This window comes from Dama dama, chromosome 9 (assembly GCF_033118175.1).
Source record: "Dama dama isolate Ldn47 chromosome 9, ASM3311817v1, whole genome shotgun sequence".
Classification (NCBI taxonomy): Eukaryota; Metazoa; Chordata; class Mammalia; order Artiodactyla; family Cervidae; genus Dama; species Dama dama.
The window spans coordinates 40,741,396-41,000,675 of NC_083689.1; the positions used below are offsets into that span (position 1 = coordinate 40,741,396).

A 259,280-nucleotide genomic window follows, 5' to 3' on the forward strand; every position below is an offset into this window, starting at 1 on the left:
GATGACTAGGATGACTGCAGCTATTTTGCTCCTAGGAAGGGATAGCCAGGAGCTGCCCAAGGTGGGGTGTGAGGAGGATCTCCATGCAGAGCCTCAGGGTGAAACAAGGAAGTCAGACAAGAGAGCTGGAGAGAAATGAGGTCTCTGTGAACATCTTTGGAGCTGCTGGACCAAGCCTCACCTGATACTAGCCCTACCTCCAGACTTTAAAACTCTAGTTCAATAAACTCCTCCATGATACAACCATTAATGTGAGTTTTTCCTGTCACTTGCAACGCAAAGCATCTTAACAGAACCTCCCTGCCAGCTGGGCCAGACAGATCAGGAAGAAGAGCTCAGGGATCAGGAAAACAAACTTCTTCCAAAGGATATGGGAGATCGGAATCTCCATCTACCCACCTGGTCCTGGGGAAACTTCAGAAAAAAAGCCAAGGCTGAGAGAATAGATGAATCTTTGATACCATCTGACTGGGCAGGAAGAAATACTGGCTATTTGGAGTTTGATTAATCACCAATTCCATTCAAGTCCACAAATGTTTCCGGAAAGCCAGTCACATGCAGGACACTCTGCCAAGTGATGGAAGAGGCGCGCATGAACTGGGCAGTCCCCACGGTGGGGAGCTCCCAGTCAGGTGAGGAAGACAGGCTCAGACAGAACTCATCTGATACAAGCAGGACTGGGATATGTGCTAAGATAGAGATACGGATTGACTGGCTCTGGGAATCCAGCAGAAGAAGGCTGCAGGGAAGACAGAGCCAGGGAATAGGGTGATTGATGTTCCCTGCCCACTGGGTTTCCCAGGAGGTGCTAGTGGTAAAGAACCCGCCTGTCAATGCAGGAGACTCAAGAGACACGGGTTCAATCCCTGGGTCAGGTAGATCCCCTGGAGGAGGAAGTGGCAACCCACTCCAGTATTGTTGCCTGGGAAATCCCATGGACAGAGGAGCCTGGAGGGCTACAGTCCATGGGGTCACAAAGAGTCAGACACAACTGAAACAACTTAGCATGCATGCACATACCCTGCCCCACCAGGGCATGCCGTCACCCCTACCCCAAGAGAACGCCTTTCCCCACGCCCACGAAGACACAGCAGTGGCTAGCGTGGTCCCAGATGCTAAGTGCATTTGTGGAGCAGTCCCTTGATCCCTAACCTTACTAAGTGGTTCAGATTCTGTGCTCCCCAAAGTGTGGGATGAGGACCATGGCCGGGGTTGGCTTTTAGGAGGTACCGAGAGTGGAGTCAAGTCACACTATCTTGCTCAGATGGTGAGAAAGCTGCTCCCTGTGTAGTTCTCTCTAAAACCTTCCATCAAGGACAAAATCGGGTTGGCGCTAGCCCATCTCTAACACCTCTCCAGCACTCCGAGTCCTCCCTCTTGCAGAGAAAGGGAGAGAGAAAGAGAGAGCAGACCTCTGCCTATTGCCTTCTGCAGGCAACAGGCTTTTGCTCAAATTTCTTCACACTATTTTGTTTTCATGGCATTTATTTTAACAGTTGTCTTCTATTTATGGCAAGTGATATTGGCTTTCCATTTATGGCAGTGATAAAAAAGTTTCCTTACATTTCATTTCTTTAAGTGTTTTTTTTACAGGGGGGCTGTTGGAAAGAAAAATATGAGAGGGGGACACAGATATGATCAAAAGTGTGAAGGTGGGGTGTGAGTGACGAAAGTTGGGGGAATATTCATTGCACAAACACAGGCTACCTGCCTACTGTGTGCCAGGTGCTGGGAACCCAGAAGGGAACCAAGGCAGCAAAACCCTGTCCTCACTGAGCTTACAGTCTCATAGGAGAGAAGTGGGTAAAATGCAGCCATGTTAGATGATGCTGAGTGATCTGGCATGAATCCTAAGCAGGGAACAGGGTGGCTGTGCCGGCAACCCCACCAGGTACAGCTTCAGTGAAAACCTGGCCATGAGGGCAGGCTTGGAGGAGGTAAGTGGGGCCTTCACAGATGCCCCGGGAAAGGGACAGAGCAGGAAGGAGAATCAGAAGGACCCATCATGTTGCTGTCCCCTCCTCACTGAGCCTAGGATTGGAGACTCCCGCTGGTTGCTATGACACCCTGAAGAAAAGTCCACATCAATGCACTGTTCTCTTCCTTTGGTATAAACAAGCAAAGATGACCTGCAGAGATGAGATGGTGTAGCCTGCAAAGCAGCCCCCAGGGTCCCCGCAGCTGTACCTGGCCCCACACTGTGCCGAGGTGCAGTGCCGTGTGTGAGGTGGGGACAGGACAGCCTCCCCCACCCCAGGCTTTGAACTCATCCCCTTCTGAGTCATCAAAGTGCCATTGACTTATGGTCGATAACTGTAGGGGTACTGAGTGCACTTTATTACTCCTTTTGTTGAAAATTGGCCATCTATCTGTGGTCCATCTGCAGCGTGGTAGGTAGGAAAGCTGAGATTCCCAACTGTGGCTCCCCTGCTTACGAGCTGTCTGCTTCTGAGTGGATTCTTTTATTCCTTTGATCTTTCATTTTCTTGTATATAGAATGAGGGTAGCATATTGAATAAGGTCACTTGTACTGCTCTTGGTACGTGTGACCAGTCAGCAAATGTTGTCTTGTCCTCCACATACCTAAGTCCGCGTTGTCTGGGACACCCCATCTTTCTTCCACAAATGGGAGCTGGCAGAACCAGGAGATGGCAGGAAATCCATTCATTCATTCAATAAGTACTTATGACTCCACTCCAGGCACTGCTCCAGTCACTAGAGGCACAGCAGCAAACCAAAGATGGATAAGATCTTGCTCCCATGGGATCATGTCATCAAAGCAATGCATGAGATTTCAGCATGAGTCTCAAGGACTGTTCACAGGCACCAGCTCAGATTGAGTGTCCAGAGGAGGCTTTGCCAGAAGATGGGACATTGGGGTAAAAAAGGGTGAGCTTTGCAAAGGTTTGGGGGGACAGCACTCCAGGCAGACAGAAAAGAAAAGTCCCTGGGAGCTGTCTGAGCCATAAAAAAGTCCAACTGCTGGAGGAAGTGAGCACTGGGGAATTTTTCAGTATAAGAGGAAGGGAGACGTCACTCCCTGTGGCTTTAGGAAAGGGGGAAGCCTTGGGGGAAGACTGTGTGGACTGGGCAGTATGAGGAAGGCTGCAGTTCTCATCCCCTGCCAGGGTCCCTTTGACAGCTTCTCTAGAAACTCCCAGTTTGAGCGAGACCCTGGACTCATACCCACCTGGCCAGCCCCCCCACACACACAGCCTCTGGGGTCAGTTCCATTTTTGACCAGACCCATGGGGCATCCACGTGCTGGCTAAATTTCCCTTCCTGAATCCTCTCCAGGTTGGAAGAAATCTCTGTGGTTTGGATGAAGGCAGGGATGAGGTGGAGGGGGAGAGAGCAAAGTGTGTTTGTTGGCACCAGAATTATAGCAGAAGCCAATGCTGGAAACCTTCCCAAGTATTTAGAAATTAAAATAATAAAAGAAAACTGAGCATATGGAGTTTGTAAAGTGCCGTCCTTCTTTAAGAAGGGACACGACTTGCTCAGGATGCACAGGAGATCTGGGGTCCTGGGGGACACATCCATGGGGTAAGGATAGACACTCACCTGGTAGGTGGGGACCAGCGACAGGGGCATGTGCTGCCCCAGGCCATGCAGAGCGTGGGAATTCCCTTTGGGTTCCACTTTTAGAAGAGGAGAAAGAATTCCTCTATGTCCTCTCCCTAATCCTGTGGGAGTCCCCAGTCCTCCTCTACCCTGGGAATGTCCCCTTCCCCTAACTCAACTCCAAACCTGTCTTTAATTCTTCTGTATCCAACTCCAGAGTGGTCCTATAGGCTCAGCTTCAAAAACACACCCCAATCCAGCGGCTTCTTTCCTCCTCCCCACCCCCACTCCAGCGTGGCATCCCCATCTCTACAGCAACTGCCTCTGCCTGGTCTCCCAGTGCCTTTCTCCTAACCTCAACCTGGTCCAACCTGTCCTCCCCACATCCAATAGATGGATCTTTCCTGCATCAGCTCACTTAGGAAAAAGGCTGAGTTCCTGCCCATGGCCTTCAGGTCCTGTATGATCCAGGTCCTAACTATTTCTGCCATCACTGGTCTTCCTTCTATTCCTCAACTTATCAAGGTTGTTTTGTCTCAGGGCCTTTGCACACAGAGCTCCCTCTGCCAGGAACACTTCCTCAGCCCCTTCTATGGTCGACTTCTCATTCAGGTCTCGGCTCAAATGCCACCTCCTCAGAGAAGCCCTTCCTGGCTACCCCATCTAGAAGGCCACCTTTCCAGGTCCTTTTGACATTGATACATTTCTACATACACCTGACACTACCTAAAATTGTCGTGTTTTTTGGTTTGACGTGTCCCTCTATCATGACAGTGCCATGAGCCCTGGACTTTGTCTGCACTGTTTCCTGCTGTGCCCAGCACACCTGGAATCGCACTTGGCCCAGAGGAGAGCCTTCACAGCCGTCTCCTGAATGCGGCCTGACTGAATGCAGGGCCACCTGGTTTATCTGGGCATCAATCAAGGGTGTCGGGAGCATCACACACAGCCTTGCAACTGCTGAGAGGCAAGCATGGCCTTGCTAAGGCCGAGTTCATGAGATGCTGGTGGAGCTCTGGGGTAGGAGTTAGCGCACCACGGGGTAGGGCCTGTTCCCAGCCAACTCACCAGATGCCTCTGCATATGCTGGGCCGCCCACCCCATCCTGACAGAGCAGAAACCAGGCGAAAAAGCTTGACTTGCAGCTCCTGGAGTCAGGAGCCCACCTGGGAGGCCCAGGTGCCTCTTTCCTTACCAGGTGCTCAACTGTCCCCAGTGCCAGACAACCCAACTGGCAAACATCTATCCCAGAGCTGACTGGGAGGTGTGGGCAGTGGGGCGAAGGGGGAAGGTAGACGTCCTATGTGAGCCTTTGAGGAGGAGACCTGGTCAGCCCATGAGCTGTCAGGGTCCTTGAGGACTCTTGAGTGCCTTGGCCTGGGTGTGCAGAGGTGGCTGAGTGGGGACATGTAGACATCTGGCGGGGGGAGGAGGGCAGAGAGGATCTGCCCCCGGGGATGGCCGGGCTTGTGGAAGGGAGTGGAGGGTCTCCTCCCCACAGCCCCTCCCCCTCCCCCCCTCTCCTTCCTCCCCCTTGTCTGGCTGCTCCTCTCCCGCTCTGCTGCATGCTGGCCTCCGCAAGATGGATTTTCCTGGCTGTGCCAATCTTGCTGCCACCTGTTCGCGCTGTGCTGGAGCCAGCAAAGTGGCTCAGCTTCAAACCCAGAGCAGCTGGGGGAGCGGTTGCCAAGCCTCGTCGTCCCCCCTCGCGCCCCTCCTTTGATGCAGCGGCAGCAGCTTGGGCTCTGAGTCATCTGCTGTCATCTGGGCAGCCCCTTCTTTCCCCATGCCCCTGCCAGACCCCTCCAGACCCCCCCAGCCCTCCCCAGGCCTCAGCCCCTCATGATCAGGCCACAGAGTGGGGAAGAGGCAGGGGCATTCACCACCCCTTGCTGCCCCCACCCCCACCCAACCCAGAGTCTCAATCTCCATCTCCCTTCCCATGGGATTTCCCACTTTACTGCTCCCCAGGGCTCCAGACAGAAGGACTGAGGCTTGTACCAGTGCCCAGACAAGCCAGGAGGCACCTGGCTTTACCCACTGGACCTGTGACAGAGCAGGTGGCCAGTGACACCCCCCAGGCAGAGTAAGCTCCAAACCTCCGGGAGAAGGAGGCCTCTGGAAACTTCCTGCAAGAGCAATCCAACCCAAGCTTGAGGCTCAGGTCCCTGCTCTGGCCTGAGCGCTTGTTCCATGACCTTGACGAAGCCCCTGTGAACCTCTGTGTCCTTGCCTACAGCGGGGCTGGGCTGGGGCCCATGCCACTGCGAAGAACAGAGGACTATCGCCTTGAACTCCTTCGGGAACAAGGCAAGGATATAATTAAACACACGCGTGGGACAGAGACATGCAAACTGTAAAGTACCGCGCAGCCTGAGGAGCTGTTTTTACTCTTTCTCACAGGGCGTGGACCAGCTCCCCGTGGCCAGAACGCGTGCGTGCCCGGCCCCCGGGGCGAAAGACGCGGCTGTGTCTGACTTCAGAAACACTGACTCCAGCTGAAGGGGCCTCTGAAGACTCAGAGACAGACACATCAGAAGATAGAGCAAGACACAGGCAGACAGACAAATAAACACAGATGAAATAGCCGGCAAGGCCGATGGCTCTCCTGATGGGAACAGACAAGCGATGGTGGCTGGATTCCCATAGCCCGGGGCCTCTCTCCGCTCCACCAGGATCCTTGCCTGCCGCCTGCCCTCAGTCATCAGCCCTCACACACGTGGACCCGAGGGCACACCCTGCTGCTCACATGGCTGCCTCCTGCAGCCACAGATGCCGGAGGGGAAGGTAGCGGGGGGGGCGGGGGGGGGCGCGGGGCTGGCCCCTCCAAATCCTGAGATGCTACTGAGGAGGGAAATCGTCTCTGGCATTAGAAGGAAGGGATCTTCCTTTTGCGCAAATTACCTGGAAGGAAGTGTGTCTTTATCAGTGATGCTGCCGCTGCTTAGACGCTTCAGTTGTGTCCAACTCTGTAGGCCGCCAGGCTCCTCTGTCCATGGAGATTCTCCAGGCAAGAATACTGGAGTGGGTTGCCATGCCCTCCTCCAGGGGATCTTCCAGACCCAGAGATCGAACCCAGGTCTCCCACACTACAGGAGGCTTCTTTAGTAATAGGAAACTCCGGACCATTTCCCATGTGAGGGCAGGTGGGGGTGGGGCTGAGGTGGTGGTGCTAATAATCCCTGGGGATGAGTCATCAAAGAGAAGCTGAGGACATTGGTGGAGAAACCGTAGTGTCTGCTCGAGTTTATCACAGTGCATCTTTCTCTGGGTGTCCAGCACTAGTCACAAGGATCTGCAGGTGAGCAGAGAGCACTAGAGGCTCCCAACACTATCTGCTTGGTGGGGGTGGGCTGGACGGCTGGGCTGAGCTCCAGAAGGGTCTGGATGAGACAGGGGCTCAGGCTGGCAGCCCTGCTTGCTCTTTGCCCCTGCCAAGCAACCCCCCAGAGCTGCCAGATCACTCCTCCTAGAATGAGTATAGGCTCCATCCCTTACCTGCCTACATCCCCTCCATGGCTTCCCATCGCACATGTAATAAAGCTCCAATCCTATTCATAGTGTACAAAGGCCCCAGGGTCTACCCTATCTACCTCTCCAACTTCATGGGCCGCCTTTTCCTCACTCAGCTCTCCAGCCACGCCAGCCTACTGTTCCTCCAACTGGTCCTACCTCAGGGCCTTTGCACTTGCTGTCCTCGCTGCCTGGGATGCTCAAACCATCAGTTCTTGTTTTCTTTATTTTTTAATTTTTATTATTATTTTTAATTTTTTTGTTGTATATTTTCAAACCATCAGTTCTTGCCTTGGTTGCCTTCTGCTCTTCATTTAGGTCTCAGTGGCTAAGCCTCCTCACCCCTCTTAGTGCCCCCCTCCTTCCTCTCAGCATGGTCTCATCTCCTTGGGTTTTGCTTATTTGTTTTCTGCGGAGCACCTATATGAAACTGTTTCCTTTATGTGGTTGTGGTGTGTCCCTGTTCTATAGAATGCAAGCTCTTGTCTTGTTCACTGCTGTTTCCCACCTTTGGGTGCAGAGCCTGGAATACAATAGGCATTGAATAAATAAATAGGCCCTCAGTGAAGGAGTGGATCCTGGAGGAGGAGACCAAGTGTCTCCAGAAAGGCGAGCCCACATCCAGGAAACTGCACAGGGCAGAGGGGAATGCAGCTGAAGAAATGGGCGTGACTTTGTTTATCACCTGAAACCGGTGTATTACTAGGTCCACTCACAGACGAGGTAGTTGAGAGATTAAATCACATGTCCAAAGTCACACTGCTTATGAGAAGAGTAGGACTGGGACTCTACATCCCACTTCTCCCCTGTGGCTTGTGGCTTCCCAGCAGGTTGGAGAAAGGTCTTAGGGGCCTTGTCTGTCTCCCATAGAGTCACTCACACTCCTAAAAGGGCTTTGCCTGCTTAAAGTGTCAGTGGAGGGAAGCCTCAGGCACCAGGCTTACAAGGACCACAGGCTGGTGGGGACAGTGACCAGGAAAGAGAAGCCAGGAAAGTGGTGCCTGCTACTTGGTAGGCAAAGGGTGAACAGAGGGCATACTTGTGATCAGACATGGGTACCTGGAGGAGAGCTGTACAAACAGACTGCACTCATCCTCCAAGATGAGAATAACTAAAGTCTTGTATCCAAGCCCCGGTCCTGCGCCTGGCAACACATCTTGACTTTTGGCCGAGCTGGCCTCCTCTGTGGAATGGAGATGATAATGCCTACCTTCCAGAGCTGCTGTAAGGATGAACCCAGTTCTGTGTGTGATTGTGTTTTTATAAATCTTCAAGGGTTGTGCAAGTATACATTGGTGAGCACCCATTTGGCTTCAAGGGTCAGAAATCATATCTCAAAGTTGCTCAAGCACAAAAGGGAATTCATGGATTCTTGTAATTGAAAAGTTAGGAAGAGGAGGTTGCCTTCAGGCATGGCTGGATCAGGGTGCTTTAACAGAATGAGTCTCTCTCCTTGTCTCTTTGTTAGCTCTCTGTGGGGGCAGGATTTTGCCAATAAATGGCCATCACCCACTCATGTCAGGTATGCTGACAGATGAACAACCCCATCTAAAAGGGAACATCTCCCATTAAGCTTAAGTGCCGGTTTAAGTCCCAGGATTGATTCTCACTGGCACAAACCGGGAGCCTAACCTGAACCAACCACCAGGAAATCCTGGGAAGCCAGGATACTGGGATCTCTGATTGATCACTCCTGGAGCCAGGGAGAGGTAGTGGCTCTACCTGAATCACAAAGACTGTGAGTGGTGGTGGAGGAGGTTCTCCAAAGGGACAAGGTACTGAGGCTACCAGAAGGGAGGGTCTGGGGGCCCAGCCATAAATAACAGATGTTCACAGCAAGACCAACAGCGGCATTCCCACCCTTCCAGCAGGCGTCATAGAGCAGCACTCCTCAGGGCTTCAGGTTGGGAGGCTCCACTCGGGGGCTGCCCTGCTGGTGCTCAGAGGAGGTCACTTCCTTGATACTGAATGGAGCTACTGTGAGAGTTACACAGAATTGTTCCACAAATGTGAATTGTAAATGGTGAAAACACCCTTCAGATATTAGAGATCATCCTTCACGTTGTTTTAGAATTTCAATTTAGAATTGAAAACTGTAGGATTTTGAAATGGAAAGGGACTTAGAAATCACTGGCCACCACCCTCCTCCCCGCCTTGTTTTATAGTCATCACTTTAAGGCATCAAGAAGAGTGAGTTTCAGAAGCGGATCACATCATATCACTCCTCTTTCTAAACTCTCCACTGGCTTCCCTTGGCTCTTGGAAGAGTCCAGTTCCTCTTCCTTCCCCATCGAGTGTCCTTGGGATCTGGGTCCCTGCCACCTCTCAGACCCAACCCCCTGAATCTCCTTCTGCCAGCGCCTTGTGCACCAGCCACACTGCTTTTTCTGTGGGGGCAAAAGTACACCAGGTTCATTTCCTTCTCAGATATTTTGTGCTTGCTGTTCCCTCTTCTGGAAACACTCTTCCCCCAGATCTTCAAGCAGTTGTCACTTTCTCCTCACTAAGGTCTCAGCTGGAACATCACTTTCTCAGAGTTTCCTTGCCTTCCAGGCCTTCTCCCCTCCACTCTCTCTCACTTTACCATTTCATATTCTTTCGTCATTTTATATTTTTTCACCATCTTGTTGGTTTATTTATTGCCAGTCTCTCTCCTGCCTGACAGCCCCTCTGGAATAATGAGATCCAAGAAAACAAGATCCATGTGCAGCACAGGGCTTGGCATAAAGTTAGGGGTCAAGAAATGCTTGCTAAATGAATGAGTTCATGGTTGAAGAGATGGTTCGTGGATGGTGGCTGGGTAAGTAGGAAGATGAGTGAGTAGGTGAGTAGATGGATGGGTAGGTTTGTGGATGGGTGGGTGGATGGGTTGGTGGGTCAGTGAGGAAATGGGTAAGTAGGTAGCTGGATAGATGGGTGGATGGGTGAGTAGATGAGTTTGTGGATGAGTAGATAGATGGGTAGTTTGGTAGATGGGTGAGTAGATGAGTTTGTGGATGAGTAGACAGGTGGGTAGGTTGGTAGATGGGTGGATGGGTAGATCAGTGAGTGGGTGGGTGGGTGGATGAGTAGATGGGTGGCTGGATGGTGGATGAATGGGTAGGCTGAGCCCATGCCCTGTCTAGCCCTACCTTCACTCTCTAACCTGTTTCTTGCCCTTTAAAAAGTGTGTCCTGTTAACCCCTTTAGATTAGAAGCTGACTTGGGGCTCTGGTAGCTAAAGCCCCTTCAGACCCCCCACTTTACATCAGCTCAGGCACTACAGCCTCAGTGCCACCTGCTCCAGTTGCTGAATTCACCTGACTTCAACAACTATTAAACTGATCACTAGGAGGTTAATAAAGCCCCTCACCCTGCAGTAAGTACACTGCAGGGACCCACTTCCTCCCTTGCCTGCTGCCTTCTGCCGATCACTGGGGCCTGCCTGTCACTGTTGCTGGGAGCTGGCAGAGAGCTCAGCAGCTCCTCTCCCTGGCAAGCCATACACACAGGTGAGCTGAGCTCTTTTGTCCTCAAGGAAACCCCCAGGGAGGGCGTCTCTCAGTCCCCCAGGGTGGTTCTCGGAGGTGGGAAACAGGAGGCAGCTGGTTGCTTTGAGGACCCCCCTGCCTGAGCTCGGGTGCCTGTGAGGTTGATGGGGGTGGCTGCTGCAGTGGGGCCGTGGCAGCCTCACACACACACAGTCTTGTGTGAGCAGCCCCGGTGTCTCAGAGACAGAGGCTGGAGGAGGAAGGGGGCACTGCTGTGACCCCAACTCACTCAAATCACTGAAGAGGAACAGGGTCCGGGGGAGCACTCAGGAAGATGGGATTGGGCTAGGAGCCTGGGGACCGCAGGGTTGGACCCACTGGGCTGAGAGTCCATAGTCAGAGAATGCCCTGATGCAGGTCCCAGGCCATTCTTAGCATGAGGTCCTGAGGGAGAAGAAGACTCCTCTCCCCACCTGGAAACCTCCATCTTGGTGAAATCTGATTGAAGAAAACATCAGTTCTACATGTTGAATGGGGGAAATACACACACACAGCAGAATGAGAGATACAGTAAGATACTATGTTATAAAAAAATCTAACATCAAGCAAAACTTCACCTCGTTATCTCAACACATTACACCTGTGTACAAGCAGAGACGGGCCCTGAAGGTGACCCACCAGACTTTCATCAGTGGTCCCTTCCCTGGCAAAACCTGAGATTTGGGAGGAGGGATGGCATTTGTAGTCTTTAATTTTTTTTTTTTTAGGAAAAATAAGGTATTCATGTTTTATACATGAAATTGCAATTTAATTGTTAAAGATATTCACCAAGGATGTTATTTAGAGAATGGTCAGACTTAGCCCTGGAAGGAAGTGACATGAAGAGTCACGGGCAGGCATAAGAGGGTCCCAGTTGGCACTGGAGCCTCCCCCCAACCCATGGCAGGCTGGGCTGGTGGCTGGCAAACCTCAAACCTTGTGAGTGCTGCCTTTCTACCTTGGGGCATCCCCAGGACAGGGTACCCTGGCTGCCTCCCTACACCTGACCTTCCTCACAGCTCCCCGCAAGACCCCACCCTAAGGTGACAGAGGCAGACCCAGCAATTGGTTCTAGGACTCGGAAAGCAGAGAGGGCGGGAGGACAGTGCCCAGGGGAGCAGGGAGCATTCCACTCTACTGATCCCATAACACCAGGGCTGCAGCCTCTCTGCTTCTGCCCAGCCAAGCAACTGCGTCCACGTGCTCATGCAAGGGGGTTATTTTATTAACCAGATAGATTAAGCATCTCTCCTTCTAATTACCAGTTTAATTAACCTTGGCACACAGTCTGTACCAGCCCCCGAGGGACTGAGTCAGAATTGCCTCGCTGGGTGAGCATCGCCCATCTGCTCTGCCTAGCTTCAGCTGGCCCTCCAGGGACTGGGACTGCAGGCTGAGAGGGCCAGGGGTCTGGTGGTACCAGGGAGAAGCAGAGAGAAAAGCAGAGGGGGTTTGTCAGGAACCTCTCTGGAAGATGTTGGGTTCCAACATGGCCACCTCTTCAGCAGCCCTTTTGGAAGTGACTCTGGGCCACCCTACTTGGATCTCCCTTGGGCTTGCAGAGTAGCAATGGGCCCTGAGTAAAGCCTGGGAACCAGAAGACTTGTAATAAACTACCACTTACTTAATGGTGATGGTGCAGCATGCTGCCTTCAATGCCCTGGCCTCAGTTTTCTCATCTGTAAAATGGGCATGGTGAGACCGAGGACATGGAGCAACTTATGAAGTTTAATTCAGAGAACAGAGCTGAAGATGCTTTATAATTACATTCATTTATTCACTCACTTATTCAGAACATAGTTATGGAGCACGTACTATGTGTTGACAAAAGTAAACAAAACAATGATGAACAGAGAGGATTTGGAGCCCAGGCTCCCTGAAAATTGGCCAGTATCTGGCTAAGAACCCCAGAGTCACCCCCAGGTATACACACACACACACACACACACACACACTCACTCCTTTCTGACCTGTTGCTCACAACACTCTGCCCCAGCACACACCTCACAAACACCTGTACACAACACCCGGTCACAGGCAATCTCCTTCACAGCCATGCGCAGAACACACACCACCTCAGAAACACGCCCACACACGAAGACAACTCTGTTCTCAAGAACCGTGAGGCCAAGGATGTCACATTAATAAGAAGCACAGAGGCCCCGGTAAAGGGGGTTTATATATTTATTTATTTAAGGGCTTATTAAAATCCTAACCTAGTCCCCTCTTCACTAATGCAGTGTTATTGGAGCCTCCTGGTGTCTGTGTGGGAGGGTGAAGATGGAAGCGTGTATATCTGCATATGCGTGAGCAGAAGCCTCTGGATGAGTTCTGTGCAGAGTGTGCTGATGTGTGCAAATCTGAGTGTGTGTGTGTGCAACCGGGTGTGTGTGTATGCTTGTGTCCCCGTATGGAGGGTCAGTTTTGAGTCACGCTCTCATGCTTCTTAGGACCTTTCAGTAGTAAACAGTATTTCTCAACCTATTTTTCACTCTCACCCCCATAAGGAGCCTCTACATTTTTTTCCCCTAATCGCCCCCTCTCTGTAATACCATGATACCCTGTCTATCTGTTGATGTACTGTATAGAGATCTGTGCTTTATATAGAGAAAGAGTCAGATTTTTTCACCCACCTCCACCCCCAAAGAACCAACTCTTTGAGTATCACCCCTGGAGTGATACTGCCCCTGATGAGAATTCATGATGTAGAGCTGGAGTTTCTGGCTCCAGGGGCCTACAAACCCTGACATCATGTGCCATGGTTCTCAGTCTAGTAGGCCCAGATGGAAATCTCTTAAAATGCAGATCCTGGGCCCCTCCCCCACTGCTGAGAACCCATAATAAGCCTGGGAGGGAGTCCAGAAATCTGGGTTTTAGCAAGCTCCAAGTGTACCTCCCTGATGCCCTGACCGAGGGAGGTCTCTGAGGTGGAAGGGAGGTAGAACTATCGGAGATCACCTGAACTGAGAGGACAGGGTCTGTCTGGAGCCCCCACTGAGTCCTGGAGAACTTGGAATCTCAACTCACAAAGGCTGGTCCCCGGCTGGCAGGGCCTCACTACAGCAGAGCTGCCCCAAGGAACCTCAAAGAGGCTCAGGGGAGTCTGGTCATGGGACCAGAACCCCTCCAACTGACCAGGACTTGGAGAAGTCACAATGAGGAGTGTGATCCCAACACAAGAAGTGTGTAACTGGAAGCTGAAACAAACACTGACCCAAGTGTCTGGAGCCCCCTTTTCCATCTGTGTGCTGGAGCCACACTGACCTGGGTCTCTCTCCAGGAACCCCCCCAACCTCCTCCCAGTCCCAAGGAGGAGGCAGAAAGTTACTCCAGCCCTGCACACCCACCAGCCCCGGGATTGCAATGGGAGCTCCAAGTTGTCAGGGATGTAACCTCCTCTGGGGATTGCCAAAGACCTGGTAGCAAAATCAGCAAAAAAAAAAAAGAAAGAAAGAAAGAAGAAAACAGAGACTTTCTACCTGGCCCTGCCTTTTGTGGGTGCCAAAGGAAAGCTCTTTGCAAGACTGGACCAGTGCCAAGCATCAGCCCTGGGTGTCTGAGTGATCAGAACACAGGGGACCAATTGATGCTTTGTGGGCAGTGGTCCAACACGGGGCTGCCAAGGGGCAGATGGGAGCCTAGAAGAGGGAGGGAGGGGCCATCGTGGTGGCTGAGGAGCAGGGAGGGGTGGTGGGGGGTATAAGTGATTCCGTGATGGCAGGAGAGGGGAAGGTGGGGTGAGAGTGGATGGGAGATGAAGATGGAGATGGAGGGAGCCACAGAGAAAATACGGGGAGGGAGGGACACTGCGGTCAGATGGGGAAGCCAGAAAGGCATCCTTCTCCCTCTCTTAAGCTTTTAAAGGCATCAGAGCATCTTGCTAATTGTTCATCTCCCAGAGACGCTAATGAAATTAACTCTGCAAAATGCTCATCAGGTCATCTGCAGAGGGCATGGTGCCAGGTTTCCACTTGGTCCAATCCCCTCCTCCTCCTCCTCCTCAGCTCCCCCTGCCCCTTCCTGATAATTCCCCCACCCCCTCCTTTTCACCCTGGCCCCTCAGCAGGGAACACCTCACCTCCAAACCTGCCTGAGAGCACCCAGTGGGGAACGTTAGAGAAGGGGGCCGTGTAGCCAGGGAAATGTCTGAGTCACAAATGCCATAGAGTTCGTGGAGCTGGAAAGGTTATCTCTGGTTGTGTGTTTCTGATTGTGTGTGTGTGTGTGGTAGCATATATATCATAGGAGCATGTGTCTGTAATGAAACCATTTGTGAGACTGAACATGCTTTCAATCACTCAACAAACATTTTTGGAGCAGAGTCTGAGTTTAAATCCTTGTCCCATCCCTTACAAGCTGAGTGGCTTTAGGCAAGTACATCCCTTCTCTATGCCTTAGTTTTTGTGTCCACACAGTGGGGGTTATAACACCATCTGTGTCCTAAGGGGGCTGTGAGAATCCATAGAGATTAACCAGGTGAGGAGCTTAGCCCTGTGCTGGGCAAACAGTGTCTCAAGAAATGCTAGGCGCTGGCCTTGGTCCTGAAGACTCCATGGCGAGAACACCTCACTTCTTGAGCAGAGGCACAGGAGTGGCCCAGGCACAAAATTCTCAGTAGCATGGGACTGCATGGAGCATGGACACAAAAAGTAATCTGTGCATGAAAGAAGTGGAGATATCTGGTAGTATTTTCACATATGTAAATGCACAGAGATAATATGTGTTTTTTATTGCTTGTGCTCAATGTTGATTCAGTATTGACTGATTATATTATTGATTGTGTGCATCTGTGTGAGTAGCGTGTGGAAAGTCCATTTGTGTTCGAAGCAGAGACTGAGTGGATATTGTATGGTGTTTTGTTATATGCTGTGCTGTGCTAAGTCAGTCGTGTCTGACTCTGTGCGACCCCGTGGACTGTAGCCCACCAGGTTCCTCTGTCCATGGGATTCTCCAGGCAAGAATACTGGGGTGGGCTGCCATGCCCTCCTCCTGGGGATCTTCCCGACCCAGGGATCAAACCCAGGTCTCCTGCATTGCAGGAAGATTCTTTACCATCTGAGCCACCAAGATAAACAATGTTATAATGACCTGAAAGAGTTAAGACAGAATTCTAAAAGAAAATCTGCTTAGTGAAGAACCAGGAAGATACCTTTGTTAAATTGCACAGTGCTCTGTACCAGTGAGCAGGAAAGTGCAGGGATGAACTGGTTTACTTGAGCAGATATAAACTGAAACACTCTAAAAGGGTATGTTCTCTGTGTGTGTGTGTGTGTGTGTGTGTGTTGGGTTCAGGGAATGGGTGAACGTTGGGATTCTATGTGCAGAAGGGACTGGTCCAGTTACTGCTGGGGGTCCTGTGAAGAGATTTGTTTCTAGTTCTCTCTACCCTCTTAACCCCTACACATTCATCTGTCTTATAGCCTAGCTCTCACTACAGCCTATCTGCTATGTCTTCTCCCACAGGCTGCAGTTTCCCCCAGTGGGTAACACTAAGCCATGCAAACACTAGGCACTAATAAATACTTGCCCTATCCTAGGCGAGGCTCTAGAACAGATTTTTATAAAGGATGATTCTGTGTCATTCTTTCAAATAAAACATGATAGAAACCCAAGTGGGCTTTAGCAACAACAACAACAACAAAAAAAAACCAACAACTGAAAAACAAGTGTGTATCTGGTAGCTTCAGGAGCAGCTGGATCCAGGGGATTTGAATGAAGAACCAGGATTCAGCCCTTCTCTCTTCTCCAGGCTCTGCTCTTCTTTGCCCAAGCTTTAGTCTCTGGCATGTGCTCCTCACAGGATGGAAGCCCTAAGATCACCTCTTTCCTTCTTCAAGTCCAGCAAGAGAAGAAATTCTTTCTCTCCTTAGTCCCAACAAAAGTCCTAGAGACAAGCCTTAGTGGCTTGACTTGGGTCACATGTTCATCCTTGAATGAATCACATGGTTTAGGGAATAGTGGATGCTGTGCATCCTGAAATATGTGCCATCCTCTGGAACTGGGGTGGGGTAGCCCCACATGAATCTCATGCACTGACGGTGGGGAGGCGTGCTCCCTCAAAGAAAAGAGAGGAAGATACTGCTTCCAGAAGATAGAAACTAAATGCTGAGCAGTGGGCAGATACGAATGCTGGAATCATGGCAGGGACCATCAAGAGCCAATCTGGGGCCACCAAGAACAAGTCCTTCCTGCCAAACTAATTTCCTGTTTGATTGGGTTATTGGCCTGGTAGATCAGAGCAAAGCAGGGGGCTCATGAGTCTTTGACTATGCAGGGTATTTCCATTTATTCTGTGGATGTGGCAGTTATATGTGAGCTAAAGGATGGAGTGATCAGAAATTTCCCAAGTGGATGAAAGAGCTGACTTATTGCCCCACTGCAACTTGTAGATAGCATATAGAGAGCCACTGAGCTGCTCTGAGCCACCTGTTTAGTAAGAACTTGATTGACGGCATATACAACTTCCCAGACTCATCTGGGAATGACAGGAAGCTGAAGAAAAGAGCAAGCCCCCTGCCCGACATCCTCCATATCCTGAGAGTGTTCCATGCGGGAGAGAGGGATTAGATGTAATACAGTGGAATAGGACTGGGATGAATTGAAGTTTCTGAATTTAAATTCAGAAAACCAGCAACCCAGGGTAGATGGGTAACACCCTGTTGCTGGCAGCACCCATGGCAAAGACCTAGGGCAGTGTTCCTCAAAGAGAGGTTTTCAGACCACTGGCACCAGTGAGAAAAAAAAGAAAAATAACCGGTAGGGGATGGTGGGAGCTTTGTAAAAGCATGGATTCCTAGACACCTCCCCTGAATCAGAATGGGGAAGGAGCAGGGCCTGGAGATTTGCATTTTAATCCCCATCACAGGAGCTTCTGGCACATCTTCAAGTCAGCAATGGCCTCACCATGAACTCTGAGGTCCTTCAGTCTAGTGGGCATTAACTGTACAATGTCCCTGATCAAAGCTGACTGGGACCCTACTCATGCATGCACAAGGCCATGTGGCCAGGAGATATGCCAGCTCACTTCAGGAGATGGCTTCAGAGAAATGCTCCCACTGGAGAACTCCTGCAAGGGGCGAGCGGGCGGGGGGTGGGGGGCAATGTGTTAAGTGTGCCTATAACAGCAGAACTGGAGAGAGAGAATCCAGGGTAGATCCAGACTTGGTGTTCCAAAGTCGAAGAAGTAAGCCTTCTGAAGAAAAGACATGGCAGACATGCTTGACGTGGCCCCAGAAGATGAACCCAATGAGGGACAGATTCCTGCTCCCTTGAGAAGAGACATATCTGTCCAGCAGAGTAGTTGCCCTGTCAGTGGGGTATTGCAAGGGGCTACAGACACTTGCAGGAGGGTCCCCCCAGGGAAGATCTAGCTCCTCCTTCCCTTGGAGACTGATGCTCAAGAGTAAATGAAGTTGGAGGTGACAGGTGCCCTCTTATCTGGCCATCAAGCTTTGGGTCTGAGGTGAGCCCTTTCTGGCAGCCCTCCAACCTGGATTCCTACACAGAATTCAGGTGAGATGTCTACTCGCCCATCTACACAAGGGAATTCCTACTCCTTTACCTGACATGGCCTTGAGTACCACTTGGAAGAGGACAGCTAACCCGAGTGACTAAAAGGAACCATGCCTGTGAATATTGGGGGACAGGAAAGCAAACAGGAACGGATGGAGGTGCTATGAGCCTGGATGCTGGAGAAACAGAAGGGAGGCCTCCATGGCCAGGGCCCACACAGAGTTGCAGAGTAGCCAAGGGGAGGGTCGTGCTGGGCCTGGAGGCTGCGGCCATCGCCACTGCTGCTTGTGCATGTGTTTCAGTAACTGCCTTCCAGGCATGTGGTAGGTATGCACTTTCCCATCCTCTTGAGTGGGGCCATAGTTCTGGCCACTGAATTTTGAGTGGAAGTGACATCCTTTCCAGGCTGAGCCATTGACTGGGGGGAGGGTGTACCTCCAGAGCTCCCGTTTCCTCTCCCTCATGGGAGAGTGGCTGCTTTGTCAGCCCGAGTCCTTGAGTGAAGAAGGTCTGGAGCAGTGGACCCATGAGAATAAATCTCTGTTGACTTAAGCCACAGAGACTTGGGGGCTGTTACTACAACACAACCTAGTCTATCATGACTGCTACACACACCATCTTATTCCAGCTGAAGAGAGGGGGCCAGAGAAATGACCAGAGCAACTAAACGGAATAGAGAAAGAGACGCTTTCTTTTCCTGTACCCCAGACTTCATTCCCAAGTTCTCATCCCAGAGCAAAAACTGCAGGACGAAATTTAAGGAGCATGGACATTGAAATCAAACCTTGCACAGAGTCATCTCAGCTAACCTCTCAATCACTGAATAAGATTGGCCCTGGACATAGGGTTCTTTCTTCCCCCAAGCCTCAATGACCTCATCTATAAAATAGGGATAATAATGTTTATTTCATAGGATTTCTTGTGAGGATCAAACCAAATGTAATAGAAATAGCAGAGTCTAGCACACGCCATTAGGACATCATCTTATAACCTAGCCCCAATCCCAGTCTTTCATCCTTAACTACTTCCCTCCAGTACCCAAATCCTAGTCCCTAATCATCTTCCCACAATGGAGGCTGAAAAGGAAGATTCTGCTATTGTTTCACCTCTCTCACCCATTTCTTTCCTGAAAGTGAGATGAGGTATAGTGTCAGAGGGAGCAGCCTGGGCACACTGCTCCCCACAACTCACACACACAGTCCTGTTGGGTAGATCAGGGCCCCCTGACACAGTCTACACACAAGCAAACTCCAAAGCAGAGTTCAAAACCCAGAGCTGGTGGACATTTGTGGACATTTGCATCTGGGCTCACATGAAAGTAATTTTTTTGTTGCTGTTTTTAGTTAAAAATTTTAAATAAGAACAACTTCATATACAATGGCTTCTACTGAAACTTTGGCAGATGTGGCCCCATTGGGCCCCACCCTGTCAGCCTGGCACCTGGAAAAGAACCAGCTGCGCCTGGAGATGGGACCCTGTGCCCAGTCCCCAGCGCTGCCCTGGCCTCCTTGGCCCTGAAGCCCAGCACCTATAGATACCTAACTGGACACTGTCTGGTGTTTTTCACAGCAGAGTTAAGAGGAAAGCAAAACATTTCTCACAACCCTTCTCTCTCAAAAGTGGGAAACAAAAGACAGACCGAGAGAGGGCCTCGTGTTTCAAGAAATATAGGAGAGCTCGAATCTCTTTGTGGAAGCGAAGACCATTCTTCTGTCGCCCAGCGTGTAGCATCAATTGATTATATATCATCGACTGGCCTTTTAGAATGCCCATCCACTATAGGCATTTTAGTTTGTGACCCTGCCCTTACCCTCCTCTTTCTCCTCCCGACACAGAGTAGGATTTCTTTTTCTAACCACTCTCCTTGTGCACATGGCGCGCATCTGTCATTTCCTTTCTCCTTCAAGCCAACCCTCTGTTTATTTAAACCCGATTAGGGAATGGGGGTGGGGAACAGGAGGCTCCAGCAGCGGTCGTTGCTGGAGGCTCCGGGAGACACCGTGACTTGCCCAAGGTCACAGAGCTAGAAGACGGAGGCCCCTAGACTCTACCCCAGATCTCTCTAGCTCCCAAAACCCAGTTGGTTCCTTCACGCCCACGTCTCCCGCGAGGTGCGCGCTCCGGGCGCAAACACTGCGCGTCTTGTTGATTGCGCTGCGTCCTAGCGTTGTTTTCTTTAGGGAAATGGTGTCGTGGGGTTACAGAAACCGAGGATCACTCTGAGGCCCACCTGGTTCCGTGGCTGGGACTGCGGGTGGCCCCTAGTCTGTCCTACCCGCGTACCTCTGCGCGCGGGCCAGGGCCCGAGAGCTTCCCGCAGTCCCCTATCCGAGCCGCGGGCTGGGTGGCGTACAGCAACACGCTGAACGCCTCGGAGCGCGGCCGGGAGGTGCGGAGTAGGGTGGGGTGGGGGTAGAGGGCTGCGCGGAACCGCCGCCGGACACCGCTGTCCCTGGCCGCTGTCTGCAGCCTGGCGCCGCGCCGGGATCGCTGCAGCCCTGGGCCCCTCCCGGGCCACCTGTGCGCTGGCTGGCGGGCCCGGGAGAACCCGGATCCGGAGAATCGATCCACTCCGGGTTTCAGACTTTTGGCCGGTCCCTGGAGATCGCGCAGGGAGGTGGGAGGCCTCCCGCCCACCACCCCAGCCCCTCCCTGGGGGAGCCTCGGGCATCGCCGAGAGGGATCCCCAGAGCTGGGGGTGGCCCGTTCGCGCGGCGCGGGGCTGCTGGGCCCCTCCTTCCTTCCCCCGCCCCGCCCTGACGCCGCCCAGCTCCGTCGCTCCAGTCCGGGTTTTGCGGCGCCCGCCGGCCCGCTCCCCGGCTGCGGGCTCCGCGCGGCGGCTGGCTCTGTGCGCGGCGCGGCTGGCGCTGCGCTCCGCCCCGGCTGCATTGCTGCGCTCCCGGTGCCCAGGGGAGGCACGCGCCGCTTGCGCCCCGCAGCCGGCCGCCCGGAGGCAGCACAGTCCGCTGGCATGGGCCCTGGGGGTGACCGGGGCCGGGGCTCTGGGCTGAGGCGCTGAAAGGCGCCCTCCTGTCGGCGGGGCCCCGCGCCCGGGCCGCCCGCCTGCCCGCGGCCATGGCCGTCCGGTCCGGCCTGTGGCCAGCGCTCCTGGGCATAGTCCTCGCCGCCTGGCTCCGCGGTTCGGGTGAGTCACGCGCGCGCTGTGGGGAGGCTTGCGGGGAACCGTGCTGGCTAATGCTCGCGGCTCTAGGGGACCCTGACCCGCGCTGCCGGACCGGGTTGGGAGCCCCCCGAGGCCAAACTTTGCGAGGCGGGACGCGGGGGCCGCCTGTCGCCGCTGCGTAGCTTCCCCGCGCGCTTCCCCGGAAGCCTGGGTTCTGCCAAGTCCAGGAGCAGCTGTCAGCGCGTGGGGCTGGCGAGTGTAGACGCCCCACGCCTCCAGGCGGGGGAAGTTTGCTGGTTGCCCGGCCCCAGCACGGGGTTGGGGGTTTAGATCAACGCCCCAGGGAATCTGACTTGGCCGGTTAGCAGGTGAGAGGGTTTTGACCACATCCCAAGTGCCCAGGAAATTGAGGACGGGGTTTAAGACACGGTTTCCCGGCAGCATCTGCCCCAAACAGCTACTCACAATTCCCAGCTTGGCACCTGGCCGCTGCCCACGTCCGGAACACAGTGTCCTCCTCTGTCCCCGCCACACACTCTCGCACACGCGCACACTCAGGCGTGGAGGCGCATACACCAGCCCCCGAGCCCTTGCAGTCCCGCACAGTCTAAGCACCAGGGTCCGGGGCCCCGGGCTGTGGCTCCTGGCCTTCCTGGTGCATAGGGACCAGAGTTGTGTGAGAGGAAGCTCTACCGCTCTCCCCACTCCGTTTCTCTCCACAACCCTTCTCCCTCCCCTCGTGTCCCTTTGCCCACCCTCACCTGCCCCATAACTCAGCCCTCAGCCCACTCCTGGGGGTGGGAGGAGTTCCCCTGCATCCTTTGTCTGCTCTCCCAGAGCTTGCTCTCCCAGAGCTTCCTTCCACCTAGGCTGAGTTGTTGGGGCCTCCTGATGGCTGCCCGCCCCCCTGCACTTAGCAGAGCTGAGCACCTATGTGGACAGGAGGGGGTCATTTGTGTGATCAGGGGGGCATGGAGCTTGCCCTAGCAATTCTTGATTCTTGCAGCCCTGAGACCCTGGGGGCTGCCGCTGAGCCTGGCCAGGCCATTGTTAATCCCAGGGGTGTCAGAAGGGAGCACTGGGGTTCCTGAGAAAGGAAGCCAGACTGGAGAGGAATGAGTGAAAGCTCAGAAACCAGCCTGATGATTGAGGCCGATGTCCGTTTCCTTCAAGGGAAACGTAGTGCATCCTGCATCCACTGGCTAGCCGCCCTCCCCACCCTGCCCCCCTCCCTCACCCCCTCCACCTTCCATCACCCCAGCATCCACCCACCGAATCCTCACTTTAACAAACCCCTCTGCCCGCTGACCTCCCCTCCTTATCTGGGAGGTTGCATTGCCACTGGCTGTGTGTTCCTGTTGCACACACGTGCGTGTTAGGAGTATGTGTGCATCGCTCAGGGGGCATGGGTTGAACCACTGACCGTGGTGAGCTGGGGGGTGTTCATGCTCCGCGCACAGGGGAGATGTTGCTAGATACTCGGTAGGGGCCCAGGGCTTGTTTACTGAGTCAGATGCATGCGGGAAGGTTGTGTGGTCATATCTGCATGTCGCCCACGTGAGCACGTGTGAGGGCTCTGGGTTGGCATGTGTGCCCTGGCGATGATGGGGGCTGACGATGTGTGCAGCCCGGGTATGCGTGTGGCCAGATGAGCGTGCGTGGTGGCAGGCCCGCTGCACGTGTGTGACGGTTGTGAGCAGTGGCACAGGTGAGCATGTGTACACGAGAGGGTGATGGGTACTGGTGAGTCCGGGTGACGCAGCCCCGGGGGGTGCTGCGTGGATCCCTCAGGAGGACATAGAGTCCAGGAACCGCATCCCAGGGCCGTGGGGCACCTGTTGGGGCCTCGTGCAAGGTTGCCCAGGGCGCTGGCGGGTGGGCATCAGTGCCGCAGGGCTGCCCTGGAGCAGAGCCTGCCTCCAGCATCAACCCTCAGGCCTGCGTGAGTGGCTGCTGAAGGGCATGGGGTCCTTCTTGTCATCTGGGGCCCCTTTACTGCTGGCCCCCGCAGGTTCCAGGCACATGTGCCCAGCAGGCTGGCCCTGTGCTGACCCTGGCTCCTCCCGCATCGCCCATTCAGCTCCTTGGCAACAGCAGCCAGTGAAAAACGGGTCTGAGGGAGGGACAGCCAGTCAGGCTGCAGGGGGCGCCAGGGGCCAGCAGGACCGGAGCCTCCTGCTCCCCAGGCCAGGTGTCCACCCTCTGTCTAAAGCCTGTCCCTTGGCACACTCACCCAGGGGGCCCTCTCTGTGCCCCCACACGCAGAGACCACCTGTCTCACAGGCTTTTCCCATTCATATCCACTCACTCAGCTGGCACCTGCCTCCCCGCCCCTGTGGGCTGCACACACCTGCTGGCCTCCTGGTCTCAGATCTCTGCACTCCTGAGTGGAGGGGCCCACGGGGAACTGGACCTCCTGAAAGGGGGGACTGGGGGGCATCCCTGAGCCGTGGTCGCTTCCTCAGCCCCTCTCCCACCTATAGGGTTGATCCGGACCCACTTTCCACCCCCCATCAGCTGGAGTCGTTGGTTGCTGGGAGGGGGTCTTCATTCTTCAGGGCTAAGAGATACCCTGCTCTCAGTCACCATGCCTTGGGAGGGGCGTCTGCTCTTTGGTGGCCCCCCAGGCACCCACAGGAGAGGGCTGGTCCTCTGGCCCTCCTGCTTCTCCTGCCCTGTGCTGGGAGGAACTTCCTTTAGGAGCCTGGGAACTGGCACTGATGCAGGTTCCAGACCCCCTACCTAGAGGCACTGATGGACCTGGTTCCTAGGAGCAGCCAACTTTGGCCTCAGCCAGGGGCCAGGGGACTTCCCAGGTGGCGCTAGTGGTAAAGAACTCACCTGTCAGTGCAGGAGATATAAGAGACACAGGTTTGATTCCTGCGTGGGGAGATTCCCTGGAGAAGGGCATGGCAACCCACTCCAGTATTCTTGCCTGGAGAATCCCCATGGACAGAGGAGCCTGGTGGGCTACAGTCCATGGGATCACAAAGAGTTGGACATGGCTGAAGTGACTTAGCAAGCATGCACAGGGGCCAGGACTCCCCTGTCCTTAACAACCCTTTCTCTTGCCTTGTGCTGCTCTGGGCCCCAGACTTGCAGACTGAAGCCATGAAGTCTCAGAGGCAGAAACTGCCCTGAGCCAGGGATGACGAACTTCTCCAGGGGAGGGCCCTAGTGCTGGGCTTGGCTGCCTCCTGAGAACAAGTGTACACACACACGCACACACACGCACATGCATGCATGCACACACATGCACACATGCGCGCACACACACACCCCATGCACACACACACACACATTGTTTCATGCACATGCCCAGACCTCCTCTTTCCAGGCCAGCCTTCTCCTGCAGTCGGTCCTCCCGGGCCCCCTCCCCCTTTCCCCCAGCCTGGGGCGGGAAACCTTCGAGTCTCTCTTGGCTCTAACCTTCTCCTTCACGCTTCATGTCTAATCCGTCACCAGGTCCTCCAGCTCAGCCCTCCTTGTGACTTTGCTCGTGTCCCTCTCCTCCTTTGTCCTCCCCACCCCAGCCCTTTCCCCCTCACCTTTCTCACCTGGGCCGGTGCCATGGCCACCCCTCACTCCTTCCCTCCTCTGCATCCTCCACCTAGACTGATGCCGCTGGTGCCCAGGCTGGAATGCACGAGAACGCCTTCTGTGGCACCCCAGTGGCAGCAGGTAAAGTCTGAACCCCGAGCCCAGGAGCCCTTAGGGAACGCCTGCAGCACACACATCCCTGGGCAGACATGTTGGCAGGTTAGGTGTCCTCGCTGACTCTGACCGCTGGCGGGCTGGCCATCCGCACTCCCAGACAAGCTCTGGCTTCCACCCACTGTACTTCCCCTGCCTTGCAAAACATGGTGCCCCCTCCCCCAGCCAGCCAGCCCGGATCCCCATCCTATACCCCAACATCCTCAAATTCCGGTCAGGACCAGGCCAAGCCCTCGCTGCTGCTACTAGTCCCCACTGTGCTCATCTCAGCCTCCAGCTTCAATCCAGCCCCCTCCAAGAGGCCTCCCTCACTCCTCGTAAGACCCGTGTTGGGGCCACGGCCCACTGGTAAGCTCCAAGTGGGCTCCAGGACAGAGGGACTGATTCTTCAGCCCTGGAGTGGCCTGGAGCAGCTGCCAGAGGCATCTGGGGCGGGGGGAGGGCACCTCCTCACTCATGCCAGGGCTTCCCACAAGTATTGCCATTGTCGATGGCACCATGACCCTGTTCTCAGCCCCCAACATGCTCCGAGTCATGGCCAGTCAAATGCTTATTTCTCTCTTTATTTTCCTCTGCTTGAGTTTGAGTTCTCTGGCTAGGCAGGGGGGCGGCGGGGTGGGAGCTGTGGCTGGGGAGTGGGGAAAAGTTTGCTCTGTCCCCTCGCAGCTCTCTTTGTCCCGCCCCCCCCCCCCCCCCCCCCCCAGTCCCTGTGCCTAAACACAGACTGCCTGCTCCAGGGAGGCCAGCCATGCTCCTGTCCAGGGCCAGCACCAGCTAGCTGATGCCCCCACACAGATGGCAAACCAGCTCACCGGAGGCTGTGTGTTGTGGGTCCCTCACACAGGTGCACCCATGTCTGTGGAACAGGAACCTTGCCCACCCCAGCCCTCCCAGGCATAGATGTTCCCAGGTGGGTGTCTTCTCATGCAAATAATGTAATTCTGGGCCCCGGACCTGCAGACTCTAGCCCCTGGAAGGTGGGGTTGAGGGGCACCCCCCTCTGGTGGTGCCACCCATCCTGACCCTGACCATCTGTCCGAGTGGCCTCTTCCTCAGGCCCCACCCTGATGCTCAGGTCTGGTGTTGACACCAAGATTGGAGGCTCTGTGAGCACCGAGCAGGGCTCCCAGTTCCCAGACCCAGCAGAGCCCAGCCCCAGGCCCCAACCCTCCTCACCACCCAGATAGGCGCCCAGCTTCCTGCAGTCAATTCTGCTGACCCAGCTCTCCACTCCCCTGTCTGCTCCCGTGAGAGTGGCACTGAAGGGTCCTCCTGTGGCTCAGATGGTAAAGAGTCTGCCTGCAATGTGGGAGACCCAAGTTCCATCCCTGGGTCGGGAAGATCCCCTGGAGAAGGAAATGGCAACCCACTCAGTATTCTTGCCTGGAAAAATCCCATGGATGGAGGAGCCTGACATGCTACAGTCCATAGGTTCGCAAAGAGTGGCACACAGCTGAACGACTTTACTTTTACTTCCTTTCCTGCCTCTGGGGAGCCCGTAAGGTGGAGTGAAAAGGGCAGGGCTTTGGAGGCAGACAAGGCAGGCAAGTTTCAGTCTAAGCCACCTGACCTTAGATGAGAACATTTTGCTCCCCAGCCTGTTCCCACCTTTGGAGAATGGGATCACCTCTGCTCCCTGGGGTTAGAATAACGAATTGATGGGCAACACTGAGGGCCCAGGTGGACCCCAACATGGAGCAGCTACCCGTGTGCCTCCTTCCTCCATTTTCCCTGCCTTTTGAAGGGAAGTGAGTTAGGACAGGGTGGGGTCTTAAGCTGTGTCAGGCCCAACCTCGTATATAAGAGAGAAGACCATGTCTGTATAAGCTGTTTCGCCTCCTGCTGCCCCTGGGAGAAATCATTGCTTCTAGTTGGAAGAAGCCTCCTACCCACCCCGCCTCATCTATGCTCACACCACCCCTCACAGGGCGCCTGGTTCAGACACTTGATTCGAACACCAGTCCCCACAGTGTGCAAAGAACTTTGGAGGATCTGTGAAGATGATGATTTGGGCCCAGTTTGTCCTGGATCTGTGGTGACCAACAGAACATGGCAGCAAAGCAGGGGTGGGCATCCTAGATGCAATTCAGTTCTGGTTCAGACTCTGCCGTTGGTGCTGTGTGACCTTGAACAAACCACTTAACCTCTCTGGGCTGTCTTCCTCTGTGTGCTAACGGGCTGGGCGGGATCACTACTGGGGGCTATGCCCAGACAGGCTACCTCGTGAGCCTGAGATAGACTGTGCCCTCAGTAGCAGGTTCCCCCAGGAACTGTTCACACCTGCCCAGCACCTGCCAAAGCCACCACCCACGCTGGCAGCAGCTGCCTGTGTTGCCTTGGAGCCAGGCGGCTGCTGCAGCAGGACCGAAGGTGACTGACACAGAGGTGGGAGCTGGGAGTTCCAGCACCCTGGCAAGGAAGCCAGGTACTGTTTAGCTGGTTGAACACCCCCCCAGTGGCAAAAACAGGCCTTCGCAGGATGCCCAGAAGGTCAGCATGCCAGTGCCTGAGGCCTACCCACTTCCCGGGGACTGATAGAAGATGCCGCAGACAGCCTTTGGCCCCCTAGGAGCTAGAACCCCAGGCATGTGTAGGAGGTGGTAGGGTGGTTGAGTTGGCAGGCTCTGGGGTCTGGGTTTGGACCAGGACTCCAACGAGGGTGAGGCAAGGGAGGGGCCTAGGGTGCAAGATTTAAGTCGTGCAAGTGCAGGGTCTGCCCCTGAGAGCAAAAGCTTCCTTACATCTGTGCTCTCGACACCCTCTGCCTCACCCTAGTCCTGGCCATGGATGTAGCTCCTCCCTGTATTCCTTCATTTCATGTCTCTAAAATATCATGTGTGCATGCGTGCTAAGTTGCTTCAGTCGTGTCCAACTCTGTGTGACCTCGAGGACTGCAGCCTGCCAGGCTCCTCTGTCCATGAGATTCTCCAGGCTGAGTGGGCTGCCATTTCCTCCTCCGGGGGATCTTCCCGACCCAGGGATAGAACCCGCATCTCTTATGTCTCCTGCATTGGCAGGAGGGTCCTTCACCACTAGCGCCACCTAGGAATCAGCCAAAATATTATAAAAGGACCTAATTCACAGGGTCCTTGTGTGGGTTAGGCAGACTGATGCATGTCCAAACTGGCATACAGAAGGTGCTCAATAAATGTGAGCAATCGAGGTGACGGATATGGCAAAGGGCACTGTTCCTTCCTCTCCTCTCCCACAGAGAGTGGGGGAGTCCTCCCTCTTTGTGGGAGAGGGTGCAGCTAGGGGTCCAGGAAAGAGGGCAGAGGCCTGGGGATGGGGGCTGGCCTGGTGTCTTTTCTCTGCCCCCTTTGAGGGATGACAGGGGTAGGGCGGTGATCAGAAGTCCCCTGCCCCTCCCTGTCTCCAGAGGGAGAGTGTTCATTGGCTGGGCCATCCCAGCCCTGTTTGAGATGGAGGAGACAGGGAGATTCATGGCCATCAGGAGAGGCCTAAGTCGCAGCTACTCCCCAGAGTAGGCCACAAAGGGCATATCTGAGGTCCCACTTAGAGGGGGGAGGGGACTCAACTCCCTGCCTGTCCACAGTGAGAGCACCAGGGCCCCATGTCCTGATGGGGGAGCCCCCCAGATTCAGGCGCCTCCCCATGCCAGATGTCAGAGCTGTGTCCCTCTGGAAGGCTCGGGGTCACCTTGAGCTCCAGGCGAATGCGTGGCTGAGGTTTGGGGAGGGGCAGTCAGTCTAGACTGATCCTTGGAGAGGGAGCTCTGACCCCTGTAACCCACCCCTACCGTAGACCTCCCCAGCCAGGGTGGCAGGTGCGAGTCCCCGTGCCCCACCCCAGCAGGTCTAGCCCAGCGCCTGCAGGGAGATACACCCCGATTTAGACCCTACCCCTTCCTTACTGGAGCACAGACCAGATGGAGTTGAGGGGCTGTTGGTTTTTCCCATATCCACATCTTTCCAGCCCCTCTCTCCCCCTCCCCCACCAAAATAAAAAAGGGGGATGACGGGCACTAGCAGGTAGGAATGATTCTTTATCGTCCCAGCGTGACCGGAGCCTTCTCCTCTTCCCAAACAACCCCCACCACGCTGTCCCGGATAGCTCGGCGGGCGGGGGTCCGGGGCTAGCGGCAAGCCTCCCGCTGGGCGGGCGAGCTGCTGGGCACGTGAGCGGCCTGGGGCGGCAGGTGCCCGAGCCAATAGGAACGCGAGCCCAGGGATTAGCAATTAGCCGCGGCGCCCGCCCGCCCGGGCCCTGGGGAGGGGCGCGCCCCGGGGCCATCCTGGGAGAAGGGGCACCGAGCGTCCAGCTCCGCGGCCTGGACCCCGGCCCCGGCCCCCGCCCCCGCCCGGCGCGGGGTAATGAGTGCGCGGTAAACTCGGCGGCCGCGCGGGGAAGGGGCGGGATCCCTCCGCCCGCCAGCCCGCCCGCGGCCGCCCGCCGGATTAGCGGCTCTTTGTTCGGGGCCTGTTAACAAGTTCCTGGCTGAGCGCTCGGCTGCCGCCCGGGGAGCAGGCGTCCAGCCTCCGGGCAAGGCGGCCTCTGCGGCTCCTTGGTTCCCGCGCTCGCCCGGCTGTAGCTCTCACCCCCGCCGCCTACCCCTGGGTCCCCAGAGAAGTGGCCGGGCGGTGGGCCCCTCTGTCGGTCTGGTGGGGGTAGCGCTTCCAGAGCCGCCCCACCGCTGACCTCGCTGCGGAGAGGAGGAGATTGCTGGAGCACCTCCCTTGGGCGTGCGCCGCTGGGGTCCGTCTCCTTTTCCAGATGAGGGAGGGCACGGCTTCCCGAGGTCCCGCGTTGCCATCCTAGGCAGGCCTGGGGTTTCAGGATGGGGTTTGGATGTCTCCTCTTCTGCTTAAGAGGATTTGAAGCCTGGGGCGGGAATAGGAGGAGGCTTCGGTGCCTGAAACTGTCACATCTGTGGTCATAATTACCTTGGTGATGGTAGGAAACGTGTCCAGTGCTGGACTCTACCGGCATCAGAACCGCAGGACCACCCAGGAGGTAGGTGAGGTTAGTCCCATTTGTTAGATGAGAACATTGAGCCTCAGAGAAATGGCAGAGCTGCGACTTTGTTACTGCTCGGCCTCACCTCCCCCACCCACACCAGCAGGGAACGGAACAGAGTCCCATATGTCCGTTTACTGTCAGGGCCTTGTCTGGGGTCCCATGGACTTAAAAGCCCACTGGAGAGTCACGGGACCTTGCTTCTCTGCATGATCTTGGGCTAATCCGAAGTCCGTGTGTGTGCTAAGTCTCTTCAGTCGTGTCTGACGTTTTGTGATCCTATAAACTGTAGCCAGCCAGGCTCCTCTGTCCATGATATTCTCTAGGCCAAGAAAACTGAAGTGGATAGCCATGCCCTCCTTCAGGGGATCTTCCCAGCCCAAGGATCGAACCTGCGTCTCTTAGGTCTCCTGCATTGGCAGGCAGGTTCTTTACCACTTGCTCCACCTGGGAAGCCCTAATCCCCTGTCTCCCAGAGCCCATTTCCCCCCTACACCCTGCCTCTTCATACCACCCTGCCACCAGGGTACAGGCTCTTTCTAAACCTGGTCTGGGATGTCCAGGCCACAGGATTTTAATTATAAAAATCCTTGGGGGTCAGCTTTCCGACTTAGCCAGGGCCACACATACAGGATGACTGGGACTGTTCAAAACAACTTTCTTACATGAGATGGAATCTTGTGGGAAGCTCCCCCAGATAGTTCTTGACTTCTCCTTCTGGGGCCACAGTGGCTGGATTCTCCCTTTTCAGTTACTTAATACAAGGCCCCGTCTGCCCTTTCCCAGGTCAGGCACCTCCTGGCCACACAGCTGTTCCTCATGTAGCAGGTTCCAAGTCCCCTTCTCTATCCCTGACGTCTTTGTTAGCCTCTCTGGATATCAGTCCCAGGAGGGCATTCCACTGTGGCATAATACTCTGGCATGGGCTGTCATAGGATACTAAGTGTGTCTGTTGCAAATATTGAAAAACCCAGCCCAAATGGCTTAAGCAAAAAAAGGGAGTGGGAAGGATTTTTTGTCATGTGTAACTGAAAGGCCAGGGGTAGCTCTGGCTTCAGGCATGGTTGGATCCAGGGAAAACATGTGACCAGGATTCACCCCTCATCTCTGCGCTGGCAGGGGAGGGAAGTGTTGCTGCCACTCTCCAAAAACCTTTCCTCTCACAATCCCAAGGTAGCTGCCAGGAATTACCAGAGCTACATCCTTGCAGGCCCAATCCAGGAAAAAAAATAGAGACTCTCTCTTCCCTTAGCCATCCAACAAATGTCCTGGTCTCTCCTCATTGTTCCAACTCAAACGCTGTCAGAATGAGCCAGTTCCCCACAGCCAGTGGTTATGGTCGTGCAGGTTAGCTTGGGCCCAAGCCACCTATGTCACTGTCCTCTTAGCAAGGTTGTTTGCCACCACTCACAGCTTCTTGTCCAGGGAGAAGGGATGGGCACAAGATCCTCAGATTTAACCAGTATGCTATCAGTGCATTTTATCCAAGTATTTAATAAAAATCCTGACCAGCTCAAAGGGCACAGCCTGAGGCTCAAAGGTAAAGACCCAAGTGTGGACCAACATTAGTCATTTAATCGGCTGTGTTAGAAAACAATGCTAGCCATTCCAAAGATTTTGTGTTCCCTTTAATATGTTATCACCCAGTTTGTGCATCTACATTTGCAGATCTTGAGATATTTTATCAGGTACCTGGCTGAAGTCCAGGCACACTGTCTCCAGTCTGGGCCTGACCTATCAGAGCAGTAACTCTGTGATAAGGGAAGCTGGCCTGGTGTGACAGGTCTTTGGGGGTCCCAGCTTGTCTCCCAGTGCCCCTGCTAGCCTTGGACATCTGAAGCTGGCTCAGATGCACTACCAGAATCATGCCTGGGGTCTGCATCAGGTTCACCAGGATGTGGCTGTTGCAGTGGACAATTGTTGGGTTTGTATCTGTCCAACTTCCATTCCTAGCCCCACCGGGACCCTCTGACCTCTCCTCTGATACAGGCATGGTCAGAGTTCAGCAGGTCCCTTCATCTTGAAAGCAGGGCCCAAGTAAGGCAGGTTGATAAATTCCCTATCCTGGTTCCTTTCCTGCTTCAGAGCCTGCTTTTTAAGCCTCTTTCCCCTTCTCTCAGCAACCTACTTTCTCACTAGAACTTCCCCCTTTTTGCTTAAATTTATGAGAATCGACTTCTGTTGCTTGCACTCAAAGAACATAACTGATGCACCCACTGAATAAAAATTTTTTGTTTCTTGAACCACAGTCGACTCATCTCCTGCCCCATGACTGCTTCAGGCCTGTGCCTGGACCTGGGGTGTGGTTTATTAGGACCTAGAGACCTGAGCTCATTCACAGCAACCACTCAGCCTGTCCTGATCTCGCCTCTTGCCTTCGATGCTTTCTTACTAGTGTTTATCCTACCTCTCCACGTCAGTGTCCTCAGGTGTAAAATGGTAGAGTGGAGAGGCCGGCCTTCCAGCACCTCCCAACCAGTCAGAAGGCCCGCCCTTTCTTGGGCCTCCTCCTCCAAGCCCCTCCTGCCCCAGGTTGTTTTGGCGTTTCCCACAAGCCTCTGCTGGGCCTGAGCTTTTAGGCTTCCCAGCTTGGTTCTCCATTCCATGCCTCCCATCAGTGGCACTGTTTTTGGTTGGTGGCCAACTTTCCATGTTGGGCATGTTTGGTTAGAATATACTGCCCTGACACTTTCTGAGAGTGCTTTCCTTCAGATCTTTTGGGATCACACAGCCAGAGGCCCATCTTTGAGACCCACTCAATCTTCTCAAGACCCCTTGCTTTTAAGACTCCTGGCTCCACTGAGGGGGCTTGTCTTTGGGGTGAGTTGCCTGAAGCCTGGCACGCATAGGCTAGGATGCCCTTCGGAGGGTGGTCAGCCTCCCCTCCCTAGCAGTGATGTGCTGGTGAATGTTTAACAGTTGGCTCTCCGGGAAAGTGTGGGAAAGAGCTGCCAATTTCTATGGTGTAAATACTCCCACGATGGCCTATTTCAAGCTACCAATGTGATGTTGACCAGCTTGCAAAATTCCAGAAATTTTAACAACAGGCTCTCCTAAGCCAGGATGAGCTGGCTTCAGCACACTGCTTTCCCCTGGTCACCCCAGCCCTCTGAAGAAGTGGTCACAAAAAGGGAGTGACAATGGCTCCTTAGGCCTCTCGCCGCTGGACCCATTGACCTCCTCAGCTCTCCAGTGGACTGTGGGATGGGGTGTCAGGCACTCGACGGTTAAGAGTCAGGGCTCTGAAACAGAATCCTAAACTGGGTGACCTTAGATAGGTGATTTCCGCTCTCTGTGCCTCGATTTTCTCATCTAGAAAATCTGGATGATGAAAGGCTTCTACTTGGTAAGGTTGTGAGGATGAAATGAGTTATTCTGTTTGGAACACTTAGCCCAATGCCAGACCCAGGCTGGATGCTCTGTAAATGGGAGCTGCTGCAGATGCTGCGTGGACATCGATGGGGATGCTCACTCTTGGCCTCCCTCTGTGACACCCCCTTAAGCGGTGGGGGGAGCAGGTTCTTGGTTGACAACAGTGGCAGGGAGCATCAGGGCAGGACCCTGCAGATCTAGAATCTTGGGAAGGTGCTCCTTCGGGGGTGATGGGCATTCATGAGGGGGCCTGAGAAGGAAGGTTGATGTAGTGAGAGATGTCTCATCCAGAGGACTTCACCAGGTGTGACTCCTGAACAGCCTGGAAGCCAAGGTGGGTTCCCACGACATGCAGAGCAGAGAGGTGGTGGGGGCCACAGCAAAATTCAAGATCCCAGACAGGCCAGGCAAGGACAACCCATCTGCTGACCTACAGACTAGGTTGTGGCTTCAGAGCTGGCCCTGGCCACATCACTTCCTCTGTTCCCAACTGTGGGTGTCCCAAGGCCGGAGGAGGAGAGGGACGCTGCCTGAGACCTTAGCGTGTGGTAGCGCTGGCCAGACATTGAAGGGAGGGGAGGGAGCACACAGGCATTCCCTGGCGACAGCGTGTGTACAGGGGAGCCAGGAGGCACAGCCTGGCTGAAGCAGACGGTGCCTGTGGGGGACCAGTGAGCGACAGGGCTGGCTACATCGTTGAGCTGGGGAGTGACAGGCAGTGAGCAGTGTTTAAGGAAGATTAATCTGGCAGCACATGGAGGATGGATGAGAGCAGAGAGAGGCTGGAGGCAAGGAGACCAGCCAGGAGGCTGCAGCGGTCATCCAGGCAAGAAATGACGAGGCCTCCCTTCTCAGGGATCAGGCAGTGGGGATGGAGTCAGAGAGATGGATGTGGGAGACATTTGAAGGGAGGAGCCACTGCATGTTGCATGTAGGGGGTGAGGGATGGGAATGAGGCAAACATGATTCAGAGCTTTCAAGCCTGGGAAAGTGATGTCAGAAGCAGAACAGGGACGGGGAGCCTCAGCACGGGAGAAGCTGCAAGCGGGCTTTACAGAGCTGTGAGCTTCACCCTGCCAGGCCCTGCCTGGAGCATGGACATCAGTCAGGGACTTTGGCCACAAGTAACAGAAACTGGTTCTAGTCAGGTGAAGCAAAGAAAGTATAACCGGGGTGGTCAGGGCTGGCAGATCCAAGGGGTAATCGAGGGAGAGACAAAATCATGTCCTGGAGAGAAGTCCTCAAAAGGTCAAGGCAATGATGGGGCAGTCCTGTGTAATTCAAGGCACTATAGGCAGGAGGGGGAAGTGGATTTGCTTTGTTCTGTATAGCCTTAGAGGGTAGGGTCAAGACCAGCAGGTCAGCCATGAGAGACTGAGAAAGACCTTCCTAACAAGCAGTGACACCTGTGGCCTTGGCAGGCAGGGCGCTCCCCGTTGGTGGGGCTATTGAAACAGACTGTTGGGACCTGTCAGGGAGACTGTGGAGTGGTGGCAGGCGGCCTTGGTGAGGTCCCATAGTAAAGGGGAAAGGGTGAACTTTGGAACTGACTTGGCCTCCACCCTCAGCCCCACTCTTACTGGTTGGCCTTGAGAAGCGCCTTACCTTTGGGAACTGGGCTATCTGGAGGGATGACCTCACTTCATGGAACTTTGTCATTTCTTTGGTGCCCATTATTTTGACTATTCGGTACACGTCACCGGCATAGCAGTCTTCTCTAGGTGACCTCCTCTCCAACACCTTGGAGAGGTCCTGGTGGATCTGTCAATCAGGGGGCCCCACCCTCCTCCTAGAAAACACCTGACCAGGCTGGCAAATCCTAGTGGAGATCTTAGGCACGGTGATTGGTCCATAGTGGCCGTGGGACCTGGGCTAAGCCAATCAGGATCCTTCCCATGGTTTTTCCCACCTGGCAGTGGAGGACCCCTCCTTTCTCCCTCTGGGATTGGCAGCTGTGAAGATGCAGGCAGAGATGTTGGGCCACTGGCAGCCATTTCCCCCTTGTATGGAGGGAGCCTGGCTGCAGAGGGGAGTAAGGCCAACACACAGAGACAGGCAGGAGAGGGAGCTGTCTGGTGGCCCCAGAGACTCAGGAGCCCGCAGCTCTCCCGTCAGTCCTGTGAGCCGCCCCCCAGCCTTCCCAGCGCTTGAGCCAAGAGCTTCCTGCTTTAGGCCTGTGCCAGCTTGGTTGGATTTCAATGCCCTATACCTGAAGGGACCCAAGCACCAGGTCTCGGGAGGAAGATATGACAGTGCAGACCAAGTACCCACCCAGAGGTGGCTGGGTGGCAGTGTGCAGGGCGTGGCAACCTCACATGGCAGACAGGACTTTCTAGATGATAGTAAGTTCATATACAACTCCAGATTTGGGGGTTCCCTTGAAAAGTTGGATCTGGGCGCTGAGAGCCCATTTTCCTGGGGGGGCAGGGGCTGGGACCTGGCTACCTCCTTGACCGGTGTCTTTTGCACCGTCTTTTGACCTCTGTCTTTTGCACCCCTGCCCCCAGGCACCCTGAGGCTGCATTCTTACCCCAGCACAACACCAGGAAGTTATGTGGAAGCCTTCCTCCCCTCCCTTCCGGCTCTAGAGCCTGCCTGTGGGGCCTTAGATTTCACCTGTTCAGTAGAGGTGGCAGCAGCTAGTCAGATGGAAGAGTCTAAAAGCTTATGGGAAACCTGGGATGGGCGCTTTGAGGGGCATGGAGGGCAGGAAGTAGAGATGCAAGGCCCCTTCAGAAGGAGCTGGTCACTGTGAGCTCGAGTTCTATTGTAAGGGGTGACTGGGGAATGGCTGCAGCTGAGATGGAAACAGAGGACTGGGAGAGTGACTCTGAGGGAGCCAGAAGGAGGCCACAGAGAGAGCCCAGGAGTCTGGGGAGGAGTTTTGAGGACAGGGTGGCAGCTGCGAGGAGGGCTGCAGGGAAGGCCCCTGCAGACGAGGCCTGGAAGGCGTGTGTGCACATGCTCATGAGCGAGTGGCACCAGAAATTGGTGCCTGAGTTCCTGTGCCCAGAAGCATGAACCAGTCTTAGAGAAAGGGATGAGACCGGTGGGCAGGGAGTAACGGCCACTTGGAATCTGAAGAGCTTCAAGAGAAGGACATTAGAAGCCAGAAAGGGATCCTTGAGAGCTTCGGAGCAGGAGCCTGGTTACAGAGAGCAGAGGCTGGATGGTTGATGTTGCTCAACGCTTGCAAAGTTCTTGCACACAGCTCTCTGCAGGCAGCCTCAGAGGGGAAGTAACTGCCTGAGTCACACGAGGCCCCCGCAGGCCAGGTCCCAGCCCCAGGCCCTCTGAGCGCAGATCTGTGCCGGGGGTTGGGCAGAAGGCCCAGGGCCCCAGGAGCTTTTGAGGGAAGCCAAGAGGATGGATTGGGGGACAGGGCTGAGTGAAGATGCGAACACATTAGTCATTAAGTAATCATTGATGAGGACCTACTGCGGACCTACGGATACTCACTGAGCAAGGCGAGCGCCATCACCACTCTCATAAAAAGTAGACAGACTCAGATCATGAGGAATGCTTTCCAGGATTTGGAAGGCAGGCAGAGAGGGCCATGTGACCTGTGACCCTGGGTGAGCTAGATGCGGGCATGTTGTCTGGCATATTAGCCTGGATGGTCAGGCCTCTTCAAGGAGGTGATCTGTGAGCTGAGACCCTAATGACAAGAAAGAGCCAGCCATGTGGGCAGTGCCCCAAGGCTGGGAAGAGCATGATTTGTGGAGGTGCACTGTGATCCAGGCACAGGGAAGTGTGAGCTGGGTGGAGAGGAAGTGTGACTTGTCTCTGTGCTCATTTATGCCATGTGCCCCCTCAGCTTCCTGAAAGGTGCATTCAGAGGAGCTGAGTGATTAAAGTCCCTCTGAAGGCAGATCAAGAGAGCACAGGCCTGGGCTGGTTGCACAGCACCCTGGACTGGGAGTCAGGAGACCTGAGTCCCAGGCTGCTCTTAGTTCAGAGGGGCCCACCCTCTGCCTCATTTGGGAAATAGGGAGGATGACCTGGGCCTGGGCTGCATTGTGCTGGACCCAAGGCCTTAGAATAAAGAGCAGGAGCCGGGTGAGGGTGGGGAGGAGGGAGGATGTGGGGAGAAAGTAGGACAGGCCCCTTCAGCACCACCTTGCTGTCTCAAGGCCTGCAGTTTAGTACATTCACAATCTAGTACGTTCACACTTTAGTACGTTCACAATGTTATGCCACCGTCACTTGTATCTAATTCCAAAACATTTTTATCAGCCCCAGGGGAGACCCCATTGGCTGTCACTCCCCCATTCCCCCCTCTCCCCAGCCCCTAGCGAACCCCAGCTTGCTTTCTGTCACTACAGATTTGTCTATTCTGTGTATTTCATGAGAATGGAATCATACGATATGTATCTTTTACTATCTGGCTTCTCTGACTTAGCATGATTTTGAGGTTCATGCAGGTTGTAGCATGTAGCAGTGCTTCATTTCTTTTTATGACTAATTAATGTTCCATTGTATGGATAGATGGCATTTCGTTTATCCTTTATCATCGGCTGATGGACATTTGGATTGTTTCTAGGGTTGGGGCTATTGTGAATAATGCTGCTCTGAACATTTGTGTGTGAGTATTTGTTTAAACACCCGTTTTTAGTTCTCTTGGGTATATACCCAGGAGTGGAATTTGCTGGGTCATATGGTAATTCTAGGTCTAATTTCTTGAGGAATCACCAGACTGTTTTCCTCAGCAACTGCACCATTTTGTGTTTCTACCAGCAGTGCATGAGGGTTCCAGTTTTCCACATACTTATGCTTATTTTTGAAATCATTAAATTCTTGCAAAAATTGTTTTTCTCCTCTCCTGGTGCCCAGCTTTGCCAGTAGCCTGAATTCATGTTTATGTTCATGAGGCTGCCGCCAGGCCAGCCAACCCTGCCTGGTGTAGGTTACAAGGCCCAGGACTGGCATCAAAGGGCAAGTCAGGGGGGTGGGGACAACTGGGGGGCACTCGGCCCTGCAGTGGGTCAGGCGGGCTGTCAGGGAAGGGCCAGGCCTCTCGCTGCCCTCCTGTGCCCGATCTCCCCCCACCCCTGCCTTCTTCCTCCACACACACCCCCGTGGGGAGCTGCCCTTGCCGCCCTGTGCTCCGTTTTGTGTGTGTGTCTCGTCACGGGGATAAATGTAGCTACAAACAATGCGGCGGGCTGGGTGCTAATTTGTCAGACGCAGTGCGTGGCTGTGATTCCGAATACATTAACATTTTCACATGAAATCATTTCAATTTTTAGTGATTAAGAAGTATTTGTTTTAAAGCATTAGGGTGTTGACTGCAGGCCTAGGGGGCTGTTGGTGGGGGGAGGCTGGGGGAGCCCCCAGGTGTGACATCATTCATAGGTACAAGCAGAGATCACACCAGTCACTGTCCCACACCCACCCGTACCCACCTTGGGTTTCCTGGGCGTGAGGCTGGAGGTGGTAAGGAGGGGGCAAGTCTCAGGACCAGGAGGTAAAAACCAGGCCCCTTAACCTCAAGTAGCAGCCTGTCACCGACTTAGCTTTTTGCGGCACTTAGGCGCATTGGAAGACCCTCTTTACTGACGTGTGTTCTTCTTTTCTACGTCCACCCTTATGTTAGGACATAAGATTCTCCAGGGGCTGTGGCCCGCCCACTGCTCACTGTGTGCCCTGAGCCTGGAGTAATGCTGGCACTAAGTAGAAGGTCAGTATGTGTCAGATGGATAGACAGGCAGGAGAGAGGACAGATGGGTGGACGAATGAAGGGGTGGGTAAATGCGTGGGTGGATGGATGGAGGGATGAGAAAGGGGAGGATAGATGATAGTTCAGGGGGCACAGAAGACCCCTCACTGTACTGTGTATCCTGCTATCCTTGAGTCAAGCTCTCTATGGGACTTCAGGACACCAGCCCTCTCAGGCAAGTCACCTCTGCTGGGCCAGGCTTCCTGGCACCTGGGAGGTACAGGGTCATCAGCACTAGGGCCGGTACCCACAAGCCTCTGACGCCCAACTCCCTCATCATGCCCACTCTTGAGAGCCTGTCCATGCCTCCCTCTCCAAGTGAATGGGAGCCACTGAGGGTTCCCTAGGGCTGTGGACAGACCAGCTCCTCCAGGGACCCAGCTTCTGCCCATCTTCTGGACCAGGGATGCTTTCCTTCCCTCCCAGGGCCTTCCAAGCAGGGTGGCCCTCTCCAGAGCAGCTCCCGGGGCAGCTGAGGTCTGGGCGGGAACCGGGGACATGTTCACTGGCATGTGTGTGTGACAGGACATGCTCAGAGCCTGGCCAAGTGGAAATCAGCCTCCTGCAGGCTTCACTCCGGGGGGGCCACACAGGGGACCCTTCATCCCCCTTGTGCACCTCCCAAACTTCTGTGGCCCTGCACCCCGCCCCCATACCCCCAGATCATCAGACCCCTCCCCCACCCACCCCAGTGAAAGGAAAATAACTGGAAGCTTTTATCGTTCAGCAGAAGCAACATCAGAAAACAATTATTGTTTTAATTACCTGCTGTCGCCGTACAAGACAGGGAGGTTGTAAAATGCGATAAAATCTTTCATGTTAATGGACTGCCAGCCTGGGCCAGGGTGCGATTTATGGGACTGCAGCTGGCAACTCCAGTCAGCTGGTATGGAGTCCCCCGGGTCTCCAATGCCAGGGTGTTGTCCATCACCTTCTACTGAGACACAGCAGGGGTCCTTGCATCAAAGCCCAGGAGTGCTCAAGAGTGTCCTGGGGGCTGCGTCCCCTGGAGGGTGAACCTAGGGTCGGCCCCTCTTTCCACTTCCGGGAAGCCATACCAGTGATGGGCCAGGGCTGGCACATGGGCCTGTCCCCCTAAAATATCCTCCAGCCACGTGAGATCAGTGCCCTGGGTACCATCTTGGACTCCGGTGCTGCCCAGAGCCAGCCCTCCCCACAGCCCTGCAATCTTGTACCTTCTCCTCCTCCAACCCCCAAGACCCCCCAGAGTCTGACTGCCGCCTCCTGGAAGAGGTCTTCCCCTATCCTGCCCTCACCTGGCCCAGCCCCACTGCTGTGCCTGCATCTTCCCAAAGCGTGCTGTGGCACAGCGCTGCTCAGAAACCAGCCTGTTTTGTGCTAAACATCTTTACACATTGTCTCATCAAAGCTTCACAACAGACCTCTGAGGAGGTGCTATCATGATGCTCCCCATTTTACAGCCATGGAAACTGAGGCATGGACAAGTCAAGTGTTTGGCTGGCAGTCTGATTTCAGAGGGCTGGTCTGAAAACTGTGTGGAGTAGCAGTTGTGGAATGCTTGGAACAGCGCCAGGAATAGAGTTCAGGCTCCAAACGTTTTAGCTCTAATAATAATTCTTGTTGTAACATTGCAGTTCTACCTGGAGCAAGTCACTTGACTGCTTTCGTTACACCTCCCTTTCTCATCTGTACAATGGGGACAGCAATCGCCTATCCTATATGATGCTATCGTGAGAGGGTCAAATAAGCCACGCGTGCGGCTCAGGGCAGAGTGTGTGATGAGAGCTCGGACCTGTTAGCTGCTGTCCTTCCTGTTGCCATGGTGATAGTGGCAGAAGTTGAGGCTGTGAAGAGGAGTTGAGTCCACATTATGCGAGGCCCCCCCCCATGGCACACTAAGGAGTCTCCTCCAGCCATCCCAGAGATAGTGGGGAAGCTGCTGGAGACTTTAAATCCAGGAAACCACGTGATCAGGCTTTAGAAGGCTCATGGTGGCCCAGTGGCAGATCAGTGGGTGAGGGAGCAAAGCCCAGTACCAAGATGGTCCAGATGAGGGCTGACGAGGCCTGCACCCCAGACTTGGCAGAGAGTTCCAGTCACAGTGAAGGTGGACGGGCAGGGCTTGTCACTGCCTGGACAGAGGAGGGGTGAGAGGAGCATCAGGGGTCTGCATGGGGCTGGCCTCTGCGGAGACTCATGCTTCTTTAGATCTTCTCTTCTCTGCCTGGTGCCAAGCATGGGATGGCACAAGTGGTGACCACTCCCGCCTGGAGGACATGGCAGTTGGTTAAGGCCCAGGGAGCAGCAGGGACAGCTGAGTAGGAAGCAGCCCAACTTGAGAGAGTTTTCAGGTTATTCCCACGGACTTGAGTGGGGCTTACTCTGGGCAGCCTCAGGAGCCTGACTTTGTCTCCAGATAGGTTCAGGTGCAGGCTGAGTGCAAATCTGCCCTGGGTGAATTTGCTCATTGATTCATTCACTCACCCACTCATTTGTTCATTTCTCAACTCATGTCTTCAATGAATGATTGTTGAGCATCACCTCCACTTGGGGGTGGGGGCAGGTCTCATCCAGACCCCGGGGATGCTGGGAAGTAGGGCGGAGCCGTACCCACACCCTCCCAGAGCCGATGTTCTGGTGGAGGAGATGGGCCACGAGCCAGTGAACAAATGAAGAAATGAAATAATTGCACGTTGTTGGAAGTGCGGAGGAGAACAAAGAAGGAGCTGAGATAATGGGTCCTCCCCACTCCCTCCTTCTCTCAGGCCCTGTCCTGACTGCCTATGAGAAGTGACCCACAGCTCCCCAGCCCTGCTGAGATGCATGGCTGGCATTAGCAGGCCGTCCTGCCCAATATGTCTCCCTGTCTTCCCTGGATTACTTCCCCCGTTTTGGCCATCTCTTCAGAACTCTAATATATTCCCCAGAGCCCAGGAGGGGCCATTCATTTAAAGATCTTTCTATGGAGCCTTCTCCTCAGAGGACCCTGAGGGGAAGAAAAATGCCAGGAGAGGACGAAAAAGAGAGCAAGAGGGATCTGACTTCAGAACTCCCAAGCAGCAGCACAGAGGCAGAGGGGAGCAGGGCTCTGCCCACTTAGAGACATATCTATCCCGGCATGTGAGTGCCTCCCACCCTCTTGCCCTCTGCCTACACCCCTGCAGGAGTCTGAGCTCCCCCACCCTCCCCTCTGCAGGAGAAGGTCTCCCCAGGTGCTGGGAGATGGTTCCCTAATTACAATTCAGTTTGCCAGTGTCCCTCCCAGTTCTCTGAGGAGACACGCGGGCGCTGTGAGGTCTCCAGCGGGGACCGCCTCGGTGTGTTCCCTTCCTGTAGTGGGGCCAGAGTGGCTGGCAGGCTGGGCCCGCCCTGCGACAGGCGACAGTTCCAAGGCAGTGCAGTATGAGAGGTTGATGGAGGTGCTCTGGGCCCTGGTTGGTGCTCACACGACTCTCTAGGCTGGGAATTATCACCTGTTGGGGATTTCAGGTGGCAGCCACTTCTCATGAAACCATTAAGTAGTTCCAAGTCCCTGCCTGGTACTGTGGGCCACTCTTGCACTCTGCAGGCACTGTGACCCGGGAGAGAGGTGATCTCAGGGTGGCTTGGCTGGAGTGACAGACGTTCCTGTGCCTCATGTGAGCCTGGGAACGGTGCCTGTGGCCAGGGTTGGTTTGCACACCTGGACATCAGCATTGATGTGACTGAACAAGTGTATGCCCGTGGGTGAAGAGGTGCCTTCATGCATGCTTGGAAAGTATGGAGGCCTGCTCCACAAGGCCAATTCAGGGGCTGCCTGCTCTTCTCAGTGTGAACGGCGGCTGCCTGCCTGGTCCACTGCATGCTCAGTGTGTGAGATTCAGAAGACCACTCCCAGGTGGAGGCAGCTGGGCACCCTGCCCGTGGCTGAAAGAGGTCTTCATCCAGGATTCTCTAAGCACCCCAGTCCAAATTTCAGGAAATTCCCTGATCCCCTCCCAACATTTCCAGATGCTCTGGGGCCTCTGATCCATTTCTCTTATGTGCTGGCATTTCCCTGCCTGGCTCCATCCCCTTCCCTCCTGTCAAACATATGAAATCACTGGGTTTCTCAAAGAGCAGCACCAAGTTCCTCCTCAATGTGCAGGTGTGCGAGTGAGTGTGGAGGGAAGTATGTGGGGGCAGGATAGATACTTCTGAGCCTGAGCCTGGGTGTAGAGGCACCAGCATCAGTATAAATAGGTGCCATGATAAACGGTGTGTGTGTGTGTGTGTGTGTGTGTGTGCACGTATTCTCCAGTTGCATGTATCCTAAGTGTTCTGGAGTGTGAGTTCCACATATAAGTGTGTCTAAAAACCAGATTCATCTGGAATTTGAAGCAACCATCTTATCATTGATAAAAAGCTGACAAAGAAGGGAAACAAAAGGTCTGAAAGAAAAAACAGCCTTCTGGATAGAAAAGTGTAACGTGCGCTCGGCCAAGAATTGGAGCTAATCTTTTTTTTTAACATTTAAATAAAAGATCTGGAAGAGAATGTGTACAGTGAAATCACCAAGTTTGCAGTTAAATCTAAACTCTCCTGGGTAGAAGTAACATGCCAGGCTGATGAGGGATAAGCTTTAGGAAACTCTTATCTTGACAGGCAACAGGCTGGGCAGAGAATGGCCAGCAAGTTTGTTTGGGGAAAAGGATGTGGATGGTGTCTAGTGGAGGGTATTTGAAGCTTCTTTCCTAAAGAGGGATCCAGAAGGGCAATAGAAGCCTGGATATGGTTGGGAAGGGAATTTGAAGTGAGCCAAAAATATTCTCTACTCCCAACACATGAGTGAGGTATATATGCATCCAGCATTCTGTGTGGTCCTGTCTCCTTAGGGGAGCACCAGCCCAAGACTGAGGGGACCCTGGGTTTTATTACAGACTCACATAGTCTGGGAAATTTATTTCCCTTCCTTGACCCTCAATTTGTACATCTGTGAAATGCAGGTAATGATCCCTGGGGGTCTCCTTCACAGAGTGGGAGAGACTGAGATCTCACCCAGTTGATGATGTGTAGGTAACTGTAAGTTCAGTGCAACTGTGAGTGGTTGTTATTGAGAGAGTTGTGATGAGAAGGAAACTGTCATATAAAATCATTCTAGCCCACCCGGGACACCTTCAGTGTACCAAGAGAGGCTAAAAGGGAATATGGTAGAAATCTATAAAATCAGAAAGGGCATAGAGGAGGGAATACAGCTCCTTCACTAAATCCCAGCCTGACAGAATGAACCCCTCTCCATTCCTCACCCCCCCAAAATGCAAGAGAGGGAAGTTTAAAACCGATAACAGGAAATCCTGCTGCACTCAGCAGGGAATAAACTTTGAAAATCATTTTCCCTAGAGGTGATACAGGCTGGAAATACAAATTGCTTCCAGAAGGGTTTAGATAGGTTCATGGATAGCAGAATCAGTGTAGTTCTTGGGCAAAATTAGAATGTTAGGAGGCCTCCACACTGTGGGGATGATGTCAGAGAGAAAGTCCCCAGCAGAGCCAAATGCCTGGGCCAGATCTAACAATACGGTCCCTGTGTGTGAGAGAGAGAGGGAGGGGAGAGTCTGCGTTTAGGACTAGCTTGTTCCTCTCTCACCAGTCCACCTCTCTTCTGAAGCTCCCTTTATTTCCTCCCCAGTCCATCACCCCCACTGCTGTTCCACACCCTCATAAACTCCATCCCATGAGTTCCTTAGCCCTGCTCCCAGAATTCCATTCTCATGCTGACCTGTGTCTCTAGCTTGTCCCTGCCGTCTCACCTGTCATCACACAGTGCCCACCGTCCTCCTCTGTGTATTGTCTCCTAGCACAGGCGCCTTGCCTGGCACTGCCCATGAGCCGGTGAGGACTAGAATCTCCTGCCAGACCTTCCAGTTAATGCTATTGGCATTGCAGCTTCTCTCCCCGGCTGCCTGCCCAGAGTCCGTCTCTGCCTGGCTGCCTCTCCCTGGGTCCCCAGCAGAGGCTGGCTGAACAGAGGCTGATGTTCAAACCCTTCAGGGACCCACAACCCTGGAGAGCTTCGGCACATTAGGATGGACTGATATCTGCACTGGGGACAGGGTCACCATCAAGGAACAGGCCTTCTTGGGCCTGTGCCAGGTTATCTATCTTGTGCAGAAGGCCTTGGGGGACTAGGATTAGCAGGGGAGGCAAGGTTATGGAGTCTGCTTCCTCACTGTGGTTCCTAAGATGCTTTGAGCCCTTTCCAAGTCACTATGGATGGACCGAGTAAGCTAGCTGTGAGCTGTTTTAGCACCACGGATAGCGGTCCTGGGTGCAGCAAGGATTTCAGCACCGTGGACAGTCCCATGCGGGTTCTTGGCTGGCTTTCCGGGCCTGCCTCTCCGACCTCTGCTACCTTCCTCTGCCACCATCTCCAGAGAAATCATTGATCCATTTGCCAAGATTCATTGGGCACCTACCTACTGTGTGCCAGTTTTAGATGCTGGCAACACATTAGGGGATGAAGCGAACATTTTCCCTGTGGAGCCTCCATTCTCCAGGTGAGGACTCCCCACACCATAGGCTTCCACTGATGTCCCCAGAGCTTGTTCCAGGAAAGGTGGCTGTGGAGGATGAACAGATTATGCTTCTTACAAACCTGATTCTGCAGCTTAACTCTGGTGGAAGGGGGCTGGAGAGGTAGGAAATAGGGATTTGTGAGGCCAATTCAGAGGGTACTTTAGGATCTGGGAACCCAGTGTGACCCACTTGGGCCCCATGAGTCCCCAGTGCCTATGGAAATAAACCAGTCATTCAATCCATTGGTAAAATGTTCCTGCCCTCTTGCCAGTTCTATCATTTACTCTCTTTTTATGCTCCCTATACTCCAACCAAACTGGAGTCTCAGTTAAGAATCTTTTGGTTATAATATGACAGAAAACTCAACTCAAGACTTAAACAGTCGGTGGATGTTATTGACTCTTGTAACTGGAAAGCCCAGAAGTATGGCTGACCTCAGGCAAGGTTTGGTCCATTGACTGAAGCAATGTCACTCTGGAACTACTCTCTCTGTTTCTGGGCTCTGCCTTCTCTGGTGTTGGCAACATCCTTGGCCTCCTCAGGGCAGCCCCCAACAACTCCATACTGTCCCTGTTTGGGACAGAATGACCGCAGCAGCCCAGCCCCTGCACCCTTGCCCCACACCGTTTAGGAAAAAGCTTCCTTGACCAGCTCCCGTGCCTCTCCCAAATCATTCCCCAGCCAGGGAAGGAAAGATGATTGGTTTAAGCCAATCAAAGCCTACTTCCAGAGCTGGGAAGGGGGGTCATTTCCTCCAAAACCACATAACTGAATATGGGTCAGCAGGAGATCCTCAAAGAAATGGAGCTGCTATTGGGGAAATGGGGAAGATGGAGGCTGGAAGGGCAGGTCATAGGTGTCCAGTTATTGAGCATGCTATTTTTTCTGGTTCTGTGATTTTGCACTGTTTAATCCATCTACCGATACTCTGTGCCACCTTCAAGGACCTTCTCAAATGCCCCTGCCTTCCCAACACCACTCCTGTCTCTTCCTTTGGAGAGTCACGTCTACCTCTTCTGATCCCTCCCAGCACTGTGCTTACCTCTCCCTTCTATCTGCTCACCATTCCCTGATCTGCAGGTACTGAGGGGAATGGACATGCTTCCTAGGGCACGTATGCTGGAGCTGGGTGATGGATGGCTGCTGTCACATTGACTCAATGGGGTGAGATAACAGCATTGCTGAGCTGCTGGCTGGCTGGGGAGGGCTGGCTGGTTGGGCAGCATGGGCTGTCCCAGGTGCCACAGCCTGGGCCGTCCCATGTCTTCACCCCCAGCAAACATTTGGACTTGCCCAATCTGCGGGTAGCCCTCTCTTAGCCCCTGAACTGTCCTGGCAGGGCCAGTCCAAATGTGACAAGAAAGCAGAGGACATGCATGAGGAAGGCAGACTTGCCTGAGAGTAGTGGCACTTGGGGGATGGTCAGCGGGGTCCCTAGAGAGCAGACACTAGGAGGCAGGCAGCACCCTGGGTTCCTTTTCCCACGATGGCTTCACTGCCTCCTTTTTTGAAGTGTTAACCTTCTTCAGGTGTCTCTGGCCTTGGGGGGGCGGGGGTGGTGGTGAGAGAGTTGTTGAGGGAGAGGAAGCGCTTGTAAAGAGCTTGCTGGTTTAAAACCGAGGAGACCAGAGCTGAGTGTCAGAGAGGGAAGACACTCAGAGGCATAGGGTGGGGTGGGTAAGTGTGAGGGGATGCAGTGACAGGGGCTGGGCTGTGAGTCTGGGGAGGGGACAAAGCCATTATTCATTCCCACCACTGAGCCTTGCAGCTTCCCTCAGTGGGGTAACACATCAGCAGTTTTCCCTTCTGTGCTTCTGTTTTAATAAGAAGTTGGGCTCAGCAGGGGGGTAGCCACATCTCCTGATCTCTTTCTCTGTTTGACAGGGATCCTCACCCTGCCCAGATGCTGATGGTCTGGAGCAGAGCTCAGGGTGGCTGAGGGCTCATGTGAGGGACTAGTGGAGATTCTCTGTCCCCTGTGAGCCCTGTGAGCACTCCCTAGAGACAGCTAGTGGGCAGAACAAGAGGGAGGCTTCCTGTCCCAGGCCTTCCTGATGATCATCTTCTAAATCACTGACCCTGAGAATATACTAGGGCTTTCCTGGTGCCTCAGACGGTAAAGAATCTACCTGCAATGCAGGAGACCCCAGTTCTATCCCCTGGGTTGGGAAGGTCCCCTGGAGAAGGAAAGGGCAGCCCACTCCAGTATTCTTGCCTGGAGAATCCCATGGACAGAAGAGCCTAGTGGGTTACCATCTTTGGGGTTGCAAAGACACACAACTGAGTGACTAACGCTTTCAGGGGATGTATTACATCCAAGCCAACTTCAGAGAAATCTCATTCTTCAGTGAGACAAATGGGACCAGATGATGGAGAGACCTGCCCGTGATCCCACATTGAGAGCCTTGCAAGGCAGGTGGGGGTGGGACTGGGGAGAGCTTCCTGCGTCTCCACTTTTGCCCTCTTCTTGGGTGCCCCCACTGCCCTTGAGGACTGAGGAAGAGATAGCTGCTGCCCTCTGGTTTCCTCACTCTGGTTTTGGTTTCCTCAATGGAAATCTCCATCCGCCAGACAGAGGGCATCTCAGTCTGTTTGGGCTGCTGTAACAAAACACCATGCCATGGGTGGCATGTCAACAGAAGTTTATTTCTCACAGTTCTGGAGGCCGGGCCGTCTGAGATCAAGGCACTGGGAGATTTGGTGCCTGCTAGCTTCCCTGGCGGCTCCGCTGGTAAAGAATCCGCCTGCAGTGCAGGAGACCCCAGTTTGATTCCTGGGTCAGGAAGACCCCCTGGAGAAGGGATAGGCTGCCCACTCCAGTATTCTTGGACTTCCCTGGTGGCTCAGATGGTAAACAATCTGCCTGCACTGCAGGAGACCTGGGTTCGATCCCTGGGTTGGGAAGATCCCCTGGAGGAAGGCATGGTGACCCAGTCCAGTATTCTTGCCCAGGGAATCCCCATGGATGGAGGAGCCTGGCGAGCTACAGTCCATGGGGTCGCAAAGAGTCAGACAGGACTGAGTGACTAAGCACAGCACAAGAGCCTGTTTCCTGGTTCACAGACAGCATCTTCCTTCTGTGTCCTCACATGGTGGAAGGGGCTAGGGAATACTCCGAGACCTCCTTTATAAGGGCACTAATCCCATTCGTGAGGCCTCCATCCTCATGATCTAATCACCTCAAAAGGCCCACCTACTAATATCATCACACTGGGGATTAGGATTTCAACAAATAAATTTTGAGGGATCACTTTCAGTCTATAGCAGAGGAAGATGAATGACTAGGCATTGAATGGATGCAGTGTGACTTGGTCACGTGGTGAAGTCATGGCAGGCAGTGGGTGTTTCGGGAACCATTCTTGTCCCTTCTGCTAAACTTGGAATATTCTGGGGTCAGGACAGCATGGTCATTATCACAGAGCTGGAGCTGTAGGGGGCGCCAAATGTCTGCTCCAGTTTATTTTCCTCGAACCACAGCACTCTCAGTGATGCAGGCAACTGTGGGTGCCACTTGTAGACACGGATCAGCCCGAGTCAGACGGACTTGTGTGGGCACTCTACTAGCCACAGAGGGAGCTGGGACTCAGATTCTGGCTTTCAGCTCCCAGGTCAGAGCTTTGTCCACCATCCCGGACCTTGCCCAGGGCTGAGCCCAGGAAAGCTCTGAGCGGCAGTATAGCCGGCGCCTTAGGGCAGACTCTAGAGCCAGCCTTCTAGTTCTGCCATCAACATTGTCATCTGAATCGGTGGTTGGTTCCCTTTGATTGCTGAGCAGTATTCCATGGTATAGATGTACTGCAACTTGTTTATCCATTCAGCGGAGCTGTTTCTAGATTTCGGGAATGACAAAGCTGCCTTTGATGGACACATCTTCACTTCTCTTGGGAGCGGGATTGCCAAGGCAAATGGAAAGCGTGCCCTTGGCAAGTTACTTCACCTCTTTGAGCTTCAGTTTTTCACCTGTGAAATGGGGATAATGATAATACCTAACTCAAAAAGTTGTTGAGGAAATTGAGACATTATATATAAACATGTAGAATATATGTAACAAAAAGAATTTCTTATCAAGTTAAACACACACTTTCCATTTGCCTTTGTAATCCCACTCCCGTGAGAAGTGAAGACGTGTCCGCCAAAGGCAGCTTTGTCATCCCCGAAATCTAGAAACAGCTCTGGTGAATGGATAAACAAGCCACAGTCCATTCATACAATGGAATACTGCTCAGCAATCAAAAGGAACCAATCCCCGATTCAGATAACAATGTCTATGAGCCTCAAAGGCATTGTGCTAAGGAAAAGAAACCAGACACAAAAGCCTACATACTGTATAATTTCATTTCTATGAGATTCTAGAAAAGGCAGAACTATTGCGACAGAAAGCATATCAGTGGTTACTGAGGTTGGTAGAGAGATTGATAGCAAAGGGGCTCGGGGGACGTTTGGGGGAATGACACTGTTCTCTTTCTTGATCGTGGTGTTGGATACATTTGTCAGAAGTCACCAGACTGTAGATTTAAAGGGAGTGCAGTTTACTTTGCGTGTCAAAATAAAAAGACAACACTGCTCTTTAAAAGCAGAGCCGGTGGCATAGTAAACACCATAGAACTGTGAGTTGCTATTACTGTGATTACTGTTACAATTAGGATCACCCAGGGGAGAGTGTCCGGATCGGCCATCCACGTTCTGGATCCACCCTGGCCGCGCCCCAGCACCCACCTGCCTGCTTAGGTTGGCAGAGAATGAGCCAGGTCTTTCCTGCAGACCCGGCTCCCGTGGGTGCGGACGGCCGGGCGGGGAGCTCAGAGGCGGCGCTCAGCTGTTTCCTGAGTCTGGTTTCCCCCCTGCTGATCCTGCGAGATACTCAGTGACACGTTAGCAAGAAAGATGCCACAAGAAATAAAGTTTGTTATGAATTATTCTACTTGGGGCTAATTATAGGCACAGAGAGAGGATTATTTACAGAGGCAGGAGACAGCGGGGAGGGAGGGGGGCCCGGAGGCGTGGAAACTAGGTGGAAGGCTGGAGAGTGAAGTCAATGCGGCGGTGTTTGGGGGAGTAAAAGCACCTTTTAAATAAAAGCTGTAACTAAATGCAGGTCCAAGCTGAAGGCAGTGTCTCAGCAGGGAGATCAAAGCCCTCAGGCCTTATTATGTCCTAGAGACACACTGGGGTCCCTTAGGCCACCGGGCTTTGCTGGGTGAGGGGTGTGTGAGTGGGTAGCCGTGTCCCGACTGAGCTAGACCGGTGGCTGGGGATGACCTGAGCCAAACCTGGACACCCCCTAGTTCTAGCAAGCCAGGCTAGTGGGTGGATGGGCCCACAGGGGCTGTGGTGAGCTGTGCCGTGCCTGGAGAGTGTCGCCAGTGGTGGCTCCTGGACGCAGAGGCCTGGTGTGGCCCCAGCTTCCAACTCGTCAATGGGAGTAGATACCTGGTGTGAAAATTCCTAATCTCCAAAAGTTGATTTCAACCTACAGGACACACCTAGGGGCCCGCGGACCAGTGGTCTGCAGTCTCAGAAAGCCAGCCTGGCCTTCTGTTGTTCCATTTGGAAGACAGAGGCCCAGCAGCCCAGCCCCGGGCGGCCCTGCTCACGGGGAGTCACGGGGCCAGCTCGGTCCAGCCATGGACCCCCACCCCAGGGTCCCAACAGCCGGCCATCATCACACACTTGTGTCTGCAGCAGGGCGGGCTTGTGGTTCTCTCAGCTTGTCGGAGGAGCCCCACCTTTCCAAAGGGCACCGATCTTGCCTTCCCCCCACACCCCACCCCCAAGTGTGAGTAGCAGGCCAAGGCTTCTCCAGTTGTGTACGCCTGGCTGCATCACCATCTACTCACTCAACCAGGCAGGAAATGACAGACTCGTCTCTGCTCCCCGCCCGCCTCCCTCCCAGCCAGGATGGTGAATCTCCTTACCCTGGCCCCCCACCCCCCAGAGGCTTTTCACATCCACTCCTGCTCTCCAGCAACCTATTCTAAGGCAGACAGCTCCCTGCCCCCTGGTGATGCCCTTCTCTCCCCTCCCTCTCCCCAACAGAGCCATCTCTCTCCTTGTCTCTGATCCCATCAGCCCTGCTCCAGAACCTTCCTGGCTTTTCCAAGCTCAGTGTCCTGGTGTAGACTCACACCCTTTCTCATCCCATCCATGCTGTCACCAGATCCGTCCTGCCTCAAACTCCTTACTCCTGTTGCTCCTCCAGCCCAGAATGCCTTTCCTTACTGTTCTCTCCAGGCCCCAGCCTTTTCCCCTCCTGCCCCACCCCAGCCCTGCAGCGGGGCATGCACACTGCGTTCTGTGCCTGCCCCCAGCCGAATGGTGTGTGTCCCAAAGACCCTCCATGGCATGCCAGACCTCAGGGCTTGGCACGGAGCAGGTTCTCCAGAAACAGAGCCATTCCTTCACTCAGAAATATGCAGTGACAGGGCCTCTGGTTCCAGGCAAACAGACAACAAAAAAGAGAAGTCAAATAGGGAACCCATCAGAGGGCTGACAAGGATGCTGCCATTGACAGAGGTCAGGGGGGCACTAGGAAATGACAGGGATGCTATTTTGGCTGGGCAGCTCAGGGAGAGCCGCTCCAAGCAGGTGCCATGAGCTGAGATCTGGACAGTGGTGAGTGAGAGCCCCAGCACCGGGGCAGCAGGAATAGCAGGCTCAGCGGCTCTGAGGCAGATCTGAGCTTGGAGGGGCAGGAGAACAGATGGAAGGCCGGGTGTTGGACGGAGAGTTGAGAGGATGGTGGCCTGTGACATCTGAAGGGACAGGAGACCAAGAGACAGAAGAGGCAGAGGCAGCAGATGCCCAGCCAGGGCTGTGATAGTGCTGTTTGCGCGGGGAGCGGGCCATTGGTGAGGCCACAAAGGATGGCTGGGAGGTGTCTACAGCATCCTGCAGAGACAAGCCTGAAGGTCCTGCCACGGGATTTCGGAGTCTTCTGCTCCGACATCCTTGTTGAAGCCTGCCGTTCTCCAGGAACGAGGAGCACAGATAAGAGGAACAGGAGGGAGGGCGGAGCCAGGGCTGAGCCCTCCAAGTGGAGGCCAAGAGGAGCTCTTGACTCAGAGGGGTTCCTTGGCAGAGGGGAGAAGTGAGGTGAGAGCCCGACTATAGGACTGAGTTAGGAGTAAGCAGGAGGGAGAGCAGAATGGGAGCCCCAGGGAGGGGGAAAGAGAAGGGACCTAGGCTGCAAGGGGACAGAAGAGTTAAACAAATGGTTTTCTTGGCTTTGATAGAGAGGAGCAAGCATCCTTGGACACCCTCGGGTCTTCAAGGCATTTTACATAGCTCAGTGACACCACCTCCGGGAAGTCCTCTTGGACACCTCGGATCAGCACTCCCCCCCCCAGGTTATGCGCTCTCTTGCCACCAGTGTTTCTCTGACTACTGGTTGTAATCTTGGACTTATGCCCCTGATATCAGGCCAGCATCTGTCTCCCATGAGTAAGCTCATGAGAGAGGGACCTGGGTTTTGCCCTTCGTGGAAAATCCAGGTTGCTACTCAAACCCTGGCAGGAGAGGCCGAGGATGGGCAGGGAGAGCAGCCCAGCCTTGGCGGGGAGTGTCCGAGGGAGCCGAGGCTGCTGGGTGGTGAACTGGCCCAGAAAGAGGTCGCACCGACCTTGAAGTGAGCTGGCGTATCAAAAGGGGGTGGATGTGCTCCGGAGCAGGCGGACACAGATGCTACACGAATGCCCTGCCTGCCAAGCTTCCACGAGCACCTCCAGTCCCACCCAGACTCCCGTTCCCTCTTGGCCTCCCAGCCCCTCAACATCCATTTGTGTTGCTCTGACAGCGATGCCTGTCTTCTGGTTTCGGCGGAGATGAAGTTCGGCCTCATCCACGGCTCGCTGAAGTCAGGCCCCATCTGATTCTCCACATCCAACAGCCAGGATCAGGCCCTGGAGGGGTCTTGTTGGAAGAAAGGCTGCCTGGGTGAAACTGCCCCATTGCCAGCCTCAGAGACTGACCGGCTGTCCCCGCTGGTCCCTGCTGGTCCCAGCAGGAAAGCAAGTGTCTGTGACCCAGCACGCTGACCCAAGAGCCCTCCCTCCAGGGCTTCCCTTGCGGGGAGGACCCCCCCCCCACCCAGAAACAGGCCACTGGGGGTCCCAGAGAGAGCACTGCATGGGGGCGGAAATGTGGGGGCCCTTGGCACCCACTCGTTTCCCTCAATTCATTAAGACCTATAAATTTTCTCATTAATACGCTTAAAGTTCGTTTTAAGGGGAACGAGTGCAGAGATAATTGATAATAAACCCTCAGTTAATGCCCTCAGTTTACTGTATGTAATTTATATCCGCTGATAGCGTCTCTCACTCCCAATTACCCGTTTAGCTGTAGTGATAACAGCAGTTCAGTCAGACCGATACCAACTTTTATATATTCCAGGCTGATAGCAATAAATACCCACACAGGGAAACTCACTGGGCCTACTGTATTTTTTTTATTAAGATTTAAATATTCATGCAATTATTAGTGATTTATTAAGAGCTAATGACCCCTTCAAGAGGCTCTAAATATTCACCCAAAGAAGCCCTGGCCCTCCTCTCCCCCTTCGCCGCTATCTCTTTGCTATCCACCACCCCCCCCCCCCCAAATAGAGAAATTAGTGGTTCTTTCACAGCCCAGATGACATCAGAGCATCACCCGTGTTGCCATGACAATGTCTGGTAGGTGAGGCAGAGGCCAAGGATGGAGGTCAGGCCGGGGAGGGTCTGGGTTTCTTGAAGGTAGACGCCCCTGTTCCCTCCCCCATCAGATCTGGGGGACACGGGGGTAAGGAGGCCACCCACCAGCCCCTCTGCACCCCCACCGGCCAGTGGCCCTCCACACTGCAGCCTCCTCCAGGCTGGTCTCCAGGAGTACCCGCTGCCCACTTCATTCTGCCTTTAGTGACCCCTCACTGCCCCCTCCCCTTCTCAGTAGCCCGCCTGCCCTCTGGCTTGTCTGAGTCTCTGCCCATCCTGTAGGGCGCCCTTGGGAGGAAGTACACTTGCTTCTCTCCTGCTGCTCTCTCCCTCCTTTCTTTCATTTTCAAATGTTCCGCCCTGGTTACATCAAGGACAGGAGGGTGTGCAGGGGCCTGGGATTCTGGGACTCAAGGCCCAGAGAGGGCAGTAACTCACCTCAGGCTACGCAGCAAGGCCCAGGGCACTGCTCCTTCCTCCACCCCGCTTCCTCCAGCCCCGTCTCCTCAAGTGGCAAGACCTCCAAGCACATTAAAGGGGCAGGAAAGATAATGAACAAACCAGGAAAACATGAAATCAATATCAGGAGAAAAAAAGTACGGCTGCCATTAAGTGAAATAAACAAGCTGGTAATTATTTGGACAGCGGGTAATTAAAATGGGGTGAGGGCTCATTACTGTCTTGTTGGGGTTTGATGGGTGCAGTCTAACACCCTCTTCCCAGCTCTAAGGCCATAGCCGGGCCTGAGTTCCTGCCAGCCTAGATTTGGGGGGATCGTAGCAGAGATTTTCTCTTTGGAGTGCCCACCTCTGACCTGCCTGTGGTCTCATCCCCCGCAACCTTCTCTCAGTTCCCCTCTCAGAATCTGAGGCCCAGAGCAAAGGCAGGCAAGGTGGGGCAGCCCCTAACCCACCACTATCCCCACCAGGAAGCAGCTTCCTGCTGGTTCTCAGACCTCCAGGCTCTGGGAGAGAGCAGTGCCTTCAGGCCTCAGCTGAGGGTGACCCTTGTGATGACCCTGGGGTGATGGGCAGATGACCCCTCCAGGCCCCAGGGAACCTTCTTCGGGAGACCATTGTGAAGAGGGGTCCCAAGGTGAAGACAGGATGATAGGATGGGTGCTGGCAAAGGTGGGAAGAGCGGGGGAGGGGATGGGGCTCCCCCTGCCCCTGCTGTGACCCCAGTTCTTAGCTCCGTACAGTCGAAGGAGACCTTGGACATTGTCCAATCTGGCTTTGGCCTGCCAACTTGTTTGGCCCACGCAGTGTCTAAATGTTTAAATTAGTTGTCAACATTTTAAAACAGGAAATTTCACATAAAAATGATTTCTAGCTTCTCTTGAAAGGAAAAAAAAAAAAAACTCCACCTGGCTGGTCTGCCACGTGGCAGTGGTTGGCTGAGCTGAGCTGGCCCCTGGGATGGGCATCTTCACTTTGCACTTCTCCTGGGCTTCATCAGCCCCTGAAGCACTGAGTTCGCCACCCCTGATGCCGTCCCACTCCTTCTGGGGCCCAGAGAGGACAATGACTTACCAGTGCCACACAGCCAGGTAACGGCAGAGTGGGGACTGGCCTTGCTCCCGCCCTCAGAGAGCCCATGCCCTGGGCCCTTCGCTGGTAGATACACTCCTGAGCTTGCAAGTGACAAGGGAGGTAGGTTGTGGGTTGGTGCCAGAGTTGAGGCTTCTACACTGGGTGTGTGGGGGAAATATGGGGGTGTTTGGGGAACCCACCTTTACCTGTGATCACTGGGAGCTGTTGCAGGGGTTCAAAGGGCAGGATTAGATTTTCTTTCTAGAAATAGTTGCTGTGTTGGCATTGTTGACAAAGCCAGGAGATGGTCACCTAAAGACAGGTTTCAGGGGCTGGGGGTGGGGGTAGCCCCAAAGTGCAAGAAAGGAGGGAGTGGGAAGGAGAGAGGTTGGGGGAAGCTAGAATGGTAGACCATGAGGGCACAAGAAGGCCCGGCAGCCCCGCTGTGTCCCTGCCAACTGGGCACAGTCTCTGGGAGCAGGTTCGGGGGACCCACCAAACCCAGCTTGGGACATGCCCAGTGTGAGGTCGAGGGGGCATCCAGCGGCAGGGGAGATGTCAGCATGCAGCTCAGCTGTGAAGGGGAGTGAGGGGTCCCATTGGAGAGCAGGAGGTTGTGGGGGTGGGGAGCTATGGAAAAAGGGAGGCCCCGGGAGAGGGCAGAGAACAGCCAAGCGGCTGCACGGACAAGGGACGAAGGAGGAGCTGGGCTTGCGCCCACCTACCACCCCTGCCAGTGGGAGCTGGATCTGGCATGGGTTTTCAGGTCCCTGCTGAGAATGGGCTCACAGGATGGCCTGGCCACGGGATCACCATCCTAGTGAGGGCATCAGCCACCTGGCCAGGTGTAGGCCGGAGGACAGTGGGCAGTGGGCAGGACTTCCCAGGCGGGGCTGTGGCTACTGGCTGCTCCACAGGGCAGGGGCAGGGGTCTGACTTGGGCACTGCTGTGTGGCTCGTGTCCAATGCACTTGCTGAATCAGTGTGACCTGGTTCAGGGCGCCGGGCGCTGTGTGGGAATCCATCACTCAGCATGTACTTCCCTTGTCCCCGCCTCAGTTTTCTCGGCTGGAAATTAGAGCTTTAAAATAGTTTGGCTCCTAGAACTGTCATGAGGATTAAATAAGAAAATCCGTGTGAAGTTCACCACTGCTACTATGGTATGACTGGGTAAGGTGTGTGTGAGAGTGAATGTGTGTGCACGTGTGTGTGTGTGTAAGACTGCGTGCGTGTGCTGGTGCTGGCTGTGGTTGTGGGCGGTGTGTCCCACCAGCCTAGGGCAGACCACCGGGTGGTGCCCCGTCTCATCTCTGGGCTCCGTCTGGGGGGTGCACTGTCCCGCCCTGTGCACCCTGAGCTGAGCCCTGGATGCCCTCCTGGCCCCCGCTCAGGCGGGGCTCACATTAAACCAGTGAGATGTGAAACCCCACCATATCCAAGACAGGGTCTTTAATTAAATTAATTGCCAGCAACATTGTAAAAATGCTGATAGGGTCATAAACGGAGCCCCGGCGATGCTGTTCGTCATCTCCTCGGACTAGAGGGGGCCATTCCTGGGCTGGGGCAGAGGTGGCAGCGTCCCTCTGAGCAACTGGGGAGCTTGGATGGGCAGGCCAGCCACAGGAGAGGGAAAGGGGAGCAGGGGGCACAGTTTGTCTTAAGGGTGCACACAGTCACATCCTCCTTACTCACCTCATGTGTTTCCCTGGTGAAGGACACGGATGGAGGTGGGGTGCCTAGGGAGTTGGCAGGGGCTGCAGGAAGAGAGGAGCACCTTCCAGCCTCCTGGCCAGTCGGAATTACTCTTGATCCAACCTGAGAATCTGGCCCAGCCCGGCCGCTGATGGCTGTGTGACCTTGAGCAAGTTCTTGCCCTATCTGAGCCCCAGTTTTCTCACTAGGAAGACAGGCAGACCCTCTCCCCTCCTGCCTGCCTCCCTCCCGTCCCCAGTGCCCTCCTGGCCTCCCTCCCATGGCCTCCCACCTCGCAGGAAACACTCGCCAGGGAGCCTTTTATGTCTCTTCCAGCTGAAGCTGCAACAGGCCCTGACAGGGCTCAGATGACGATCTCCCGCCGCCAAGCACTGGTGAGGGGCTGGGCCTGCACCCACCTGCCCACCTCTGCCAGGTGAAAGAGGAGGCCTGCCTCGCACACACACCCCGCCACGACCACCATCGCCAGAAACACGCCCACAGCCACACACACACACACACACACACACACACACACACACACACACACACACACACACACACACACACACACACACGGCACCGGCAGAAGATTCCAAAGCAGGGAAAAGCCTTCCTTCCCTGATTCTCTCTGGGCTGTGCGACCACATAATTACCCTGGATTCCATTCTATTTAATTGCAGCTTATTAAATTCTAACCAGCCAATTATCAGCCACAATTACAGCTTAATTCAGGGACACAATAGCTATTTTATCGTTTGTTAATCAAATGCTTATTTAGGCCTCAGCTTTATTAACTATTTCTCTGGTCCAAAGCAAGACCCTGCAGCCAGAAGGGGCCCTGGGAGGGGCTCCCTGGAGGTCTATCCCCCCTTCAAGCACTCTTTTCCCGGAGACCTGGTAGTTTCTGAGTCCCCTTCACTGGTGGGCTTAGGGGCTCTTAGCAGTGCTCTGGACCAAAGTTGGAAGACAGAGTTGGTTCATTTGTGTATTCAGCATGTGTTTATCAAACACCACCTGTGTGCCAGGCCTGGGACTATCGCCATGAACAAGACAAGTGTGGTCTCCATTGTCACAACACCTTTCATGGGCAGGAGACCTAGACAAAAAGCAGCAAACAAGTGCACTACTTCAGATAGCGGTGGGTGCTCTGAGGAGAGTAGACTGGGGAAGGGGCGAGGGGCTGGTTTAGAGGACCTACCTGAGGGCCTTCGCTGGCGATCCAGTGGTTAATACTCCGTGCTTCCACTACAGGAGGTGTGGGTTCGATCCCTGATCAGGGAACTAAGATTCCTCAAGCTGCATGGTGCAGCCAAAAATAAAAAAGGGCCTACCACAGACATGAAATTAAAAGACGCTTGCTCCTTGGAAGAAAAGCTGTGACAAACCTAGACAGCATATTTAAAAGCAGAAACATCACTTTGCCGACAAAGGTCTGTCTAGTCAAAGCTCTGTTTTTTCCAGTAGTCATGTTCGGATGTGAGAGTTGGACCATAAAGAAGGCTGAATGCCAAAGGAATTGATGCTTTTGAGTTGTGGTTCTGGAGAAGACTCTTGAGAGTCCCTTGGACTGCAAGGAGATCAAACCAGTGAATCCTAAAAGAAATCAACCCTGAATATTCATTGGAAGGACTGATGCTGAAGCTGAAACTCCAATACTTTGGCCACCTGATGCAAAGAGCGGACTCATTGGAAAAGAACCAGATGCTGGGAAAGATTGAAGGCAGGAGGAGAAGGGGATGGCAGAGGATGAAATAGTTGGATGGCATCACCAACTCAATGGACATCAGTTTGAGTAAATTCTGGGAGTTGGTGATGGACAGGGAAGCCTGGTGTGCTGCAGTCCATGGGGTTGCAAAGAGTCAGACGCGACTGAGTGACTGAAAAACAACCACCTCAGATGTAGCAGTCAAGGATGGCCTCCTAGAGGAAGTAAAGTTGAAGACGAGACCTGAGGGATTAGAGGAGGGCCCTGTGGCAGAGCAGCAGGCAGCGTGTTGCAGGCAGAGGAAAGAGCTATGCAAAGGCCCTGCAGAAGAGTGAGCTTGTAGGAAGCAGAGAAGGGTCAGTGCATAAACCAACTGAGCAAGGGGTGGTGTGATGGGGGGTCAGGTCTGGCTCCAGGAAAGCCCGTAACTCCTTCCCTAGGCCTGGCCTGGGTCAGTGGGTGTGGAGAGCAGGCCCTCCTTCTGTGTATGTGATCTTAGACAAGTCTTGAGCTTCATGATCCTTGTCTATGAAATAAGGAGGGGCTAGAAGGCACCTGAGGGCAGCCGCCAGAGGTTCAAGCCTGGTCTGTGACAGCTGGTGGGCAGAGTGATCCAGTCACTCACCCCACATGGTGTGACTGTCCTCTGAGCCATTGAGGTGGCATCGTGCCCAGCCCCAACTGCCTTGTTCTTTGCAGTTCAGCCCGTCTGCCTGTCCTCCCCATGACGCCCGTGTCTGTCCTTGTGACCAGGCCCCTGGAGCCCGCTGGGGAGCTGGGTGACTTTCCTCCGATCTTGGCAAGGTGGCTGCTGTCTCTGTGACACTTTCACACACACGTTACCATAGAAACCACAGTGCCACTCACACATGTGTGAGAGCAAGGGTTAGGGGATCAGCCCTTCCTTCCGAGGGACTCGGCGAGGGGCTGTCACTCCGGTCTGCCACCTCCGGCATGCTCCCTGACAAGAGGGCCTGCAGTCATCCATCCCCTCATTCACTGACCACACGCCGGGGCAGAAGAGCCTGAGCTCAGGACCGTCCCTGCCGTCTGGGAAGTCCTGTGATGTTTGGAGCCACAGCCAGGGAGACAGAAGATTGAAGGACAGACCCAGGGCTGGGAAGGGAAAGAAGAGCAGCCCTGGGGCATGTCCGGAGGCCCCAGGGGTGGTTTTCCTGACCCACCTCGTCCTGGGGCCGGGTCAGCACTATTTGCCCCAAATGAGGAAACTGAGGCTCAAGAAGCAGGGGGTGGCACAGGGGTCTGCAGCAGGCAATGAGCCCCGGAAGCAGCTGGTGGACAGAGCGAGGTTTTTACATGTTGGATTTAGAAAAATACCGAGACGCACCCCCACCTTGCTGTGGCCTCGTGGCACCCCATCATCACCTCCAGGCAGGTCCATGGCTCTGAGCTGCCACCTGGAAGCTCAGTGTCCTTCAAGTAGCCCCCAGATCTGTCTCCTCGTGGCCTTCCACCCACCACCCCTCCACCCGCTGCTGTGTATGTTTCTCCGACAGCAAATGTGAACTTCACCCCTGCTTATCAGAGCCTCTGAGTGAAGCTCCCTCATCATAAAATTGCCCACATTTAAAAAATAGTAACTCGCGAGGACGTCTCTGGCTGCAGGGGTGCAGATGGGCAGGAGAGCACAAATCCCTGTTCCTGTGTGTGTCTGCACCCCCTCTGCATGCTCCCCACCACTGTGGCCATGGCTCCCGCCCTTCTGTCTCCTCTGGACCCTGAACAGCAGCTTCTCCGCTGTCCCCTGGTCCACCTCCCCACAGTCCAGCACAGGGGGTTCTAGAATTGACTGTTTGGAGAGTAAGCAGAGCTAGCTTCCAGACAAAGCTGGGTGTGTGTCCCCCTCTTTCAACCCTCCTTTCTGGGCTCTAGTCCCTGTCAAGGGAATCGTATTTAACATTCATTCAACAAGCACTCACTGGACACTCGCTGTGTGTCAGTCCCTGGCCCAGGCTCTGGGGGATGCTTAAGGGTTGGGGGGATGTCACTATTCAGTCCCTGCCCTCAAGGCACCTACAGTCTGAGTGGGGAGACAGATTGATAAACGGCGACCACAAGGTGTGGGAGGTACCCAGGTGAGTTAGGGCCAGGGCCTGTGGGAGCCCGGGAGAGGTGCGACCAGCTCTCAGGTCAGGGAAGGCTTCCTGGAGGAGTGGGTATTTGAGCAGGCCTAGAAGGACAAGTAGAAGTCACCCAGGCAGAGAGCAGATGGGGACTGGGTCAAAGCAATGAAAGGATCCTCACTCCAACTGGCTTCAGGCAAAGAAAGGAATCCAGGCGTAGCCCTGCCTTCCCGGCTTCTTGAGACCCCAGGCTTCCCACGGAGTCAGGAGTCAATCTCCTTTCTTCCTTGGTTGCCTCCATTCTCCAAGCCTCTGCTTCAGGCCCATGGACAGCCTCCCATTCCCTTGGCCTCCTATGGCCTGCACGGCTGGCAGGACTGGTCCAGCAGAGATGTTCTCTCTTCCCAGCAGCCCACACCAAATCCCAAAGTCCCATCTTTTGCAGTGGGGTGACCTGCCCATCTGGGCACCAGTTGGTGCCACCTACCTACTTCTGGGACCAGATGTGATGTCAGCCCACCCGGACTGAACGACCAGATGGATGGAGTTGGGGGAGGGGCCAGGCATTCCCTGCGGAAAATCAGACACTGTCAGCTGGACAGGGGAGGGAGACAAGGCCCTGGCCAGGATATGCGCCTGCATTGGGAAGATCCCCTGGAGAAGGGAATGGCTCCCTACTCCAGTATTCTTGTCTGGAGAATTCCATGGACAGGGGAGCCTGGCAGGCTACAGTCCATGCTTTTGCAAAGAGTCAGACATGACTGAGCAACGAACACTTTGCACAACTGCAAAGGGTCAAGATGCCAACCTACACGCTTGAAGGGAGGCCCTGGAGGCAAGGCCAGGTGGCAGCTCAGGCCCTGGGCCAGCAGAGCCTCGAATGCCAGGCAAAGTGTGTGGCGCACCATCCTGTGAACTCTCCTCTCCCCTCCCGGGCCTGCGGAGCAGGACACCCAGGCCCCAAGCGGACCTACCAAATGCACGTCTCCAGGCTGGAGAGAATGGGAGCGCAGCGCCCAGGGGTGGGGGGTGCAGTGCTGGGTGGACAGCCAGGAGGAGAAACAGAGAGGCTGCCAGGCCCCTACCCCCTCTCCTTCCTCCACCCATCTTCACACCCAGGACATTTCTCGGGGAAGTGGCAAAAGCAGGGGCTTGCTGCCCTTCCCCCTCACCGTTGACACAGGCCTGGCTGTTGGGAGGTTAAACAGGAGCAAGTTGTGGACCAGGACTGAGCCATCCACAGCGCCCAGCTGAGTGAGGCCGGATGACACCCTGCCCCCAGCCCTCCCACCCTGCTCCATGGGACTGAGTCCTCGCTCAGTAAATACGAGTTCATTAATAGCTTGATTAATCACACCTCATATTTTCGTGGTGCTTTTAAAAATAAAGCACTTGAAAGCACTTTCACACCCACCCTGGGCCTCAGAGTTACACGAGTACGTCTTATCATCCCAGGCTGCTGGTGAGAAAAGGGAGGCTCAGCATCAGAGCAGCAGGATGTTGGGGTGTGGGGGGGCAGGTTGGAGTGCAGAACCCTCTCCCTAACTACATCTCTGCCTGTGGGCCACTCACTCTGAGTTCTCTCTGGGTCTCCCTGCAGGACAAGAGTGAAGGGGGCCGTCCTTAGGCAAATCTGAAGTTCAAGGGGGAAAAGAGGGGCAGTCATTCAGTCACTCAACAAACACTCCAGAAATAAAGGATTCTGTAAGTTGCTGAGGGTTCTGAAGTGGGTAATTATTTTTGTTCAATCTCTTCAGTCACGTCTGACTCTGCAACCCCATGGACTACAGCATGCAAGGCTCCTCTGTCCTTTATCTCCGAGTTTGCTCAAGTTCATGTCCATTGAGTCAGTTCAGTCACTCAGTCGTATCTGACTTTTTGCAACCCCATGGACTGCAGCACACCAGGCTTCCCTGTCCATCACCAGCTCCTGGAGCTTGCTCAAACTCATGTCCATTGAGTCAGTGATGCCATCCAACCATTTCATCCTCTGTTGTCCTCTTCTCCTCCTGCCCTCAATCTTTCCCAGCATCAGGGTCTTTTTCAATGAGTCAGCTCTTTGCATCAGGTGGCCAAAGTATTGGAGTTTCAGCTTCAGCATCAGTCCTTCCAATGAATATTCAGGGTTGATTTCTTTTAGGATTCACTGGTTTGATCTCCTTGCAGTCCAAGGGACTCTCAAGAGTCTTCTCCAGAACCACAACTCAAAAGCGTCTATTCCTTGGCACTCAGCCTTCTTTATGGTCCAACTCTCACATTTGTACGTGACTACTGAAAAACCATAGCTTTGACTAGATGACTCTTTGTCAGCAAAGTGTTGTCTCTTATTAATACGCTATCTAGGTTTGTCACAGCTTTCCTTCCAAGGAGCAAGCATCTTTTAATTTCATGGTTGTAGTCACCATCCCCAGTGATTTTGGAGACCAAGAAAATAAAGTCTATTAGAGTTTCCATTGTTTCCCCATCTATCTGTCATAAAGTGATGGGACCAGATGCCATGATCTTAGTTTTTTGAATATTGAGTTTCAAGCCACCTTTTTCACTGTCCTCTTTCACCCTCATCAAGAGATTAGTTCCTCTTTGCTTTCTGCCATTAGGTGGTGTGATCTACATATCTGAGGTTATTGATATTTCTCCCAGCAATCTTGATTTCAGCTTGTGATTCATCCAACCTGGCATTTTGCATGATGTACCATGCATGAACTCTGCATGTAAGTTAAATAAGCAGGGTGACAATACACAGCCTTGTTATACTCCTTTCCCAATTTGGAACTAATCCATTGTTCCATGTCCAGTTCTAACAGTTACTTCTTGACCTGCATACAGGTTTCTTGGGAGACAGGTAAGGTGGTCTGGTCCTCCCACCTGTTTCAGAATTTTCCACAGTTTGTTGTGATTCACACAGTCAAAGGCTCTAGCATAGTCAATGAAGCAGAAATAGATGTTTTTCTGGAATTTCCATCCTTTCTCCATGATCCAATGAATGTTGACAATTTGATCTCTGGTTCCTCTGCCTTTTCTAAGTCCAGCTTATACATCTGGAAGTTCTTGGTTCATGTACTGTTGAAGCCTAAATTGAAGGATTTTGTTAGTATGTGAAATGAGCACAACTGTGTGGTAGTGTGAACAGTTTTGGGATTGCCCTTTGGGATTGTCACAAAAACTGACATTTCTCAGTCCTGTGGCCACTGCTGAGTTTTCCAAATTTACTGACATATGTAGTGCAGCACTTTAGCAGCATCATCTTTTAGGATTTTAAGTAGCTCAATTGGAGTTCCGTCAGCTCCACTAGCTTTGTTCATAGTGATCCTTCCTAAGGCCTACTTGACTTCACACTCCAGGCTGTCTGGCTCTGGGTGAATGACCACACCATCGTGGTTATACGGGGTCTTTAAGACTTTTTCTGATATAGTCCTTCTGTGTATTCTTGTCACCTCTTGTTAATCTCTTCTGCTTTTTTTAGGTCCTCACTGTTTTTGTCCTTTATCATGCCCATCTTTGCGTGAAATGTTCCCTTGATATCTCCAATTTTCTTAAAGAGATCTCTAGTCTTTCCCATTCTATTGTTTTCCTCTATTTCTTTGCATTGTTCATGGGAGAGGCCTTCTTATCTCTCCTTGCTATTCTCTGGAACTCTGCATTCAGACGGGTGTATCTTTCCCTTTCTCCCTTGCCTTTCACTTTTCTTCTTTCCTCACCTATTTATAAAGCTTCCTGAGACACCACTTTGCCTGCTTGCATATTGCTTTCTTTGGGATGTTTTTGGTCACTGCCTCCTATACAATGTTAAGAGAACCCATTGGTCATAACAAACACTCTTTTCCAACAACCCAAGAGATGACTCTACACATGGACATCACCAGATGGTCAGTACCAAAATGAGACTGGCTATGTTCTTTGCAGCCAAAGATGGGGAAATTCTATGCCATCAGCAAAAACAAGACCTGGAGCTGACTGTGGCTCAGATCATGAGCTCCTTTTTGTAAAATTCAGACTTAAATTGAAGAAAGTAGGGATATCCACTAGGCCATTCAGGTATGACTTACATCAGATCCCTTACGATTATACAGTGGAGGTGGTGAATAGATTAACGGGATCAGATCTGGTAGACAGAGTGCCTGAAGAACTATGGATGGAAGTTTGTAACACTGCACAGGAGGCAGTGGTCAGGACAGTCCCAAAGAAGCAGGTTATAGGGGTGCTAATTCAGAAAGTGTGGGTGTAAGGGCTCCGAGGGAAGAGGACTCGGGGCAGTTCCTCTGTGAAGGTCTGAACAGAGCCCAGAGTGCCCGGGCCAGGAGGAGAAGGAGACAGCAGAAGCTGTCATGCAGGACGCAGCTGGGCTTGTGTGAGGACCGGGAGCCGGGCAGCATGGCCAGAGCAGAGGGAGTGCAGGGAAGACTAGTAGGAGGGGAGTCAGAGAGGGGACAGGCGTGTGTCCTTGGAGTTTGTTGGGAAGCCTCTGGGGTGCCGGGCAGGGCAATGCAGAGATCTCCCTCTTGAGGAATGTGTGGAGGGAGGCAGGATGGCTGTAGAGGCTTGGATGGGGGGCCTTCAGGGGAATGGGCCATAGTGGGCTGGCCCTATGAGGTCCATCTGGGAACTCCCTCACCCAGACATCAAGTCTCAGCTAGCAAGCCACTTCCTCCACGATGCCTTCTTGGCTCCATACTCTTCATTGACTTGCTCCTGTGCCCACACTGTCCCCCGAGCCTCACTCCAGGGTATGTACCACATTCAGGACTGGGCATGCTGCCACCTCCACTGGACCCTGAACGTGCTCAGGCAGGAGCTCAGGTCTTGCCTGGGCCAATGACTGATAGCCCTCTTGAGACGCATGGAGGCCAGCCAGCCAGCCCCAGGGCTCACTGGAAGCGGGGTTCCCACTTCAAGGCCCGAGCATTAGTAAACCCCATCTGCAGTTCTCAGTGACCAAGAACCCATCAGGGATCCACTAGTAAGTGAAAGACATCTTCCAACTGAACTCCGAGAGGGTGGTTGGGCAAGCAGGAGAGGCCTGGCCAGGGTGTGGTGGGCGGAGATTCTGGAGAGCTGGGGGGTGATGCTGGCAGGCCCTGCCCCTGCCTGCGGTCCCACAGCCCCAGCATCCGCGTTGGGAAAGCCTTCCTCCCATGCTCATCACCTCACAGTCAGAAGGGAGCAGGAGTGGGTACCCAAATCCTAGTCCCCATGTGCCCTCCCCAGCACTCGGCAGCCTGAGCTGGGTGGCAGGGACCAGAGAAGGACAGGCTGGGAGTCGGGGCAGAGGCCTCAGCAACACGCCTGCTTCTCCTGTGATAACAGCTCCAGCTCCAGTGAGGATGGGTCCTAGAGGCGAAGCGGGGAAATCGGCCAGGAGGGGGAGTCCTCTTTCAGAAGCAGTGAATAGAATTGGCCCTGAGGAAAAGGTAGGAGAGTGCCAGCAGAGGACGAAGCCTGCAGTAGGGGGTGGAGTCGTGCCTTTTTTTGTTTGTTTATTTTTTAACACCAGAACATACATTTTGTATTGGGGAATAGCCGGTTAACAATGTTGTAATGGTTTCAGATGAACGGTGAAGGGACTCAGCCATATACATGTACCCATTCTCCCCCAAATTCTGCTCTCATCCAGGCTGGCACATGAAGTCATGCCCTTTTGAAGGCATCATATAGCATATGACCCTGAGCAAATACAGGGTTTCATGTCAAAGGCAAAGATCACTCATGCTGGTGGCCTGCGATGTGGAGAGGGAGAGACCCAAGGCTCTCACTGGGCTTTAGTCCGGGAGAGACCCAACTGGGACAGTGAGCAGGGAAGGCAGATCACAAGTGCTGACCACAAGGGTGGAGGTCATGTAGTGTGCTCTGGGGCCAGACAGAGGGGAAACCAGCTCTGACCACCCAGGAAGCTTCCAGCAGCCCCAAGAGGGGCTGAATTTACCCCCACCCATTGCCTTACAGTGTCCTTGCCAGAGGGCATAATGCAGCCTAGAGGGGGCCCCTGGGTCCACCCAATAAATGCCCCACCGGGGGGTGGGGAGGGGAGACCGTACCCACGTGGCGTGGCGGAGGCCCGGGAGAAGTGAGCTATGTCCCTTATTGGTCACAGTACATTTATTTTTCATTAGCAGTTAAATGCAGACATGAGGGATTGTGCTGGGTTCAGCGGGCGGCTGACGTGAGCAGTGCTTGGTGCAGTGATCGATAGGGAAGCTGGGGGGCCACGCGCCTTCTCTGTGCCCATGCCCCCAGCTAGGACCCCTGCCCACCCAGCCCTGAGCCAGTGGGCAGATCTGGGCCATCACATCAAGCCTGAGCAAGGTGGGGCATGGGCAGGCCCGGAAGCTGCTGCTCAGGTCTCTTCTGGAGCCTGTGGTGCCTGCCCCCACCTCCATGGGCTCTGCTCTGTGCAGCCCTGGGGTCTGCAGAGATGCCATGGCTTCCCCTAGAGAGGCGCCCCTCTTTGGGGGTCCCGCCTCCTGTTCACCCTCCATACCTTGGGAAACCCGAGCGCAACTCAGCCTCGCCCTGGCTGAGCCCACTGCCTGGGTCACGACTGCTGAGTGACAAGTGAATGTCACATCAAAGGGTCAGCATGTGGCCCCCCAGAGCCCAGGGCTGAAGCTGGGGGACAGGGTAAGTGGCTTCTCCCTCAGGCCTCAGGCTCCACATCTGTAAGGTATCTGGAGGGCTCCTCCCATTTGCCAGCATCCCCCACCTTCCTCACCCTAAAACACACCTGCAGACTGGCCAAGCCCCATGGAGGTTGTTCAGGAGGGGTTGGGGCGGGACCAGGGGACTTGCAGTCTTACCTGCAAGTGTGGTTGCAGTCTTACCTGCAACCAAGACTTGCAGTCTTACCCACTGCAAGTGTGGTTCCAGGCAGCTTAGCCTTCATTCCAGTATAGCACGAAGTGCACGGAGGCGTGGGGACAGGCTAGGGATAGAGGTGGATGAGCCCACTGCTGCAGACACTGGGGGCAAGCTCTGTGCCTCAGTTTCCTCGTCAGCCCTCATTCCTGAAGAGATTGCCGGGAGGGAGCTGGAGCCCTTTGCCACTGTTGTGTAAAAGCTCTGGGTGCGGATAGCAACTGACATTGGCTGCGCACTGTGCCTTTGTCCTTTCCCCTCATGAGAGCCCAAAGAATTGGGTACCATTCCCCACTTGGCTGGTGGCTCAAATGGTAAACAGTCAGCCTGCAGTGCAGGAGAGCCAGGTTCAATCCCTGGGTCAGGAAGATCCCCTAGAGGAAGGCATGGCAACCTACTCCAGTGTTCTTGCCTGGAGAATCCCATGGACAAAGGAGTCTGGTGGGCTATAGTCCATGGGGTCACAGTCGGACATGACTGAGTGACTTAACACACACACACACACCCCACTTTGCAGGCAGAGAAACAGCCTGGGGTTGGAGGGAGTGGGGGTTACCTAAAGTCACAGCAGGTTTCTCAGTCTCTGCAGACTTTCCCAGCTCACCCCCTTGGCACCTACAGATCCCCTCCCCAAAATCACAGTCTTAAGGGGAGGAGACTCCCTCCTTGGAAAGAGAGGGTCCTGTGCCAGCAAGAGAGAAAGAGCAGTGTGGATGCCCCCTGGGCCCAAAGAACCAGGCCTCCCATTAGAAGCCCTCCACAGGTTTTGGGCTACGGTGAGGAGGGTAGTGGAACTGGGAAGCCACTGCGGGAGACACCTCCAGACCTGCAGTGGGCAGTCAGGACCTCCACAGAAGGGGTAACTCACCCAAGGTCACCCTAGCAGGGTCTCTGAAGTCCAAGCATTTCCTTCCATATGCCCAGAGGCCCCTGTTGGTTGGGAGTGTGTGTTGGGGGAAGTGACTGCAGCCCCGAGAGAGGACCGGCCGTCAAGGGGCCTGTCTGGTGGGTGTGGAGGCTGAGGCTACTCTGCCTCCAACCCCTCCCCACCCTCCCCGGGTCCTGTTGGGGGAGCAGACTGCTGAGAGTTTTACTTCCACCAAAGCCTCAGAGCCAATTACCTGTGTAATTAGCAACAAATGACTTGTGGGATAGCTGTGGTTTTCAGTTAAAATTAGAAGGAAACGCATGTTCGGTTCTCCTTAAAGAGTGAGACTTTAGGCTCAGGCTCCCAGACACCCCTTCCTGGCTCCCACCCTGCCAGAGACCCTCCCACCCAGCAGCCCAGGCTCACCCCAGCTCGCCCCTCCCCCCTACAGGGGCCTCACCTGTAGCCCTGCCACCAGCACCCTCCCATCTGAACCTGCCACAGCCTCACCCCACTTCATTCACATGCTATTTTCTCAGCTCCTACAAAGTGCAGGGGCCAGGAATGGGGAGCAAGCCAGAAGCAGCCCCCCAGGCAGCCCGGCACCGGAGGAAGGGACTCCTGACCCCTAACCCCTGGCTGCCGGGGCCCTCTGCCTCCTCCAGCTCTCCCCTAGCACCTCCCCAGATCCCTGACCTTCTACCAGGGGAGTAATGAGCCCTGACAATCACCATATGCTGGCACTTCCGCCTTTGTCTCATTTCAGGTCTCCACAGGTCTTCATAAGGCGGGGGGCAGGGGGCGGGGAGGTGGGGAGGGCGGCTGCTCCTCCCGTTTTACACTGAGGGTTGGGGAGGGGCCCACTTAGGCAGCCCAGGTCACTGGACTGGAAGCGGCAGAGCCTGGCCCCACAGGTGTCTCCTCATCCCGGCCCTGGCCCTGGCCCCTGAGCAGGCAGGTGGCCCCAGGAGGGCCCCCGAGTCCAGCAGCGCCCACCCCCCGACTCACCGGCCCTGTTTGCTCCTACCGCAGGTGCCCAGCAGAGTGCCACGGTGGCCAACCCGGTGCCCGGCTCCAACCCAGACCTGCTTCCCCACTTCCTGGTGGAGCCCGAGGACGTGTACATAGTCAAGAACAAGCCGGTGCTGCTGGTGTGCAAGGCCACGCCCGCCACGCAGATCTTCTTCAAGTGCAACGGGGAGTGGGTGCGCCAGGTGGACCATGTGATTGAGCGCAGCACGGATGGGAGCAGCGGTGAGGCCAGGAAAGCGCGAGGGAAGGGGACGTGAGGGGGTGGTTGGGGGGCGTCTTGGCCGCCGAGGCAGTGGAGACTCAGAGAGGGGGCCCTGCTGCCCACCTGAGAGCAAAGGCCAGGGCGAAACTAACCAGCTCTATGCGGGCAGGACCGCCTGTGTACACACCAAGGCCGTCTCCAGGAGGCCTACCTTCACCAGACTTCATTGCTTGGTGGGGGAGTGAAAGGGAAGCCTCCCCACCAAAATATCCCAGACAGCTGTGGATGGTGGGGCCGGTCCTGGCCGCTCCTTCTGAGGGGTTGGTTGCCTGGTGAGTGGTGCCAGCAGAGACAGGTTTGGAAAGAGTGGGTCCCAGATGACAGAAGAGCTCACAGACCTCAATTCCATGATGGTTTGTTGGTGCACTCACTCCCTAAGCAACCACTCCCCAGCCGGAGATACAACCCCGCAGAGAAGGTGGGCAGCACGGCGACCTCTCCATGAGTCCTGGGAGCTGGGGCTGCCCGGGGTGGGCTCTTCAGGGCAGGGACGTGTAACCCTGGTCAGGGCAAGAAGAGGGGAAGGGTGTCCCGGGTGACCCAGGAAAGGATACAGCGCCAGCAAAGGCCTGGAGGCAGATAGATAGGCGTGTCAGGGCTCAGCGGGGAGGGGTGGAGTGGGCACCGGGGGGACTGGGGCCACCCAGGAGCCTCACCCATTCAGCTCTGGAGTGAGGTCACAGTACTGTGGGATTTCAAGGCTACCGAGTGCCATGACTGGTGCTGTGGGTGACGCTCGGGGCCCGTGTGGAGGGCTGACAGGAGAGGCAGACCCAGGAAGTGCCCCTTCTGTGGGCCCCTTCATTTCCCTCCTCCAGCCCTGGGGGTGGGGGCAGAGAGCCATTGTTTGGAAATCTGTGCTCCGAGAACAGGCCAGGTGGAGCTGACAGCAGCCTCTCCTGCTCACTAACTGGACCCCAGTAAAGCTCATTTCCGGCCCCTTTCGCCTTGAAGGGGCTTCCCTGGTGGCTCAGACCATAAAGAATCTGCCTGCAATGCGGGAGACCTGGGTTCGATCTCTGGGTCCGGAAGATCCCCTGGAGAAGGGAACGGCTACCCACTCCAGTATTCTTGCCTGGAGCATTCCATGGACAGAGGAGCCTGACGGGCTATAGTCTATGGGGTTGCAAAGAGTTGGACATGACTGAGCGACTTCACTTCACCTTGATGCTCCGTGGAGCCCCCCACACAGGCTGAGTCCTCCGGTTAAGCCCTCAGCCCCTTCCCACCACGGCTCAGCCAGCCTGAGGCACACAGCACGTGGACCCCGTGCCAGGTATGGCCACTTGAGTGAGGTCTGAGTCAGAGGGCCAGCAGGGGGCACCCAGAACAACTCACAGTGATGCCAAGAGCAGGCAGGAGACCAAAGCCCAGAGCGGTGGCCCATGCTCCAGGCAGAAGAAACCGGGTGGCCCAGGAAGGAATTCCAGAGTGAGGGCTGCCATCCATCCCCAGTCTTAAAACCACCTGGAATGACCAGCAGGTCAAAGGACAAATGCAGGGCACAGCAGGTTGGCCAGAGGCCCAGGCCTGGGGCAGCAGGAGTAGGGGTGGAGGGGGTGGTCAGCGGATGAGGAAGCTGCAGCCACACAGCACTGTGGGAGGCAGGGTTGGGCAGGGGGAGGCCAGGGGACAGGGCCCTGCCCTGGTGAACACAGCAGCTTACACAAAGACGCAGGTGTGAGCAGACAAGCCCTGAGTCTGGGCAGCGTCTGATTTAGTCCTCAGAGCCAGTCTGTCATGTTACAGATGCTCTGACTCATCCAGAGCTCCAAACAGGTCTTTTGGGCCATAGAAGTCACACGCCATCCTACCCTAGCAGGGTCAGTGGGGCTGGTCTTCAGCATGAGCCCTCAGCCAAGTCCTTGAGCCTGCCTTGTCCTGGCCTTACACACACCTGCTGCTGGCAACAGCCTTCTTGCAGTCCTCAGGTGTCAACGGAGTACCTGCCATGTGCCAGGTCTGGATGAGGTGCTAGGAATTTAGCCCGCAAGGCTCTTGGTGCTGGTGATCCAGTTTTGCTTCCCACCCTTGGGAGGGGAATGGATAGGGTCTGTGGCCTCAGTTTCCTTATCTGTAAAATGGGGATGAGGAGGGGCCCCTGGCAGGTTGCTGGGGGCACCTGTGAGATTTCTCATACCCAACTGGAGCCCAGCTCCAGGTCTTCCCTGTCTTCCTGCCCCATGCCCAGGGCCCAGCCTCACTTTGCAGCATCAAGAGTCCTCCTACAGCTGAGGTAGGTCCCCCTGGGAAGGAACAGGCGAGGAAGAGGAAATCACCACAGCCTGTCTCCCTGCAGCCTTGAGGGCCTGTCCTGCAACCTCTTGGGAAGTCTCCAGGCCAGCCCCCAATTGCTCACAACCTGTCCTTCCAGGCTTCCCATATATACCCCTCCTTGTCTCCTGCCATCTTGAGGTCTGGTATTCACGGCTTGGGCGAGACCCAGGCTCTTGCCTGCAAAGAAGTCACAGTCCAAGCCAGTCCCACAGGCTCTCCTGGCATTGCTCCCTTCAAGCCAGGTGGAGAGCAGAGCTCACAGAGACACATCCCACCCGTGGCCACCAGGGTCCCCTCCTGCTCTGAGCCTCCAACCTCAGGCCTCCCATGGCCAGCCCACTTGAATTTTCTTTGATCTTATTGACTTCTTAACCCAAAGCTGCTGAGTGCTTTGAGGCAAAGAGATCGGTTTCCCTCACACACAAATGGATGCCCAGGCAGTGGGTGGCACCCATGATATACACAAACCCAAGACCCTGACCCAGGCATGCTGTGGTCAGGCAGGCATGACAGAGGCAGAGGTCAGCCCAAATCTGGAGCCCTGCATGGGGGTAGGGATGGCTGAGTGGACACCCCAGGAGAGAGTATCTGATCTCCCCTTTGCTTGCCCCCATTCCCCATCTAGGGGACCAGGGGGAAGGGACCAAAGCCTGAAAACTCTTTAACCCAAACCCACTGATAGTGTAAAAGTTGAAAATTTACCAAGTACTGGACTCTGGTCTGGGAGTAGAATATTATTTATCGTGTGTTAAACAAACCGACTGATTATGAAAAGCAGTTTGGTAAGAAGGTATCCTACGCACTTGCTTGGCCTCAGAGGCCCCCACTCCCACCCCTCCACCTCCCAGAAACACTCAGCATGCACACACCAGGGCCTCCCCACACACCCAAGCCCTCACACGCCTGCACACACCCGACCTGATCCCGGACCTGGGCCAGCAGGGACCCCCCACCTTCCTGCTGCCCTCCTCCAGGCTGGCATCTGCTCCCATTTACCAGGCAGGTGCAGACACAGCCGTGCCCAGAAACTGCTCCTGGGAGCCCGGCTGCTCGGCAACCTGCAGCTGGGAGGGTGAAGCCCCTCGCTTCAAGGCCCAGCTAACTCGGGTCTCCCCCACCCCCAGAGCTTGTGCGGCTCAAGGGCGCTGCCTGGATCTACAGCTGGTGGACAAACTTGGCCCTCATTTGTGCCAGCAAGAAGGAGAGGAGGAGGTGGCAGGACAGAAGAGGGAGGAGACAGGGAGGAAGAAATAGGAGCACTTTAAATTTAGTGCTGTTCTCCGTGAGCTAAGCTGCCTGGGTGGTGAGTGAGCTCCCCCCACCACCCTGGGAGACGGAGCAGTCCTTCCATAGACCTGTCCACCAAGAGAGGAAAAACACCTGGTTCAGAATGTTCTGCAAGTCTCCTACCACTAACCCCAGAGGCTGAGAGGGAGGACCCTGTCTCTACCCCCAAGTAGGTGCACAGCTCCTTCTCAGATGCTTGACAGATAGCTGGTGCCCAGGGCCCCTCTCCCATACACAGACCCTGTGAGGGACCCCTTCTCACCTCTCAGCCCTCACCCCACCCCTAAGGATGTTCACGTCCAGCGCCTGAGAGTATGGGGCAGGCGGTGCCCAGAAGGGAGGGATCTCCAGTGACAGCGACCTCAGCTAGAGGTGAGCCCCCCATCTCCTGTGAGAACTCACAGTGTAAGGGGACAAGGGTGAGTGATGGAAAAATCTGGGGACCTGTGTGGGAGCCGGAGAGACTCACGAGGAGGGGTCTGGGCAGGGGTCAAAGAAAGACATGTTAGAGAAATTAAGACAGAAAACAGCCTCCTGGCTTGCCTGCTCAACTGGGCTGCTGCTCCTCCTGCAAGGCAGCCCTAATTGAATTTCTCTGTTAACAATGGAAGCACCAGCCTCTCTCCCTCTTTCTGATAAGCCAGTGACCCGAGGGAAATTGGGGTCAGGAGGAGGAGGAATTGGAAACAAACAGTCTTTTCTCACTCCTGGGGACACTGGTTTCAGCTAAGGGCCAGAGGGCTGGAGGAGGGCGGGGGTCCCCTCTCCCTTCTGGGTCCTCAGAGGCCTGGACCCTCCCAAGACACCCCACACCTGGTTCTGGGTGTGGCAGATGTGTGGGGGCTGGGTACTGTGTCCACCCTTGAGAAGGGATCCTTCCGTTCTAGTCCATGCAGGATAAAGAAGGTCCCAGACACCCATCACAGGCCAGCTTCCCCTCTGTGGGCTGTCTCTCCCCATCACCAGCGTTTCTCCTGGTACGAGGGGCACCCCTAGCACCCCACCCCCCCCCCACCCCCATGAACCCTGAACACATTCTGGATTCAGACAGCAGGCAGCCCTGGGCACCTCTGGCAAGTCACTGCCTCTATGAGCCTCTGTTTCCCCATCCACAGAATGGGAGCAAATACCTCCAAGGGAGCCGACTGGAGAAGATAAGCCAGCGCGGAAACCCTGTCTAAGCCCCAGGGGTCTATTATCATACTACATAATCACTGTCATTATCTTGTTAATAGCTGTTATTATATCATCACACATGAGGATCTACCTACTAACCCCAAGAGGCCAGCCAGATAACTACGTGAAAGTGAAAGTGTTAGTAGCTCAGTGGTGTACGACTCTGCGACCCCAGGAATTGTAGCCCACCAGGCTCCTCTGTCCATGGGAGTCTCCAGGCAAGAAAACTGGAGTGGGTAGCCATTTCCTTCTCCAGAGGATCTTCCTGACCCAGGAATCGAACCCAGGTCTCCAGCATTGCAGGCAGATCCTTCACCATCTGAGCCACCAAGGAAGCCCTAGATCCCTCCTCACCTTTTGTTTTTACCCACAAAGGACCCCTGGGCTGGCCTATCTGCTTCACCCCTTCTGCCTGGGGCCCTTTAGAGGTCAGCCTCCATTGCCCCAGGTTCCTCCGTGACTTTGTCTCTGAAATGGCAGGAAACCCCTTTCCTGACTTTTTTTGACTCCAGGGAGATAGGCCTTGGGTGACCAAGTACCGACTCCTGACTTTCAGGAGATAGAAAAGGACTGCCCGGGAGCCCCTTCTCCAGGCAGAGGGCGGCCCCCAGTGTCCGCCCACTCTCCTGCTCAGCGGAGGGAGTGTGTGTGTGGTGGTGCAGGGACCCCGCAGGAGACTGGACCGTGAGGACCACGCGCGAGACACGGCCCTTGCTCCCCGCCCCTCCCCTCTCAGGACTGCCCTCCATGGAGGTCCGCATCAACGTGTCGCGGCAGCAGGTGGAGAAGGTGTTCGGGCTGGAGGAGTTCTGGTGTCAGTGCGTGGCGTGGAGTTCCTCGGGCACCACCAAGAGTCAGAAGGCCTACATCCGCATTGCCTGTGAGTCCCGGGCAGAGGGGCCCCAGGGTGTCACCCGGGAGGAGGTCCCGTAAGAAATCCTCAGGTCCTGCCTTGACGGCTGGAGGGAGTGCTTATGGATGCCGCCCGGCCACCCACTATGTTCCCCCCGGGCACTGGACGCTTCTTCCTGGCCTGTGCTGTGATCTCTGCAGGACCAGCCAGGCTGCCCCAGCGTGAGGCACTCAGCCAGGGGGACGCTTCTGTTCTGCCCCCAGATTTGCGGAAGAACTTTGAGCAGGAGCCCCTGGCCAAGGAGGTGTCGCTGGAGCAGGGCATCGTGCTGCCCTGCCGCCCACCGGAGGGCATCCCCCCAGCCGAGGTGAGCGGGGCTGCGGTGCCGCTCCAGGTGGGCAGTGCTCCCAGGCCTCAGCCCCGCCCTGCCCAGCCCTCCAGGCTGATCCCCCCCCACCCAGGGGCCACGCTCGCTCTGGGCAGGGCCAGCTCAGTCAGGCGGTGCAGTGGCATGGCTCCCTCCCCCAGGTGGAGTGGCTCCGGAACGAGGACCTCGTGGACCCATCCATGGACCCCAACGTGTACATCACACGGGAGCATAGCCTGGTGGTGCGACAGGCCCGCCTGGCCGACACGGCCAACTACACCTGCGTGGCCAAGAACATCGTGGCTCGTCGCCGCAGCGCCTCCGCTGCTGTCATCGTCTATGGTGGGCCCCGGTGCTGGCGGGGTGGAAGGGCTCCGGGCATAGGAGAGGCACTGGGGTGCCTTCGCGGCAACCACACGTGGCTGGCTCTCTGCAGAGCCAGGACCGGGCCGACCGAGCCATGGCCTGATGGGGAAGGGTGGGGGAAGGGCGGGCCGTGGCTGTCAAGGAGCCAAGGGGCTTGTCTGGACAGAGGTGTTATTGGTGGCCGGACCATCCCTTGGCTTACCTGTGGTCAGGCGACATGGTGCAGGAGAGATGAAGGGACAAGATGGAAGTCTAGAAAAATGACAGACCCCAGGGTGGAAGTAGAGTGACCCAGGCACCCCCAGGAGCAGACAGAAGGAGGGGTACGGGAGTCACCCTGTAAAAGGCTGGGGTTTGGGTTGGAGGAGCGTGTGGGAGCTGCAACTAGGGCTGGCTGTCCTGAGAGCCTGCAGTGCCCACTGGGAAAGGGACTGTGGAGCGGGCGCTGCCAGGCTCCAGGGGGCAGAAGGGCAGAAGCGTGGCCTCCCCTCCAGGGCTTTTCTCTCAGCCCAGCTGCACCCTGCCCACTTCCAGCTCACAGCCCCTCTGTCCTCCTGCTCTGGCCCCTGGGCCAGCGTGTCCAAGGAAGCCCCCGCTCCCTGACCCAGTCCTTCTCTGTCCGGCCAGTGAACGGTGGGTGGTCGACGTGGACTGAGTGGTCTGTCTGCAGCGCCAGCTGTGGGCGCGGCTGGCAGAAAAGGAGCCGGAGCTGCACCAACCCGGCGCCTCTCAACGGGGGCGCCTTCTGTGAGGGGCAGAATGTCCAGAAAACAGCCTGCGCCACCCTGTGCCCAGGTACCAGCGGCCGCCACCTCCCGCATCGCTCTTCACCACGCCATCTCCGTGCCCTGGCTCCATCGTGCCCACCAGCCTGCTCCCCATTGGCTCCATCCCACCCACCCGCACGCAGGGCCAGGCTCAGTCCAAGGCCAGGATGGGGTTCAGTGTGATCGGAGGCAGGGCTCAGTCTGTGTGCAGGCTCAGCCTCAGCGGAGGGGCCGAGTCACAGGGTCTGAGGTATCATCGGGACAGGGACAGTCCATGTGGGGCAGGGCCCAACCTGGTACTGCAGAGCCACCCACACCTGGGGTCAAGGGGTCATTGTGCGACCGAGGGCCCTCACTGCCCCAGGGCCAGGACGGTCCCTGGTGTGGGGAGAGCCGAGCAGGCCCAGCGTCATTGTGCCTCCTGTCATGAGCATGCGTCATCCAGGCCCGCTGGACACCAGAGGGCTTGCAGACTGGCAGGCTTGGCCCTGGCCCTGGCGTTGCACCAGGTCCGGCTGCCCAGCAGGGCCACGCTGGCAGACAGCCTGGGCTATAGCTCCCTGGGCTGACCATGCCATCTCGTCTCTGTCCGTGTCTGTCTCGTGTCTAGTGGATGGCAGCTGGAGCCCATGGAGCAAGTGGTCGGCCTGTGGGCTCGACTGTACCCACTGGCGCAGCCGTGAGTGCTCAGACCCCGCACCCCGCAATGGAGGCGAGGAGTGCCAAGGCGCTGACCTGGATACCCGCAATTGTACCAGCGACCTCTGTGTGCACAGTGAGTCCTCTGCACCCAGGAGCCCGCTTGCGTTTGCCAGGATTGGCCCTGCCCTGCCCCGCGGTGGTGATGGCTGAGGGAGTCCGCCCCCTGCCATAGGCTGCACCTTCCATTCAAAGCTCAGAACCTTTGGGGGGTCCCCTATCCCTAACACACCCAACATGTGCCCACATACACCCCAATACTTCCCACACCTGCCCTGAGACTTGCATACATCGGTGCTGTTACCGTGCACACCAAGCCTCTGGGATCGTCTCCCAAACGCCTTCCTGTCCTCTCCTACAGTTTTACCTCTGCCCCGTCCCCCAAGTGCACGTACAAGTCCTGTGGGGACACCAGGCTTGTGAGGCCTGTTAATTACAAGGCCGTAACTAACAATTAAAGATCTCTGTTGGATTTTTTTTTTTTCTCTAGAACACACCCTCCCCCATTCTTTCAATTAAAAACCTAATTATCTGTGTCAATTCCTTTCTGATGGACATTTCTTCCATTATGCAAAACCCTTCTAAAATCAATATTGCTTTCTCCAGGCAGTCAATCACTCCCTCCTCAGTCCTGCCCCAGGCCTGGGGGGAGGCAGAAGAGAAGAGCCCAGCATCCCTGCTCCTGGTCCAGGGGTTGGCCAGTAATCAGATTGGCAGAATCCCCCACCCCCACGCCCTGCCCCAAAAAGCAGATTCCCTGCTTTAGGGATCCTAGGAGCTCACCCTCATCCTCAGCTGCCCCTGGCCCCATGGCCCCGGAAGAGCCGGTTTAGCCAGGTTCCAGGCCACCCAGAGAAGTGACTCTTCCCCACCTCCATTCTCCATCAGCAGCAACTTGAGTATGAATTGAGCCGGTGAGGCATGCCGTTTGCTCAGAGTGACACAGCGGGGCAGTGGCAGATGCAGGACTGGAATGCATGTGTGCTGATATTTCATGCCCCTTGCTGCCAGCATCCCACCACCCCCTGGCGCTGATGCCCGAGGAGTGGAGGCCCCATCCCCCTGGGGTGTAGACTGCTGACCTCTCCTTCCTGGCTTCCTGCCCCCTACCCCTCTCAAGGCTGCACTCTCTCCCACAGCTGCTTCTGGCCCAGAGGACGTGGCCCTCTATGTGGGCCTCATAGCCGTGGCTGTGTGCCTCCTCTTGCTGCTGCTCGTCCTCATTCTTGTGTACTGCCGCAAGAAGGAGGGACTGGACTCGGACGTGGCCGACTCGTCCATCCTCACCTCAGGCTTCCAGCCCGTCAGCATCAAGCCCAGCAAAGCAGGTGGGGTACCCCCGCCCCCCACACTCGTGCCGGGGCCTCCACGCCAAGAGTTGCCCACACAGGGCCGCCCCCACCCTCCCAGCCCCTGTGCCACTCTGAGTCCATCTTGATCCTTGCAGACAGTCCCCATCTGCTCACCATCCAGCCAGACCTCAGCACCACCACCACCACCTACCAGGGCAGCCTGTGTCCCCGGCAAGATGGGCCCAGCCCCAAGTTCCAGCTCACCAACGGGCACCTGCTCAGCCCCCTGGGCAGCGGCCGCCACACGCTGCACCACAGCTCGCCCACCTCGGACGCGGAGGACTTCGTCTCCCGCCTCTCCACCCAGAACTACTTCCGCTCCCTGCCCCGCGGCACCAGCAACATGGCCTATGGGACCTTCAACTTCCTCGGGGGCCGGCTGATGATCCCTAATACAGGTGGGTAACACCCCCAGGGTGCCCCCCAGGGAGCTCTAGGAGGCAAGGCTAGCATGAGTCCCTCCTGGAGGAGGGCGGGACAGGCTTGACCTTCCTCCAGTGCCTCTCAGCCTCAGCCTGAGAGCTGGGCCAGCCCAGCAAGAAAAGAGGACAGAGTACTGGAGAGGATCCAGTCTTTGGTGCTGGCACTGAGGCTGAGGCCAGAGCTGTCTCCCTTCTGTTGTCCAAGGATGCAGGACGACTGCCCATTCATCTACACAGCCAGCCAGCCTGTGTGTGCCGGGCCCTAGGCCCCAGGGAGCTGGGGGGGCACTAGTGGAGAGAGAGCAGAGGAAACACACTCGGACAGGGGCTTTTCCACCCAGCACCTCACGGAAACCCCTAGGACATCTGAGAAAGAGCCACAGTGCCTGGTGTGACTGCCTGCTCCCACCCTGACATCCTCTATTCCCAAAGTTTCAGTGACCCTGCATGGCCCAGACCTCCACGTCCCCCTCCAGCTGCTTCTGGAGCCTGCTCCCTAAATGCAGGTGTTTCTCAGGGCCCCTCCCAGGGCCCTCTCCCCGGCTGATCTCACCCACTCCACGGCCTCAGTCGCCGTGTCTGTGTAGATCACGCCCACTCCTCCGTGGTTCTCCTGGGTGACAGAATCGCACACCCAGCTGCATCCTGGGCAGCTCCATCTGTATGTCTCACAGCACCTCAGGTTCCTCGTGCCTAAAACAGCACCGTCTCCCACCCTCCCCCAGAACCTCCTCCCTCCCCATGTTCCCTACCTCAGGGACAGTGCAGTGGAGTTGCTCAAGACAGAAACTGGGAGTCACCTTGACCTCCTGCTCTTCTTCACTTTTCCCCCTTCATCTCCACCCTAGCTTCATTCATGCACCGATCGCATCCTTCTTTCTTCTCCACTTTGCCTGCCTCCTTCTGCTTGTCTTTCCTGCGGCCTCTCCTGGCCTCGGCCAACACACCTGCCTCTTGTCTGGTTCACAGCTGCAAGCATTTACTCATAGGAGCCAGACTTGACCGTGTCCCTTTCTGGAGTTTCCACTTTCCCCCTCAAAGCCCGCATGACAGAACCACAAGGACTCACCCCTGGGGCCTCCCCTCCCCCATACGCTTCTCCAGCACTTAGTAACCTGGGTGTCCTTTCATGAACCCAAGTACACTGGGCTGCCCTTCGCACACACGGCCTCTCTGCCCCCGCCCACTGGCCTAACTGCTACTTCCCCTTCTGGTCTGGCAGCTCTCCCTCTCTCTCTCTGCTTCATGGTCTCCTTCAGGGGGGGCTGCTAGGAGATGGTCCTTGTCAAGATCTTAGAAAAGGGCAGGCACCCAGTGGGTGCTCAGTGACCATCTGCCCCTCACCTCCCAGTGGGGTGGTGGCCAGGGGGGCTGTGCACCTCTCTGCTCTCGCCCAACACCCAGCAACCTTTGCTGCCATCCACTTACCTGTCTCCCTGCGGGCTGAGCGCTCTGCAAGAGCAGCGCTCATGGTTTTCCCTTTGCATGGTTTGCATTCGCTGAATAAGTACCTGGCTGAGCATACCCCGCCACGGAGCACTCACACGTGGGTCACTCAGACTGTCTGTCACCGCCCTGGCAGCCGCACCAGGAGGCAGCACAGGCGCATGAAGGGGGCGGGAGCCACAAATCCGCCACTTCTGGCTTCGCTCTCCCTCCCGGGCCCCAGCAGATGCTTTCAGATGCTGCCCCTTTAGACACTGGGACAAAGGTGAATCAGCCAGACAGGACGCGTGTGCAGTGGCATCCAGACTAGGGAGGGCTGCCAGAGCAGGCAGGATTGTTAAAGGGCCCAGCCCCACCCACGGGGGGCGCCGCTACCCAGCACAGAGCGACAGAGCCGAGGTACCTGCCCAGAGGTGGCCGAGCGGAGGGAGAGGAGAGGAGCTCGGGGAGGCCAGGAGGATGTGCCCCCAGAGGCACAGCTAGGGCGGTGGCTTCAGGTAGCGAGTGTGCAGGGCAGGCCAGGCCCAGGGCCAAGGGCCTTAACTACCAGGAGCTGGACTTATCCTGGAGGCGGGGCAGGTTTTAAGTGGGTGATGAGGGACGGAGGTACAGCATCCTCCCTACAGCATCCTACAGAAACACGGGAAGCTTCTGTGCCCAGGCTAACGAGGCATGCATTGCCCACATGAGTTCCCTCAGCTTTGTGCCCACTGGCCAGCCTGGCAGTCCCAGTGGCACCTCTGTCCCCGGGCCAGGCTGGCACCAGTCGGTCCTCGGCAGGAGGCTCAGGAAGGGGCTGGTAGAGTGGGGCATATGGTGGCTCTGCAGCCCTGGTAAGCCCCGGCGCCCCCTGTCACAGGCATCAGCCTCCTCATCCCCCCGGACGCCATACCCCGAGGAAAGATCTACGAGATCTACCTCACACTGCACAAGCCGGAAGACGTGAGGTGTGGGCATGGGCCCTGCTGATGGGGCTGGGGGGGGTCCCGGCCCTACCTGCTGTCACCCTGGTGCCCCTGCCCTCCCCCCACCCAGCCCCGCTAAGGTGGGGCCTGCTCTGGCCTGGCCAAAGGGAGGGCAGGGGAAGGGGGGGGCATCCCTAAGTGCCACCCAATTCCACAGCCCCCTCCCCAGGCTCCCAAGATGGTCCCCCTGACGCCTTTCCCTTCCCACCCATATTTCCCCACTTGAGGTTGCCCCTAGCTGGCTGTCAGACCCTGCTGAGTCCCATCGTTAGCTGTGGGCCCCCCGGAGTCCTGCTCACACGGCCCGTCATCCTCACCATGGACCACTGTGGGGAGCCCAGCCCCGAGAGCTGGAGCCTGCGCCTCAAAAAGCAGTCCTGCGAAGGCAGCTGGGAGGTGAGCCCAAAGCCTCCCCCATCCCAGCTCATAGTGGAGTCTGCCTTCCTCCCGGCCCCCGGGCCCCGCGCCTGCCCTAGTCTCTGGCCACTCCTTAGAGAGGCAGCTGGCCATGAGCTGACCCGTCTGGTCCTCAGAGCTGCAGCTGGCTGCCAGCTGACCCATTGGGCCTGCCCACAGGACGTGCTGCACCTGGGTGAGGAGGCGCCCTCTCACCTCTACTACTGCCAGCTAGAGGCCGGCGCCTGCTACGTCTTCACGGAGCAGCTGGGCCGCTTCGCCCTGGTGGGAGAGGCCCTCAGCGTGGCTGCCGCCAAGCGCCTCAAGCTGCTCCTGTTCGCCCCAGTGGCCTGCACCTCCCTCGAGTACAATATCCGAGTCTACTGCCTGCACGACACCCATGACGCACTCAAGGTACCTGCCACACGGAGGCTGGCCCGGAGGGCTGACCACCCCTGGCCCTGGGAGGGGGCCAGTAGAGAGGGTGCCCCCGCGGGCTTGGCTGACACCTGGGGCACTGCAGGAGGTGGTACAGCTGGAGAAACAGCTGGGAGGACAGCTGATCCAGGAGCCCCGCGTCCTGCACTTCAAGGACAGCTACCACAACCTGCGCTTGTCCATCCACGATGTGCCCAGCTCCCTGTGGAAGAGCAAGCTCCTCGTCAGCTACCAGGTGAGGACACTCAGGGTGCTTGGAGCCAGGCTCACCCGAGCCCGGCTCCCCTGACACCACCTCTCCGTAACCCACCCCCCTGCCCCCAGGAGATCCCCTTTTATCACATCTGGAATGGCACACAGCAGTACCTGCACTGCACTTTCACCCTGGAGCGTGTCAGCCCCAGCACCAGCGACCTGGCCTGCAAGGTGTGGGTGTGGCAGGTGGAGGGCGATGGGCAGAGCTTCAACGTCAACTTCAACATCACCAAGGTGGGCTGCACCACATAACCTGCTCCCCGCTCTGGGCCTACCTGGCCCCCCAAGCCCATCTCCTAGAAACCGCGTGGCAGCTTCCTCCAAGTGTCCCGAGGAGGGAGGTGTAGGTGCACATGTAGACAGAGGTAGACAGAGACTGTGAAGAGGAACCACAGGACGGGAGGGGGATACAGCTGGTTTGGGGGCCCTGGAGGACTTCCGTGAGAGGAGGGGCTTGTTTGGGGCTCAGAAGGATGAGTGTGAGGTAGATGAGGCAACAGTGAAGAAGCAGTATGGAGGGTAGAGATGGCGAGGAGAGCAGGGAATTCAGTGGTCAGCAGAGGCTGGCAGGGGTGACTAGGGAGGGGTGGAGAGGAGAGTAGAATGGGGTCAGAGGCTCCTCCCCTCACTGGCTGTGTGACTATGGGCAAGTCGCTGCACCTCCACACTCCAGGGAGCAGGAACCTGGCCCATGGTGGGTGCCCAGAAGCAACAGGGCCCATGTGTGCCCTAGGGTGGTCCAAGCGTCCCCCCCACAGCACCAGGAACAGTGGGCTGGGCTGGGCAAGTTCTGACAGGTACCTCCATCCTTCCCCACTCCCAGGACACAAGATTCACTGAGCTGCTGGTCCTGGAGAGTGAAGGGGGGGTCCCAGCCCTAGTGGGCCCCAGTGCCTTCAAGATCCCCTTCCTCATTCGGCAGAAGATAATTACCAGCCTGGACCCGCCCTGCAGTCGGGGTGCCGACTGGCGGACTCTGGCCCAGAAACTCCACCTGGACAGGTGGGTGGGAGGTGGGGGCAGGGAGGGGACGTGAAGGCCACCTGCAGCCCAGCTTTTAGGCAGGGATGTGGGGTGGGTGGGGGGGTGGACAAGAGGCACGGTGGGGCCTGTGGTACAGCCCCAGCAGCTGGGGCTTCCCCTTGGCTGAGCAAAGGGAGGCCCTGTCCTCGGGTGGTCTAGGAGGGCAGAGGCGGCAGCCCCCAGTGAGGCCAGGCCGCTGACGCGCTCCCCTCCCTTCTGCAGCCATCTCAGCTTCTTTGCCTCCAAGCCCAGCCCCACAGCCATGATCCTCAACCTGTGGGAGGCACGGCACTTCCCCAACGGCAACCTCAGCCAGCTGGCGGCAGCAGTGGCCGGACTGGGCCAGCCAGATGCCGGCCTCTTCACAGTGTCAGAGGCCGAGTGCTGAGGCCGGCGAGGCCCACAACGCCTACACTCTCACCAGCTTTGGCGCCCGCCAGGAACAGGCAGAAGCCAAGACAGGGCCCTTCCCCACCACCGGGGAGAGCTGCGCGGACAGGCCCCCTCCTGGCAGACGCGATCCCCTCTCACTGGCCCTTTCAGACCCTGCCCGCACTCCCTCCCCGCCACGGCCTGCGTGGCCAGGCTGGCATTGCCACCTGCTCTGACTCTGCCCGGGCACCCCGGGTCCCAGGGTGGATGGCGCCTGGAGCCCAGGCTGGAACCAGCCCATTGGTGTGTGTGTCTGTGCGTGTGATGTTACCTCTCCTCCTGCCCCGGCCAGGGGGCCGCATACACACAGGCAGGCACGCACGCGATGGGCTCGGGACGTGGCCCCAGAGCTCCTGCCTGAGCTGGATCTTATGCAAACATTTCCGTGCCTGCTGGGTAGGGGCACATCTGAGGGGCTCGGCTCCAAGCCTTCGGGACTGAAGGCCACAGCTGAACAGGGGGCGGCCCCTGCATTCAGGCACACAACCACCACACGGCCATGTACCCACGCATGTCCTGTGTGCTCCTGTCACCCGTGTCCCCCCTGACACGCATCTCATGCCGTACACCCAGAGGCTGCTCACGTCTCTCAGGCCCGGTGTCAGCCCACACCTGCCTCTCACATGCTGCCCTTCTCCCACCCACCCAGGGACACCCAATGGCTCCTCCCTGTTCCCCTCTCCTGCCCCCAGCCATGAGGAGCCCTGCCCAACAGGGCATGTGAATATGCAATGGGAGTCCCGGGCTGGACAATGGCGAGTGTGTGTGCCATGGTGTGCCCATTCCTGGGGCTGGCAGGTGCCCCATGTGGGGCCTGTGGTGTGAAGTTTGTGCCCTGACTCTGTTTTAAGTGCATTCGTGCACTTACACTTGGCCTTATGTACACAGCCTTGCCCGGCCGCCAGGGCACGTAGGGATTTTAGCGGACGTGAATGTAAATAAATTATATATATATATTGCTAACCCAAGTGCTACTTCTCTCGGGGAGAGCTAGGGGTCTCCCCAGCGGGGGTCACACATGGCTATTCTGGAAAGTCCTGGGTGTCTGGGCCTGGCTTGCGGACAGACAGGGTCCCAGCCCTGGACCAACAGAGCTGGTTGCTGGAGGCTTCTTCAGACACGGGTCCTCTGGGCAAGGCGGCAGGCAACAGCAGTGACCAGGGCTGCACCTTTGCCAGACCCATCCTCTGACTGCAGGAAGGTAACCACACAGCGAGGGGCAAGCTCCCGCACTGTGGCTGCCACCAGGCTGGAGAAGCTGTGAGGGGGAGAAGCCAGTGTGAGCCTAGGTCAGTCCAGTCCCATTTGGCCATGGCCCCCCTGCCGAGCCCACCACCCAGACTCACTGAGGGTGCAGCTTGTAGAGGGTCCCATCAACCCCCACGGATATGGTCAGCTCTTCCAGGCCCCGGTTCTCACGAATCTTCTCCACCACAGCAGCCACGCCTGCCCCACAAAGCTGGGCAGCCCTCTGGGACACAGCCTGGCACACCTCCAGGACCATCAGAGCATCATCTGAGGTCAGGGGCAGTCCCAGATCCTCCAGGATGGCTCGGACCTGCCTCAGGGCCAGGCTATCACTGGGAACAGGAGGGAACAGAGGGGCAGGGTCCTGCATGAGCACCCCCTCTCATGACTTTTCTGTCCTTTGGGGTGGACCTCCCTCCAACCAGCATTCCACCCCAGGAGAGAGTCCTTTGGGAGGTGGAGGGACATAATATAGGCCTCAGCACCTTTCAATCTCAGAGAGAAACTTGGTCTTAAAGATGTCCCTGGTCTGAAGGCGCTGGGTCTGCTGGCCCCGGAAGAGAACTCCAAGGCTAGTCAGATGCAAGAGGATGTGGCGGACGATCTCTCCCAGGTACATGCCACTGATCATCTTCTCAAACCTGCATGAACGTGTGTGTGTGCCCACAGGGCTAAGGCCCCAGCCCCAGCCACCACCAGCCACCAGCCATATCAACTAGTGCCGGCCACCACCAGTCACACCTGCCTGGCCCAACCCATACCTCTGCTTGCCGGGGTTGATGGATGCCTGGTCCACACTGGCATCAAAACGGGTGCTGAGCATGCTGAGAGAGCCGTCATCCCCAAAGGCACCCCACTCCGTGTTGATGCACATCTGGCCTGAGTCCCCATCCACACTTGCCACATTCCGGAGCTCCTCCATGTAGCAGACATTGGTGCCTGTTCCTGCAGAGGGGTCAAATGGGATGTCTGCATTGACTGATGCCCACAAGATCCCTCTGAGCCCCTCCCACTGAGATGGCTCATTTCCTACCCCTCCATCTCCACGTGCTTGTTGGCCCGTTCCAGGGCCAGGTCAGTCCTCCTTCCTTCCTTTCTCACATCCCTTCTTCAGACCCTGCCACCACCAAGCCCCCTGGGCCTCCACTTCTTCCCCTACCAGCACCACCATCAGTCCATCTCCCATGCTGCCTCAGGGTGCTCCCTAAATGCCTGAGAGTCATGTCATCTCCTGGGAGATGTGTGATAGCCCCGCAGTCACACAGGTGAGAGGCCCACGCCTTCTTGGACTGACCTTCCGGGTCTTTAGTCAAATAGCAGGTGCTGGGCCAGGAACCAGGGACATAAAAATGAGATATGAGGAGGAGCCCCACAGTGGCCAGAGCCGGGGCAACGAGCAGCCAGCTATGATGCTGCCCAAATAGAGGTGCAAAGAAGAGCATCACAGGATGCCCAGGCACAGGTGAGTCTTCCTGCCTCAAAAGTAATGAAAAACCACAGCGGGAACATGACATTTAGATGTGACCTTGATGCCAAGAAGCTTACAGACAGAGGGCACACCCTGGATAGAGGTATTTCCTTCCTCTCCCCAACACACGATCAGCTCTAAGCAGGTGTGTTGGCCCCCGGAACTCCTCCATCCAGGTACTTATCCACACAGCAATCTGCACCACCTCTCTCCAGCACAGTGCCAGGCACTATGATCAAGAAGCTCCCAGTCTCCTGCGAGCCTGCCACACATACCCCGCTCTAAGAGACGGATGTCCAAGGCGCTATGAGAGCCCTCCTCCTCCATCTAGCCAATCCCTTTTTTCAAGGCTTTCTTTTTAAGTCTCACTCATGTTGGGACCGCTTCTTTCCTGATCTTGGCCTCATCACCCTGGCATTTAGAGTTGGGTTCAGCTCTCTCTGATGGCCATGTGCTCTTCTGGACTCAATCCCCGCTAAACAGTCAGTTCCAAGAAGGCAGATATTTTCCCCTTTTTAATGTCTTCCTGTCCCTGCATCCAGCCTCCAACTGCCACATGAGAGGAGCTTAATAAAGACTTAGAATCTTGGACTACTCAAAGGACTATCTCAACTCATTCTCTGCACACCCCCACCCCTGGGGTCCACTGCATTCCAACTACTGTGTGTGTCTTGAGCCAGGCATCCTGCTACACTTTGACTTTGTCCCCTCTCATTTCATCCTCATCACCCCTTCAGACTGGCATTGTTATCATCTCCACTTTAGAGATGAGGAAACTGAGGCTTTGGCGATTTGCCCAAAGTCATACAGGTGGAAGTGACAGAGCTAGTGTGCTGTGCTATGCTTAGTCGCTCAGTCATGTCCAACTCTTCGCGACCCCATGGACTATAGCCCGCCAGGCTCCTCTGCCCATGGGGATTCTCCAGGCAAGAATACTGGAGTAGGTTGCCATGCCCTGCTCCAGGGGATCTTCCCAACCCAGGGATAGAACCCTTGTCTCCTATACTGCAGGTGGATTCTTTACCGTCTGAGCCACCAGGGAAGACCAAGAATACTGGAGTGGGTAGCCTATCCCTTCTCCAGCGGATCTTCCGGACCTAGGAATCAAATTGGGGTCTCTTGCATTGCAGGAGGATTCTTTACCAGCTGAGCTACCTGGGAAGCCTGACATAGCTAGTATTTCTACCCAAATCTATAACACTCCAAAGCTCACATTCATTTAACAGATAAGCAAACTGAGGTTCAGAGAGCTTAAATGACTATGAGTCAGCAGCAGAGCTGGGCTAGACACCCAAGCTCCTCTCAACCCAATAGTGTTCCAGGGCCCCATGGGCTCAGGTTGGAATGTTGCCACATCCCCAAAGCGAGGGGAACATCCAACCTGAGGAATCAACAGGAGGCAGTAAATTAGCATCAGGCAGTAGAGTCACAAAAGGCAGGGTGCTCCTCACCGACAATGAGGCCAACCTCACAACGGGGGTCCTCGTAGCCACAGGACATCATGGTCCCCACCGTGTCATTGACAATGGCAACCACATTCAGCTCCACTGCCTGCACAAAAAAGGATGCCTCTAGTTGCTGGGCAACGCGGTTGTCACAGCAACCAGCACCAGACCCAGAGGTCTCTACTGCAGAGGGCCCCCCAGCAGGCAGACGGAGACCCCTCACTCCCTTCAAGGCCTGTTGCACCAAAGCAGCCCTGGAGACAGACTCCTTACCTGTCGGCGCCTGATGGCTTCCCGCAGCAGACACACAACGTCTTGGCCCTCGCAGTCAGATGCTTTGAAACCCTTTGTCCAGTTCAGGAGGATGCCCTGGGGTGGGACCAAGGGAAGGCAGGAAGCTGGAGGCCCCTTGGAATCTCACTTTGCCTCCCCAAAGCCTGTATCCCATTGGAATACAGTGTATACAATTCCCTCGCCAGTGGGAGGCTGTCCTACTCTACCCACACGGCTAAGGGCCTTGCCCTCTGCCCCCTCTCAACTCTCCAGTGTGAAGAAGCCTATTAATAACCATCCAACCAACGTCTTCTATTTTTAGTGCCAGAATGCTGAGATGGTCTGAAGGTCTGGCCATTTTAAGACATCTGCCTAGAAGGAATGGTCCTTTGTAATTGGGTTAGGAATGAACGGAATGAGTGCTGTGTGTTGAGAAAGGGAAGGACAGAGAGAGGTCTAAATGACAGCAGAGTCCGCTCCTACAGAAACAACTAGCAAGAGCCACCTGAGAGGGAGAAATTCCGAGCTGGGACAGAGCTGAGTCAATGGGAGGTTCACACGCATGTTTCAGATGCAAACAAGGGGTGAATGGAAGAGCCAGAAGCAGACGCCTGAGCAGGACAGGAGGGGCACAGTGATTCCCCGTGAGAAACTGGCCTTAAACTGGGGACTTAGTAACGGTGGCCTGGCTGAACTTGGGGCTGTTCTTTTCTTATTGTGCTTCCCCTGGGTGGGATGGGGACAGGGGAACTATTCTACCACCATTAGGAGAAATGACTGCTCTGTCCAAGTAGAAGCATAAAGAGCAGATCTGGGAATCTTTGGAGCAGGAGATTTTAGAAATATTAACTGACATTTCCGCCAGTAGTTTCCTTTTATTCCTTTTCCTATAGAACCACGGCTAGAGTGGTCTGTGCTCATTGTCTCAAAAAGAGAAACCAGAGCGAAAGAGTGGGTAAGAGGGAAAGCCAGCTGGTGAGTAACAGCAAAGCTTCCCTGCTCCCAGATGAGGGGAAGACCCCCTGGTCTGGGGAAGGTGAGGTGGGCAGGAGTCAGAGCCAGGTTCCGGATGGCTTTCGGAGAAAGATGTCTTAGCCCTCTACCCTGGGCCTGCCACTGTAGGGGAGGGGAAGAAACAGAAGGGATTTGGATAATCTGAAAACAGAAATGGCCTCTGACCTCCTTCCACGGAGGGGAAGGTGAGGTGTCAAGGGAGATGTCAAGACCCAAGAGAGCAAGAGGGGGAGTCCAAATAGCCGGCTCCTAGATGTCTCCCCAAACCCCCGGCTTGTTTGCACATTCTATACAGCAAAGGAGGGGCCCCTGCCTGAATAAGGGGGTCCCTGAATTGATTAACATTAAGTTTTCACTCCTGAAAAGAATCTTGGCTTAACATAGAAATTGAGTTCTGTTATAGAAAATGAATAGGACCATGTTTCCTGCATGCCTGATTTTGCACACCGAGTTCCACCTGCTTCTCACACCTTTTGTTATTGTTGTTGTTGTGTCCGACTCTTTTGAGGCCCCATGGACTATAGCCCAGGATCCTCTCCAGGCAAGAATGGGATTCTCTAGGCGAGAATACTGGAGTGGCTGCCATTTCCTTCTCCAGGGGATCTTCCTGACCAAGGGATCAAACCCTTATCTCTGGCATTGCAGGCAGATGCCTTACCACTGGGCCACATGGAAAGCCCTTCTCTCTCACCTTACAAGGAATAATAAAAAGGTGCCAGAATGCTTAGACTGGAGGGAGACACTGCAGAGAGACACTGCCCACTGCATGATCCAAAGGAAACTGGAGCACAGAGGTCCATGTCTGAGAGGTCAGAGCAGGAGCAGAGGGGAAGGGGAAACCACAGGAAGGCTGGTTGGAGTAGAGGAGGCAGAACTTTCCAGAGAGCACAGGTGTGGAAGAACCTGGTGGGCACCTTCAGGGCCAGTAAGCTCCTCATCAGAGGAGTTTTTAAGCAGAAGTTGGGGGTGTTGAGAAGAAGACTCCTAGGAACTTGGATCAGAGGTCTGGGAGGAGCAGTCCTTAGGGGTATGCATGAGAAGTCCAGCACTCCTGATGAAGGATGTGGAGGTATTGCATCTAGACCTGTGCCTGCCCCTCTGTCAATCCCAGCCACGCACCTAACCCTGAGCCAGGCTAACACCAGCAAGGCTGGGAATGGAATAAGGACAAATAAACCATGCAACCACAAGCCGCTTTGAGAGACAGAACAAACTCTGCCTTCAGTCTGCAGGCCTACACTGCTCCCAGGTGCCCAGACCTAACCCTGACTCCACTCTCCTGCCCACTGGCAGCCTCTAGGGATAACTAACTATGTCCTTCTCCATCCCATGTCTTTCCATGGCCCTGGATTCCAGGCCATTTTACCACATCCCTTCCACCTGAGCATGCCAAGTCTGGGAAAACTGAGGCTAGGTCAAGGCACAACCCTGCAGTGCCTCCAACTGGTCCTCTCCCCAGCCCAGAAAGCCCTCTCTGGACCTCCTGCCCACTCCATGAAGAGCATGTTAGCGGAAAACCTCTGAGGATGGCTTCCTCAGGCCCTGCCTTTCTCACCTGGTCCAGGCCCATCTGCCTGCACGGGAAGGAGAAGGTGAAACCCAGGGGGAGACTCTGCCCACTCAGGCCCTGCTTCTGCTGGAAGTCCACAATGCAGTCCACAATATGGTCAAAGAGCTGTGAGGTAGGAGCGAGTCAGGGAGCGGGCCCCTAGGCCCTTCCCTCCCCACTGACATCAGCTCCAGGCTGTGGGTACCTGCTGCCCAGAACCCTGGGTCACGCACTCCGGGATGGAATAGATCTGGCTGGAGATCTGCACACCTCCTGCAGTCACACGCACCAGGAGGACTCGAAAGTTGGTGCCCCCCAGGTCCAGGGCCAGGAAGTCCCCACGCTCTGTGAGGCAGAGACCCTCAGGGCCAGGACGGAGCTGGAGGCTCCAGCCCCACACATGCTGTGACCCCTGGGAGCCCGTGTCCCCGCTCCACGTTCAGGCCAGGTCCTTACCGCTGCCATCAGGCGTGGCCCGCACGTAAGTGGGCAGCATGCGGAGGGAAGAGGCTTCCCCTTGGAGCCCCTTGGCCATGGCCTCTCGCATCTGTGCCTGCACCCCCACCAGCTGCTCCCGGGTCACCCGGAATGGTGCCAGGGTCTCCTCCAACAGGCGCCGCTGGGCAGCCAGGCGGGCGGCCACCGCAGTCACCATAGCCACGCCCCGGCCGCCCCCGTCCACAGAGGGGATGAAGGAGACATCGCAGTCAGGGGCCAGGAGCATCACTGTCTCCCGTAGGACACTGAGAAACCTAAACAGACACACAGCAGCTGTGCCCTGGCTTGGCACCTGGCCCTGACCCCTGCAGCATGCCAAAGCCCTGGGCTCCCTCACTTCAAATCAGTTCAGTTCGAAACCCATCTATGCACCAGCCATGCACCCAGTGCTCCTGTGATCCCCCCCCTTGCACACCCAAGAGAACCCTCTTTCTTTCTTCTGACCTCTTCTGACCTCCCCTAACCCTCCATCCATCTTTATTCTGCTAGGGAGCCATTCACACCCACTGCCTTGCACCCGTGGTACCAGAGTGCCCTCTGGGTGTGTATCACACCCACACACATGCTCTGGTGACCTGCTCACACAGGTTCACGCTGTATTCCAAGTACCTGGGGTGTCGCTCAAACACTCGGCCTCCAGTGGCCACAGCGATCTGAAGAGCCTGCTGCTCCCGGCTGTGCTGGAGGCGGGAGAGGACAGCGGCCAGAGCAGCAGCGCAGAGCTGGGCGGCCCGCGTGCACACAGCCATGCACACACGCTGCACCCACTCAGCATCTGAGGGCTTCGGGTTCAGGCCCAAGTCCTGCAGGACAGCGTGCACACGGGCTGCCCCAGCAGAGGGACTGGGGGGACAGGGTGCTGCTTTGGGGCTCAAGGAGGCCAGAAGCTCCCTGCCCCCACCAAAGCCCCATGCACAGCTCCGTCAGGGGAAAACCACGCTCCCCCCACTCCCAAGTCAGGGAATGGCTTTGTCACAGCCCCCTCGCCTGCTGCACTTACTCCTCCATCTCAGCCACGTGTTCCAGGAGGATGCTGCCTTGGCTTCGCAGGACAGGGGAGGTGTGGCCGCCAAAGAGGACCCCGCGCTGGGCCAGGTGAGCCAGCACCAGCCGCACCAGCTCACCCAGGTACAGACCCCCAATCATCTTCTCAAACCTACATGCAGGAAGGGTGGCTGGCCAGAGCCTTGCCTAAGCCCTCAGCCCTCCTGCCCCCGCCTCCAAGAACTCCTAAAGAGGGCTCATTTTCTTTGCGGTCCCTGACTGAAGGGTCCAGAAGCAAATGACCTCCTCGGAGATAGTTGGGTGTTTACCTAGACCACACTACCCCCCTGGCTTAGATGAAGTTCAAAGGGGCTCCTGGAAGGACCCAAGGAGAGTAGGAGACCCTTTGTTTGACTACTCCCAACCCCTAGCCCCTGTTGGAGCTGGCCAGAGTCAGGAATAAGAGTGGAAAACTCTGCATTCTAGAACCTTGAGCCATTCCTTCTTTGAGACTGGCCAGGGCCCCCTAGGATGCAAGTGGGGAGCAGGAGGCACGGGCCTAAAGGCTAGAGTACAATAGAGCAGGAGTGGAACAATGCAGTTATAGGACTTAGAGAGAAGTGAGGCTACCTCTGGGCACCCGGGTTCAACGACTCATGGTCCAGGGTGTGGTCGAAGATGGTCTGCACTGGCCCCAGGGCCCCCTCGTCACTGAAGGAGCCCCACTCAATGCTGATGCAGACGCGGCCCCGGTCCTCGTCCAGCACTGCCACGTGCCTTGCCTCCTCCATGTAGCATGCATTGGTGCCGGTGTCTGGCAGGGACAACCCCATCAGGGCCTGCCCACCAGGCAGCCAGGCCCTCCATCCACTATCACAAATGCCCGCGTGACCTACCTACAACAAGCCCGACTTCACACGGCCCGACCCCTGGCTCGCAGCCCATCATGGTTCCCACGGTGTCATTCACCACAGCAACAACATCAATGCCGTGGACCTGGGCAACAGAGAGGACAGAGGTTGGGGAGCCTGGGAGGTGGGTGGGGCTGGGGCCCTGGATTTGATGGAGACTTGCAGGGTCCCCCAAAGGTGTGTCCGCATGTTTGTGCCATGTATGCTCGAGGTCCTCCCACCCTATAAAGGATTTTCTTCCCTCTTACCCCTGCCACTTGGCTCCTCTGCCCCTGTCTCAGGCCCTGGAGGTCCCAGAGGCTCTCAGCCTCAGCCACTACTTCTGGAACCCCAGTGCTCCTCACAGGACCAGGACAAGAGTAAGCAAGCATGTCACCTTGAAGGGTGCACTGTACGCACTTCACTTGCTCGCCCTGGTCCTGGCCTATCTTCCCAAGCCTGCTCCTCTCAGTCCTGACTTCCAGCTACTCACGCAGCACCCACAGTGGCGAGTCCGCATGGATCCAGAGCAGCCTTTCTTAGCCATTCAGACTTCTGAAAATGCCCTTCACTGAAATTAGAACTTCCCCAGCCACAGTTTATGCACCTGGCAAACTTCGCCTTCAGGTCTCTGCTCAGGTCACAGTGTGACCCTTCCTGTGCTCCCAGAGTCATCGGAACCACCTTCTCAACAGGGACAATCTTTTATTGGGATGCTGTCCCCACTAGGCTTGCAGGGTCCTTGAGGACAGGGTCAAGTCTTTTCATCTGTTTCCCCTTTAGTCCTCAATATTTACTTGACCCTTCTTAATCTCAGTCTCCTCATCTATAAAATGAGAATGTGTTGTGTGCTTCGTCACTCAGTTATGTCCGACTCTTTGTGACCCCATGGACTGTAGCTCGCCAGCCAGCTTCCTCTGTCCATGGGTATTCTCCAGGCAAGAATACTGGAGTGGGTTATCGTGCCCTCCTTCAGGGGATCTTCCCAACCCAGGGATCGAACCCTGGTCTCCCACATTGCATCAGTTTCTTTACCATCTGAGGCACCAGAGAAACCCAAGAACACTGGAGTGGGTAGCCTATCCCTTCTCCAGCAGACCTTCCCCAGCCAGGAATCGAACTGGGGTCTCCTGGATTCTCCTGGGTTTAGAATCCCAGCTGAGCTACCAGAGAAGCCCATAGAATGAGAATGGTAGCAGCATTTACCCCCAGGGTTCAGTGGATAAAGGATACCAACAGGACAGGAAAGCAGGCCCTCCCAGACCCAAGGCAGAGCCCTATTTGCTCCCCTGCCTCTACTTACTCCCTGCCTCTGGATGGCGTCTCGTAGCAATTGGACCACATCCTGGCCTTCCACATCACTGCACTTAAAACCTTTGGTCCAGGAAATGAGGGTGCTCTGGAGGCAGGAAAGTCAGGTCAATCCAATGACCTTCACGGCCCTGCAGCCCCTCCACCCGCTGTCCCCATAGCCACTCTGCCTCACCTTGTCCAGGCCTGTCTGGTGACAAGGGAAGGAGAAGCTGAACCCCAGCTGCAGACCTTGATTGCCCACGGGCAGCACAGCCAGGAACTCAGACAGGCAGCGGGTGGCAAAGTCAAAGAGCTGTGGGATGGGGTTGGGGGCTTAACTCTGCCCACTGGAGCCCCGGCGGCCCTGCCAGGCCCGGACTATGCACTGAGTGCTCACCTGCTGACCAGGACCCAGCATCACTTCCTGGGGGATCACAAACTCCTGACTCCGGGGCTCCACCTTGTGCCCCTCGATGCCCGTTAGGGTCACCCATAGAACACGCAGTGAGGCCCCTGTGGCCCCCAGCTCCAGCACCACGAAGTCCCCTTGTTCTGTGGGCAAGCAGGTCACAGAAAAGCATGTGGCTGGTGAGACCAAGGCCTCCACCTCCCAGAAACATTCCTAAGGCCTGTGTAGGCTCATCAAGGGACCTTAGCGATGGAGCAAGGGGTAAGGAACAACCCCCCCACCCCCACCTCTCTCCCAGATCAGAACCCTCTCTGCAGGCCTGGCCACACATCTTAGTCTGTGCCACCCACCAGTGCCATGTGGGATAGACCCCACATATGTGGGCAGCATCCGGACAGCAGGGGCAGGGCCTGCTCGCCCCCTCAGCGCCTGCTCCATGGAGCCCAGGAGGCTGGTTTGGATCTGCCGCAGCTGCGCCCCTGTCACCGTGAACTGCCGTAGGCATTCCTGCACCTGAGGAGAAACGGGCAGACATCTGGGCGGGCGGCCTGTTGGCCTAGCCATATCCCCCAACTCCAACCAGGACAGAGGCCAGCCTGGCCCAGCTCACACCTCCCTTCCCTAACTCAGAGCAGCAGCCCTCCCTCAGCTCTCCTAGGGGCTGACCTGAGCCCTGCTTGAGCCCCATGAACCTTGCTGCTCTCCCAGGCACTATCCAGCCCCCCTCCTCACCGCTTTACACAGCCGTGGCTTTCCCGCCGCCCACAGCCTGCACCAGCTCCTGCACTCTCAGAAGGCTCCTCTCTGGAGGGAAGACCCACACACTTTCTCCTGCTCTATTCCCGCATGGCTCCTTGTCAGCTCTCTGCACCTCCCTCCACTTCTTTGAATTCAGGGATGGCGAGGCCTCTCCCCTATCACCCCACTACTGATTGGCTCTGGTTCCCCAGTACCCAGAGCCAAGCTGCTCAGTGCATTGTTGTTGGACGAACAAATGAATGAATAAATGTGTGAACGCACTTCGGGTTCAGGGGCTTCCCTCTTCTGATATGCTCCATTGTGGCACCTGGGCAAGCCTGGCCCAGGAGAGTTTGGGGGGCCACACTGTGGAGGACAGTCCTCCCACAGTTTGGCCATCCTTCCCACAGACATTGACTGAGCCCCTAATACGTACCCAGCACTGTTCTAAGCACCATATATTGCACAACCAGCTGAGCCTGCTCTTGTGGAACTCAGATTCCAGTGTAGAGGACAGAAAATAAGCACAGAAACACATAATACGGTTCTGGTAGTAATGGGAGAAAAGAAAGGCAGAAATAGAAGTTCAGGAGTGACCAGGGGAGGAAGAGGTATTTTTGGATATTGGTCAGCAAAGGTTTCCCTGTGGAAGTGACCTAAATGAAAGAGAGGAATGAGCCATTTGAAGATTTGGAGGAAGAACACAAAGGGATTATCTTCAGAGCAAAGGGGATGGATGTGGGGGAAGGCTGGGCCAGGAGTGGATCAGAGTGAAGGGAGGGGCAGGCAGACAGGGAAAGCAGAGGATGGGACACGATGTTCTCCACTGGAAGCTCAGTGGAGCTTAAGAAAAGCTCCAGTACCTCAAGTCTGTGTGGGAACCTCCCCTGGACAACCCTCTGGCCTGTCCTTCCAAGAGACCTCAGCAGTCTCCTTGAGTTCCTTGGAGGGCCCCACGCCCTGATTCTACTCTCCCAGACCCCTACCGCCCATCTCATAGGAATAGAATTCCTAAAAAAAAAAAAAAAAAAAAAGAATTCTTATGACTTGCTGCCCCACACTGGGCCCATATCTGAAAAGTACCACTCAGGCACCTGGATAAGGAGGCAGGGAGAGCCAGGGAGGGGAGGCTGCCCACTGAGGGAGACGGAAGCAACTCAGTCCCACCCCTGCTTTAGGAAGAGAATGGGAAACAGATCCCTACAGAAGTGAAGGATTCTAACTGGAGCACCAGATGTGCAGTTTCAAAGCACGTTACTGCTTTCAGTAGCCATGTGTGCTAGGAGAGGCTATTACTATGTCACAAATGAGGAAACAGGTTCAGAGAAGGCCAGTCATCTGCCTAATCCAAGTAGTAAGGGGAAGAGTGGGACTTGAATCCAGACCTCTCTGACTACAGAGATGTTTCCAAATAAATGTGAAGCCTTATAAAAACACCTGAAAAGAACCCAAAGCTGATGAAGAAACTCCATCATCAAGAACTTGGGGTGAGAAAGCTTACATCTGAGTCCTTGCCCTGCCACTTCCTAGCAATGTGAAAGGGTCAGTCACTCAGTCATGTCCGACTCTTTGAGACCCCATGGGGTTGCGGTGTAGCACACCAGGCTCCTCTGCCCATGGAATTCTCCAGGCAAGGATACTAGAGTGGGTAGCCATTTCCTTCTCTAGGTGATCTTCCCAACCTAGGGATCAAACCCAGTTCTCCCGCAATGCAGGCAGATTCTTTAACTTCTGAGCTACCAGGGAAGTCCTGGCAGTGTGGCCCTGGGCAAGTCAAACTTCTCTCTGACATAATCAGACTTACCTCTTATGCAACACCAGGAGAATAATAATACTCCCTGGCCAGTGCTGGTGGGCGTGCAGCAGCCAGGAGAAGCTACTGGAGTCTCCTCCTTCAACCTCCCCCAAGAGGAGTGGGAAGAGACCTCAGCCAGGAGAGTGAGGGTGGATTTTATGTGACTTCAATGCGGGACTCTTTGACCAACATGCTGTGTTGGTCAGTCTGGGTCCATCACCTCACCTCTCCTCTGTCAAGCAGGAGTAAAATATCACCCCCTTCTCAGTAATGTGAGAGGACTGAGAAGACAGTAGATGTGAAGAGGTGAGACAGTGGCCGGTCTACAGGACAAGCTCAACATGGTTCCCTTTTCTCAGAGTACAAGTTACAACCAGCCTGGGAAGCCTGACTCCATGTCCCTTCTGGAAACAAAGAGTCCTGAGGGAACGGATGTGGAAGGGATGCAGGTGGTGCTGGGCTCCAACACCATGTGGTTCTTAGATCACTATGGGAAGGGGAGCTGAGACTGAGGCCTGTGGTGCTGAGTGGGGACCCAAGGCCACAGGATGTTTAGCTGCATGTGAAGGTCCCCCAAAGCCAAAGAAAACTGTCTTTAAACTGCACAGGTGTGCAGTTGAGCCAGCAGGGTTGGTGTGGGACCAGTGTGCAAGTCTCAAGAGAGAGTGGCGTGAAGTAAGAGAGGAAATGGTGGCAGGCAAGCCCAGCACGGCAGACTGCAGCAGAGTCCCTGCTCCCTTCTGTGGCCCAGTTATGGGCTGTGCATAGAGGAAATGTTTACAGCAGGGTCTGGGGCAGAGGTTGGACAAGGGTAAAGTGGGGGCATGAAATGCAGTGAGGGATGATGCCCCCACAGTGTGGGCAACAAGCCAAATCCAGCAGATGTCAGAATGGGCTGGGAAACTAAAGAAACGGCAGGGAACAATTCAAGAACCCCTTCATGAATGCCTCCTCTCTGCAGTTCCTTTATCTCCAACAGCTCACTGAATCTGCCAGGGTGGGGGGATTAGACTTTATTTTCCTCCATTGTACTGATGAAGAAACAGAGATGAAGAGATATGAAATGCTTACCCAAGTGTTTCCTGCTCAAGGGTGTGGTAGGGAAGGGCTTCTAAATCTTGGTCAAGAAGACAGGAAAAAGAGAAACTCACTCTGAGCTAACCTGAGGTATGCGGACCACAATAACCTCCCAAGTTGAGTTCAGCACTGAAATCAGCCCTGTGTGCCTGACTGCAGTGGCCATGTTGAGGGGAAAGAGATGTAGAGGAATGACTAGAGAAGTGAGGAGAGGAAGGGCCTTAAGCTTTCTACCAGAAAAACCCTGGAGGGTCCTTTCTAGACTGAGACAACCCAACATACCAAAAGTGATATATTTGGAGCTGAAACACCTCAGCTCAAGCTCCTGTCATGCCTTAAACTCAAGGCACATCACCTCTCTAAGCCCCTTCATCCTTACCTGTTAGAGGAAAAGATAAACCCCACCTCTCAGTGGTGTGGGGTCTTGAAAGAGGAAGTTACTAGATCAGATATGAAAGGCTCAGTAAGCTGGAAAGGGCTGCGTGGGTGTGAGCCCATGGCTCTGTGGTGGGGCCGCTCCTGCTTGAAGGGACCTAGTGTTGAACTTACCATCTCAGAGCGGTTTGAAGGGCAGGGCAAACCTTCTTGGGGGCAGCCGGGGGCTCCTTCCCCTTGCTGCAACCCTAGAGACCCAATGGAGTCCATGTGGTTCCACAATGGTGAGGGGTGGCCTCCTATGGGAGGAAAGGGATAGCCCAGATGAACCACGTACTCCACGGCCTGTGATGAACCTCAGAGGCTGTGATGAAGACCCTTAACTTTCTTCCTTCTGAAGGGGACCAGGTAGGAAGAAGTGGGCAGAGCTCAGAATCTCTGATCATCAAAGATTCTTTAGTAAATCAACCAGAAGGCCCTCATTTTCCAGAGCATGTACAGCAAGAGAGCACTGGCAAGGCTGATTTCTCATCCCAAAGCCATTCATTCATTCTGTCATTCATTCACATTTACCAGTCCCTAATGTCTACTGTGGCTTCCCTGGTGGCTTAGTGGTGAAGAATCTGCCTGCCAATGCAGGAGACACAAGTTTGATCCCTGGGTCAGAAAGATCCCATGGAGAAGGAAAAGGTAACCCACTCTAGTATTCTTGCCTGGGAAATCCCATGGACACAGGAGCCTGGTGGGCTACAGATTATGGGGTCACACAGAATCAGATACAACTTAGCGACTAAAACAACAACAGTGCCATGTGCTGGTGTACAGATGAAGCAGACCTAGGCCACACCCTCAGGGACTTCACAGCTTTACCAGTAATCACAGTGTGATTGACACAGGCAGTGGCAGGTGGACTTGCTGCTGTACTTGGGAGTTCAGGGATGTGCTAGAGGTTCGGAACAAAGGGTGCGAGGTAAGTGGGGAGTGGGTTAAGATCTGCCACAGAAGCAAGCAGGCTGGCTTGGCATCTTCATGCCAAGTTGAGTGAATTTCATGCTGAAGAGAGATGGGGACAGGGACGAATCTACACTTCAGAAAAGGGTTCCACCAGTGCTATGACTTTGGGCATGTATGACTTTGCGTTTCAGTTTCTTTATGTGTAAAAAACAGGAGATGATAGTACCTACCTTTGCAAGGTGGACACCAGAGTTAAACAGAGTGACAACAGGGAAAATGCTGTGGGAACTGTGATGTACAACACAGACAACATGGTGGGCTTCAGAAGGTGGGATGATGCTGACCCAAAAGCCCTGTGCTCGAAGTTGAGGACACAGCTCTCCACAGAGCTGCTGCACCATCTCTCCATCTCATGCGTGCTTGCTAAGTCGCTTCAGTGGTGTCTGACTCTGTGCGACCCTAGGGAGGAGGAGCCACCAGGCTCCTCTGTCCATGGGATTCTCCTGGCAAGAGGACTGGAGTGGGTTGCCACGCCCTCCTCCAGGGGATCTTCTTGACCCAGGGATTAATATCTCTTGCACTGGCAGGGGTGTTCTTTACCACTAGCGCCACCTGGGAAGACCCCCTCTCCATCTCAAGGCCTTTTTTTTTTTTTTTTTTAATCTGGATATGAATTAAAAGGGGACCAGGAAGTTTCCAAAGAAGACTTCAAGGATTCAAGTGCCCTTCAAGGGTGGTGCAGTGGAGGGCCCAAGATGGGCAGAAGGCATCTGGCCCTCTCCTATAACAGGTAAACTTTGGGAAAGTTGCCTTCCCTCCATTGCAACCTCTCCGCACCTGCCCTTCCCATCACATCCATGACTTTGCCCTTCCTGTCGTCACCCGTGATCTCCTGACTGCCCAGTCTCAGCCTTTTCCTCAGTCCCCACCCTTTCGTCCTCTCAGACATGCAAAGCCATGAGAATTCTCTTCACTGAGAAGTTCTCTTCTCCCTTGGCTGCGCCCATCAGTCTTTCCTGGCCTCCTTCTGCTAGAGAAGGCTCCTCAAACTCAATGGTCAAAGTCACATTCATTTTCTCCTTCACTTTTCCCCATGAAATTCTTCTCCTGTCCTTCACCTTGGCTGGAGGCATTCTTGTTGCCTCTATACATCCCTGACCTTCATTTCCTCTATGCAATCATTTCTCAGGCTTAAAAAAGCTGAGAGTGGAAAGAGCTCCCCTGTGTGTCCCCGTCTCCCAGTTCCCACAGACACTGTCCTAGACCTCGCACCCATCTGACTATTCCAACAGTCTCCTAATTGATACTCTTGCTGTGTGTCTACCTCCCCACCCTACCCAAAACAAACATGTCACCAGAGTGACTGTGCAAAAATAGACTTTATCATATCATTCCCCAGTTCCATCTCCCCTAAGAAAGGAAGACAACCTTCACACTGTGATGGTTTCTACCGCAGAAAAAACAAGTCCCCAACACTTTATTGTGGCGTTGCAGGCCCCTGACATTGTCCTCAATCCAAGCTTCCTCTCTTGCTCCTCCCCTTCATATTCCAGACACACTATGAGCTTTGTCCTATCTCTGGCTGTTCAGCCTTTGTTCACAGCCTTCCCTGGAATTGCTGTGTCTGAGTCATTATTTCTTCAGTGCCCAGCAGAGAGCTTGGCCTAAGCAGCTGCCAGTAAAGCTGGTCTAGCAGCTAGAAAAATTGACAGATGGGGAGTTTTTTCTTATTCAGAGAACCAAGAAATCAGTTTCCAACAATTCTCCCCAAAGTCACATATACCTGTACTCTCTCTCAAATCTGTCAAACGTATGTTCCACATATGTTAGAGGTCTCTTTTGAGGATAAAATGGGATAAATGAGGCAATTATCTTTGGGAAAGGAAGGCCTAGGGATACACACATAGTGAGATTTCACTCTCCTTTCAAGGCCCAGCTAGCTCATTCATTCACTCTCTTATTCATTCCTTCTTCTATTCAATATTTATTCAACACTTCTACACATCAGAGACTATAAGGCTTCCCTCAAGTAACCCCAGTGTTTATACTTCTGGTAAATGCATTCATTTGTGTCTCTTCCAGCTGAGAGTCCCTATGGCAAAGGACATGTCTCCCACATTACTAGGTCCCTGAACCCAGTCTAGGGCCTCATGTTTGAATAACTAGGGGCCTCTTGGCATTTTTCAACTGAATCAACTACATCGAACGGGCCTTCCTTCTGAAAGGTATGCCAGGGACCTCTACCAAGGATGGGAACTACCACTGAAGAAAAGCCAACTTAGTCTTTCTAGCCTCCACTCATCCAGGATGGACTAAGTAGGAGAGATGAGGGCAAGGGGCTGGAACTGAGGTTGGCAGTAATTAGAGGAGGATCTTACCTGGGAGAAGCAGCAGTTGGTCACTCTCCTTAGATCAGAGCTCTTCTTTCTCAATGAGACATCCACCAGCCTGGTTTGCACCCCAAAGTGAAACTCACCAGTGATATGAGTTACAATGTCACCAAGCCCCACCCTCTCACCAGACACCAGCTAATTCAGGAAGGTGCACTTCCCTCTGAGTCTGGGGGAGGTTAGGTTAGGCAGGGCCATGGTGCAAATTTAAGCAAGATCACCACAGAAAGTTGATAGTCCTGAACTAAGTCAAGAGCCCTAGGATTTTCCCTCTGCAATGCTGGGAAGCTCCATCCATTTTACAAGCACTCCGAGTCTGAGTTCTGAGGTGGTGTCTCACCCCTGGAAAGGAACTAGAGAAACCTAGCCTGGGAAATACGCAATTCAATGGACAATTTTCCAAAACATGGAAGGACTTACTAAATGAACAAGAGGCAATGTGGGAGTACAAGAGGAAGAGACTAACCCTGCCCTAGAGTGGGCAGAAATTGAGGAAGCGAGCCCTAAAGAAAGAGTGGGAGTGTGTCCTTGACAAAGAGAAGAACATGCACAAAATCACGGAGCACAGGCAACTTCACGGAATTGGGGTGCAGCTCCAAGGACCTCAAGACGACACATGTAGGTGAGGACATATGATGGGGTGAGAGGCAGCCAGACTGTGGAGTTTAGCCTTTAGTCTATAGGCCAAGAGGTTAATGGTAGTTTCACACTGTGGAACTTCTCTACCAGAAGGGGAATAGGACTCTCAAGCTGCAGTGGAGCTGTGGGCCATCCAGACGGTTTTCCCTGAACTAGTCTTCTGGAATGTGCAGAAAGCTGGGGTATCACTGTGCCCAGTGTTATGGTCTAAATAGTTTTGTCCCCCACCCCCACCAACCTAATCCTTATGTTGAAAGCCTCATGCTGAAGGTGATGGTATTAGGACGTGGGGTCTTTGGGAGGTGATTAGGCCCTAAGGGTGGAACCCTAATGAATGGGACCGGTGTTCTCATCATAAGTCGCTGAAAGCTCTCTTGCCTCTTCTGCCATGTGAGGATACAAGAAGTTGGTGGTCTGCAACCTGGAAGAGGGCCTTCATCTGACCATGCTGGCACATTGATCTTAGACATCCAGCTGCCAGAACTGTGAGAAATACATTTCCATTGTTTATAAGCCACTCAGTCTGTGGTACTATTTAATAGCAAGCCAAATGGACTAAGATACCCACCATGGTAACTAGACGTACTGCACCAATTTCCCTCAAAATTGGTGAGCAGATACTTTAAAACATCAGGCTACCTCATTAACAGTGAAGTGAAGTGAAGTGAAAGTCTCTCAGTCATGTTTGACTCTTTGCAACCCCCTAGGCACAGTCGATGGAATTCTCCAGGCAGGAATACTGGAGTGGGTAGCCTTTCCCTTCTCCAGGGGATCTTCCCAACCCAGGGATTGAACCTAGGTCTCCCACATTGCAGGCGGATTCTTTACCATATGAGTCAGTACTCGGCCTACACATGACACCAGGATGGAGACCAAGGATGATACCTATTCTATCAGTCTAGGGTGTGACTGGACCTGGCAACATGCCAGACATCAGCTCCAGTGGGCAGCAATCAGGCAGATAAGCTCTAAAGGCAGGAATATTGGGAATGGGTGTGGGGCGGACAGAGTGGCTGTCATTCACAACATAACAGCCTGCCTAGCTTGGGGCTCGTCTCTCTCAACTGTGTTCAGTTAGGAGAGAACACAGAACTGAATGCCAAAGGCCCAACTGTGATTCATGCTGACAGTTTGCTGTCTCCTGAACCTGAGTGAGGATACACCTCTGACAAGCAATGCCAGGGCTCTTTGTCTATGTTTCTGGAAGTCCCATGTCTATTTCCCCAGCAGCAGGGGTCCCAGCTCCCTAGGCAGAGTGTCAAAGAAGGCCTATGTCAGGGCCTATGGAGGGAGGAGGCAGCCTGGGCTTGGTGTCTGTGAACTACTATGACAGCCCTGACTGTAGCAGAGGCATAGCAAGATCAGTCGTTCTCTTTATACACCAGATGACCATTGACCAAGGGGAAGGACAAGTCCTGACAAGGCTCATAGACCCTAAACACCGATCTCCAGCTGTTGAGGAGGAACTAAGGAAAGAGGAGAGGCAGTTAGCTGGGGGAAAGGTGGGCTGTAGCCCAGGTACCATGGCTGGGATGAGAGCCAGGCCATCCATGTTCTAAGCTGCTCCCAGGCTTGCTTCTCACAGCTGACAGTGCCCCCTGGCCAGGCACACAGGCCCTCAGGCCCAAACAAGCTTCCTGCCTTTCCCCCCATGCCCTTTTACTCCAGCTCTCCTATACCCAACAAGCTGCTCTTTACTGTTAAGTGTTTTGTTCATGCTGATCCGTCTGGATTGACTCCCTCTTTGCCCCATCCAGCCTTTCCACTTAATTTTTCCTCATTCTTTAAATTACACCTCAAGACATCACCAATGCTGGGAGCCTTCCCAGACAAGCTCCTCCTGGCCCTGATCCCAGCTGAGTAGCAGCCTATTGATCCCATAGTCTCGATCTCCCTGTATCACTGCATTGACTACGATCTATCAATAGAATCTGTCTGCCTTCCCCACTGCACTGTGGACTCTCAAAGAATGATTCTTATTTATCTCTGGAGCCCATGTTTTAGATCTAACATGAGATGAAAAGTGAAGGTGCAAGTTGCCCAGTCGTATCTGACTCTTTGCAACCTCATGGACTGGAGCCCACCAGTCCATGGGATTTCCAAGGTAAGAATACCAGAGTGGGTTGCTATTTCCTTCTCCAGGCGATCTTCCCAACCCAGGGATGGAACCTGGGTCTCCTGCATTGCAGGTGGATTCTTTACCATCTGAGCCACCAGGGAAGAGGTATCAGTTAATTTTTGTTAAATTGAAGAACTCTCCCACAACCTCAATAGTACAGGGCTCTTAAAACTGAGAGGAAATAAGTAAACTCTTCTTGCCTTCCAGGTACATATGGCTTCAGCAGCCTTCCCACTCAGGGTTTATACATTCTTCCATCTTCCCACTGGTACTACCATCTACTTACTACATGCCTTTTCCTCACCCCAATTCCCATCTTCTAGTTCAACTTAGGGCCAAAGCTGCTCTGCCTCACAGGCGAGAATGGGCCCATCCAAGCTTAAAATCCCCATTGGATTCTGTGACTCCAGTGGGGTTAGGAAGTAGTGTGGAACAGCAGAGAATCAGCACTGGCGTCAGACAGACCTGGTTTTGACTCCCATCACATTTACCAGTTGTATGACAAGGTGAGTTTCTGCACTTCGCTGAGCCTCCGTTTTCTATGTATAAAACATAAAGACTAATGCTTAGGACAGGTTCCTCCAGAAGTGGACCTAATTTGAGTGTAATTTAATTGGGAAGCAATGTAGGCCAGGGTTAGGATTAGGGCAATGCATGTGAAGTGCCAGCTACAAAATGTGGAGAAACCCTGTCAAGTTCATAGTGTCAACTCTTCCTTTGCATGAACTAGAGTGAGGGCCCCTCACCTCAGTCCCAGCCCTGATCTAGGAAGCACTGACAGGAGTTGGAAATGAGACAGAAAGAGGAGGAAGTCAACAGAACATACATAATTAAGCTGCTGCTGAGCTGAGAGCTCCTGAAGTTCAATCCCTGAGGGAACTCTGGTGAGGTGAGGAGGCTGGGGAATTTATGCTCCAAATTCCATTTTCACTGGTTGAGGGCTGCCCCAGAGGCCCTCACTTCCTGGCACTCCCAGCTATGCCGCACACTAGCCTAGAGAAGTGCTAAGGCAGAGAGTTGCAGGTCCTTGCAATAGGACCCTGTGGGTATGCAATAGAACAATGAGTGCCCAGGGGAAATGGGCAAGGCACAGCTTCAGTTAGAGGGCTGTTATCAGGATGAAGTGAAATGACACAACCACCGTGCCTAATAGAAAAGTTACCTTCTCCTTCCCCATTCATCACAATACCTTGTGAAGTTCATGGAGTTTCCCAGCTCCTCGAGTTGACAACACTAGCAGAACAGCTGCTTCCCTTCTTTAAGAAGTAAAACAAAAACAAGAAACAAAACCCCAAAACTTGATGGCCTGAGGCAAGCTCTAGACACCTGAGTTTGCTGTGGAAGGCTGGTACTTGATGGAACTAAGGTCATCAAACTGTATCCTCTTACATCTGCACATCACCTCTCTCTGGCTTTTCCACCTGTCACTGTGACACTACTTAAGACATACAAAACTAGCATCACACTGAAATAACAACTACTGCCATTCACTCACCTTCTATGAGATAGATACTGTGCTTTTATATACATTATCTTACTCTTTAGAACCCTGTAAGCTTTCTCCCAATTCATAGAAAAGGAAACTAGGTCTCAGAGATGTTAACTTGTATCAGAAGCAGAGGTTCAGATTCAGTTCAGTTCAGTCACTCAGTCGTGTTCGACTCTTCGTGACCCCATGGACTGCAGCACGCCAGCCTTCCCTGTCCATCATCAACTCCCAGAGTCTACTCAAACTCATGTCCATTGAGTCAGTGATGCCATCCAACCATCTCATCCTCTGTTGTCCCCTTCTCCTCCCACCTTCAATCTTTCCCAGCAGCAGGGTCTTTTCAAATGAGTCAGTTCTTCGAATTGGGTGGCCAGTTTCAAGTTGATGTCATACTCTTTCCACTGACTTTGTCTCTTCACTGTCGAAGGTCCCTCACACAGAATCACCAGTATTGGGAGAATAAGACAAATGAGCAAGCAGTTTTTTCCAAAGACAGAGATGGGAGGGCCTAGGGAGGTATCTGTTTTCTCCTGATTCCACATTAGTTAACAAATAAGCCTATCAGTAGTAGTCCTGCTGATCTACACCCTCCTCCAACAATTTGCCACTGATTCATGTTCTAGGGAGACTGCTCAACTATAAGTTAAATAATTCCCTTTCCAGAATCAGCCCTTTCCCTATTCTTATCTCCAGGCAGAGAGATAAACATACTACCCTGTTCATAGAACTTTACCTCCAATAAACTGCCATTTACTGAGAAAGAAAACTAGTGAAAGTTAAAGTGATGGGACATAACTGATAAACTACTTCTCATTAGAAGGAAAACGGGAAAATAATACTAGCGTTTTTGTTAGGACTGAAGAGGCAGAGCACTGTAGTCTCACTGCCAAGGACAAAAAGTGTTTTTTATTTTTTTATTCTAAGCCTTTGTTTCCTCATCTGAAAATTGGGGGGGATAATACCTACCTTATAAGACTGCTGTGAGGATTAAACGAAGGCACACATTGCCTGAACCATAGCAAATGCTCAAAAAATAACAGCAATTATTTATGTGATGCTGGCCACAATGTCAGTGCCATCCAACACCACGACATGGAAGAAACAGAGTGAGCCTGCCATCCTGCCTTCTTCTAACTCTAAGAGCTTGTATGCAAAGGCAGCTAGGCAGGAAACAGTGCATTAAAAGCCTGTGCTGTGCCCTACATCAAGCTATCTCTCAACTTCCCAGTCTAACATATACTTCACATTTGTTTTAAAATAAAGGAAGGACTTCCCTGGTGGTCGAGTGGCTAAGACTCTGAACTCCCAATGCAGGGGGCCTGGGTTCAATCCCCAGTCAAGGAACTAGATCCTATATGCTGCCAAGAGTCTGTATATTGAACTAAAGATTCTGCATGCCACAATCAAGACCCAGTGCAAATAAATGAATTAAAATAAATTTTAAAAAATAAAGGAAAAGAAAATTTTGGACTTGGTAAATCAGAAGTCAGGAGAGTCTGAGTGGTGTCCCATTTATCCTGTCCCAAGATCCTTTCCTGCTTGGTAGTCACCTCATAACAACTTCCACTACAACATCAAATCAACTTGGGCCAATGCTAGTTTTCTCAACATCCTTGTTTGGTCATCTCCCTTAAGTAGTTGCTTCTGCCATTCAACATCCTCTCATCTTTGGAGTCTGTCTGTGCACTGAGGATAGACCACAGCTCTGTTCTTCACTGGAAGATCCTGAGCAAGAAGGTTGAGAACATGCATTCCTCTACTGATGTACTGAAATAGAAGTTACTTCCTGTTGCTGCTATGACCTCTTTTGGCAAGAGAAGCAATCTCAGCTTTAGCAGATAAATATGAAAGGCATCTCCACTGGTTAATCCAGGAAGAAAAAATAATTGTATAGAAATTAATAACTTGAGAGTTCATTTACAACTTCCTGGAAAGAATGACTGGGCATATTCCTTCAAAGGTCCTGTGCTCTGGCTGAGAAGTCTTAACTGGGTGAGGCAGCAAGATGAAGCGACAAGTCACTGAACAGTAAGGACAGCAGAACAGAAGTAGTATTCAATCCCTTGGCATCTTCCAGAATGATGTCAGAGAAGGTCAAAACAGTAAAACTGTACACTACACATTCAGTGAATATATGCAGTATGTCAGAGACCAGTAATGGAATTACAAAACATGCAATTTATGAGTCTGAGAACTAGCTCCATAATTAAAACACCCCGCCCCAGCCCTGCAACACAGAGACAAAAAGGAAACTCTCCATCTTATTGAAATAAGACTTCATACAAACATAGATAAATATATTTAAATTTTCTTTTTAACTATACGTGAATTCAAACAGATTGTTATAAAACAGAACACTATACACAGTTGTCTGTATAGCTCATAGAAAACATAAAAACCAGAATGCTGAGTAGATGCTGGTAGTAGAAACTGTAGGGGCAAAACTTCCTTAACAATGAACTGCAGGCCACTAAGGCTTAATAAACATGGCAGACTTCTAGTGCTAATGATTTTGTCAACCTTCGGACCCTAGAAATTCAGGATTTCCTCCTTCTTCCTCTGCCTGCTTTGGTTTGTGTCTGGCTACGTGGCCGGACAGTAAGCTGCTTTTTAAAGTCCACTAAGCAATCTGTGGCTTCTGAAACAGAAACAAAAGACTTGATGGGAGACTCATTTGAATCGAGATGTGTAAGGGAATTCTTCATCTCTCTGCTGCAGCCTGCTTCTTCTAGCCCTGGTGAAGACACCCTAGAGAGGAGAAAAAAACATCAGAATTCAAGATACACCTACTAATAAGCAATAAGTATGTGTCTCAGGGGTATTTACATATACTACTAGCTCACATAATCTTTGGAATAATTCAATCAGATAAGTACTGTCATTTCCCTTTCACAGCTGAGGACACTGGGTAAATCATACACCCAAAACTATACAGTCAGGCAGTGAGGAAATGAGGATTCAGACCCAAATTCCCAAAGTGCTTGAATTCTAAGTCAAAAGATGAGGGCTGGGTAGGGATAGACAGGCAAAAAAGAGTAAGACAGCTTTTTCTGTGCTTATATTAACACCATGAGTGAACAGAGGTAGTCATCCAATTCTTAGCCTAGACATATGAGGGTAACAGAGTTATATCGAGAGTGGTCACACAGCTCCACAGCTTTCTACTTCAACTGCTTGAATACCACATTATACACAGAATATAGGACCAGGCCTGTACTTTTCTAAAACTGTTGACAGCCACACTTCAATGCACACCCCAATTCACCTGAAGGCTCCTGTTTCTGAAAACTTGGTCTTTATCTCTGCATCTGTGATAGGAGAGAAAAAGTAATAATTTTTTTAGTAGTGCTACAATCATAATACTTTTCACTGATCATGTGCTCCTATGTTCTGGGCACTGCTCTTCATCAGGTTTATCCAGGTAGCTCAGATCCCCAACCCCCAGACCAATGGAATGTGAGCATTAGCATCCAATAGGCTTAGCTGCAGAAGTACAGAGGTGAACACTTTTGAATGAATAACCACTGAATAAACCTACTTCAAGTCTGGACTTGAGGAACAACGAGTTGCCAAGGGAAATATGCTACCTGCAGATCTATAATCTGCTAACCTAAAGGCAGCAGGCTATGGGGCTCAGAGAGGCAGCCTTTTTATAGTCATCACAAGACACAACAGATTTACTTGGTCGGAATGAACTATTAGAACTAAATGGCAAGCAAATCTCATCAGACCTAAGCAAAAGTTCCTCTTTCATCTACAACTAGTAAATTTTAACAAAAGCAACTACCAACAACAAGAACAATAATAATAATAGCAGCTAACATTTATCAAGAGCCTATTTACATCAGGGAATATATGTGGAGCTTTACTAGATATAATCCTTTCAATCTATGAAGCCAGTATCACTAACTCTATGCAATGCTACAGACTCTCAGGAGGGTAGGTAGAGACACTAAGCTAAGGGTAACATGAATAATGCACAAAACATCAGGAGAAGATAGTAAAGTCTGGTTTTCAGTGTAAAAGGTATTTAGGGCTTGTGCCATTGCCCTATGATTTGGAAATGTTTTTTCCCCAATTTAACAGATAGTAGAAAGCTCAAGCTTTATAAAAGCTGAAACAAAACACATGATAAATAAGACAGAGTATTTCACATTCCTTAGGGAGAGATGATCTAGATCAAGTCTCAAAGGCCAGCTGATTGGGTCAAATGTGTACCCTCATAACTCTAGTAAAAACTGTAGTAAAAGAGTTGGTAGTGGCTATGTTTATTGGAAGGCCTTAGGCAGAAGCTCAGAAAACTGGTCCTGAGGGCCTCACCTGCAGTCTTGTACTCAGATTGTTCCAAGAGACGGAGGAGACGACCTTCATTTTGGCCTTTATCCTGTGTCAGAGAAAAAGAGATGAAAAGGTTACACAGAGAGTCTAAAATACAACTTCCTAAAAAAAATAAAAATAAAATACAACTTCCTTAGCCTAGATCACAGATATCTCCACGTGAGAAGAGGTGTGGGGACATAGCTGAATGGAAGTCATTTGCTTTCTAATAAAGGAGGGTACACAATTAAAAAAAGAAAAAGGTGGGGGGCTTCTCTGCTGACTCAGGTGGTAAAGAATCTGCCTGCAATGCAGGAGACCTGGGTTCAAACTCTGGGTCAGGAAGATCCCCTGGAGAAAGAAATGGCAACCCACACCAGTATTCTTGCCTGGAAAATTTCATGGACAGAGCAACCTGGCAGGTTACAGTCCATGCTGTCTCAAAGAGTCCAACACAACTGAGTGACTTATCACTTTTACACAGTAAAAAAGCAAATATGATTAACAGATACATCTTTATGCCAAGAATATATCCAGGAATGGATACGAGAGTCAAGGCAAATTATTCTCAGTTTAGTTCAGTCACTCAGTTGTGTTCGGCTCTTTGTGACCCTATGGACTGCAGCACGCCGCCAGCCTTCCCTATCCATCACCAACTCCTGGAGCTTGCTCAAACTCATGTCCGTTGAATCAGTGATGCCATCCAACCATCTCATCCTCTGTCTTCCCCTTCGCCTGCCTTCAATCTTTCCCAGCATCAGGGTCTTTTCCAATGAGTCAGTTCTTCACATCAGGTGGCCAAAGTATTGGAATTTCAGCTTCAGCATCAGTCCCTTCCAATGAATATTCACAACTGATTTCCTTTAGGATTGACTGGCTTGATCTCCTTGCAGTCAAGGGATTCTCAAGAGTCTTTTCCAACACCACAGTTCAAAAGCATCAATTCTTCAGCACTCAGCTTTCTTTATAGTCCAACTCTCACATCTATACATGATTACTGGAAAAACCCCAGCTTTGACTAGATGGACCTTTGTCGGCAAAGTAAATGTCTTTGCTTTTTAATATGCTGTCTAAGTTGATCGTGGCTTTTCTTCCAAGGAGACTGCTCTTTACAGCATCGGATTTTACTTCCATCACCAGTAACATCCACAACTGAGCATTGTTTTCGCTTTGGCTCCCTCTCTTCACTCTTTCTGGAGTTATTTCTCCACTCTTCTCCAGAAGCATATGGGGCACCTACCGACCTGGGGAGTGCATATTTCAGTGTCGTATCTTTTTGCCTTTTCACACTGTTCATGGGGTTCTCATGGCAAGAATACTGAAGTGGTTTGCCATTCCCCTCTCCAGTGGACTACATTTTCTCAGAACTCTCCACCATGACCTATCTGTCTTGGGTGGCCCTACATGGCATGGTTCATAGTTTCATTGAATTAGACAAGGCTGTGGTCCATGTGATCAGTTTGATTAGTTTTCTGTGATTGTGGTTTATTCTATAATAACCTTTGACCTATGATAGATTTGGAGAAGTTTAAAACAGAAAATAACAAGTTTCAAGTTAGCTTTTAGAGACAGTGATGCCAGAGAAAAAACTCTCTCTGTGGTATAAACACATACCCATAAGCCTCAATTCCAAATTACAACCTCAAAAATCACCCCATTCATACAGGGGTCCCTTTTTCCCCTCCTGACATATTATGGCTTCTCCATCTTGGTGTGCAATGATTGCTGTGTCAGTAAGTCTAGAATATGGAGCTGCTGCTTTATCTTTAATTGCAAAGCCAAGACTTGCTCTTCCTGTTCTCTAATCACAAAGGCCAGCACGCACATCTTCCCAGTGACCAGGGTCAGATCCTACGACTTCCTAATAAGGCTAGGAACACGAGGTGTTCGGCAGAGTTGATCGTGAATATGTTCCTGGCAGTGGGGGTATGACTAGAAATACTTTCTGGAAAGTCATTTGGCAATACGTTTCAAGAGATTTTAAACTGTTTAGATTCATTGCCCTAAGAGCTCCACTTCAGGAAATCTATTCTAAGGAAATAATACAAAGACCAATTAATGCTTTAAACATAGCGTTATAATACAAAAGAACTGGAAACAATCTGAATGTCCAATAATATGAGAATGGTTAATTGACTGTGTGATACAAACATTAACAGTAATTTCAGAAACAGTTTAAAAATATACTTAGGAAGTTTGTTATGCTACAATAACTGTGTATGTACATATACAATTAATTAAAAATGCATAGGGAAAAAAAGACTGGAAAAAAAATAGGCCAAAATACTAAAAGATGTCATCTTTGAGTAACTAAATTATGGGTGATAATTCCCCCTGATTCTTCATACTTTTTTTTTAACTTCCTGTATTTTCTATATTAAGTATATACTACTTGAGTATATATTACTTTTATTTAAAAGAAAAAATAATTTTAAAAAGCACAAATCTAGTTTCAAGATAAACAGAAGAAAAGGAAAGAGGGAGGAAGGGGAGAAAGGAAGCCCCGAACAGAAATGTGAAGAACTAGGTAACCTTTCCTAAAACACTCCACACATACCTCTAGGTTCCTCAGCCGCTGCGGACGCTTCCTCCCCACAGCTGTGCGTACTCGCTCACCCTCTTCAGGCTCATCTCCGCGGTCACCTCTCGCGCGCTGGAGACAGGACTCTACGTGACACTGGTACTCTCTGAGTGGAACAAGGGATTTACAGAGGTAACACTTCTCATCCCTAGCCAACCAGAAAAAATGAAGAAAAAGCAGTTAAAAAAAAAAAAGATTTGCTTTTGCCTCTATGCTCCTAGATACATCTCAAATTGTGTTTTTAAATCATAAAGTTATTCTATGGAGGAGAAATGTCAACCAAAGCAGAACTGCTCAGCAGGATCATCAATAAAATGAACTCAATGCCAATCCAAAGGACTGAGTGATTCGCGGTTTTCCCTGGCTGTTTCTTTGTATCCTGCTGTTGCAGCACTAGGATGATAATGAAATAAGCTCTTCTAACTAACTCAAACAACGCTGATTGCTCTCCAGACATAAAATATTCTGTCAAACTCTTCTCAAATTAAGTGTAATAGTTTTTTCATAGGGAAGTTAAAAATTTAGACAGAAAAGAGAACACCAAGAGCATTAAATCAAAAATGACATTTCTACCAGGGAGGGTGAACTTGTCTGATTAATAAATCAAGTCTGTCTATATGCTGCCTTCCTCAATTCTACAGCTAGGAAGTTACTAAAACCATGTGGCTCTGCCACAGGCTTTTGCATAACTTCATATATATAGCTATTTTTATCTTCTTATAATATAGACTTTGTGTAAAGAGAGGAAATTGTGTCCTTGAGGTAAGGTTTATTGGCATCAGTGAAAATGGAATCCCTGGAGACAAAGGAAGAAAATGAACACTCATGAAGCATTTTCTCTGTAGTGAGAACTGGTGCAAGGCCCTTTAAACACAATTTCTCAATTAATTCCTTGGCCCAGTTAGGAAGGTACTACTCTCCCCAATGTCCTATAGCTAATAATTGTCAGAAGCCAGGATTGCCTGACTCATAAGATCATCTTAGTTTTAAGAAGCTAAAGAAAACCTTCCAAAACTTTTGGCTGTTGCGACTCAGTTACTACAGAAAGATTTAGATTGCCTTTAAGAAAAGTTTCTCTGAGAGGTCTTTAAAATAGGAGAAATAAGTCTCTCAAGTAATTAATCATCAGAAAGACTACAAGTGAAACTGTGCTTTATGAGAAAAGTTAGACTAGTGTACCTTTCAAGATTTATCCATTAATGTAAAAAGCATTATTAATATCCTACTTACACGAGAGAAGCAGCACTGTAAAAGCAGCATAAGTTTTTGAGTCAGGCAGACTTTGCCAGTTCTGGCTACATGATCTTAACTAGTTACCCATAATTTCTCTTCAGTTTCTATAGCTATTTTTTAAAAAGAAAAAAATACTACCATATCAACAATTATGATAGTTATAAAGTAAATAAAGCACTCAGCACAGTGGCTGGCACATAATATTAAAAGCTCAACAAAGAGGTATTACTGTTATTGCTGTCTCATACACATTCCATTAGATGCTAGGGATATAAACATGAATGAAGGCAAGTATCTGTCTTCAAATATTAAACTCATAGCCTAGCCAGGGAGACAGAAATGTCAAAAATGAAAGAAAAAAAGATTAGTGCAATAGTGTGATGAATACAGTCCTAGGAGAATATCTGCATGATGGTAGGATTCTAAAAGAAGGAAGTGTATCAGCTCTGCTCAATTGGATTAAGGAAGGCAGCTATGAAATTTAGAGTCTAAGATAGGATCTGTGTTTCAAAGAAAAATGTTTCTAATTACTAACTGCTCTAATGTATTGTTGGTGATATCTTTACTTTTAGGAGGTAGCACTTATACCTGACCTCCCCCTTGCCTCTGCCTCCACTGGGAACAAATGTGCATTCTTAGTCAAGCTGCAACCCACAACCCAAGGAAGTCTTCAATATTGCCCAATTTCTTGCAACTCAACTTCTGTACCACTACATTGCAAAATAGCTCACTGCTTCCCCAAAGCACCAAACACCAAAACGCAAATTCAAAGAAAACAGAAAGCTCAGAGCAATGTGGAAGTGGAGTGGGTGGCAGGGTCTTTTCAGAGTAACAAAAAGGGACACAAGAGGCCACCAATACTGACATAAACTGAGAATACGAAACAGAAATTCAGGCGTTAAAGCAACGATTTGATTGCCTGGTCAAAGAAACCCAGGGTAAGAGAGGAACTGGTCTCTCATTTGGTCTAAGCAATGGTATGTTAAGCAAGAGCTCCGTAAACACAGTGCACCTACTTACTTGTCAATGTCTAGGGAAGTCTGAGCAGCTGTCGCACTGTCACTTCTATTCAAGGCCTCTCTTTGACTCCGAGTCAACACTTTCAACAAAAAAAGAAAGATAGGAAATAAAAAAATTAAAAAAAAAAAGAAAGAAAGAAAATCTGTTAGTCTGTAAATATAAAATATACTGGAAGTAGAAAAGTTTAATATTCTGTTCCAAATGGGAGAGGTGACTAGGAAACCTTTGTCTTTCTACTATAAAGAATATTACTTGCATAATGTGGACTGAAACTGCCAGCCACAAGGTATTTCCATATTTGCTAATGAGATCTAATTTTCCTCTATTTGCCATTAGATCTAAAGATCTATTCCACACCAAGAAAAGTTTTTGTGTACTACCTCAACTTGCAGCACTCAGGGGAAGGATTTATACTTTCCCAATGAAAATTCTGTCTGGTGTGATATACTCTCTAATAAGATGCTTTTTGATACATAGCAATGATAGCTACATCTGAGTGCCCACATTAGCTCCAATCTTTATAAAACACTGGAAAGGGTTCCATTTACCAGTGAGAAAAGCAGAGCTCAGAACAGTTAACACAACCAGTCTTTTCCACTACACTAGGACCAGCTCCTAATTCTAGTGAATATAGACAGCTTTAGCCCAGGTGGCATACAAATTCTTTTCTCAAACCAAAAGGTATGTTTACAAAATCACACTCTCTTAAAGGGTTTTGGAAGTTAATTAACCAACTTGTTTTTCAGTCTTCATTCCTTGCAGTTAACAAGAATTATGAACATCTCACTTCAAACCTTGCCTTTGTCCCTCTTGACACTTGAAATTCCCATGATAGAAGATTTAGAAAGGTTATCAGTTCACAAAATAATTTAGGTTGTGGAAGCATTTACCTAGACCAGAGGTTAACACATTTTTTTCTGTATACGACCAGACAGTAGGTAGTTTAGGTTTGGAAGGCCATATGGTCTCTGTCACAACTACTCAACTGGGCATGAGCGTTCCTATAGCAGAAAGGCAGCCACAGACAACATTATAATGGGGTGTGGTGCATGTTAGGTAACTGCAGTCACGTCCGACTCTTTTGCAACCCTATGGACTATATAGCCCATCAGGCTTCTCTGTCCATGGGATTCTCCAGGCAAGAATACTGGAGTGGGTTGCCATGTCCTTCTCCAGGGGATCTTCCCAACTCAGGGATCAAACCCAGGTCTCCGGCACTGCAGTCAGATTCTTCACCATCTTAAAACTTTATTTACAAAAACAGATGTCTGACTGTATTTGACTCTGGCAGCCCATGGTTTACCTACCCTTCTAGTCCAACCTACCACTCATAAAAAATGCTTCTAAAAGTATCCCTGGCAAGTGATTATACAGTCTCAATTTGACTATGTCCAATTACTGAGGAGAATTCACTTCCTCCTAGAGAAACCCATTCTACTGCTATACAACATTTCTAGCTCAATCTGCATTTATGGGCTGTATGGATACATTTACCCTCTTTTCCACAAGTCAGTTCTTTGAACATGGAACAAGTTGTATTACTTGTAACCTTCAAAACAGGTACTTTATCTAGTCATTAAGCTAATCTGTAATAAGACTTGGAATACAGACCCTTTTGAGGGCCTAGGGTAACTCTAATCCTTTTAATGATCCTCCAGAGACTGGTATTATTATTCTGTCCTATTTTAAAGGTACAAAAATAAACTCAAAGGAATTGACTTTGCCAAGCTATCACAACTAGGAAGAAGAACCCAGGATACAGTCTAGATCTGTCTGCTTCTTATACCCATGTTTTATCTTTCGAGTTAACCTCTACATATACCCCAATCTGTTAAGTCTTCCATATGTGTGGCATCCCAAAACAGATCCAGTACTCCAACAAGCAATCTGACCAGTAAAGAGAACACAAGAACTACAAGCTACCTCATTCAGACTAATTCAGCCAAGGCTGTGACAATCTTGGTATTCTACTGGCTTAAACTGAACTTAAAGGCAGTTAAAATATATCCCTCTTCCTCCCAAATCATCTTCAAAATGCTATCAAGACAGGTCTCCTAATTCTATACTTGGGTAACTAAACTGTTGGGTATTTTTCCCCTTCAACAGGGCTTTATATTTATCCCTGTTCTTTTCAGTTGCACATTGCAGTCTGTTGAGATCATCTGAAGTCTTGATTCTGTCATCTGATGTTATACTAGCTCTCTGTTCTAGCTCTGCTTCATCTGCATATATGACAAGCATGCTTTCTACATCTTCATCCAAGTCACTGGGGAAAAATGGTTGTAAATGATTAGGCCAAGGACAGAGAAAACTGTGGCATGTTACCAGAGAAGCCTATCTTCTCCTAGTCCAAATTTCCTTTAAATACTTAATCAAGCAAATATTTATTGAGAATCTTTAATGTGTGAGTAATCTGGGGAGATAACAGGAAATTATGAGGCATGGTTCTTTCTCTTAAGGAGCTTACAATCTACTAAGGGAGACAGCACATACACTAAAATCACTGTAATACAATGTTAAAGAGATATGCATAATAAAACATGATCATATACGGAAGCAACTATTAATAATGTCTTGTCTCTGGGGAGGATGACAGGGACACCAGGGGACTAGAATAGGCAGTAGGCATATTTTTCACTATATAGTTTTCTATACTATTGAATTAAAAATTTTAAGAAATATGTATTTACCTGAAAAAAATTAAAACTCTAATTCAAAAATATATGTATCCCTATGGTCACTGCAGCATTATTTACAGTAGCCAAGATATGGAAGCAACGTAAGTGTCCATCAACAGATGAATGGATACAGAAGAGGTGATATGTGTATCAATGGAATATTATTCAGACATTAAAAGAAAAAAAGTCCTTGCCATTTGCAACAACATGGATGGACCTAGAGAATATTATGCTAAGTGACATAAGCCAGACAGAGAAAGACAAGCACTACATGATTTCACCTATATGCAGAATCTAAAAAATAAAGCAAACAAATACAACAGAACAGAAACTGAGTTGTAGAAGCAAAGAACAAACAGGGAGTTGCCAGGGGTGGCCAGCAGGGGGCGGGAAGGGGCATGGGCGGGAATTAGGTGAGGGAGATTAACAAGTACAAACTTCCAGTTAGAAAATTAAAAAAAATTTTTTTTAAGTTTCTCCCTTTTCTCTTCAAAAGGAGAAATAGAGACAAGCTTATAGTGAGGACTTAGGCACAAATTAGACTAGATGATCTACTTCTAAGTTCCTTCCAACTCAGAGATTTTGTAAGTAAAAATAAAGTACTGCAGGAGAAAAACATCCTGGACATAGTTGTATAACCACCTACAAAACCCACCTCCTATTCTATCAGCTAACCCACATCTCTCCAACTTATGTACAAGGACTTTGAGAGATTTTATCAAGGGCCTTGCTGAAATCAATTCTTAAAAGACTGGCATTTCACACTACATAAACCTTTAAGTGTTTGCTGCCACCTCTCTATTTGTCCCCCATCTTGACTATCAAGTATTTTTCCAAAAGAAATACTTAGAAAACCACTCCACAAACAGGGCTGGGAAAGAAATTGTTTATAGCACTTCATATTAATATGAAGGTGAAGGGGTTAAGTCACTCAGTCATGTCCGACTCTTTGCAAACCCATGGACTGTAACCTGCCAGGCTCCTCTGTCCATGGAATTCTCCAGGAAAGAATACTGGAGTGGGTTGCCATTCCCTTCTCCAGGGGATCTTCCCAACCCATGGATTGAATTCAGGTTTCCTGTGTTACAGGCATATTCTTTACTGCCTGAGCCACCAGGGAAGCTCTCTATACATTAATTTATGCCTCTGTAAATAGCACGTTTCTGTTATTTGTCAGTCATTTTTCTATATCACAAGAACTTCTGAATCCAGAGATTCCAGATTTTTATTTGATCTCTTTACCATCCCCAACACAGTCTAGCAAAGATTAGATGTTAATAAATATTTGTCAATTTAAGTCACAGCAAGGGATTCATGGGGAAAAAGGACTCTTATTTTATGAGAACCTTTTCTGTACCAGGGACTTAATAAACATAATTGTTAATCTTTACAATAGTCCTGCAAGGCACATATCACTATTTGTATTTTATATATGATGAAATAAACTGACCAAGATCACAAAGCTAAAACAACAACAAAGAAACATGGCACCAAGAATACAATATGAGTCTGACTTTAAAGAAATATATGTTCTTCTCTAAGAGCAGGCTGCCTCTCCCGGGAAATAAGACAGCAAAGGATGGGAAGACAAAAAATGATAAATGGGCAGGTGGAAAAGAGATTTGGCAGATGGCTGAGAATTATATGCTAATGCTACACTGAATGTTATGATCAGAGAAGACTTGGACTGGGCCTTGGAGCTACATTTTTCCTTTGAAAACTACTACCCCTACAAAGGAGCAGAAAGGTGGTAAGTTGCTCTAAAAGAGTCTCCTACTCTGGTTTATGAGTGCTGAGAGAGCCATTTCAACTAGCTATAGGATGAGAACTCAATATGAAACTTAAATCCAAAAACTCAGTTGCTGGTGACAACAGCCAAAGATTTCAAAAGGGAACAATGGAGTCTGAGGACAACTCCAGGAAAACAACTACCTAGGCAAGGTAAGCAAAACAGAAAGGAGGAATATCACTGAGAGCGCCACCCATAAACCTACAACCATTAACTCAGGTTTTTATAAACCACTGGATGGGAAACACCCTAAGAAACTGCACTTGGGACTTGACTTGGCGCTGTCAAGATACAGAGAAGCAGTGCCACACAATGGAGCAACGTGCACCAACTCTATAGCTGGACAAACCCATCCCCAGGCTGGGACTCTGCTAGTCGTGTTGCCTTCCACAAGCTACCTAAGCTCTCCGAGTATCAGCTGACTTAACCACAAAATGACATGATAATAAGCATCTATCCCCTTGGGTTTTGGTAAGGCTCACATCAAATAATCCAAATAAGTTTAAGAGCGTTTGCACACAGAAAGCACTCCGGTAACATTACTTGTTTATTACCATGTAATTCTTGTTATTAGTCTTCCGTATTTATGTCTTAGTTTTATCCAAAGATGTAAGCCCATTTTTAAATCAACATCTACCAGCCTATCAGATTAGGTTTTACTCTTAAGTGTTTCCCATTCTAATTTGTACAAATAAAATGAAATAACCAAACCATTACAGAACAATTACCAATACTATGTAAGCATCAACACATTTATTTTCAAAATCCAAAGCAGACAAGCAATCAAAAATAAAAACATAAGACCTTGAACTGTAAACAGTGAAGACAATGGCTCCTTGAGTTAAACGTATATACGTACAAAGAAGAGAGATTTGGCAGAATGACAGAAGTTAGTCTCAGTCTGTCTCCCTCAGCCTCAAAACCACATCAGCAGAAAATAATGGGAGGCCACAGAGTTGTTTATGTTCCTGTTAAGGCTGACTGTCCTCCAATTTAACATTTCTTAGTGAAATGTTAGAGGAAAAAGGAAAGGCCTGCTCCACTTGCATGCTGCCTGCCTCAGTGTTGCCAGCCTTCCCTAAGAGACTAGTCCCAACACAAAGGCTATCAAAAGAACTGACCATTATCTACCACTTTGAGACATGTGGCTATTTAAATTTAAATCCTAATTAGAATTAAACATAGTTTAAAATTTAGCTCATCAGTCACATGAGTTAAATTTCAAGTGTTCAATAACCACATGTGACTTGTGGCTACCATGTTTGGTCCTACTGTTACAGAACATTTCTGTCACTACAGACAGTTCCACTGGCTAGCACTTCTTTAAGAGATAACCAGGACTAACCCTTTATTGCCTTAAATTTGCTTACTTTGGATACCCTGAGAAATTTAAGCTTCCGGTGGCTTCTCTCATCACTTAGATTCTCATTCCCACAAGACTCTCATCTGTCATCTGGGCACACTTTTCTAATATGACCCAGTCTCTCGCTACTGCTCTCACAATAACTGCCCTCTGGAATTTGGGTCAGTGATAAAAAAAAATCCTTGACGTTCTTAACCTTCTTTGTGAAAGTACTCTTCATCTTCTTGCTGTAACTAAAAGATGGCTGTCCTCTGAAGGTACTGTTTCTCCCTGTACCCTCTCAAGTACTGGCTGTTTCTTCTTCCTTACAACTCAGTACCACTGACCCAGAGGTGGAGTAATTACCCTCTTTCTCCTCATTGTTGCTTCCAGACTACTGGAAAAACCTCTTTTGAAGCACAAACCATTCTGCTGCCCTTGCTACTCCACCTTGAAGAAGTCATCTACTATCCCCTTCATCACCCACCCCACCCACTTTTCTGGCCATTCACTGAACATTTTAACAGAAGACTTACTTGTTTTTGCCCCTCTTGCCATTATTCTTGATGATTTTAATGCCTATATATTAGCTGAAGAATATGCAAGTTGCAGTTTTTTGTAGTTCAACCTTAGGTTAGCTATGGTTCAATTTGGTATCTGTCCTCTCACTTCCTTGACCTTTTTGCTATCAGCTCCTGTGGATGAGATATTAGCTTTGCTCAAGTGGGATTGTGAGAGAGAAGTAAGCATAATGCCTTCAGGCATCCATTGCATGTAATGCATTAACCTCTGTCCTCTGCATTTAGAATAGTACCAACCAGTTATGTATCATCCTTGGGACAAGTAAGGAAAACATTCAATTCATTTTCTGTGTTCTGCAGTTCCAGTGAGGAATCCTGATTGAGCCTGTCAATAATAATCACGCTACTTTCCAGACCACCACCACCTATCTTTTCCAGCTCACTCCTTCTAATACTCTAATTCTAATAATCCTTCAGCCCCACTAGAACATCTAATTCCAGGCCATCACCTTTTCATCATCCATCATCCTGTAACATCCTCACTTTCCTTCTTACCTAACTTAGATCTCATGGTGATCATACCAACCATTCCTCTGAATATTTTCTCAACTTATTTCTACTGTACTGTCTCGCAAAACCCAATTCTGGTTAATTCTATTTTACCACCTATTATGTGTCCCTACCTAAGCAGCACAAATGTGCTGACTATGCTTATGTTATATTTAAGACCCAAAACCTCAAGCAGCACCTCAATATGGCCTAGCAATCCTAGTATGTCTCCATACTCCATAGTCAGTTTATAGTTCTACTCTCAGAAATTATTTCACAACTTCTATGCTATCCTCAAACTGGATACGATTCCAAGTCTGTTAAGAGTCCAAAGCCAGTACCACAATGCCAAACTGCCCTCTCTGTTGTGGAGAAGGCACATAGGCATCCTGTCCCTACTCAAGTTGTAGCAATTTTCATTCAAGTTGAAGAGATAAGCTTGCCTTTCTCGAAAAAGTACAGTTGAATGTTGAGCAAATGACCTTAATCTTCAGTGCTGCTGTAGTTGACCCCTGCATGGTTTCTTCAACATTTTTCCATATAAGACAAAAATACTCATATAAAAATGTGCTTGGCAGTGCCCCTATCACCCTGAGACTTAAAGGAAAAAATTAATTCTGAGAACAGAATTAATTCTGTGTCTTAAACCACACAATTCCTACTTAGGATATAGAAATAAAGGGTCTACAACCATTATATTTTTATGAATAAAATTCTTCAATTTGAGGTATTAAATAATTTGGAGGTCTTAGAAAAACAATCACTTCTGTAGTCCCTACTAGTATATGTGTATATTTATAGGACAATCTTTTGCTTTAATAGTTGGCATTTTTATTTAAGCAGTTTGACAATATATAAAGATTCTGCATATTAAAAAGCAGAGAAATTACTTTGCCAACAAAGGTCCATCTAGTCAAGGCTATGGTTTTTCCAGTGGTCATGTATGGATGTGAGAGTTGGACAGTGAACAAAGCTGAGTGCCAAAAAATTGATGCTTTTGAACTGTGGTGTTGGAAAAGACTCTTGAGAGTCCCTTGGACTGCAAGGAGATCCAACCAAGTCCATCCTAAAGGAGATCAGTCCTGGGTGTTCATTGGAAGGACTGATGCTGAAGCTGAAACTCCAGTACTTTGGCTACCTCATGAGAAGAGCTGACTCACTGGAAAAGACCCTGATGCTGGGAGGGATTGGGGGCAGGAGGAGAAGGGGACGACAGAGGATGAGATGGCTGGATGGCATCACCAACTCGATGGACATGAGTTTGATTAAACTCTGGGAGTTTGTGATGGACAGGAAGGTCTGGTATGCTGCGATTCATGGGGTTGCAAAGAGTCGGACATGACTGAGCGACTGAACTGAACTGAACTGAACTGAACTGAACGATTCTGCCTGCAATGCAGGAGACCCAGGTTCAATCCCTGAGTCAGGAAGATACCCTGGAGAAAAGAATGGTTACCCACTGCAGTATTCGTGCCTGGAGAATTCCATGAACAGAGGAGCCTGGCGCACTACAGTCCATAGGGTCGCAAAGAGTCAGACATGACTGAGCCACTAACACTTAAACTTTCATAAAGAATTTAAACATAATTCACATGTTCTGATCCATGAATTAAAATGTGGGAATCTACTCTGAGGAAATCACTTGAATTTAGACAAAATCATAAGACATATTCTATCAAAGCATTTTTATAACAATGAAAAATTTAAACAACCCAGTGTTCAAATACAGAATGAAATACTATGCAGAAATTTTAAAATAAAGACTGAAAGGAAATAAACCAAAATATTAACTGTAATTGCAGCAAGGAGATTAGGGGATGGTTAGTTTTGGATGATTATCCTTCTATGTTGCCAATTCTTTTCAATGAGCATATATTCCTTTTATAATTTATAAAATTATTTAAATATTGAGAGACACCCTTAATGAAATAATGGATCTGGGCAATGATCATCAATGACTATTAGTTGAATACGCTTTCAAATGGATGGATTAGGTTGATCCCACTAATCAATCTTAACATTATAAAAGAAAGATAACCAGACAGTACATATCTCACAGTGGGTTGCCATTTCCTTCTCCAATGCATGAAAGTGAAAAGTGAAAGTGAAGTCGCTCAGTTGTGTCCGACTCTTTGCGACCCCATGGACTGCAGCCTACCAGGTCCTCCATCCATGGGATTTTCCGGGCAAGAGTACTGGAGAAGGGTGCCATTGCCTTCTCCGATGATATAATATACCACCTATGAAATACTCTTGTTAAAAACAAAATCTAGGGACTTTCCTGGTGGACCAGTGGTTAAGAATCCACCTTGCAATGCAGGCGACACCTGCTGGATCCCTGGTCGAGGAACTAAGATTTGACATGTCTTGGAGCAAGTAAGCCCCAGGCCCAACTACTGGGCCTAAGCACCACAACTAGAGAGTCTCATAACTGCAATGAAAGATCCCACATGACGCCATGTGCTGCAACTACTGTAGCCCATGTGCTTAGAGCCTGTGCTTCGCAACAAGAGAAGCCACCAACACTGCAACAGAATGAAGCCCCTGCTCACAGCAAATAGAGAAAGTCTGCATGCAGCAACGAAGAGCAGGGCCGACAACAACAAAAAACTTTTAAAAATCTAAATGGAATCTTATCAAGCCTCAAATCAAAACAGAAGCGTCCAGAAAATATAGTTCAGGACAAAAGACCATGTTAAAGATGACAATAAGCATACAATCAGCAAAATTTAGGAGGGAAATTCTGAAAGACAAAAAGCTAATCTCTTTAACAAACTATAAAGAAAACAAAGAGAAGAGGATACAGAGACTAAAAGAAACTTGAAAGACACTGGGACTTCTCCAGTGGTTCAGCAGCTAGGACTCGGTGCTCCCAATGCAGGGCCCATGTTGATTCCTGGTCAGGAATCCCACATGTTGCAGCTAAAGATCCCACATGCCATAACTAAGACCCAGCACAGACAAATGAATTAATAATAATAAAAAGGAAAGAAAGAAACTTGCAAGATTTAACACATGTAACCTTGTAACATGTAACATGAACCTTGTTTGGACCCTGATCTGAACAAACCATTAAAAAAAAATTATGATATGACTGAGGAAAGGGAGATGCTGACTGTTATAAAAAAAATGGTACTGTGGCTGTATTTTTTAAAAAAATACTCTTTATCTTTTAGTATTATAATATTTATAGATAATATGTCTGAAAATTGCTTCAAAAAATCTAGTAGGAGGTGGATGGGAGGAATGTTACATATAAAAAAAGACTGGTCATATGTTGATAACTGTTGAAGCTGGAAAATGGGTTCATAGTGATTCATTATACTGTTAAACAATAAAAATTTTTAAATGGTCTCAAAATAAACCTGCTGTTCAAAGCTAATTACCAGCATACATCGGAGATATTGCGGGTTCAGTTCCAGACAAGTGCAAAGCAGCAAATACTGCAATAAAGCAAATCACACATATTTTCTGGTTTCCCAATGCATATGAAAATTATATCTATACTATACTATAATCGTTCTTAATTTTTAAAAATAATTTTATTTTTGGCTGTGCAGGGTCTTAGTTGCTGTGCAGGCTTTTCTCTTGTTACAGAGAGTTCGATCAGGGATCGAACCCATGTCTCCTGCATTGGCAGGTGAATTCTTTACCACTAAGCCACCAGCGAAGCACTTTCTTTTTTTAAGTTTTATTGGAGTATAGCTGATTTACAATGTTGTGTTAGTTTCAGGTGTTAAGCAAAGTGAATCAGATATATCTCTATTCTTTTTTTAGATTCTTTTCCCATATAGGCCATTACAGAGTACTGAGTAGAGTTCCCTGTGCTATACCGTAGGTTCTTATACTGTAGCATTTTAAGCATATAATAGCATCATGTCTAAAAAACAATAATGTACATACCTTAATTAAAAACACTTTATTGCTGGGTATATATGTATACATATGGTTGATTCACTTCACTGTACAACAGAAATTGACACAGTAGCATAAAGCAACCATAGTCCTATTAAAAAAAAAAGTTTATTGCTGAAAAGTGCTAACCATCTTTTGAGGCTTCAGTGAGTTACAGTAGTAACATTACATATTACTGCTCACAGATCACCATAACAGAAGAATGAAAAAATTTGAAATATTTTAAGAACTACCAATATGTGACACAGAGAAATGAAGTGAGCAAAAGCTGTTGGAGAAATGGTGCTGACAGTCTTGCTTGACAAAGGACTACCACAAATATTTAATTTGTAAACATACACACACACACACACACACAGACTAAAAGACAGTGCAATAAAACAAGATATGCCTGTAAATAAAAACAAAAAAAGTAAGGAAAAGATAGACATTAAACTTAACAATGGCTTCGGATCAATTCAGTTCAGTTGCTCAGTTACGTCAGACTCTTTGCAACCCCATAGACTGCAGCATGCCAGGCTACCCTGTCCATCATCAGCTCCCAGAGCTTGCTTAGACTCATGTCCATCAAAAGTCGGTGATGCCATCCAATCATCTCATCCTCTGTCATATTGGACTGGGCCAAATCATGGATGAGACTTTTCTGAGTAACATTTTCCAGTGTTATAAACCAACATCACTTCAGTTAGAAAAATTTTTTTCCACTTTTTTCCACTGTGCTCATCAGTTTTCCTTTCTAATAAAAGAAGTTACAGTGCTGTTTTGACTTTTCCTATGTCAGCTGTGGAATTTGCCATTTATCCAGGAGTTCTACTCTTAGTCATGAGTGTTTTGGAATTAAATCATATAGAACTCAATTGATGATATTTGAACAGAACAGTGCCCTATGAACAGGATTTCAGAAATGCAGATGAATCCTAAATGGATGTCAGAGATGTAGTACTTGAAAAAAATATGGCAGCATTTGATAATTCAAAAGATACTGATCCTAAGAAGTTGAACTCCAATGACTGAAAAAAACCAATATATATTAATAGAACTAACAAAATCAGAAAGAAGAGCTAGATACGTAGTTAAAAGATGAATTTTGATCTGATTGGTTCTCTTTGAAAACCAAGCTCAGCACTAATTTTTGGGAAAAAGTCACATTTTAAATTTCATACTAGTTATATTAATAAAATAGCATTTGCTTATTAATTCATTTATCTTAACAATGCAATGACTATGACAAAGATTAAGAAGTAAAAGAGTTAAAAATCAGACAGACAGAATTTTAAAATATATAAACTTAAAAAAAAAAGAATCATGGTGAAATCAAGGCATTTAAAAAAATTATTAAGGAATTATTATGGAAGTTTGTTGCCAGCAGGCCCACACTGTAAGAAATACTAAAGGCAATTCTTCAGACTGAAGGGGATCATTAAGAACTAAAGAATATAAAAAATGGTAAATATCTAGTAAAGATCATTTTCCTCTTAATTTCTTTACAATCCACAGCAAAAAACTGTAACATTGTTTTATAGGATTTATAATATATGTAGATATATGACAACTACAGCATAAAAGAAAGGGTAAGGTAATAAATGGACTTATATAGACTTCTATATACTTCATAAAGTGGTATTAACTCTAAGCAGACTGTGGAAGACTACCTTCCCCCAAGAGTAGCCACTAAAAATAGCTATGGCTTTAAAAAATAAAAGTGAAAAAAAGTAATTATATAACATATTCCAATAATCAAAAGAAGATAGAAAATAAGGAAAAAAACAAAAGAGACAAAAATTTAAAAACAAAATGGTAGACCTAAATCCAGTCACATCAATAATTAAACAATTAACTAAATTTTCCAATTAAAAATTAGACAGTGTCAGAATGGGTAAAAGGCATGACAATTATATGGTGTCTACAAGACACATACTTTAAATATATATATATACATTTTTTTATGTTAAAAGTGAGCTTTCCTGGTGGCTCAACTGGTAAAGAATCCACTGCAGTGTGGGAGACCTGGGTTTGATCCCTGGGTTGGGAAGATCCCCTGGAGAAGGGAACGGCTACCCACTCCAGTATTCTGGCTTGGAGAATTCCATGGACTATACATATACAGTTCACAGGGGTCGCAAAGAGTTGGACACGACTGAGCAACTTTCACTTTCATGTTAAAAGTAAATGTCCAGAAAAACATACACCAGGCAAGCAGCAGGCATAAAAGAGCTGAAAAGGCTAGAATTGTCTAGTTGTTCTATCAGATAAAATACACTTCAAGAAAGAGAACATTACCAGAAACAAAGCTGGAAACTAAGTAACTTAGTGGCTACTCAGCAGTGGCCACAGGACTGGAAAAGGTCAGTTTTCATTCCAATTCCTAAGAAAGGCAATGCCAAAGAATGCTCAAACTACCACACAATTGCACTCATCTGACACACTAGCAAAGTGATGCTCAAAACTATCCAAGCCAGGCTTCAACAGTATGTGAACTGTGAACTTCCAGATGTTCAAGCTGGTTTTAGAAAAGGCAGAGGAACCAGAGATCAAATTGCCAACATCCACTGGATCACAGAAAAAGCAAGAGAGTTCCAGAAAAAAACATCTATTTCTGCTTTATTGACTATGCCAAAGCCTTTGACTGTGTGAATCACAACAAACTGTGGAAAATTTTGAAAGAGATGGGAATACCAGACCACCTGACCTGCCTCTTGAGAAACCTGTATGCAGGTCAGGAAGCAACAGTTAGAACTGGACATGGAACGATAGACTGGTTCCAAATAGGAAAAGGAGTACGTCAAGGCTGTAAATTGTCACTGTGCTTATTTAACTTGTATGCAGAGTACATCATGAGAAACGCTGGGCTGGATGAAGCACAAGCTGGAATCAAGATTGCCGGGAGAAATATCAATAACCTCAGATATACAGATGACACCACCCTTATGGCAGAAAGTGAAGAAGAACTAAAGAGCCTCTTGATGAAAGTGAAAGGGAAGAGTGAAAAAGTTGGCTTAAAGCTCAACATTCAGAAAACAAAGATCATGGCATCCAGTCCCGTCACTTCATGGCAAATAGATGGACAAACAGTGGAAACAGTTGCTGACTTTATTTTGGGGGGAGGGGCTCCAAAATCACTGCAAATGGTGACTGCAGCCATGAAATAAAAAGACGCTTACTCCTTAGAAGAAAAGTTATGACCAACCTAGACAGCATATTAAAAAGCAGAGACATTACTTCGCCAACAAAGGTCCATCTAGTCAAGTGTTTTTCCAGTAGTCATGTATGGATGTGAGAGCTGGACTATAAAGAAAGCTGAGTGCCGAAGAATTGATGCTTTTGAACTGTGGTGTTGGAGAAGACTCTAGAGAGTCTCTTGGATTGCAAGGAGACCCAACCAGTCCATCCTAAAGGAAATCAGTCCTGAATGTTCATTGGAAGGACTGATGTTGAAGCTGAAACTCCAATACTTTGGTCACCTGATACAAAGAGCTGACTCATTTGAAAAGACCCTGATGCTGGCAAAGATTGAAGGCAGGAGGAAAAGGGGATGACAGAGGATGAGATGGTTGGATGGCATCACTGACTCAATGGACATGAGTTTGAGTAAACTCCAGGAGTTGGTAATGGACAGGGAGGCCTGGCGTACTGCAGTCCATGGGGTCACAAAGAGTTGGACACAACTGAGAGATCGAACTGAACTGAACTAAAGTAACTCATTAGTTGGCTCTTAAATCTCTATGGAAATGCAAAAGCCTAGAATGTCCACAGTAATCTTTAAAAAAGAACAAAGCAAACTTATGCTAGCTGACGTCAAGACTTTCTATGAAACTACTATAATCAAGATATCTGGGGTACTGGCATAAAGATAAACAAATATAACAGAACCCAAACACAAGCCTTACTTTTACTTAGTCATTTGATCTTCTACAAAAGCACAAAAGTAACCCAATGAGAAAGGGAAGTCTTTTCAACAAAAAGTGCTGGAATAACTAGATATGCATATATAATAAATAAACCTCAATCCTTACTGCAACCATACACAAAAATTAATCCAACACATATCATAAGCCTGAACAGAATAACCATAAAAGAAAAAAATTAATAAATTAGACTCCATCTTAAAAGTTCTGCTCATCAAGACACCTATAAGAAAATGAATAGGCAAGTCGGACTAGAAGAAAATATCTGTACAACATACTATTTACAAATGACTGGAATTTAGGACATATAGAAAATCCATCTGGATAATAAAAAGTCAAACAATTCAACTTACTAGCTCAGTGAATTCTGACAGTTACTTACTTCTCCCTGGGGATGATATAATGTAATTTGCAAGGTTGCTGCAAAGATCAGGTGCAATAAGGATAAGCACATAAGTTCACAGTGCCTAGCACAAAGCAGTAGTAATAGTAGGTGTCGTTATTATAAAGACCAGGATCATGTTATAGACCCGTGAATTTCAACATTTTTTTCTAAACAAGAGAATCCTGTTTTCAAATAAAACCTCATTCCAGACCCTATAAATAAAATAAATAAAAGTAGAGCTCTGGGTAGTGAAGGTGGACTATAACAATAGTATTAGCGCTAGCCTACCTGCTCTTACCTAAAATCCCCAGAACTCTAGTGATCTACAAAACACACTGTAAAAAGCCAATGTGGAAGAACAGGGACATTCCAATTATGGTCTGATTACCTATTTTTATAAATAAACTTTAATTGGAACAAAGCCATCTTGTGAGTGCATGCTAAGTTGCTTCAGTCATGTCCAACTCTGTGCGACCCTATGGACCATATCCCATCAGGCTCCTCTGTCCAAGGGATTTTTCCAGGCAAGAATACTGGAGTGGATTGCCATGCCCTCCTCCAGGGGATCTTCCCAACCTAGAGATCAAACCCAAGTCTCTTACATTTCCTGAGCTGGCAGGTTGGTTCTTTACCACTAGTGCCACCTGGGAAGCCCATTCACTTACATACTGTTTATGGCTGCTTTCATACTACAAAGGCAGAGCTGAGAAGCTGTGACAGAGACTATAAGGCATGCAAAGTCTAAAATATTTACTACCTGTCTCTTTAAGAAAAGTCTGTCAGAGACTTCCCTGGCTATCCAGTAGTCAAGAATCTGTACTTCCCTGGCATGAGGCTCAGGTTTGATCCCCGGCCAGGAACTAAGATCTTGCATGCCACACAGTGCAGCCAAAAAAAAAAAGTTTGTCAACTTTTGCTCTAAGAGTACATTTTCTAAGGACTCCTGCATAGCATTACGTTTTTTATTTTACTTTATTTTTAGCATTATATTAAGATGCCAAGGAGGAAACAAAAACAACTGTGACACAGTTACTGTTACTAAGCTTGTAAGTATTAATCATGAACGTTTCAGTCTTAAAAAGGAATATTTCGGAATTTGACTTTCCTATCAATTAAGCGTGCCTAAGCTATTAGCATTAAAAATGCTCTGCAATCTTGTTTAGAACACTATTTTAACAAACCAACTATAAAAACCAATTATAAGACTCAAGGAGATTTAAACAGACCAGGTATTTATATTAAAAATTTTGGCCTAACAGTATTATATTAATAGTTAAGGTTTTTTAAAGAAGAGATTTTATCTTTCAGGGATACCTCGTAAAATAATGAAATGGTATCTAGGATCTGATCTGAAATAATCTAGGCAGTGGGAGTTATGGGTGGAATATAGATGAAAGAGTGACCATGAGTTGATGACTGGGCAGCACATGGAGGTTTCAAGGCACTAATATTCCTTCCATTTTTATGTATGAAATGTTCTTGTAATTAATATAAACATGCACACACAAAGTCCTTTTGCAAGACAATAATCAAAGTTAAACCGGCCATTGTCTTTTCAAGAAACTGGTATGGAAGACATGTGGCACCGATAAATGAACCTGGAAAAAACCCCAAGACGTTGTTAAAAACTATTAATGACAATCTAATCCAGTGGCTGCATATTATTACCTGAGCCTAAATTAAGATAATACTCAATGAGCTTCATATGGAGAAAAAAATTCCCTATGAAATAAATTTCTCTGAATTTTACTAGTGGCTGCCTTTATGAAGGTTCCTACAAAAGTGAAATGGAGACAATGGAGCATAACAAAAACATACAAGCTCTTTAAAATGTTTTCATAATGTGTACAAAAGAATATATGTGCAAATTAATCACCCAACTTAAGAAATACACTATTATCAACACTGATTAGCTAACTGTGCTTCTTCTTGATTCCATCATCTGTCTCTACCCACTCCCAGCAAGAAGACTTCAGTCTCAAAATTGTTATTATTACTTTGTTATTCTAAAAAACCACAGTTTTACTATAAATTCTTAAAACAAAATATTGACTATCATACTGTACTCAGTAATCTTAAATTTTTTAACAAATCTGAATATTTCCTGGATGATTCTCTGGAGTACAAGCTTTTGAATTAAAGCTGGTTGCATATCTGAGTTCTTGCCACTTATCATGGATGTGACCTTGGGGAAATTATTTTCCCATCAAGCCTTCGTTTCCTACTACAAAAGATTGTTGTGAGAACTAAAACAGAATATATGAAAAGGGCAGTTTCTGGTATATAGCAGATGCTCATAAGTGGAAGCTGTACTAGGTATGATTTATAAAGACTTGACAAATTAAACCCTTTTACTTAATGGGAAAACAAATCTATCTTGTTATCAAGTGCTCCCTTTATATTAGGCCATTAGAAAACTCCTTAGTAACAAGTCTGTGAATAGTCAATCTCCATAGCCACCACCAGAAGTTATTCTGATAGTTCATCTGATCCTTTGACTTTGCACACATGTTTTCAGAGATGACTTATGTCATACCAACTCTGTTCACCAGAAAATAGTCTGAATCCATCAAGCAGTTTCTTCTAGGTAACTGAAAAGCTGACAAGGTCAATTCTGACGAGATCAGATTTCACACTAGCATTCAAGGGTGAAGGATTGCATTCTACCTTCCTAAAACTGAGACTTACATGCTCTCCTCGATACTTTCCTCGACTTTGTGTCCCCATCTTTACACACAGAAAGGCAGAGAGAAAACAGCAGTGAAGGAAAACGCTAGCTCTAGAGTCAGGCAGACTTGGGTTTGGGCTCTGACTCTGTTGCTTAACTATCTGATGCTGGACAAGAACTAAACCTAATACCAGATTCCTCATGGATAAAATGGAAATAACAAAAATACTTAACCTCTAAGATACTTATAGTCCTGACTGTGGTTCTATGAAAATTATAATGGAGATAACTCACCTAATATTAATTTCTTGAACTTTCTTCTTTCTTAAAATGCTCTAGATGCCTGAATTAAAACGTGTGACTAAATCATGAAGTGAGAGAACTTCTCTTAAGTAGTTTTTAGCTGTTAATATTCCTTCAACACATAATGCTTTGGGTATTATTCAGGTGTTAATAAAAGCTATTTTATTTTTTTGAGGAATAAGCACATCTAGAAGGAAAAAACATGTTAAAAGAAATCCTGATGTATGGCTCTTTAGCAGCAAGTCACAATGAGTAGGGATAACTAAAACAAAGATAAAGTCAAGGTTCAGAGACACAAAATGGGAAGAGTGAAGACAGAGAGGACTAAAGCAGACGTGGAGTGTAGTCATACTGCCATTTCACACGCCACATCACACAGTATGCATCACAGCAGAGCTGATACAAGGAAATGTTCTACAGAAAGGGGGGACAAAAATTATCAGAAGACAATTCAGATGACAAGCATGGAGGAATGGGACAGAACCACACAGTTCTTTTACATTATTCTTTTTTTTTTTTTTTTTACATTATTCATACAAGAGGAGAGAGTTACATACAAGAGAGAGTTACAAGCAATGGAACATCACAAGTCTGGAGTGGAGGTACTTGGTCTAAGGGTTCATCCAGTGGCTAAAAGTTATGATGTATTTCTATGTCAGCAGGCATTCAAATAAGATGATGGCCTCTACAGAAACACCAAACAGTCTGGGGTCAAATCTATCAAAGACGAATCTACCTTAGATATATTACTTTCGGCTCGTACTGACCTCTGTACTAGATCACCATCTCTTCCTACCTCTCAGCCTCCTTCTCCCACTATCAGCAGCAATGAATTTTTTACAATTTCTCCTTGCAGCCCTCTCCCTAACTGCATGGATTCCAATACTCTTTTCTCCATACCAGTGCCACTGATTAGGGATCTTTCTACAGGGTCAGCCCTGCCTCTGCTTTAAGAAATAAAAGCTCTGACTGTTTAAACACAAGAAGGGGGTGATGTGCCAGACTGCACAAATCTGTAAACTTGGTAAGAACTGATGGGTGGGTGGGAAAAACCTGGAAAGCACCTTTGAAGCAAAAGACAAATATCATTTCTAAAAGAACTTACATAAATTGATAAGAAAAATATTAAGAACCCAACAGATACTTGGGTAAGTTCAGATAACAATTTTTCAAAGAAGAAATACAAGTTGGCTTTTTAAAAAAAGAAACAAATTCAACTGTACTAATCAAAGAAATGTAAAATATAATGAAATATCACTGATGATCTAATGAATATACCATGCTTTAAAAACAACAAAAAAAGTAACATTCCTCAGTATTTGTAATGGTGTGGTGAAAGGAACACTCTCTCATGTGCTGCCAATGAGAATTTAAATGAGTAGAATCTTCTGAAGACAGTCTTAAAACTTTATACATATAATCCAGTAATTTTACTTTTTGTAGTGTGGTTTAAAGAAAACACCAGAAATTCAGACAATTTACACCTAACAAGGCTTGTTGCTATTTTAGATGCACATTTTCAATAAAGGAGGGGGGGGTTGGTTAAAAACCCACACCTGATATTAGTGCCTCTATTTTAGCATTTCAACTGATTTGTATTATAATTAGTCGTGTCCAAGTCTGTCTGCCTCACTGGACTGTGAATTTCCTGAATACAAATTTGAGGTTCAATCAGCGCTATGAGCACTTATCACCTTATCACCCTGTGAGCACTCCCAGCACCTAACACAAAACTTCATTAACAGCAAATTAATCAATGACTGACTTCAAAGACAAATAAAGACACATAAACACATGCATAAAGGACATGAACAAATACTAAATTTATAACTGACCTAATTTTTCCACAATTTGGAATAAACTCAATTCCATGAGATTATTATAGGAATGAGTTAATAGACTGCAGTAATTACAACCTACAATCCTTTATCCTTTATCCTTTCTTCTTGCCTGGAACACAGATTTAAGGTCTAGAGATATAACAGCCATCTTGAAACCACAAGTCAAGAAGCCACAAGTCAAGGACTGTAGAGCTGACACAGAAAAGCTTTGGTCCTCATTATGTCACTAAGCCACTACCTCACTCCAGATATCTTGTTATGTGAGAAACCTTAGATGTTAAACTCACTTAATTACATCAATTAATATGGTGTTTTCTGTTATCAGAATTGATAAAATTTTCTGATAGATACTAACAGGGCTTTCTGTTACTTGTTCTGACATATTAATAAATGATACATAACCATCCAGTTGATAATAGTAACTAAACCAGGGGTGGTTACTTAAATAAAGACCATCAGAGTCTTTCTTAGATTGATTTATGGTCTCAGGAGAAAGAACTCCTTTTTTTCCATTAAAGGCTAAAACTCTATGGCTGCTGGCAGACACTTTGCCTGTCCCTTAACAACAAGAAAGTCTATCTGTTGAATAGAGAAAAGTAAAGTCAAAAGACAGAGAAACATCATCTCAGCTCCCAGATCTGGCTCAGTCTGAAGCCTATCCCAGGCTTCCTAATTATTATGCAAACTAAACTCTCTGTTTTGCTTAAGATTACCAAGGCTTCCCTGGTGGCTCATATGGTAATAAATTTGTCTGCAATGAAGGAGACTTGGGTTTGATTCCTGGGTTGGGAAGATCCTCTGAAGAAGGGAATGGCTACCCACTCAAGTATTCTTGCCTGGAGAATTCCATAGACAGAGGAGAGCCTGGCAGGCTACAGTTCATGGGGTTGCAAAGAGTCAGACATAACCGAGTGACTAACACTTTCACTTTTCACTTGAATTGTATTTCCAACACTTGCACCCAAAAGAGTCCTATATACTACACCGGAGTAAACACATAAATAATTTTTTATAGGTTGAAAAAAAACCTTGTCCTATATTAACTCATATAATTCACGTTACATTTGTCATTCTCCAACTGCTTACTATTTATTTTCATTATGTCCATACTACAATCACACTGAATTGCATGCTCTTTTGTACACCTTTCATGTTTTCCTATTTATATGATTCGATTTTTGCCTGCTGTTTTACATTAATGCCTTTCTTCTAAATCTCTAATCACGTTTCTTCTGAAACACCACAGAATTTATCTTTATGCCCCTTAGTAGTTTTGATCTTGCATTACAGTTATTCATGTGTATGTCTTATCTACCCAACAGTACTATAATCTCACTTTGTTTGGATTTGTATATCTCCCCACAGGTCAGTGTGTTTCCATAATCCATGCTATTTCTACTAAACTTAAGCTACTTCCTAACAATACACCTAACTACTGACATGTATTATTAACACCTCTATAGTTTGTTGTCAACAGTGATATACTTAATCCTCCTAGATACCAGAAAAGCCACATTAATACAACTGAGAAGACTGAATGGGAGTACAAATTACATTCAGGTAGGTAAATACACATATATAAAACTGAAAAAGTCAACTCTGTCCAATTTAAGAAATGTTTTACCTAGAGACATTCAGGTCTTCTGATTTTTGCTGAGTCACCCAAGTCAAACCTATTCTAGGTCTCAGTATTTCTTTGATAGTTCTCAGGCAAATCTCCATTAAGGATTCTTACCTCTACCTGTATAGTCAAAGCTATGGTTCTTCCAGTACTCACGTATGGATGTGAGAGTTGCACTATAAAGAAAGCTGAGCACTGAAGAATTGATGCTTTTGAACTGTGGTGTTGGAGAAGATTGACAGTCCTCTGGACTGCAAGGAGATCAAACCAGTAGGAAATCAATCCTCAATATTCACTGGAACTGATGCTGACGCTGAAGATCCAATACTTTGGCCACCTGATGCGAAGAGCTCATTCATTAGAAAAGACCCTGATGCTGGGAAAGATTGAAGGCAGGAGAAGGGGATGACCCAGGACAAGATGGCTGGATGGCATCACCAACTCAATAGACATGAGTTTGAGCAAGCTCTGGGAGATGGTAAAGGACAGGGAAGCCTGGCGTGCTGCAGTCCATGGGGTCGCAAAGAGTCAGACATGACGGAGCAACTGAACAACAACCCATGCACTTACCCACCATTATGTTTCCATGAAATATCCATGAAGAGAAAATCCACTCCTAGCAATATTCACACCTCTGTATCTAGGCCCAAAGAGTATATAGTTAATGCCTTTAGCTTTCCTAACTCAGCTAGGATCTATTTCTCACTAACTTATTCTTAGCACTTTGGCTCTAATGCCTTTCCCTGTCTTTCATCCTTCTTTTAGCTCTAGCTGAAATATTGAACAACAGCAGCAGCTACCCTTTATTGAACACCTAAAACAATCCAGACACAGTGCTGGGTACTTGATAAAAGTATTTCTGATTCTCATGACAATACTAATGATGCTAGACTAATTTTACAAATAAGGCACCTGATCCTCAAAGAGTAAGGTAATTTGTCAAATATTACCCAGCTGACCAGTATTACAGCTGAAATTTAAGTTCAGATCTACCTAGTTCCAAGCCCAAGTTTTTCTCACTGTATCATATTACCAAAAATAAAGCACTGGCTGTTCTCACAGCTTCTACTCTTGTCAATCAACAATCTATTCACACAGCATCCAGAGTGATCCTTTGTTCAAACATTAATTCATTTTTTTTGCTCAAATCCCTCCAATGTTTCCTTATTTAAAAGCCTTTAAAGTTCCTTACTAATGACCTATGAGTTCTATGTGATCTGTTCACTTGTCCCCTCTCCAATTATCTCTCTGGTTTTGTTAATCTCTCCCTCACTCTACTCCAGCCACACTGGCTTCTCTGTCATTTCCCACACACACCAAGGTTATTCACACCTCAGGGTCTCTGAACTTACTGTTCCCACTGCCTGTAACACTCTCTCCTCTCCACTCAAAATTCTCCTACCTCATTCCCTCACTCAGGGCTCTGTTTAAATGTCACCTTCTCAATGGAAGTTTCCACACCACCTATTTTAAACTGCCACCTGTCCTCAGTACTCTCTATTCCCCTCTTCTTTTGATTTCTTTCTCTAAAATACTTATCAACATGACATATTATAGAAGGCTTCCTGGGTAGCTCAAATATTAAAAAATCTGCCTGCAGTGCGGGAGACCTGAGTTCAATCTCTGGGTCGGGAAGATCCCCTGGAGATGGTAACAGCAACCTACTCCAGTATTCTTGCCTGGAGAATTCCATGGATAGAGGAGCCTGGAGAGCTACTCTCTAGGGGGTCACAGAGTCAGACATGACTGAATGACTAACACTTTCACTTTCTTTCTCTCATGACATATTATGTTTGTTTACTGAAGTAGTCTACTACTAGAATACATCTCTGACAACATGGACTTTGTATATTCTGTTGACTATACCTGCCATGTATTAATAGTAGGTACTTAGTAAGTATTTATTGGATGAGCAAATGAATACCTTTTTTCTTCCTAGATGTTTAATAAAAGGAGCCAATGATGGCTCAGTGGTAAAAGAAAAATCTGCCTGCCAATGCAGGACAGTCAGGTTCAATCCCTGATTCAGGAAGATTCTACATGGTGGGGTGCAACTAAGCCCATATGCCACAACTACTGAGCCTGTGCTCTAGAGCCTTGGAGCCACAATTACTGAGCCCATGTACCACAACTACTGAACCCTGCATACCCTAGAGCTCATGCTCTGCAACAAGAAAAGCCACTGCAATGAAAAGCCTGCACACCATAACTAGAGAGTAGACCCCGCACTCTACAACTAGAGAAAAGCTTGCACAGCAACGAAGACCCAGCACAGCCAAAAATAAAAATAAATAAAATTACAAAAAGGAAAAAATTATCTCGAAGACATTCTCCAGAAAGCAAATGTAAAGGCAACCTGCTTCTGTCACAGTTTAGACTGATTTAGCAAATTGTCTCTCCTCAAACAGTGCCTTTAAAGAACACTCTCTTAATTTTTCCACAGTTGTGAATAGACAGCCATGTCATTGAGCAACAAACTGAGCAGACTGAGCCAACTCAACCAGAGTGTAGTATTATAATCAAATAAAACTTACAGCAAAGTTAATCAGACACATATTTAATGATATGCATAATTGTTATTGTGCTGCACGGTAACAGGCATAAATGGTAGACACTTCATGTAAATGACTCTAATTACTATTTCTTTTACACAGCCAAACCAAGCATGTCTAGGATCAGATTCAGGGAAAAACAAGAAGAAGGGGAAAGCTGGATCCTAAGCTCTGGAAAGAAAGTCCTCTCATTGCATCCCCTTAGGCATTGGGCTAATGGTCGCTCATCCTGAGGTCATGTTAAAACTCTTTCCCCTCCATTGTAAGAGAGGCTTCCTTTTACCAAAAATTAAAATATTAGGCTGAGGACAGCCCTCTCTCTTCAGTCATAAGGCTAAGAGGAACCAGAACAAACACTACAATACATGATGACAAGGAAGACAGGACAGGCAAGCTGGTAGAGAAACCAAATGACGGCAAATTCACTGAAGACCTACTATATGCCAGTCACACTAGTACATGTTTCACATAATTCATCTAATGTACTTTCCCTACCCCACCTCAGAGCCTCAAGCTCAGTCCCCAGGAAAGCAGAGGAATAAGCAGAGAGAGTGACATTTTTTGTGAGGACTACCTGCTTCAAATTTTCCTGTAAGGCCTAAATAATGTCACCAGAAAGGATAATTTAGGTAAGCTAACATTACTAGGAAGATTAAGAGGAAGCTGTTATTTAGTGGCTGTTTCCCTTGTTTCCTACCTTATCTAACCCACAGGGGGATAAAGGGCCCCCTACTTTCCTATGGGTTTGTCCAAACCTATCCAGCTGAGGCTAATCCCACCCTTCTCTGGCAATATCATCCCTATTCACTGCAGCTCTCCTTTTTCTTGGTGCACTTACTGTCAGGGTACACAATATTCACTTTGTGCCATCTTATAATTAATTTCTTAGGTTAACACTTATCTCCCCAATGACACTACAAGCTCCTTAGTGGCAGAAACCTTGTCTTAAACTTCTTTAGTAACCCACACAAGGTCGAGCATCATTTTAAAAAAAAAAGGTGTTTCTATTAAGTATTTGAATGAATTAAAGTAGGTAGGCAATAGGTAGTATAAAAAAAACAAATTTCTGGTTCTAGGTAAACAAGCTGGTGTTGAAACGAAGTTTGCAGTATTCTAACATGTCTTCACCATACTTTTGGATTTTTTCTTTGGGGAGGCCGGGAGCCTGTGTCATGTGACAAAAGCAGGATCCCTGACCAGGGATTAAGCCCGTGCCCCCTGCTGCAGAACCACAGTCTTTTAACCACTGGATCACCAAGGAACTAATTTTTAAAACAAGTTTCCTTAAGAAAAAGTATGACTGTCATTTGGGATACCGCAGACATCTTTGGATGGAGGTCTGAGACATTTGGATCAGAGCTACAAGACATACAGTGTCAAGAGTATAAGAGCTTCCAATTACATTGGAAAATACACTTAAATCTATAATGTTTGAAAGAGTCCTCAAGACCCAGAGTGTAAATCCAACTGAGCAGCAATACACAGGATCACTGGCCCAATGGATTCGAGAACTTGAAAGACTTTCTGAACAGATAACAATGCAAGTCTCAGTCTACTTTGCCTACCTGATGGTGTCAGCTTCTCAACAAGTTCAATGAGAATAACCTGATTCTAGTATAAGTCTGCATTAGGTTTGAGAAAACTCAGAAACAAGCCTAAATCAAGAAGGTGGTGTTGTGAGTTGCCCCACCACATCCCATAAGGAAGAACAAGCTCAAAAGCAAGTATCATAAAGCTGAAAGATATCTGACAAAAATAAATACCAAAGCTTCCTGTTTAAGCACAAACTATCAGTGGTCTGTCTAGGAGATGTCAGTAAAATCTACTCTATACTTTTTACCTTTTAACTATGACTGGAAGAAGGTCATCTATTCCTAGAGCTCAACGGGGATTCAGTTTCTCAAACTCGTTTATTTCTGAACCTCAGTGCTGAGTGGGGTGTTGACTCAGTAACTAATACCAGTTGGGTAAGCATGTTTAGTGAGATAGACAAAACAGTCTCTCCCTTCTCTGGTCACCAAATGTCCAGCCTTAGAATTCTTTTAGCCACTAAAACACTCCACTAAAAATCAAACTAAAGAGTTATATCAAAGTAAAACTGCATCTAAAATCCTAGTCCTACAGTGCTCTTCAATTAAAGGAAGTTGACCAGATTTAGGTCTTCAACTTTCAGTGTATTTAAAAGACTACAGTGTTATTCATAAAAACCCTTAAAAATCATGACAAAATATCTGACCTAGTAATTCCACTACATAACAGCAGCTCAAAGTTCTTAAGCACTTATTATGTGCTAGGCACTGTACTGAACACTTTACTTAAAATATCTTATTTAACCTCATAAAAACCAAATAAGGTCATTTCTATTGGTTGACAGATGCATGAATAGAAAGTAGCATAGGGTCACAGAGTAGTAAGTGACAGAGGCAGGACTCAGTCTCAGACTGACTGGACTGTGGAGCCCATCTTTTTCTCACTAGCAACCAAACTAAAAATATATCCTTAAAAAATAACCCCAAAATATAGCAACAATTTTTGGCATAAAAAGCTCAGTATCATGTATGTATAACATGGCAACATGAAGCATTCTAAATATATGACAAGTAAATGAAGGCACTCTGGATTACAGAATATTATATTAAATATTTTAATATAATATTAAAAATATTTTTACACCTAACTTTTAGTGACATGGGAAAAATTTAATGCTATAAGTAGAAAAAACAGAATTTTACATACAGTCAGATCTCAACTATGTAAAAATTATATCTGTACATAGAAAGATCTAAATTTACTGCTAAATAAAAAAAAGCAAACTATAGAATTATATGTGGCATGGTCCCATTTATGTAAATAGTGCCTGACTCATTTCAAGTACTCAATAAATGTATGCCATTATTATTATTTGTACTAAAAATGAACTGGTACTACTTTATAATTAGAAAAATCAACAAATTTATTTAAATTATAAGTTTAGGTACTTCCTTATTTAACTAATGAGAAGTGTATAACATCAGAAAAGTTAAATAACATGTGTCTTTCTTTCCCATACCTCACAATTATACAATTTCAGATTAAACATCTCTAAGTGATGGGAACCAAGTAGAACTGAGAAAAATATTGCAACATTTCTAATCTTCTGATGAATGGTTACATTCAACATGTTAGACCACAAAGAGGTATGCAGATTCTATTATATTTAGACCACAGAGAGCTGTGCAGATTCTATCACATTTAGAGTTTAGAAAGGCAAGATCAGGGGTGGTATTTCAAGGGCTGTGATGAACAAGCAGATTCTCTTGGCCAATATCTCATGCTATACCAAAACCAAGGCCTCTGGTGCACTCTCTGAGAGATAATCAAAAGCTCCAGGGTGATGCATCAGAGACATATAGGAGAGGAATAGAAACTAGGAATATTTTTCAGCTGTAACTGTCTTTAGGTAAAATTTACACACACACACACACACACACACACACACACACCCTGACAAGAGACTTATTCTGAATGAAAAACAGGCAACTCTAGAACTTATTTCCTCAAGTTTCATAGGAGTTTCAGTATTTGTATACAACGTGAAATGCAAGGTCCATGGGATCACACTGATCTTTGGCCTGCCTAAAGTAAAATGGTCTGCCTAAAGCAAAGAATAAATTTGAAACATAAAAGATGAAAGATTTTTTCCATCCCCTTGTTCTGAGGTATGTGCAACAAAATATCATGCCAGCCAATGTAGTAAAGAATGTCAAAAGCACTAAAGACTTAGCTAAACAGAAAAAATCAACAACTTAAATACTGAAGATTTAAGTGCAAATACTGTTGCACTGTACTGTACAGGACTACAAAACCACCACATAGTCAAAGAAAAGAGTGGCTTTACCTGTATCTTGCCCCATCAGCCCATTGCAATACATGGCATGTCGCTCAATCTTTGTGGGTGGGAAGCCTCGGTCACAGAGTGGGCAGGATACCTGGGCACTAGATGAGAAGATAGTAGATATTTCCTTCTCAGCATCTTTCTTGTTATCAACTTGAAGAACCTAAAGAACATGACAAATAGCAACTGTATTAGCTTTACAAAGTTATCTTTTCCCAAAAAGAACTGCAAGAGGCTCCATCCTGTATTTTACTTACTTTCAATGACACCAATCATTTTGCCAAATTCTGGACAGTAGATTGGGAGATACACTAACATAGTTAATACTCATTCAGTGTCTGCCTACTGTGTGCTAAGCATTCTGCATGTAATAATGCTCATTTAAACCTCATGGTAATCTTGCAAAGATTACTACATTCTTTTTACACTTGAGGAAAGTATTGTCTAAAACAATAAAGCAACTTGCCCAAAGTTACAGAACAAATAAGTGGCAGAGCTGAAATTCAAACCAGGGATTACTGGGCTCCAAAATCTGACAGAATTCCTCCCTAACCCACTGCAAGGCACTGTCCTCGTTAAGTCAGTACGCTATGTTTCAATTTGTATTAGCAACAGCATCTAAAAGACAGTTATTCAATCTCACAAAAGAATTATGAAGGCAGTCAAAAGGTATAAACTCCTAACTGTAAGATAAATAAGTATTTAGGGTGTAATTTACAATGTAATAATATAATTAACACTGCTGTATGTTATATATTAGAAAGTTGTTACAGCAAGTCCTAAGAGTTCTCATCATAAGGAAAAAAATTTTCTATTTCTTTAATTTGATATCTATATGAGATTACAGGTGTTCACTAAACTTACTGTGATAATCATTTAACTATGCATGTAAGTTAAATCATTATACTGTACTCCTGAAACGGCGCTATGCTGCTCCTGCTAAGTCGCTTCAGTCGTGTCCAACTCTGTGTAACCCCACAGACAGCAGCCCACCAGGCTCCTCTGTCCCTGGGATTCTCCAGGCAAGAACACTGGAGTGGGTTGCCATTTCCTTCTCTAATGCATGCATGCTAAATAGCTTCAGTCGTGTCTGACTCTGTGCAACCCTATGGACAGCAGCCCACCAGGCTCCTCTGTCCACAGGATCCTCTAGGCAAGCATATTGGAGTGGGTTGCCATTTCCTTCTCCAAAACAGCACTATATATTAATCATATCTCAATGAAACTGAAAGAAAAAGAAAGAATTAATTCCACAAACACACAAAAAGAACTGTGATCATTATAAGTAACTTCGGACATCAGGAGTGAGGGAAAAAAAAGAGCTCAAGCGACACAACTAAAATTTAAGTTAAGAATCTAGGCCTCAGCTTACACCAGTAAGACAAACCACCTCTTATGTTTTATTTGTTTCTTTTGGGTTGAAAGAGGAAACACAACTAAGACCCAAACATTTAAGAAGGCCTAAAGGCAATCATCAAAACAATTCTGACAAAGCCATTCTTACTCCCTTTTCAGTGTTTTGTAGTCATCATTTTTCCTACAGTTCCCAGTATCTCTCAGAGGCAGTTTTATTTTACCTTTACAGGTCAGAGCCAAGAACTCTGCAGTGATTAATTCAACAGTATGCGTGAGCACTGCAGCACTACTGCCTAACACTTGCTTCAAAGGACAGCATGTCCTATCCAATCAATGTGAAACTATCCTGCATAGCCACTGCTTCCATTTAAAAGCCAGGAGCAACTAGGCCGTCATTATGCTTTACTATAGGAAACAAAATAAACCCTTTTCTGATACAAGAACAAAATGAGACCAAAACTGCAGTGGATAGATAATTTGAGCTCTGAGAAAACTGGGTTTTTTTGGTTTTTTTTCTTTTTAGTCTCTAAGTTTAGGCCATCCCTAAAATTCACCACCTGTGAATCTAACCCAGCAGAGAGGGAAACAGGCAATCTAAATAAATACCAAGTAAAACAATTTCTACAACTGTCAGAAAATGTTATTTTCAACACATACCTGCTCTTTACTTAGAAAGGGGAGGAAAAAAAGATGGGGGTAGGGAGAAGAAAGATAAGAAAGGAGTCAAGAGTGGTTGAGTTTCTGTGCTATGCCAGGCTTGGCCAAGCATTTTCCATATCCATATCTCACAACAACCTAACTGTCAGAGGTATCACTCGCTCCAGTATTATACAAGAGGAAATTAAGGCTTGAAAAGGCAAAGTAATCTGCTGATCACAAAATGACTAAGTGGACAATGTAGACTCAAACCCATGGTGGCATCCAAACTCTCAGTATTTCACCACAGCATGACAAAAACAAAAAGCACTCCCCACCCACTTTGTTTCTGGAGGCTGACTCCGCCAGGTATTGGGAGACACTCTGGTTCTAAAATTATTCTTCTCTAGCATGTGGGGTAAGTCAAGTGGGTCTAAAAGTTCTAGGTGCTTTTTATTTCAATCTTAGTCACTGAGATTCTCACAAACACAGGTTCCTTTGTAAAAGGAAAAGTTGTCCTGTAAGTGCAAAGCCATTTGAGCAGAAGGAAGAAAAATCAATATACCCTATAATTTGCAAATAGTCTTGAAAGTTAGTGGCAGTTGAGCAGTTACTCGGCATTCTAAAGTTCACTAAACATAGAAACTGGAGAAGGAAATGGCAACCCACTCCAGTATTCTTGCCTGGAGAATTCCATGGATAGAGGAGCCTGGTGGGCTGCAGCCCATGGAGTCACAAGATGTCGGACACGACTAAGCGACTAACACACACGCACACAGAAGTTATATGACATGAATGGTACTTGTATTCACATCCAGTACTATACTTCTTTGTATTCCATCATCAGCTCTATAAAATGCAGAGAAGGTACCTTCAACTATTATTATAGTACTCAAGAGGGAGAAGCTGATCTATTGTTTTATTGTGAATACAAGACCACTTCCAATCACATTCATAGGCAATCCAGAAGGTTTCTAAACATTTTTATGTTTACCTAAGTTTTTTTCCCAGCACCATTAAAAATGTCTATTTAAATATTAGCTACAATGGAGGAGCCTCAAGAGGAAAAAAAATACAAGCCAAGAAGCTTTTGTGAGGACTATACAATCAGGGACTGGGTCTCTGCAGAGCTGCTTCTACTTCTTTTAAAATACTATATGTGTATTTTCTCAAAACAGGTATTTGTATACCAAATCATGATCTCTTAAAGGCTGGCCTGAAAAGAAACTTCATCTCAAGAAATGGATCCAATGAAAATGAGAATATGTCCTACAGTCACCAACTCCCTTACCCATTCCCCGTAAGATTTATGCATAGTTTAGGAAAGTGTTTACCTCCCCTTTTATCTTAGACACAGTCTATTTAATACAGTTTACTTAACCAACTGACTAAACTGACTACAGCTGTGCAGGTCCACTAATATACAAATATTTTCAACAGTAAATACTACAGTTCTAAATGACTGCGGTTGGCTGTGTTAGGGAGAAACCACAGACACCAAGGGCCCACTATAAGTTATACACTGGTTTTCAACTGCACGAAAAGTCGGCACCCCTAACCCCCTTGTTGTTCAAGGGTCAACTGTATCTGAGTCTGAATAAAGCCTACAGTTAACAGACTTCTGAGTACGAATATCTGAGACCCCCACTAAAACAAGATATTCCAAAAATATTATTTCCAAAAGAACCTTACCACTGCAGGAAATCAAATCAAGAGGGACTACAGTTCTGGCAAGGGTATTCCAAATACTTCAAACACTGTCAAGCAATTCTGTGTCATTAGTAAGCTAATATCACTGAGCAGCCACAATGTATTATAAAGCAGTTCCACATGCATACTTTTACTTGTGCCAAATCCCTGCTATGTTTCATATTCTTTATCTAATTTCATCATCAGAGCAACCCAATAATATAGGCTACTTCTGTCTACATTTTATAAATGAAGAACTGAAATTCAGAAAAGCATTCCTCTCCATTAGGGCATTCCTCTAATGCCCTCCCCTAATGTCTCAGGCATTTTTCTAACATTACATTTGTCAAACCACATTATAATTATCTGTTTATGTGTCCCTTTGAGGGCAGGAGTTGTTTTTTTATTTACCTATATCTCACGACTCCAAAACAGTGACTGGCACACAGTACACAAAACTATAATATCTGCCAAATAAATGAACAAAGGAATTAATTTGACCAAGGTGATAGAGTTGGAATTCGAAGTCATGTCTTCTAGTTCCAATACTCAAGCTCCTCAAACAATAAACAAGAAATTTTGGGGTAAATGACCCTATACACAGATTCCAAGGGCAAGAGTCCACACCCTTTGTAATACTATCATTGTACACATAAAATGCCCAGATTCTATCTTTCTAGTAAGTTACTTGTAACTAGTGATTGTGCAATAACTTAAAAACTACAGCATCTCCGACTTCTTTTAGTGTTAACTTTTAAGACTATTTAGAGCATCCACAGATTGCAATAATTGTTGCAAATAGCAACACCAAAAAGAGGACATTACATGTAAAAAAGACCATACAATTCCATCTACTTGATGTGTAGTGCTGCAGACATACATAACTTTTAAATAGGGTTCTTGCTCTTTGTCCCAAAGACTTGTTACCTCCACAGTCATGGATGCGTAAGAAATCAGCCTTGATTAGCTAAAGGCTTGCAGAGCTTCTTCTGCATGTTAGGATAACTATGTTTTAACAACACTCTGTTCCCCCATCACTATTGAGAAGGTTATAGTTTCTCCCTAGGAAAAGAACCTGAGGCCATTTTGACACTATGTAGCAGGATCTGTCTTCAGCAGCTCTTAAACAGGGAGCTCCTCACCAAAAGGTGTTAGGAAACTAACACCACAGGCATGAGGGAATCTCTGTCTGTCAGTTGTGACAGATCAGGTTCCAGGGAACCAAACAGTGTGCACAAGTCATGAAAGCAGGATTTCCACTCAGTTACCTGCAGTACAGAAACTAGGAAGGGGATCTATTAATAACTTCTAAGGCAAAAATTGTTTTCAAAAAAATGTAGCGTATAAAAAGGAATAAGGGAATGAAGCTCAGAATAAGAGAATTGCTCAGAATAAAACAGTATGCACATGTATAACCAAAAAATTTATTTTCACAAAAAACTAGTTTAAGTTTCAGGCTACTTTTTACAACAGATTTTAAAGGTCTGAATTCTTTAAAAGAGTTATCGATATTTAAATTGTTTTGTCAGACTCAACATGAAAAAATATGCACTGAATCTTAATCAGGTGTATGAACTTGTGTCAATCAGCCTTACGGTTAATGTCAGATGTGTGAACTTAGGAAAGGTACTAGTACAAATACAGACTGACTTATTTTATCATGCTGCTATCCAGATTTTGCATTTCTGATCACATCTCAAAATTAGGGCTGAAAGTTAGGTCATAATATAAAGGTAGCAACTTTCTCCAAGACTGTTCATCTCTGTTACTTATATAATGGAAAATGCTCCAGGACTTTGGAGACAAATCTATGTTCAAATTCTGGTACTATCATTATTAGCAGTTTGAACTTGAGCAAATTACTATGAAATGGAGTATTTCCTGTCACATCAAACAAGAATGTCATAGCCATCAGGGATTCTGGCCCTCCAAATGTGAATTTCTGAGTCCAGGAAGAACAATGCCTGTTATCAGGAGCCATCAACCACTCCCCATTGTGAGCACTGGCCCCAGACAGCTGAGATGCATATGAAAGGAATGATTTCAGTAAGTCCAGACTCTTGCATCTTCCCATACATAGAAAAGCATTAAATTCCTTAACTTGAGTTTTTTGGTCTTCCTTCATTAACAAAAATCTTTTGATGTTTAGACTACCTGCTCCTTGTTAAGAGCTTCTATATAACCTGACTCCCCCCCGCCTAAAAATTCCCCCCAAATAAAACATAAGTCTCACCTTCTAGGTTGTGACTATTTTTTGTAGGTCGACATTACTCAAACATCCTAAATCTCCATTTCCCCATCTGTACTAGACATGATAAAGCATATTAAAATACTGAAGAAATGGAACTACTGTTATATTTAGAAATAGTACTGAACTCACTTTTAAGAATCTAAGATAAAAACCTAACCCACTGTCACTTAAATCTCTTCATCCAAGGTCAATACTGCATGAGAGAGAGGATGACCAGTAGAAAGAAAACACTGAGAAAAATTAAAAGTAATATTCACCTCCTTATCTGCCATTATTCTTACTTCATCCAGGGTCTCTCTGCCATCTGGAAAGCCTTCTTTTTCAAGGTCAAAAGTTTCAGGAGAACTTAGTTGTGTCTCTGCAATTTAAAAAATCAAAACTTCATTAATTTTCATTTTGTATTTTCATAGTTAAAAGAAAACACTTATTTCCTTAGGCTTAGAGTATGATAATACTGCAGTAGCAATATAAATCAAGCTTGTTTCTTCTTAAAACTTTACTGAGGGCTTCCTTGCTGGCTCAGCAGTAAAGAATCCAGACGATAAAGCAGCAGACATGGGTTGGATCCCTGGTCTGGGAAGATTCCACACACCATGGAACAACTAAGTCCATGTGCCACAATTGTAGAGCCTGTGCTCTAGAGCCCGGGAGCAGCAGCTACTGAGCCCACATGCCACAGCTGCTGAAGCCCTGCACTCTATTGATCCCGTGCTCCACAAGAGCAGCCAGAACAATGAGAAACCTACACATCACAACTAGAGAGTAGCCCCCACTCACCACAGTAGAGAAAAAGCCCACAGAGCAACGAAGACCCAGCACAGTCAAAACTAAAGAAAATTTTTTTTTAATTTTTAACGCTGATCTCCATTTTTAAAAAAAGAACTTTACTGAAGCATAACTTATATACAACAGAATTCACCAATTTTCAGTGTACGGTAAGTTTTGACAAATGCATACAATATATACACAGCATCTTTATATCACATAATTACAATCATTTATATTTGACAAATGCATACAATGTATACATGGCATCATTTATATCACATAACCACAATCAAGATATAAAATATTTCAAGCACCCTCAAAAGTTCTTATGTACCCCTCTGCAGTCAATCCTCCGCTCACTTGACTCCTTGCAATGATCAATCTACTTTATGTTCCTACAGTTTTGCCTTTTCTAGAAAGTCATATAAATGAAATAACACAGCGTGTCATGTTCTGTGTCTGATTTCTTTCTTCTAGCATGTGTTTGAGAAGCATTCATGTTGTTACATATATTAGTAGTTCATTCCTTTTTACTGCTTAATAGTATTCCACTGTATGGATATATCACAATTTGTTTATCCATTCATCTGTTAATCCATTTGGCTTCTTTTCCAGCAGAGTTCTGGCTTTAAAGTATATTTACACATTTAAAACAAAACATTGCCAATGCTAATTCTGAGGCTAAAGGGATGATTAGAGAAGATATAAAAATTGGGAGCAGAAATACAAATACATTCTCAAAGATATGCCTTTCTTTAATTATTCTTTAAGCAGCATCTATTAATTCAACATTAATGCGACACATGTTTATGAAAGAAGTTCCAGGTACTGTACAGGCCACTAGCAATAACAAGTTCTGGGTTGGCCAAAAGGTTTTGTTTTTTTTTCTGTACAATGGCTCTACTAGCACTTGGTTGTCTTTAACTTCATTTCAAACAATTTTATTAGATTGTATTCTGATAGCTGTTATATCAGCATGCATTTTTTAAAAACCTATCAAAACTGGTGGGTTTTGTGTAGCCATTTTAGTATTGTAGATGGAAGAAAAAAAACATTATCAGCATATCATGCTTTATTATTTCAAGAAAGGTAAAAATGCACCTGAAACAAAAAAAAATTTGTGCAGTATATGGTGAAGGTGCTGTGACTGATCGAATATGTCAAAAGCGGTTTGCAAAATTTTGTGCAGATTTCTCACTGGACAATGCTCCACAGTCAGGTCAACCAGTTAAAGTTGACAGCAATCAAATCAAGACATTAACTGAGAATAATCAACATTAACCACATAGGAGGAAGCCGACACACTCAAAATATCCAAATCAAGTGTTGAAAAAAATTTGCACCAGTTTGGTTATGTTAATAGCTTTGATGTTTGGGTGCCACATAAATTAAACAGAAAAAACATTTCTGACCATACTTCCACGTACAATTCTCTACTTAATTGTAACGAAAACATGATGTTTTTTAAAGCAAGTTGTGACGGGCAGCAAAAAGTACATACTGTACAATGATGTGGAATGGAAGAGATCATGAGGCAAGTGAGAAGAACCATCACCAACCACACCAAAGGCTGATCATCCAATGAAGGTGATGCTGTATATATAATGGGACTGGAAGGGAGCCCTCTATTACAAGGTCCTTCTGGAAAGCTAAGTGACTAATTCCAACAAGTATTACTCCCAATTAGACCAACTGAAAGCAGTACTCAATGAAAAAGGTCCAGAATTAGTCAAAAGAAAGTACATAATCTTCCATCAAGATAATGCATGATGCATGTTTCTTTGATGACCAGGCAAAAACTGCTATACCCTGGCTAGGAAGTTCATTCTGCTGTATTCGCCAAAAGTTGTATCTTCAGATGTATGTTTATTTTGGTTTCTACAAAATTCTCTTAATGGAAAAAAACTTCCTTTCCCTGGAAGACTGTAAAAGGCACCTGGAACAGTTCTTTGCTTAAAAAAAAATAAAAAGTTTTGGGAAAATGGAATTATGAAGTTGCCTGGAAAATGGCAGAAGGTAGTGGAACAAAACAATGAATACACTGTTCTATAAAGTTCTTGGTGAAAATAAAAAATGTGTCTTTTATTTTTAAAAACTGAAGGAACTTTTTGGCCAACCCAGTAAGATGGGGACCCCCTCATGCTCTGGTTCAGGGGTCTGCAACTAATTCATAGGTCAAGTAGAGCCAGTTGCCTGTTTTTGAAAATAAAGTTTTAATGGGACACAGCCACATTCATTCTTCTTTATACTGTCTATGATTGCTTTCAAGTTAAAATAGCAGAGTAATTTCCAGTACTTTGTATGGCCCACAAAGCCTAAAATACTTATTATCTAGTCTTTTTATATTCGGTTGGTACAAAAGTAATTTCGGTTTTGTACTGTTGAAATTTGCTGTTTGATATTAGAATACATTCTTAAATAAATGCAGTTATGTTATACATCATTTTAATGTGCATTTCTCATTTTATGTTTTTTTGCTAATGACTTATTACTTGCTGTTTATTTTATATTTATTTTAGACTAGGGAAATGATGTTAGACAAAAAGCAAATTTGAGCAATTTTCTTATTCAAGTTCAAAATGGGTTGTAAAGCAGCAGAGACAACTTGCAACATCAGCAACACACTTGGTCCAGGAACTGCTAATGAACGTAGAGTGCAGTGGCTGTTCAAGAAGCTTCGCAAAGAATACAAGAGCCCTAGAGACAAGCACAGTGGCCAGGCAACAGAAGTTGACAATGACCAACTGAGAGCAATCACTGAAGCTGATCCTCTTACAACTCCACAAGAGGTTGCTAATTGGAAAGGTGAAAAAACTCAGAAAGTGAGTGCCCCTTGAGCTGACCACAAGTCAAAACAATCGTCATTTTGAAGTGTCTTCTTCTCTTATTCTATGCAACAAAAATGAACCATTTTCTAGATCAGCTTGTGACATGTGATGACCAAAAGTGGATTTTATATGACAACTGGAGACAACCAGCTCAGAGGCTGGACAGAGAAGATCCAAAGCACTTCCCTAAGCCAAACCTGCACCAATAAAGGTCATGATCACTGTTTGGCGGTCTGCTGCCTGATTCACTACAACTTTCTGAATCCCAGCCAAACCATTACATCTGAGAAGTATGCTCAGCAAATCAATGAGATGCACCAAAAACAGCAATGCCCACAGCCAGCATTGGTCAAAAGAAAGGGCCTAATTCCTCTGTACAACATCCAACTGCACACTGCACAACCAATGCTTCAAAAGTTGACCAAATTGGGGTACAAAGTTTTGCCTCATCTATATTCACCTGATTTTTTTTCGCCAATGACTACCACTTCTTCAACCATCTTGATCGATACCTTTTTGCAGGGAAAGTGCTTCCACAACCAGCAGGAGGCAGAAAATGCTTTCTAAGAGTTCACTGAATTCCAAAACACAGATTTTTATGCTACAGGAATAAACTAACTTATTTCTAGTTGGCAAAATATGTTGACTGTAACAGTTCCTATTTTGATTAATTAATGTGTTTGAGCCTAGTGATAATGATTTAAAATTCACAGTCTGAAACCACAATTATATTTGTACCAACTTAATAGAAAGTTTGTCAACCTCTGGTCTAGACATCTATCACTTGATATAAGAACAGAAACAATATTTCAAAAGATGACAATGAGTCCAGAAAGGAAATTTATCTGAGAACACAATCCAGTAAGTTTTCTGTTATCTACACTATACACACTATACATCTAACTGGTATTTCTGTGCTTCACAAATACAATGAGCAGCCAATGCTGAGTAAATAGTATACTTTAAAGGTACTGAGGTAGCTTCTCAATCATCAAAGAATGATTATATACATTTCTAGTGTTAACCATACTTTAATACATCGTAATTTTTTTGAAACTGGTTACACACACAGATTTCACCACCTTGCTGGAAAAAGAGTGTATAAACTTCAAAATCTTCTCTATCAAGCTTTCCTGAGAGACATTTTCAAAAATGACATTTAATCTGTAGAAAATAAAAGAGTTGCTCACTGCCTGTACTACTGTAACAATAAAAGTCTTTCATTAAGCTTTCTGTAAATGGCTGAAACATTTAACTATGTATTCAATGATAGTGACAAATTAAGAGGACATTAGCTTCATAGAAATAAATAATGTGAGCATGATGCACAATGTGGGCATGATGTTGTAATCCTGCTTCTTCACTAAGATGATGTTATAATTTGAGTATCAGACCCCGGGAACTATAAGCAATATGAGACAAAACAAAACAGGTAAGATGGACTACTATACTAATCTGTGTTTCACTCATTTAGGACAAATTTTTATACATAGCTTCTAAATTATGTATTTTATTTTTATTGAAGTATAGTTGATTTACCAGTTGTGTTCATTTCTGTTGTACAGCAAAGTGATTCAGTTATACATATATATACATGTCTTTTTACTTCTTTTCCATTATGGTTTATCACAGGAAATGAAATATAGTTCTATGTGCTATACAGAAGAACCTTATTTTTTATCCATTCTGTATATAACAGTTTGCATTTGTTAACCTAAGCCTCCTACTCATCCCTCCCCCACTCCCTCTTGGCAACCAAAAGTTTGTTCTCTAGGTCTGTGAGTCTGTTTCTATTTCATAGGTAGGTTTACTTGTGTCATATTTTAGATCCACATATAAGTGATACCATACAGTATTTATCTTTCTAACTCAGATGTCACTTTGTATGATAATCTCTATTTTCATCCATGTTGCTGCAAATAGCATTATGTCATTCTTTTTTATGGCTGAGTAATATTCCATTGTGTGTGTGTGTGTGTGTGTGTGTGTGTACACACACATACACCACATCTTCTTTCTCTATTCATCTGTTGATAGACATTTAGGGTGCTTCCATGTCTTGGCTATTGTAAACAGCGCTGTTATGAACAGTGCTGCATTTTTTTAAATTACATCAATAGTTTTGTCTGGATATATGCCCAGGAATGGGACTGCTGAATCATATGGTAATTCTTAGTTTTTTGAGAAAACTCCATAGTGTTTTCCATTATGGTTGTACTAACTTACATTCCCAGTGTAGGAGGGTTCCCTTTTCTCCGAATCCTCTCCGGCATTTTGTTATTTGTAGACTTTTTAATGATGGCTATTCTGACCAGTGTGAGGTCAATGGTACCTCACTGAAGTTTTGATTTGCATTTCTCTAATAATTAGCAATGTTGAGCATGTTTTCATGTTGGCCATCTGTATCTCTTCTTTGGAGAAATGTCTATTTAGGTCTCCTGCCCATTTTTTGATTAGGTTGTTTGTTTTTGTTGTTGAGGTATATGAACTGTTTGTCTATTTTGGAAACTAAATCCTGTTGGTTGTATCATTTGCAAATATTTTCTCCCACTCATTTGGTTATCTTTTGCTTTGTTTATGGTTTCCTTTACTATGTAAGAGCTTGTAAGTCTTATTAGGTCCCATTTGTTTATTTTTGTTTTTGTTTCTATTGCTTTGGGGGGCTGACCTAAGAAAGCATTGATACAATTTATATCAGAGAATACTTTGCCTGTGATCTCTTCTAGGAGTTTTATGGTGTCTTATGTTTAAGTCTTTAAGTCACTAAATTATAGAGACTCCATCTAGCTCCATGAAGAAGTAGTTATACTTTCTTAGCAAAAGAACAATTATGTTAGGGAAACCTTTTACCTAACTCATTTAGAAGTGGCTTATATCAACGAACAGTTGGAGTTAATTAGCAGGTTAATGACAGCAAATCATGATCACAAAAGTTATATAACCACAGTGATGAAGGGCTTGCTTTTTCCTCATTAACTTTCCTCTCATTAGGGATTTCAATATTATTGTATTTGCAGGTTCCTCCTGCAAGATCCCAGGGTGATGTCACATGGCATCATCCTTAACTTACTGCTTCTCTCTGGATGACATAGGTCAAGAGGCCTAGATGGAGAGGGAGCATTTTCATTTTTTCACAAAAATAACACCGTATTCCTGAGAGCTTCTGCCAAAATCATGGCACTTGGTAGTGACATCATTAGACAATAATTCACATAAACTTCAAATAATAAACCACTTTCAACAAAAATGACACAGTTAAACTTTAAAAATAAGTAAAGAAAGACTTTTACAATATGCTGCCAAATGTTTAAACTTTGGCAGGACTTTCCTAGACTAATGTGTAAATTAAGTATGAGTCTCTATGGGAAAAAACTTGAAAGAAACCAAAATAAGAAAACTACGAGTCTCTCTGACTCCAACAGGTTATATGCAACCTTAGATGTGACTTAAGGTAACATCTGTCCAATTCTCACTGTCCAAAGAGTTTAAACACTAAGAGGGAGTTACTCACATGAATGAGGCTACTGATAAGTTATATATTAGCCCTCACTTTTAAGAAAAGCCAAATATACATATATATATGTGTATATATATATACACATATATATATATAAGCTAAAACAAATTCCTTAGAAAGTAGTGATTCATATCACAAAATAATTCTTCATATGATACAATGATTCAACTCAAGAGTTCACTTAGATAATGGATATCTTAGTTCATTTTAAATTACTTTGTATATCAAAACCTTTTTAGAAGCAACTTTCAATTAACATCTTCTCAAACCTTAAAGTACATGGGTATTTTCGTCATTATTATTAACAAAAGCAAAGTACAATACTTAACCAGGTTAAGTATCTATTTGGAGATTAAAAATAAGTCAATGACAGAACCGTGCACAAAATTCAATTTCTGAACTCCCTATGCAATAGACTCCATGAATGGCAATGTAAAACTAACCAGTAAAAGCCTTGGGGGGAAAAACTGCTTAATGACAGGCAAATTTGAGGACAACCCACTTTGAGAACCCATAAACCAAACCATAAAGTCCTCTTGGCTCTGAATGTAGAGTTAAATGCTCCAAAGGCGTTGCTGCCATCTCTGATGACACCAGTAAGTAAATAAGCAAACATAAGAGCCATATTAATTTCAAACTATCTCTAAGAAGAGAAAAGGTGAGATGCAGAACCAATGTCCATCAAAAAAAGTGCTATGTATATATATGTGTTGTATGAACACATACACACATCAATCACACATAAACCTCCTAAGAGGTTTGGAAAAGTCAGAAAAATTAATAGACACAAAAAGGTAGGGACCAGAAACTAGTAAAAATACAGTGGGGTACTTACCAGGACACATGGTGATTTCCTCTGCAGAACTCTTTGGCATAAAGGCTGAGCTTCTCTTACTGGTCAAAGCAGCAACACTGAAAAAAGAATCAAACCCTATGTGAATTCCCAGTAAAATAAATCAGAACACAGGACCAAAAGCAATGGTTAGTCTTTCACAAAGCCACAGGTAATCTGATACCTGCTGTCCAATACCACAAAAGCACAACAGGGAAGCAAGGAATCAGCAGTGAAAACTCCAAGTCCAAAATAGGGAAAATGAATATGCTTACAACTTTGGTTTCAGGGAAATCACTGAATGAAAAGAATCCCATTTTGGAGTCTTCACAAAGGCAGGCTGAAGGATAAGGACTCTCCATGGAACCACAGAAGACCAAAAAAAAAAGTCTATTCCAATATAAGGATGTCAAAATTGTTTTACAGTCTCCATCTCAGCCTTCTGAATGCTAGGGTTTTGTAAACTCATAAGAGAAGATATGAAGATTCTTCTGACACAATAGCTTTTCCCTCACCTTGCAGTTTAATTTCCTATTTATCTCAAGATGTGGCTCTACAAGCAACAAAAATAAGATACAATTCCAAACTGCCTACAGCAAAAATCTGTCCAACCAAGTTAAGTATCTCTTCTGAGGAAAACATAATTATGAAAGGCTACCCTCATCCAATCTTCTGGTTTACCCTGACTGCTCATGGAGTGCAATCTTTTCCTGACATAGGAGCACACGGCTAAGAGATCTGAGCATCTGAGCTAGCCCCCTCATGCTTCACAGAGCTTTACAATTAGTTTAATCAAGTATGCAAGAGAATGCTTAAAAACATAAATCCTCACATCAATAAAGAACCACAGAGAGGAGAGAATAACCACCACTGATTCATGATAAATAACTAAATCCTGATAAGAAACCACAAGTGATTTCTCCCTCTAAATAAAACATCTCAGAGCATTTGTTATAAACCTAAGCAAGATACAGTTTATTCTGCATGTAATATTAGAGCTCTATTCAAAGGGTCCATCACAAAACAATTTGCTGACATTTATTAAATGGGTTAATCAATTTGAAGTCAAACCACATTGCCTGCAATTCCAACTCTCTCCTGGTGACAAAGCGTATAATCATTTATTAAAACCTACATCTGCTCTGCAGAAGGCTCACCACGACAAAGCAGAGAGGCCTGCAGGAAGCAGAAGAGTACTCCGGTTAAAACCACTTCCAAAACTGTCTTAACAGCAGGAGAATCAAACCAAAGTCACATTCTTTAGCTCAGAAAGAAAACACCCAGTACTATCAACTTAACCAAAAGCCTAAGAACATCAACTTAAGTAACAGCAAATGACAATTGGGCCTCAACTTCTGTTTGGGAGATGACAGTCAGTTAACACAAAATTAAGCTCTTGAATAATCCCCAAAGGTCAACTAATGATAAAAGAGAAAAGTAATTGGATGTCTGATCTAATTAATGCAGTTTATAACCAATCAACCTTTCAGTTCAGTCGCTCAGTCGTGTCCGACTCTTTGTGACCCCATGAACCACAGCACGCCAGGCCTCCCTGTCCATCACCAACTCTCGGAGTCTACCCAAACCCATGTCCATCGTGTTGGTGATGCCATCCAACCATCTCATCCTCTGTCGTCCCTTCTCCTCCTGCCCTCAATCTTTCCCAGCATCAGGGTCTTTTCTGATGAGTCAGCTCTCCACATCAAGTGGCCAAAGTATTGGAGTTTCAGCTTTAACATCAGTCCCTCCAATGAACACCCAGGACTGATCTCCTTTAGGATGGACTGGTTGGATCTCCTTGCAGTCCAAGGGACTCTCAAGAGTCTTCTCCAACACCACAGTTCAAAAGTGTCAATTCTTCGGTGCTCAGCTTTCTTTACAGTCCAACTCTCACATCCATACACGACTACTGGAAAAACCATAGCCTTGACTAGACGGACCTTTGTTTGCAAAGTAATGTCTCTGCTTTTTAATATGCTGTCTAGGTTGGTCATAATTTTCCTTCCAAGGAGCAAGCGTCTTTTAATTTCATAGCTCCAATCACCATCCGCGGTGATTTTGGAGCCCCCAAAAATAAAGTCTGACACTGTTTCCCCATCTATTTGCCATAAAGTGATGAGACCGGATGCCATGATCTTCGTTTTCTGAACGCTGACCTTTAAGCCAACTTTTTCACTCTCCTCTTTCACTTTCATCAAGAGGCTCTTTAGTTCTTCTTCACTTTCTGCTTAAGGGTGGTGGTATCTGCATATCTGAGGTTATTGATATTTCTCCCAGCAATCCTGATTCCAGCGTGTGCTTCATCCAGCCCAGCGTTTCTCATGATGTACTCTGCATACAAGTTAAATAAGCACGGTGACAATATACAGCCTTGACGTACTCCTTTTCCTATTTGGAACCAGTCTCTTGTTCCATGTCCAGTTCTAACTGTTGCTTCCTGACCTGCATACAGGTTTCTCAAGAGGCAGGTCAGGTGGTCTGGTATTCCCATCTCTTTCAGAATTTTCCACAGTGTGTTGTGATCCACACAGCCAAAGGTTTTGGCATAGTCAGTAAAGCAGAAATAGACGTTTTTCTGGAACTCTCTTGTTTTTTCTGTGATCCAGTGGATGTTGACAATTTGATCTCTGGTTCCTCTGCCTTTTCCAAAACCAGCTTGAACATCTGGAAGTTCACGGTTCACGTATTGCTGAAGCCTGGCTTGGAGAATTTTGAGCATTACTTTGCTAGCGTGTGAGATGAGTATAATTGTGAGGTAGTTTGAGCACTGCCCTTCTTTGGGATTGGAATGAAAGCTGACCTTTTCTAGTCCTGTGGCCACTGCTGAGTTTTCCAAATTTGCTGGCATACTGAGTGCAGCACTTTCACAGCATCATCTTTTAGGATTTGAAATAGCTCAACTGGAATTCCATCACCTCCACCAGCTTTGTTCGTAGTGATGCTTCCTAAGGCCCACCTGACTTCACATTCCAGGATGTCCAGCTCTAGGTGAGTGTGAATGATCACACCTTCATGATTATCTGGGTCATGAAGATCTTTTTGTACAGTTATTTTGCATATTCTTGCCACCTCTTCTTAATATCTTCTGCTTCTGTTAGGTCCATACCATTTCTGTCCTTTATTGAGCCCATCTTTGCATGAAATCAACCTTTACATATTATTAAAGTAGGAAGATTTAAGAAGGTAACCCCAATCAATCCATCCATCAAGAATAACTGAGAAGGTAATACAAATACAGCCATTTAAGGAAAGATGAGATAAAATCATACTAAAAGTGACACTGGATATGGAATGAGGGTGATACAGATTCTGTGTGGCTTGAATAATATAAACGCTTCAAAGAGGATGTAAATCTTAAGACTTTTAAAAAGATGTATATGGTTTGGATATGTGGATAAAATAAGCATAAGCATAAGGAACAAAGGGAGAAAGGACAAGGACCGTAAAGAAATCATTCTAGAGCCTTGTTATTGGCATAGGAAGCGAGTGTCATTAAGACAGTAGCAGGATGTAACCACTTTTCAGGAATAGTGTAGATGGAATTTGTGCCAAGACAGCTGTGTTAGACAAGTAAACTTCTAAGATCTCTTCCACCCTAATAAACTAGGCCTCTATGAGATGCATATTTGAGAACTGGAAGATAACAATTTCTCTTTGGCTGTGTGTATAAAAGAGCTAAAAGGTCCCTGGGAAAGCTGTTCCTATACAGTCTCATTCATGTGACGATCTTTTATTCTGGTGCTATCAGAGGAGAATTCAGACCCACGATAATATTTAATCTTACCTCTGTGAGACAGGTACAGAATTTCCTTCTTCAGAAGTTTCTTCAACAAAGAGTCCTTGGGAAGACTGTAAAGAAAGATGTAACATCCTAAATATATAGGCACAGATGAACTGGTTTTTCTTCCTTTAAAAAAAACAATAATTGTTCAACATTAACACTCAGCACATAGTAATAAGAATAAAACATTTTACAAAAGTCAGTGAGTTTAAGTAAAAAGAACATATTCTGTGGAATCAGAACACTGGAATTTAAATCACAGATGAATCACCTATTAACTTTTAATCCTTGATAAGTAACATCTCAATCTGTTTCCTCATCTTAAAATAGTATTAAAACCTGCTTCACAGTGTTATTGTGAGAATTAAACAAGATAATATATACAATGCACTGTGTAAAACACAAGGCATATAAATATTAGTGAGTCAAATGAATTATGATTTCAGAAAAAATTATGAAGCTTTTGTTGTGGAAGGAAGAAATACAGAGAAAAGTTCAGGTCTCAATGGAAAGAAGTATCTCTTGGTAGAACCAAGACATAACATAGGCTATCCAAAAGAAAAAGTTATAAAGATTCTTTTCACTAAGAACCTACCATTATGGTTAATATTTAGCTACAAAAGATATCTTTTAAGAAACACGACAAATAGGGACCAGATAAGGAAAAAATTATTTTCTTTGACTATTACTAGAGTTGGTGCAAATGTTAACTCATTAAATGTAGGTGCGTGGAAAAGTGTGGGGAAAGCAGCTACTGCTGACTTAGGGGTACTTCTGAGAAGTACCTGGGCTGTGAGGCTTCTTCCAACAGATATAAAGCTGAAGTTTTCAGGGTCTCCTAACAGAATATAAACAACCTAAACAAGTTAGGCACCTCTCTATCTCTCAAGTAAATGATGAAATATACTAACAAATAAGAAGAGCCTAGATGAGTCCTCAGTCAAAGAGAAGATAAAGCTGTACAATGACTGGGAATGTAGTCATCATGAAAAAGGAGGGTTGAACAAAACTGTCAAAAGGACTAAAATACAACAGTAATAAATACTTTATTTGTTTGAACCCAGTGGTGACAAAACACTGTTTTGTTCCTGTTATCTAAAAAACCACCAAAAGGTAAATACTGACACCTGGTGTCCATTTAATAGAATTTTACTTTATTGGAATGACTAGCCAATCAAGACTTAGGCTTCAGAAACAAATAAGGCACTAACCAACAAGTTATGAGATACTGCCATCTCTACCTTAGGCTAAAGCACATCTCGATCTTTTCCAGTGTAATTTTTTAAAAATTATTGTTACACCTATTATGTGTCAGGCCTATGCGAATCACTTTACATGTGTTATCTCCTTTAATCCTCACAAGAACCTTCTGAAGTAGAAGCTATTAAATTGTTTTAAAAATGAGGAACGTGAAACTTCAACAGGTTAAATCATCTTCCCAAAATCACGGAGTTGTTCAAAGTGAAGCTTGGACTTTTCTGACTCCAAATGATCTTCTTCCTAACCATGTCAATACAGAATCCCAAACCGTCTTTATTTCAATAAATCATTTTTAATTTATAAATTTATACCTCAAAGGCAGTGATCTAAACACAGAGGCAAAGTAAGGTTCTTCCAGAATATGAAAATAAGAGAGCAAAACAAGCAAACAAAATTTGATTAGACTATTCACAGCTAATCAAAATGAACAGAGAAGCATGACAGGAATGAAACTTTCACTAAGGAAGCTGTGGCCTAATCAAGACATTGTACTCCGCATGAACAAATATGCTAATGGAAATGGATCGTTTGCAACAAATAAAAAAGAAAAATCCAAAGACCCAGAATCAAGCAGTGGCTTCAAAACCGTGATCTGCAAGTGAAAGCACATCATCTGATCACCACAGAAATGTCCTCTGCTGTCAGGCACTAGTAACTTACTAGGTCTTTCCACAGCCTAGTTGAACCACTCCTTAAAATTTCCATTTTCTGATTATTATTTCAGCCTTCCAGATCCTTCATCCTTGAAAAACATGTGATGGTGTATTTGTATTCTGGTCAATGAAAATGTCTGTCTTCCACAATAAAGTAACAGAGATTTGGTACACATACCAGCTTGATATTTGGTTAGTCAAAGTCAGTTCTCATATTCTCACACAACCTGGGAAAGAAATCCCAGTACCTGGACTAAAAATTAAAGATCAGACCCTGAAAAGTAATGACCACATCATTATACTACCCTTCTTCTCCCTGCTGTGAAGCCATTTAGATGACCCCTCCATCTTCATTAAAATCTTCTCTATAATTGCAGTGATGCCAGAAGCGAGTTATCATCTGATTCAAATTGCTTAGTCTATACAAAGTTTTTGCAACCTTCGTATAGACTAAGTAATTTGCCTCAAGGTGAATGTTTCTCTGAGTCCTTATTTCTGGGACTCTTGTTATCTCTATTAACCAAGGAGTCTCAAATATGGCCAGTTTCAGCAAAGTCATGCTGTTGTTCAGTCACTAGTCATGTCCAACTCTTTGCAACCCCGTGGACTGCAGCACACTAGGCTTCCCTGTCCTTCACTATCTCCCAGAGTTTGCTCAAACTCATGTCCATTGAGTCGGTGATACAAAGCCATAGAAAATGTTTAACAAGCACATAAACTCTTTCTACCCAGTTCCTGAAAGCAAAAGACCAAGATGTGAAATTACAAATGCAAGATTTTCATCATTTGCCGATAGAATTAGGATATTAATTTCTCTTTGTTTCTTAAAGATACTATTCTACATTGGCAAGATTGCAGTGAACTAGGCATTTTCATACACTGCTGGAAGGAAACAGTACCAATTTGAACAACCTTTCTTAAAAGCAATTTAGCAGTAAACAGTAGGGCTTCTTTTCTATATTCATAACTGTTTAACCCAGTATCTTTCTGGTTCCCTATCCCTAAAGACACAAATTAGTGTAATTAAATAAATAAAAGTTTTACTTAGATCTTTATCACAACTGAAATATCCCTCCATAGGAAAATAATTTAAATATTATAGTAAACTCATAAACAGCCATTAAAAATGAGATCTATAAGTAATTTTAACATCAGAAAATGTTTGTATGTTAAGTTAAAATACAAAAATATAGGAATATGATCTAAACTATAGAAAAAAAATAGGTATAGAAAAAAGATGAAGGAATACATCACTGGATGGTAAGACTGTGGATACTTTCAACTTTGTTCTTTACACTTTTGGGCATTTTTCAAGTTCTAAATGATTTCTAAAATTAATGTTAATGACTAAACTGAGTATTTACTAGGTTGTCTACCTGATCTCCTTTTACCGAGGACTGTTCCTTACCCCCATGAAAGGTAGTATAGCAGTGGGCTCATAGCCATTTGTACAATTTGGATCATGGCCCCTTTGGGCCACAGACAACTGGGCTGGGGAGGATTACTAACTCCACATGGGCTGTAAGTCATTTCCTAGATGTCTGAAGTTGAAATTTGGAGAGAATAAATCTCCTGTAACCTGTATTTACTTTTGGGAACTGTACAATCAATGTCTTCCACCTACCATGTATAGCAGAGAAGCAAAGGAAGCCAGTTTGCAGGGAGAAAAATGAAGCAGATATAACTATGAGCCAGGGATGAGTTTTCTAAACCTAGTACCTTATCTAGGCTTGGCTTACCATTCTGTTTGAGAATTTATGAGAATCTTTTTTATGATCAAGTCCTCTTTTTAATTAAGCTAACTTGATTTGGTTCTTGAAGCCAAATAGTACCAAATAATAACTATGTGTAGTATTTGGTGGCCTCTTCATGAAGTTAGAGAACTTCAACTAAAAAGCCAGCTACTAGGTTCTAATCACTTCCAGCCTATTCTAAAGGCACTAGTTTAAAACCTCAGAACCTGACACAAGTCTATGCTCTAAAACTCCAGCCCCTGGGATCTTTCAAGCTAACAACTTGAATTATAGTAAATCATTAAATATTCACTCTGTGGACTTAGTTTATTCTTTTAAGAAGAAGATCTCTGAATCACAATGAATAAACAAAATGTTATCATAACTTAACTTTCCTTTGAAAAAGAGGCAAATCACTGGAAGAACTGTTAAGAAAAATGCTTTATCTTTCCACACAGCTATCTTTCTACAACATGGATGAAGAAAGCTGCTAGGGAAGAAAAATTCCCATATATATTTTCAATCAATAACCTCTGGTCCCTTAGAGAAAACTACCATTTACTGAGTGGCTATTATCTCCTAAGCATTATACTAGACATTTTACATAATTCACTTTATTCATTAAAACTACTGAAAGATATGAATAACTACTTTCATTTTACAGATGTTTTTAAATTGAAATTCAGAAGTTAAATGGCTTTCTCAACGGCAGTTACTAAAACACTAAAATAAAAATTCAAACTCCAAATCCATGCACAATGAAATTTCTCATAGCTACCATTTCTTGAACCCTTAAAAGAGATAAAAGAAAAAAACAGCATAACTGTAAAACAAAACCAAAAACTCAGAATACAATAACAGAAACAGCAACACAAAGCAGTACAGTAATAAAATATTCTATATCCTTGAAAATTAGTTCATAAAGAATTTATAATTATATGATTGTTAATACTCAGAGAAAAAAACAGAATATAAGTTTAACCTACCATATATACAAATATGTATAATATAATCTAGGTATCTCAGAAAAAGACTTTATTAAAAGGCAAAAGTGCCCAAATAGGGAATCGTTTTCAGTAAATTATTGAAAATCTCAAGCAAAAATCAGAAACGCAGGATTATGTGAGGTAAAAAAGTCAACTGGAAAACTACCTGCCCTTCCTATCACAGAGGACTACTTCCCCTAATACATAAAGGATGCCGACAAACCACTAAGAAAAAGACTGATATAAAAGAAAAACGCCGATAAGATGTAAACAGACAAAAAAGGAAATACAAATGGGTCTCAAGCACACATAAGAAAAGTGAAAATTAAGACTGCACTGTGATACTACTGTGTTTCATCCTCAGACTGGCAAAGATCAAGAAGTCCTGACAAAACAAAAACTCCTGACAATACGGTACTGGTAAGGGTATGGGGAAAGCTGCTACTCATACAACCTCTACAGAAGGCAATTTAGGAACAGCTATCAAAATTGTAAATACATATATACTTTGATCTACCAACTACATCAACAAGTTACCCTACAAAATCTCCCATGTAGATGAAACATCTTATGCACAAAAGTAATAATCCTCTTCCAATTAAAAAAAAATTAATAATCACTGCAGTAGTGTTTGTAATAGTAATATTTTGGAAACAACCTAAATGTCCACCAATAGGAACACTAGATACAATAAACTCATCCATACATAATGTATTACACATTCTCCCTCCAAAAGAAAAAGAAGAAATTCTTTATGTACTGTTATGGAATGATCCCATAGAGACAGTAAATGAAAAAAGCAAGGTACAGAATAATGAAGAGTACATTATCAGCTGTGTAAAAGGTGAGAAAAGTATCCATACACATTGTTTGCACCACATGAAATCCTCAGAAGGATGCACTAGAAAACAGTAAAAAATGTTGACTCCAGGAAGGGGAACTGGTTGGCTGGGGATGGGGATAGAAGACAAACTTTATTTATATCTTTTTGAATTTTGAGTCAGTTAAACATTACTACCTATTCAAAAACTTAACTTTTTAGAAATACATATTTTAAAACAAAAAATAAACTGATACATACATCTGATACAATAATGTTTTCAAGAATGCATAAGGAATAGGAAAAGATCTAAAATAAGCTATTAAGTAGGAGAAAGGAACAAAGTTTATATAGAAAAGTCTTCATTTTGTTGAAAAATTTAAAAGGAAAAATAACTTTATATGCATAAAAATAATGATGATTGCCTCTTGGTGCTGGTATTATGGTCAATTTTTTCTTCTTTACACTCTTCTGTACTTTCCTAATTTTTCATAGTGAGCATATATGTGTTACTTTCAAAGTCGAGAGGAGAGGGCGACACAAAAAAACAGCTAAAATAATCCTTGTTTAATCTGTGAATAAATCATCCTTAATCACAGCATCACTGACCCTTACCTGACCATGACTGGTTGTTGGTTCTTCCTCCAACAAAAGTTTCTCTTTCAAGCTTTTAATTGGACTTTCTTGGAAATCCTTGGTTTTTGAATGCCAGACAGATGCCCTAGACTCCTGCCTCTCCTCTTTGTCTTCATCTCCCACATCTTCTGAGATGCCTTCATTTTTTTCACTAGCCTGATCTCCTTGGCCACATTCATTCTGGATCAGAGAAGGAGGTCTAGGTAACACTGGTTCCCCAAAACCTTTTTTTTTTAAGAGCTGCCTCTGAGTCATTTTCAGGCTCTTTTGATAAACCTCCAACTGGCAGAGAATGACCTTGGTATACTGGTTAGGGTCTACTCCATCAGGGCAGAATGGAATACCCCAGAAGTAGTGTACAGTGCCCCCAATGTCCTGGAGACCTTTGGCATCTGCTGGGGTAGGTAGACAGTGCCTAGATGTGTCCCCCCTGCCCTGGGCATCTTTGTGAAAAGCACAACCCCTCCCAGTACTTTCCTGTGGCTTCCCACACTGTGTGTGCTCAGCCAAGTGGCCAGTACATCTGTCAAAACATTTAACGTTCTCATTCTCAAACACTGGCTGGCTTGATTGGTCCCAGCTTCCTGAGCTGCCAGAGACCGGCTCCTCTTCAGTGTTTTCAGTGTGGTCCCAAGGCTCCTCTCTTTCCTCAGACTCGTTTCCCTGACTGATATGTGAGCCTTTAAACAGTGATGGAGGTACCAGCTGCCATATGCCTGTAGGTATTTGAGAAAAAGTAGGGCTAAGGACAAACCATTTTTTATTAAGAGGGTTTGGTAAGTTATCACTTATCAAGAATTACATAATGTGGGTAAAAAAGGCTCTTCTTTGGGTTTAACCAAAAGTTGGCTTCTCCTGGGAGATAAAAGTATGCTGGATATTAGTGAGATCTCAACTACTATCTGATTTAACCTCTTTAATACCACCAAAGGGATTCTGGACATTTCTGTATATCTACTCTCAGCATGATATCCCTCTGATATGGTTATGCTTGATGAGAAGAAGGAGCCAGAACAGGGAGACATGCCTTCAGTGGTCCCAGAGTCTGTGGTTTTCTGTTGGTGGGACTGTGAAGATGGTCCAGTGGCCAGAGGTCGAGATCTGGTAGCAGAAGCATCAGAAGGCCGGCAACTCTGAAACAAGTGATCCCACACCAGACCAGGTTTATTATTAAGATAGCGATACATGAAGGATCATAGGAAGTACAAAAAGAGGAGTCCACTGTCCCTAAGAGATTCTCCTCTCCAAAACGTAGATGCTCAATTCAAATAAATTCCACAATGTGTACTGCATGCCTACTATGTACGAGGCACTGTATTAGATCACTATACTAGACCTTTTTCTAATGTAGAAAGGTGAATGGCATAAAGGATGGCTCAGGATCTGCCACTGGCAAACAGCTTTCACATTTAAAATAACTTCAATTACACATATTCAAATCACAATTTAATATTATGTTTAAAATTTTAATACTGCTCATTCTGTCTCTTCATAACCCACCTCCAGTTCTCATTCCCTTTGTTCTCCCCACAATACAGGGGAAGTAAGCACCTTATCTTGCTCTCTTTTGGTTTCTTGGTACTCAGTAACTCTTTTCAGAAGCTGCCAAATACTATGGTTCTCTTAAGACATGGACTGAAAATTTGTGAGGTAGAAAACTCTCCCATATAGAATTAACAAAACACTAAATTGAGTTCACAATTCGACACAGATTTCAAAAATGATAATGGGAAATATCTGTTAATTGAAAACCCTATGAACTACTTACTACAGATAGTTCCTAATTAGCCATGACACTGCAGAAATAAAATGTTACTGATCAATCCTCACAAACTTTTTCAACATAGCATATTTACATTCAGGCTCTCCGCAATGGCTTTCCTCAAGAGCTCCTCTTCTTCCGCCTCCTGGCTGTTCACCTCCCTAGCTTCCTGTTCACTCATTTCGAGAGCCAGAGCAAACTGTTCTTCTTCTGTCATTTCTGTAAGAAGACAGGGAAAAGGGAGAGAGTGACACCATAGACATTAAATAAGTGTGTATACAAGAAACAGAATTATTAAACTTTTTAAGTGAAGACACTAAAGACCACTTAGTACAATTTTGTGAGTAAGGAAAGCTCCAAAAGGTAAGGTACCAGTAAAGATCAGTAGCAGTAGCTGTAAGAGTCCAGGATTAACGAAACTGTGAGCTCCTATGAAGGCAAAGTTTCTGCCTACTTTTCTTCACTGTTGTATCTTCAGCACAAGAGAAGAGTACCTGGCTCTTGACAGGTACTATCTGGTGAATGAATAAGAGGACCTAACTCTCAATCCAGGTTTTTTCAATACCTATCACTTCATACTGATACATATTTGCTTTATGCTTAACATCAAGCCAGAGTAATTTTACTTTTCAGAATTTTCTGATTTATCCAGTAGAAAAGAACATCTCTAAAGACCAGAGTGTCATCCCCAAACACCATTTCCCATTAAAAGCAACTGGGGTACCCTGGAGAGGAACAGTTGACTGCAAGTCTGGAGAATGAAACATATTAATAGAAGACAAATTAGAATATCTGTCAAAGCTATGAGCAAAGAATCTACCAGATACTACTAGGGTCATATCAAAAGAACTTAAGACTCAACTTTAAAAGGTTCTCAATGGCCAAAAATGAGACCACTGAACATCAACAAGGATAATGAATACAATGAATTAAAACATACTAAATAAGTTTAACTAGAGAAGGGAATGGCAACCCACTCCAGTATTCTTTCCTGGAGAATTCCATGGACAGATGAGCCTGGCAGGCTACAGTCTATGGGGTCACAAAGAGTTGGACACAACTGAGTGACTAACACACAAATAAGTTTAAATCTATAAATTCATAATAGTACCTAAAAAAAAAACCTAATTGGTCACTGTTGAAGAATGTGTTAACAATATATTATTCAATCAATAATGAATCAATTATTTTGAAAACTGGAAAAAAAAAAAGGATAGAGAATCAAGCTTTTGTCCTATTCTTCTAGTATAAGCTATACTACCAGATAACCAAATAGATGAAAAGAAGCTTCTCTTTAAAGAGTTATAAGATGGTGTGGAGAAAAGGGAACCCTCTTGCACTGTTGATGGGAATGTAAACTGATAGAGCCACTATGGAGAACAGCATGGAGATTCCCTAACAAAATAGGAATAAAACTACCATATGACCTAGCAATCCCACAACTGGGCATATACCCTTAGAAAAATCATTCTAAAAGGCACATGTACCCCAATGTTCATTGCAGCACTATTTACCAGGACATGAAAGCAACCTAGATGTCCATCGACAGATGAATGGATAAAGTTGTGGTATATATATGTGTGTGTGGTGTATATTTATATACAATGGGCTTCCCTTGTGGCTCAGCTGGTAAAGAATCTGCCGGCAATGTGGGAGACATGGGTTTGATCCCTGGATTGGGAAGATCCCCTGGAGAAGGAAACAGTTAACCACTCATTTTCTCGCCTGGAGAATTCCAAGGACTGTATAGTCCATGGGGTCACAAAGAGTTGGACACAACTGAGTGATTTTCACTTTCACCTACATATAATTGAGTATTATTCAGCCATAAAAAGGAACAAATTTGAGTCAGTTGTAGTGAGGTGGATGAACCTAGAGCCTGTTATGCAGAATGAAGCATGTCAGAAAAATAAAAACAAATATTGCATATTAACACATATATATGGAATCTAGAAAAATGGTACTGATTGACCTATTTGTAGAGCAGCAATAGAGATGCAGACATAGAGAAAAGACTTGTTAGACACAGTGAGGAAAGGAGAGGGTAGAACAAATTGAGAGAGTAGCATTGAAACATATATATTACCATATGTAAAGCAGATAACCACTGGGAATATGCTGTATGATGCAAGGAGCTCAACCCAGAGCTCTGTGACAACCTAAAGAGGTGGAATGGAGAGGGGACGGGGGAGGGAGGGAGATGGGAGAGAGGTTCCAAAGGGAGGGGACATATGCATACCTGTGGCTAATTCATGCTGATGTATGGCAAAACCAACACAACATTGTAGAGCAATTATCCTCCAATTAAAAATAAATAAATTTAAAAAGCAATACTTCTAAAGAGAATTATTCTAGCTAATAAATATAAAAAAGAGTATTGCCATTTTGTATAATGCTTATGGACAAGATTCTGGCAGTGACTAACTACACATATGACCCAGCAATCCAAATTCGAGCAATGTACTCTAATGATATATTTTCAATTTTTTTAAAAAATCAATATGCACAAGACAGCATATTTAAAAAACAAAGACATCACTTTGCTGACAAAGGTCTGTATAGTCAAAGCTATGGTTTTCCAGTAGTGAGAGGGTAACAGGCAGGAAGGCCAGGGGTCTCCAAAAGGAGGAAATAGGCTGCAAGTCTTAGACATTTTTTTCTCTCTCTTTTAAGCAGCAGGAGAAAACAAACCACAAGTGTCAGATTTTTTTTCCCTTCTCTATACAAATTTAAAAGGTTTCCCTAAAATTCTGTGTTGCCATGACAACACCTAGTTCCACCTGAACTTAACTTTTTTCAAACCTGGAGCTAACCAATGCATTCTTCTTATGGAAACAGTTTTCTTAAGCTATGTTAAAGAACTATATATTTACACTAGAGTCTGTCTCTCTTCAAGTCTGTTCTTAAGACTTAGATAAGGGCTCAACAAACCTGTATGCTTTACTCATATACTATTCTCCTTATCTATGTTAATGAAACTATGTATTTATTTGGAAACCTGCCTTTCTTCAAGATTCATGTCAATCGTTTTATGGCCCAGGATGACTCACCTGGTGCCAATGTTATATCAAAACGCATGCTGTGGGTGAAGGGCCTGGTGCCACTCTGAGACATCTCCTTTCTCTAATTAACAGCTTGCTGATAGGTATATAACATACTGCTAAAGGCTAGCAGGGGGGCACTCTTTCTGCCCTCTTCTGATGTCTATGTCAGAAGCTTTGTCCATCTCTTTCATACTTTAATAAAACTTAATCATGCAAAAGTTCTGAGCAATCAAGCTTCATCACTGGCCCCGGATTGAATCCCTCTCCTCTGCAGGTAAAGAATCCCGGTGTCTTTCACAGATCAGCAACAACCTTGCACCTTGGGGGCTCATCTGGAACCTGAAACTGGGACCTCTCATGCCAGAGGCAAGAAACATAACCTGTAGACCAACCAGCCTGCTTCAGCAGTCATGTACAGATGTGAGAGTTGGAGCACTGAAGAACTGACACTTTCGAATTGCGGTGCTGGAGAAGACTCTTGAGAGTACCTTGAACTGCAAAGAGGCCAAATCAGTCAATCCTAAAGGAAATCAACCCTGAATATTCATGGAAGGACTGATACTAAAGCTGAAACTCCAATACTTTGGCCACCTGATGTGAAGAGCTGACTTACTGGAAAAGACTTTGATGCTGGGAAAGACTGAAGGCAAAAGCAGAAGAGGGTGACAGAGGATGAGACAGTTGGATAGCATCACCAGTTCAATGGACATGAATTTGAGCAAACTCCAGGAGACAGTGGAGGACAGAGGAGCCTGGCATGCTGTAGTCTATAGGACTGCAAATAGTTGGACACAACTTAGTGACTGAACAATGACAACAAAACCAAATATGTACTACATTTTTCACTGCAGCGTTGTTTGAATTTGCAAAACACTGTAATCCACGTAATGACCATCATAGGACACTGCTTGAATAGATTTTGGTACTCATACATAAAACTATAAAGAAGAATAAGGAAGGTATCTATGCTCTAGGAATAGAATTATTTTAAAGATACACTATTAAGTTTTTTAAAAAAAAAGAAGCAAAACACAAAAGATTATATAGTATGCTAATTTATGTGAAGAGTGACACAAGAAAGATGAATTAGAAGCTAATCCAAATGGTTATATACAGGTAGCTAGGTACAAAGTGGAAGGGATAAGGGAGCGAGTGACATTTCTTTGACTATGATATATGACTATGATATACCTTTTGGTATATCTTTGACTTAATCAGGTAAATGTTAAACCTGTTTTTAAAAAGTAAAATAAAATCAGTAAGGATGAGGGATCCCTAAGATTAAATCCCAACATAAAAAAAGTACCCAAATAAATTTAAAGTGATCTTAATGAGAATGAAAACAGATCAGAACTAACCAGTGAATGAATGTCAGATGGCCTTAGATTTTCTTTATAGAGAGGTTTTTAACTATGAATTCAAATTCTTTAACAGATATAAGGCTATTCAGATGTTCTCTTTCTTCTGTATCAGTTTTCATAAATTATGTTTTTCAGTGATGTTTTTAATTTGTTTCAATTAAGCCAGTGTTTCTCAGTCCTTTTTTCATTACTATTCTCTGAAGAATCCTTTCTAGACTTTTTTTCCTAGTCAAAATCTGTGGAAGTACCTAATGTAATGTTTACAGGGATATTAATAGCTTTACATGATCATATAAAAAGAAAAATTTAAAATCAGAGATCCAAGCTTTCCTCTTTAATAAGCTAAATGATGAAGAGCAAAATTAACCCAAAGTAAGAAGAAAGTAATATAAAAAGCAGATATCAATGAAATAGAAGATGGTGTACAACACAAAAAATAAAAATTAATACCAAAACCTGGTTCCATGAAAAGGTCAATAAAATTTATAAATCTCTGATTAGACTGATCAAGAAGAAAAAGAAAACATGTAAGTTAACAATACAGGAATAAGAAGGAATCACTACAGATTCTACAGTCATAAAAAGAATAACAGAATACCATGGGCAACTTTATGCCAACAAATTTGACAAACAAACATGCATTGTCAACCGGCATGATATCATCCCCAAGTGGACAAAAATTGGTTCTCGGAAGTCGAAGAAATCTTGCTCTTTTTATATATAAAACACAGGTGTATAAGTCGGTACATAAATAGGATATATAGCATTATCTATGGCATTAAAATTTCATGGGGAGAGTGGGGGCTAGGGAAAAAAAAGCCTAAAAAGGATCCTTCAGGGAACAGTAATGAAAAAATGACTGAGAAACACTGACTTAACTGAAACAAACAAATTTTAAAAACCCACTGAAAAACATAAATTATGAAAACTGACACAGAAGAAAAAGAGTATCTGAACAGCCTTATACCTATTAAAGAATATGAATCTGTAATTAAAAACCTCGCCATAAAGAAAATCCAAAGCTATCTGACATTCACCACTGGTCAATTCTAACAAAAACTAAGAAAAAAATAATAGCAATATAATTCAGAAAATAAGATATCAAGTTCCCCCAAACTGATTCAACACAATCCCAACGAAAATCCAAACAAGCTCATTAAACATAATGTAATAGAAAATTCAGAAATAGATGCACAAATTTTTTTCAATTGATTTCCACCAACAAACCTTTTCAACAAATGGTACCAGAACAACAGGATATCCATAAGGAAAAAAAATGAAACTTTAACCCTTATCTCACACTATATATAAAAATTAACTCAAAATGGAATATATATCTAGATGTAAAAGCTAAAACTATAAAAATCCTAGAAGAAAACACAGGTGAAAATCTTTGTAACCAAGGGGTAGTCAAATTTTGCTTAGACATGATACAGAAAGAAAAAAGTAAATATAAAACTTCTCTTTGTTACAAAAATAAAAAGTAAAAAAAATATATTTTTTAATTAAAAAAAATTTTAAGTAAAAAAGAAAGAAAAGAAAAAGGTAAGTCACAAAATGGGAGAACATATTCACAATATATATAATCTGACAAAAGACTTGTATCCAAAGTATATGAAATACCTATACTTCATAGTAAGAAAACAAGCCATCTAATTTTATCAATAATGAACAACAGATCTGAACAAATCCTTCACAAAAGAAATAATCATTAAGCATAAGAAAAGATCATTAATCATGAGGAAAATGCAAGTTAAAATGAGCTACCACTATATATCAATAGAATGGATAAAATGGAAAAGACTGACATTCTTACAACATGATTATTCATTCATAATGAAGTCACTAAGTCATCAAGAAAATGTTGATGTTGATTATATCTTTTGTGTTCAATTTAAGAGAACCAAAACCATGTAATAATGCAAAATGAGTTCTTTGTAATATTCAGTCTTTTAAAATATCTTGTATTCCCTAATTAAGAGTCCCTTGGACAGCAAGGAGACCAAACCAGTTAATCTTAAAGGAAATCAACCCTGAGTACTCATTAGAAGGACTAATGGTGAAGTTGAAGCTCCAGTATTTTGGTCACCTGATGCAAGTAGTCGACTCATTGGAAAAGTCCCTGATGCTGGGAAAGACAGAGGGCAGAAGAAGAGGGAGTCAGATGATGAGATGGCTGGATGGCATCACCGATACAATGGACATGAACTTGGGCAAACTTCAGGAGATGGTGAGGGACAGGGAAGCATGGTGTGCTGCAGTCTGACTGAGTGACTGAACAACATATTTCCTAAAGATTCTGGAGAGATGCAGGCTTTGCTACTACGTTAACATGAAAACAAGAACTTAGTAAGGATTCTGTTTTCAACTACATAGACATGAAGCTCCACAGCCAGAATGAGGAAGGAAACTAAAGTCCCTCAGTCATGTCTGACTCTTTGCGACCCCAAGAATTATATGTATCCTGCCAGGCTCCTCTGTCCATGGAATTCTCCAGGCAATTCTATTGGAGTGGGTTGCCATTCTCTTCTCCAGGGGATCTTCCCAACCCTGGGATTGAACCCAGGTATCCCACGTTGCAGGCACATTCCTTACCACCTGAACCACCAGGGAAGCCTCCACAGCCAGACTACCTGGGTTTAATTCTTGATTGCATGCCTTTTCAGTTGTAAAATTTTGAGCAGGTTATTTATCCTCTAAACCTGGATACTGGTGCTGGTCTCTGATAACCTCCCTCCCTCTTTTTTCTTTGTCTTTTAATCTGCATGACCATGTATCTAAAGTAAATATAAACATACTCTTAACATTAGAATTCTCGTATAAATACTATGATTTAATAATATTTGTTTTACTTCACACACAAGAAAAACAGAGGTAATAGTATTTAAGTCTGTTACGAGGGTTAAACAATACATGAAAAATATTTAGAATAGTACCTGGCACGTAACAAGTGTCTAATAGCTGTTTATCATTACTATCAATGAACAAATTATTTACTGTCATTATATATTATTTAAAGAAATCCAAAACTTCAGATTATTATCTTTCACTAACAATAACACCTGCCTTCCCAGGTGGCTCAGTGGTAAAGAATCCTCCTGCCAATGCAGGAGATGCAGGTTTGATTCCTGGGTCAGGAAGATCCCCTAGAGAAGGAAATAGCAACCCACTTCACAATTCTTGCCTGGAAAATCCCAAGGACACAGGAGCCTGTCGGGCTACAGTCCACGGGGTCACAAAAGAGTCAGATACAACTTAGCAACTAAACAACATACAAGCACATAATCTGACAAAGCCACCACTACAGATTTACTTTGACCACAATCAGAATTCAAAGGACACTCCTATTCACTAGTTACTGACTCTTATTTTTTATATAACCATGATCTGAGACTAAAGTCTAATAAACATCACTAATGACCAGGACATATTTTACTTAACCTCTCTACAATATAAGAACCCAACCATTAGAAGAAAGGGAGAAATAAACTGGAATTCCAGCCAGGAGGAAATGTCAGCAAGTGTCAACATTAGAATCTCTAACTGAATTGGCTCAACTAGCTTATCAAATGATTCTGATTATGCTCTTCAAAATTTATGATGATTACCATCTCCCAACATTCAGATTGGCCCACTGAGATGTGTAAACAGGCTGTTAACAATCCAAACAATCCAGAACACAAAAATAGATATAACCTGTATAATTTGTGGTTATTTAAAAAGGTTGAGGGGCTTCCCGGTGGTCCAATGGTTGAGAATCCACCTTCCTATGCCCGAAATGGGGGTTTGATCCCTGGTTGGGGAACTAAGATCCCACATGCCACAGGGCAACAACTCCGTGTGCTGCAACCACTGAGCCTGCGTGCTCTAGAGTCTGTACAACAAAATTTAAGAAGATTGCACACTGCAATGAAGACCCAGCATGGCCTAAATAAATAAGTAAACCAAGAGAACAGAACAAATGTTCTGACAGGGCACATTTCATGCAACAACAAAAGATTATCTTCCTGCCCAAATCTTTTCCAAAGAACTTTTTTTTTTTGCAAAATAGACATAGCTCTGCAACTGCAATAAACTTATACACATTGCCAGTTATAATTTAAGTTTATAAAACACTTTTGAAGGCGTCAAGGCACTGTGTAGGTACCCGTATAGATGTGCATTCTCAAAGTGATACCACTTCTGGGAGTTTATCCTGAACAATCACTGAAAAGAAAAAAATGTGTTATACCCAAAAGTATGTTCATTACACTATAACCTGGGCTTCCCTGGAGGCTCAATGGTAAAAGAATTTGCCTACAATGCAGGAGACCCGGCTTCAATCCCTGGGTCGGGAAGATCCCGTGGAGAAGTAAATAGCAACCCACTCCAGTATTCTTGCCTAGAGAATCCCATGGACAGAGGAGCACGGCAGGCTACAGTCCACGGGGTCACAAAGAGTTGGACATGACTGAGCGGCTAACACAAACACACACATACTATAACCTACAAGGTGACTGACTTAAGTTTCCTAAAAATAAAGCCACTGTTAAGTTATATAAGGCATGTTAACTCAAGAGACTCATGTTATCAAAATACTAATCATGAAGATATATTAAAATGATAAAAGTCTATAAAAGCCATATGAAAATATAATGGAAATTATAGAACCAATTTCTGATTCCACATATAAGAAACCCGGAAGTAAGTCACTGCTTTGTTCTGAAGAATAAAAAGCTATTAATAAAGCAACTGAAAAAATCAACAACTCCCTGGATCTGTGAGAAAAGAGAGCACAGGGCAAACTGTTGCCCCAAGATGGAGAGACAAACAAGGGAATACAGGGAGTCATGGCTTATCAGAGCAGAGATTCAAGAGTAAAAACTAACACAGAAATCAGTGCCAAGAAAACCTGAATTGTAAGGGACAAATTGCTGGAGGCTTGGTGTGGACAAGTCTGGGAGTTAAAAATTCCACGGAAACTCAGTCGAAGGGGGCCCACAGACTTGTAAGTTTTATTTCCAAGATTTTAACCAGGTTCTCACAATAAATGTAGGAGAAACTTCCTCTTAAATGTCCCAAAGAGGGTAGAGGAGAGGAGCTATTTTGAAATATGTCAGAGCACTCTGTTCTTTCCAGCAAGGCTTGCCGTAGCAGAAACTAAGTAATCAGTCTAGACTAACAGTATAACTGACCTGTGAGAAGGGACATACCAAACTCCAACCTACTCTAGCCATCCTCTCCCACCTAAAGAGGGAGTAAAAAATTAGAAACACTTGTGAAGTCCACAGACTGAAATAGTGAGACTTAATTAGGGAACTTCCCTGGTGGCTCAGATGGTAAGGAATCTGCCTCCAAGGCAGGAGACCCAGGATCGATCCCTGCATCAGGAAGATCCCCTGGAGAAGGATATGGCAACCCACTCCAGTATTCTTGCCTGGAAAATCCCAGGGACGGAGGAACCTGGTGGGCTGCCATCTATGGGGTTGCACAGAGTCGACACGACTGAAGCGACTTAGCAGCAGCAGCAGCAGCAACACCACATTACTAAAGGCCTATTTAGAGTAGTTTCTTTTACCTGGTACATCGTGTCCAGCTATCAAGAAAAAATTACAAGTCACACTAAAAGGCAAAAACTACAATTTGAAAAGATAGACTATACATCAGAACCAGACATGGTGCTAATGCTGGAATTATCAGGCTAGAAATTTAAAACAATTATGATTAATATAAGGGCTTTAAAGGATTAATTAGAGCACAAACAAGGACAGATGGGAAATGCAAATAGAGAGATGGAAATCCTAAGAAAGAAACAAAAAGAAATACTAAAGTTTAAAAATACTGCAACAGAAATGAAGAATGCTTTGGATGGGTTTATCAGTAGACTGGACACACCCTTAAAAAAGAATCTGAGCTTGAAGACATGTTAATTGAAACCACCAAAACTAAAACATAAAGAGAACAAAGACTGAAAAGGATAAGACAATATTCAAGGACTGTGGAACAACTACAAAAAGAGTAATAAAAACATAACGCAACTGCCAAAAGGATGAGAAAAATAGAAGCGAAAGAATTATGTGAAATAATAATGACTCAGAATTTCCCTAAATTAAGGTCAAATACTAAATCACAGATCCAGAAAGCTTAAGGAACACTAAACAGGGAGATCCCACAAGATGGCAGAGTAAAATAAGGAGGCCACCTTCCTCCCCACAAATATATCAAAAACATATCTGCGTATGGAACAACTCCTACAGAACACCTTCTGAAAGCTGGCAAGACCCCAGACTTCCAAAGAGGCAAACCAATCTCCACAGAATGAGGTAGGGGAAAAGTTGTAAGAGAAAAGAGACAAAGGATTTGGGATGGGGACCTACACCTTAGGGAGGGAGCCGTGAAGAAGAAAAAGTTTCTGCACACTTGGAAACCCCCTCACTGCAGGGCTGGGGAAGAGCTTTGGAACCACAGAGGGAGATGCAGCAACATGTGCTCAGAAGGCAAATGGAAAGAAATCACCACGAGATTGTTGCTGACCAGCACTTACCAGCCAAGATGCTGTTGGCACTCCCTGCTGCAGCCAGTATGGGCTGGATGCTGAGGGCTTTGGGGGTTGGACCTCAGGGAGAGGACTGGGGTTGACTGCTGTGAAGATACTCTGAAGTGGCTAGTACAACACAGCTGAGGGAGTCCAGGGAGTTGGGCTTGACAGAGAGACAGGAGACCATTGCTGTGGGGATCCTCAAAAACTGTGCACTCACTGACAACAGGACCCAGCCTTCAAGAGCGCCATACATGGGACAAGACCCAGCTGTGGATTGCGACTCCAGAGGCAGATACGCTGGCCAGCCACCACCAAAGCCGGCACAAGTGCCAGAAATGGCACTAGCCGCAAGTGCAATTTATGATCCCAGAAAGAGGCACTCAGGCCAACTGGCCACTGTCAAAGCCAAGGCAAGTGCAATAGGCAGGAAACAAACTGCCGCTGCGGTCCCAACCCCCAGGTAGCAGCTGCCACCAAGCTGTCAGCAGGCAGAGGTCACAGTCTACACCTTCCTGTGAACTTATGCGGCTTGGCTCTAACAAGGGACACATAACCAGGGAGCAACTACCCTAGGGGAGTGCATGAACCACCTCAGACTATAGCAACTTCTCACAGGCCTCTGCTGAAGCAGGTACTCCCCACACACCCCAATTGTGTCTGCCATACCCCTCCATCTCCCCAGCCCAACTGAGAGGTGAGCCATAAGCTGCTATTTTCACCCCCTCTTGTCTTGGCAGGGAACAGACACCAGAGGGTTGCCTACAAGAAGCTGTTACTGGTATTCGGTCGCTAAGTTGTGTCTGACTCTGCGACTGCATCGACTATAGCATGCCAGGTCCTTCTGTCCTCCACCATCTCCTGGAGTTTGCTCAGATCCACATCCACTGAGTCAGTGACACCATCCAACCATCTCATCCTCTGCCGCCCCTTCTCCTTTTGCCTTCAGTGTTTCCCAGCACCAAGGGCTTTTCCAATGGGTTGGTTCTTCTCATCAGGTGGCCAAAGTATTGAAGCTTCAACAGAGGTGGGAACAAAACCAAAGCTAAGCTCCAGGCACTACATGAACAAAGAGGAAGGGAAGGCGCTCTTGCAGCTACAGGTGCAGCAGATTAAATACCTGCTATCAGCCTGAGACTGTGGACTTTGGAGCAATTTTATGTCAATAAAATGGACAATCTGGAAGAAATGGACAAATTCTTAGAAAAATATAACCTTCTAAGACTGAACCAGGAAGAAACAGGAAATAAAAACAGACCAATCACAGGCACTGAATCAAAACTATAATCAAAAATCTTCCAATAAACAAAAGCCCAGGATCAGATGGCTTCACAGGTGAATTCTACTGAACATTTAGAGAAGCGTTAACATCTATCCTCCTCAAATTCTTCCAGAACACTGCAGAGGAAGAAAAACTCCCACTCATTCTATAAGGCCACCATCACCCTGATACCAAAACCAGATGAAGACATCACAAAAAAAGACAATTATAGGCCAATATCACTGACAAACACAGATGAAAAAATCCTCAACAAAATTTTAGCAAACAGAACCCAACAATATAGTAAAAGGATCATACACCACGATCAAGTGGGGTTTATCCCGGGGCTTCTCCAATATACACAAGTCAATGTGAAACACCATATTAATAAACTGAAAGATAAAAACTATACCATCATCTCAATAGATGCAGAGGAAGCTTTTGACAAAATTCAACACTCAGTTATAATTAAAAACTCTCCAGAAAGTAGGCACAGAAGGAACCTACCTAAACAAAATAAAGGCCATATACGACAAACCCACAGAAAACATTATTCTCAATGTTTAAAAACTAAAAGTATTTCCACTAAGATCAGGAACAAGACAAAGATAATCACTCTCACCATTATTCAATGTAATTTTGGAAGTCCCAGTAACAGCAATCAGAAAAAGAAATAAAAAACATCTAGATTGGAGAAGAAAATAAAACTCTCACTATGTGCAGATGACATGATACTATACATACAAAATCCTAAAGATGCCACCAGAAAATTACTAGAGCTAATCAATGAATATAGTAAAGTCACAGGATATAAAACACACAGAAATCCCTTGCATTCCTATACACTAACAATAAGAAAGAGAAATTAAAGAAACAATTACATTAACTATCACAACAAAAAGAATAAAATACCTAAGAGTAAATCTACCTAAAGAAACGAAAGACCTCTATGCATAAAACTGTAAGAAATGATGAAAGAAATCAAAGATGACACAAACAAATGGAGAGATATAACATGTTCTTTGATTGGAAGAATTATTATTATGATAATACTACCCAAAGCAATCTACAGATTCAATGCAATCTCTATCCAACTACCAATGACATTTTTCACAGAACTATAACAGAAAATTTCACAATCTGTGTGGAAACACAAAAGACCCCAAACAGCCAACGCAATCTTGAGAAAAACATACCTGGAGAAATCAACTTTCCTGCCTTCAGACTATACTACAAAGCTACAGTCATCAATACAGTATGGTATTGGCACAAAAACAGAAATACAGGCCAATGGAACAAGATAAAAAGCCCAGAGATAAACCCACACACCTATGGGCACATTATCTTTAACAAAGGAGGCAAGAATATATACAATGGAGAAAAGACAGCCTCTTCAATAAGTGGTGCTGGGAAAACTGGACAGCTACATGTAAAAGAATGAAACTAGAACACTTCCTAATATCATACACAAAATAAACTCAAAATGGATCAAAGATTTACATGTAAAGCCAGAAACTATAAAGTTCTCAGAGGAAAACATAGGCAGTACATTCTTCAACATAAATTACAGCAAGATCCTATTTGACTCACCTCCTAGAGTAATGGAAATGAAAACAAAAATAATCAATGAGACCTAATTAAAATTAAAAGCTTTTGCACAAGAAAGGGAAGATTAAACAGTTTTAAAAGACAACCCTCAGAATGGGAGAAAATAACTGCAAATGAAGCAACTGACAAAGGATTAATCTCCAAAATATATAAGCAACTCATACAGCTCAATATCAAAAAATGAACAGCCCAATCGAAAAATGCACAGCAGAAACAGATATTTCTCCAAAGAAGACATACAGATAGCTAATAACACATGAAAAAGTTGCTCAACATCACTTAGAGAAATGCAAATCAAAACTACAATGAGGTTTCACTTCATACCAGTCAGAATGACCATCAACAAAAAAACTACAAACAATAAATGCTGGAGAGGATGTGGATAAAAGGGAACCCTACCGCCCTCTTGGTGGGAATGTAAATTGATACAGCCACTATGGAGAACAGTATGGAGATTCCTGAACAAACTAGTAATAAAACTACTATATGACCCAGCAATCCCACTACTGGGCAAATACTCTGAGAAAACCACAATTCAAAAAGACACAAGCACCCCAGTGTTCACTGCAGCACTATTGACAATAGCCAGGACAGGGAAGCAACCCAGATGTCCATCAACAGATGAATGGATAAAGAAGTTGTGGCACATATATACAACGGCATAATACTCAGCCATAAAAAGGAATGAATTTGAGTCAGTTGTAGTGAGGTGGACGAACCTAGAGCGTGTTACACAGAGTGAAGTCAATCAGAAAGAGAAAAACTAATACTGTGTATTAACACATACACATGGAATCTAGAAAAATAGTACTGATGAACCTTTTTACAGAGAAGAAATGGAGATGCAGACATAGAGAATGGTCTGGGGAATGGAGAGGGTAGGACAAATTGAGAAAGTATCACTGACATATATACACTATGCTTATTCACACAGTCCTGTCCAACTCTATGCAACCCCATGGACTACAGACTGCCCGGCTCCTCTCTCCAAGGGGATTCCCCAGGTGAGAATACTGGAGTGGGTTGCCATGCCCTCCTCCAAGGGAATGGAGAGGGAGAGACTCAAGACGGGGGATATATATATAAACATATATATATAAATATACACATGAATTCATGATGAATCAGTCATATATATATGTGTGTGTATATTTATATATATATATATGTTTATATATATATCCCCCGTCTTGAGTACGACAGAGACCAGCACAACACTGTAAAGCAATTATTCCTCAATTAAAAAAAAAACACCAACCAGCAAAAATGCACCAAAACTATACCAAGGCATATAGTTTTCAAACTGCAGAAAATCTAAGATAAAGTGCTGAAAAAACCCATAGGGAAAAAACACCTTACCTATAGAGCAACAAAGATAAGAGTTACATCCAACTTCTCAGAAACCACGCAAGCAATAAGAAAGCAGAGTAAAATATTGTTGAAAGATGTTCTTTAGACAGAAGGAATATTATCTAGATCAAAAACTCAGACCTATATTAACAAAGGAAGAATACCAAAGAAGGAATAAGTGAAGACAAAATAAAAACTTTTATTTTCCTTATTCTTTCTTTGTTCATAGTCTCTAATTGAAATGACAATAAAGGAAATAGCTATTTAAAACAAAACCACACAGTTGCTTCAGCCTAGATTAAGAGGTGACACCGGGTGTGGGGTTCACATTCTGGGTGGCCAACTGCAATGCAACCTCAATGATCTGGGGCTTGTCTATGATCCTGGCTGTGTGGTTACCCTTCTCCATAATCCCAATAATCCATACCTGCTGGCCTTCACCGTATTTGGGGGATTTTATCTCTGCACAGAACTGAGCTACTTGCTCACAAAGTAAACAGATCAGGAGGCCTCTTGACATCTCCAGACAGGTCCCATGCATAAGGCCAAACATGTTTCCACAGACCTTGCTCACAGCTGCCATCCTGGCCAGGATAGGAAGATTATGAATCACAAAGGACACCTTGTTTCTCTGTTTGGCCAGGTTCTGTGCGTGGCCCAGAATCCCAAAGCCTGTGATGTTGGTGGCCACATGGGCATTGAATGTATACACGAGTCCTGCCACTGTCCTGTTGAGCCTGGCCATGTTCATCATTGCCTTCTGGTACTCCAGCTCCACATCCTCCTGAGGGACCACTAGCTTGATTTTATTCCATTTCTCAGGAATGTCCAGCCACTGGTGCATGGCCATGACCACTTGCATCCCCAAACGTTTTGTCAGCACAAGCACACCCAGCACTGCATTATCTGGCATGATAAATTCATTGGGGTGGCAGACAGTTGTATCCACAAAAATCCATGGGTTTAGCAATCCAGGGGTTTAGCTCTGTTTGGCCACCCATTATAGACATTCCCACCTCCTCTTCTGCATCTTTAAAACCCTGTATATTTAGGGGCATTACTTTATCCCTTTCCCTGTTGGTCATTTTATGACTGATTTCAAGAAGCATCAGCATGTTGTCACATTCTGTGCCCCCCATGGCACAGAGGTCACTGAGGACATTGGGACAGGCTATCCTGCCCATCATATAAGGGTCAGCAACCAGCGGCTAAATGTAATCTGCAGTTTGAACCAAGGGAAGACTGCCATGCCTCAGAGGAAAGACACAAGTGTCTATCCCGATGCCAAATCTTGGCATATCCGCTACAAGAAACTGCTCTTCTTCTTGGAAATGGTTCTCCTATAAGGACTCCAGCAATTTCTGCAATGACATCTTAGAGCCCTTTGAAACCGGAGCCCTTCAGTTAAGTGAATCTGGTTAACCAGAAGCTGTTGTCCAATTCATAACTTTCCCGATTAATGTACTCCCACTTTGGACATGGTTCTTGAGCCCACACACCTCACAGTTGGGCTCCTCCCCTCCCTCTCCTATGAGGCGGGTTTCTTCATAGATCCACCTGTTTACTTTGCATCCTCCACCACCTCCCACAAACAGGACTCTGTCACTCCCACAACGTACCAGGCATGGTACCTTAACAAATTTAAAGCAAGAGAAATCATGCAATGTCTGCTCTCAGACCACAATGAAATTAAACTAGAAATCAATTAGAAAAATAACAGGAAAATCTCAAAATAAATGGAGATTAAACAACATACTTTAAATAACTCATGGCTCAAAGAAGAAATCTCAAGAGAAATATAAAAATACTTTGAATCAAATGAAAATGAAAACACAACTTATCAAAATTTCTGGGATGCAGCAAAAGCAGTGCTTAGAGGGGATTTATAGCATTGAGTGCATACACTGGGAAAAAAGATCTAAAATCAATCATCTAACAGCATTGAGTGCATACACTGGGAAAAAAGATCTAAAATCAATCATCTAACCTTAGGGAACCAGAAAAAAACAAGAGAGACAGCAAATTAAATACAAAGTAAGCAGAAGAAAAAATAATAAAAACTACATCAGCAATCAATGAAATTGAAATTGAGAAGTGAATAGAGAAAATGAACCAAAACAAAAGCTGATGTATTTTTTTAAAAATCAATAAAATTGATAAACCACTAGCTAGGCTGACTAAACAAAGAGAGGACATAAATTTCTAGTATCAGAAATGAAAGAGCGGACATCACTACAGACCTCTTGGAGATTAAAAGAATAATAAAGGAATACTATGAATAACTCTATGTCCACAAATTTGATAACCTCAACGAAACAGACCAATTCTCTTGAAAGACACAATCTGCCAACATTCACATTAAAAAAAAAAAAAAAAGACAGTCTGACTATATCTATTAAAGAAACAGAATTCATAATTAACCTTGCACAACAAAAAGCAACAGGCCCAGGTGGATACACTATTAAATTTTACCAAATATTTAAGTTCAGTTCAGTTCAGTTCAGTCACTCAGACATGTCAGACTCTTAGCGACCCCATGAACCACAGCACGTCAGGCATCCCTGTCCATCACCAACTCCCAGAGTCCACCCAAACCCATGTCCATTGAGTCGATGATGCCATCCAACCATCTCATCCTCTGTCATTCCCTTCTCCTCCTGCCCTCACTCTTTCTCAGCATCAGGGTCTTTTCCAATGAGTCAGCTCTCCACATCAGGTGGCCAAAGTATTGGAGTTTCAGCTTCCACATCAGTCCTTCCAATGAACACCCGGGACTGATCTCCTTTGGGATATCTCGTTGGATCTCCTTGCAGTCCAAGGGACTCTCAAGAGTCTTCTCCAACACCACAGTTCAAAAGCATCAATTCTTCAGCATTCAGCTTTCTTTATAGTCCAACTCTCACATCCATACATGACCACTGGAAAAACCATAGCCTTGACTAGATGGACCTTTGTTGGCAAAGTAATGTCTCTGCTTTTTAATATGCTGTCCAGGTTGGTCACAACTTTCCCTCCAAGGAATAAGCGTCTTTTAATTCCATGGCTGCAATCACCATCTGCAGTGATTTTGGAGCCCAGAAAAATACTCAGCCACTGTTTCCACTGTTTCCCCATCTATCAGCCATGAAGTGATGGGACCGGATGCCATGATCTTCGTTTTCTGAACGCTGACCTTTAAGCCAACTTTTTCACTCTCCTCCTTCACTTTCATCAAGAGGCTCTTTAGTTCTTCTTCACTTTCTGCCATAAGGGTGTCATCTGCATATCTGAGGTTATTGATATTTCTCCCGGCAATCTTAATTCCAGCTTTTGCTTCTTCCAGCCCAGTGTTTCTCATGATGTACTCTGCATATAAGTTAAATAAGCAGGTGGCAATATACAGCCTTGATGTACTCTTTTTCCTATTTGGAACCAGTCTCTTGTTCCATGTCCAGTTCTAACTGTTGCTTCCTGACCTGCATACAGGTTTCTCAAGAGGCAGGTCAGGTGGTCTGGTATTCCCATCTCTTTCAGAATTTTCCACAGTTTGTTGTGATCCACACAGTCAAAGGCTTTGACATAGTCAATTAAGCAGAAATAGATGTTTTTCTGGAACTCTCTTGCTTTTTCGATGATCCAGCGGATGTTGGCAATTTGATCTCTGGTTCCTCTGCCTTTTCCAAAACCAGCTTGAACATCTGGAAGTTCACAGTGCACATATTGCTGAAGCCTGGCTTGGAGAATTTTAAGCATTACTTTACTAGCGTGTGAGAGGAGTGCAATTGTGTGGTAGTTTGAGCATTCTTTGGCATTGCCTTTCTTTGGGATTGGAATGAAAGCTGACCTTTTCTAGTCCTGTGGCCACTGCTGAGTTTTCCATATTTGCTGGCATATTGAGTGCAGCACTTTCACAGCATCATCTTTCAGGATTTGAAATAGCTCAGCTGGAATTCCATCACCTCCACTATCTTTGTTCGTAGTGATGCTTCCTAAGGCCCACTTGACTTCATACCAGGATGTCTGGCTCTAGGTGAGTGATCACACCATTGTGATTATCTGGGTCGTGAAGATCTTTTTTGTATAGTTCTTCTGTGTATTCTTGCCACCTCTTCTTAATATTTTCTGCTTCTGTTAGGTCCCTACCATTTCTGTCCTTTATTGAGACCATCTTTGCATGAAATGTTCCCTTGGTATCTCTAATTTTCTTGAAGAGATCTCTAGTCTTTCCCATTCTATTGTTTTCCTCTATTTCTTTGCATTGATCGCTGAGGAAGCCTTTCTTATCTCTCCTTGCTTATCTCTTCTTTGGAACTCTGCACTCAAATGGGTATATCTTTCCTTTTCTCCTTTGCTTTTCGCTTCCTGTCTTTTCACAGCTATTTGTAAGGCCTCCTCAGACAGCCATTATACAAATTCTCTACCATCTCTTTCAGAGGATAGAAGCAGAGGGAATACTACATAAGTTATTCCATGTGACCACATTAACCCTAACACTAAAACTAGACAAAAATGTTACAAGAAAAGTACAGACCAATATCTCTCATGAACACAGATGCAAAACTTAACAAAATATTAGCAAATTGAACCTAACAATACATAAAAAGAATTATACACCAGGACCAAATGGAATTTATCCCAGATGTGCACACTAGTTCAACATTCAAAAATTAAGTAACATAATGCAATGCATAAACAGAATGAAAAAGAAAAAAAAATCACATGATCATATTCAACAGATTCAGAAAAAGCAATGGATAAAATCACTCATCCATGATAAAACCTCTTGATAAATTAGGAACAGAGAATTTTCTCAATTTGATGGAGAATAATCTATAAAAAAAACTTATAGCTAACATCATACTAAAAGGAAAAAACTCAAAGCTTTCCCATTATAAATAGGAAAATGGCTACATAATGGCCCTCTCATCACTCCTTTTCAACACTGTACTGGACATACCAGCTAATGCAATAAGACAAGAAAAGGAAATAAAAGGCATTTCCTTCAGACAAGGAAGGAAAAAAGTAAAACTGTTCCCAAATCACACTATCATCTAAGTAGAAAATCCAACAGAATCAACAAAATTCCTAGAAGTGACTATACTAAGGTTATGATATACAAGAATAGTAGTCAATCACATTCCATATACCAGAAATGAACAAGTGCAATTTGAAATCTGATGCTTTCCAGGTGGTGCAACGGTAAAGAATACATCTGCCACTGCAGCAGATGCAACAGACACAGGTTCAATCCCTGGGTCAGAAAGATCCCCTGGAGTAGGAAATGGCAACCCATTCTAATATTCTTGCCTAGAAAATTCCATGGACAGAGGAGCCTGGTGGGCTACCGTCCAGGGGTTGCAAAGAGTCAGGCACTATATGCACACATGAATTTGAAATTTAAAACACAATACCATTTACATTGGTAATAAAATAATGTACAAGATCCATATGAGCAAAGCTACAAAACTCCGATTAACAAAATCAAGTAAAAATTAACTAACTAAAGGGATTCCATGTCATGGGATAGAAAGACTTATATAATGTCAACATACCAATTTTACAAACCTGATCTGTAGATTCAATATAATCGAAATTAAAATTCCAGTATATTTTGTAGATACAAACAAACTCATTCTAAAGTTTATATGGAGAGAAGGAAATGGCAACCCACTCCAGTACTCATGCCTGGGTAATTCATGGACAGAGGAGCCTGGCAGGCTACAGTCCATGGAGTCAGAAAAAGATACAACAGAAAAACTAAACAACAACAACAAAAGCAAACCACCTACTCCAACCAATGCAGCCTGCCAGCCTGGGGTATCCCATGCCCCACCCCGCCACCCACCAAATTAAACATTGGACTAAAATGAAAACACTGCTTTTGCTAAGACATCAGTGAAACGATTTGGATTAAGCTGAGTGATTACATCAGAAGGAAGGTATGGTCATCTGGAGAGCTGGCCAGTCCCAGGACATGCTCTCTGGAGTCTGCTTGTCTCCCAAGAGAAACATGGTCTCAGACAAAGGCACTGATCACTGCTCTGCCTCCATCAGGTCCACACACACATGTGTCAGCTTGAGATAAACTCATATCAAATACTTCTTTCACTCACTGAACCTGAGTATGATGGTTAATATCCTTGTTTGAATAAAGACTAACCCACTTAGTGGTTGGATAGTCTTACAAAAGTCACTTAATTGGTCTCAGCCTGTTTCTTCTTCCCTAAAACGGAAATAATCTTAAGTAGAGCTACCAGTTCTTAATGTTCAATAAATATTTATAAAGCCCCCACTATATGCCAAGTATATGGTTGAAATTTTTTTTAAGATTTTGCATGTAAAAAGAAGCTGATTCCAGTCTGGCCCAGAGTAAACCTAATTTTCACTACTAAGAATGTGTCTCTTCCACACTCCATAGGCAATGTTCATTTGTCAGCCAACAGAAAACCATCAGCAGCAACTTTTGCCCCCAGAATTGTAATATTCTGTTTAAAAAGTGTGGTCTCCACATCCCTCCCTCCTCCCCAGAAAAAACAAAAAAAAAAGAAAAGTGTGGTCTTTTTTTTTCCCCTTCTGTACTTAATAGAGCCTCATATAATATCAGAACTGCAAAGAATCTTAAAAGTCATCCAGGCCAGCTTTTTGCCTACCTGGCCAGGTGGCCCACCCTAACTTTGGACGGCTCAGCTAGTAGACAATTCTTTCTTGAAACCAAATCATCTTCCCTATGGTCTGTGTCCTAGTTCTGCTCTCTAAATCATCTCAGGAAGAAAGCTGCATTTTCTCGTCTCCCTTATAACAGTCCTTTTTGTGTATGTAGAGACCTCTTTCACTCCTTCATCAGAAATAAATCTTTTACCCAGGCTCAGATAAAAAGTAATAATAACTACTTCGATTTAATTTCTTTTTCAAAGGAAACAGTGCCTTTATTAAGATGATGGGAATTGTCTGCCCACTTAAATCTTTACATATTTTATTAACTAATATAAATTAAGGCGTTCAGAATGAAAAAAGTAAAAGTTTATATGGAAAGGGCAAAAGATCTAGAATAGTCAACACAATATTGAAGGAAAGGAACAAAGCAGGAGGACTGCTGCTACCTGACTTTAAAACCTACTATACATAAAGCTTCTTTACTGTCTGAGCTACTAGGTAGTGCTAGTGGTAAAGAACCCACCTGTCAAGGCAGATTAGAGACCTGCATTTGATCCCTGGGTCAGGAAGATCCCCTGGATAAAGGCATGGCAATCCACTCCAGTATTCCTGCCTGGAGAATCCCATGGACAGAGGAGCCTGGTGGGCTACAGTCCATGGGATCGCAAAGTGTCAGACACAACTGAGTGACTAATACACATTCATAGTTGAGGCAGGAGATAGATGGGCCCCAAGTCAGCTATCTACAACTGGCCTCCAGTTCATACCTCCTAGGGTCGGTCATTCATTACCAGCCCCCGTTTACATTTCCTGAAGTAAGAGACATATGGGCTCCAGGACTACATATTTATGACTGGACTCCTGTCTATATTTCAAGATCTATACCTCAATATAAAAACCAACAAGAACAGGGTAAATAACTGGATATTGGGCAGTTTTAGGGCAGGGACAGAGTGGGACTAAAACCTGTTAAAAGATTAAGAGGTCACACACTCCCCCATCCTTAGGGCAAAGGAGACACTATGCATATGCAAAAATCCTTCATGGGGTCAAAAGGGCAGGGGACACCAGATCAGAGTTAGGCCTTGCCACCCCCTTCCATAAGCCTTTTCAGTGGGATCCATCTTAACTGAAAGGTCTGTGCACACCCAGGGGAGGGTTAGGACAGGTCAAGTGTGGAAAAAGAAACCAGATAATTGGCTAAAGAAGATTAGGAAGAACTGTCCTATATAAATGACTTAACAGCCTCTTTTCTGTGCTCCTCACTATGGGGGATGTCCACACCCCTTCTCTCCAGGTGCATCTCTGCCTTGCTTCTATCTTAACTAAACAAACTGTTTCTCTGTATGCTCTCCCACTTGTTCTTATGCTATGTCTCTAATAATAAACTTTATACCTGCATTTACAGTTTTTGTCTCCATGATAAATGCATCTTTCACTAGGGGCAAAGATCCAGGAAAAAAAATAGCCTCTAGCCTTTGCTGGTCTGGATTCCTGGTTTTCATCCACGTTGCCCAGGTTCAATTCCTGGGCAGGGAATTAAGATCTCACTTCACGCCACTGCTCACTGCTGCCTCATGGAGATCATAGTGATAACCACCTCTAGATATACCACAATGATTTAGCAAAAACAACAATTATGGTTAATTTTATAAGGCTGAGAATTATACTTTAAATCACCTAAATTCAAATGAATAGTGAAAAAATTCTGCTTTATCTTCAATGTTTTGTAATAATCTCAGCTAGTTAACATACATTTTAACAAGTTGACTGAAATACTTAAACATCTCACATGACATTAAAATGCAAAAATACAGTCATTATTAAATAACTTCACAATTGAGTAACAAAGTCAGAAGAGAAAAAACTTCCAATAAATAATTTTTGTGATATTGTGATTTATAATAATATATACTGAATCTTGGCACCTGACACAGAGCTCCTAATAATCCTGGAATTTCCTAACAACTCCTAACAGCTCCTAACAACCAGAATTTTCTAAATGAAAAGAGCAATAAAGGTATCTTTTGTTATTCATAACAATTACCTTTTAGGCACACCAGAGATTCTATTAATGAACTTACTTTTGGAAAGCCCCTAAGGATTGGGGCTGGTTGCCAGGGGAACCAACCAAGTTGCTAGAGGATTAGAACTTTCATTCCAACTCCCTAACCTCCAGGGAAGGAAGAGCAACTGGCTGGAAGTTAGACCAATCACCAATGAACAATGATTTAATCAATCATACCTGTATAATGAAGCCTTCATAAAATACCTGAACTATAATGTCTGGTCAGTCTCCAGGTTGGTGAACATGTATAGGGACTGAGAAGGTGACATGCCTGGGTAGGTCAAAGAGGTCCCAGGTCTCCTATATCTTGCCCTATATCTTAATCTGGCTGTTACTGAGTTATAGCCTTTATAATAAAAGTGAAAGTGAAGTTGCTCAGTCATGTCCGACTCTTTGCGACCCCATGGACTGTAGCCTATCAGGCTCCTCCGTCCATAGGATTTTCCAGGCAAGAATACTGAAGTGGGTTGCCATTTCCTTCTCCAGAAGATCTTCCCAACGCAGGGACTGAACCCGGGTCTCCCGCATTGTTGGCAGACACTTTACAGTCTGAGCCATCAGGGAAGTCAATCTGGCTGTTACTGAGTTATATCCTTTATAATAAACCAGTCATCTAATAAGTAAATGTTTCCCTAAATTCTGAGAGCCACTTTGGCAAATTAATTGAACACAAAAAAGGGGTCACAGGAACCTCTGATTTATAGCCAGTCAGTCAGAAGCACAGGTAACAACCTGGACTTGCAACTGTCATCTGAAAGAAGGGGAAGTCACACAGAACTAAGCCTTTAGCTTGTGGGATCTGACAGTGTCATATTTCCGTAAACTGTAGGGCACCCAGTTTGGACAGTTTGTAGGGCAAAGAGTTGGAGAACTGCTTGGTGTAGGGGAGGAAAAAAAACCTTACACATCTGATGACCAGAATAAAGTGCTGAGAGTAGAGGAGACACACAGAATTTTAGTGATCAAAACAGTAACACCATTATTGGAGCCACTAAGTGATTTTCTACGTGTTATCTTCATTTTATTGATGAGGTAACAGCAGTAGGCTTTAGTGGCTTGACTAAAGTCAAGCTTCCATAGTAAGTGGAAGCAGGGGTTCAAAACCAAGTGTGCCTAACTCTGAAAGGGCACATTCTTAATTTCAACATGCTGCCTTTAATAATCAATTGTATACACTCTAGGTAACTGTGGTCCCCACAAATTTTAATGGAATCCAGAATTAACAAGAACCACACACATTCTTATTCAGAGAAACCCCTTCTTAATGAAGAAACTAGTGTCAATTCTATGACTGTTGAAACTTCCAAACCACTCTCAATACAAAAATGAAAACATACGTGCAATTTTTCTTTTAGCCAAACACTTTGCTCTATTTGACTGTTTTGCCTTCGTTTTCTGCAATCCATTTTCCTCCTTTGGCTCCTGCTGCAAAACAAGAAACATGATCAGGTTGATTGCCATTAAAAGTAGTACTCTTTCTACCCTCCTCTACAGCTAACAGAGGCTACTAAACCTCTAAAGAATCAGTGTTTTTGTAAATGTTTGTAAATGTTTTGTAACATTTTTTGTAAATGTTCAAAGAAAACATCAGAAAAAGATCTTTATGGTAGAAAAAGAAAAATGTAGATTCAGAACCAATAAAAATAAAAACTGTAATATACAGATATAACTATGTCATATTCAAGCTCATATAAAAACTGGCCTATCTGTAAAATACCAGCAAAGTATGCACCCAAGTTCAGAGAAAGCTCGATTCAATGTTTTAAAGTCAGTAATAAAGTTTAAGCCCAGTGCATACTCACTTCTTTTAAATCAGTACTTTAAAAAGCAACAGAACAGCCAAGGAAAAGTATGTAACATATTTATCAGAATAAATAAAGGGCTAATTTTCCTTATATATAAAGAGCTCTTACAAATCAATACAAAGCATCCTCCCATTGGCAAAAAATACGTTAAGACACTTCACAGAGGAACATACACAAAGAGCTTGTATGTATATGGAAATGCAGTTCACAATTATGTAGGTATCTTTTTTTAATCTATACCAATGGGAAAAATGAAAAATTTCATAAAATATTTACTGTGAGGAAACAAGTACCATAGATTGGATAAAATGGATGCAAATCACTATTTTGTTCACCTGGAACTAATATAGTGTTGTGGGTAAATTATACTTCAATTACTCTGTGTGTGTGTGTGTGTGTGTGTGTGTGTTGGGAGAAAATGAATCAAAATGCTAATGGTGGTTATCTCTACAGGGTGGGAATTGTGGGTGGTTATCATTTTTTAGTTTAGGCTTTTACATGTTTCAAACAATCAACAGGTATTGCTTGTAAAATTAAGATAAAAACAATAAATGTCATTAAAAATAAAAAAAAAAAAGAATACAGGCGAAGGTGATCCCATAAATATATAACTGGGATCTCTGAAGAAGAAAACAAACAATGAAACAAACTAACATTAAGATTATAATAAATAAAATTTACAAGGGAAAAAAGGCAGAGAATGAGATGGTTCGATGGCATCACCAACTCAATGGACATGAGACTTTGAGCAAGCTCCGGGAGTTGGTGATGGAGAGGGAAGCTTGGCGAGCTACAATCCATGGGGTCTCAAAGAGTCAGACATGACGGAGCAATTGAACTGAACTGACATATTGAAAGTTCACTCTGACCAATCAGTTTCCTAACACATACACATAATATACCTATCTCACCCTAAAGAAAAATTCTTAGCATTCAGACTAACAAAAAGGACTAGTCACTTACCAAAAAAAAGGAAAATAAATCAGACTTATCAAACTTAACATACAAAGCAAAAATCAAGAAGGCAGCATTTTAAAGAAACTCAAGGGAAAAGAGAAAATTTTAAACCAAGGATGTTGGATCCCATCAAGCAGTATTTCAGATAGCAAGACTATAGAAAAACAGTATCAAAAACTTAACAACTTAGGAAATAATACAGTCACAAGGCCTACTTGACAAATCTAGTAAAAATCAAGCACTATTCAACTAAAAAATGATTAGAAAAATCTGGCAAAAGAATTGATAGTAAGTATTTAACATATTTAATTTTAGAACTAAGACTAAAATGAAAGTAGAGATAAGAATAGAAAAAAAAGTGTAAATATATGCAGAAATGACACACCTAATATATGAGAGAAATCAGAAATGGAAAGTAAAATAAGTTCATTTTCTATTGCACGCACTGTAAGTGAAAGTCAAAGGATACTATTTACAACTGACAAACCAAACTATAGAAAGCTAAATTTTTAAAAAAAAAAGGAAGGAACTATGAAAAGCATTTATATACTCTAAAAAAAGATATACCAAAATATATGCCAAAAGCAGAGTCAAAAATCAAAGAATATAGAAAAAGAAATAAAATTAATATAACAAAAAATTAAACTCAACGCTATATATATATTTAAGAGACTGAGTTATAACAAAGTGATCCAGAATGGCTGAAAATGAAAGGTCTAGAAGATAACAATAATTGTGTATGCATGCTCAGTCACTTAGCTGTGTCTGACTCTTTGTGACCCTGTGGACTGTAGCCAGTCAGGCTCTCCTGTCTATGAGATTTTCCAGGCAAGAATACTGGAGTGAGTTGCCGTTTCCTCCTCTAGGAGATGTTCCCAACCCAGGAATCTACCCTGCATCTCCTGCACTGGATTCTTTACCACTGAGCCACCTCTCCATACATCCTCCCAGAAAAACCACAAAACCAATAGGGCTTCCCAGGTGGCACTAGTGGTAAAGAACCTGCCTGCCAATGCAGGAGTCGCAGGAGACCTGGGTTCCATCCCTGGGTCAGGGAGATTCCCTGGAGGAGGAAATGGCAACCCACTCCAGTATTCTTGCCTGGAGAATCCCATGGACGGAGGCGCCTGATGGACTACAATCCATGGGGTTACAAAGAACTGGACATGACTGAAGCGACTTAGCATGCAGTAAGAACCAGAAATAACACCACCTATGACCAACACCTTCAACATTATTAGGAGACAAAACATACCACAGAATTCAAATAACCAGTGAGCAGAGAAATAGCAAATTCTAACAGAGTTCCCAGTGCTACTGCAAATCTATGAGTAAATAGAACAAAGAAAGAGAAGGCTTAAGAGACTATATGAAAAATAAGAAAAAGAGATGAAAAACTTAAGAACACAGACAAAACTATCTTCAAAATCAAAATGTCTGACACTAAGACAAAACATTGGTCCAAGAGGTGGTATTTCACATAATCAGCTACATTTTAAAGGGCTTGAAAGTGAGAGGAACAAAAGTGGCAACCTCAAAGATGTACTACCAATGGAAAAGAGGGAGATACACAAAGAAGAAATGGTACTCCTCAGATTTCATAAAAGAAAGGAGGAAAGAAATGACAGGTCCTGAAGGAAAAAAAAACATGCCAACCTCTCTTCTAACATCAACAATACCATCCATAAAAGAAATTAAAATGAAGTACACTGAAAAGACAAAAGGGAAGCTTTTATCCAGTAAATACAAGAATAAAAAAAGAAATTTCAAACCAAGCAACTATAAAACAGAAAGAGAAAATATAAATAAAAACATTTAAGTTTATGAATATTCTCCTCTAATCATCAACCCAGAAAAGGAAATTAACACATCCCAAACAAATTTTAAAGAATCATCTACAGATTAAGAAAAGCCTAGAATCAGAAAACTCAAACCATAAACCAACAAAAAAAGGAACAAATAAATTGAAACTTCATAAAACCCAAACTGAAAATAGATAAAACCATCTCAAAAAAGAAAAATGGGGACTTCCCGGTGGTCCAGGAGCTAAGACTCTGAGCTCCCAATGCAGGGGGCTCAGGTTCGTTCCCTGGTGGAGGAATTAGATCCTACATGCCCCAAATGAGAATCTGCATGCTGCCGCTGATCTGGAATGCTCCACACTGTTTTCCATTGTAGCTGTATCCATTTACATTCCCACCAACAATGCAAGAGGGTTCGCATTTAAAAAAAAAAAAAAGGGTCTCCAAAGGAAAACAGATTCAAGTAAAAATCTGAAACAGCCATTAAAGAAATACAAGAAAACAATGAGAAAATGAAAGGAATAACCTACAAGATACACTGTTCTGAGAAAAGAACAAGATGCAAATAGATATGCAACATTTCACATAAAAAGCAGAATTAAAAAAAAAAAAAAAAGGCAGAATTAAGAAAACATGAATGGGGACTTTCCTGGAGTCCAGTGGCTAAGACCTGCGCTCCCAGTACAGGGGGCCTGGATTTGATCCCTGGTCAGGGAACTAGATCCCTCAAGTCACAATAAAGATCGAAAATCCCATGTGCCACAACTAAGATGCAGTACTGCCAAATAAATAAATATTTAAAGAGAGAGGAAAAACATGAATGGGCTTATTTTTGCTTTAAAGCAATGTTGAAACAATAAAAAAAAAATTAATGAAATTGGTTATCAGTGGAGTGAGGGATGTGGAATAGAGTGTATAGAATGGAGAAGCAAGATAACTTGAGTATATCTTTCTCTATAGATTTAATTTATTCAATAAAGCAATTTTCTACATAGTGCAAAAGATCAACAAGAATGGGAAGAAAACAAAGAACCAATGCAAAAACAATCAGTTGGATGGTACCTTTTAAAGTACCTCAGTGACTTTATTACATATAAATAATCTAACCACATCAATTTAAAAAAGAGATTCTCAGACGGTATAAAATCAGAAACCTCAGACCGTGTGCTACCTGCAAGAAATCCAAATAAAATATAAACAAATACCTAGGTTAAAAGTTAAAATACCAACAAATGGTGCTGGAAAAACTGGATATTCACAAGCAAAAAAGAAGTCAGATCCCTACCTTAGACCATACATGAAAGCTAATAACACAAAATCAATCAAAGACCTAAATATAACACTTAAAATTTTAAAACTCTTTAAGAAAACATGGGGAAGGAAATGAGAACCCACTCCAGTATTCTTGCCTGAAAAATTCCACGGACAGCAGAGCCTGGCAGCTACACTGCATGGGGTCACAAAGAGTTGGACATGACCGAGCACACACAGAAGAAAAACAGGGGAAAAGCTTCATGACATGGAAGATTTGGCAATGACTTTTTGGATATGACACCAAAGCATAAGCAGTAATACAAAAACCAGGTAAACTGGACTAAATTTAAAACCACTCTGCATAAAAAGACTATCAACAGAGTACAAAGGCAACCTATGGAATGGGAGAAAATATGTGCAAATCATATATCTGACAAGGGGCTAACTGTCCACAATATATAAAGAACCCCTATAATTCAACAGGCATTTTAGTGTAGTAGTTATCACGTTCACCTCATACACCAAAGGTCCCTGGTTTGAAAACAGGCAGAAACATGTTTAGGGCTTCTCTGATAGCTCAGTTGGTAAAGAACCTGCTTGAAATGTGGGAGACCTGGGTTCAGGAGATCTCCAGGCTACCCACTCTGGTATTCTGGCCTGGAGAAATCCATGGACTGTAGAGTCAATGGGGTCAAAAAGAGTCAGACACGACTGAGCAACTTTGACCATTCAATAATATATATGTGAATATATACAACCTAAAAATGGTTAAAATCCTAAATTATGTTATGTATATTTTACCACTACACACACACACACACGTGCCATCTCATACCATACACAAAAATTATTTCAAAATGGAACAAAGACCAAACTGTAAGAGCTAAAATTAGAAAACTCTTAGGGATCAATTTCATGACTTTAGATTTGGTAATAATTCTTTAGATACAACACCAAAAGCATTAAATAACCAAAGGGAGAAAAAACAGGTAACTTGGACTTCTTCAAAATTTAAAACTGTTGTGCATCAAACAACATTATCAAGAAAGTGAAAAGACATCTCCTAGAATGGAAGAATATATATGCAAATAATGTATCTGATAAGAGGTTTAATATGCAAAATATAAAAAGAAAACTTACCACTCAACAACAAAAAGAAAAACTGCAATGTATAAATGGACAGAGAACTTGAACAGACATTTCTTCAAAGAAGCTATACAAATGGCTAACAAGTACAAAAAAGATGCTAAGATGCTCAAGTTCATTAACCATTACGGAAATGCAAGTCAAAACCACAATGAGAAACCACTACACACCCACTAGGGTGGTATAAAAATTAAACATTTAAAAATAACTAGTGTTAGCAAGAATGTAGAGAAACTGGAATCCCAGTATATTGCTGATGGGAATGTAAAATGGTGCAGTCACTGTAGGGGAAAAAAGGCATGAAGAGGACTTCCCTGGTAGTCCAGAGGTTGAGAATCTGCCTGCTATCACAAGGGACACAGGTTCAATCCTTGATCTGGGAAGATTTCACATGCAGTAGGGCAACTAAGCCCCTGCCCCGCAACTACTGAGCCTGCACGCCCTAAAGCCTGTGCTCTGCAACAAGAGAAGGTACCATAATGAGAAGCCCGTCACAACAACTAGAAAGTAGCCCCTGCGCACCTCAACTACAGAAAGCCCGTGTGCAGCAACAAAGACCCAGCTCAGCCAAAAATAAATAAATACATAAAAATTTTGCAAAAGGGATTAAGTACTATTATATGCTGCAATATGAATGAACCTTGAAAACATATGTCAAGTGAAAGAAAGTGAAAGTGAAGTCGCTCAGTCGTGTCCAACTCTTTGCAACCCCATGGACTATACCAGGATCCTCAGTCCATGGGATTTTCCCGGCAAGAATACTGGAGTGGGTTGCCATTTCCTTCTCCAAGTGAAAGAAGTCAGTCACAAAAGCAATTCAATTTAAAAGGAAGAGTCAGAGACAATTCTGAGCTTCATAACCTGAGGCAAATGAGTGGTTCTACCATCAAATGAGACAGTAGATAAAGAAGAGTGAGAGGTAAACTTAGATGAAAAAACAGTGACTTACTTTACTGCCTTACTGGATGTGACCCTCAAACAGGCAAAAATCTCCAATAAACAAATGAAAACACAGATCAAGGGAAAGATTTAAAATCTATTACAGCTCTGTCCAACAAAGCTTTCTATAATGAAGGGAAATGTTCTATACTTGCGCTAACACAGCAGACACTAGATGTGACTAGTCCAAGAGAGGAGCTGACTTTTCCTTTTATTTAATTTTAATTAATTTAAATTTAAATAGCTACAGGTGGCTAGTTGCTACCACATTGGACAGAGTATATCTAGAGACTTAAAAAGCTGTCTTTCTCTCACTTTACAGACATATGAAAATTTTCACATTTGATGTATTCAAATGGTTTTAAAATATCACCTTCAGTTAATACATTATAAAACTGAGGAGCTATGATCCATCCTCAGCCAAACTGTATGACTACTTTCTTCTAAGTAATTCTTAATTCCATTTATGAAGCTGAGTAAAAGCCACATGGTATGGCAAGATGTCATTAAAGTTCAGTCTCACAAACAAATCAGTCACAGATAAGGAGGCCCAGTTTGAGACCTAGAGCTCTACTCTTTAGAATACTGACCTCTCCATCACTATCAGATATCACAATGTATGCATCCTCAAGTCTACGCTTCTTCTTCACATTGACAGAACTGGTAGTTTCTACATCTTTCTTCTCCAGGTTCTGAGCTTCAGAGGCTTCCTTAACTTTTTTCTTTCTCCGCGGCATCCTTTTGTCTGAAATAGAAGGAAAAAAAATTGGAGAAGGAAACGGGAACCCACTGCAGTATTCCTGCCTACAGAATCCCATGGCCAGAGGAGCCCGGTGGGCTGCTGTCCATAGGGTTGCACAGAGTCGGACACAACTGAAGCAACTTAGCAGTAGCAGCAGAAGGAAAAATAATTTACTTAATATATAAGTATTCTAGATGCTATTTATCATTTGGTCATATAAAAGAAAAAGATATCTATCTAACAGAAGTAAAATTGGATTTCTGAACTCTTTTACTAATTAAAATTTGTATTTTTTCTATAAAGGAAAAAATACATATATAAATCTCATTCTTTTAGTGACATTTCAATAGGAGTAATATAATAATTTATCATAGTTCCTTAAACATTAGCTTAAATAACTGGCTCTCTGCATATTATTATTCATCTAAAAGCTTTTTTCTTTAATATCAATGCCTCAACCCAAAAAAGGACATCTTTTTTTAAATATCCACTGCAAATAATCATACTTAAAGGTAAAAGACTGGATGCTTTCCTCTTAGGATAGGAATAAAACAAGCATGTCTGCATTCATCATTTCTACTGAACATTACACTACAGGTTCTAAACAGGTCGATTATGGAATAAGAAGAAATAAAAAATCCAAATGGGAAAGGAAGAAGTAAACTATTGCCTTTTGTAGATGACATGATCTTCAATTAAAAAAAAACTAAGAAATCCACTAAAAAACCATTACAACTAATGAACAAGTTCAGTAAGATTGTTGGACACAAGGTCAATATACAGAAGTCAACTGAACAGCTATCTATAAGCAATAAATAATCCAAAAATTAAATTTTCAAATTCCATTTTAATAGCATCAAAAATAAAAAAATTCTTAACAAAATTTAACAAAAGTGTAAAGCTTGCAACCAAAAACTATAAAATATTGCTGGAAGATATAAAAGATAAATGCAAAGACATCCCAAGTTCATGAATTAGAAGACTTGACACTGTTAAGACAGCAATATTCCCCAAAGTGCTCTACAGATACAACATAATTCCTAATAAAATTCCTACTGGCTTTTTTGTTGACATAGACAAGTTGATCCTAAAATTCACAGAGGAAAGGCAAAACAGAGGAAAAACAGAGGTCCCAGAACAGCCAAAACAATCTTGAAAAAAAGGAACAAAGCTGAAGGACTCACACATCTCAATTTCAAAACTTACTACAAAGCTATATTATCAAGATGGTGTGGCACTGGCACAAGAATAAAAATAAAGATCAATGGAACAAAAGACCAGAGAGTTTAGAAAACATCCACACATTTACTGTCAATTGCTTTCAACAAAAGTACCAAGATAATTCAATGGACAAAGTATAAATCTTTCCAATAAATAGTACTCTGACAACTAGATATCCAAATGCATAAAGAATGAAATTGGACCTCTACCTCACATAATGAAGAATTGCATGAAACAGATCAAAGACCTGAATGAAAGAACAAAATCTATAAAATTCTAAGGCAGAACATAAGCATAAAGCTCTATAATCTTGGATAGGTGAGTTTGTTAAATATGTTATCAAAAGCATAAGCAATGAAAGAAAAAATAAATAAACAGGGCTTCATCTTATTAAAAACCTCTGTGCTCCAAACCACAATATTAAGACAAGTTTAAAAAAAAAATAAAGAAAAAATAAATAAAGAATGAGAAAAATATCTTTAAAGCATCTATGTAATAAAGAAATTGTATACAGAATAAAGAACTCTTGCAACTCAATAGCAAAAAGGTTTCCATCCATATCTTGGGTTTTTGTTAATAATGCTGCAGTTAATACTGGTATGCATATATCTTTTCAAATCAGTGTTTTGTTTTCTTTGGGTAAATACTCAGAGGTAAAACTGCTGAATCATACAGCAGTTCTGTTTTTTTTAATTTCAATTGTATACTTTAAGTGGATGGATTATATGGTAAATGAATTATATCTCAATAAAGTTGCATTTTTTTTCTTAGAGAAAACAGCAAATGTTGGCAAGAATGCAGAGAAATTAAAACTTTCATTCATTCATAGTGTGAATATAAAATTCTGCAGCTGCTGTGGAAAATAGCTTGGCAATTCTTCAAAAAAATAAAATACATCTAGTAATTCTACTCCCAAGTAAACATCCAAGAAAGTTAAAAACAGGTATTCAAAGACTTGCACTTACATGTTCTTAACATCATTAATCGTAATAGCCAAAAACAGAAATAATCCAAATGATGAATGGATACACAAAATGTGGTACATCCATCCATACAATGGAATGTTGGTCAGCCTTAAAAAGAAACAAAGTACTAATACATGCTACAAAATGGATAAACCTTGAAAACACATTAAGTGAAAGCATCCAAAAGCTTACAAATTGTATGATTCTGTCTGTATGAAACATCCTGAATGGACTAATCTACAGAGACAGAAAGCAGATTAAGAAAACTAGAGGTTTGAGGAGAGAGAAATACAGAGTAACTACTTAATGGCCTTGGGTTTCTTTTTGGGGTGATGAAAATGTTTAGAATTAGAAAGTGGACTTCCCTGGTGGTCCAGAGAATCCGCCTGCCAATGCAGGGGACACAGTTTCAATCCCTGGCCTGGGAAGATTCCACACGTTCTGGGGCAACTAAGCCTGTGCACCTGCAACTACTGAGCCAGTGCTCTAGAGCCTGCAAGCCACAACTACTGAGCCCACGCACCTAGAGCACGTGCTCTACTGCAAAAGGAGCCACCACAATGAGAAGACCATGCACCACAATGAAGAATAACCCCTGCTCGCCACAACTAGAGAAAGCCTACACACAGCAACAAAGACCTAGCAAAGCCAAAAATAATAAATAAATCTAAAAAAAAAGGAACATAGTGGTAGTTGCACAACATTCTGAATGTACAAAAAGCCATTAAATTATACACTTTAAAAAGATGACTGCTGGATTTTATGTTCTATGAAATCTACCTAAATTTAAAAAAAAAAAAAAAACACTTTCCAGATGATTTTCTAGTATAACCAAAGCAGAGACCCACTGACTGAAATACTGATTTAAAAAGAATGTTAACTGTGTTACAAACTTCTCAAATTGTTTAATCATTCAATTACTCCTGAGAAAAATGTTACACCTCATTGTCAAAAAACATCTGGACAACCTGAGTAGTAAGGGAGGATAGTAAGAAAGGACACACTCAAACTCGTCCAATCTAGTCACTCACAATATCATTCCCTATCGCAAGAATAGAAGCTAAACACAAATTTCTTTTCTATTCTTAATGTTTATTTTTAAATGACTTAAGTCTTGAAGAAACAGAAGAAATCACACGAAATGATGAAAATATTAAACTACACATAAATTGTTTACAGTAGTATAGATGATCTACAATACCGTGTTAGTTCTAGGCATACAGCAAAGTGATTCAGTTATTTTTTCAGATTATTTTCCCTTACTGGTTATTACAAGATATCAAATATTGTTGTTACCTGTGATATACAGTAAATCCTTGCTGCTTCTCTATTTTATGTATAGCAGTTTATATCTGTTAATCCCCTACCCCTAATTTATCCTTTCCCCTTTGGTAACCATAAGTTTGTTTACTATGTCTGTGAGTCTGTTTCTGTTTTATAGATAGATTCATTTGTATTATTTTCTAAACTCCACATATGTGTTATTATATAATATTTTGTCTTTATCTGACTTTACTTAGTATGATAATCTCTAAGTCCATTCATGTTGCTGAAAATGGCATTATTTCATTTATTCTTATGGACAATACTCCATTTCATTTATACACAGATACACACACACACACATGTGCATGCACACCCCCTCCCCCAGCTCCCACTCCTCCACCAGCACATCTTAAACCTACCAACCAGATTGGCACCTGGGTTGTTTCCATGTCTTGGCCATTGTAAATAGTGCTGAACACTAGGGTATCTGTATCTTCTCAAATTAAAAGTTTTCATCTTTTCTGGATATATGCCTAAGAGTGGGGTTACTGGATCATATGGCAGACCTACTTTTATTTAAGGAACTTCCATACTGTTTTCCACAGTGGCTGCACCAATTTACACTCCCACCAACAGTGTAGGAGGGTTCCCTTTCCTCCACACCCTCTCCAGCATTTGTTATGTGTAGACTTTTCGCTAGTCATTCTGACCGGTATGAAGTAATACCTCATCGTGGTTCTGATTTACATTTCTCTAATAATTTAAGCTACATGTAAACTTTTTTTTTTTCCACAAGGGAAACTAGAAAGTATTTTAATAAAATGAAAACAAAAACACGAAAGCAAAATCTGTGGGATGCAGCTAAGGAGTTCTTATAGGAAAGCTGATGGCATTAAATGCTTATATTTTTTTAAAAAAACTAAATATCTCAAATCAGTGACCTGACCTTATACTTTAAGGAAACTAGAAAAAGAAAAGCCAGCCCATCAAAAGCAGAAGAATAAAAATAATAAAGAACATGAAGAAATTGAAAACAAAAATGACAGAGAAAATCTATAAAGCCAAAGCTGACTTTTAGAAGAGATTAATAAAACTGAAAAGCCTCTAACCAATCTGCGCAAGTGAAAGAGAGAAGATATAAATTACCAATATAAGGTAATTGAAGGATTTTTAAAAGTTTCATCACTACAGTTCATATGGATATTAAAAGGATAATAAAGGGAGATAACAAATAATTTTTGTCCTTAAACTCGACAACTGAAATGGAACAATTCCTTGAAAGCACAAACTCCCAAAGCTCCATCAAGACACATTTAAACCGAAAGAGATAGGATTAGGTATCTCTATTATACCTTTGATTTGTAGTAAGATACTACTTTCCAGGGTGATGTTCAAAGCACTTGTTAGGTACTGATTGAACTCCTCAAAGAACATTCCATTCCCCTTCTTCATATTTCCCATAGTTCTCTGAGTACTCCTTTTGAATGCAGTGATTGGTCAAGTGGCTGGTTTTATCTTGGAAATTATCCACCTAATACAGTTCTGAAGCAGTCTGTAGGACACCCTCTCTATAGAGGTAGATATTAAACTGATGGTCCACCAAGACCCAGCTTCGGATGTCTAACTTGTGATGACCAGGCTCCAGGAACAGATCCAGGAACTCCAGGTATTTCTGGATCATGTGCACCTGGCCTTGGTTGTCTATGAAATCCAACAGTTCTGTAGCCACTGAGGAGATGAGGATGCCTTCACCTTTGGCTCTGGCTAATGACTTTGTGATCCAAGCGTTGCCCTCTCCCTCCTCTTTCTTTCTGTTATATGAAGTCCGGAAAAATTCTCTGTTGTCTGTGCTTGAACTATGGAGCGGTGGATGGATTCCACTCTGAGCTGGAGCAACTGGGGCCTTGAGGTTGGTTGGATAAATCAGGTAGGACTCAGGGAACCATGTGCAGGACTCAGCCTGTTCTGGGCTGGTTTTGATGAGCTTCACTAAAGATGCTTTGCAACACAGTTTGTCAGCCCCTCTGTAGTAATTCACCAACTGGATCAGCCCAGGCTCATGATCCAGTCTCCCAAAGGGCAGCCGGTTCCTTTCTCCCAGCATCAGGTTGAACCTGGGGTTGCCCCGCCGCAGCCGCTTCCAGTGGCCGGTGGCGAGCAGCAGCTGGAACACCTCGTTGGCATAGACGCTGCTGTTCTCATCACACACCACGAAGGTGTACATGGCGAAAGGCCACGCGCCCAGCACCCTGACCCCTCACCCCAGCAGCCGCCTCAGGGACCAGCCAGCCAGGCGGCGGCTCAGCTAGGGACCAGCCCAGGCGCCTGCCACCTAAACTTTTGAGTCTATATATATTTAAATACATAGAGTTACAACAAAATTAGAGAAATATTTATAGCATACATGAAAAAAGCTATTGATTATATTAAAAAAGTACAAACTGACACAAAATATTAACATCCTATTAGATAACGAGACATGAACTGTCAATTTGAAAGGAAAAAAACAAATCAAGCATGAATATGTGGAAAGATTTAACCTATAACACTATTACACAAATTTTTAGACAAATTAGGCATATTTTTACTTCCTAAAGGGGAAATAGATGGGGAGACAGTGGAAACAGTGTCAGACTTCATTTTTTGGGGCTCCAAAATCACTGCAGATGGTGACTGCAGCCATGAAATTAAAAGACGCCTACTCCTTGGAAGGAAAGTTATGACCAACCTAGATAGCATATTAAAAAGCAGAGACATTACTTTGCCAAGAAAGGTCCGCCTGGTCAAGGCTATGGTTTTTCCAGTGGTCATGTATGGATGTGAGAGTTGGACTGTGAAGAAAGCTGAGCGCCGAAAAACTGATGCTTTTGAACTGTGGTGTTGGAGAAGACTCTTGAGAGTCCCTTGGACTGCAAGGAGATCCAACCAAGTCCATCCTAAAGGAGATCAGTCCTGAGTGTTCATTGGAAGAACTGATGCTGAAGCTGAAACTCCAGTACTTTGGCCACCTCATGTAAAGAGTTGACTCACTGGAAAAGACCCTGATGCTGGGAGGGATTGGGGGCAGGAGGAGAAGGGGATGACAGAGGATGAGATGACTGGATGGCATCACCGATGGGCATGAGTTTGAGTAAACTCCGGGAGTTGGTGATGGACAGGGAGGCCTGGCGTGCTGCGATTCATGGGGTCGCAGAGTCGGACATGAATGAGCAACTGGACTGAACTGAAAGTAAAATGAATTAATTTTAATTAATTTTAATGATAATCCTGCAGTTGTGGGAGCAATTCTTCAAACACCAAACTGTAATAGATATTTTAAAAAACACACACAACACAAAACTTTGTATAAACGGTGCCATACTCTAATATAAATTACTAAAATCACTAGTTTTCAGTTTTAACCACTCGCTCTATCCCTCCTTTTAGACTTAGGTCTGTTACTGCCATAATGAAAATTACCCAAAGAAAAACAAAACAAATCTCTTTGGAGACCAAGAAAGAAACAGCTAAGACATCTGAGGGGAAAGTATAATGGAATCTGGCAAATTAAAGAGATGAATCTTAGATAAATACTTAAAGAACTGCTGGCTAAGAGGTCTTAACCTGTCAATCCACAAGCCCTTAAAGGACCTATGGTTAGGCTTCAAGGGATTCACAATCTCCTGAAACTGTGTACAAAACTGTCTTGTTTTTGTATGCACCCTGGGGAAAAAAAAATTTTTTTTTTGGGGAAAAATTCTTATAGCTTTCATCCAACTCTTAGAGGAGTTCAAAATCCAAAAGAGTTTAGAACTACCAATGATCTAGCTAAACCCCTTCATTTTCAGAAACAACACGAAGATTTAAACTGATGTGCATAACCAGTCTCCTAGTGTTTTTGTGTTTAAGAATTATGACTATTTCACCTTTTTACATTTTGGGGTTTTTTTGTTTGTGCATGCCTTCTAACACTTAAAGGTAAAATTTCTGTGACCTGAGGAACAAAGATTTCTCAAGATACAAAGAGTAAAAGACACAGAATTTTTAAAAACCGACAAACCAGGCTTCAATGAAACTTAAAACATGTTCTTCAAAAGACACCAATAAGAAAACAAAAAGACAAGTCATAAAATGGGAGAAAATATTTGCAATGCACATATCTTGCATAAGACTCATAGTCACAATATATAAAGAACTCTTATGGTGGTGATAGTTTAGTTGCTAAGTCGTATCCAACCTTGCGACCCCACTAACTGTAGCTCACCAGACTCCTCTGTCCATGGTATTTTCCAGGCAAGAATACTGGCGTGGGTTGCCATTTCCTTCTCCAGGATATTTTCTCCACCCAGGGATTAAATCTAGGTCTCCTGCACTGCAGGTGGATTCTTTACCAACTGAAGCCGCCAGGGAAGCCCAAATAACTCTCATAATGCAATAATAAAATGACAAACCAATTTTTTTAACTGAGCAAGATATGGACACAAAAGCAAATGTACTAATAGCCAAGAGGCAAAACAAACAGAAAAAGATGTTCCGCATCATTAGTTATCAAAATAGAAATTAAGTCCACAATGACATAACATTACACATTCATTATAATGGTTACAATTAAAAATACTGAAAACACTAATGTGGGCAGGAATGAGGAATACATAGATCTCTCATACACTGCCAATGGAAATATAAAATGTTATAAGCCACTACAGAAAACTGTCTGGCAGTTTCTTTAAATGTATACTACTGCACAAGCCAGTCATTCTGCTTACTACTGTTTACTCAATAGAAACAAAAACCTATCACCACATAAAGACTTGTACAGTAATGTTCACAGAAGCTTTTCACACAATGTCAAGCACTAAGAAGTGAAGTTGCTCAGTCGTGTGCAACTCTTTGCGATTCCATGGACTGCAGCTCCTCCATTCATGGAATTTTCCAGGCAAGAGTACAGGAGTGGGTTGCCATTTCCTTCTCCAGGGGATCTTCCCAACTCGGGGACCGAACCCGGGTCTCCCACGTTGCAGGCAGACACTTTACCCTCTGAGCCACCAGGGAAGCCCATGAGATGACCCAAATGTCCATCAACAGATGAATAAACAAATCGTGATTTATTCACACAACAGAATATTACTCAGCAATAAAAAGGACACAGGGAAAAATACGAGTGAACCTCAAAATCATTTTGCTGAATGAAAAACTGCCCTGGTGGTCCAGTGGTTAAGACTCGATGCTCCCAAAGGAGAGGACCCAGGTTCAATCCCTGGTCGGAGAACTAGATCCCACATCCTGCAACTAAGTTCAAACACAGCAAGTAAGACTCAGCACAGCCAAAGAAAAAAGCCAGTCACAAAGAGTACAGGTTGTATTATTCCATTTATGTAAAATGTAACCTAACCTATAGTGACAAAAAGTAAATCAGTGGTTACTAATGTTCAGGAGTGTAAGAAGAGAAGGACAGAAGAGAGCAAGAGGAAGCTTTTGAGGGTGATGGGAACCCACTGTATCATGATTTTGGCAGCAGTATCACAAGTATATACAACTGGAAAATTTCATCAAACTATATGCTTCAAATAGATGCAGTTTATTATATATAAATCATTTTGCAATAAAATTGATAAGGAAAAAAATAAAATGAGATACCACGACATATCCACTAGCATGGCTAAAATTTAAAATAAAAAAATCAGGCATTGATAAGAATACAGGAACAGCTAGAACTCTAATACACTGCTGGTAGGAATATAAAGTGGTACAGCCACTTTGAAAAGACAGTTTGGCAGTTTCGTAAAAAGTAAAACATACACCTACTATGTGACCTAGCCATTTCAACTATTTACCTAAAAGAAATAAAGTCATGTTCACAGTAGCCCTATTCATAATAGATGAAATCTCTAGACAGCCCAAATATCCACCAATAGGGGAATGGATAAACAAATTGTGGTCTATCCATACCATAGAAAACTACTTCACCAATTAAACTACATAAAACATTATGGTGAACAAAGGAAGCAAGATACAAATAAGTACATACTATATGATTCCATTTACAGGCATACTTCATTTTTTGCACTTTGCAGATATTGCATTTTTTTACAAACTGAATATTTGTAGCAATCACGTGTGGAGCAAGTCTCCCAACAGCACTTCCTCACTTTGTATCTCTGTGTCACATTTTGATAATTCTTGCAACATTTCAAACTTTTTCATTATATTTATCAAGGTGACCCACTTTCAATGATTTTTTTTCATTTTTTTCTTTTTTTTAATCAGTGATTTCTTTTATGTTACTACTATAACTCAATGAAGATTCAGATGACAGCAATTTTTAGCAAGTTTTTTTTTTCATTTTCATTATAGTCAATTTATAAATTTTGTGTTATTAATAGTTTCAAGTGTACAGCAAAATGAATCATTTATACATATATCCACTCTTTAGATTCTTTTTCCATATAGGCTGCTACAGAGTATTGGGTAGAGTTCCCCATTAATTAAATATATACATTGAATGGATGTGAGAGTTGGACCATAAAGAAGGCTGAGTGCCAAAGAAATGATGCTTTTGAACTGTGGTGCTAGAGAAGACTCTTGAGAGTTCCTTGGACAGCAAGGAGATCAAACCAATTAATTCTAAAGGAAGTCAACCCATAATATTGATTGGAAGGACTGATACTGAAGCTGAAGCTCCAATACTCTGGCCACCTGATACAAAGAGCTGACTCACTGGAAAAGACCCTGATGCTGAGAAAGATTGAGGGCAGAAAGAGAAGGGGACAAGAGATGGTTGGATGGCATCACCGATTGGTGATGGATCCAATGGACATGAGCTTGAGCAAACTCCAGATGATAGTGAAGGACAGGGAAGCCTAGTGTGCTGCAGTCCATGGGGTTGCAAAGAGTCAGACACGACTAAGCAACTGAACAACAACAAAATTATTTTTTTAGACTCTGCAAGCTTAACAGACTACAGTAGAGTGTAAACATAACTTTTATATGCACTGGGGGAAAAAAAAAGCATGTGACTCACTTTATTTTGATTTACTGCAATGGTCTGGAACTGAACCACAGTATTTGAGGATGCCTGTGTTTGAAATTCTAGAAAAGACTAATATAATCAATAGTGGGGGAAAAAAACAAAACAGACAAGTAATAAGTAATTGTCTCAGGCCAGAATGGGGGAGGGAGAGAAATGGCTGGTAAAAGTCATAAAGATACCTCTTGAGATAAGTGTTCTGTATCTTGATTAAGGAGGTGGTTACACAGATGCATACTCTGACCAAAATTCAACCACAGACTTTTGATTACTCGTCATGACAATAAAATGGTTAATAAATCTTTTCTCAAACAGAAACTTAAAAAGCTGACAAATTTCAGCTTGGAAACTAACTGAACATAACAAAACTAAAAATAGTTATTCATGAAAACTACTTAACTTTGGGTAAGAACACCATGAATCTCTGCAATTCATACTAAGAGCTTCTCCCGTATATCCCCCCACCCCTAGATCTACCAACCAAGGAAAGGAAGGACATGAATATAAACAATTTCACTTTCACAGCTGGTGGGGACTCACTAGGTAGGAATATTTTTAGTCTATCTTAGTGGCCAACAGCCTGTGGTTGGGTCCTATATGAGGCAAGCAACAAACCAGAGAGTGAATCAAAGATTTATCAGGACATTCCAAGAAGACAGACAGCCATAAGAGGATTCATAAAGTCTCCAAATATCCCAGACTGATGAAAGGCTGTGTATATGCATGCAAAAACCACAGCAGACCCAAGTTTCCTATATAAACCTGGCAGCAGGATGGTGTATACAGAGTAGAAATTTGAGAGTCCTTGAGGAAAGTAAAAGCTGGGGCAAGCTTTCTCTTCCAATTCAGTCACTCAGTTGTGTCTGACTCTTTGCGACCCCATGGACTGCAGCATGCCAGGCTTCCCTGTTCATTACCAACTCCTGGAGCTTGCTCAAATTCATGTCCATCAAGTCAGTGATGCCATCCAACCATCTCATCCTCTGTTATCTCCTCCTCCCACCTTTAATCTTTCCCAGCATCAGGGTCTTTTCCAATGAGTCATTTCTTCACATGAGGTGGCCAAAGTACTGGAGCTTCAGCTTCAGCATCAGTCCTTCTAATGAATATTCAGGACTGATTTCCTTTAGGATGGCCTGGTTGGATCTCCTTGCAGTCCAAGGGACTCTCAAGAGTCTTCTCTAACACCACAGTTCAAAAGTACCATTCTTTGGTGGTCAGCTTTCTTCATGGTCCAACTCTCACATCCATACATGACTACTGGAAAAACCATAGCTTTGACTAGACAGACCTTTATCAGCAAAGTAATGTCTCTGCTTTTTAATATGCTGTCTAGGTTAATCATAGCTTTTCTTCTGAGGAACAAACATCTTTTAATTTTATGGCTGTAATTACCATCTGCAGTGATTTTGGAGACCAAAAAAATTAAGTCTCTCACTGTTTCCATTGTTCCCCCATCTATTTGCCATGAAGTGATGGAACCAGATACCATGGTCTTAGTTTTTTGAATCTTGAGTTTAAAGCCAACTTTTTCACTCTCCTCTTTCACTTTCAAAAGGCTCTTTAGTTCTTTGCTTTCTGCCATAAGGGTGGTGTCATCTGCATATCCGAGGTTATTGATATTTCTCCCAGCAATCTTGATTCTAGCTTGTGCTTCATCCAGCCCAGCATTACGCGTGATGTACTCTGCATAAGTTAATTAAGCACAGTAACAATATACAGTCTTTCCCAGTATACATACTCAATATACATAACATACATAACTCAATATACATACATATATAACAATATACATACTCCTTTCCCAATTTGGAACCAGTCTGTTGTTCCATGTCCAATTCTAGCTATTGCTTCTTGACCTGAATACAAATTTCTCCGGAGGCAGGTAAGGTAGTCTGGTATTCTCATCTCTTTAAGGATTTTCCACAATTGGTTGTGATCCACACAGTCAAAGGCTTTGGTGTAGTCAATAAAGCAGAAGTAGATGTTTTTCTGGAACTCTCTTACTTTTTCAATGAGCCAACGGATGTTGGCAATTTGATCTCTGGTTCCTCTGCCTTTTCTAAATCCAACTTGAACATCTGGAAGTTCATAGTCCATTTCCACTACCACCCTAGTTCCAAGCTACCAGCAACTCGCATGTGAACAATATCTTAACTAGGTCCCTTACTTTCACCCTTGCCCCACCCCCTGTCTAAGTTTCTCTATACACTGAAGCTTTCACCTTTTACAATTGCAAACACTAAATTATTCCACAATTTAGGAATTCCTTGGCAGTCCAGTAGGGTTGGGACTCCACACTTTCACTGCTGACTGGAGGGTTCAATCCCTGAACAGGGAACTAAGGTCCCACAATCCACATAGCAAGGCCAAAACAAACAAAACAAATAATATTCCACTATTTAAAACTTCAATATTTCACTGTTTCATATTTAAGACATTTTTCTCTTAATATGGTCTACATGGTATGCCCTATATTATCTGACCTCCTGCCAGATTTCTCTTGCTCTAACCACTCCCTCAGTTCTTAAGCTACATCCATACTTTTCTGCCACAAAGCCTTCCCACACATTTCTGCAAGAAAGATTCCCTCCAACACTCCCCTGTTCACCTAGTTTACTCCTTCTCATCCTTGAGATCTCAGCTGAGTTACGATCTCAGAGAAGTCTTCCTTGACCCCCAAACTTGATCAAATCTCTTACCACATATGCTCAACGCATCAGCTTTCCCTCAAAGTAATCATAGCTATAACTATACATTTATGCTTGTGATTTTTAAGGAAATACCTGTCTTTTCCAAAAGATTGTAGGTTTCAGAAAGACAAGGATAGGTCTAGCCCTAGGACTTAGCACATTCTCTGTAAATAATAGATGATCATCAAATACTTATTAAATAAACTACTTATACAAAATTTAGAACAATTTAGTGGTGAAATTACACTTTTCTCCTTTATCCAAACTTTCTAATCTTAAAATTTTTAAATATTAAAAAAAAAAAAACTAGCTGTGTTTTGTAGTTTTCAGCTTATAAGTCCTGTACATATTTAGTTAGATTTATGCCTAAATATTTGAGATGGCTGGATAGCATCACCAATTCAATGGACCTGAGTTTGACTTAACGCCGGGAGTTGGTGATGGACAGGGAGGCCTGGTGTGCTGCAGTCCATGGGGTCGCAAAGAGTCAGACACAACTGAGCAACTGAACTGAACTTCTCTTAGTAATTAATGAAAGTAATCAAAGATTTAAATAAGTGGAACATATATGCTCATTCATTGTAAGACTCAACATAATAATGCTGTCAATTTGTCCCAAATTCATCTTGGTGTGTGTGTTATCAGTTGCTCAGTCATGTCCAAGTCTTTGCAATCCCATGGACTATAGCCCACCAGGCTCCTCTGTCCATGGAATTCTCCAGGCAAGAATACTGGAGTGGGTACCCATTCCCTTCTCCAGGGGATCTTCCCAACCCAAGGATCGAACCAGGGTCTCCCACGCTGCAGGCAGATTCTTCACCATATGAGCCCCAATTCATCTTAGATTTAACATAATTCCTATAAAAATCCTTGCAATATCTTTTTGTAGACTTAGACAAGTTTATTCTAAAATTTACATGGAAAAGTACAGGCCCTAGAAAGGCTTAAACAATCCTGACAAAAAAGAATAAAGTGAGAGGAATCACACCACTCCATATTAAGGGTTACTATATGACTACAGTAATCAAAATAGTGTGGTATTGGTAGAATAACAAACATACATCAATGAAGAAGAAAGAACTCAGAAACCATCACAACATACTCAAATCTAATTTAGTAGGGAAAGTCTTTTCAACAAATGGTGTTAAAGCAAGTAGAAATCCATTGGCAAAAAGAAAAAAGAAAACCTCAAGCTAGCACTTTATACAAAATCAACTCAAAATCAATCTGTTAAAACCACGAGATAATACTATTGAATACACACCCATCAAAATGAATAAAATTTAAAAAGTCACACCACCAAAGTCAGGTAAATATTCAGGGAAACTGGATCCCTCATACAAAGCTGGTGGGAATGTAAAATGGTACAACTCTGAAAAGAGTTCTGCAGTTTCTTAACTATCATATAACCCAATAACTGTACTCTTGGGTATTTATCCCAGAGAAACAAAAACTTATATTCACAAGAAAACCTTGTACACAAATGTTCACAGCAGCTTTATTTGTAATAGCAAATCGAGGAAACAGTTCAAAGTCCTTCAGTAGGTGAGTAGCTAAGCAAACTGTGGTATATATATACTATGGAACATATTCAACAATGAAAAAAAACGAAGAACTTCCCTGGTGGGCCATGGAAGCTAAGACTCCATGCTTCCAATGGGAACTACTAGGTTGGTGCAAAAGTAATTGCAGTTCTGCATTGCTGAATTTGCTGTTTGATATTGGAATACATTTTTAAATAAATGTGGTTATAAATAAATAAATAAATGTGGTTATGTAATATATCATTTTAATGCACATTTTTCACTTTAGTTTTTTTGCTAATGATATTATTACTTGCTGTTTATTTTAGACTATTGAAATGATGTTAGACAAAAAGTAAATTTAAGCAATTTTCTTATTCGAGTCCAAAACGAGTCATAAAGCCATGGAGACAACTCACGACGACAACAACAACGCTTTTGGTCCAGGAACTGCTAACAAACATACAGTGCAGTGGTGGTTCAAGAGGTCCTGCAAAGGACACAAGAGCCTTGGATAAGGAGCACGGTGGCTGGCCCTCGGAAGTTGACAACGACCAGTTAAGAGGATCATCAAAGCTGATCCTCTTACAATTCCACAATAAGCTGCCAAACAATTCAACATTACAAATTGGAAAGGTGAAAAAGCTTGATAAGTAGGTGTCTTGTGAGCTGGTCACAAATCAAAAATATCATCATTTTGAAGTGTTGCCTTCTCTTATCCTGTGCAACGACAACGAACCATTTCTCGATCAGATTGTGACGAAAAGTGGATTTTATGCAACGACCAGCTCAGTGGCTGGATCAAGAAGAAGCTCCAAAGCACCTCCCAAAGCCAAACTTGCACCAAAAAGAGGTCACGGTCACTGTCTGGTGGTTTGTTGCCCGTCTAATCCACTACAGCTTTCTGAATCCCAGTGAAACCATTACATCTGAGAAGTATGCTCAGCAAATCGATGAGATGCACCAAAAACTCCAAGGCTTGCAGATGGCATGGTCAACAGAATAGGCCCAATTCTTCTCCACGACAACACCTCACCGCACTTCCCACAACCAACACTTCAAAAGTTGAACAAATCAGGCTACGAAATTTTGTGTCATCTACCATATTCATCTGACCTCTCGCCAACCAACTACCACTTCTTCAAGCATCTCGACAACTTTTTGAAGTGAAAATGTTTCCATAACCAGCTTCTGCTGCTAAGTCACTTCAGTCGTGGCTGACTCTGTGCGACCCCATGGATGGCAGACCAGCAGGCTCCCCCGTCCCTGCGATTCTCCAGGCAAGAATACTGGAGTGGGTTGCTATTTCCTTCTCCAATGCGTGAAAGTGAAAAGCGAAAGTGAAGTCGCTCAGCGTGTCTGACTCCCAGCGACCCCATGAACTGCAGCCTACCAGGTTCCACCGTCCGTGGGACTTTCCAGGCAAGAGTACTTGAGTGGGGTGCCACTGCCTTCTCCACCATAACCAGCAGGCGGCAGAAAATGCTTTCCAAGAGTTCATCAAATCCCAAAGCAGGGATTTTTATGCTACAGGAATAAACGAACTTATTTGTCATTGGTAAAAATGTGTTGACTGTAATGGTTTCTATTTTGATTAATAAAGATGTGTTTGAGCCTAGTTATAGTGACATAAAATTCACGATCTAAAACTGCACCTATTTTATAAAAATGTATTTATTTTTAATTGAAGGATAATTGTTTTACAGTATTGTGTTAGTTTCTGTCAAACATCAACATGAATCAGTCATAGGTACATACATCCCCTCCCTCTTGGACCTCCCTCCCACCTCCCTTCCCATCCCACCCCTCTAGGTTGTTACAGAGCACCAGTTTGAGTTCTCTGAGTTATACAGCAAATTCCCACTGGCTACCATATCTATTTTACACATGATAATGTATGTTTCCATGTTACTCTCTCCATATAACCCATCCTCTCCTTCCTTCCCCCACCACTCCATGTCCATAAGTCTATCCTCTAAGTCTGTGTCTCCACTGCTGGAGACACAGTAGAGACTTCTCTCCACTCCTGCAAATAATTTTATCAGTACCATCTTTCTAGATTCTATTTATATGTATTAGTATACGATATCTGTTTTCCTCTTTCTGACTTACCTCACTCTGTATAATAAACTCTAGGTTCATCCACCTCATTAGAACTGACTCAAATGTGTTCCTTTTTATCACTGAGTAATATTCCATTGTATATATGTACCACAGCTGCTTTATCCATTCATCTATCAATGGACATCTGGGTTGCCTCCATGTCCTAGCTATTGCAGGCAATGAACACTGGGGTACATGTTTTTCAACTTTGGTTTCCTTGGGGTACTATGCCTAGTACTGGGATTACTGAGTCATATGGTGGTTTTATTCCTAGTTTTTTAAGGAATCTCCATACTGTCTTCCATTGTGTCTGTATCAACTTACATTCCCACCAACAGTGCAACAGAGTTCCCTTTTCTCCACACCCTCTCCAGAATTTATTGTTTGTAGATTTTTTGATGATAGCCATTCTGACCAGTGTGAAGTGATATCTCACTGTAGTTTTGACTTGTATCTCTCTAATAACAAGTGATATAGAGCATCTTTTCCAGTTTATTAGCCATCTGTATGTCTTTGGGGAGAGAAGGAAATGGCAACCCACTCCAGCATTCTTGCCTAGAGAATCCCGTGGACAGAGGAGCCTGGTGGGCTGCTGTCCATAGCGTTGACCAGAGTCAGACATGACTGAAGCAACTTCGCATGCATGCATGCTTGGAGAAGGAAATGGCAACCCACTCCAGTATTCTTGCCTGGAGAATCTCAGGGACAGAGGAGCCTGGTGGGCTACCGTGTATGGGGTCGCACAGAGTCGGACATGACTGAAGTGACTTAGCAGCAGCAGCATGTCTTTGGAGAAAAGTCTGTTTAGGTCTTTTTCCCACTTTTTGATTGGGCTGTGAAACCACAATTACTTTTTCACCACCTTAATAGATCCTACATGCTGCAACTAAGAGTTCACATGTCACAATAAAGACTGAAGATCCCACATGCCATAACTAAGACCCAGCACAGACAAAAAGGCAAACAAGTTAAAAAGAAAGAAAAAGAATGAACTACAGATATATGCAACAACTTGGATGACTCTTAAGGGAATTGTGTTGAGCAAAAAAAGTCGATCCTACAAGACTGAAGGCAAAAGGAGAAGGGGGTAGCAGAGGATGAGATGATTAGATAGCATAATTGACTCAATGGACATAAATTTGAGCAAACTCCAGGAGATAGTGAAGGACAAGGAAGCTTGGCATACTGCAGTTCATGGGGTCACAGTCAGACATGACTTACTGACTGAACAACAACAAAAATGTTATACAGGGCTTCCCTGGTGGTCCAGGAGTTAAGAATTCACCTTGCAATGTGAGGGACACCAGTTTGATTCTTGGTCCAGGAAGATCCCACATGCTACAGAGCAACTGTGCGCCACAACTACTGAGCCAGCACTCTAGAACCCACATGCTGCAACTACTGAAGCCTGAGCACCTAGAGCCTGTGCTCCAGAACAAAAGAAGCCGCCTCAGTGAGAAGTCCACACATGACAATGAAGAGTAGCCCCTGCTCACCACAACTAGAGAAAGCCTGCATGCAGCAACAAAGACCCTATCACAGCCAAAAAATGAAATAAATAAATATATAAATCTTTTATGTTCTATATTATTCCATTTATAAAAATGCATGAAATGACAAAATTTTAGAAAACAAGTGTATTGTTGTCAAGGGTTAGGGACAGGAGAGGGGATATGCAGGAAGGCCATGGGTTTGGTTAGAAAAGGGGTTCCTGTGGTGTTGGAAATATTTAGCTTCTCGATTGTGGTGGATAATACAGGAACCTACACACAAATGATAAAATTGTAGTAGTTAACACACATACACAGAAACACATAAATAAATATAAGTAAAATGGGGGAAATCTATCAGTGGGTTACACCAATGTCAGTATCAAGGTTGCATTATTAAAGGATAATTTGGAATTCCAGTTCAAGATGATGATATAGCAGAATCTTGAACTCACTTCCTCCAACAGACACCAAATCTACAACTACATAGAGAACAATTTCCTGCAGGGAAGAAAAAAATTACACACACACACACACACACAAAACCTCATAGCTGAGCAACTCCTACACATCAGACAAACAAGAGAAAATTTACTTCAAAGTAAATCCCACACCTTCATGTAGTGACCCACAATCAGGAAGAAACTCAAAATCCCAATCTTCTCCCTGAAGAGTGAAGGGTTTGAACCCTGTATCTGGCAGCCCAACTTTTAAGACACACCTGAGAGATGACCCCCAATACATCTAACTTTGAAACCTGACAGCGCTTGCATTCATCAAATCCACAAGGCTACAGTAAACTGAGAAATAGTTCTCAAAGGGCTCACACACACAGAAAACCACCAAGAGCCCAGCACAGAAGCCAACTGAAAAACACCCAAACTTTCTGTGAAAAAGGTTTATTTGCTTATCATAAAAAACTGGCCTGACGAGCAGGCATCTAACTTAACACACATCTAAACACCTGCTGAAATATTATCCAGAGACAAAGACTGGTGGGTGACATCTTTGCACTCTTCCTCTGATTTGCTCCAGCTTGTCAGTATCTTGCAGAAGAGAGCTTGTACCCTCATCTGTTGCCTTGATTTTTGCAGTTGCCACCAGAAGACACTTCTAGATTGCCAAATTCTAGTGGTCAACAAGGCTTACGCTGAGAATTCCACAGGACTCTATCTATCTGCAAGTTTTTTTAACATTTATTTGGCTATATCAGTTCTTAGTTATGGCACATGGGATCTTCATTGCAGCATATAGGATCTTTCGTTGTGGCGTGCAGGCTCTTCATTGAGACGCATGGACTTCTCTCTAGTTGTAGCGCGGGCTTCTCTTGTTTTAACACAGAGGCTCAGTAGTTGTGGTACACAGGCTTAGTTGTCCTGCAGCATATGAGATCTTGGTTCCCTGACCAAGGATCAAATCCATGTCCCCTTCATTGGAAGGCAGATTCTTAACCACTGGACCACCAAGGAAGTCCCTATCTGCATAATTTAAAAGCAGCTGCCTAAGAGTCTTGCTTCCAATCAGCCTTTATCTAGGAGCAGAGTTCTTCCACTTTGGGATACTGACAGGTCTTGGCACATCTTAAACTACTGGGGGCCACTGAAAATAAAGTAGGCTGCTTGGACATTCACAAAGGTTTGAGAGACAACCAAGAGCTAAGGCAAAGTTGAATGGTAAGATTCATCCCCTACACAGAGTCACTCTTTCAAAACTAAAGAGTGGCTATTTCATCTAATGCATAACCAACTAATGCGTATCTAACCAACACATAGTCAAGGAATACGAAAAAACAGACAAATATGTTTCAGGTGAAAGAACAAGGTAACACCTCAAAAAAAGACCTTCATGAAACAGAGATAAGTGATTTAACCTGATAAAAGTACAAAGGAATGGTTATAAAGATATTCACCAAGCTCAAGAGAAAAATGGAGGGACAAAGTGAGAATCTCAAAACAGAGGCAGAAAATAAAAGGAAGCACCAAATAGAAGTCACAGAGCTGAAGAATACAATGACTGAAATGGAAAAAATAATGTGAAGGTTCAACAGCAGACCAGATGAAGCAGGAAAAAAAAGGGTCACTGCACTTAACAACAGGGCGCTGGAACTCACCCAATCACAGCAGCAAACAGAAAAAAAAAGAGTGAGAAAGAGTGAAGACAGCCTAGAAAACAAATGTCACTGTTCAGTCATTAAGTTGTGTTCAACTCTTTGAGAACCTATGGACTGCAGCATACCAGGCTCTCCTGTCCTTTACTATCTTTCAGAGTTTGCTCAAACTTATGTCCATTGAGTCGATGATGCCACCCAACCATCTCATCCTCTTTCATCCTCTTCTCCTGCCCTCAATATTTCCCAGAATCAGTCTTTTCCAATGAGTAGGCTCTTTGCATCAGGTAGCAAAAATACTGGAGTTTCAATTTCACCATCAGTCCTTCCAATGAATAATCAGGATTAATTTCCTTTAGGATTGACTGGTTTGATATCCTTGCTGTGGATATCAAGAGTCTTCTCCAAGAGTCTTCTCCAGCACCACAATTCAAAAGCATCAGTTCTACAGACGCAAAGTGATGTCTCTGCTTTTTAATACACTGTCTAGATCTGTCACAGCTTTTCTTCTAAGGAGCAAACGCCTTTTAATTTTGTGGCTGCAGTCACTGTCTGTAGTGTTTTGGGAAGCCAAGAAAATAAAATCTGTCACTGTTTCCACTTTTTCCCCATCTAATTGCCATGAAGTGATGGGACCAGATACCATGGTCTTAGTTTTTTGAATTGCTGAGTTTTAAGCCAGCTTTTCACTCTCCTCTTTCACTCTCATCAAAAGGCTCTTTAGTTCCTCTCCACTTTCTGCCATTAGAGTAGTATTATCTGCGTATCTGAGGTTGTTGATATTTCTCCCAGCAATCTTGATTCCAGCTTGTGATTCATCCAGCCCAACATTTCTCATGGTGTACTCTGCACAGAAGTTAAATAAAGAGGGTGACAATATACAGTCTTGATGTACTTACTATTTTCTAAATTTTGAACCAGTCTGTTATTCTATGTACAGTTCTAACTGGAGCTTCTTGACCCACATACAGGTTTCACATACCTTCACATACAGGAAGGTAGTCTGATATTCACATCTCTTTAAGAATTTTCCACAGTTTGTTGCAATCCACATAGTTAAAGGCTTTAGCATAGTCAATGAAGCAGTAGATGTTTTTCTGCAATTCCCTTGCTTTCTCTATGATCCAGCTGGTACCCATGGAAGTTCTCAGCTCCTGTACTGTTAAAGCCTAGCTTGAAGAATTTTGAGCATTACCTTGCTAGCATGTGAAATAAGCACAACTGTACAGTAGTTTGAACATACTTTAGCACTGCTCTCTTTGGGATTGGAATGAAAACTTTTCCAGGACTGTGACCGTTGCTGAGTTTTCCAAATTTGCTGGCATAAGGAGTGTAGCATTCTAACAGCATCACCTTTTAGGATCTGAAATAGCTGAGCTGGAATTCCATCACCTCCACTAGCTCAGACAATCGGAGAAGGCACTGGCAACCCACTCCAGTACTCTTGCCTGGAAAATCCCATGGACGAAGGAGCCTGGCAGGCTGCAGTCCATGGGGTCACTGGGAGTCGGACATGACTGAGCAACTTCACTTTCACTTTTCACTTTCACACACTGGAGAAGGAAATGGCAACCCACTCCAGTATTCTTGCCTGGAGAATCCCAGGGATGGGGGAGCCTGGTGGTCTGCCGTCTGTGGGGTCGCACAGAGTCGGACATGACTGAAGTGATTTAGCAGCAGCAGCAGCTCAGACAATACTAAGATGCCAATACTTCTCAAATTGACATACACTGTCAGTGCAATCCCTAATAAAATCCTAGTTGACTTTTTTGGTGAAAACTCACAAGTTGATCCTAAAATTGATGTGGAAATTCAAAATAATAATTGAAACAATCAAAACTATCTTGGGGAAAAAAAGTTGATGGACTAACACATCCTGATTTCAAAATCTAGTACAAAGCTACAGTAATCAAGACAGTGTGGCACTGGAGCTAAGAATGAATGCACAAATCAATGGAACAGAACTGGAAATATACAGTCATATTTACAGTCAACTTATTTTCAACAAGAGTGCCAAGACCATTCAATAGGGAAAAGAATCATCTTTCTAATATATGGTGCTGGAAAAACTGTACAGCCAGATGCAAAAGAATGAAACCTGATCCCTACCCTCACACCATACAAAAATTAACTCAAAACAGATCAAATACTTAAATGTAGAAGCAGAATTATAAAACTCATAGAAGAAAACGGACAAATTTTTACAAGCTTGAATTCGATAATGGCTTCTTATATATGACATCAAAAGCACAAGCAACAAAAGAAAAATTAGATAAACTGGACATCAAAAATAAAGAAATTCTGTGCTTCAAAGACACTATCAAGAAAGCAAAGGGACAGTCCACAGAACTGGAGACAATTCTTAAAAATCACATATGTGTTAAGGAATTGTACTTAGAATATATATACATATATATTCTTATAACTCAAAAATAAAACAGCAAATAACCCAATAAAAATTAGTCACAGACTCTAAGTACACATTTCTTTAATGATTGTTTATAGATAGCAAATAAATGGGTGAAAAGATGCTCAATATGATTAGCCACTAGGGAAATGAAAATCAAAGTCACAATGAGATACCACTTTACACCCAGCACAATGGGTGTATAATCAAAAAGATAAACAGTAACAAGTGTAGGCCAGGATGTGGCGAAACTGAACCCACATATACTACTGATAGATATGTAAAACAGAGAAGAGTCTCTGGAAAACAGTCTAGCAGCCCCTCAAAATGTTGAAATTAGAGTTACCACGCAACTCAACAATTCCACTCCTACGTAAACAGCCGAAAGAAATTACAATTTATGTCCACACAAAAACCTGTACATAAATATTCACAAAGCAGCATTACTCATGAGAGCCCCAAAATGCAAACAACCCAAATGTCCATCAACATATGAAGGAATAAATAAAATGTATATCAGATCCATACAATAGAAAATTATCCAGCAATAAAAAGAAATGAAGCACTGATACATGCAACAACACAGATGAAGTGTGAAAACATTATGATAAGTAAAACGAAGCCAGAAAGACCACATACTGTATGATTCCATTTACATGAAATACCCATAGTGGTAAATCTAAATACACAGACAGTAGATCAGTGATTGCTTACAGCTCAGGGGGATTGGTACTGATGAATTAGGGATATGGAATTTCTCTTTGGGGTGAAGAAATGTTCTAAAATTGATTGTTGTGATGGTTATTACAACTTTGTGAAAATACTAAAAGCCACTGAATTGTACATTTTAACGGGTAAATTTTATGGTATATGAATTATATCTCAATAAAGCTGTTTAAAAAAATTAAGCTACCGTGACCAAGACAGAACACTAGTTACCTTTGGAGTTAGTTACCTTTGGAGGGTACTAACTGGAAAGGGGCACAGGGGATCCTTTTGAGGTGTTAGAAATGTTTTATATCTTGATTTGGGTGGCAGTTACATGGATGTACATATTAAGCTATACAATTACGACTGGTTCATTTCACTATATGCAAACACTACTTTTTTAATAATAAATATTTGTGAGTGAATGACTATTTTATTTAATCCTTATAAAAACCTAAGAAGTATATATAATTATTATGAGGAAACATAGGTTCAAAACACTAACTTGCCCAAAGCCACAAGGCAGGGACTTGCACTTCTATCTCTCGACTCTAAATCCTGACTCCAATACTCCATGACTTAATCTTTGGATTTCTGATGTTAGGTATGACACATAAATATTAGATGAATTGGTGGCACTAGTGGTAAAGAACCCGCCTGCCAGTGCAGGAGATGTAAGAGACACAGGTTCGATCCCTGGGTCAGGAAGATCCCCTGGAGGAGGAAATAGCAACCCACTCCAGTATTCTTGCCTGGAGAATCCCATGGACAGAGGACCCTGGTGAGTTCCAGTCCATGGGATTGCAAAGAGTCAGACACAACTGAAGTGACTTAGCATACTTTATGCTATATATTTAAATTATAAAATATAATTCAATAAAATGCTTAAATTATATATATTTAACTTATTGAATGCTATAGGCACAATATTGAATGCTAAAGGGCACAAAAGGCTAAATTACAGGTCAAAGGAAACAAGTGCTATATGGAGAATAATAAGACTTGAGGTGGTCCTTGAATCTAAGAGAACAGCTTGAACAGGACTTGGAAATAGGGATAAGTATGGGGTCAGACAGGAGGAATCACAGTGCCCTAGGAAAACATCTTGCACAGAACAGTTTTCATCTTTTAAAGTGTTTCCTGTACATTTAATTATTGAAACCAATGTTCAAATCTGGTAGCAATGGTGCTACACCACCAAATACATCTAATTTCTTAAAGATATGTAACAAAATAAAAACTGTTCTCCTTAGCACAGAACCATCTATAGGCTCAAAGTGGGTTTTCAAAGAATCATAGTAGATAAGGGATCAATAAGCTTTAGGTTAGAGGCACCCTACAGACAGATTCCAAAATTCCAGTGCTTCATGACATTTAGCCACACTATTTCCATGGAAATTCTAAGAGTAAAAAAGGTCATGTGCATGTGTGCTAAGTTGCTTCAGTTGTGTCCAACTCTTTACAACCCCATGGACTGTAACCTGCCAGACTCTTCTGTCCGTGGGATTCTCCAGGCAAGAATACTAGAATGGGTTGCCGTTTCCTCCTCTAAGGGGTCTTCCCAACCCAGGGATTGAACCCATGTCTCCTGCAGCTCCTGAATTGCAGACGGATTCTTTACTGCTGAGCCACCAGGGAAGTCCCTAAAGAAGTCACTGTTCAGCCAATTTAAACAAGCAATCTAACATAATTCAACTCCTAAAGTTGCCATCTTTCAAAATGAAAAAAAAAAAAAAAAATCACTAAAATAATGGCTTATCTTCAATTACTTGAATAGAAGCTATAGAAGGAATTACCACTAAGTGTCTGCAAAGAAGGAATAGAGTCTAGATACCAACACTCTCTTCTCAATCATAACAGAAACAAAACGTCTCTTAAAGAATGCACAGGCAGGAAAGACGACCCAAAAATGAGACTTGTTATATTATAGTTGTTAGTGTCCTTGAAAATCTCCAATTTGTAAGATATTATTTGTCATTTTTGTTCAACACATCCATCAATTTGATCTATGTGAAGATCAATCACTGACAAGAAAATTTAAAATCTTGACATTCTACCTACCAAACCTGTCAAAATTGCTCTGAAAGCTTGGAGGCATAGGGACCTTAACAGTCCTCTCTGATTGAATGACTTACTTCTAAATAAGTTACCATTCAAGAAATCTGGTACCAAGCTCTTCATCAACTGATCACATAAGCTTTACTGTTTCTCCAATTTAAAAAAAAGTAAATGCACAACTACACACACACACACACACACACACACACACCCCCCGATGCTCTACATGCCTACACACACACACACACCCTGATGCTCTATTTCCCAGTTTATACTCAGCCTCAGTTTAAGACAAGTGTGTAAAAACAGAATCCAAACACAGTGAATATTGGTTATTTACTGGGTCCTTGGACACTATTTTAGGCACCTCAAAAGCATTATAGAGGTTATTCCTCCCAAAAACTCTACGTGGTAGGTTTCATTATTTTAGGACACTTTTATCATGATTTTACACGTTAGGAAACTCAAAATCAAACATCTGGTAATTTCTTAAATTCAAAATGGGAATGCTGATAATTGAAGCACAATGTATCTGATTTTAAAAAGGCATTTTTTGATTCAACTAAAAGGCACTGCCTCTGACAAGAAAAAATAAAGACAGTAGACTTTCACTTATTCATACTCAGTGACTATATACAAGAACACTGGAGTCAGGCTGGCTGGATTCAAAACCAACTCAACCGCTTACAGCATGTGTGTCTTTGATCCTGTTATCTAATACGTAAGTTAAAGAGGGTAAGAGTACCTATAGCATAAGACTGTAGTGAACGTTCAACAAATGTGTATCTGTAAAAGGCCTGAAACACAGTCTATCATCGTACAGAACGGAAACATACTACTACTGTGGCAGGGGGAAGTGGTAAACGACGATAAGGATTCCCAAGGAAAATCTTAATTTCTGGGCAAAATAACTTAGACCACTAACCAAGAGAAAACAGTAGCCTGGAGGAGATAGGGAGCGTTGAGGAGAAAGGGGATGGGGGACCCAGTCGACCTGACTCCGGAGAGAGGTCCCGGCTGTGAGGCCCCACGGAAGGAGGCGGCAAAGACGGAGCCCCCTCCCTGGGTGCTCAGCGTGAGGAAGACGCCTTCGAGGGGTAAGCGGGGACCGGAGCCGGTCCCCGGAGACCCAGAAGGGCCGAAAGGGACCCGGGGAGAATGAAGGCCGCACCCTCGGTTTGAGGGGAGCGGGCCCGGCAGTCGAGGGAGGAAGACCATCCGGGGTCCCCAGCGGCCCAACCGGCGTCCCGAGGGCCCTCCCCGGCGTCCAGAAGCGCCCAGTATCCTGAGGGGCCATCCTCGGTGTCCTAACGGGCCTACCCTGGCGTCCCGAAGGGCCGTCCTGTCAGGAGGCGCCCACCTTAGCGTCCGAAGCGACCCGCCTCAGCATCAAGAGAGTCCCAACCACAAGTCACAGGCTCCGCCCCGGAGAAAAGTGGGCCGCGCCCCCAATGAGGGAGAAAAGGAGGCGGGAAGAAGGCGGATGGAGGTGTGCCGAAGCGACTGGTACTCACTGACCGTCCGCGCCGCGCGGATGAGCCCCTCCTCTCAGGTCCTGTGGGTCGCGAGCTCCGGCGTCACGTCAGGAATCTGAGGCGGGCGAGTGCGCGCGAACCTGAAACACCGCGGGGTTGCGACGCGCTCTCGGGGCGGGCGCATGCGCGGGCGACCAAGGACGAACCAACCCGCACTGAGGGGGGAGGCAGCCACCAGGACATACCAACTGTGTGTGGTGGGGGGGGGTCGCCATCAACCTGAGGCAGATTTCATCTCCAAGAGCCGACTGGGCACCTCCCAGTGGTCTCGCAGTTTATTCGTTTGCTTTATCACTTGGTAGTACTTTGATAGAAACCAAAGAGTAGTAGTAACAGAGTCCCCGAAACCCTACCGTGAAACCTTGAAAGTCTTCTCTGCCACATCAAGCCTCGTCTGGCCCTGTTTTTGCGTGTAACTTAAGTTATACTGAAATTATCTGTTCATAAGATAATGAAAACAATCTCTGGATGGTAAATGTTATTAAAGTCTGACCATTTCAGGAGAAGAAGGGACTCTGGAAAGTGAAAACTCTTAGAGATGCAAGGTAGAAGCATAAAATAAGAACAGCCACTTGTGGTGAAATTTAAAATCTGCCTTTTTATGACCCAGAAATTTCATGTCTACAAGTGTGCAGAAGACGTGTTCATGTTCAGGCCCGCTTCCTTGTGAAAAGTATAAAAAAAAGAAATGTACAATAAGATGTGAATGAATAAAACAGTATGTTCTATAATAAATTATTACAAATAAGACTCATAAATGAGTACAATATATCTCAACATTTGACAGCTCCTAAGAGTTGTGGAAAATTCTGAAAGAGATGGGAACACCAGACCACCTAACCTGCCTCTTGAGAAACCTGTATGCAGGTCAGGAAACAACAGTTAGAACTGGACATGGAACAACAGACTGGTTCCAAATAGGAAAAGGAGTACGTCAAGGCTGTATACTGTCACCCTGCTTATTTAACTTATATGCAGAGTACATCATGAGAAACACTGGGCTGGAAGAACCACAAGCTGGAATCAAGATTGCCGGGAGAAATATCAATAACCTTGGATATGCAGATGACACCACCCTTATGGCAGAAAGTGAAGAAGAACTAAAGAGCCTCTTGATGAGAGTGAAAGAGGAGAGTGAAAAAGTTGGCTTAAAGCTCAACATTCAGAAAACTAAGATCATGGCATCCGGTCCCATCACCTCATGAGAAATAGATGGGGAAACAGTGCAAACAGTGTCAGACTTTATTTTTGGGGGCTCCAAAATCACTGCAAATGGTGACTGCAGTCATGAAATTAAAAGACACTTACTCCTTGGAAGGATAGTTATGACCAACCTAGATAGCACATTAAAAAGCAGAGACATTACTTTGCCAACAAAGTTCTGTCTGGTCAAAGCTATGGTTTTTCCAGTGGTCATGTATGCATGTGAGAGTTGGACTGTGAAGAAAGCTGAGCACAAAAAAACTGATGTTTTTGAACTGTGGTATTGGAGAAGACTCTTGAGAGTCCCTTGGACTGCAAGGAGATCCAATCAGATATCCTAAAGGAGATCAGTCCTGAGTGTTCATTGGAAGGATGCTGAAGCTGAAACTCCAGTACTTTGGCCACCTCATGTGAAGAGTTGACTCATTGGAAAAGACCCTGATGCTGGGAGGGATTGGGGGCAGGAGGAGAAGGGGATGACAGAGGATGAGATGGCTGGATGGCATCACCGACTCGATGGACATGAGTTTGAGTAAACTCCGGGATTTGGTGATGGACAGGGAAGCCTGGCGTGCTACGATTCATGGGGTCACAAAGAGTCGGAAACGACTGAGCAACTGAACTCAACTGAACTGAAGAGTTGTTGAATAGTAATGTGTCAATAAATGTGTTACTGAAAATTTGGTCCTTGTCACCACTCCAAATGAGATTGATGGCGACAAGGTTTTGAGGATAAAGGAAGAAGAAATGTATTGCTGCTGCTGCTGCTGCTAAGTCACATCAGTTGTGTCCGACTCTGTGTGATCCCATAGACGACAGACCTCCAGGCTCCCCCGTCCCTGGGATTCTCCAGGCAAGAACACTGGAGTGGGTTGCCATTTCCTTCTCCAATGCATGAACCTGAAAAGTGAAAGTGAAGTCGCTCAGTTGTGTCCGACTCTTAGCGACCCCATGGACTGCGGCCTACCAGGCTCCTCCGTCCGTGGAATTTTCCAGGCAAGAATACTGGAGTGGGTTGCCGTTGCCTTCTCCAGAAATGTGTTGATTTGCCACCAAATGAGGAGGGTGGCAGACTAGAGTCTGGGAAACTATGATCTGCCTTCTGGGGAGAAAGCAGGTATATTTTTATTTTTTTTTATTTTATTTTTTTTAATTTTTTTTTTATTATTATTATTATTTTTTTCCAGTGGGTTTTGTCATACATTGATATGAATCAGCCATGGATTTACATGTATTCCCAATCCCGATCCCCCCTCCCACCTCCCTCTCCACCCGATTCCTCTGGGTCTTCCCAGTGCACGAGGCCGGAGCACTTGTCTCGTGCATCCCTCCTGGGCTGGTAATCTGTTTCACCATAGATAGTATACATGCTGTTCTTTTGAAATATCCCACCCTCACATTCTCCCACAAAGTTCAAAAGTCTGTTCTGTATTTCTGTGTCTCTTTTTCTGTTCTGCATATAGGGTTATCGTTATCACCTTTCTAAATTCCATATACATGTGTCAGTATGCTGTAATGTTCTTTATCTTTCTGGCTTACTTCACTCTGTATAATGGGCTCCAGCTTCATCCATCTCATTAGGACTGGTTCAAATGAATTCTTGTTAATGGCTGAGTAATATTCCATGGTGTATATGTACCACAGCTTCCTTATCCATTCATCTGCTGATGGGCATCTAGGTTGCTTCCCATGTCCTGGCTATTATAAACAGTGCTGCGATGAACATTGGGGTGCACGTGTCTCTTTCAGATCTGGTTTCCTCAGTGTGTATGCCCAGAAGTGGGATTGCTGGGTCATATGGCAGTTCTATTTCCAGTTTTTTAAGAAATCTCCACACTGTTTTCCATAGCGGCTGTACTAGTTTGCATTCCCACCAACAGTGTAAGAGGGTTCCCTTTTCTCCACACCCTCTCCAGCATTTATTGCTTGTAGACTTTTGGATAGCAGCCATCCTGGCTGGCGTGTAATGGTACCTCATTGTGGTTTTGATTTGCATTTCTCTAATAATGAGTGATGTTGAGCATCTTTTCATGTGTTTGTTAGCCATCTGTATGTCTTCTTTGGAGAAGTGTCTGTTTAGTTCTTTGGCCCATTTTTTGATTGGGTCATTTATTTTTCTGGAATTGAGCTGCAGGAGTTGAGAAAGCAGGTATATTTTTAAAAAAGTCTTGAAGCTGGGGTTAAGGTAAGAGGAACAAGCAGAGATGAATATGTGTATACACACCATGACAATATGACTTGTGGACTTTCTGAAGATATGGTCCATATAACCCTAGCAAGTAGTAAAGAGCCTGGCCAAAAATAAACACCCAAAACTTGTTGATTGAATTGAATTGGGAAATGGGGAGGTCAGAAACGGTTTCAGCATAGGGCCAGAAATATCCTTTTAAAGTATCTTACTTCAGAGAAAAATGTTTATCAATTGTTGTTAGCAGCCATCTTGCAACCCTAAAGAGACCCAGCCTATGGTGTGCAGCCTCTAAGGTGGCCCGCAATCATCCTGCCTCCTGGCAATTACATTCTTATGGAATTCCTCCTTCCCTTTGAGTGTGGGCTACACTTAATGACTCTCTTTCAAAAAACATAATATGAGAGAAATGTTGGGATGTCATTTCCAAAATTAGGTTATAAAAAGACTCTGGCGGGCTTCCCTGGTGGCTCAGTGGTAAAGAATCCACCTGTTAATGCAGCAGACACGTTTTGATCCCTGATCGGGGGAGATCCCACATGCCAGGGAGCAACTAAGCCCTTGCACCACAACTACTTAGCCTGCGCTCTAGAGCCCGGGAGCCACAACTACTGAGTCTGCATGCTGCAACTACTAAAGCCCATGCACCTAGAGCCTGTGCTCTGCAATAAAAGAAGTCACATCTATGAGAAGACTGCACATAGCAAGGAAGAGTAGCCCCCACTTGTTGCAACTAGAGAAAGCCAGAGCAAAGCAACAAAGACTCCGAGCAGCCACAAAAAAAAACATAAATAAATAATTTTTTAAAGTATTTTCATAGGCCTGGGATGATGGGTGGTTACATAATAAGCCAAAAATAGAGAATACTTCTGGAAAGGGAGCTAGAAGTCCAAAAATGTGTTCAGACAAAAAGAACCGTAATTTATCTGTAATGTTCTCATTTTATTTTTACAACTACTGTATAATTTAAAATAAATAAACCATATATTTCTAAAGTAAACAAAGCAATCACTCAGTTCAGTTCAGTTGCTCAGTCGTGTCCAACTCTTTGCAACCTCATGGACTACAGCATGCCAGGCCTCCCTGTCCATCACCAACTCCCAGAGCCTACCCAAACTCATGTCCATTGAGTCAGTGATGCCATCCAACCACCTCATCCTCTGTCATCCCCTTCTCCTCCTGCCCTCAATCTTTCCCAGCATCAGGGTCTTTTCACATGAGTCAGCTCTTCACATCAGGTGGCCAAAGTATTAGAGTTTCAGCTTCAACATCAGTCCTTCCAATGAACACCCAGGACTGATCTCCCTTAGGATGGACTGGTTGGATCTCCTTGCAGTCCACGGGACTCTCAAGAGTCTTCTCCAACACCACAGTTCAAAAGCATCAATTTTTCAGCGCTCAGCTTTCTCTATAAGCAATCACTAGAGACGGTTTAATGATTGCTGCATCCAAGGGATCTAATCTTTCTGTGTTGATCTTTTTTTTTCTAAAGTTTTTCTTGCCATTTCTGCACAGAACTTCTTGTCATTTTTAAAGTGGGTTATTTATTAACAATAGGAAAATCATTTGTTTACAACTCTTCATGTTCCACGTGGAAACACTACAGTTAGTGTAAAAAGTCTGGCCCCTCTCTGCGTCCTTCCTCACACTTCCCAGAGTAGGACAGACTTATATGACTGATAGGTTTCAGAGAAGGAACCGCACTTGCTTTTCCCAGTCCTTTCCTCACTCTCTCTCAGATCTGCCCACCTGCATGAAGCACATTTTTTCTGCTCTTCTCTGCTATAACTTTTCAGCACATCACACCATCCCTCACCTCTACGGTACACACCAAGAAAAGCTGAGACTGTTTAGATGTACCCACAACATGGCAAGGACTTCCCAGGTGGCACTAGTGGTAAAGAATCTGCCTGCAAATGCAGGAGAAGAGATGTAGGTTTGATCCTTGGGTCAGGAAGATCCCCTGGAAGAGGGCATGGCAACCCACTCCTGTATTCTTGCCTGGTGAATCCCATGAACAGGGGAGCCTAGTGGGTTGCAGTCCATAGGGTTGCACAAAAAGTCAGATATGACTGAAGCAACTTAGCACATGCACACACATGACACGGCAAGCCCATCCAATTCAGGACTGAAATATAAGCAAGCTCACTTGGTTAACACAGTAATCTTTCAATCCATTCCAATCTTGGCCAAAGAACAGGAATGTTATCTATTGACCTCCTCAAACCACAATAATTAGGAAGCTGATAATTCTTTACTTTTCTTTTAAAAAAAATGTAGGGCTATATAATTATCTACCCCTGTAAAACTGTAGCAAAAGAGAACAGTACCAAAGCATATGTGCACAGCATCCAAAAAAATGCTAGAAGAATCTCAAGTATATGCATACAGCACTTGGTTAGTCATGATGTAATCTTTTCCTTTTTCTTTTCATTTCTCTTTTTTCATTTTTTGGTCTCAGCATTTATTATACCATTGGGCTCTTTCAAGTCTATATTTCTATTTATTTATAGATAGAAATATTTATATTTATAGGGAATACACACCATTAGATAGTGTTCTTGATTCCATTTAGAAATAAAATTTTCCTTCTCTTTTTTAAAGCTTCCATCTCAGTTTAACTGAAGAACAGCTTGAAATTGCAAGCAAGCTATTTTTTTCAACCAATATAATTAATAAATACTCATCTATTTGAATCTGAATTTTTTTAGATATTATAAATCAGATTAAAGAAACATCTTGTAAAGTAATTAGCCTCCAACTAATAAAAATAAATGAAAAAAAAAGAAACATCTGCCTTCAGTCATACAAAAATACATATACATAAGTTTATCCATTGGTTATTTTATTTTATTTTTGGGGGTTTTCTTTTGGTGTGTCACATGGCTTGTAGCATCTTAATTCCCTGACCAGGGATTGAACCTGTGCCCCCTGCAATGGAAGCATTGAATCCTAACCACTGGACTGCCAGGGAACTCCCTCATTGGTAATTTTAAAATACTGAAAATAAATGTTCAGTCATAAGAGAATGAAACATCCATTTAAAGGACAATTGGGACTTAGGATAGCCACTATGGAGAACAGTGTGAAAGTTCCTTGAAAAACTAAAATTAGAGCTACTATATGATCCACCAATCCTGCTCCTAGGCATATATCTAGAGAAAACAATAATTTGAAAAGATAAAACACCCCAATGTTCATTGCAGCACCATTTACAATAGCCAGGACATGGAAGCAACCTAAATGTCCATCAACAGAGGAGTGAATAAAAAAGATATGGTACATATATACAATGGAATATTACTTGGCCACAAAAAGTGAAATAATGCCGTTTGCAGCAACATGGATGGACCTAGAAGGGATTTCCCTGGCAGCTCAGATGGTAAAGCATCTGCCTGCAATGCTGGAGACCCAGGTTCAAACCCTGGGTCAGGAAGATCTGGAAAAGGAAATGGCAACCCACCATTCTTGCCTGGGAAATCTCATGGACAGAAGAGCCTGGTGAGCTACAGTCCACAGGGTCGCAAAGAGTCGAACACAACTGAGTGACTTCACTTATAGAGTGAAGTCAGAGAAAGACATATCATGTGATACTGCTTATATGTGGAATCTTTTTTAAAAGAGTATAAATGAACTTATTTACAAAACAGAAATAGAGTTACAGAAGTAGAAAACAAACTTGGGGTCACCAGGGAGTAAGGGGAGAAGGGATAAATTAGGAGATTGGGATTGATACATACTACCTTGAAAAAACAGAAACTCACCTAGGAAAAAGCCTGAAGTTAACTCTTATCATGTCCTTGAAATACACAGCCCACTCTACTTGAGACTTCAGACTTGGGCAAGTTAGTAGAACTTCAAGCCAAGAGAAAAAAAAAAAAAAAGGCAAAGAGACATTTAAAATCTCAAGCCTGAGGTCTCTGTCTGTCTGGATATGTAGGTCTCAGTGTGTGTCTTTGTCTTTTGATAATATCGCTACAATTAAATTGTAAATAAGCTCTAATTTAATTGGTTTAAAGAAAAGTAAGTGCTTATGAAACAAACAATTCTAAATACAAGATAAATTAAACTGAATGAATTTCAGGTTCACAAGAACTGGGAAATATTCAATATTAAACTAATACCTGGTATCAATATTAATGTTTGTTGATTTAATTAATATGGACATATCTAAGAATCATCAACACTAAGTATAATACCTAGATTTAATATAATATAATAGATCTTATTATATTGCAAATTTGTCAACAAGGAAAGTCTTGATATGAAAAACTTTTAAGGAAAGCAAATGCAAATGGGATAAGAGCTTTAGGTGATTTATGTTTACTGATCTATAGAGTGTTGAAATAAAGCACAGTTCATGGTTGCTTAAGGAAAGTAGGACATGTGCTTTTATTAAAAAGGTATAAGGAGTGGAATTACATTTTACTAGGGCAAAAGGAAGTAAGTCTGATTTACACGTAGCTGTTCTCTGAATGCACAAATAAAGTGATGAATACAGAAAGTGAAAAAAAGTTTTATGGAAAGTGGACCCTGAGAAAAGAGTTTTGTGGATAGTACAAGTTTTCTTGAGATGTTGAACTGCCTTTGAAATCATTTATTTCTGCTTTATTGACTATGCCAAAGCCTTTGACTGTATGGATCACAACAATCTGTGGAAAATTCTGAAAGAGCTGGGAATACCAGACCACCTGACCTGCCTCTTGAGAAACCTGTATGCAGGTCAGGAAGCAACAGTTAGAACTGGACATGGAACAACAGACTGGTTCCAAATAGGAAAGTCAAGGCTGTATATTGTCACCCTGCTTATTTAACTTCTATGCAGAGTACATCATGAGAAACACTGGGCTGAATGAAGCACAGGCTGGAATCAAGATTGCCAGGAGAAATATTGATAACCTCAGATATGCGGATGACACCACCCTTATGGCAGAAAGCAAAGAAGAACTAAACAGCCTCTCGATGAAAGTGAAAGAGGAGAGTGAAAAAGTTGACTTAAAGCTCAACATTCAGAAAACTAAGATCATGGCATCCGGTCCCATCACTCTGTGGCAAATAGATGGGGAAACAATGGAAAGAGTGAGAGTATTTTTTTGGGCTCCAAAATCATCGCAGATGGTGACTGCTGCCATGAAATTGAAAGACGCTTGTTCCTTGGAAGAAAAGCTGTGACCAACCTAGACAGCATGTTAAAAAGCAGAGACATTACTTTGCCAACAAAGGTCCATCTAGTCAAAGCTATGGTTTTTCCAGTAGTCTTGTATGGATGTGAGAGTTGGACTATAAAGAAAGCTGAGCACCGAAGAATTGATGCTTTTGAACTGTGGTGTTGGAGAAGACTCTTGAGAGTCCCTTGGACTGCAAGAAGATCCAACCAGTCCATCCTAAAGGAAATCAGTCCTGAATATTCATTGGAAGGGCTGATGCTGAAGCTGAAACTCCAATGCTTTTGTCACCTGATGCAAAGAGCCAACTCATTGGAAAAGACCCCGATGCTGGGAAAGATTGAAGGCAGGAGGAGAAGGAGACGATAGAGGATGAGATGGTTGGATGGCAACCACAACAAGAGAAGCCACTGCAATGAGAAGCCCACACACTGGAACTAGAAAAAAAAAAAAAAACAACCATGCAGCAGTGAAGACCCAGCACAGCCAAAAATAAATAATTTTTTTGAAAAAGAGAGACAGAATGGCTTGATACCAAGGGCCAGGCAACCAAGCAAAGTTGTGATATCTATTTAAATGGGGAAGCAGTACTGTGTAGTTGGCATGCCACTACTAAAGATCCCGAGTGCCACAACTAAAGAACTCACATGCCACAACAAAGATTGAAATCCCACATAATCCAACTAAGACCTGGTGCAGCCAAATAAATATTGTGTGTGTGTGAGTGTGTGTGTGTGTAATAAAGTTTTATTAAAGTATAAAGGAGATAGAGAAAGCTTCTGACATAGGCATCAGAAGAGGGCAGAAAGAGTACCCCCCTGCTAGTCTTCAGCTGGATGTTATATAGTCACTAGCAGTCAGACACGACTGAGCGACTTCACTTTCATTTTTCACTTTCATGCACTGGAGAAGGAAATGGCAACCCACTCCAGTTTTCTTGCCTGGAGAATCCCAGGGATGGGGGAGCCTGGTGGGCTGCTGCCTTTGGGGTCGCACAGAGTCGGACATGACTGAAGTGACTTAGCAGCAGCAGCAGCAGTCTGTTAATGAAAGAAAGGAATGTCTTAAAACTCAGAATGGCACCAGGCCCCTCATCGCATAGGATGTATTTTGTGATAATCTTGGCACCAGATGATTCTCCCCAGGCCATAAAATGACTGACTTGAATCTTGTAGAAGGGCATAATACCATAAGTCTATGATCTGATAGATTAGGTTAGTAAGTCTAATTCCCAAGGAGTTATGAAATGGCCAAAGAGACCGAAAAGTTTGACCGAGAAGGAGAGTTCAGTCCACACACTTTGCCCATTTCTGGTCGGTCCCCGAAGGAGACGTTGGGTGTTTCTTGGTATCGGCAGGTCGGTATAAACCCCCAACAGGTTTCTGCCATAAGCTGTATGAGATCACTGTGGAACCACAGGGCAGGGGTCCTCACTTGCTTCACGCAGGGCATTTCATTCATTCACACAAGCACACTGTAGAGTTAGTAAAGTGCAACAGAAAATGTGTTCGCTACGAGAACAAAGAACTAGAGCTCCAAGCATCCTTACCCTGTCCTGAAGGATCCCGGACGAGCCCCCAAGATGAAAGGTTGTTGTTGACCCACGAAAAGACACCAGGATTCTTGACCTCCTGAGGAGAAGAATTCAATCCGGGGCCAGAGATGAGGCTTGATTGCTCAGAGCTTTTGTGTAATAAAGTCTTATTAAGGTATAAAGGAGATAGAGAAAGCTTCTGACATAGACATCAGAAGGGGGCAGAAAGAATACCCCTAAATACTTTTTTAAAAAACAGATTTCCAACTGTCTATATTTTTAAAAAGCGTTGGGAAGGAGTTCCCAGGTGACACAGTGTCAAGAATCTGCCTGCCAACGCAGAAGACACAAGAGACGCAGTTGGATCCCTGGGTCGGGAAGATTCCCTGGAGAAGGAAATAGCCACCCACTCCAGGACTCCAGTATTCTTGCCTGGAAAATTCCACAGACAGAGGAGCCTGGCAGGTTACAGTCCATGGGGTTGCAGACAGTGGGACACGACTGAGCAACTGAGCACATTCAAAAAAACAGGGCCTTTTTCCTTTTTTCAGGCAACCTGGAAGATGAGCGTGGGAACCTAAAGCAACCGACCATCTTTCAAAATAAGAAGAGGGTCCTACCTGGGGAAACTGGCAAAGAAAAGCTCCCTCCATACTATAAAAACACTGGGCTGGGCTTCAAGACTCCAAATGAGGGCATTGAGGCACCTACATTGACAAAAAAATGCCCTTTGATTGGTAATGTCTCCATTAGAGGGCAGATCCTGTCTGGCGCGGTGACAGAAATGAAGATGCAGAGGACAACTGTCACCTGCCAAGACTACCTTCACTACAACCACTTTGAGAAGCACCATAAGAACATGTCCATGCACCTTTCCCCCTGCTTCAGGGGCCTCCAGATCAGCGACATTGTCACAGTGGGCGAGTGCTGAGCAAGACTGTGTGTTTCAACATGCTCAAGGCCACCAAGGCTGCCAGAACCATGAAGTGGTTCCAGACGTTCTGAGACTGGTCCCTTGCCCACTGCCTCAAACTAAATAAAGTTATTTTCCAGTCAAAAAAAAAAAAAAAAAACAGCAACCACAAGAAAGTTGGAATGGCTATAATATTAATAATATCATACAAAACAGATTTTAAAACAAAAAGAAGTTACTAGAGACACAGAAGGATATAGCATCATGATAAAAATATCAGTACATCAGAAGATAACAGTTACAAACATAAATGCATCTAATAACAGATCATCAAAATACACGAAGCAAAAACTGACAGAAATGAAAGAAGAAATACACAACTCAACAATCGAATTTGGAGAATCCAATACCCCACTTTCAATAACGGATAAAACAAACCCTCATATAATGAGATAAAATAAAGCTTGAACAACAACACTAAAATTAGACCTTACAAACAACTATAAAACCCTCCACCCAGCAACAGAATATATACTCTTCTCAAGGAACAGGGAACAGTCTCCAGGATAGATATTATACTAAGCCATTAAAAAAAAAAAAAACTCAGTAAATCTAAAAGGCTAGAAATAACTCAAGATATATTCTCCACTACAATAAAGAGAAATTAGAAATCAATTGCAAGGGAAAAAAGGGAAATTCACAAATACATGGAAATTAAACAATGAACTCCCAAACAATAACAGGTCTGAGAAGAAATCTAAAGGGAAATCAGGAAGTAATTTGAGATGAATGAAAATCAAGACACAACATACCAAAACTTGTTATATGCAACGAAAAGCAGTGCTTAGAAGGAAACTTACAACTGCAATGGAGTTATTAAGAAAGGAGAGAGGACTTCCCTAGTGCTCCACTGGTTAAGAATTCATCTGCCAATGTAGGGGACACAGGTTCTATCCCTGGTCCGGGAAGATTCCACATGCCTCTGCCGCTAAGCCTGTGCACCACAACTACTGAGCCCCTGCTCTAGACTCTGTGAGCCACAACTACTGAAGCCTGTGTGCCTTTGCGTCCATCCTTTGCAAAAAAAGAAGCCACCGCAATGAGAGGTTTGCACACAGCAATTAGAGAATAGTCTCTGCTCAAACAACTAGAAGAAGCCCACACGTAGCAACAAAGACCCAGCGCAGCCAAAACTAAATAAATAAATAAAAAGAGAGAGACCACAAATCAGTAACCTAAACTACTTCAACACACTGGTAGAAGTGTACATTAAACCTAAATCAAGCAAAGAAGGAAATAATAAAGAATACAGCAGACATTATTAAAATAGTGACTATAAAAATGTTGAAAAGCAGTGAAACCAAATGCTGACCCTTCAAAAAGATCTACACAATTGATATACATTTAGCGATATTAACCAAGATAAAAACAAAGATGACTTAAACTACTAGTATCAGAAATGAAAGGACATTACTATTTACCTTAGAGAAATTTAAAAAATCATAAAAGAATTCTATGAATTGTAGGCCAAAAATTTATAAATTAGATGAAATAGATAAATTCCCAGAAAGACACAAACTACCAAAACTGGCTCAAGAAGAAATAGGCAATCTGAGTTTATCTAAGTAAGTGAAGAGTTTGAAATAGTGATTTAAAAACCTTCCACAGAGAAAAGCCCCGCTCAGATGGCTTCATCACTGAATTCTACCAAACATTTAAAGAATTCATAACAATTCTTCAAAAACTATTCTAAAAAATAGAACACAAACAAAGGAGAAGGAATTCTCTAGCAGTTCAGTGGTTAGGGCTCTATGCTTCCACTGAAGGGGGCACCAGCTCAATCCTTGGTCAGGGAACTAAGATCCTACGTGCCACGTGGCACGGCTAAAATAAAATAATTTTTAAATTTTTTTAAACAAAAAATAGAAGTTGAGAGAATATTTCCCAAGGCATTTCATGGGGCCAATATAACTCTTATGCCAAAAATCAAAGACATCATAAAAAAAGAAAATTACCAATCAATATCTCTTATGAATATGGTTACAATAACCCTTGGAGAGGGAAATGGCAACCCACTCCAGTATTCTTGCTTGAAGAATCCCATGGACAGAGGAGTCTGGCAGGCCATGGTCCACAGGGTTGCAGTGAGTAGGACGCGACTGAAGTGACTAAGTACGCACGCATGCACAATAATCCTCAACAAAATTTAGCATTTTATAAAAAGATTTGTTCAGGCTTCCCTGGTGGTCCAGTAGTTAAGAATTTGCCTGCCAGTGCAGGGGACACAGGTTCAATCCCTGAATGGGGAAGGTCCCACATGCTGCAGGGCAACTAAGCCTATGAGCCACAACTACAGAGACTGTATAATGCAACTACTGAACATTTGACCCAGAGCCTGTGCTCTGCAACAAGAGAAGCCACCACAATGACAAAATAACGCATCACAACTAGATAGTGGCCCACACTAGCCACAACTAGAGAAAGCCCATGCACAGCAGCAAAGACCAAGTGCAGCCAAACATAAATAAACAAAATAATTAATTAATAAAAAAAAGATTTGCTCACCATGATCAACTGGGATTTATTCTATTAATGCAAGGTTGGTTTAATATCTGAAAACCAATTAATATGGTACATCACATCAGTAATACATCACATCCAATACCTTTTTATGATTAAAATAACTCAACAAACTTGGAATATAAAGGAATTAACCTCATAATGGACTTTGATGAAAAAATCATGGTTAACATCACACTTAACAGTAAAAAATTAGATGCTTTCCCACTAAGATTTAGAACAAGACAAGAATGTTCACTCTTGCTACCTCTAATCAATATTATATTGGAGGTGCTAGCCAACACAATTAGAAAGAAATAAAAGGTATCTAGATTGAAAAGAAAGAAGTAAAATTATCTCCATTTGCAGATGGAATGAACTTGTATATAGGAATTCCTAAGGTTTCCACTAAAAAAATGTTAAAACTAATAAATAAGTTCTGCAAAGTTGTAAAAGATTGATAAAAATAAATTATACTTCTATACATTTGCAATGAACAATCTGAATATGAAATTAAAAATAGTATTTACAATACCATCATAAGGAATAAAATACTTAGGCAAAACTTTAACAAAAGACATGTAGAACTTATACTCTGAAAACTACAAAATGTTGTTGAAAAAAAATTAAACTAGATCCAAATAATTGGAAAAATATCCCATGTTCTGATCAGAACTAACAGTTAATATACAACACTCCCAAACTGATCTACAGATTCAATACCATCTCTATCTCCTTTGTAGAAATTGACAAGCTAACACTAAGATTCGTACAGAAAACCAAGAATAGCCAAAACAACACACTTTCCTATTTCAAATTTATTACAAAGCAATGATAATCAAGACAATTTGGTACTGGGAAAAGAGCAAACACACAGATCAATGGAATAGAAATGAGTGACCAAAAATAAAACCATGTATCTATGATCAGTTGATTTTAACCCAACCTTGGGACCAAAGTTGGGTGGTCCAAAGACCATCAATGGGAAAAGAACAGTATTTTCAAGAAATGGTGTAGGAAAAATTGGAATTAGACACTTACCTCACACAATATACAAAAATTAACTCAAAACTGATCAAAGATCTAAACATAAGAGGTAAAACTATAAAACTCTTGGAAGACAACATAGAGGGAATTTTCATGATCTTATATTTGGCAATGATACTTGACTAAGACATCAAAAGCACAGGCAACAAAAATTAAACTGACTTCATCAAAATTAAAAAATTTTGTGCGTGAAAGGACACCATCAAAAGAGTGAAAAGACAACCCACACAATACGGGGGAAATTGTGAAATCTGGTAAAGGATTAATGTCTAGAATTTTAAACTCACATCTCAAGGACAACAGCACACACAAACAACCCCAATCCAAAAACAGGCAAAAGTCTTGAATAGACATTTCACCAAAGATGATATACAAATGTCTAATATGCATATGTGAAGATGCTCATCATTACTAGTCAAGTCAAAACCACAGTGAAATACCACTTCACATCCATTAGGATAGTTGTTATTTTTTTAAAAGGGGAAGGGAGCTCCCTGGTGGTCCAGTGACTAAGACTCGGGGGTCCCAGTGCAAGGGGCCTGGATTTGATCCCGGGTCAGGGAACTAAATCCCACATGCCCAAACTAAAAGATCCTTCGTGCCCCAGCTAAGATCTGGTGCAGTCAAATAATAAATAAATATTTCTTTTAAAAAAGGAAAATAAGAAATGGAGAAAACGGAATCCTACCACATTGCTAGTGGTAATATAAAATGGTATAACCACTGTGGAAAACAGCTTAATAGTCTCTCAAAAAGACAAACACAGAATTACTATACAATCTAGCAATTTCACTCCTTAGTGTATAATCAAAATATAATTAAAAGCAGGGACTCACAATATCTAAAACGTATGTAGAACTCACACAACTCAATAGGAAAAAATAAACAATCAATTTTAAAATAGGCAGAATAGCTGAATAAACATTTTTCCAAACAAGACATATGGCCAACAAGTACTTGAAAAGGTGCTCAATATCACTAATCTTCAGCGAAATACAAATTGAAACCACAATGAGATATCACCTCACATCTGTTAGAATGGCTCTTATCAAAAAGACAAGTGATAGTAAGTGTTGGTTGAGGATGTGGAGATATTGGAGCCCTTGTGCACCATTAGTGGGAATGTAAAATGGTATAACCACTGTGGAAAACAGTATCAAGATTCCTTAAAAACTGAAAACAGTATTAGCACGCTCAGTCAGTCATGTCTGACTCTTCGTGACCCCATGGACCATAGCCTGCCAGGTTCCTCTGCCCATGGAATTTTCCAGGAAAGAATATTGGAGTGGTTTGCCATTTCCTACTCCAGGGGATCTTCCTAACCAGGGATCAAATCCGCGTCTCTTGCATCACCTGCATTGGCAAGCGGATTCTTTACCACTAACAACATCTGGAAAGCCCCAGTTTTACCATGTGATCCAGCAATTCTGCTTCTAGGTATATACCCTAAAGCATTGAAAGTAGGGTCTCAAAGAGATATCTATAAACCCATGTTCATAGCAGTGTTATTTGTAATATATAAAACAAGAAAACAATCCAAACGTCCATTGACAGATGAATGGATAAGTATCAATAAAAAGTAGCATATACACACATACAGTGAAACATTATCTACTCTTAAAAAGGAAGGAAATCCTGACATACGCCACAACACAGATGAACCTTGAAGAATTCTGCTGAGTGAAATAAGCCAGATACCAAAAGACAAATACTGGGACATCCCTGGTGTTCCAGTGGCTAAGAATCTGAGTTCCCAATGCAAAGGGCCTGGGTTCAATCCTTGATCAAGGAACTAGATCCCACATGCCACAACTAAATTTCAAATGCCACAACTAAATATCTCGCACAACCCAGCAAAGACCCAGTGAAGCCAAGAAAAACCAAAAAGACAAATACTGTATGATTCCACTTACATGAGGTACTTAAAGTAGTCAAAATTGTAAAGAAGAAAGTATAATGGTGATTGCCAGGGGTTAGGAGAAGGGGAAAATGGGAAGTTATTGTTAAATGGGTTTTCATTTTACAAGATGAAAAAACAGATCTGGAAGTGATGGTGGTAATGATTACACAGTATGAATGTACACAATACCACTGAACTGGACACTTAAAAATGGTTAAGGGAACTTCCCTAGTAGTCCAATGGTTAAGAATCCACCTTCCAATGCGGGGGACTTAGGTTTAATTCTTGGTCAAGGAACTAAGATCCCATATACAGCAAGGGGACTAAGACTGTGAACCTCAACTTCTGAGCCTCTGCACACATTCTAGCATCTCTGAGCCACAACAAGGAGCCTGCATGCCACAGCAAAGTTTCCATGTGCCGCAACTGAGACCCTATGTTAGTCGCTCAGTTGTGTCCAACTCTTTGCTACCCTCTGGACTATAGCCTGCCAGGCTCCTCTGTCCACGGGATTCTCCAGGCAAGAATACTGGAGTGGGCTGCCATTCCCTTCTTCAGGGGATCTTCCAGACCCAGGAATTGAACCCAGGTCTCCTGCATTGTATGCAGGTTCTTTCCCTCTGACCCTATGCAGCCAAATAAATAATCAAACATTTTTTTAAAAGGTTAAAATAAGGGAATTCTCTGGCAGTCTAGTAGTTAGGACTCAATGGTTCACTGCCAAGGGCCTAGGTTTGATCCCTAGTTGGGAAACTAAGATCCCCCCAAACCTCATGGAGCTGCCAAAATAAACAAATAAAAATACATTATTTAATGGTTATGGTAGGAACCATTTTATGTTCTGTGTATTTTACCAGAATAGCAAAGTTGGGGGAAAAAACAAAAATTCATTGTCTTTGTCTCTAAACCTGCACACCTAATATATTCCTTATCTCTGTTAATGGCTTTACATACTATCTATTGTGCGTATTCCCTCCAGCTAGAAGCCTCTTGGACCACCCTCCTGGGCACATTCTATGGGTCATGGACTCTTGAATTCAGAAAGGCATTTTGATCCACCCCCTCCTTTGCCTCTGCCTTGGTTCAGGTCCCTCTCATATCATGTTGTTTTTCAGTCATTAAGTCATGTCCAACTCTTTGTGACCCCATAGACTGCAGCACATCAAGCTCCCCTGTTCTTCATTATCTCCTGAAGTTTGCTCAGATTCACGTCCATTGAGTCGGTGATGCTATCTCACCATCTCATTCTCTGTCACCCGTTTCTCCTCCTGCCCTTAATCTATCCCTACATCAGAGTCTTTTCAGTAAGTTGGCTCTTCACATCAGGTGGTCAAACCATTGGAGTGTCAGCATCAGTCCTTCCAATGAATATTCAGAACTGATTTCCTTTAGGATTGACTGGTTTGATCTCCTTGCTGTCCAAGGGACTCTCAAGAGTCTTCTCCAACACCACAGTTCGAAAGCATCAGTTCTTTGGTGCTCAGCCTTCTTTACGGTCCAGCTCTCACATCAGTATATGACTACTGGAAAAACCATGAAGTGAAGTAAAGTGAAGTCGCTCAGTTGCGTCCGACTCTTTGCGACCCCGTGGACTGCAGCCTACTAGGCTCCTCCATCCGCGGGATTTTCGAGGCAAGAATGCTGGAGTGGATTGCCATTTCCTTCTAGCTTTGACTGTATTTTTTAGAGACCTTGGTTGGCAAAGTGATGTCTCTGCTTTTTAATATGATGTCTAGGTTTATCACAGCTTTCCAAGGAGTAAGTGTCTTAATTTCAAAACTGCAGTCACTGTTCACAGTGATTTGGGAGCCCAAGAAAATAAAACCTTTCACTGCTTCCACTTTTTCCCTTCTATTTGCCCTGAAGTGATGGGACCAGGTGCCATATTGCAATAGCTTATGCACTATCACCAGCTTTATGTTTAAAACCCAATCCTATCATTTTTCTGCATAAAAATATTTAATCTCATCACTGCCCACAGAACAAGCACAGCTCTCTCAAAGTATTCTCAGCATAACTTTCTACGTCTAGCTCCTATCAGTCTCCAGACTAGACTCCAGCTTCCATTTCCTAGGGTCACACATACATGCCTTACTGTCTGTTATACAGTTTTCCCATTATCTAAAACTAACTTTCTCTCCTTCCTATAAAGAATTTGTAATCACCCTCCAAAGCTCAAAATCGACATCTCCTCCCTGATTCTCCATTCAAGACACTTGGGCGCTTCTTCCATTAGTCAGTCAATAAAAACTGAAAGCCAGCTATGTGCCCTAGTACTCCTCTGTCCATGGAACTCTCCAGGCAAGAATACTGGAGTGTGTAGCCTTTCCCTTCTCCAGGAGATCTTCCTGACCCAGGGACTGAACCCAGGTCTCCTGCACTGCAGGCAGATTCTTTACCCTCTGAACCACCAGGGAAGAATAATACAAGGTACTAAGGCTACAGCAAACAAGAGTCTGTCTGACCCGGATTCTAGTAGTGTGCCGCCGTGCTGAATTGCTTCAGTCATGAAAAACTCTTTGCGACCCCATCGACTGTAGCCCACCAGGCTCCTCTGCCCGCGGGATTTCCCAGACAAGAATACTGGAGTGGGTGGCCATTTCTTTCTCCAAAATAAATAAATAAACTTTTTTTTTTTAAAGAAAAGCTGATTGTTGGCAGCTCAATAATTATATATATTTTTGAAACATAAAGGACTTCCCTGGTCGTCCAGTGGTTAAGACTCCACACTTTCCATGAAGGGGCACAGATTGGATTCCTGGTCAGGGAAGTTCCCCATGTTGTGGGGTGTAACCAAAAATTAACTAATTGATTAATTAGTTATAAAACAATAGCATAAAAAGCAAAAATTGTTAGCATTAAGCTATTTTAATTCTCTAGCATTATTCAAGAAGTGTGAAAAATACTAATTTAGGGTAAATTATGGGGAGCTAAGAATGTTTATTATAATTCCCAGATGTTTTGTTCAGTCACTAAGTCATGTCCGACTCTTTGCTACCCCATGGACTGCAGTATGCCAGGCTTCTCTGTCCTTCACTATCTCTCAGAGTTTGCTCAAACTCATGTCCATTGAGTCAGCAATGTCATCCAACCTCTGCTGTCCCCTCCTTCTTTTGCCTTCAATCTTTCCCAGCATCAGGGTCTTTTCTAATGAGTCAGCTCTTCACATCAGGTGGCCCAGGTATTGGAGCTTCAGCTTCAGCATCAGTCCTCCCAATGAATAGTCAGGGTTGATTTCTTTTAGAATTGACTGATTTTATCTCCTTGCTGTCCCAGGGACTCTCAAGAGTCTTCTCCAGCACCACAGTTCACACCACTAAAAAAGTAATCAAATAATAATCAAATATCTAAATAATTAAATGCTAACGAAAATAAAGACTAAAAAGTGGAATGATAAAAATCATTGTTCAGGGCTTCCCTGGTGGCTCAACAGTAAAGAATCTGCCTGCCAATGCAGGAGACACAGATTCGATCCCTGGTCCAGGAAGATCCCACGTGCCTGGGGCAACTGGCCAGTGTACCACAGCTGCTGAGCCCATGAGCCCTGGAGCTTGTGCTCTTCAACAAAAGAACCCACCGCAGTGAGAAGCCCGAGCACTGCAACTAGAGTAGCTCCCGCTCATCCCAACTAGAGAAAAGCCCACGCAGCAGACCCAGCACAGCCAAAAATAAATATATAGATTTTTTTAAAGTCATTGTTCAATCAAAAGAAGGCCAAAAAAGAGAAAAAATGAAGGAACAAAGAACAGATAGAACAAATAAAATAAATAGCCAAATAGAAATAAACCCACTGTATCATAACAAAATTAAATGGAAATGAAGTAAAATACTCTAAATAAAAAAATAAAGATTATCAGACTGGATTTTAAAAATACAACTATATGCTATTTACAAGTGACACACTTTAAATATAAGGTCATCAAGGTTAAAAGAACACAAAAAAACAGGATCAAAAAAGATGTGCCATACAAATATAAACAGAAGAAATTATTATAGGGCAAAATAAGCTTTCAGATAAGTTCACACTGATAAAAGTGTTTGTACAGCTGAAAATACAAGTTTCTAATTGTATCTTTAGAAATAAAATATATGAAACAAAAAATAACAGAACCAAAAAGTAGACAAACCCACAATCATTGTTGGAGACTCGAACACACATGTCTCAGTAACTGACAGAACTAGTACAGTATCAGTAGGGATACAGAAGATCTGAACCTCCTCTCAACTACATTGGCATAACTGAACAATAATACAATACTATACCCATCAACTGCAAAATACATTCTTTTTAAATACAAACGAAATGTTCACCAAATAGACCAATATGTTGGCCCATAAAACAAACCTCAAGAGCTTCAAAAGACTGACGTTTTACATGGTATGTTCTCTGATCACAATGAATTAAATAATAAATTAATAAGAAATCAAAAGGAGCCCCAAATATATGGAAATTAAGCAACTCATTTATACAAAGCTCAAGATCAGGCAAAACTAATCTACAGAAATAGAGTTGAAGATAATTTCTTTTGGGTAAGAAGAGACAGTGAGCATTCTGAGACTCTGAATGTTCTATATCTTAATATAGGCAGCGGTCTTACAGATGTATTTATATATAAAATTCATTCAAGATTTATATTTATACACTTTAAGTAAGTTGTATATAAAAATGTAAATTAGAGGGACTTCCCTGCTAGTTCAGTGGTTAGGAATCCACGTGCCAATGCAGGGGACACAGGTTGGATCCCTGATCTGAGAAAATTCCACATGCTGCAGGGCAACAAAGCATGTGAGCCACAACTACTGAGCCTCTGTACCACAGCCACTAAAGCTTGCATGCCCTAGAGCCTGTGCTCCTCGCAAAAGAAGCCTCCACCATGAGAAGTTCATGCACTTCAACTAGATGGTAGCCTCCACTTAAGGCAACTAGAGAAAGCCCGTGCACAGCAGCACAAACCCAGCGCAACCAAAAAGTAATTAATTAATTAATTTAAAAGAAACCGATCGCTGCTAATTTTTTTTTAATGTAAATTAGAATAAAAGACATTGGGAATTCTCTGGCAGTCCAGTGGTTAGAACTCAGCATTCTTAGTGCCAGGGCCCAGGGTTCAATCCCTGGTCAAGGAACTAAGATTCCACAAACTATGTGGTGCAGCCAAAAAAAAGCATATAAAGAAAACAGACATTAAATTCCCTAGTACCTAAAAAATATCTAGTTTATGGTTGCATTCTAAGTCACTTCAGTTGTGTCTAACTCTTTGTGACCCCATGAACTGTGGCCCACCAGGTTCCTCTGGCCAAGGGATTCTCCAGGCAAGAATACTGGAGTGGGTTGCCATGCCCTCCTCCAGGAGAATCTTCCCGACCCAAGGATCAAACCTGCATTTCTTTATGTCTCCTGCATTGGCAGGAGGGATTTTTAACCCCTGGGAAGCCATCTAGTTCATGGAGGATGCTTAATAAATGTTTAATGAATTAAAAAAGGAGGGAGAAATAAAGAATAGAATGAAAAGGTCTAACATACTTTTAATATCATTTACATCAATTAGATTGGCAAGAGATAAAGAAGTTAGCTAGTACCAAGTGCTATAGAGAATGAAAATCAGTGGAAACCCTTATACTTTGCTGATGAGAATATACATTGATTCAATCACTTTAGAAAGCAATTTGGTGTTAGCTTATAAAGTATATCATTCACATACTCTGCTGCTGCTGCTGCTGCTGCTAAGTCGCTTCAGTCGTGTCCGACTCTGTGCGACCCCATAGATGGCAGCCCGCCAGGCTCCCCTGTCCCTGGGATTCTCCAGGCAAGAATACTGGAGTGGGTTGCCATTTCCTTCTCCAATGCATGAAAGTGAAAAGTGAAAGTGAAGTCGTTCAGTCGTATCTGATTCTTCACGACGCCATGGTCTGCAGCCTACCAGGCTCCTCCGTCCATGGGATTTTCCAGACAAGAGTACTGGAGTGGGGTGCCATTGCCTTCTCCTTACATACTCTATCACCTGACAATTCAGCTCCTAGGTGTGGATCCTATGAAGCTCCTGCCCAAATGCCCCAAGAATTAATTATAAGAATGTTAATAGTAGCGCTGCTGAAGAGCAAAAACTGGAAACATCTCAAATGTCCATCAGTAGTAGAACAGATAAGCAATTATGGTATATACACACAATAAAATATTGTCTCCCAGTGACTATGAATGAAACATAGTTGCTTGCAACAACATAGATACTAGAAATTTAATGTTAAATGAGAAAGGACAATCACAGAAAAAAATACAAGCAGTATGATATGCTTATGAAGCTCAAATGCAAACAAAATTAAACAAAATGTTGTCTAAGCATATATGCAACTTATTTAAAGCAAGGAAATTATAAATACAAAATTCAAAATGACAGGAAGAGGTGGGGAGACAGATAACATGCTAGTTCAGACTGGATGGTGACTTCATGAGTGTTCATTATATTTTCACTCTTTATAATTTATATGTAATATTTTATATGTATTAAATATGATAACAAAATATTTGTAAATAAAGAAAAGGGCAGTAGAAAATGTTATAGGAGCATGCAGAAAATGAGTTGTTTACTTCTTCCTGGAAGAGAGGAGACATTAAGGAGAATTTCATCTAGTAGGTATGTCAGGAGTCCCCAGGTTCAGTGATTCACTAGAAGACCTCAGAGGACTCAGTATATAACTGTACTCATAGCTATGATATATTTTAGCCAAAAGACAAAAAATAATCAACAAAGGGAAAGCGGGCATGCGGCAAAGTCCAAAGGAAACTAGGCATAAACATCCAAGAGTCCCTTCCCAGTAGAGTCACACAGGACATAATCAATTCCTCCAGGATGAAATTATAGCCCCACCTGTGAGGTGCTGTCTACCAGAGGAACACACCTGAGCCTAGGAATCCGTGGCTTTTATCGGAGGTTAGTCATGTAGGCACTCTGCCGAGCATGTATGAAAATTTCAGACTCGCAAAAGGAAAGCAGGTGTTTAGCATAAACCATATTGCTAGCACAGTTTAGGCTCAGTGATCCACTGCTATATGTTAGGGTAGTTAGAAACCCTCCTAAAATCCAAATTCCCAGATGCTAGCCAAAGGCCAACCTTGAAAGCAGGACTTTCAGAAAAAACAGTCTCAGGCCTGCTACATCAACTTTTTTCTGCATAGTTAGTAATACTGCTGCTGATATTTGAGGTGAAACTTCAAAAAACATGTCAAATGGATAAAGTAATGTGGTGAAAGAGCATTAAAGCCAGTAGGAACAGTATGTGCAAAGGTAAATAGGTATGAAAAGATGCCCTAGTTGGATAACAAACCACAGTGGAGAAGTCCTTTCAATATGGGTGGAGCACAAGGTACTTAGGGTTAGGGTTATACTTAAATTGAAGAAAGTAGGGAAAACCACTAGACCATTCAGGTATGACCTAAATCAAATCCCTTATGATTATACAGTGGAAGTGACAAATAGATTCAAGGGATTAGATCTGATAGACAGAGTGCCTGAAGAACTATGGATGGAGGTTCATGACATTGTACAGGAGACAGGGATCAAGACCATCCCCAAGAAAAAGAAATGCAAAAAAGCAAAATGGCTGTCTGAGGAGGCCTTACAAATAGCTGTGAAAAGAAGAGAAGTGAAAAGCAAAGGAGAAAAGGAAAGGTATACCCATTTGAATGCAGAGTTCCAAAGAATAGCAAGGAGAGATAAGAAAACCTTCCTCAGTGATCAGTGAAAAGAAATAGAGGAAAACAATAGTATAGGAAAGACAAAAGATCTCTTCAAGAACATTAGAGACACAAAGGGAATATTTCATGCAAAGATGGGCACAATAAAGGACAGAAATGGTATGTAGGTGCCAAGAATACACAGAAGAACTGTATAGAAAAGATCTTCATGACCCAGATAATCATGATGGTGTGATCACTCACCTAGGGCCAGACACCCTGGAATGAGAAGTCAAGTGGGTCTCCTTAGGAAGCATCACTACGAACAAAGCTGGTGGAGGTGATGGAATTCCAGTTGAGCTATTTCAAATCCTAAAACATGATGCTGCACTCAATATGCCAGCAATGGCCACAGGACTGGAAAGGTCAGCTTTCATTCCAATCCCAAAGAAAGGCAATGCCAAAGAATGCTCAAACTACTGCACAATTGCACACATCTCACACACTAATAAAGCAATGCTCAAAATTCTCCAAGCCAGGCTTCAACAGTATGTAAACCAAGAAACTCAAGTTGGTTTGAGAAAAAGCAGAGGAACCAGAGATCAAATTGCCAAGATCTGTTGGATCATCAAAAAAGCAAGAGAGTTCCAGAAAAACATCTATTTCTGCTTAATTGACTATGCCAAAGCCTTTGACTGTGTGGATCACAACAAACTGTGGAAAATTCTTCAAGAGATGGGAACACCAGACCACCTGCCCTGCCTCTTGAGAAATGTGTATGCATGTCAGGAAGCAACAGTTAGAACTGGACATGGAACAACAGACTGGTTCCAAATCGTGAAAGGAGTACGTCAAGGCTGTATATTGTCACCCTGCTTACTTAACTTCTATGCAGAATACATCATGAGAAACACTGGGCTGAATGAAGCACAAGCTGGAATCAAGATTGCCAGGAGAAATGTCAATAACCTCAGATATGCAGATGACACCACTCTTAAGGCAGAAAGTGAAGGAGAACTGAAGAGTTTCTTGATGAAAGTGAAAGAGGAGAGTGAAAAAGTTGGCTTAAAACTCAACAGTCAGAGCCACCTGGAAAGTTCCTTCACATATACAGACATACATGCATATAGTTACAGATCTACAAATCATTGATAATGTACATACATTATGGTCATACAGATTGACAGGAGATTGAATACAGATCTGAAGGCATGATGGGACTCATATTTGTGCATTTTTGGATTCAGGCCTATTAATGTTTGAATACAGACATACACAAGTAGGGGTTGTGCTGTAATTCATACCAGAATAAGACATTAAGTCCTTTCTGACCAGCTTACTGAAAATGTGAATTGAATATAAGTAAGAAAAGCAAAAGGCAAAATTTTATATACTCCTGGAGATGATTGTAAATTTTTATTAAAATGTCAATCAGTTTAAAAAAAAAAAAAAACTCAATAGTCAGAAAACTAAGATCAAGGCATCCGGTCCCATCACTTCATGGCATATAGATGGGGAAATAGTGACAGACTATTTTTTGGGGTTTCAAATCACTGCAGATTGTGACTGCAGCCATGAAATTAAAAGACGCTTGCTCCTTGGAAGAAAAGCTATGACCAACCTAGACAGAATATTAAAAAGCAGAGACATTACTTTGCCAACAAAGGTCCATCTAGTCAAAGCTATGGTTTTTCCAGTAGTCTTGTACGGATGTGAGAGTTGGACTATAAAGAAAGCTAAGTGCCGAAGAACTGATGCTTTTGACCTGTGGTGTTAGAGAAGACTCTTGAGAGTCTCTTAGCCTGCAAGAAGATCCAATCAGTCCATCCTAAAGGAAATCAGTCCTGAATATTCATTGGAAGGACTGATGCTGAGGCTGAAGCTCCAATACTTAGGCTACCTGATGTGAAGAACTGGCTCACTGGAAAAGACCCTCCCTGATGCTGGGAAAGATTGAAGGCATGATGAGAAGGGGACGACAGAGGATGAGATGGTTGGATGGCATCACCGACTTAATGGACATGAGTTTGAGTATGCTCCAGGAGTTGATGATGCACAGGGAGGCCTGGTGTGCTGCAGTCCATGGAGTTGCAGAGTTAGACACAACTGAATGACTGAACTGAACAAGATGCTTGGGAAAATACCAGAAGAAGGAAGTGGAGAGGGAAAGAGTCAGACTATAATGAACCTCTTACACCACAGTGGGACATTTTAACTCTGTCCTGAAAGCAATGGGGAGACAAAAGTTTTGTCAGTGAGGGGGTAGAGTACAATGCCTAACTGAAACAGACTGTTTATGTCCTTCCAAAATTATGATGCTGGAATCCTAATATCCCTGTTATGGTACTTGGAGGTGGGCCCTTTGGGAGGTGAATAGGTGATGAGGATGGTACCCTTATTAATGGGATTAGTGCCCTTATAAAAGAGATCCTAGAGAGCTCCCTCACCCTGTCTGCCATGTGAGGACAGACTATCTATGAACCAGGAAGAAGGCCCCCACCTGACACCAGCTCTGCCAGCACTTCAGTTTTGGACATTCCAGCCTCCAGAACTATAAGAAATAAATGCTTGTGATTTAAACTGCTCAATCTATCATAGTATGTTATAACAGCCCAAATGAACTAAGACACTGGCACATAATGTAGTAGGCTCTAAATAAAGCCTGCTGATTTGATGTGACTAAAACTACTATGCCAGTTCAAGATCCATACTGATTTCTTGGAAATCCTTTGGTAGAGATGACAGAACTTCATTGATCATTCTAAGCCATTCTAGATTTCATTAGATACACTAACTAGACTATATCACTCTGACCCACAATCAAATGTACAGACTATTAATTGAAACTGGTTCTCAGAATTATAGGATCTAAAAGTGGCTCTAGAAAAGCAGGATTGAAGTGATACAGTCTTTACTGAGATGGAGACTAGAGTGTAGTATCAATTTGTTAAATTACAGGAAAATGTGGGTCTTGGAATAAACCGGTAACAACTACTATGTATTATGTGCCAGGCAATGTGCTAGGTAGTTTGAGATTATTTTTGTTAATCTTCACAACCACCACTTAAAATGGTTATCATTTTTTCATTTACAGATGAAGAAGCCGACTTACAAATGCGAAACAATTTACCTAAGGTCACATAAGTCATGGAAGCAGAATGGAGCAGTTGACGTCAAGCTGAGAACCTCACAGCTTTAAACGACTGCCTGTTTGTTTTTTTCCTCAGAGATTATTGAGGTTAATCCCCAGCGGCTTGCCTCAGATATCATCTAGGTCCAAAATATCATGACCATCCACTGCCCCTCATATGGTTCTGACTATCCACCTCTTCCTCCCCAAGGGTGACTTGGTAGAGCTTAAAATAGAATCCCTAGGCTGCCACGAGGGTAATGAGAAGAAGCAGTCTTATCTGTTTACTCTAACTTGCCATACAGACATGCTCACTTTCTAAGTGGCCTATGACACTGAAAAAGTTGAGCAGCTCTACTTGAAACCAGTCTAATCTTCCTCCTCTCAAAATCCTCTGGAAATCCCAATCTGGGATCAGCAAACTCCAGTATACCCTCAATCTGTCCTTGGAAAGTCACTGAATTAAAATTTGGCATCTGCTGAAGACACTGCTTCCCTGAAGACACTAATAAAAATGACCCAGCCTGAGAAATAGACTAGCATTGTAGCAAAGATCATTCCCAGAGTGTGGCTTTTCCACCATTTCCCTCAGGAACACCCATAATGTTTTTTAGATTAATTTTTCAGGTTTGAGATAACACTTGGTCATATCCTGTTTAAAAAAAACAAACAAACAACTAATCTATGGCCACTTCTAACAGCTAGAGATGTGTTTGCCTCATATAGGGTAGCCCAGAAACCATCATGATCCCCTCAACTGTGGCTTCATTGTCCCACCCTATCCACACTAGACATGTGTTTTGTTTTTGTTTTTTTCTGTTTTATTTTATTGATGCTTCAAATGTCTTGGGCCTTGTAGACCTGGATGGAACTGTCCCTCTCAGGGTTCGCTAATTATAGAGATAGAAAACAACTTGCCTTCAATCACACTTTTTTGTGCAAACCAACCAATCCAAACCAGTATGCCTAACCACCTCCTTTATGGACTCTCATGCACCAAACCAATATTCTCACTGCCCTAAATCACCCAGGGCCAGGTACCAGAAAACTAGGGATCACCCATATGGCCCAGAGCCCTGTTGAGGTTATTCAAACTGGGACTTCCCTGGTGGTCCAGTGGTTAAGAATCCACCTGCCAATGCAGGAGACATGGGTTCAATCCCTGGTGGGAGAGGATCACACGTGCCACAGGGCAACTAAGCCCGTGTGCTCTAGCTACTGAGCTCATGCACCACAGCTAGAGGAAGCCCACACACAATGAAGACCCAATACAGCCAAAAATAAAAATAAATAAATATTTTAAAATAACAACATTCTTAAAAAAAGGAAAAGAAATTTTCAGAGTAGCCAACTCAATCTCTTTCTTTGCCTCACCCATTCCTTCTTGTGGAAACCATAATAAAGTCTCTGGGCAAAGTTTTCTACACACACCTTCTGCCTCCTGGCCAACTTTCGGGCTTAGGTCCCTGCATGCGCCTCTTGGGAACTCTGCATAATAAAACTTTCAGTGGCATTGGACTCCTGTGTCATAACTCAGCCACCTCTATAAATTAAGTACTGGGCACAATCAAAACATTTGACACTTCCATTATAGCAGTTAACATATACTCTCAGATATTATGTATATAGTAGATACTTTCATCTCCAGAGTCTAATCTCTCTGAGAGCAGGAACCATATTTTACTAAAAAGCTCTGTAGTGTGGGTTCGCATGCCCAAGAATGCTCAGTGTTTATCCAACTAATTTGCTGAACTGTGGTCAATTCCTGTCCCTTGGCAAAGCCATTTCCTTGCGATTGTTCTTCTCCCATAGCAACAGTACGCTGTAGGATATGCAGAGAAGTGGTTCTCATTTCCCACAGGGAAGAAATAAAATAGCCAGCCCCACAAACACAAGGCATTACCTAGACTGCTGGGTCCCAATAAGGAGTCCAGGCCTAGACCAATATTAGAGGCATTTACACAGAGACAAAGATGCAAACTGGTGACATGGCTGTTCATATAGTGCTGTGGCTCAGGACTCTGCGTCAGTAACAACACAGGAGACAAATCGTGACAGCATTCATTGGAGAATAAATGGAAATTATTTTGAGTATCTTTTATATTTTGCCCTACCTCCTTTTGAAGACAATGGGCTGCTTTTCTGGGCGCCTGATGACCTCAGCTAGTGATCAGAAGTTGTTTTGTGAAGTTTGCTCTGCATTCAATTGTTCTTTCGATGAATTTGTAGGGGAGAAAGTGGTCTCCCCGTCCTATTCCTCTGCCATCTTGGCTCCTCCTATTTTGAGTATCTAATTGGATTGACAATGAGGAACTGGGGATTCTTTTTCAAAAACCTAAAGCATCTTAACTATCCCATTCTCAAGATTTGCTCCACTGTTGTTTTTTAAATTATATATG

The 259,280-nt window shown here is 45.3% G+C and overlaps 4 protein-coding genes, 1 non-coding gene and 2 pseudogenes across 11 annotated transcripts; 3 read left to right on the forward strand and 4 right to left on the reverse strand.

Annotated features, from left to right (window-relative positions):
• Window positions 1–67,444: 67,444 nt before the first annotated feature.
• On the forward strand, window positions 67,445–85,657 carry UNC5A (unc-5 netrin receptor A). The gene is made up of 15 exons (XM_061152179.1): window positions 67,445–67,523; window positions 69,973–70,194; window positions 75,711–75,854; window positions 76,091–76,194; window positions 76,356–76,536; window positions 77,938–78,102; window positions 79,166–79,354; window positions 79,474–79,776; window positions 82,106–82,193; window positions 82,439–82,607; window positions 82,788–83,021; window positions 83,131–83,280; window positions 83,370–83,534; window positions 84,124–84,302; window positions 84,546–85,657. The coding sequence occupies exons 1-15, from the start codon at window positions 67,445–67,447 to the stop codon at window positions 84,709–84,711; spliced, it is 2,538 nt and encodes an 845-aa protein (XP_061008162.1). The 3' UTR covers window positions 84,712–85,657.
• Window positions 85,658–85,684: 27 nt separating this feature from the next.
• Window positions 85,685–103,522, reverse strand: HK3 (hexokinase 3). The gene is made up of 19 exons (XM_061150988.1): window positions 103,144–103,522; window positions 99,986–100,110; window positions 96,177–96,339; window positions 95,815–95,969; window positions 95,611–95,730; window positions 95,428–95,523; window positions 94,131–94,230; window positions 93,865–94,048; window positions 93,251–93,406; window positions 92,860–93,093; window positions 92,209–92,504; window positions 91,958–92,097; window positions 91,759–91,878; window positions 89,190–89,285; window positions 88,923–89,022; window positions 86,765–86,948; window positions 86,489–86,644; window positions 86,102–86,335; window positions 85,685–86,013 (listed from the first exon to the last, which is right to left on the reverse strand). The coding sequence occupies exons 2-19, from the start codon at window positions 100,079–100,081 to the stop codon at window positions 85,869–85,871; spliced, it is 2,775 nt and encodes a 924-aa protein (XP_061006971.1). The 5' UTR covers window positions 100,082–100,110; window positions 103,144–103,522; the 3' UTR covers window positions 85,685–85,868.
• A 5,151-nt stretch (window positions 103,523–108,673) lies between these two features.
• On the forward strand, window positions 108,674–108,746 carry TRNAG-CCC (transfer RNA glycine (anticodon CCC)). Its single transcript has one exon. It is a non-coding gene; the product is annotated as a tRNA-Gly (tRNA).
• A 932-nt stretch (window positions 108,747–109,678) lies between these two features.
• On the reverse strand, window positions 109,679–229,694 carry UIMC1 (ubiquitin interaction motif containing 1). 7 transcript variants are annotated; one of them, XM_061150995.1, is made up of 15 exons: window positions 207,296–208,244; window positions 202,340–202,494; window positions 195,184–195,268; window positions 170,099–170,223; window positions 169,270–169,375; window positions 168,222–168,958; window positions 162,158–162,222; window positions 158,377–158,453; window positions 150,686–150,786; window positions 144,500–144,659; window positions 116,554–116,632; window positions 114,277–114,448; window positions 111,723–111,786; window positions 110,668–110,710; window positions 109,679–110,150 (listed from the first exon to the last, which is right to left on the reverse strand). In XM_061150995.1, exons 1-15 carry the CDS (start codon window positions 207,402–207,404, stop codon window positions 109,940–109,942), a joined length of 2,289 nt encoding a protein of 762 aa, XP_061006978.1. In that variant the 5' UTR covers window positions 207,405–208,244; the 3' UTR covers window positions 109,679–109,939. The 7 variants fall into 7 exon arrangements, with proteins under 7 accessions (XP_061006978.1, XP_061006974.1, XP_061006977.1 ...); XM_061150991.1 differs by lacking the exons at window positions 168,222–168,958; window positions 169,270–169,375; window positions 207,296–208,244 and adding an exon at window positions 229,557–229,694 and having other exon boundaries at window positions 195,184–195,271; XM_061150994.1 differs by lacking the exons at window positions 168,222–168,958; window positions 169,270–169,375; window positions 207,296–208,244 and adding an exon at window positions 229,553–229,670 and having other exon boundaries at window positions 195,184–195,271.
• Window positions 185,444–186,585, reverse strand: LOC133061327 (selenide, water dikinase 1-like; annotated as a pseudogene).
• Window positions 207,475–208,167, reverse strand: LOC133062806 (tubulin--tyrosine ligase-like). The gene has a single exon (XM_061152180.1). It carries the CDS (start codon window positions 208,165–208,167, stop codon window positions 207,475–207,477), a length of 693 nt encoding a protein of 230 aa, XP_061008163.1.
• Window positions 229,695–239,375: 9,681 nt separating the features above from the next.
• LOC133062807 (small ribosomal subunit protein uS17-like) lies at window positions 239,376–240,668 on the forward strand (annotated as a pseudogene).
• The last annotated feature ends 18,612 nt before the right edge of the window (window positions 240,669–259,280 follow it).

Bases quoted from the DNA above. Each gene is read 5' to 3' on its own strand.
- UNC5A (XM_061152179.1), top strand. From the start codon at position 67,445: ATGCCCCCAGCTAGGACCCCTGCCCACCCAGCCCTGAGCCAGTGGGCA. The intron at 76,195-76,355 runs GTGAGCGGGGCT...TCCCTCCCCCAG, and splicing joins AGGGCATCCCCCCAGCCGAG to GTGGAGTGGCTCCGGAACGA. The intron at 79,777-82,105 runs GTGGGTAACACC...CCCCTGTCACAG, and splicing joins GCTGATGATCCCTAATACAG to GCATCAGCCTCCTCATCCCC.
- HK3 (XM_061150988.1), bottom strand. From the start codon at position 100,081: ATGGACTCCATTGGGTCTCTAGGGTTGCAGCAAGGGGAAGGAGCCCCC. The intron at 92,505-92,859 runs GTACTTGGAATA...GTGTCTGTTTAG, and splicing joins GTGTTTGAGCGACACCCCAG to GTTTCTCAGTGTCCTACGGG. The intron at 86,645-86,764 runs GTATGGGTTGGG...ACGTTCATGCAG, and splicing joins ATCAACCCCGGCAAGCAGAG to GTTTGAGAAGATGATCAGTG.
- UIMC1 (XM_061150995.1), bottom strand. From the start codon at position 207,404: ATGGGAAATATGAAGAAGGGGAATGGAATGTTCTTTGAGGAGTTCAAT. The intron at 150,787-158,376 runs GTAAGTACCCCA...TTTAAATTGCAG, and splicing joins GGAAATCACCATGTGTCCTG to AGACACAACTAAGTTCTCCT. The intron at 111,787-114,276 runs GTATGTGTGGAG...TCTCTGACACAG, and splicing joins AGCGGCTGAGGAACCTAGAG to GATAAAGGCCAAAATGAAGG.
- LOC133062806 (XM_061152180.1), bottom strand. From the start codon at position 208,167: ATGTACACCTTCGTGGTGTGTGATGAGAACAGCAGCGTCTATGCCAAC.